Raw genomic sequence first — 242,251 nt, 5'->3', positions numbered from 1 at the left:
GCAAAGGCAAGTGAAGGGGCTGGGTCAGGGGCAGGATGCAGGGCTAAATGAGGAGGGGGCGATGTCGCAGGTACTGGAGAGAGAGGGCAGAGCCCAGACACTGGGCTGTGGAGAGGACACAGGGCGTGAGGACTAAAGGAGCAGGTTCTGAGCCCGCAGCGTAGAATAAGTTGATGCCTCCCATGTGGGGTCTCAGCAGATCCTCACAATGCCCTGAGAGTGAATTTGCACTCAGGTGAAGTCACTAGCTTAAGGCCACACAGCCTGACAATGGCTTTAAACCAAGCCTCCCACTGGAGGCTAGGAACAGATACAGGAGGACAGCCCGCCTTCTGAGGGATAGAACCTGACCAGTTAGGGGGTTAGCCAAGTGCAGAGTCTTGAAATTTAAGTCTGAGCCATGACATTTCCTCTTGCTTTGGACAGTCACATTGGAACTTAAGGGTATCCACAGAGGGCGCCACCATTTCTGGTCCATAACCCTGTGCGTGCTACATCGCTTCAGTCCTGTCTGTCTGACTCTTGCCGTAACTTGTCAGGCTCCTCTGTCCCTGGGATTCTCCAGGCAAGAATACTCGAGTGGGTTGCCGTGCCCTCCTCCAGGGGATCTTCCTGACCCAGGGATCGAACCCGGGTCTCATGTCTCCTGCATGGCAAGCAAGTTCTTTACCACTAGCGCCACCTAGGTAGCCCTCATAACCCCAGAGGCAGCTATCTGCTCAGATCCCCCCGCAAACAGCCCCTTTTCTCTGATCCTGCAGCCCAGGATCCCCACCCCACCTTAGGCATCTCAGTGGGTGGGGCCTATGTCCCTGCCCCTGGGTCACCACAGCTCACCCAGCTTACTGGAGTCTTGTGCTGTGCCGCCTAGGATGAGGTACAGGACTTCTCTGGACTCAGTTCTCCGGCTTCCCTATCAGAGGTTCAACAAGATTGTCTGTCTTTGAGGTGCTTGAGCTCAGGGATTAAAATGCTAAGATTCTGAGGACCCATCTGAGATGCCAGGAGTTTTAAAAGCCTGTGATTCTAAGAGTCCTTTGTTTTCCTGAACCTGTGGTTCTCCAAGCTCCATAAAAAGCCGATCTAAATCTCTCCTTTGGCCTCCACAACTCCTTCCCTGTCTCCTCTCTGTAGCAGCTGAATGTTCCCAGACTCTTGGGCAGGGTTCCAGGTGCAGCTTGCTGTGGTTCGGAGGACAGAGGGACTGCTCGCCTCCACCATCCCTGGTCATTTCTCCAGGCTCTGGTGGCTGCTCACCCTTCCCACACGGTCAGGTCGGGCCTCCTCACACAGAGAGCTAGTATGACCTCCAGGCAACATGTTAAGCAGCCTCATTTTCAGATGGGGAAGCTGAACTGGGAAGGGATTTGACCAAAGCCTCACATGGAGCTGGTAGCAGAGACAGGTCCGGACCCTCTATAGTGGCAGTCCCCTTTGGCACCAGGGACCAGTCTCAAGAAAGACAGTTTTTCCACGGACCAAGGGAGGGGGTGGGAGTGGGGAGGATGGTAATGCCAGGAATGGGGAGGGGCTCTAAATACAGATGAAGTTTCACTCGCTGGCTGGACTCACCTCCTGCTGTGTGGTCCAGAGGTTGGGGATCCCTGCTCTATAGGACGTCTGGTTAATGGTCAGTATTTGACCAAAAAGCATATCCCCATCTGGCCTATTGAGTGTGTGTGAAATGCCACTGTTTGAACTCCAGAACTTGGAACGGGGGACTAGAAGTTCCCCTTACAAAGAAAACATCTGCAGGGATAAGGGCATCCTGGGCTGCTCTAGCTCCTCACTAGGTCCCCAGCATGGACCTTTTTGGGCTCGGATGTGGGATATGTGACCCTGGGACCATCCCTGATCTAGTCCTGGGGGTCTCTGTAGTCATGCGAGGGGCCTGGCTGGGGCTATGATCCTAACATCAGTCATCTGGAGCCTCTTCTGCCCTTCCCCCACAACCTGGGCTTCGCCCAAGGAAATGGAAACTCTTTCCCTGTCCCCCTCCCTCTGCAGGTGTCCAGTTCTCCTCCTTGGATCTCCTGGACCCTGGGGACCTGACCTTTTCCACCCCCTCACCCCATGGCTCAGATTATCTGACTCAATTTATTTACAATTCTCCACCTCCCCTCACAATCTATCCCTAACAACTTATTTACCTTCCTCCACCTCTGCCATGAGCTGTGATTATCCTAATTCTGGCCAGGCCTATGCCCCCAGCACAAGGCCCTCCCTACTGTCTGCATCCCCATCCAGCCCCGCTGTCCTGGGAGAGCTGCTGGGGACCCCTGAATGTAACTGAGTGGGGGGAGCCTTGGCGCCTGAGCTGCTGGCCCACCATAAGGCACAGCTCCAAGGGGCATGATTCACAGAGCTAGAAATACAATATGATTAGTGCCCCCTTGCTGGGCACCCCATGGTTGAGGTTGGGAATCTGCAGGGTGGGACGGCTGGCGGTAGGAAACGGAAAGCAGTGTATCACTTGTCCTGCTGGAAGGAGGGACTAACTATCCCGGCGGAAGGTAGCGGGGTGGGAAGTGGAGGCAGGAAAGGCCTCCTGGAGGAAGGAGATTCAGGCTGGGCCCTGAAGAACGGCATAAGCCTACCCAGTGGGGCTCCACTATAGATTAACTTTCACCCGGCCTTTTCTCACCAAATGGGAGGGGTGTCTGGAGGCGAGCCTGGGCCTCCTCAGCAAGACAAAGTGAGTTCGTTCACCCTGGCTGCCAATTTCCAGGAGGAAAACGAGACCCAGTGAGGAGCAGCGGTGCCCCTTTTGCACAGGCAATGATGACAGGTCTCAGAGTAGCATCCAAGTCTCCAGTCTATCTTGCAACTCCTTTCTTGGTTTGGAGCCCAGAAGGGGTTGACCCCAGAAGCGGCTGGTCTGGCACAGCCCCTGCAGTTCCTGCGGGACACGAGAGATGGCGACACAGAGCAGCACGGCCGGGCCGCAGAGCGCCAGCTCGCCCCAGAGCAGCCACCAGGGGCGGGGGCCGCGGGCCGGGCTCTGACGTCGGGGGCGGGGCCGGCGGCCGTGACGCGCGGAGGCGGGGCCGTGCGTCTTCCAGGCCGGGGCGGCGATTCATTCAAAAGGCGCGCAGCTTGCGCGGCCGCCCGGGCGCTCACCGACACGGGCCCGGGCACCGCGTCGACCCAGGAGCTGGGCTGCTGGAGGGGGTGGCCAGGTAAGGAGGTCGCGCGGAGCCCCAGTCCGGAGGCCGTTCCCCGCGGCAGGCGCCAGAGGGATGCGGAGCCGAGCGGCGCCCCCTGCCTCCCCGCGTCTCTGAGGAAGTTCGCCGGCGCGGCGGATGCCGCAGCCGGGCCCCGCCCCCGCCCCCCGCCGCCCTCGCGTCCTTTCGTCTCTGAGCCCCCCTGCCCGGGGGCCTGTGCGTCCTTCCGCCGCGGCTCCAGGCCCGGCTGTGCGCGGTGGGGAAGCGGCGGCGGGACTTGCAGTTTGAGGAGCGAGCGGGCCGCGGAAACGCCCCCGGCCCGGGAAACTTGGACGGCGGTACCTCAGTGCGGCTGCAGCGCGGAGCGGCCGGAGGGGGTTCTGAGCGGTGTCAGCCCGTGACTGTGGGCGACACGGCGCGTGAGGCGGCCCAGCCGGGGCGAACGTGTGGCCGGGACACTGGGCGGTGACGCCGGGCCGAGCGGGAGACACAGAGGGGCTCTGTGTGTCTGTGACAGGCAGAGTGTGTGCGTGTGATTGTGTGTGAGACACCCCGGGTCACTGGGGTCACTGAGTGTGTTTGTGTGTGGCCTGGGGCGTAACCAGGGCAGGGCCAGGGCCCTCGTTAACGTGGGTGAGCGTGGAATAGAAGGAGAGGGGCCCCAGGTGATTGTGAGAACCAGCCCCCAAAGCCTAGTGTGCTGTGGGTCAAGTTGTGCCGTGTGCGCGCCTGCACCTCAGGGAGATGAGTACGAGGTGGAAAGGAGGGACCTCAAACACCTGCTATAGCAGATGGGGGGCTGGAGGGAAGGGGGCTCAAGGGAGGGGACAAGAGTCTCTCCAGGACTGTCCCCAAGAGGGCACCCCCGCAGGAGCTCAGTTTAGCGAGGGTGTTGTGTCCTGAGTGACTTGCCCTGGCAGAAGGAGAGGGCCAAGGCTGAGTGGCATCTCCTGGGGTGCCAAGTCTGGCAGCAGCAGAGGGCCCCTGAGGTAGCCTCAGGCTCCACCCTTTTCTGTCTCTCTCACACACACACACACACAAGAAGTCTGGGAGGCCTGGCAAAGCTCTGCCCCCGGGTAACCTGTATTCTCACTGGGCCCAGGCATAGTCTTGCTCTCAGATCCCACCCTCACCGGGCCTCAGTCTCCCCGTCTGCACACTGAGGTGCTGGGCTGTGAACAGACTGTGAATCATCACTTTGGGATCGTCTATTGTTTTTGGGTCAACTGTCTCTGTTCTCCCCTACCTCCCTCAGGCGCAAAGACTGCAATGGGGGATGGGGGCAGGCAGTCTGCTAGGGACAGAGTGGCTCAGGGGTTGCACCCAGGTGCTGGTGACAGCTTTGGAAGCACACCTCCTCGAACAAAGCTGAAACTTCTGAAGCACAGACATGGACTTCTCTGGTCCCGTCTCCCTTCTTCAGTCCCCTTCATGGGGGGGAGAAGAGGCAGGTTCCCCGGGAGTGGCCTCTGATTTCGAGAGCTGGAACAGGGCCTCTTCACCATCTGGACTAGACCCTCCTGAGGCCCCCTCCCCCACAAGAGGATCTTTTAGGTCCCTACAAAGTGGAATGGAAATTTGGGGAGGTAAAGGGATGCCTGGCGAGGGATCTGGAAGTTCTCTCATCTGCTGTCACCCTTTGAAAACGTTGACTGCGTTCTGAGTGGGGGCGAGGGTTCCAGGCGCCATGCTGAGCAGTTTATGATGTGCTCTCGGTGAATCCTCACAGTGGTTCTGAGATGCGGTGACTTCCAGGGAAGGAAACAACCTCAGAGAAGCAAAGTGACTTCCCCAAGGTCACGCAGAGTCAGGTCAGTGCCAGGACTGGAATTCAGGCCTCCTACTCCTGAAGCCCTGTGAGATGCTTGGTGAGGGCCACTTCCCTTCACAATAAGCTGCTCATAGCGCATCTGCGCTTCCTTCTCTCAACCTGGGCTGGCAACGTGGCCTTGGCAGGGTAAATGCCATTGCGAGTTCTGAGTACAGTGTGTATTTGCATACATGTCTAAAACATTATGGGTGGGTAGACTACATGGCCTTTCTGCTCCTTCTCCTCTTCCCTCGCCCTGGCTCTCAGCCCCTAGCCAGAGGTCACCAGAAAGGCCTGTCTCTTGCCTTCTAGAGCCCGTAACTGGTTTGGGGAGAGTCTGTATAGCTCTTGAGGAGTGTTGATAGAGCTCTGAGGAGTGCCGGGCGTCAGCAGCATAGCCCAGGCTCCAAGAGTGGCAGGAGAATGGGAATCCCACTTAACCTTCACCATGCCTGTGAGGACCTATGCCCCATCCAGAGTTGTTCCAAAACCACCCACATGCTGCAGGAATTGGGGGACAGGCCGGGAGTGACCTTGAGCTTGTGCCTACACTCTCCGGGCCTCAGCCCAGAGACCCCTGCTGCTGTGTGGCTGAGAGCTGGATCTGGGGATTCGGGTGTCCCTCTGTCCTCTCTGGAACGACTGGAGTTGTGCTTCTTGGGGCAGATCAGAATAGCTGTCTTGGTCTCTTGGGACTGAGCCTGGGTTATTTCCATCCCCAGCAAAGAGGTGGAAATAGCTCAGGGCCTAGGAAGAGGAGGGCGAGGGGAAGGGTTAACCAAGAGTTAACCCCACCCTGTGCCCTGCCCAAGCCAGGCTTTTCTGGGAACTTGGGTTCCCTGAATGACAGGGATGGTGGGGCCAGGCTGGGTTTCCAGTGGGGCCCCAGTTGGGATTGGTGCAACAGTTGCTGGAGGGAGGTGCCTGTTTCTGGCCAAGGAGGGGAAGCTTTCTGTCCCCAGCCACTGCTCACAGGATCAGCCTCATTTTACAAGCGGGAGAGACGGAGGTTCTGAGAACTGCTGGAACTTACCCAAGGCCCCCACCACCCTGATGCTCTGGCTCTCACCCTTCAGGCAGGGGACCTACCTTCTATCCTGCCACATGTTCCCCAGCAGGCTGGACATGGCCCAGGACTGGGAGCAGGCCCAAGACATGCCTTCACAAAACCAGGGCACCTTTTGTGTTCCAGCTCTGGTCTCTCTGCCTCCATTTCCAGTCCCCACCCCTGCCCAGTGCCAGAGTGGCCTCCCTAAGGCAACCTGTACTTTGGGCCAAAAAGTACAGTCCAGGCTCATCACCCTGTCATTGAGGTTTTCTTTCCAGGACCTTTTTGAACTTTACATCTTCAGCCTTATCTCTCTCCACCAGATGCTGTGGTTGTGCTCTGCCTTTCCTTCTGCTGGCTCCCCTTTCTAGAACCCTCCTGATCATTCAGGGTGCAGCCCCACCCCCAGCCCCTCTCCCAGGAACACTCCCAGCCCAGTGTTAGTCCTTCTTCGTTGTGTGGTCCCTGTGCTACCTGCTCCGCTTCTCGCTTCTAGGAATAGGTCCAGGGGTGGATCCTCACGGGGTACCGCATGCCCAGCTGGGTGGGGCCAGCTTGGCCCTTATCCTCTCTTCTCCCGTGGTCATATCTGTGTTGGCCAGGCAGGAAGGAATGGCAGCCACTGTAGGCCGAGGGCCTACTGTGTGCCAAGATGCACAGGGAGGTTTGTCCCCAGGGTTTTCAGTGCTCCCCGGTGTGTGCTGGGGTTGGGGGTGAATCCTCAAGGTCACCCCTGTGTGTAGGGGCGAGTCTGGTGCTTGCTGTGGGCTCCTCAGGCAAGGGTCTCATCCCGGGCCAGCAGAGGAGGCTCCCCGCTGAGGCCCTGCTGTGTGCCAGGCCCTGGGTGCAGGGCTCCTGACAGCGGCACTGACAACACGTTCCCTTGCTCCCCAGGCTGCTCTGGGAGCCCAGACTCTGAGGTCAGAGGGGTCCAGTCTGAGTTTGAGTCACACAGCGGCTGGTGCTCGAGTCTGGCACTCCAGTTCCCGCCCAAACCCCAGCCCCATCTCTGCCAGACCAAGCTGAGGGTTGTCTGACAACTCTGGCGTCGGTTTTCAAAGAAGGACCAGGCACCTGTAAGGGGAGCAGGGAGTGGCGGTGCTGCTGCCCAGCCCCTGGCCTGGCTGGGCAAGGCCCACTCCCTCCTGTGGGGCAGCCCTTCTGCCAGGTAGGCTGTGAGGGTGGGCCAGAGGGAGAGAAATCTTGCCGGAGAACAGCAGCGGGGCCCCCCACTCAGGATTGGGGGTGCTGGAATGTGATCCCTGGCAGAGCTTAGCACCCAGCTGGGGATGGGGTGGCAGGGAAGATGGTGGAGTCAGTGCTGCATTGCAGCTGTATGTTCAGCCCTGGCAGGACCCTGAGGCCCATCAACGCCCCCTCCAGGTACCAGCCTGGAAAAGAGGGTCCGGGCCAGGGAAGCGACGGGCGGGATTCCAGTGTCACTGAGATCCTAACCCAGGTCTGCTTGCTGGAAGACCAGAGCTCTTTCCCAGGCCTCCCTGGGAAAGATGAGGGCTCTGTGAATAAGCTGCCCATGTGGCCATGAACATGTACCCTGGTTGCTTGGCACAGGAGAGAGATGGAAGGGTTTTCTGCAGCCTGTAGAGTCAGGGTCTGAGTGTGTGGGTAGAGAGAGAAGGAAGGAGGGCTTCCAGAAGGAGAGACCGGACTTGGACCTCACCCTCACAGTGAGAAGGAGCGATGAGCACAGGAATGGAGCTGTGCCCCACCTCCTGGAGCACCCGCTGCCTTTCTCCCTGATGGAGACATGACCAATGATGGCTGAGGGGGCCAGGAGAGGGATGGGGAGGCTTGGAAAGCTTCCTGCAGGAGGTGGCACCTGGAGTGAGGCCTGATCGTAAGAAGAGCCACTGTTCCCTGATGAACCGTGGATCCTCCAGCCATGCCAAGCGGTCAGCTGGACAGGCACAGTTGTCCCAAATTACAGAGGAAGCAGGCTTGGGGATGTAGGGCTGGGTCGTGACTACTCAGCCCTCCTCTCTTCTGTGACTTCAGCAGGTGTGGGAGCGGGTGGACACGGGCCTGTGTAACGGCTGGGAAATGGGCACCCAGGGTCCACCTGGGGAGTCCAAGACTCGTCACCCTTGCTGTTGGGACTGATGTCGGGTTCCCCAAGCCCCCGTGCCTGCTCCCGAGTCACTGGGTGACCTCGGTTGGATGCTGCTCTGTTCTGAGCTTGTCTCCTCTGGCTCGTGTGGGCTGTTGAGAACTGGTACTCAGGAGAGGTCTGGTCAGCCCAGGCCCTGGTCAGTACTACCCACAGTGGCTCCATTTATCCCCTCAGCATCCCTGGAGACAGGGACCAGAACCCCTATCTGCAGGGGAGGACCCTGGAGCTCAGGAAGGGTAATTGCCCAAGGTCACAGAGCTCCTAAGCGATGAGCTAGAGCTTGAACCCAGGTGTGACTGCTCTGGGCCCAGCCTCCCATGACCTCCATCCTCAGGCTGTTGGTTGGGGCCTGACTGGGATTGCTCGGGGCAGGGAGTCTCTTGCCTCCAGCCCCTTGAGTCTGGAGGAGCTGGAGGACAGGGCCGGTTGGGCCTGTGGTCTCCCCTTGGTTCTCGAAGCCTTGCCTGAGTCAGCCTGGTCAGGGTGACAGGGCAGGGCCTGCAGGCCGTCCTGGGACAGTAGTGATTGGTACAGATGCGCGAGAGCTGGTGGGCGTGGGGCTGGGCTGGAGCAGGGTGCGTGGGCGCAGGGGACTGCCAGGTCTGGGGCGGCCAGAGCAGGGGCTGCCCACTGCCTGTCCCCACTGCTCACAGGGAGACCTGTCTCCTTGGAGACCAGGTCGTGACGGGGCACTGCCAGCCTCTCTGCCCTGCAGCTTCCTCATTTGTGAAGCCTGGAACCCTGTCTTGGAGGCCTGGTAAGGGAATGGGCAAGTCAGTCAGTCAGTCAGTCAGTCAGCTCAGTTGCTCAGTCGTGTCCGACTCTTTGCGACCCCATGAATTGCAGCACGCTAGGCCTCCCTGTCCATCACCAACTCTCGGAGTGTATGCAAACTCATGACCATTGAGTCGGTGATGCCATCCAGCCATCTCGTCCTCTGTCGTCCCCTTCTCCTCCTGTCTTCAATCTTTCCCAGCATCAGGGTCTTCCTGGTAAGGGAATGGGCACGCAGTAGGTTCTTAGTAGCAGGCAGGGGAGCCCCAGCTCTGCTTTAGGAGGACTGTCTCATTTGGGCCCCAGGCTCAGCTCAGGGAGGGGGCAGGGATTGCTTCTACACTCAGACTGGGAGGGGCGGGTGGGCCCTGTCTGGCTGTCTCAGCCCTTTTCTTATCCTCAAGGGCCAATTAGCCACCCCCACCCCCACCCTACCTCCCCACCCCACGCCCCTGAGCCTCCCAGGGGCGGGCTGGGGCACAGCTGCTGCCTGGTGGGCGCTGGGGCAGGATTGAGGGGTCCACATTGCCTGGCGTCCTCACCCCAAGGTTGTGACCTGGGAGAGCTTGGCTGCCTGAGGCTGGGGTGGGGGTGGAGATGGGGGCGCCCTTCTCACTGAGTGGCCCCTTCATCAGTCCTGAGGAGCTGGCCTCCTCCCTGGGCTCTTGCTCGCCCCGGGAATCCCCAGGCTTTCCTGGGCTTCCTGCTTCCCACAGGTCCCAGTGCCTTTTCCTACTGGAGCTGGTGCAGACGAGGGCAGTAGGCGAGTCTGTGCAGGAAAGCTGAGAGGCCCCCACTGGGGCCACAGCTCCTTGCCGGGGGCCCTCCCGGGTGCTTCGAGATGGGCTTTCAGTTGAACCGCCCCGGTGTGCTGCCAGCTCCCTAGCCTCTGCCGCTAGGTTGGCAAACCCTCAGAACATCTGTCTTATACTGGGCCCCGGGCCAGAGAGATGTGGGAACCTGGCCTCCATCTCTGCTTTACTACTCCCTGGCTGGGTGGGGTGACCCACACTGGTGACCTCCTGCAGCCTCAGTTTCCTTAGGGATGAAAGAGGCGTGCTCACCTGTCCTGTGAGGAGTGGAGGCAACCCCGGATGAGGGCCTGGCCTGAGGGAATGAGGGTCTGTCCCCTTCCCTTTGAGGGCGGAGGATGAAAAGGAGACAGCGCCTAGCTGTGGGCACTGCCCTACTTCAGCCCCAGTTGCCAGGGAACCACTGGGTTCCTTGCTAACCTGGATTTCTCTATCGATGGGAAGCCTTTGTCTTCCTGCTTGGGCGCAGCCATTGCTGAGAGAGGCCTGTGTCTGGCTGTGTTTCCAGGCAACCCTAGCCTCTGGAGGCTGCAGGAGGTCACAGGCCATAAAGCCACTGTCGAGGAAACAAATACCTGTCTCCCACCCCCTGCTCCAGGTGGGAACCTGCCTCCCACCTCCGTCTGTCCAGCCCTGCCTCACTTGGCCGGCAGCCCAGCAAGCCCTCTGAGACTTGAGTTGTTCCATGCCTTTCGCTCCCCTGCTCACCCTTCAAGGCTCCCGTAGGCCCGGAGGGCGGGGGTAGGGGGTGGAAACAAAGGCTTCTCAGCTCCTGCCTAGACTTGGTGTGACCTGGGCTCCGCCCACCAACCTTTCTTCTCCCTTCCTGCACCCCCCACCTCCCCAGATGGTCAGTGTGTCTAATGGAGCACCTCCTGTGTACCAGGCTCCGTGCCAAGCCTTGTACATGAGTGTAAGAGAATCTCATTTGTACCTTGCACATCAGGTGTGTGCCATAGGCCCCTCCACAGTGTACACCAGAAACGGAGGCATGGTGAATGCTTACTGAGAGCTTGTTCTGTGTCAGGCTCTGTGCTGAGTATTTTTTTTTAAGAGGATTGATTGATTTATTAGTTTTTGGCTGTGCTGGGTCTTCGTTGCTGCACGCGGGCTTTCTCTAGTTGTGGCGAGCGGGGGCTGCTCTTTGCTGTGGGCGCGGACTTGTTGCGATGGCTTGTTACCTGTCCCGTTGTGGAGCACGGGCTTCAGTAGCTGTGGTGCTGGGCTCAGTAGTTGCGGATAGCTGGCTCTCAGGCCCCAGCACACAGACTAGGCTGCTTCGAGGCATGTGGCGTCTTCCCGGACCAGGATCGAACCCGTGTCCCCTGCAAGAGTCTGTTGGCACGCAGACTCTTAACTACTGGCACCCCTGGGAAGCCCTGTGCCGAGTGTTTAATGTGAATTCTCTCTTGTCCTCACAACGGCCCTCTGAGAGATGGGGAGCGGGGGTGGGGTCCACAGCCGCAGAGCCAGTGAAGAGCAGAGGAGGAAGGCTGGTTCTCCCCGAGTTAGGCAGGGGCTTCAAATCTGGGTTCAGTGCCCCCCACCCCAGCCCCACCCGCTGGGCCCCATAGCCGTCGGCCTGCGCTCTGGCCCTCTTGCCCCTGGGAGAAGCTGGCCCCGCTCCTGAGCACCTCTTCTGATCCCCTGGTTTGGGACATGCCTCTTCAGGTGCTGGGTGCCGGGCATGGGGGTGGGGGGCAGCACGGCAGTGGGGAAGGGGCTGGGTAAACAGGATGGTCACACCCAGGGTGACAAACCCAGGCACAGGTCGGTGGTGGTTGGGGCCTTCCAGGGGGATGCGGCTTCCAGCGAAGCTCTGAAGGGCGGGTGTCGGGTGATGGGAGAGGGTTCTGGGCAGAGGAAGCAGCAGGTCCCAGTGCCAGGGAGAGAGGCAGGTGTGGGGACAGAAGGTAGTTCAGAGCAGCTGGCGCTGTGGGGAGGCACAGGCCCAGCCCTCGGCGTTGAGACACCTAAGCTGCAGGTCGGCCCACCGGAGGCCATGGCGGGGCGGGATGGGGGTGCGGGGGCTGTGAGAGGAGCCTCTGTGGAGGCGGGGAGGCGGCGTCGCCGGCCGGTGACCCTGTGAGCTTCAATTCTGGGAAAGGGGAAGCTGCTGGGGCCTGAGGAGGCTGGGTGGGGACACAGCTTCCTCTTTCTCCTAGGCCTGCAGGGCTACGCTGCTCTGGGGCTCTGGCACCTCCTGCGAGGGGCCCTGGTCGCAGCTTTCCTTCTTGGCTTGCTTCCAGGGAATTTCTGGTCCTAATTGTTTGGGCCTTTTTAGGAGGGTGGGGACGGGCCGTGTGTGAGAACCCTCTCCCCTCACCCCCCAATATCGCCATGTTTCATGGAGGCCTCCGGCTCTAGACACTGGCCGGGGAGGGCTTTGTGGTGAACGAGACAGACGCCCCTGCCCTTGCTGCTGTCTGTGGGGGCAGACAGTAAACAAGCAAACAAATAATTACAAACCCTGGCGGGAGGCGCAGAGGGAGGGGGGGGTCACAGGACCCACATCAGGCTACGTCATCTAAACCTCGGGCAGCCCTGCTCTGGGGATGAGCAGCTCCCACTTCCAGATGAGGAGACTGAGACCCATCGAGGTGAAGCAGGGGCTCAGGTCCCGCAGGGAGCTGGGGACTGTGGGGAACAGGCGCCAGGCTGGCTTCTGGGAGGAGTGGCCTCTAAGCTAACTTCCTTTTGTGCCCCCGGGGCCCTGGGGGTGGTTCTCCTCTGCCAGGAACCCTGGGGCCAGAGAGGACCACCGTACCAGCTGCCACCCCTTTCAGGGCCTCAGTCTGCCCATCTCTGACAGCCCTCCCCCCAGGAAGCCCTCGGGAGGTGCCCCGAGGTGCTGGGCTTTGGAAGGTCCCTGATTGCCCTGCCTGCTGGAAGGCAGGGTTGGGGGGGGTGGAGGCTTCACCCACTGCCCCCCTCCGCCCACCCAGCCAAGGGCTTGATGGGAACTTGCTCTTCAGTCAGCGTTCCAGGGCTCCCAGCATAGGTGCTGGAGGCCTGGTGGGGAGAAAGCTCAGAGGGGAGTCAGAGCAGCAGGTGTCCGCGTGTGCAGGGGGTTCTGGGTGGCGGCCAGCAGCTGCCTGACTGGACAGGTCCACCGGGGGCTCAGGCTGAGTGTAGGGGCCCGGGGAGCTGCTAGTAAGTAGAGACTCGGGGCGGTCAGACTGGAGTAAGTGCTGGTTTGGGTAATTAGAAGGCTCGTAATTAGAAGGCATCAGGCACGAGTGTCTGTGAATGTGCCAGAGGGGGCCCTCGCTGGCTTTGAGTCTGGGCCCTTGGACCCCACTTTCCTCCTGGAAGTCTCGAGATCAGAGCTCCCCGTCCGTCTGGAGGTCAGCAGCTGCACAGCCCCTGCCTGCGGGCACAGGTCACCCAGCAGGTGCCAGTCACGGGGTGGGACTCGGGCCGGGGTGGGGGGACCTCTCCTCTGTGGCCAACCAGCCTCTGACTTTCCACACCTCCCCCAGCCCTCTGGGCCCACCCTGGGGATACGGAGGGGTGCTGGGGCTGGACGGGGCTGTGGGGCTGGCATTGAGGCCTTGGGACTCAGGGTCGGCTGTGGGTGAGCTCCGTGACGAACAAAGGAGGGAGCCATGGAGAGATGGGCTGAGTGGGAGCAGGGCCTGGGAAGGGGAGGGACACGTGTCACCCCGCTGGAGGAGGCGCCAGTGGAGGCTGGGTCAGAGGACGCCCCCCATCAGGTGCTGATGGCCAGGCTGCGGCGTTCACTGTGCTCCGTGGCCGGACCTTCTGTCCTGGGTTTTCCCTTGAGCTGGCCTTGGGCCGAGAGCCCCCGCCAGTGACCTGGAGAGTCCCGAGGTTGGTGTAACTCAAACCCCCGGTCCCACGAGGTCCGTACCAGGCCAGGCCCACAGCACGGCCGGGTCAGTTTCCTCTGCCTCCCCCTTCGAGTGGGAAGTCCTGGCCGCTTGTAGGCCAAGGGGCTCTCCTGTGGCCTGGGCTTTACCGCGGGCAGTGCTTCTTCGGCCAGGCTGCCCGTCGGACTCTGAGGCTCCAGGCAGGGCCCCTCCAGGCGCTGGGCTTGGCTGCCCGAGGCTGCCCCACGGGGGTCACTGGCTGCCCGAGACACTCTCCCTCCCTCCCGAGCCTGGAGCGTGGCCTCCTGGGGGGGCATCACGGGACTCCCTGGCTCTGCCGCTCGTCCCTTTTGTCATCTAAGCCAAATCCTTCTCCCTGCTCTTCAGCCGTGTCTGCCGGCTGGAGACTTTTCTCCCGGCACGGCCAGTGCCCGCCACACTCCGTGCCCTCGTGTGCCACGCTTGGTGTCTTGGCCCTTCCCTCTGCCCGGCACGGTTAATCTGTTGGTCGTAGGTCTTCCTGGGGTGTGAGCTCCCTGAGGACAAGGGGCGGAGTACACAGGAGGCGCCTGGGAGAAGACGGAAGGCTTGAGTGCGGGCTGCGACGACCACCCTGTCCCCCGTCCCCGCAGGTCTGCCCAGGGCTCTGAGGGGCAGGCCGGGCACTCTGGAGAAGCCGGCCAAGGGTGGACAGTGGGCCCGCGGGAGGACCAGGGCTGTGGTGGGGTCGGGCTGGGGGAGGCCACGCGCAGGCGCTTTGGGGGAAAGGACGTCTGGAAGGGCCTCCGGCAGGAGAGGCCTTAATGTTGGGCTTTGAAGTGTGGCGGAGCAGGCCTTCCTTGGAGCAGAAGCAGCAAGAGTGAAGGCAGGCAAGCAGAGAGGTGGGCTTGCCTGTGGCCCCCAGAGTTCTGAGAGGCGGGAGCCCTGAGAGCTGGGGATGTGAACGGAGAGGCCCCTCGTTCCTCCCACCCCCGCCCCAAGCTGTCGGTCCCTTCCTGCCACGCTTCCCTGCTTGGCCTGGGGCAGCTGGCTGTTCGTGGACGAGGCCGGAAACCCCCCAAGCCCGTGCTGCCCTGCGAGGCTGCCCCAGCCTTCTGCCTGCCCACACCATCTCCCCACCTTCCCTCCCGTCCAGCCCCGTCCGGGAACACACGCTGGGAACACAGTGGCCGCCTCTTCCGTCTCCACCCGCTGGGGCCTGAGGATGAAGCTGAGCCCGCCACCCTGGCCCCTGTCCTGTCTCCTCGTGGTGAGTGGGGATGGGACAGGGGGAGGCGTGACCTGAGCCCTCAGGAGCCTCGTGCTGAGGTGGGTTACGCAGCCCTTCCTTTGAGGAGCAGAGACAGTCTGGCCCACTCCTCTCTTGGTGCCCCTGGCCTCCCAGTGCTTGGCACGAGCTGGAACCAGGTCTGGAGCCTGAGGAGGTCCCTCACACCCACCATGTGACATTCCCTCTGCCCGTCAGGGTAGCTGGCTCAACCCTGCACCTGTCCCAAGCTGGGGCCCCATCAGAGGACTGGAGAAGGGGGATTCAGGGCAGATAGTTCACACCTGGAATGGGAAAAGAGGGCGCTCCAAGAGGAATGGGTGGGATGCAAATTGAGACGATCCTTCCCTTGGGACCTGTCGTGCCCTCTGTGGGTGCCAGGCTGTGAATGGGCTGGCCTTGCATGGCAGGGAGGTCATAGAAGAGGATATGGTCCCAGAGCCTCGGCCAAGGGCCAGAAACACCACCTGTAGACTCGGCCCGAGGGATGATGAAATGAGGCTGGTTAATGACGTTTTCAGCCGTGATGTGGGGGCCAAGGCAGCAAGCAGGAAGTGGGGCGGAACTTGAGAGAGGAATTTGGAAGAACGTCCTCCTCATTGTCCAGGTTAGCTCCAAGGCTGTGACTCAAAGACCCAAGGGTTCGAGAGCCTGCCCTGGCCCTGTCGGGGGCTTTCTGGCACTTTCCAGAAGCAGATGTGCTCCCTCCTTGCCTGGGCAGTGGCAATGCAGCAGGGCTGAGGCAGGCAGGTTGGACTTGTGCATAGGGACTGCAGCTCGAGGGTGCCCCGAAGCCTGGGGGCGGCCCAGGAACCGGAGGCCCCTGTGCCTGGGGCGGCAGGTCGGAGGGCCCGCCGCTGCCATGCCCCAGTGCTTTCTGCCCCCTGAGTGTGTCCTTCCCTGTGTCCTTCCAGCTGCTGCCCTGGCCTCTGGCCACTGCCACACCGACAGCCCCTCAGCAGTGCCCACCTGGGCAGGAGCCCAACCTGGTGAGCTCGCCCTGCCCGTCGGCCTCTCCTGGGAAGACTGAGGGCCGGGGCAGGGAGCCCAGGCCTGGCTTCTGGCTCTGTTCTCACTCTTTCCCTCCTGCAGGAACCAGGGTGGGGCACATTATGTAGGTCCTGCCCCCCAGGCACCTTCTCGGCTTCCTGGGGCTCTCGCCCGTGCCAGCCACACTCACGCTGCAGCCCTCGAGGGAGGCTAGAGGCCCAGGTGGGCACGGCAACACAAGACGCACTATGTGGAGACTGCCAGCCTGGGTGAGCCATGGGGTGGAGCGAGGGGGTTCATGACCCGGAGGCCAGGACTTGAGATCCTGGGGTCCCAGCCTCACTCACCCCTTGAGTGGGCCTCAGACTTCCCATCTGTGAAATGGGGTGGGTCGGGACCGGTGAGGGTGCCCGTGGGGAAGGTCCAGCCTCTCTAAGGACGGCCTTTGGGCTTCAGTGACATCTTCCCTCCCTGCAGGTGGTTCTCCCCTGCAGAGGCCCCCGGTGTTCCCTGCTGGCCATGCTCCCGGACCCCTCTGGGTGGCCGCAGCTGTTTCAGTGAGTGCAGACGGGGCTAGGACTGGTGGGGATGTGTGGGAAGGGGTCTGGAGAGCTTGAGCCCGAGGGCCCCTCTGTGTCCATCTGGGGCAGTGGGATCCTCACTCCCCTAGCCCAGGGTATCCAGCAGGAGGTGGTCACTTGGTCCGCTGGCTGTCTCTTCTCTCTCCATCTCCGAGGGACAGAGACTGTCACAGCTGGGGGCTCACGTCCCAACCCGTCTCCTGTCCTTCCTTCTCCCCCTCAAAACGACCCACATGGACGAGTGTGAGCATACACACTCACACACGTGCACCTCCTCTCACCCGTGGAGTTGGTCACTTTCTGAGGAAACCAGCTGATGGGCCAGGCTTGTGGAGAGGCAGGGTCTGGTGCCCTGTGCCCAGGCACGTGTGCACCACTGCCTTTTGTTTACGCTCTGGCCTAGATGGGGGCTCAGGGTCTGGCCATCCTGATGGTCAAGTGGCCAAAAAGGAGGGGGCTGAGCTGGCCTTGGCTTCCCCAACGTGGTGGACAGTGGGTGGCTGTGGGCCTATCAGTATCACAAATCCCACCCCTGCCCCGTGACTCAGCCCTGGGCCTTGCTGAGTGTCTGCCTCTCTGCCTCTGTCCTGCCTCCATCCTCCGTGGTGCTCAGAACGGGGGCGACGGGCCCGACGTGGCGTGGAGGTGGCCGCAGGGGCCGGTGGTGCAGGGGAGACGCGGCAGCCTGGGAACAGCACGCGGGCAGGCAGCCCCGAGGAGACGGCTGCCCAGTACGCAGTGATCGCCATCGTGCCCATCTTCTGTCTCATGGGACTGCTGGGCATCCTGGTGTGCAACCTGCTCAAGCGGAAGGGCTACCACTGCACGGCCCAGAAGGAGGTCGGGCCTGGCCCCGGAGGCGGAGGCAGCGGTGAGGCCCAGCCGGGGGTTGAGTGGGAGGCGGGTTGGCCCAGCCTAGCTCAGCTTGGGGTCACCTGAGGCAATCTACTTGGCCTGGAAGGGTGATCAGGAGAGTTTCCTGGAGGTGTGGCACGTGGGCAAACTGATAAAGTGGAAGGAAGGCTGAGATGGCCCAAGGTGGCAACTGGGGCAGAACAGGCAGAGAGGTCAAGGGGCTGCAGTGGGATTCCCTCCCAGCTGGAGGAGTCTGGACCCCTTTGGGGCTGCTGCTGTGTGTGTAGTTAAAGGTTAGACTGCCTCCTGAGTACTCAGGGTGACCTCTGGCCTCTGGCCTGAAGGGCTGGCAGGGCAGCTGACCTGGACAGGCACCATGAGAGGCTCCGGTTTCAGCTCCAGGCTGTGGTTTGAGTTACAAGCCCTGGAACCAGAGGGAAAGACATGCTCGTCCTGCCCCTCCCCTAGGGCCTTAGAGCCCTTTTCTTTTTTCCCTTACCCCTCCTTGGCCAAGTCAAGATTGAATGGTGCCTCCCATGCCAGTCCCCTTTCCAGCCCCTGTCTCTGCAGGGCCAGGAGGGGGACAGGACAGGAACTTCGGGCAGGCCGCTTAGCCTGGAACCACATGTTTTCCTAGGACTCCCTTTAACTTGCTGGCTGCTGCCTGGGTGCAAGTCCTAGGAGCTCTGCTGCTGGCCCAGGATTCATTGTATGGCCCATTCTCGTGCCCTGGAGGTCTGGGCCCTTGGTTAGTTACGAAGAAGACAGGGCGGTGTGCAGGGCATGACAGGCCCAGAACGGCAGAGTGTGCTGGGGCTGGCGGGGGTTCTGGGCAGAGAGGCCACACACAGCTCCCTGAGGCTGAGGAGAGGGCAGGCCCTGGGAGAGGCTGGTCCCCCACCCCACACACTCTGTGCAGGATGGTGGAGTTCAGGTGGCCCTGAAACTGCTCAGCACCTGGGGCTGCCAGGTGCAGGGAGCGGTGGTGCTGAGCAGTGAAGGTGGTAACAGCTCAGAGCCAGAGCTGAGGCCCTAGACGCGCACACACCCGGGCCTGGGGCGCCCTCTGCTGCCAAATCCTGGCGTAGCCGGCGAGCAGCAGCGTGTCCCACCCGCTTCTTCCCTGGAGTCGTGGTGGTTCTCTCTCCTCCAGGGACCAACCCTGCTTGCCGGCCTGAGGACGCCAGTGAGGACACCATTGGGGTCTTGGTGCGCCTGATCACAGAGAAGAAAGGTGAGGAGGGAGGTCTGGCCCCATCCCCGCGCCAGAGCGCTGCTCTGCCTCTCCCGCCGGCGCGCCTCGGGCAGCCTGGCCCTCTGACCGTGTGGCTGGCGGTGCTGCCCCCTTTCTTGCTCGGTGAGCGGGGGAGGAAAAGGCACACGGCCGGCGCTGGGGAGGAGTGAGTGGGCAGGGGGCCGGTGCGGGGGCGGGTCCTCCCTGGCTGCCCAGAGCCAGGTTCTGAGAGCAGCTGCCCACAGAGAATGCCGCGGCGCTGGAGGAGCTGCTGAAGGAGTACCACAGCCGACAGCTGGTGCAGACCAGCCACCGGCCTCTGCCCAGGTGAGCCGGCAGGCGGGCCCCCGACAGCAGGTACTCGGCCTGCCTCCCGGTGACTCGGCCCTGGGGTGCGTTTCCCCTCCTGTCTCTCCGGGGTCTCCTGGGCCTGCCCCGCCCCGTGACCCTCCCGCCTGTGTTCCCCACAGGCTGCCCCCGGGCCTGCCCAGCATGCCGCACGTTTGCCCGCATCGCCAGCACCTCCACACCGTGCAGGGACTGGCCTCGCTCTCGGGCCCCTGCTGCTCCCGTTGTAGCCAGAAGAAGTGGCCCGAGGTGCTGCTGTCCCCTGAGGCTGCAGCTGCCACCACTCCTGCCCCCAGACTCCTGCCCAACCCAGCCAGGACCCCAAAGGCCGGGGCCAAGGCCGGACGCCAGGGCGAGATCACCATCTTGTCTGTGGGCAGGTGAGGGCACAGACCACAGGTGACCCCTGACGGCTGTGGGGGAGGCAGGGCTGGAGGTCGATCTGTGGGCAGCCCCACCCTTCCTGGCCTCAGTGGGCCTCTCTTTGCAGTGGGGGTTGCCAGGGTCCTCGCCCTGATAACACCTGGGCCCCCATGACACCTAAGAACCTGGTCACACACAGCCTAGAGTTGGGAGCCCGGCAGTGGGCGAGAAGACATGGGGAGGGCTCAGGCTCTGATCCAGGAACTTGCTGTGCAACCCTGGCGGGTGCTGCACTCCTCACACCTGGGGATCCCCCTCTAACGGGGGAACATGGCATCGCCACTCCTCACAGGTTCCGTGTGGCCCGAATTCCCGAGCAGCGTGTGAGTTCAGTGGCCTCCGAGGTGAAGACCATCACAGAGGCTGGGCCCTCAGGGGGTGAGCTCCCCAACTCCCCACGACCTGGCCTCCCCAGTGAACAGCGGGCACTTCTAGGAAGTGGTGGAAGCCATGCTAAGTGGCCAAAGCCCCCAGCAGAGAACAAGGCCGAGGTGAGGACCCGAGTGGGAAGGGGTCTTGTCAGCACCTGGGCCACTTCCATGGCGGACAAGGCAGGGGTGGAGGTCCACAGGGCGCTGGGCAGGGGCTGCTTTCTTGGAGCCAGAAGCCCCCTGACAGCTCTGATTCCTCAACTCTGTCCCCCAGGAGAACCGCTATGTGGTCCGGCTAAGTGAGAGCAACCTGGTCATCTGAGGAGCTGTCCCGTCTGAGGACCCTGCAGCCCTGCCCTGGGCGGTTCCGAGGGCTTCCTGGAGGAGGGGGAGCTGCAGCTGGGCCCATGAGGATCCAGAAACGCCAGCAGACAAAACCGCCAAGGCCTGGAGGTGGGAGTGTCCACCCCGGTGAGGAGACAGGAGGCCGGCCATCGGGTGCTGTGTGCAGGAGCAGGTGGAGGCCCCCTCCCGTCCCCGCCACCCATTTCCCTCCCGCAGGTCCTTGAGCCTGTGCCCTGCCCTGACCTCTGCTCCACCGGGCGGCTAGGCCTTGTGGTGGGGAAGGGCCCTCTGCCTGGCACCCCTGGCCCCACCCTTGCCCCTGTAGGGGGGACTTCTCCCTCCTTTTCTGACAGGTCCTATAAAGGACCTGGGCTGGGAGCTGAGTTTTGGGTTCTCGTCCAGGTCAAGCCTCTGGCCATTACTGGGTCCCAGTTCTTTCGACTGTGAAGTGGGGGTAGCGGTGCCGCGGCGCACAGGGCCTTCCCGCCTCGCAGGCTCTGGGCTGGGTCGTGGGGGTGGAGAGCTCGACTCCACACTGCCCCTCCCACTAGTAGCTTTATCTGACCCCGTTTTTGCTGCTTCAGGCCCTCTGCCTTCAAGTCTCCCCCAGGGCTGCCTGAATGTGGCTCTGCATACATAAGGGGCCTAATGCATGTGCCTGCCTCTGCCCCTGCTGTTTTTATTGAAACTGAAGAAACAGACTTGACCTGGGCAGGACTGTGGTGCAGAGCCCCAGCCACCCCCACGATCTCAGGCGCTTCGGAGGGAAGTGGCGTGTGCGACGGGGCTGGGAAGGGGCCTCTGGCCTCGGTGGTGTGTGTCCCTGCGGTGTTGGTGTTTGTCCCCTGGCCTGGGCAGTGCAGGCGACTGCTCCACCTCCGTTTCCACACTGGCTCCGCAGTCTCGTTATTTATGTGGGGCTGTGCAGGCACGGGCCCACGGCTGTCCCCGTTTCTCTTATTTATTGAAACTTGGCTGTTGTCCATCCTTGTGTCTCCATACTCATCCATTGTTGAATAATAAAAATGTGGGAAAGTAGTGTCAGGAGGAGCTGCTTGTCCTTGTGCCTCTTCCCAGGTTGCCCATTCACTGCATAGTTCTGTGTCAGGCCCTGTGTGTGGGACATGCCATCCCTCCCCTGGCAGTGTCTGCTGTTTGGCAGGTGGGGCACCAGATGAAGTGGGGCCAGAGGTGGCCTCGCAGGTCATCTGGCCTTATCTGCCCTTGGGTAAGGAAGAGCTGCAGTCCAACCATAGGTACAGGCTTCAGGGAGAGGGGGTTTTTAGTTAATTCCAGGTTCTTTTGGTGTTTTGTATTGGAGGAAGGAGACGTATTTAAACACTAATGGCAAAGAGGCTCAAGGAGAGGCTGAAGAACCAAGAAGTGATGCCTGGTGGAATCCAGGGTGGGGGTGGAAGGGGACACCCTGGGAAGGCTCAGGCTTGCTCCTGGGAGACGGCAGTGGCCACGCTGGGCATATGCCCGAAGCCTGACTTCACATGGGGCAGAAGCCATGGTGGGGCCCAGCCTGGCAGCTGCGAAGACTCCTGTCCTGAGGGGAGGCTGGGCAGATTCAAGTGGAGACGCAACCTCTCCCTTCCTCTCACCTCTCTAGAGCACAGGCTTCTCTCTGCAGCTTCTCAGGTGGGCAGGAAAGGGAGGGCACCTCTGAGGATTCAGGAGACAAAGTATCACCTGCTCTCAAGAGGGGAGGGAAGGATACAGGCTGGACATCAAGAGGAATTTTCTGGAGCATCAGAGGTTCAGCATCATCTAGATATCAAGAGTCTAGAACAGTGTTGTAGGGGACCAACGGGCACCAGTGCACCCAGGGAATGTTCCCTGGGGCCACCGTGGTGCTGTTGGTGTCCCTATTCGCCAGGGTGTGGCTTCTTAGACTTGGCTGCCCCGAGCCAACCAACCCCACTTCACCGAGTGCCTGGATGACACCCTGAGATGAGGATGAGATAGTCCCCTGGGTCAAAGGGGAGGCTGACCCTCCCACCCTCTGGCCTCCGTTCCCAGAGGGAAGCTGGACTCTGGTCTCTGGGATGAGGCACATACAGATGCCAGTGAGGGTGGAGACTGAGGCTGGGTCTGAGCTTCCCAGGTGAGGTAATGGACACCCATCTCAGTGCTGGCCCCTGGGGTAATAGGCACTGGTCACCTCCAGACCACGCCTGCCACCCCAATTTCCTGCTTGCTGGAAGGTAAGAAAAAGGAATGGCTCTGGCCCCAGTCTCTTCACTTGATCCTTGGGGATACTGAAGCCACCTCCCAAAAGGGAGATGAGCTGAGGACCAGCTAGGGGTGCGTCTGATATGGTTGACCCTGAGGACCCCCCTCTCACCTGGAAGCTTTCCTGGCTCTAAAACCTACTCTTGAGCTGAAGGTAGGCCGAGGCTGCTGGCAGGGTGGGAGCTAGAGGACAAGGTGGGGCTCTGGGTGGCCAATGAGGACAGTTCTGAGCTTGACCTCTTCTCACTCTGCTGCCCCTCCTCCGTGGGCTAGAATGGTGGGTGCCTCGGCCCAGGTCTCCGCCTCCCACCTGCTCCTGGAGCCGAGTCCCTGGACAAAGTCCCCTTCCTGTCCAGGAGGAACTGCTGTGACAGAGCCCAGGAACATCGTCCCCGACCACACCTGACACAGCTTTCTGCCCCCACAGGGGAGGGAGGTTCTGTGGAGGCCCGGGGTACAGTCTGGCGGAGAGGGCCCCAGAGTGTTAGTTATAGCCAGGGCACTTAGCCTCTTTGGGCCTCAAGGATTCTCCCCACTTGAGGAAGCTGAATACTTGGGAGGCTGGTAGGGCGTGGACGGCAGGAGCCAGGCCCTAGGAGGAACAGTTGCCGCGATGACCAGGGAGGAAACCCAGGCCTGGACCAGGACAGTGGCTTTGCCCAGAAGGGAGATTAGAGATGTTTTGGACATAAATAAAGCTGATAGCACGTGACGACGACATGGATGGAGACCACATTATCACCCTCAGCCATCCTTCTGGGCCCACAGACCGCTTAGCCCTGTTAAGTGGATGTAGGCACTGCCTCCTCCAGGGTGGGCAGGAGAACTTGGGGCTTGGTACCTGTGCTTTGGAGCCAGACCAAGTGTAAGTTCCAGCTCTGCCCCTCACTAGCTCTGTAACCTTGGCCAAGGTACTCGCCCTCCTCAGCTGCTCCCCCTCCCAAGGCCAGGGCTACCCACAGGGCTCACCTCCTGTCCTGCCGTGAGGATTGCCAGTCACCAAGCATAAAGCACAGCACCGGCCACACGGTGGGCACTCGGCAGATGCAGCCTCCATCATTCACGGCTTCCCTGCACTCCTGTATCACACACCTTAGCCCCGGCCCCTGACCCGGAGATGCAGCGTATCTGTAGGTATCGCTTGACTGGTGAAAAAAAGTTTAGAATCAACTTGGGAGAAGCCCAGGGGACACTCACCAACCCAACAGGTGTCTGTGTCTCCCTCTCCCAAGAACCACCAGTCTGGTCACTCCAGACTTTTTTTTTTTGGAAACTTTTTTAATAGTTATTCAATGTTCTACAGCTTACAGTAAATATCATAGTTACAAATTCTTGGCTTCAATCTTTCAGAGTGATCACTATCTGATCTTCAAAACAAAACGGAACAAAAACCCAAAAGAATCCAAAACAACAGAACAAAACCAGATTTACACTTCATACACACAAGCGAGGCCGCGGGGCTTTCCACTCTTTACACTCCAGGCTGTGTTTTGAAAACACCTATAAGTTCTTTGCTCAAACTACTTGGAAGACACCGGTCAAAGGTTTATTATTATTATTTTAAATGTTTTTCTTTTTAAAATGTGAGTTCCAATAAAATTTAAAAACTAGATTCCAACCTGTAGATTAAAACGAATTAAAAAATACAAAATCATATACAACGCTCTCTCACAGGGATGGTACATGCCACGAGAACAAGTTTCTCTGTTGTGTGATATGAACAGGGATGCAGATGCCTTTTAGTCAGGAGACAGGGACAGGCCCTTGGGCCTTTAAAGGTCATGACAGACAACGCCACGTTGCTAGAGGCCTGGCCTTACCTCCCCTTGGGTAAGGAAGAGCTGCAGTCCCACCATAGATCCAGACAAGCTGGCTGACCCGAGAAGGTGGTCTCTGGCCAGTCCCACTCTTTCCCTGACTGTCAGGCACAAGGAGGAAGGCTGGAGCCTGGAGATGCTGGTCTTGCTGGGGTCAGGCCCAAAGATGACTTCACCCTTTTGAGACCTATGGGCTGGTACTTATCAGCAAAGCTGTTATATGTGTTCTCTTCAAAAAAGGAAAATAGCCCCTCTACCAGGAGCTGGACTGGGTACAGGGCCTCACTGCCACAGCAAGAAGACCCAGGGACTATGGATGCAGCCACAGGGAAGCAAGCGTTCTAGTTTCCCTTTCTGGCTTTGTGGCAGCCAGCCCCAATCACCTGGCTACTGGGCTGGACTCAACAGCACACAAGGTAGAAAATACCCATTGGAGAAAGTGAGGGAGTGAGACCCAAGTCTGGCTCAGGCAAGATTGGTTATGGAATGTTGAAACTGGCCTGCCAGGAAATTTAAAGGCCAGGCCCTAGAACCATGTAATGCCTAATTTCAGAAACAGGTTTTCTAGAGGGGACGTGGACAGGTAAAGGACAAATCCTGCCACCAACCTGGCACACCCAAAGGAGGCTGAGCTCTCTCAGGCTCAGCTGTGGAACCCGATGTTAGCCTGGCTGGGTCTCCACTCTGATCCAGCTTTTGGAGGGAAGTCTAGCCTGGATTCTCCTGGGGCTGGACACTGGCATGGAGCCTGCCCCTCCACTGCCCAACCTGCCCCCTCTGGATTCCCAAGCTTGGCAATCAGCTGGGGACCACATGCCCTACAGTGCTGTGGAATACAGGGTGAAAAGCAGAGCTTCCACATGTACTTTGAACTGCAATTGAGGAGCAAATACCATGGTGACATCTCAGTGACTGATCCAGCCACAGTGCTGTGACCAAGACCTGTGCCCTCTAGGCCTCCCTCTCGCCTCCCTCAGAGCAGAGCTGAGGGTCTGACATGCAGGGCTCCAGGCCTGATTCAGCCAGTGCCTCTCTGGACCTCTGGCTGAGTCCTGTCTGCACAGTGAGGACATCAGAACTCTGTGACCAAAGGATCTGCACTACTCCTATGCTCCATGTGATTCATTTCTGAAGGGTACTTGGAACAAAGCCAGCCTCTCTGAAGACACACTCCCAGATCTCTGGAACACTTTGGGTGGCCAAGGGTAAGAGTTGGGATGAGGTGGAAGGACTGCACAGTGTCTCTCTAGATCCTGGTCCTCACTCTTGGGAAAAACAAACCCAGGGTCTGGATTCAGGTGTACTTTTGAGCATTCAGGGCTACATCAAGTCCCCTGGAAGTGCCAACTCACTGGGTCTGGATAGTGGGCCTGCTCTCCAGGGTCAGAAAGCAAGGGTACACAGGCTTCCTAAGGACATAGGTCTTTCAATGGACAGGTGCCTGGGGCTGCCCCTGAACACGTCTTCAGTCCTAGGCATCATGACCCCAAAGTGCTTTGCTCAAGTTAGGCCTCTTATTGCAAATTCCTGTCCTTCGAGTGCTGCCAGCTGGAACTGCCTCTGGGTTTCCAGGGCTCCTCATAAAAATCTGCTCAGCAGGGAAGACTGACTTCCCAGGTTTCCCTGGAGCGTTCCTCTGTTTAGGGGCAGACAGGTAGCCCATCCCTTCTGCATGCTGGCCACCAAGGCCTGCAGGTGTCAGCAGAAAGAGCAGAGGATTTGAAGAGTTCAAATCTTGGCTCTTTCTCTCATGAGCTATGTGACCTTTGGCAAGTCTCTTAAGCTTTCAGAGACTTAGTTTTTTCTATCTATAAAATGGGAATTTTGGCAATCAATATCAAAGTACTTCGTATACAGACAATAAACTGGACAGGTGAGTGTCCTTTTTCAATATATAGGGAGGGGGATATTCACTTTACAGTCACTGCCAGGAGAGAGAGAGGAAGAGCAGCAACTGTCTTGTCTTGCAGGGAAGAAAGGAAATCAATTTTTCCAAAATGTGGCAGAAAGATTAAATTTCAGGCTCTTACCACTTGGGGGCACTCCAGCTTCCAGACTCCAGCTTCCTGGGCCCCAGGCTAAGGAGAGGGAGGCAGGTACAAGTGGGGAAAGCCGTGAGGGTTGGCTGGTGACTGGAACCACCTGTACCCCTAACCCTGCCCACCAAGCTTGTAGCACTGGTGAGAAGCAGTGGAACGGGGTGGAGAGGGCTTTGCTGGTGCCATGCTGCAGCTCGAATGTCATGTGGGTGCACCCCTTGTCCTCTCTGGCTTGCTGGACTTCCTAAAATGACAGGGCCCCTCAAGCTCTGACCTTCTGTCCAGCTTGACCACTGGGCCATCCAGTAACTGTGGATGATGCTCATGGTACCTCCTGATGGATGCCCGTGATCCCACGTGTGCTCATCCTACCACAGGCACACGACTGCCTCGTTCTCCTGGGCTCAGTTCCTTTGCAATGACTCCCCAAGCTTGGCCAGGCTTGTGGATCTCCGTCAAAGCAAGAGGGTGAGGCCAGCTGAACTGGGGCTCCGGTGCTCAGCCCGCAAAAGGGGTGCTATGCCTGGGTTCTTCCAGACCCCAGCCTTTCCACACCTTGTTTTTGCCTTGGGGTCTGTCCTTGATCTTGAATTACATACAAGGGCCAGGAGAGGGTGCACAGCATCGCGTTTCAGTCCACAAGCCTGTGTGTGGATTCAGACTGGAGGGAAAGAGACCGCAGACTAAGATTCAAATGGCTCTGCCACTTACGAGCAAGTCACTCTGCTTTTCCAAGTCTCAGTTTCCTCATGGATCAAATGAGAGAATCATCTGTTTCACGGGGTTAAGCCAGATGATGGATATGAAATTGCTTTGTGAAAAACTGAGGTACTAGATGTTGGTTTTTACATACTGGTACAGAATGAACAAAGGTAAAAAGGTAATTCCTAGATCTCCTTTCCCCTCCTCTGGTTCTGCCCCAGCCTATCTGGAGGCAGCAGGGTTCAGGGGAGCCTTTTGGGGTGCCAGCATTCTGCTCACTTTGGGGCAAGTTCCCTTTCCTGCTATTAAATAGGACCAGTTTCTTCATTTGTCAAATGGGTGAAATAACTCTGACCTTGTCTTTCCCTCAGGGTCAGTAAATTAAAGGCTGTGAAGTGCTCTGAAGTCTATGCAGCACCTGACAAATGCAAATGTTTCCTATTATTATTATAATCATTATTATTATTTTGGCATTTTCTAAACATGTATGACATAATCTAAAACAACCTTCACCCACCCTTATACAACCAGAGAGTAGGAGGAGGTATTTGCCCAAAAAAAGAAGAAAAAAAAGGATTAACACTGGAAAACTTTCTATTGTTTTAAAACAAAACCTTTTCAGCACCCCTGAGCAGACCATTTAGAACAGCGGGGCTTTTCCTTACTGGTCCTGCATTTCCCAGGTCGAGGATGCTGCTGGGCTGTGCACCCCTGGGAACAGCCAGATAGCCTCTGAGGTCCTCCTGGCCCAGGGGTTTCCTGATTATTTCCTCCTTTAGGGAGACATGGGAGGTAGGGGTAGGGATATATCCACGTATGCATGAATTTAAAATGAAAAGAGTTATTTAGAAGTTCTAAATGTCATCAATGATCCCATTTTGTACAGTAAAATGTTCCTGTGCATGCCACCCCACCCCCCCACCCCCCGCCACCAACCATCCCCAAAGGGGCTGCTAACCCCTCCAAGTGCCGGGTGCAGGGGGGGCAGTGTTAGACAGCTGGGCTCCTGGCTGAGACCAATGGGGCCTCCTGACCCAGGGGTCCCTCTTCTCCCCAGAGAGCCCATGTTTCCTCCTCTCCTCTCAGGATGAGGGGCTACTGTCTTAACAGCATGGACTCCTTTTCAGCCAGTCCACCTGCTCCTCCAAGGGCTGGAGTCAGGTATAGGATGAGAGGTCCACATGTCTTCACAGAATTTCCAAATGCTATTTCCTCATTTGCAATTTCTGTTCCCGCCACCTGCCCCTATGTGACCTCGGCCAAGTCTTCAACCTCTGCCTTTGAAATCCATGGAGGAAAAGAGCAGAAACAAAAGCCCAGAGACTGTTCCAGAGCTCACCAGGTGTGGGCACTGCTGGCTTCATTTTTACAAAGCCAAGCCAATCCATCCCTAGGTAAATTTTTGTGGACAGCATGCCCCAGGCAGGAAGGTTGCATTTAATGCTAATTTACTGCAAGGTCTAGGGAAGTCCTTTCCTCTTCTCTGGGCCTCAGCTTCCTTATCTGTCAAATAGGGGAATGGATGAGATGATTGCTAAGGTCCCTTCAGTTCCATGAGTCGATGAAATGTTTATTGCTATTGTTTCTCCTTCACTATCCTGACCTCCAGAGCCACCAGCACCCACCTGGAATGTGGTTCCTTCACTTTGGCCATGAATGGCACAAGGTAACCAAGAACTTAGCCTGTCTGCCAGCGCCATGGACAGACGGGTGAGCCCTGGCTCTGGGAAGGACAAAGGGAAGGGAGAGAAATGCCACAGGTTTCCACTCTACTGAGGAGCAAGCTCCTCACCAGAGTGGATCCATGAAGGCTCAGAGGCCAAGGTCTAGAGTATACTGGGCACTTGGCCTCCGAGGCTTTGGGGGCTAGGATCCCACCGTCCTGCAGCTGCTTGGCAGGTCTGAGGTCAAAAATCACCTTCTGAGGAAGTGCCAGGTCAGTTAACATCACTGTGCAAATTAGAGGGTCCAGGCCCAGACAATTCGGCCAGAGACCTTACAAGCCAAAGCCAGCAGGCAAGGGCCTCTCAACTCTCTTCCCTCTGCCTTCCCACAGTGCGCCCCTCCCCCCACCCTCCCTCAAGTTCTCCCAAAGAAAAAATCTGGTTTTCCCAGGTTCTCATCTGGGGTATTATTAAGCTGCTATGAACGCTCCTACCTAATCAGGTGGTTTTGTTCTTGGTCTGTTGCGATGGTTCTCAGAAATATCAGAAGATATTTCATTTGTGTCAGGATACAGCAGTGTCTTAAACTAATCCTGCTTGAGAAAAATCGAAAAAGAAACCATCCCTCAGAGATGTGGCTTGCTTAACAGTTCTGAGTTCCTACCCTGGACCCAAGGGTCACATCCACTATGCTCTTCAAAGGAAATTGCACCTTCAGCAGAACCACTGCAACAGACCCCACTCTCTGCCTGCCGCTAGACTAGGCTCCCAGGACTGAATGCTTGGGGAAGGAAAGGAGCAGAGAGGATGTGCCTGGTCAGGTAGGAGAAGGGTGGAGCTGCGAGGGCAGCGGCTCAGAGGGGGACAGTGGGGAGAGGCAGGAGATTAGAAAAAGCAGCTTTTACAAAAACCAAAAATAAAAACCAAAACCGTTAAAGATGCATAAAGTGACCCTTGCACTTCCGTTGTCTCTTCTTGCAAATAGAGGTGGTGCTGCTAGGGAGCTGCTCCAGCACCTGTGTAAGACTTGAGTAGTTGCATACAATGTGTGACTCCAGGTCTAGGAGAGGAAGGGGAAAGCCATTAGTGACAGCGGTATTCCTGAGGCCCTTGGGGAACTCCTGGACACCCTCCCCTCATGCTGAGAGCCCTAAATGGATTCGTCTGTGTCTTCCCAGTGGAGCGGCCCATTTCCCATCCAGTGCCAAGAGCTCTGGAGGAGGCAGCAAGGGAGACAAGGAGGCATGGCAGTGATTTTCAGTGACATCCCTGGAGCTCTACAGGTCACTGGCACTGCCTTAGGATTTGCAGAGGACAGGGGGAGCCTGGTGGTGAGGGTGACCTAGGGCTTCTGCCTGGCCCCAGTCAGAGCCAACATCTGATTGAGATAAAAGTTCATTGGAAGGATAGGCCCACAGTTAGAAGTAGTCTGAAGACCATACAGTAAAGAGCACAAAATTTAGTACTAGAGGACTGGAGTTCAAGTCCCAGGTTAGTTTTTACTAGTTAAGTGATACTAAACTATATCTGTAAAATAGAGCAATGATCCTTACTTCACAGAGTTACTGTGCGGATCATGAGATAACGTATGTAAAGTATCTAGAATATATAGAAAATGACAGCTATCATGAAGAGTGATATTGCTGAAGCTGCAGCAGGAAAACAACTAGTAACTGTCACCTAACCCCTGTTGACACCTGTGCTGCAGGCCAAGCCAGGGGCTCTGAGACAGCTCTGAGAGTTGGTCACCCTCCCACCTCCCACCCGGTCCTCACTCACTTGGATGGACGCAGGCTTTACCAGTGCGGGGGCACATAGCTGTACGCAGGGGTCCCTTGGGCCCTGTATGTTGGCATGGAGACAGGGTGTGCCCCGATCGCGGTGTGCTGGGGTGCAGTCAGCAGGGTACCTGAGCATCCGGAAGGAGAAGAGGAAACCTGATGAGGCCGTCCACATGCTGGGACAAGGAGGAAGAGCCGTGATCTTTCACAGCTGCTCCCCGCCTGCTCATGAGCTGCCGCCCGCCCCTCCCCACCTTGCCAGGAGCCGTCTCCTGAGGGGAAACCTTCCTGATGCTCCAAGACAGCCAGTCTCCAGTGGCCTCCTTTCACTCTTCTCCGTGCGCTCCTCTCACTGCACGTCACACTGAGGTGTCTGCTGCTTTATGTGGCGCTGGTCGTCCCACTAACCTAGCTGTTCCTAAGGGTAGGCCTCTGGTTTGGTCTATCGGTATTTGGTCCCCAGGACCCAAACAATAAGGCTGGCACCCAGCAGATCTGCATCAGCTTGCTGACCTGATCTGGGGAGTGAGAGGCCTCAATGCTTACATTAGGGGCAGAGGAAAATCCCAACTCCCACGTCCTGCCCACTCAAGCCCTTGTACTCTCTTTCCCCAGAAGATGACCTCGCTGATTCTCTGAAAATTGGGTCTCTCAAGGTTATCCAGAGCCCTCTTGTCTTCTCATGCTCTTCTTTTAATGCCAACTCATCCAAAGACTTCCCCAAACCTGCTCTTCCTCTGGTGTCTCTCCCTAACTCCATCCTCAGGGCTTCTAGAGTAAGCCAGAAATGGAGAAGGGGTCCTCCTGGACTCCTGTTTCTTCCAAGACTCGCAATTAATTACCAGACAGGTCCTGAAGCTCCTGCCTGCTAAAGAACATTGCCCTGTGCCCTCCTGTTTGGGACTCTGCTGCTAGCAGAGTCCTAGCATCATTATCTCTCCTCTAAAGCACAGCTTTCCCCCCATATCTCCCCAACCTAGCTGTCTCCACCTTGCAGTCAGAGAGAATGATTAGACAAACCCTATCTCTCCCGTGCTTAAACCTCTTTGCTAGCTCCCTGTTACCTACGTATTCGAGACTCTCCACCACTTTATCTCTGACAACTGCTCCAGCCACCCTTCCAACTCCATGCTCTCATTTTCTAAGCGATTTACACCATGTCCATTCTGTGAATGTGCTTTACTCATGTTCTCTCCCCTGGACTGCCCTTCCCTCTTTCATCTCTCTGATTAGCCTCTGTTCACCTTTTAAGGCCTAGCTCACTACATCCTCCATGGTGAAATCTTCCACAGCCCTGTGGAGAGAGTTAGAGGGTCCCTAGAACTCCCAGGCACAGGATTCTTCATGTTATGCTACAGTCGATTCCATGACTGTGTTTTCCACTGTCATGAGTTCCTGGAGGAAGGGAATGGACACTGACATAGATGCTGCCCTTACCTGCTGACATCGCCATGGTGGTGCCGGCCACCATTCCCATGGCCACGCCGTTGGTCCTGGGAGCGGCGACAGGCGCCGGGTAGATGGCAGAGGGAATGCTGTTGGGCTGGACGACCGTGGTGTGGTGGATGACATGGGGCTGGGCAGCATACACCGGCTGTGTATAGTAAGCTCCCTGGGGGAAGAGGGGCTTTTGTCACACCGGCTTTTGGAGAGGTGGGGAGAGAGGGGAGGGGAGCCTGTCTCAAACCCTAAGGGATGGTGTCTGAGGATCTCTGGCCCAGGGACACAAGGTCTGAGGCTCTGCTCGTGGAAGCACCGTGCTGGTGTGAATGCTTCCATTTTACATACTGGAAAAATGTCCTAAATGCAGAGCACTTCCCCAAATGTCTCTTACTATGTATTTCCTTTTAGGCAAGAAGGTTGACGATGGAGACAATGGTCTGAGGTGACATCCCACTGCCTGGATCACATGACTGCTTTCTGCCATCACAGCCCTCAGGTCTGCTGATCTCTGGGCAGAGTAGACACAGGGCCTGGATCATCTTAATCCAGAGCTTCTCAAATGCTTCTACTAAATAATAACAAGAGCCTCTGACTGTGGACTGAGGTAGAGTGAGGGTGTGTATAGGCTGTAAGGTTACTGCTTCAGTGACACAAGAATGACAGCTGATCAGAGCCACAAACTCTCTTTTCTTCCCCCTCCACCCCACCCACCCAGGCTGGTGGCTCCTTTACCTGCAGAAGAGGTGGACCCAGGCTTCTACATGTACTTACCTGGGCATACAGATTCTGCTGGGGGTAGGCACTTCTGATTGGATACATGGCCGTCTGGTAGGGGTTGGGTGAAGGGGAGTAGGGGGGCGGAGCAGTATTACTCTGGGTCGGTGGGACCTTGTATGGTGTCCCCGCAGTATATCCTGTACCAAGGCAATAAGAGAGACTTCCAATTAGTTGGCAGAACAGCATCGCTGGGAGGCAGCAGGTCCCAGTCACGACTCCCCAGACAAGCATGGGCTGAATCCAGGCTGGAAACACAGATGAGAACAGACAGAGTACAGGGCTCTGCCCAGAGAGCCCTGGCCCCAGAGGCAGCTCCCTCAGTCCTGGTGCATAGGGCTGCATGTGTGGCATCTTTTATTTCTCTGTGTCTCAGGGCTCTGAGGCTGGGACCAGATGATCTCTTAAGGGGCCCTTGAAACTCGGACAGTCTAGGATTCTGAAACCTGTACCATGAGACAGGCAGGTACATGTGGATGGGAGACCCTCAATCTGCTTGCTCTATACTGCACTCTTTCTTCTTGCTTTTAAATCTCTTCACTCAGTACCCTGGGGCATCTGCTGCTGCTGCTTCTGTCTTGCTTTCTCCCTTACTCTCTCTTTCCTCCTTATATCTCTCTCCCTTTATGAACTGCTCTCCACCATACTCCTCTTCTTCCCTGTCAAGTTTTAAGGTGGAAACCTCATACAAAACACCATTCAGAGATCCTCCTTTTCTGAGATGCTGAAAAACTTTGCTCTACATGGCTTGCTTTTCCTCCCCTCCTGGGGCTTGGGGGAGGGCCACCGCTGCTTGAAAGACTGAAGTCAGGATAAAAAAGATTCACATCGACCTGGAACCCAGGCCACGTCTGGTCAGCAGGGTGGACAGAAGCTGGGGAGGGAGGCTGAGAAGTCAGGCTCCGAGAAGTTCACAATCAGCCATTCACACAAACTATGCTGCCTTTGAATTTCTGGAAAAGAGAGTCAGATCCTAAGTTCACAGGAAAAACCTGAAACATAAATCACTTAGGAACAAAGGCTATGTCCTTAGAGATTCACAAAATGGAATGATTCTATGGAAACTGAGCGATCATCAGGTAGCCCCACTCTCCGAGTTGAAGGGACAGTGCCAGGGGACCTTGGCTTTGGATCTCCAATGGGGTGTTGTTGGAGATTCTTCCCTGTGGTCCTCCATCCTGACTTGGTCTGGCTGACACATCACGAAACCTCTCTTGGCTTTAGGTCTTTTGCCCACAAGACGCTCAACAAGGACCCATTCAGTAACACGGAGCTGTTTTTATAAGGAACTGGAGGCAGAGTAAAAAGGGTGCTTTACTGGAAGAGAAGGGGTCCAGGCTTCAGTCCAGGCTTTCCTCCAATTTGCTGTAACTACTGCCAAGTCTCTGGGCCTTAGTTTCTTATATTGTAAAATCAGAAGGCTAAGAATGAAGATCTCTTCCTGAACTAAAATCCCATTGTTTTAAAGACACTGATTCTCTTCTACCCTAACCCCCATTTAAAGCAGGCTGCCACACAGTCACAAATCTCACTCAGGTCACACCACAGCCTGGGCATACCCTGATGAAATACTCAGGAGGATGTGAAAGCGACTGTGCAGTTACCACACAAGGCACTGCCAAAAGGTGCCCTGTCCTCTTCCCTGGAATCATGCCGTTTATCTTTCCACCTGGAGATTCATAGTTTGTTCTGTGAAAAACTGGAGAAACTGATTTTGTGGTCAAACATGCTTGGGAAATAAGTAGCAATGAGGATGGAGTAGAGAAAAATACATTAATGAGAAGAGAGCATTGGTAAGAATTAGAAACTAACTGGAAGTGGAGATGTGAGTCAGTTGAGGAAGAAGTCTACAGCAGATTCCTCCAAGAGTCTAGACCATACAGCTAATCATGAAATGTGGTCCCGGGAGAAGCAGATACTGTGGGGGAAGTCAAGGAGCGTAGGTTTGCACATGTCTAGGAGCCGTTTGAGCTGTACTTCAACCAGAGACAGTTTACTTGTCTGTAGAAAAAGGGGATTCTCAAGATGGGCACGTCCCAAGAACATGAAGTATGATGCTAAGGGAGCCTAACTGCTATTCTGCCCCCTCCCCCCAATGAAGGAGAAGGTGGGAGAGAAAGGGAGAGAAGACGGGAGGAGGGAGAGGAGGAGGAGAAATATAAAATAAGAGAGAAATCGGTTTTATTCCATGACAGAGACAAGTTTTAAAGTAATAGGATGAACTGTGAATCTCAAAGGATAGGCATATGCAGGAGACTATTTCCAGATTTACCACAGGATCTTTTATTCATACTATTTACATTTGAAACATGCAAACCACAATTTTTGTGTGTGTGACTGCAGCTTGTTTTAGTAAATCAAGTTTTACTGTAACACAGCCATGCCCATTCATTTACATACTGACTATGGCTGCTTTACTGGCTGAATGGTAGTTATGTCAGAGACCATAAGGCCTGAAAAGTCTAAAATATTTATTATCTGCCCCTTTACAGGAAAAGCCTGTTAACTCCTGACTTAAAGAAATAAGATGCTATGGGGAGCCCTGCCAGAATGGAAAGCACCCCTCTTCCATGCAGGAGGGCAGGACACCCCCGAATCCTAAGAATCCCTATCTCTGAAAGCTATATAGCATAGGGTTATAGTGATGAGCAATCTGGAGCCAGACTGACTGCCTGGGTCCAAACCCCAGCTCTCCTACTTAACAGCTGTAGAATACATCAGTTTCGTCATCTACAAAATGGGGACGATAATAATATCACTTACTTCATAGAGTTATAGTGATGAATACATGAATAAGTGCAAAGCCCTTAGAAGAAAGCCTGACACAATAAGAATAGTTCATATAGGTTACCTATTATTCCTTTCTCTCTCCCTGTATAGAGAGACAGTAAGCTTCCTGTCCTGGGAAGTGTACAGAGACTGGTCTGAAAGATGACAGTAGACAGGAAGCTAAACCATAACTTTCATGGTGGGATCCAACTTGGAACACAGACTTCAGGATTCTAGAATTTTTAAATTTAATGGTTTAAAATGCCATGGTTTTAAGATTCTTTAAAGTTAACACGCCAGTGGTGCTAGACTCTCCTTTATGTTTCCAGAGAAGGTGTGCTCAAGTTCTATCCTCTGGGAAGCCTGCACGCACCTTCTGTGTCACAAGGACAACCACATCTCACAAAGTGTTGAGACTGTCCCTCTGAGGGAAATCAAGAGGCGCCCAGAGACTGCAGTAGAATTTGGTTTCTACACCTAAGAATAACCTTGTCTGAGAGTGTTTCCTTTCTTCATGTTATGAAATAGACACACATGAACTCAGAATACAAATCAGTTTAGCCAAAACACACTTGGTGGCCAAAATGATGATGCTGGAGAAGAAGGCCTTGCCTATTTGTCCAGAGAGGTTGAGAAGGGAGAAGCAGAACTGCAGAGCTAGAAGATATCTTAGAGATCATCAAGACCAGCACAAACGTTTCACAGATAAGACGACGAGAGCAAGTGAGTGACTGCTCACGAGCACCCAGGACTCGGTGCTCCCTCCTCTAACTACAGTCCCCAAGTCCTGGGCTCGTCAGTGAGTCAGGTCAATTTTTATCTTAAGGAATACGTTCATTGGACTAGATAATATCAGAAGATCTTTCCAGTGCTGATACTCTAAGCTGTGAGTATTTCAGTGAGACTTTTATGAGAAAATCCTTGCAGAGGACATTCCGTAACTGACTGATGGTCCTATCCACACCCTTGAGGATCAATGGAAATTCCCCTGGGCTACCTCAAGTATCACAGAATTCAGGGTTTATTACTTTATGCACCTAAATTAAAGGGGAAAAAAAAAAGCTGTTGGACTCGATACAAACAAAACAAAACCAAGTCAAAACAAAGACTCATTGATTTTGCTCAAATGAACTTAGACTCATCTCTTGAGGCCTGGGTCTCCTGAAAAGAGTCCTACCTAAGTCTGAAGGTTACAGAACTAGGACTTTGGAATGCTACACCTTAAGGACATTAGAGACTTGAATTCAATCCTCTCCAATTCAGGTGAAGAATCTAGAGCCCAGGGGAGCAGCAACTTTTCCAAAACTGCACAGCACATCAATGCAGAGCTGGGCCCAGAGATCAGGGCTTACCATGCCCTGGGCAGAGTTCCTTTTTTGATCATATGTCTGTCTGTGTAGTCCAATCTTGGACATCTGGTATATTGGCCTTTGTATCCCCATTTCATTAAAGGCGATATTGTGAGAGAAAAAGGGAATTCGATCACTCGCAGTCCCAGCCCTGTCTTTTGAAAAAGGCTTTGTTTATGGTACCCTATTCTTTCTCTCGGGTTCCTAACCATAATTTTAAACTCCATCAAATAGGGTAATAAAGAGAGTGTGTATATTAGCAAGATAAACCCTTTTTAGCCCTCTCTTTAATCCTTCTGCACTGTCATAATTCTTTTTCAGCAGGACAGCCCCTACCACTTTCAAATGCATTGATGCTCACATCAAGGATGCCTTTTAGACTAATCAGTTTATTGACTATCAGATTTATATGTCTGGACAAAGCTCTATGTATGAGACTTGCCTTGACCCCCAAGTCTCCTTGTTGGCAGCTGAACAAGAGAGTGCTGAATAAGTAGGAGGGAGACCTAATTACAAACAGGCTTAGCAAGTGTTAGTGAAATTAAACTGAATTTTTCAAAGGGTCCTGAGTTTTCTCTGGTATTAGAAGCCACAAAATCTGTGTACTGGGAGAAACCCTGGGGGGATATGGGAGGACCAGTCAATCCTACCACTATCTATAAATTATAAGAAAGGGGGTACGCCTTGGCCCTTTCTAGTGACTGTGAGAGCCTGTGAGAGGACAGTGGGCTATAGCTACTGGGCAGTTCGGTGGAACTTCAGGAAGAGGTTAACATGGTGAAAGGCAAGGCCTTCTAATACAGATACTTCCCTGCTGTGGAAAAGACTGTCTCTGGAGGGAATGAATACGCCACACTTGGAGATGTGTGAACAAAGGCTAGTTGGCAGCTGGCAAGAAGGCCCCTGACAGGGTGGAGGATATTGGGTATACAGCGCCAAGATGACCTAGTCTAGTCTCATTTTACCTTTAGAAAAAATAAGGTCCAAAGCATGGGAATTATTCAAGGTTACACAGAACCAAGTCCACAATCCAAGTCTTTTGGTCTTCCACTCCAGGCCTCTTTCCACTACACTGCAGTAGGTGTGTCTGTATGCATGTACCTCCATATGTGTGGATAGAAGAGATGTATTATATGCCCGCACATGTATCATATCATAGGTTATCTGGAAAAACTCCCTACTGCTATTGTCTCTCTCTTAAAAAACAGTAAAATTAATCTCAAGAAAAAAGTCCGTAATAGAAACTTATCCTAGGTGAAACCTTTCTCCAGTTGTGCTGCATTGGGCATATTACCTTTCTGAGCTTCAGCTTTCAAAATAGAATAAAAATCCACCCAAACAGGACTATCGTGTAGATTAAATGAGAGGGTGATCATGAAAGCATATTCTTCAAAAGGTGAGAGTTATGTTGTATAAACTATGTTGACACGAAGGGGCAATGATAACTAAGGAGAAAACAATATTTTAATGAAAAACTTTAAATACAACATATTCTTCTAATTTACTTACTTAATAGAGTAATACTTCATTGAACCCCAGACCATGGGCCTAGTCTGCAACATCCCTCTGAGGGTCTGACCAGCCCATGTTGGCACAACTTAAGAGATAGGCGCTTACCACACGCAAAGCCAGCTATTTCTCTTTTGGACAGCTCCAAGAAAGCATGAAGATTTTCCTTACACAGAGTCAAAATGCCACTCGGTAATTTCTGAACACTGGCCCTCATTTTACCTAGTGGAGTCATTTTGTGTTAAAAATCAGAGGTGAAAGTGAAACCATCGGTCACTCCACTGAGCCTCGAGTGAACGGGACCCATCTGACCAGCCAGACCAGTTTCCGGCCTCCACTAGGACCCCTGCACTTACGTTGCTTCCATGGTGTAGCTTTCATGCAAGGGGCAGTATTTCTCAAGCAAGGGGCAATTTTGTACAACATAGCCACCTCCCAACTAAGAATTATCTGCTCCTGATGTCCACGGTGCTGAGGCTGAAAATCCTTGTGCTAGCTGGAGGAGGCCCCTCTGTCCAAAAGTCCACAAGCCTTTAAACTGCCCTTTGTCTTTTCCCCTGAAATGCAGTAACAGTCCTTCCCTCATCAAACTTCTTGGCAGATGAGTACTTCCTTCTCTCTCCCTCTCTGCTTTGTGTCTCCTCAAAGTGGGGTGCATGATTAAAGAGGATGACCTTTCCCTGTATGCTGCTGCTGCCAAGTCACTTCAGCCGTGTCCGATTCTGTGCGACCCCACAGACGGCAGCCCACCACGCTCCTGTATGAGGAGGGCCAATTTTTCAGTGGGTTGGAGAGAGAACCTCTTAAAACATTGTCTTACAAATGTCAGTTTTAAAAGTTCCCTTTCCTTTCTTCCTAAGAGACAAATCAGTCCCAACCAAGGGGAACAAGGAAAGGAGGAGACAGGCTGTATTTACTGAAAGCCGCAGAGGATGCTTGGTAAGTTCGGTTCTCGGTCCCGGTGTCCACTGGGAGGTGGAAGGTGCCTTCAGTGCCACAGGAAGACGAGTTCTGTGGCCAGGCCTGTTTCATCAGCAGAGTTGCTTAAGGGAAGACACAAGAATGGCATTAGGCAGAAATAAGAAGTGGGCACCACCAATCACAGACACAAAGCAAGGGTCTTGGGCTGGACGGAAACATATAACCCAAGGGGCCCCATTCAGACACACAGGATGGTTCAGCCTTTCTGAGATGGGTGAGTGGTTGGGAGGAGTGCTGAAATGAGCTTCTAAATGATTTGAAGCTGAGGAAATCTGACCTTACACTAATCAGGAGAGTTGGGATTTTCTACCCACTACTAAAAGCATGACAATGCTTATGAATACCACCTTCCACTGTCTGGCATTCTGGCCTAAGGCTCTGAGATATACCTTAGCCACTTCCTTGTTAATGTGTAGCAACTCGGAACCTTTGACTGCCTATTGGGCCAGATCAACTGAGTACTCCTTTTTCATGCCTGAAATCTCAGCTGGAGGTGTATTTAACAACCGCTTTCAGAGAGACCCCAGAATGCTCATTACCACCTGACGTGAACTTTGCTGGACTGCCATTTCTTGTAAAGGGACTGAGCTTTGGCAGCTTGGAAGGCACAGGCTGTCCAGTGGGACTCTCCCTGCAAACTCCTTCTCCTGTGCACCTAGCGGGGACCAGGCAGAAAGGCCTCTGGCACACCCTTTGTACCTCCTGCCACAGTGCTCCACCTGAGACATGGCCTCATGAATTAGAGACGAAATCTTCTGGGCCATCAAGAAAGCAACTGTCAACCTTAGAGTAGATGTGAAATAGAGATGAAGCCCAGTTTGAAAGAAATCTGCAGAGACTTTCCAGGCTGACTCAAAGCTCAGCTTGAGAAATTTGAAGGCTGATGCTTCCTATGTTCTAGAAGTGGGGAGTGACTCAAAAAACTTACCTTCATGTGTCCTGTAGGGAAGGTAAGGAAATACAGTTTCAAAGGAGGGGGATGTCTAATGTTTTAGGTATCTCCCTTGATCTATTTTCAAACACTAGAGAAGAAATATTCCTGACCCAAATTTCTACTTAGGACTAAAAAATGATTTTAGCAGTATCTTTTCCACTCAAATAAGGTCTTGGGAGTCATGGATATGGGGTGTTTTAAAGTATATTAGTATTGGCAACAGTTGGATATACTTGAAACATTTTAACAAGGGGCTGAGGTAGACAGGGTAGTAAGAGCAGCAAATTTGCCTATACTCTCTCATTCCATCAGGACAAGGATAGTCCACTCCAGACAAATTCCCATAAACCCCTCTGCCTGTCCAGGTAACTGGAAACGCCTCTGTCCTTCAGTCGTCAAAGTACTGTGGCCAGAGGAGGAGGTCAAAGACTCTGCTGTTTTAGCTGAACCAAGGAAAAGAGTGTAGCTGTTCTGGGCTGACTCTGAGCTTGCATCAATGGCCCACAATATATACAACAGATGCTGAGAAATGAGAAGGAAATCATGGGCAGGGAAGTGACACTAAAAGGAGAATTCTGGTAGAAGAAATGGAGATCCAGCAGAATTCCATGCAGAGTCCAGGGCCTTTGCTGGACATTAGATCATGACTCTGCAGACAACAAAGGAGGAGGGCAGTCAATTTTAAACAATTACCTTGAGTTTCTTTGCCTGAGGGGTGGGGATGGGGGGAGTGGTGGGGATTAATAAAGGAACCAATTAGTGTTGAAAAATCCTATTAAGATGGCTCCAAGTTTAGAACCTGCCACTCCACTTGGCTGGAAAGCCCTGACCACCTAAATCAACTCCCTAAAAAAGTAAAACATTCACTCTAAGAAGTCAGATAGAGCAAGCCCAGGCCCTCTAGACCCCACAGGAATCTACCAGAGGGCAGGAGCCTGAAGTCTGACTGTGGAGAATTTGGATGTCCTATTCTGGTCCAGTTTTTAACCCAAATGGTGCATACTTTACCATAATTTTAACCATAAACCAAAAGTTTGACATTAGCCTGAAGGACCATGTGACAATTAAAGTCCGTCAAAATCAACCAGAGAGCAACTGAGGCCTACACTGCACTCAGCACTGAGGGGAGTGCCACGGTGGACAGGAACACACGTGGGTCATGGGCACCGCACACAAGGTTATTTATGGTCTAGCTGGGGATGCAACACAGCCACACGCCAGCCAGAGAGTGAACAAGACAGCATCACGCACAGCAAAACAATGTTCCAGGCTAACCAGGAAAGAAGCAAGTGTGACTGTGCCTTTGATTTGTGTATTTCCCAACTGAGCCAGTGAACTAAACCATACATGTTTGTGAAGAAGTGGATATTTTGTTCTGGCTTCATTATAAAGAAAACAAAAACTAATATTTCTGTAGTTTTCTATATATATGAATATATAATAATCTATGTAACTAGATAAATATGAAGACTAAAACAACAAATAGCAGCTGTCAATCTGCTCTCCTCATTAGTTAGATATACCATATGATTCTCCTTGTCCATGTACAATTCTAAAGTAACCTGTTGCTGGTAGCAATTCAGAACTCAGTTGTGGGATGAAGACAATCCAACTGACACTTTGAGAGGCATGGTAACAGAGAAGGCTGCTCTGACAGGCATGCCTGCTCCTGGTGCCATGAAAGGTACCAACTCCTAGAAATGATCTATATTTTGAATAAATACATGTGTATATATTTGTCAAATATTATTGAGGTGCATGTTTGAGACTGGCGAAACTTTATGGAGTGCTATATATATACTATTCCTCAATTTACAAAAAGAGAGAGAGAACCCAGTCACAGCATGCTGCCCATGTCCAAGTGCTGGGTTGTTCACATCCCTGGACACGGGGCCCTCACGCCCTCTGACACTTGAACAATCTGTTAAGCACACTTACAAGGAGGAGAGGCAGCAAGGGACCATCATCCTGAACAATGCAGTGTGTCAGGAAATCTGAGTTCTGGCCTGGGCTGTGCCACTTGTTAGCTGTGGGACCTTGGGCAAGTCACGACACCTTTCTAAACTTCAGATTTTTGTCTCACAATACGACAATAAATAACCACTACTTGATCGCTTGACAGCACTGATTGTGAGGATCAAAAATCAAGTATCTGGTCTCACAGTTTCTGATTCTGGGGCTTGCCCACTCCTCCACTCACAGATGTGGCAGCTCCATGGAAGCTCTCATCACCTCCTCCCTGAATTACTGCAACTGCTTCCTCTCTCTGTTTTTAGACCTGCTAACTCCAATCTCCAAGCTGCAAGCAGAGTGATATTTCTAAGACCTATATCTAATCACAAAACCTTCTTTCTTAAAAACATCCCATGGTCCTCCACTACCTAACGCCTTGTGTGGCACTTAAGGCCCCTCAAGATCTAGTCCTATGATCTCTCTAGATTCTTTTTGTTCTCGCTCTCAACCCTACATGTCAGCCACACAAATCGCTCACCATTCCAAGACTATGCCAAGAAGCATCACTTCTCTGTATTTTTGCTCACACTGCTCACTCTTCCTGGCATATCTTTCCCCAGATGCCACCTGGTAGGCATTTATTAATCCATCAACCATGAACTGAAGACTTGCCTCCACTATGAGGTCCTTTTCTCCCCCCCAATTCTTGACCATACTTCTCTCATGTGCCCCATTTGGTTCACTATCCCAGTTCCTGTGTTTCTTAGAAGTTCCCTGCTGGTTTGTCTATCTCCCCTGTTAAACTGTGAGCTCCTTGAAAACAAGAACACTGTCTTACTGACCTCTGCAGCTTCAAAGGGCTCCCAGCTTAGGGTCCGGAACAGAACCATCTGTGAAGAGAAGAGCTCCATACTACTCTTAATATTTAGATGCTACAACTGGAAGGGAAAGGAAGCAGGAGTGCTTCTCTCACTTTCTATGGAGCCTTCTGTTCAAGTTCATATATTCTGAGGCAAACAAAAATGATTCCTCATAAACAATAAGAGAAACAGGTCTGTGACTAGCAAAAATGAAATAATAAGATTTTAAGAGGGCCCTCTATTAGCATTTAAAGGGACCTCAGAGATCATCTGGAATAAAACACTTAATGGCCTGGAGATACTAGCAAATTGCCCAAGATCACGCAGCCTACAGCAGCATAAAGGAGAGATTTTCATAGCTCATCTCCTAAAAGATGGGCCACACACAAATTCAATTTTCAACATCCAAATAATTCAAGGTTAAAAGTTGAGAAAGTGTGCAGAGACTTTACAAAAACATTGTCCTGAGCAGCCCAGGAAAGGGTGGTGAAAGCAACAAGTCCCCGCTATGGTCCCTTCCTGTCTATGACAAAAAAGGACCTAGTCAAGTTACACTGCTGGGACCCTCACAGGTGCCCAGGAGTTCCCCGTGGTGCCTTGGGGCTGGAGTCCACACTGCCCAGAGAATCCAGCTCTGGTCCCTGGTTTATTAGCACACTTGACCCTCACCTCTCACCATCTAGGAAAATGCCCCCAGATGAGCCAGAACTCAAGATCTGGGCTGAGGGAATAGATGCATCTAAAGTTAACCAGGTCTTTAAACATGTGAGGCTGCCAATGCAGATGGAAAAATCTGATCCTGGGGCAGACTGGTTTTTTGCGTTCTTACAGGCATAATCCAGGTATTCCTCCACAGGGGCTGCCACACAGCCAATAGAGGAGCCATGGAGGCCCAGGGATTTTTGTTCACTGGTTTGAATTCAGCAGTCACAGGGTGAAGGTTTCTGACCTAGGTCAGATGAGACCCCGGAGGTGAGGAAAGGGAGAGACGCCTTTTAGTGCCATGATCCTTCACTGCTGCCCTAGGGGACGGTTCATATGTGTCTCCAACCCATGATTTTGCACCATCAGACATGTTCCTGCATGCTTTAGGAACTGCTGCTGAGCCACCTGGGGGAGCCCAAGCCTAGGGGATGGGATTTGGGGAGGAAAGGAGAGGGGATCTACTGTTGTTACGAGATAACACATTCATAGGCCATAATACAGATGAGGAAAAATAGCTTTCCTACCATAAGCTGAATGCAGGAACTGAAACTCTGTTGGATAGAAATGTTAGTTGAAATTACCACTAAGAATCTGTGCAAAGTAGTACATATTGCAGTTACAAAAACAGACTTTATCTCAAAATAGCAGTTTCCCCCGGGCTACATAAGAAAACCGTAAACGCAAAGGGTACAAAGTACCTCCACCCTGGAGAGGGTGACAGACTTGCCATCCAGGAAAGCCCACTCACTGGGGAGGGGTACCCTTTGGATGCCACGACATCTTCCAGGAAGCTGACCCAGAGCTGCCTGGAAGTGCATATGTCCAAGTTCCTGCCTGCTCTTTGCTTGTTTATGCTAAGAATAAATTTCAGTTCTCCCAAGCATTGCAGAGGGACTTCACACACGACAGAGGCAGTATGTGCTGGATAAAAAGCTAAAGGTTTAGGGACAAAACCACCATCTTTGGTCTCTGAAGAGCTCTCTATAGTGCTGGAGGGCTAGGACCAATGCAGGGGCACTTTATTCCCTGAAACCTCTGGGAGAGTGTGCTGCTGTAGAAGGGGCAGACTGTGGGCAGTCAGACTGGCTTTGAATCTGAGCTCCACTGCTCTTTAGCTGTGCAACTTTGCACAAGTAATTTTACCTCTCTGAGCAAAACTGGAGACAAGAATCTCTAACTCACAAGACTGTAGGAAAAAAAAAATTTTGTGACAAGACCTGCATGGTGCCTGGATCATGGCAGATGTTCAGAAAACAAAAATTCCTTCCCCTTCCCAGGTTCACCATATGCACAATGGGAACAATGTATCTAGTCTAGAAGGCTGCTATGAAATCAAGTGCGACAACAGATGACAATGATTTATAAAGATTTTTTTGTGAGGAGGTATTTCATTTTTATCTATGTTAGTTATTCTGTTTTTCCTTTCGCTTCATTTTCAAGTCAGATTACCATTAATATGACACATCCTTTGGTCTCTAGATTCTGAAAACAAGTCTCTGCTGGCTACACCTCCTGCGGGGCCAAATTTAAAGAAGAGCCCTCAAGTCGTTAGAGCTTGGAAAAAAGCTCCAAGTACCCAAGCTGCTTTCAAAACCAATGAAGGAGTGAAACATTGCCCTGCATTCTGGACAGATGACATTGTAGGGTACTCAGTACTGCTAAAAAAAAAGCTCTTTTTTGAAGCAACGTCTTTGTCTCCTTGAAGAAGCTGAGAGAAATTTCAACCTGATAGCCTGGCTCCTCTGCAGGCTTCTATCCTACAGCATTTCTCAGCATCACAAATGGCAGCTCTGGCAGGAAGCTGAGAGCATCTACAACATCTTTGCTGTCCTTGAGTCGGTGCCTCCACCACAGTCAAGAGACCTGGAAACGCAGAGGCCAGCCTCCCACCGTATGCCACAGACCAGCTGCGTGCATATGTAACTCCAAAGACAAAAGGATCTGCCAAGGTCACACCAGAATCAGTAGCAGAGTTAGTGCTACAACCCTGGTCTTCCAACTCCCAGTTTGGAGCTTTCTGACACAGCATGCTAATACCACCCTGTGTAGTGGACTATGTGGGTTCCTGAGAAAATGGTTTAGTCAGAGCTTAGAAATATGTTGATTTTTAAAAATGCAAAATTGGGGAAAATCAAGTTAGATGTGGGTTGATATTTTGTGTGCATTAAAATTAAAACTTAATCAGTACTTTATACATGCTAGGAGCTTTCCAATCTATCCATTCTCCCCCACCCCACCGCCCCAGTTTCAGGTTTTTTCTATCTGCTCTCCCTTCCCTCTCTCACCTGACTGCTCTAACATCTCAATTTCTCTCTAGTTAACTGCAACTATAATGTGGTTAAGAGTGCATGCGGATGTGGTGGCTGGATGCCTGGATTGGGATCTTTGGGCTAGTTCCATTAACTTCTCTAAGTTTTAGTTTTCCCATTTAGAAAAGTGGGAATAACAGTAATGACCTCGAAGGTCTGCTGTGATATAAAACAAGTTAATACCCATAAAGAGCTTAAAATAGCCCCTGACACACTGGGACCATTCAACAAATGTTAGCTATTTATTCCCTGTCCTTCTGCTTTCTTGGCAAACTAATCCTAAATCTATCATCAGAAGTTTGGAACATTATGAAAGAATATCCCAGGGCTGGGGGAGAGCCTTGAGAAACGCACAGTCTCCACCTCAGTTGCGCCTCCAACGTTACATGGCTGTGCTACTGCTCAAGTCTCCTCTCCCACCTCTCACAGTAAGGTTCATCCCTGACCTCTCTCGTTGAGAACACTCCTCTCTCCTTGCTCACTTGTCTCAGCAAATCAAGATCAGGAGATAAGAACTCTACACTTCCCACTGGGCAAGTTATTCTAAGCACATCCACCTGTGACCTTTCCTTTAGTCTGAGAGGAAGAGCTGCTCTTCCATGCGAAGCACCCCATTCCACTAGCTCCCCAAAACAAATGAGAGAATTGAGGTCTGGACTTCCCACACCTCCACAGCCTCCTTGGAAGCTTGGCTCCATCTGACACTCTTTCTTCTGTGTCTCAATGTCCTCTCCACTTGCTCCTTCTCATCAGTACTTATTTAATGTTCATTTCCAGAAAGAACAAAAACAAAACCCCTCCTTTAACCCTGTCTCCCCTTCTACTCAATCCCCCTCCGTCCTCCTTTTGCTAGTAGCCAAGCCTCTTGTAACTGTAGGCTCCATCTGCCAAATCCATTCCTTCACTCCCAGCCTCCCCGCCCTGACCACTTCCGCAGAGGTCACTGATGGCCTCCTGACTATGAAGACAACGCATCTCCTTCACCCTGGATCTTACCTGACCTTCTACACTACTCATCTCATTGTGTTTTAGACTGGGTAGTTTACCAAGACAATTCACAGATTTCATAGCATTGAAATCATTTTTATACTATAAGATTAGTATCAAAACCACCATAGTTTTTAAGTAAGATAGAACTTATCAAATTTGATTAAGTCTTTTATAAGAGAGAATTTCTGTAGTTTTCATTGCTTCTGCCTCCTACTATATGCTTTTGGAGAAATATATACCTAATTGATTAAAGTGAGTATAGAATAAAATATCAGTGGTGAGATATCATTAGAGATTTTTTTTTGAGCCTGTGTGTCACTGTTCCCCTCACAAGCTTTTTGAGGGCAATGACTGCAGTTTCACAAATCTGAATCATCTATAGGGTCTTCCAGAGTGCCCTTGGCATAGCAAGGGCAAGTGGAAATAATGTACCTATGTAAACGCTTTAGGGATTAACATCACTTATTTGCATAAAATAGTTCTTATTTGCCAAAAAAAGAGCAGGGCTCATGATATGCATGTGCATGTGAGTATAATATGATCATGACATTATCCCTACTTTAGGAGGGGCAATTGAGGCTCAGAGGTCAGGAGACTTTAAGATTGCTAATCTAGGAAGTGACAGAGTCCGAATGCAAATCTAGGTCTTCTGATACAGCCCATGTTTATCTCATTTAAACATCCTGGAAGAAAGGGAACGACAGTGGGGTGAATCCTGGATTGGCACAGAAAAGCATGAGACCAAGAACCCTTAGATCTTTCTAGTCCATGTGTTACTGTTGATTCATTGGGTAAGTTGGATAAAACACTGCTTTTCTCTGCACTTCCACTGTCAAGAGAAGGGACTGAACTGGAGGCTCTCTAAGGCCTTTTCAAGCTTTCTCACTTTAGAATAATAATTACTAAACATGAAAATGAGGGTATTATCATGACAGTCAAGGACTTTCCAAATCTGGTCCTCGAACATCTGTAATCCAGATTCTGGACTGCCCCGCCCAAGAGCCTATGCTTCAATCATTCTCACTACTTTGATGTTCTTCAGTGTCATTCCTCCCATCTCCGTGCTTTTGCCCAGGTTCTACTCCACCTAGAATGCCCAACTTTTCCTTTGTATGTTTAAAAAAATGCCTCTCAGCAATAACAACAAAACCCAACCAACTAAAACAAACACACAAAAAAGAATGCCTCTTAACAACAACAAAAACCCCTCCACCAACCAAACAAAAAAGAATGCTTCTTACTTCTCTCTCAAGTATTCACTGCTAAGTCTTCTGTTAAGCCTTCCCCTACACTCTGAACCCCAAGCAGAGGTTGTTCCCTCCTTTGCTTCCTCTCCTCTTATATGTATTCCTTTGACAATATTCATCACACCATACAGCCAGGAATTTGTTTACATGTAAGCTACTTTAGGCAAAGATAATATCTTTCCTTTATTCTGTTCTAGTTTGGAGGGCATTCAGCAAATACTTGTTGAATAAATGAAGAGGAACTTACACAAAACCATCTACAACAGTGAGGTAGGTAGCACATTTCTCAGAGGTGACGTAAGTTGTCTAAGGCCTCACAACTAGTGAGTTAAATAATCAGGATTTAAACCCAAGACTTACAAACTGCAGAGCCCACAATCTTTCTCCTGCCCCTTGAGTGTTAAAGCACCAGCTGAGAGTGGCTTTTCCAGGGTGGGGGCGGGGTGGGTGCGGGGGAAATGGGGGTTAACATCAGTGGTAAGACCTCTGCATTGCTCCCGAACTGAAACAAACTTCTTCAATACTTTCAAATCTGTTCCAACTTCTAACCAAGGAGTGTTGCCCCTTTGTTATTTTTGAAAAACAAGTTCTTTGCTTCAGCTTGAAAACCAGCTCTTTGTGTCTGGTGGCAAGTCTCTCACTCTCTTCCAGGTCCACATCCAGGACGTCTGCTGTGTAAGCGAGTGTTCGGTGTGTGTGAGTGTGCACATGTCAACGGCAGCCTCAGGGGAAAGGAGCAAACACTGGGTGTGGACATTAGGAGAGCAGGAGGTTCTGTGAGGGACACACGTCTCAGATACTCTAGCAGAAGTTACACTGTAAGTCACTGAAAGTTACAAAGAGAACAGAGGAAATTCTGTTCCCATCCCAACCTGGAGGCTGAACTGCCCCAGTTCCCAGAGGGGACTCCCTGGACAATCAATCATGGACAAGCTGAGCCCAGAGCAATTACGGACATGGAAAGGCCAGCAGGTGTTTTGAGTTTATTTTTTCCCAAGTAGAGCCTCACCTTCCATCCCACTCATTACTACTGTCTCCACTTTCTCCTTACCTGGAGCATAACTGGGGCTATTGGTGGGGTACAGGCTGGGGTTGTAGGCAGGGGCCGCAGCTGGATAGGCTGTGGGGTAACCTATGAAAAGACAGAAAAAAAACAAACCCTATTTAGTTGGGCAAGAAGAAAGATTTCTGAGAAAATGGAATCCAAGTCCCAGGCTTGGCCTTCAGCCTCTTCATGAGCCATTTCAGACTATATATGTGACTGGTTTTAGCCTTCTGAGAAAAATAGAAAATATATACATATTTTTCTATTTTTTAAAAGCAGTATAAGATATATATGCCTATATGCTCACTGTAAAAAAACACAAAAAACTGAAACACTATATAAGTATATATGGTAAAAGGTGTAACTACTTTCACATTCCTGCCACACTGCTCTCCTCCGCAGAGACAGTAAAAGTTTGGCATTTAAGTCTCCGGATAGTTTTCTATGCATTTTTATACACATATATTCAGTGGTGTGCTGGTAAATATTTAACAACTGGCCCAAGGAAACTGCAGTGAAGCCTATTTTGTAGCCCTTGCTGAGTTCCATGCTGTAAATACTCCCACCATGGCTGGTTTCAAGCCAGCAACGTCATCAAATGAATAGTTGAGAAGAGATGCTCACAAGTGGCCCTAGAGAGCCCATACAAGCCTGATTCCAGTCCACCACTCATAGTATATATAGGGATTAAAATTTTTTTCTATTGTGACAAAATATATGTAACAAAACTTGTGATTTGAACCATTTAAGTGTATAATTCAGTGGCATTCATTACATTCACAATGTTGTACAACCATCCTATGTATTTCTAAAACTTTTTAACTACTCCAAACAGAACTCTACCTATTAAGCCATAATACTCCATTCCATCTTTCCATAACCTATATTAACCTTTAATCTACTTTCTGTCTCTATAAATTTGCCTATTCTAGATATGTTATATACAGGGAATCAGATACTATTTATCCTTTTGTGTCTGGCTTCTTAACAGAATTAAGTTCATCCATGAAGGCAATGGCACCCCACTCCAGTACTCTTGCCTGGAAAATCCCATGGACAGAGGAGCCTGGTAGGCTTCAGTCCATGGGGTTGCTAGGAGTTGGACACAACTGAGCAACTTCACTTTCACTTTTCACCTTCATGCACTGGAGAAGGAAATGGCAAACCACTCCAGTATTCTTGCCTGGAGAATCCCAGGGACAGAGGAGCCTAGTGGGCTGCCAACTATGGGGTCGCACAGAGTTGGACACGACTGAAGCGACTTAGCAGCAGCAGCAGCATGTTTCAGTATGTATTAGAACTTTAATCCTTTTCATGGATAAGTAATATTCCACCGTATGTATCTATGTATGTGTATATATATACACACACACACACACCACATTTTGTTTTTCTATTCATTTGTTGGTGGACACTTGGATATTGTGAATATCTTTTGGATATTGTGAATAATGCCATGGAGAAAGTAAGATTTCCAGAAAGACTTGAAGGAAATAGTAACCAAGCAGATGGCTGAAGGAAGAGCATTTCAGATGAAGGAAATACTCAGCACAATGGCCCTAAGTTGGGGGTATATGATATGGGACATGTCTGAGGAACAGTGAAGAGGCCAGTGTAGCTGAAGTGGAACAAGGACTTCAACTTTTACTCTGAGTGAAATGAGAAGCCATGATGGGATCTTGAGCAGAATAATAACATAATCTGACTTAGGTTTGAAAAACGTCACTCTGCTGTGTGGAAAACAGACCATAATGGGGGAAGAATAGAGAAGCCTAGAGACCAGTTAGGAGCTACTGTAAACTCCTTGCATGGACGACGGGGCTCAGATCAGGGAAATAGCAGCAGAAATGATGAGAAGTGACATGCTAAGAGACTTCACATACTTTGCCACATTGCTTTCTAGAAAGACTATCAATTTGTACTCGCACTAGCAGTGTGTAAGTGCCTGTCTCACTGCTCGCTATAGTTATTTTTAATGCTCATTGGTATTTTGACTGACAATGGAAAGCTGATTTTAAAAGTCAAAGATTAAATCCCTAAATCCCTAAAAGCTTCTTTGGGATTTGTAAATACTGAGCTTTAATAATGTATCTTTGTTAATATGCCTTTCCCTAAATCCTTTCCAACTCCAAAGAAAATTCATCTCTCTTTACTCCCCAATCATTTTCTGACTTCAGAGCCAAGGCAGCCAACTTCTTGTCACTTAATTAGCAATATGCTGCTAAGTTGCTTCAGTTGTGTCCGACTCTGCGCGATGCCAGCCCACCCGGCTCTCCCATCCCTGGGATTCTCTAGGCAAGAACACTGGAGTGGGTTACCATTTCCTTCTCCAATGCATGAAAGTGAAAAGTGAAAGGGAAGTTGCTCAGTCGCATCCTACTCTTAGCGACCCCATGGACTGCAGCCCACCAGGCTCCTCTGTCCATGGGATTTTCCAGGCAAGAGTACTGGAGTGGGGTGCCATTGCCTTCTCCAAATCAGCAACATGGAGATCTGCTAAAGTCAAGGGTTTAATCTGGAAAACAAAGTGATCTGGTCTCATGGCTGAAATCTGTATTCAGCTTCACATGAAAGATGGCACAGCAAAGAGTAATCCCACCCCTATTACATCATTTCAGATGTCTTTTACTTTTAGGAGCAATTATAGGATCTTCCTTCAGTGTTTCTAAGAATTTTTTTTCACTTGAATTTGGCAGGTATCAAAGAATGGCAGCATTAGAAAGACCTTCATTTTCTAGGTGACACTCTCAGGCTGAGAGAAAGGCAGGGACTTAGGGTCACAGATTTGCAGAGATTAGAAGTAACTTCAAGGCCATTTGGTCCACCCTCATATTTGAGGCTAGGGCTCCTCTACAACACATTCACGGCATCATTCATCCCTGCCCTTGATCTCTACTGACCACAAACTCTTTTCTTTCCCAAGACTCAGCACCCTCCTCAACTGTGAGACTGCTCTGATTGTCTGAAAGTGATTTCTTATACTTCACTGAACTCTATCTGTATCTTCTACCCTGTAGAACAGAACAAATTTGAAGACACATGCATCCCCAATTACAGAACTTATCACAGTGTACTTCAATGGTTTCTTTACATTCCCTGTCCTTCCCCCTTTCCTCAACATGCAAGTTTCTTGAAAGTATAGCAATGTCTCCTTTGCCTGTATACAATAGCGCCTGATCAGGTCCTCTTTCCTACTCCTTGAGCAAACCACCACCTCCTCCCCTCAGCCCGGACAGCAAGCATCCAAGCTTCTCAAACACAGGCTCAGATCAGTTCAGTTGCTCAGTCATGTCCGACTCTTTGTGACCCCATGAACTGCAGCACACCAGGCCACTCTGTCCATCACCAACTCCCAGAGTCCACCCAAACCCATGTCCATTGAGTCCGTGATGCCATCCAACCATCTCATCCTCTGTCATCCCCTTCTCCTCCTGCCCTCAATCTTTCCCAGCATCAGGGTCTTTTCAAATGAGTCAGCTCTTCGCATCAGGTGGCCAAAGTATTGGAGTTTCAGCTTCAACATCAGTCCTTCCAATGAACAACCAGGACTGATCTCTTTTAGGATGGACTGGTTGGGTCTCTTTGCAGTCCAAGGGACTCTCAAGGGTCCAACACCACAGTTCAAAAGCATCAATTCTTCAGCAGATGTTGGCAATTTGATCTCTGGTTCCTCTGCCTTTTCTAAAACCAGCTTGAAGGTCTGGAAGTTCACGGTTCACATATTGCTGAAGCCTGGCTTGGAGAATTTTGAGCATTACTTTACTAGCATGTGAGATGAGTGCAATTGTGCAGTAGTTTGAGCATTCTTTATAACTTCCCTTGTGACTCAGATGGTAAAGCATCCACTTACAATGTGGGAGACCTGGGTTCAATCCCTGGGTCAGGAAGATCCTCTGGAAAAGGAAATGGCAACCCACTCCAGTATTCTTGCCTGGAAAATCCCATGGATGGAGGAGCCTGGTAGGCTACAGTCCATGGGGTCGCAAAGAGTCGGACACAACTGAGCGACTTAACCTTCTAACTTCCTTTCTTTTGAGCATTCTTTGGCATTGCCTTTCTTTGGGATTGGAGTGAAAACTGAGCTTTTCCAGTCCTATGGCCACTGCTGAGTTTTCCAAATTTGCTGGCATATTGAGTGCAGCACTTTCACAGCATCATCTTTCAGGATTTGAAATAGCTCAACTGGAATTCCATCACCTCCACTAGCTTTGTTTGTAGTGATGCTTCCTAAGGCCCACTTGACTTCACATTCCAGGATGTCTGGCTCTAGGTGAGTGTGAGTGATCACACCACTGTGATTATCTGGGTCATAAAGATCTTTTTTGTACAGTTCTTCTGTGTATTCTTGCCACCTCTTCTTAATATCTTCTGCTTCTGTTGGGTCCATACCATTTCTGTCCTTTATTTTCTTGAAGAGATCTCTAGTCTTTCCCATTCTATTGATTTCCTCTATTTCTTTGCATTGATCGCTGAGGAAGGCTTTCTTATCTCTCCTTGCTATTCTTTGGAACTCTGCATTCAAATGGGTATATTTTTCCTTTTTTCCTTTGCTTTCCACTTCTCTTGTTTTCACAGCTATTTGTAAGGCCTCCTCAGATAGCCATTTTGCTTTTTTGCATTTCTTTTTCTTGAGGATGGTCTTGATTCCTGTCTCCTGTACAATGTCACGAACCTCCGTACATAGTTCATCAGGCACTCTGTCTATCAGATGTAGTCCCTTAAATCTATTTCTCACTTCTACTGTATAGTCATAAGGGATTTGATTTAGGTCATACCTGAATGGTCTAGTGGTTTTTGCCACTTTCTTCAAACACAGGCTAGGGATGAATAGTCCGTGTGGCCAGTAGAGAATATCCCTTCCCCACCATCAACTTCTTCTGTCCAGAAGGAGTATCATAGGTAAGCTGGGCTTCCTCCCAACAACATTCCTGGTTTTGTTTTGCTCATTTTGTTTCCTTGTCCCCAACTTGTATTACTCATCCTACTGCCTCTTTTGATGCTGCTGGGATCTCAGGCCCCTAGCACAGATAAGGCCAAGAATTTGTTGTGCTTCAGTTGTTAAGTCATGTCCAACCATTGAGACTCCATGGATTGTAGCCCGTCAAACTCCTCCAGGCAAGAATACTGGAGTGTGTTGCCATTTCCTTCTCCAGGGCATCCTTCCAACCCAGGGATCAAATCTGTGTCTCTTGACTCAGCGGATTCTTCACTGCTGAGCCACTGGGGACCAGATGCCATGACTCACCACTAGATGGACATCCGGTCCCATCACTTCATAGCAAATAGATGGGGAAACAATGGAAACAGTGACAGACTTTATTTTGGGGGGCTCCAAAATCACTGCAGATGGTGACTGCAGCCATGAAATTAAAAGACGCTTACTCCTTGGAAGAAAAGCTATGACCAAACCTAGACAGCATATTAGAGAGCAGATACATTACTTTGCCAACAAGGTCTGTCTAGTCAAAGCTAATGGTTTTCCCATAGTCATGTATGGATGTGAGAGTTGGACTATAAAGAAAGCTGAGCACTGAAGAATTGATGCTTTTGAACTGTGGTGTTGGAGAAGACTCCTGAGAGTCCCTTGGACTGCAAGGAGATCCAATCAGTCCATCCTAAAGGAAATCAGTCCTGAAGACCCTGATGGGAGGAGAAGGGGACAAGAGAGGATGAGATGGTTGGATGGCATCACTGACTCGATGGACATGAGTTTGAGCAAGGTCTGGGAGTTGGTGATGGGACAGGGAAGCCTGGCGTGCTGTAGTCCATGGGGTCACAAAGAGTTGGACACAACTGAGTGACTGAACTGAACTGAGCCATCTCAGAAGCCCCAAGGCAGAGAATAGGTACTCAATAAAGAGATTACTCAGGGGTTGTATTTTGGAGCTATGAAAGGTTTAAAAACAAAACAAATCCAAGAGGATCCCTGGCCTTGAAAAGGTCACCAAGTAATTAAGGAGAAAAACAGGTAAGTGGACAGTGGGAATGCACCTCAAAGAGTGCCTGACAAGGCTGCCAAGTGAGCAGAGAAGGGACCTTCAACAACTAACATTTATTTAGTACCTACTGTCTGCCAGGGATTATACTGGGTACTAGGTGTCCCTGGATGTAGGCAAAAAAAGGGGGAGGAAGAACACTCCAGGCAGAAGGATGAAGGGTAGCATTTTGGGGACATCCATAAGAAGCTTGGCTTGTTCCCTCCCTGGCTCTAAGAAGCAGGACTGATGGGTTAGCCACACCTGAAAGCTACGTTGCCTTTTAGAGCTTGATCTCGTTTTTTCTTCTTGTGACTATATCTCCCTTTATGGTCGTTGGCCCTAAAGTATCTTTTCATTTTCATGTCCACTACCTACACTTAAGTTTCATACAGCTAGACTGACTTCTCTCCTGACCGCCTGACTCATATAGTATCTAACTGCTTACTCACCACCTCCACTTGGATGTTTGCTAGACATCAAGTTTATATGGCAGAGTGGCTAAGAGTATGGTCTCTGGAGCTACATCTAAGCTTAGGTTTCAATTTCAGGAACATCACTAATTATTTGTATGACCTTGGGCCATTTCCTGTGCCTTAGTTTATGAGAATATTAATATTATTTACCTAATAGATTGGTGTAAGTATTAATTAGTAAGACCTCAAAGTGCTAGGAGCCAGGCAAACAGTTAAAGAGTTCAAAAACTTAGGAATTATTATTTTAAATTATGATTCAAAATTAAATACTTATTTTCTATCTTCTAAATATTTACTTTCTACCTTCCAAATCTGTTCTCCAAGCTTTTTCTCCACACCAGTAAATGACAATTTATTCTTCTAGTTCCTCAGGCCAAAAATCTTACAGCCATCTTTGACTCTACTTTTTTCTCCTATTCACATCTAATTCATCAGCAACTCCTTTTCAGTTCCACCTTCAGAAAATATTCAAAATCTGACCATCTCTCGTTACTTATATACTTTCCATTCTAGTCCAAGTTATCATTATTTCTCACCTAGATTATTGCAATAGCTTCTTAACTGGTCTCTCTGCTTCTTTGTTACCATGCAGTCTATTTCCCACAGCAGCCAGAACAACTCTTTAAAACGTTAAATCAGATCACGACACTCCTCTCTTTAAACCCCACATAGCTTCCCATGACAACCACAGAGAAATCCTTTCAGTGACCCACCTGGACTTGGGTTACCTCTTAACTTCCTCTCCTACTACTTGAAAGTGAAAGGGAAAGTCTCTCAGCCGTGTCTGACTCTTTGCAACCTCCAGGTCAAAATACTGGAGTGGGTAGCCATTCCCTTCTCCAAGGGATCTTCCCAACCCAGGAATCAAACTGTGATCTCCTGCATTGCAGGGATTCTTTACCAGCTGAGCTTTCAGGAAAGCCCTACTACTTGCCTCCATGTTAATCTACTCCAGCCACAATGGCCTCTGCACTGTTCTTTAAATGTGTCAACCATTTCCCCATCTCAGAACCTTCACCCTTCCCCTTTCCTCCTTTCTGGAATTCTGTTCAAAGGTCATCATACATTCTTTCTAAAACAGTACCTTCAACTTTCATTACTCTCTGTGCTTCTTATCCTGCTTTGTTTTCCTTCACAGCGGTTAACAACCTGTCATACTATATGCTTACCTACTTTCAGGAGACTGCCCATCTTCTGTCACTAGAATGTAAGCTTCAGGACATAGTAACATTTGTTAGGTTGCAATTATTCCCTGCTGAAGTCTTCTCAGCACACTCCCAAGACTCTGGACAGGCTCTGCCCCACCCAAGTGAGCAGAGTGCATTCCAAGTCCCAGTTTCCCCAAGACTGCCTGGATCTGCTGAAGTGCATGGTGATACAACATGGATGTTTCATCCACCACTCAGACAAAAGATACTTTAACACATGTCTCAAGTCTCAAAACAACACTAACGTTATTTCCCCCATGTTGTAGACAAGGAAATCAAGGCTCACAGAGGTATAATGATTTTTTGGCTAAGATTATTTAGTAAATCAATGGTGAGTGAGTGAAAGTCGCTCAGTCGTGTCCGACTCTTTGCGACCCCATGGACTATACAGTCCATGGAATTCTCCAGGCCAGAATATTGGAGTGGGTAGCCTTTCCCTTCTCCAGGGGATCTTCCCAACCCAGGGATCAAACCCAGGTCTCCCACATTACAGGAGGATTCTTTAGCAGCTGAGCCACAAGAGAAGCCCAAATCAGTGGTGGGAACTGGCTTTTTCCACACCTACCAAATAACTAGGACTTGTTCCTTGGAAACAAGTATGCCCCTCCTGTATTTATATTTTTTGAAGGTCAAGAGTAATGAGAATAAATGGCCACAAATAAGTTTTTCTCCCTTGTACCTCAAAGACTTCAGTAGTGATCAAGTTTCCTGGGATTCTGAGGTGTACATTTTAACTGCTTTATAGATGTTAATACAATCTAATCCCTTTTACTGTTACTAGGATTAGGACTGAAGAAATATAAAGCTATTTTTGATTAATATGGAAATTAGAAATTACTTTCAAGAGAAATTATTTCTGAAATGACTTGATCTTTAGGTAGTAAAAATAGCAGTGTATCAAAAAGCTAGTAGAAGACTAACTCCTTGGGTCAGGAAGACAAAGAGGATGTTGTCGCTGTGAGCAGGGGACACTTATGCAATGAAGACACTCCAGGTCTGAAGCTCACAAATAAAATTTAAAAACTGTCCCTCCAACCCTATGGGTAACCAAAAAACCAAATAAGCAAAACAACTGAACAATAAAAACAAACAAAAACTTCAAACACTTTAATTCTCTCAAAATGAGAAAGAAGAGGGCAAAAAGAAGGATATATTTTGAATTTGTAATATGTTCTGAGCTATCAGGTACTTCTTTATCTACCCTAACTTTATGAAATATATTATCAGTCTCATTTTATAGATGAGGATATTGAAGCTTAGATTTATCTTACACAACTAGTAAAAAGAGAATGGCAACAGAACTGGGATGGCTGAATGAGACAAAGTCCACTCTACCAACCTCCCTCAAAACATGAGTCTGCTTTGGGTAAACCTCTGGATTTGGCTGCTATTTTCTTCGCCAACATTCTTATTTCAGATTCGAAACCTGAGAAAACAGGAAATTACTCAGGAGAACTGCTTTGATCAAAGATGGTTCAGGTTTTTTTTTTTTTAAAGCTATTCTGTTCACACTCAGTGTCCTAATATAGACCATGCTCACATTACTGAAAAGCATCACACAAGCACTGAATTACAGAGTTAGAAGAGATATTAGAGATGATTGAGTCCAATTTGCCACCCAGCACTGGAATATCTTCAATAATGGCCCACATAGCTGGTCACACAGCCTATGCCAGCACACTTTCTAATGCTGGTGTATTCAGAACCTCTTCAGGCACTCAAAGCTTCTTCTGAAGAGCTCTGGAGGCTAAGAAATTTCTTTACTTTGCACTAAAAATCAACCTTGGAAGGAATCTAACCCTGAACAGCTTCCAAACTACAGGTCCTAGTTCCACCCTCACAGAACATGTCTGTTTCCCCTGCTCCAGCACAACAATCCACAGATATGATATCAGTCATTCTTCCTGAATTTTTTCTTGTTCAAATCCAGACTCAATTCTTTCAACTCTTCCCCATCCTAACCACCCATCTTTGGCCAGAATTCCCAATTTATAAATCACTTTCCCTTAAAATAATTTCATCTTCTTCCTGCCTTGCTCACTCTTTTTCTCCCTTTAAAAAAACCCTGAATTGACATAATAAGACTGGTAATAAGTGGTCAGTGAAGGCCTAAAGTGACTTAAACCAGATTTCTTCATCATTATCCATCAGCACTGTTAGTATCGAGCAAATGCTTACTGTGTTAAGCATGGTGCAAGGTTCTCTACGTAGAGCTTACAGCTCAACAGGGAAATAATATAGGTAATTTATATTAATCTATCTATAGGCAATATATACGATATAAAATCAGAGAAGGTTGGCGTGTTATTGAAGTGCTGAGGAGGAAGTGAAGAACAGGTCTGGGATGGCTGGGAACAGCTTTTCAGAAGAAACATTTTGGTTGGCCTTGAACAATGAATACCGAGGTGTGTGGGGTAGGGATAAAGAAATATATATAAATTTCATGCATGAAGGCATGAAAATGTATGCCATATCAGGCAAATGGCAAACAGTTCAGTATGATTGGGTTTATAGAGTGTGGGTAAGAGCATCAGGAAATGAAGATTAAAAAAATACACTGGTAGTAGGTTGTGAAGAGATCTGAATGCCAGGTTAAGGCATGGAATTTATCAGTAAATAATCTATTGAAGGTGGTGCTACAGTGGGTAAGAATCTGCCTGTGAATGCTGGGGACATGGGTTCGATCCCTGGTCCAGGAAGATTCCACATGCTGAGGAGCAACTAAGCCTGTGTGCCACAACTACTGAGCTGGAGCTCTAGAGTCTTCATGCCACAAACACTGAGTCTTGTGCTGCTTAGAGCCTGTGCTCCACAACAAGAGAAGCCACCACGAGAAGCCTGTGCACCTCAATGAAGACTAGCCTGAACACAGCAATGAACACCCAGCACAGCCAAAATTAAATTCATTAATTTTATAAAAAGAATCCACTGGAGGATTTTAAACTGGGGAGTTTCAGATTTGTGTTCTATAAAAACTACTCTAGTAGCAATACAGAAAGGGGTTTGGAGTTGATGAGATCAGAGGAGGAGGAACCAGATGGGAAGTTGTGGGAACAGCCCAAAGGCAAAGCTAAAACAGTAACAATGGGACAAAGAGAGGGAAACTACAAAGATGTTTAGGAGACAGAGCTCACAAAACTTCATCCTGATAGCAAAATCGTTTTTACTGCTTTGAGTTGACAGGCTACAAAGTAAAGATGGGACATATTTTAATTGCAGTTTGTGGGCTTTTTCTCTCTTTTCTTTAATAAGCAGAAGGAAAGAAAAATTAAATGGACCCTTGAACCTGTGAGTTCCAGGGGGAAAAAAGGCCTAAATCTTAATTGCTCTTACTACTAGGAGGCCTGGCTTCTAAGAGTGATATCCTGGTGAGAATGTAGCTCGACGAAGGAGGCAGCAGCCCTGCAGTGCTGGCTCCAGACCAGCCCATTGACCTGAATCTGAGGTTGCCAGTACTATGGATTTAAAGCCCACCCGCTCAGCCTCCCATTGCTGAGCCCCAGGGCGATATAAGGGTGTGAGTGAGCCATTGTTCTTAGTTGTGGCAAGGCAACTTCCCCTGAGGTAACAAGAAAGGGAGGACTATCCAGTAATCAACTGTGCTCCAGTTATGCTGCACCTTCAGGGAGAACTCACCCATTAGGTGAGAGGCACTAACCTGTGGGTCCATCCACTTTGGCTGGCCAAGAAGAGAAAGGCTGCTAAAACCAGACGAGGCTTAGCTTGATAAAGTCTTTAGTGAAAAAAAAAAAAATCACAAAAAATAGAGATAAGAAAATAGGTTATATTAAAGCTAATAATAAAACTTCTCCTAAGTAAGCATATAAGGTAAATCTGTGCTGTTGCTCAGTATAAAACATTCTTTTACAAACCTAAAATATATTTCCAAAATTCCCTATCTGCCAGTATGAGATAAATTTTAATGGAAAATAGATGACCTAGTCTGTCTCAAACACCAATCCAGGAGTGTGTTGCTGCTGTTCCCTACCCCACCCCAAATCTATCGGTATAAGACAGGTGGGAGGTAGTCAGCACTTTACAGATTGTTTGGTGCAAGATTTCTGCTCTCCCTGAACTTCTTTTTTATTTTTATTTATTTATTTTTTACCTTTATTTTATTTTTTCTTCTTTTTTTTTTTAAAAGAAAATCCATCCTGAACCCTCCTCCCTCCTCCCTCCCCATACCATCCCTCTGGGTCGTCCCAGTGTACCAGTCCCAAGCATCCAGCATCGTGCATTGAACCTGGACTGGCATCTCATTTCATAGATGACATTTCACATGTTTCAATGCCATTCTCCCAAATCTTGCCACCCTCTCCCTCTCCCACAGAGTCCATAAGCCTGTTCTATACATCAGTGTCTCTTTTGCTGTCTCGTATACAGGGTTATCGTTACCATCTTTCTAAATTCCACATATATGCGTTAGTATACTGTATTGGTGTTTGTCCTTCTGGCTTACTTCACTCTGTATAATAGGCTCCAGTTTCATCCACCTCATTAGAACTGATTCAAATGTATTCTTTTTAATGGCTGAGTAATACTCCATTGTGTATATGTACCACAGCTTTCTTATCCATTCGTCTGCTGATGGACATCTAGGTTGCTTCCATGTCCTGGCTATTATAAACAGTGCTGCGATGAACATTGGGGTACACGTGTCTCTTTCCCTTCTGGTTTCCTCAGTGTGTATGCCCAGCAGTGGGATTGCTGGATCATAAGGCAGTTCTATTTCCAGTTTTTTAAGGAATCTCCACACTGTTCTCCATAGTGGCTGTACTAGTTTGCATTCCCACCAACAGTGTAAGAGGGTTCCCTTTTCTCCACACCCTCTCCAGCATTTATTATTTGTAGACTTTTGGATCGCAGCCATTCTGACTGGTGTGAAATGGTATCTCATAGTGGTTTTGATTTGCATTTCTCTGATAATGAGTGATGTTGAGCATCTTTTCATGTGTTTGTTAGCCATCTGTATGTCTTCTTTGGAGAAATGTCTATTTAGATCTTTGGCCCATTTTTTGATTGGGTCATTTATTTTTCTGGAGTTGAGCTGGAGGAGTTGCTTGTATATTTTTGAGATTAGTTGTTTGTCGGTTGCTTCATTTGCTATTATTTTCTCCCATTCTGAAGGCTGTCTTTTCACCTTGCTAATAGTTTCCTTTGATGTGCAGAAGCTTTTAAGTTTAATTAGGTCCCATTTGTTTATTTTTGCTTTTATTTCCAATATTCTGGGAGGTGGGTCATAGAGGATCCTGCTGTGATGTATGTCAGAGAGTGTTTTGCCTATGTTCTCCTCTAGGAGTTTTATAGTTTCTGGTCTTACATTGAGATCTTTAATCCATTTTGAGTTTATTTTTGTATATGGTGTTAGAAAGTGTTCTAGTTTCATTCTTTTACAAGTGGTTGACCAGATTTCCCAGCACCACTTGTTAAAGAGATTGTCTTTAATCCATTGTATATTCTTGCCTCCTTTGTCAAAGATAAGGTGTCCATATGTGCGTGGATTTATCTCTGGGCTTTCTATTTTGTTCCATTGATCTATATTTCTGTCTCTGTGCCAGTACCATACTGTCTTGATAACTGTGGCTTTGTAGTAGAGCCTGAAGTCAGGTAGGTTGATTCCTCCAGTTCCATTTTTCTTTCTCAAGATCGCTTTGGCTATTTGAGGTTTTTTGTATTTCCATACAAATTGTGAAATTATTTGTTCTAGCTCTGTGAAGAATACTGTTGGTAGCTTGATAGGGATTGCATTGAATCTATAAATTGCTTTGGGTAGTATACTCATTTTCACTATATTGATTCTTCCAATCCATGAACATGGTATATTTCTCCATCTATTAGTGTCCTCTTTGATTTCTTTCACCAGTGTTTTATAGTTTTCTATATACAGGTCTTTAGTTTCTTTAGGTAGATATATTCCTAAGTATTTTATTCTTTTCGTTGCAATGGTGAATAGAATTGTTTCCTTAATTTCTCTTTCTGTTTTCTCATTATTAGTGTATAGGAATGCAAGGGATTTCTGTGTGTTGATTTTATATCCTGCAACTTTACTATAATCATTGATTAATTCTAGTAATTTTCTGGTGGAGTCTTTAGGGTTTTCTATGTAGAGGATCATGTCATCTGCAAATAGTTAGAGTTTTACTTCTTCTTTTCCAATTTGGATTCCTTTTATTTCTTTTTCTGCTCTGATTGCTGTGGCCAAAACTTCCAAAACTATGTTGAATAGTAATGGTGAAGGTGGGCACCCTTGTCTTGTTCCTGACTTTAGAGGAAATGCTTTCAATTTTTCACCATTGAGGATAATGTTTGCTGTGGGTTTGTCATATATAGCTTTTATTATGTTGAGGTATGTTCCTTCTATTCCTGCTTTCTGGAGAGATTTTATCATAAATGGGTGTTGAATTTTGTCAAAGGCTTTCTCTGCATCTATTGAGATAATCATATGGTTTTTGTTTTTCAATTTGTTAATGTGGTGTATTACATTGATTGATTTGAGGATATTGAAGAATCCTTGCATCCCTGGGATAAAGCCCACTTGGTCATGGTGTATGATCTTTTTAATATGTTGTTGGATTCTGATTGCTAGAATTTTGTTTAGGATTTTTGCATCTATGTTCATCAGTGATATTGGCCTGTAGTTTCTTTTTTTGTGGGATCTTTGTCAGGTTTTGGTATTAGGGTGATGGTGGCCTCATAGAATGAGTTTGGAAGTTTACCTTCCTCTGCAATTTTCTGGAAGAGTTTGAGCAGGATAGGTGTTAGCTCTTCTCTAAATTTTTGGTAGAATTCAGCTGTGAAGCCGTCTGGACCTGGGCTTTTGTTTGCTGGAAGATTTTTGATTACAGTTTCAATTTCCGTGCTTGTGATGGGTCTGTTAAGGTTTTCTATTTCTTCCTGGTGAGTTTTGGAAAGTTGTACTTTTCTAAGAATTTGTCCATTTCTTCCTCGTTGTCCATTTTATTGGCATATAATTGTTGATAATAGTCTCTTATGATCCTTTGTATTTCTGTGTTGTCTGTTGTGATCTCTCCATTTTCGTTTCTAATTTTATTGATTTGATTTTTCTCCCTTTGTTTCTTGATGAGTCTGGCTAATGGTTTATCAATTTTATTTATCCTTTCAAAGAACCAGCTTTTGGCTTTGTTGATTTTTGGTATGGTCTCTTCTGTTTCTTTTGCATTTATTTCTGCTCTAATTTTAAGATTTCTTTCCTTCTACTAACCCTAGGGTTCTTCATTTCTTCCTTTTCTAGTTGCTTTAGGTGTAGAGTTAGGTTATTTATTTGACTTTTTTCTTGTTTCTTGAGGTGTGCCTGTATTGCTATGAACTTTCCCCTTAGGACTGCTTTTACTGTGTCCCACAGGTTTTGGGTTGTTGTGTTTTCATTTTCATTCGTTTCTATGCAAATTTTGATTTCTTTTTTGATTTCTTCTGTGATTTGTTGGTTATTCAGCAGGATGTTGTTCATCCTCCATATGTTGGAATTTTTAATAGTTTTTCTCCTGTAATTGAGATCTAATCTTACTGCGTTGTGGTCAGAAAAGATGCTTGGAATGATTTCTGTTTTTTTGAATTTACCAAGGCTAGCTTTATGGCCCAGGATGTGATCTATCCTGGAGAAGGTTCCATGTGCACTTGAGAAAAAGGTGAAATTCATTGTTTTGGGATGAAATGTCCTATAGATATCAATTAGGTCTAACTGGTCTATTGTATCGTTTAAAGTTTGTGTTTCCTTGTTAATTTTCTGTTTAGTTGATCTATCCATAGGTGTGAGTGGGGTATTAAAGTCTCCCACTATTATTGTGTTATTGTTAATTTCTCCTTTCATACTTGTTAGCATTTGTCTTACATACTGCGGTGCTCCCATGTTGGGTGCATATATATTTATAATTGTTATATCTTCTTCTTGGATTGATCCTTTGATCATTATGTAGTGACCTTCTTTGTCTCTTTTCACAGCCTTTGTTTTAAAGTCTATTTTATCTGATATGAGTATTGCTACTCCTGCTTTCTTTTGGTCCCTATTTGCATGGAAAATCTTTTTCCAGCCCTTCACTTTCAGTCTGTATGTGTCCCCTGTTTTGAGGTGGGTCTCCTGTAGACAACATATGTAGGGGTCTTGTTTTTGTATCCATTCAGCCAGTCTTTGTCTTTTGGTTGGGGCATTCAACCCATTTATGTTTAAGGTAATTACTGATAAGTATGATCCGTTGCCATTTACTTTATTGTTTTGGGGTTGAATTTATACACCATTTTTGTGTTTCCTGTCTAGAGAATATCCTTTAGTATTTGTTGGAGAGCTGGTTTGGTGGTGCAGAATTCTCTCAGCTTTTGCTTGTCTGAGAAGCTTTTGATTTCTCCTTCATACTTGAATGAAATCCTTGCTGGGTACAATAATCTGGGCTGTAGGTTATTTTCTTTCATCATTTTAAGTATGTCTTGCCATTCCCTCCCGGCTTGAAGAGTTTCTATTGAAAGATCAGCTGTTATCCTTATGGGAATTCCTTGTGTGTTATTTGTTGTTTTTCCCTTGCTGCTTTTAATATTTGTTCTTTGTGTTTGATCTTTGTTAATTTGATTAATATGTGTCTTGGGGTGTGTTCGCCTTGGGTTTATCCTGTTTGGGATTCTCTGGGTTTCTTGGACTTGGGTGATTATTTCCTTCCCCAGTTTAGGGAAGTTTTTTCAACTATTATCTCCTCAAGTATTTTCTCATGGTCTTTCTTTTTGTCTTCTTCTTCTGGAACCCTATGATTCAATGTTGTAGCGTTTAATATTGTCCTGGAGGTCTCTGAAATTGTCCTCATTTCTTTTAATTCGTTTTTCTTTTATTCTCTCTGATTCATTTATTTCTACCATTCTATCTTCTAATTCACTAATCCTATCTTCTGCCTCTGTTATTCTACTATTTGTTGCCTCCAGAGTGTTTTTAATTTCATTTATTGCATTATTCATTATATATTGACTCTTTTTTATTTCTTCTAGGTCCTTGTTAAACCTTTCTTGCATCTTCTCAATCCTTGTCTCCAAGCTATTTATCTGTGATTCCATTTTAATTTCAAGATTTTGGATCAATTTCACTATCATTATTCGGAATTCTTTATCAGGTAGATTCCCTATCTCTTCCTCTTTTGTTTGGTTTGGTGGGCATTTATCCTGTTCCTTTATCTACTGGGTATTCCTCTGTCTCTTCATCTTGTTTAAATTGCTGAGTTTGGGGTGTCCTTTCTGTATTCTGGCAGTTTGTGGAGTTCTCTTTATTGTGGCTTTTCCTCGCTGTGTGTGGGTTTGTACAGGTGGCTTGTCAAGGTTTCCTGGTTAGGGAAGCTTGTGTCGGTGTTCTGATGGGTGGAGCTGTATTTCTTCTCTTTGTTCAGTCGCTGTGGGGAGGGGGAGGGAGGCTGCAAACAAATAACACTGGCGTGCGCTCGCAGTGCCTCAGCCACACTGGGTCTGCCCCCGCTCACGGCGCGTGTAGCCTCCCTGCCCACACTGCTCGGGCTCTAGGTTGTTCCGCCGGGAACAATCCGAGGCTGGCCCTGGGTTGCATGTACCTCCCAGGTCCAAGCCGCTCAGGTTCAGGCACTCGGGTAGTCCTCAGGCGCAGACTCAGTTGGGCCTGAGTTTTGTGCTCTTCCCAGGTCCGAGCAGCTCAAGTGATGAGGTATTTGGCGGCGCCAATGCTGCGACTTATCGCCTCCCGCCACTCGGTTATCTGGGTGTAAAACCGGCACCACCTTCTCAGGCAGATGTTAACCGTCCAGACCCCAAAAAGTTTTAGTTAGCAAAGAAGCCTGCTTACAGTTTTATAGATAATGTCTCTCTGGGGCTGCGATTGCCCCCTTCCGGCTCTGGCTGCCTGTCACGGGGGGAAGGTCTGCAGCCGGCTATCTCTGATCAATTCTTTGTTCCGTGTGCGGGCCTGGCGGTGTCTTAGGTTGGGGCTGGCACCCCGCGTGGTAGATATCCCACAGTCTGGTTTGCTAGCCCAAATTATTTCGCTCAGATAGTGCTCAGGGTATTCAGGCCAGATTCTTACTCTAAGCGATGCAGCCCGGCGCTGCGCCTCCCTGCCCAGCCCCGCTTGCTAATGGCGCGTGCAGGCGTCTGCGCTGCTTCTCCGCTGGGGAGTTACCGTAGGACTCGCAATCTTGAGTTTTAATTGTGTATTTATTTTTTCTTCCTGTTATGTTGCCCTCTGTGCTTCCAAAGCTTGGCACAGATTCGCAGTGAGAAGGTTTCCTGGTGTTTGGAAACTTCTCTCTTTTAAGACTCCCTTCCCGGGACGGAACTCCGTCCCTCCCTCTTTGTCTCTTTTTTTTTGTCTTTTATTTTTTCCTACCTCCTTTGAAGAGTTGGATTGCTTTTCTGGGTGCCTGATGTCCTCTGCGGCATTCAGAAGTTGTTTTGTGGAATTTACTCGACGTTTAAATGCTCTTTTAATCAATTTGTGGGGGAGAAAGTGTTCTCCCCGTCCTACTCCTCCGCCATCTTGGCTCCTCCTGAACTTCTTTTTTAAAAGAGAGAAAAAAGCAGTTGAAATTTTGCAAATTGATGATTTGGTGCATGAATCCCTTTCCCTTCCAGATGAATTCAGTCTTTCATTTCACTGTTGTGTTTCACAAGATCTGGTAAAGGGAAGAATCTTGCTCAGATTCAGTAAAATTTACTGGGATACTTGGTTTTCCATGTGAAGAAAAAAATATTAGATCCACCCCACACTTCTCCAATTCCAGAAAGATGTAAGACCTAAATTAAAGAAATAAAAGGTTTAAAAACTATTAGAAAAAAACAGTAGAATATCAGTTTGACCCTGGGATTACAAAGTATTTCTTAGATGAGACCAAAACAAACAAAAAACTATAAAAGGTTGATAAATTTAACTTCTCAAAATTTAAATCTGTATGACAAGATGCTATTATAATATATAATAATAATGTAAACAGTTAAAAAAAGAAGCACGGAGTGAGAAAATATATTTATCACACATCTAAAAAAAAAACTGATGATTCTTAACTGTGGTGTTGGAGAAGACTCTTGAGACTCCCTTGGATGGCAAGGAGGTTCAACCAGTCCATCCTAAAGGAAATCAGTCCTGAATATTCATTAGAAGGACGGATGCTGAAGCTGAAACTCGAATACTTGTGGCCACCTGATGCAAAGAACTGACTCATTGGAAAAGACCCTGATGCTAGGAAAGATTGAAGGTGGGAGGAGAAGGGGATGATAGAGGATGAGATGGTTAAATGATTGGATGGCATCAATGGACATGAGTTTGAGTGAACTCCAGGAGTTGGTGATGGACAGGGAGGCCTGGCATGCTGCAGTCCATGGGGTCACAGAGTTGGACACGACTGAGCGACTGAACTGAACTGAAAAAAGAACTAGTATCCAGAAGAAAGAACTCATATTAATCAATAAGAAAATGAAAATAAACCAACAGAATCTCATCATGCAATTCACAGAAAAAAAATCACTCAAATGACTCGGGAGATGGAGGAGAAAAGAAAAAGATGTTCAAAGATACTAGTAATCAGCAAAACACAAGTAGATGGGATATAATATTACTTCAAACCTATCAGACTAACAAACATTAACAAATAAGTCTGACAGTATCTAATGTTAGGAAGAATCTGAAACAATGGGAATCAGTAAAAGCATTGTGAAAAGCAATTTTGTAATACTAAAAAGAGACACACAACCTAGCAGAATCTGTTTCTAAGACTATAGGCTTGGGAAATTGTAAACTGAGCTGGGCTTTGTGGGACAGGCAGGATTCTGACAGGCAAAGATAAAAGGATTGGCATTCCCAAATAAAAAGAACAGTATAAGCAAGGCCATAGAGATAGGAAATCACCTGAGGAACAGCCAAACTGTTTTCCAAAATGGCTCTACCAAATTTACATTCCCAGAGGCAGTATATGAGAGTTTTAATTTCTCCATATGCTTGCCAACACTTATTACTACCTGCCTTTTTAATTATAGCCACTTTAAGGGTATTAAGCAGAATCTCACTGTAGTTTTGAACCAGCATTTCCCTGATGATCAATGTTAAACATCTCCTATAAACGTTTATCAGCCATTTGTACATCATCTTTGGATAACTGCCTATTCAGATTCTTTGTAAATTTCTTAATTGGGTTATTTTTTTATTACTGAGTTGTAAGAGTTCTTGACATATAGACACAGGTATAAGTCCCTTATTAGGTAATTTACAAATATTTTATCCCAAATATGTGGACGGTCTGTTTGCTTTCTTGATGGTGTCCTTTGAAGTACAAACGTTTTTTTAACTTTAATGAAATCCAATTTACATATTTTTTTCCTTTGGCTCCTTGTACTACTGGTGTCATATCTAAGAAACCCTTGACAAATCTAAGGTCACAAAGATTTATCTCCAAGTTTTCTTATAAGAATTTTATAGCTCTTATATTTAGGTCTTTGAACGATTTTGAGTTAATTTTTGCACATGGTGTACAGCAGGGGTCCTATTTCATTCCTTCATATGTGGATATCTAGTTGTTCCAGCACCATATGTTGAAAAGACTATTCTTTCCTCCACTGAATTGTTTTTGGTACCCTTGTTACACAGTCACTGACTGTAAATGCAAGGGCTTATTTCTGGATAGTCAATACAATTCCAGTGATCCATATGTCTATCCTTATGCCTGAACCATGCTGTCTTGATTACTGTAGCTTTTTAATAACTCTGGGAAATTGGGAAGTGTGGGTCTTCCAAATTTATTCTTTTTCAAGACTGTTTTGGCTAATATGGATCCTTTGAATTTCCATGTGATTTCAGGAACAGCTTGTCAAAATATGCAAATAAGTCAGCTGGGATTTTGATAGGGATTGTGTTGAATCTGGAGATCAACTGGGAAAATATCACCATCTTAAAAATATTAAATCTTTCAATTCATGAATATGGGGCATTTTTCTAATTATTTAGATTTATAATTTCTTTCAAGAATGTTTTACACTTTTCAGAGTACACAGTTTTATGCTTTTGTTAAATTTATTCCTTTTTTGTTTGATGCTATTATAAACAGAATTGCTTCATAATTTCATTTTTGGATTGTCTACTACAATTGAATAGATTGACTTCTGTGTATTGATCTTGTATCTTGCAACCCTATTGAACACATTTACTAGTTCTAACAGTTTTTGCATGGATTCCTCAGAATTTTCTCTATGTAAGATTGCTTCACCTGCAAATACAGTTTTAATTCTTCTTTTCCAATCTGGATGACTTTTTATTTCATTTTCTTGCCCAGCTGCCCTGGTTAAAACCTCCAGCACAATGTTCAATAGATGTGATGAGACTGGACATCCTTGTCCTGTTCACAATGTTACGGGGAAAGCATTCAGTCCTTTTCTGTTAAGTATGATGATAGCCATGGGTTTTCACAGATGTCCTTTATCAGGCTGAGGAAGTTCCTTCTATTCCTAGTTTGCTGACGTGCTTGTTTATTTCTTTGTTTTCTTAAATAATGAAAGGGTATCAGAGTTTGTCAAAAGCTTTTTCTTCATCTATAGAGATGATTATGTGAGTTCTGTCCTTTAATGTTTTAATATGATGTGTTGCACTGATTGGTTTTCCTATTATGAGTGGCTCTTGCACCTATGGGATAAATCCCACTTGGCTGTAGTATATAATATAACCATTTCTATAAGTTATTGCTCATTTTGCTAGTATCTTTTTAAGGACTTTCACATTTATGGGATATTGGTCTGTAGTTTTCTTATGATGTCTTTGTCTGGTTTTGGTATCAGGACAATATTTGCCTTATAGAATGATTCCCCCCTCTTCTATTTTTTGGAGGAGTCTGAGGAGGGTTAGTGTTAATTCTCATTTAAGTATTTGTTAGAACTCACCAATGAAGCTATCTGTCCCGGGCTTTTCTTTATGGGATGTTTGTTGGTTGGTTGTTTGTCTTTCTAGTACAGATCTTCCCTGACTTAAGATGGGGTTACGTCCTGATAAGTTGAAAATATTGTAAGTTGAAAATGTATTTAACATACCTAATCTACCAAACATGATAGTGTAACCTAGCCTACAATTAAATATGCTTGGAACACTTACATTAGCCTATAGATGGACAAAATCATCTAATACAAAAGCCTGTTTTATAATAAAGTATTACATATTTTATTTATTGAATATTATATTCAAAGTTGAAAACAGAATGGTTGTGTGGGTACAGAATGGTTTTAAGTGTGTTGGTTGTTATCCATATGATTATGTGGCTGACTGGGAGTTGCTGCTCGTTGCTGCTGCCCAGCATCATGAGAAACTACAACACTGCATGTTGCTCGCTCAGGAAAACGTCAGAATTCAAAATCTGAATATGTACCACTCTCACACCATTGCAAAGGTGAAAAATCCCAAGTCAAACCATCATTATTAAGTCATGAACCATATACAATTTGTCCATTTCACCTAGATATCTGATCTGTTGTCATACAACTGTTCATAGTATTCCCTTAGAATCCTTATTTCTGTAAAGTCAGTAGTAATGCTCCCTATATCATTCCTGATTTTAGTAATTTAAGTCTTCTCTCTTTTATTCTTAATCAGTCTAGATAAAAGTTTGTTAATTTTGTTGCTCTTTTTAAAGAAACAACTTTTGGTTTATTGATTTAAAAATTTTTTTAATTTCACTGATTTTTGCTCTAATCTTTATTATTTCCTCATCTTGCTTAAGGTTTAGTCTGCTCTTTTCCCCTGCCAGAGTGTTAAGGTGAGAAGTTAGGTTACTGAGTTGAGGTTATTCTTCATTTTTAATACAGGCTTTTATAGCTATAAATTTCCTTCTAAGCACTACTTTAGCTATGTCCTATAAGTCTTGGTCAGGTGTATTTCACTCATCTCCAGCTATTTTCTAGTTTCCCTTGCGATTTCTTCTTTGGCCCACTGATTATTCAGGAGCATGTTATTTAATTGTCACTAAATTCTAAACTTATTATTGATTTATAATTCCAATCCACTGTGATTGAAGAACATAATCTGTATGAGTTCACTCTTTTAAATGAGAGTTGTTTTATGGCCTAGCACATAGTCTATCCTGGAGAAGGTTATATGTGTTCTGGAAAATAATTAAATTCTTCTGACTGTCAAAGCCTGTTGTTGGGGTGTCCTACAGATATCTGTTAGGTGTAGCTGGTGTACAGTGCTGTTTAAGTCTTCTATTTCTTTGTTGATCTTTTGCATAGTTGTTTAATCCATTATTGAAAGAGATGTACTGAAGTCTTCAACTACTATTGTTGAACCATCTTTTGCCTTCATTTCTGTTAGCTTTTATTTCATGTATTTTGGGGCTCTGTTATGAAGTATATATTTATAACTGTTTTACCTTCATGAATGACTCCTTTGTTATTATAAAATGTCCTTCATTAACTCTAGTAACATTATGGTTATTGTTATTTTAAAGGCTATTCTGTCTGATAATAGTATACCCACCCTAGCTATCTTATGGTTCCTGTTACATCATCTTCTTCCATTCTTTACTTTCAACTTTTTATATCTTTGAATCTAAAATATATCTCCTATAGATATTAAATTCTTGAATCTTTAAAAAAAAATTCACTATGACAATATCTGCTTTTTAATTGGACACAGAGCAGATTTAGTGAAGCTATTGGAACAGTTCAGTTCAGTTCAGTCTCTCAGTCATGTCCGACTCTTTGCGACCCCATGAATCGCAGCACGCCAGGCCTCCCTGTCCATCACCATCTCCCGGAGTTCACTCAAACTCACATCCATCGAGTCGGTGATGCCATCCAGCCATCTCATCCTCTGTCGTCCCCTTTTCCTCCTGCCCCTGATCCCTCCCAGCAACAGAGTTTTTTCCAAGGAGTCAACTCTTCGCATGAGGTGGCCAAAGTACTGGAGTTTCAACTTTAGCATCATTTCTTTCAAAGAACACCCAGGGCTGATCTCCTTCAGAATGGACTGGTTGGATCTCCTTGCAGTCCAAGGGACTCTCAAGAGTCTTCTCCACAACCACAGTTCAAAAGCATCAATTCTTCTGGCGCTCAGCTTTCTTCACAGTCCAACTCTCACATCCATACATGACCACTGGAAAAACCATAGCCTTGACTAGATGGACCTTTGTTGACAAAGTAATGTCTCTGCTTTTCAATATGCTATCTAGGTTGGTCATAACTTTTCTTCCAAGGAGTAAATGTCTTTTAATTTCATGTAGGTTGTGTTAAAACATAAGTAAAAATGTTGATAGTAAAGGAACAGAGTGGCTATGACGGCCTGAAGAAGTAGGAGGAGATAGAGGAATTTTTCATTTCTAATGAAGGAAAGACATTTCTCCTCCTGAAACATGAAAGAAATTACGGGCATAGATCTAAAGCATCTTTATTTATGCTCAGGTAGTTAACACTCTTACATTCATTTTATCATCCTGAAGCCGGCATCCTTTTAGACTTTCTTTGCTAGCCCTTTCCCAGTGCTGTAGGCTAGAAGGCCAGAAATTCAACCTTTTTGGAATTGTGTATATATTAAAAGTTAATACCTGAGGGATTGCCTTCAAAAGTGAGCTAATAAACAAGACATGGTCAACTCAATTAAATAAACAAGTACTTTAACACTTATTACACTTTAGGTACTACAACAAGTGCAAAATGAAAAGACAATCTTTGCCCTCTATGATCTCTTTTCCTCTATGAGAAAGACAAACATTTAAGTAACCCTGGTATTCGGTATCTTCCAATAAAGGCTGTCAAAGAGGAAAATACAAAGAGCTGTAGGAGAACTGGAAAGAAGGACAAAAAGAATTTTAGCAACTAACCTGACTCCCTTTCCCTCCAATTTGGTCTGGCTTCTGGATTGCAGAGGCTGCTGCAATTCTGAGTTAGTTACAAGAGAGACTTTTAAGTAGAGTGTTATTTTTGTTCAGACCATATACCTTCCCCTACTTTTGATTCAAACAAGTAACACTGTTGTGGACATTTAGAGGAGGTGTCAAACTCAGACAAACTGCACAGTTTTAGAGACAGCAGGAGCTTCATTTACAGGTAGACCTAGACTCAAATCCCAGCTCTTTTACTTATTAGCTCTGTGACTTTGAGCAAATCAACTCTCAGAGCCTTTGTTTTGGTATTTTTTAAAAAAAGACTAATTCATTTAATTGTTTGGTGTATGTTTTTTGAGTCATGTATGGATGTAAGAGTCGGACCATAAAGAAGGCTAAGCGCCAAAGAACTGATGCTTTCAAACTGTGGTGCTGGAGTCCTTAGATAGCAAGGAGAGCAAATCAGTCAATCCTAAAGGAAATCAACCCTGAATATTCATTGGAAGGACTGATGCTGAAGCTCCAATACTCTGGCCACTTGATGCAAAGAGCTGACTCACTGGAAAAGACCCTGATGCTAGGAAAGATTGAGGGCAAGAGGAGAAGGGGGTGACAGAGGATGAAATGGCTAGACGGCATCACTGACTCAAACTCTGGGAGATAGTGAAGGACATGGAAGCCTGGCATGTTGTGTCCAAAGAGCTGGACACAACTGAGCGACTGAACAACAGTTTATGTTGGGACCAGTGCCTCTTTTTCCTTCTCCTGTATCTGCATGTGAGTGGCTAGGGAAGAAAGCAGAGAAGTCCTGAACTTGCTTTGTAGACACCCATTTCAATATTCCTACTGACAGTCAGGAGAAGGAGTTTCCTGCTCTGGACATCCTATGGTAGCCATCATAATCCAGTAGGAAGAACAGGGGCTCTGAAGGAAGGCAGTGTGGATTCAAAATTAACAGAGGTAGCATGCAAAATACCTAGCATAAATACTTGGCACAGAGCAGTAAGTGCTTTAATAAATGTTAGTCCCCCACCCATTTTGGAAATGGTTGCATTTCCTGTAGATTTTCAAACTACTTAATGAAAAGCTTCTCAGTCTTCAATCATGTCCCTCACTCCTGCTTTTCCTTTCCCTTACCTGGCTCCAGGTGAGTAGACCTATCGCTATTTGGCCAAGCAAAGGCTAGACAGAAGCCATCTTAGTGTGTTTTTTTGTAGAAACATTGAATCAGTCATTATGCTTTCAGTTCAGTTCAGAAGCTCAGTTGTGTCCGACTTTGTGACCCCATTGACTGCAGCACGCCAGGTTTCCTGGTTCATCATCAACTCCCTGAACTTGCTCAAACTCATGTCCATTGAGTCAGTGATGCCTTTGAATACAGGAAACTTTTTGTGTGCAGCTGTGTATATTGTGTATTACAACCTTTTGTGCATTTTAAATGGGTCTTCATTTCTGGGCTTGAGCTTTCTCTAGTTTCAGGTGGGGGCTATGGCCCAGTTGCAGTATGCAGGCTTCTCACTGTGGGGGCATCTCTAGTTGTGGAGCACAGGCTCTAGGGCATCAGGTTCAGTAGTTGTGGCCCATGGGCTTAGTCACAGAGGCTTGTAGGATCTTCCTAGGAAGATCCCATGGAATCGAACTCATGTCCCCTGCATTGGCAGGTGGATTCTTAACCACTGGACCATCAGGGAAGTTCCTCTAGCTACTCTTATAACTGGCTTTTCTTAAAGCTCTTATTAAATTATATTTCCATTTTTCTCAAATACTCATCCCTCAATATTGTGGATCTAGTATCAATCCAATGATGATCTCTTCAGTCATATTTCTCTTGGTCTTTATATGTCCCAGCAGGGGCTTCTGTTTGTGATCTCACTATCCAAACACACTTTTTTTTTTTTTAATTGATTGATGATTGGTTTACAATATTTTATTTCTGCCATACATCAACATGAATTAGCCATAGGTGTACGTATGTCCCCTTCCTCTTGAATCTCCCTCCCATCTCCTACCCTTTCCCACCCCTCTAGGTTGTTACAGAGCCCGAGTTTGAGTTCCCTGAGTCATAGAGTAAATTTCCATTGGCTATCTATATTTTACATATGGAAGTGTGTATACTTACATGCTACTCTCTCCATTCATCTCACCTTCTCCTTCCTCTTCCCTGCCCTTGTCCGTAAGTCTGTTTTCTATGTCTGCATCTCAACTGCTGCCCTGTGAACAGGTTCATCAGTTCCATCTTTCTAGATTCCATATATATGTGTTAATACATGATATCTGTTTTTCTCTTTCTGACTGACTTCACTCTCTATAATAGGCTCTAGGTTCATTCACCTCATTAGAACTGTCTCAAATGTGTTTCATTTTATGGGTGAGTAGTATTCCATTGTATATATGTACCACAGCTTCTTAGAGGAGCCTGGTGGGCTACAGTCCATGGGGTTACAGAGAGTTGGACCGACGATTAAGCAACTAACACACACACACACACACCAGTTTCTTTATCTATTCATCTGTCAATGGACATCTAGGTTGCTTCCATGTCCTAGCTAGTGTAAATAGTGCTCCAACGAACACTGGGGTACATGTATCTTTTTCAGTTTTGGTTTCCTCAGGGTATAAGCCTAGAAGTGGGATTGCTGGGTCATATGACAGTTCCAGTCTTAGTTTTTTAAAGGAATCTCTATACTGTCTTTCATAGTAGCTGTATTAATTTACACTCCCACCAGCAGTGCAAGAGGGTTCTCTTTTTCTCCACACCCTCTCCAGAACTTGTTTGTGAATTTTTTTTGATGATGGCCATTCTGATTGGTGTGAGGTGATATGTCATTGTAGTTTTGATTTGCATTTCTCTAATAATGAGCATCACTGAACATCTCTTCATGTGTTTATCAGCCATCTGTATGTCTTCTTTGGAGAAATGTCTGTTTAGGTCTTTTGCCCACTTTTTGATTGGATTGTTTGTTTTTCTGGTATTGAGTTGTATGAGCTGGTTATATATTTTTGAAATTAATCCTTTGCCAGCTGTTTCATTTGCTATTATTTTCTCCCATTCTGAGGGTCATCTTTTTACCTTGTTTACAATTTCCTTTGCTGTGCAAAAGCTTTTAAGTTTAATTAGGTCCCACTTGCTTATTTTTGTTTTTATTTCCATTATTCTAGGAGGTGCAAATCTACTCTATTTTTAGTCTCCCTCCTTCCCTAATCACACAGCCCATATGGCTGATGCCACGCGTCTAGCCAAAAAGAACCTACCAGCTAACCACCATTTCTCTGCTGACTCAACTGCCACTGCAGAAAAAGGAGCATGGACTTTAGATGCAGATATCGGTTCTAATCTGTTTCATCATTTTGAATTCTGTGAATTTAGGAAAACTATCTTTTTAAAAAAATATGGAAGGCTTCACAAATTTGAATGTCATCCTTGCGTAGGCACCATGCTAATCTCTGTATTGTTCCAATTTTAGTATATGTGCTGCCTAAGCAAGCACGAGGCAAACTATTATTTCCACTTACTGAGCTTTGGCTTCCTCATTTAAAATGGAAAAATAATAACTTTGCAGAATTGAGGTGATAATAATAATAGCAATAAAAATAATACTATTACTTACTGTGTGTCAAGTATCATGCTACTGAATACTTTACATTGATCTCATTTAATTTTCATAACCCCTTCATGAGGTAGGTTCCACTCTTACCATTATTTTATAGATGAGGAAACCAACTAGAGAAGCTAACTTACTCATCCAGGTCATTTTGGTAGACCATGGGCTGGCTAGCTAACTGCCCATTTCCAACCCCCTCCGCCCTCCTGAGGCTGGTAAAGTACCCACTTTCTCAGCCTTCCTATTCCTTAGGACTAGCCAAGTGGCCCAGTTCTGATCAAGGAAATAAACACATAAGTCTCCTGGGGAACTTGTGAGAAAGCCATTGTTTTTCTAGTAAAAGGACAAGTATTTCGATATTCCATCACCTTTTTTCAACCTCGGTCACACAGGTGACGCCTACAACTATAGCAGTCATCCTAGAACAAGCAGAAAAAGCGAAAAGATTCAGGGGATACCAGTCTTGAAATCACAGACCTAATAAATCAATGCCATCTGCCACTGACCTCCAGATTTTTTTTATGTGAGAAAAATATACTTTTATTTGTTTAAACTACCATCAGTCAAGTCTTCCAGTAGCATCTTCAGGCATTTATATGTGGTACAGCGTAATCAAATGATAGAGCTCAGTTCAGTTCAGTCGCTCAGTCGTGTCCGACTCTTTGTGACCCCATGGACTGCAGCACGCCAGGCTTCTCTGTCCATCACCAACTCCCGGAGCTTACTCAAACTCATGTCCATCATGTCAGTGATACCATCCAACCATCTCATCCTCTGTCATCCCCTTCTCCTCCTGCCTTCAACCTTTCCCAGCATCAGGGTCTTTTCAAATGAGTCAGTTCTTCTCATCAGGTGGCCAAAGTATTGGAGTTTCAGCTTCAACATTAGTCCTTCCAATGAACAACCAGGACTGATCGCCTTTAGGATGGACTGGTTGGATGTCCTTGCAGTCCAAGGGACTCTCAAGAGTCTTCTCCAACACCACAGTTCAAAAGCATCAATTCTTCAGTGCTCAGCTTTCCTTATAGTCCAACTCTCACATCCATACATGACTACTAGAAAAACCGTAGCTTTGACTAGACAGACCTTTGTTAGTAAAGTAATGCCTCTGCTTTTTAATATGCTGTCTAGGTTGGTCATACCTTTTCTTCCAAGGAGAAAGCATCTTTTAATTTCATGGCTGCAGTAACCATCTGCAGTGATTTTAGAGCCCCTCAAAATAAAGTCTCTCACTATTTCCATTGTTTCCCCATCTATTTCCCATGAAGTGATGGGACCGGATGTTATGATCTTAGTTTTCTGAATGTTGAGTTTTAAGCCAACTTTTTCACTCTCCTCTTTCACTTTCATCAAGAGGCTCTTTAGTTCCTCTTTACTTTCTGCCATAAGGGTGGTGTTATCTGCATATCTGAGGTTATTGATATTTCTCCCAGCAATCTTGATTCCAGCTTATGCTTCAGCCAGCCCAGCATTTTGCAGGATGTACTCTGCATATAAGTTAAATAAACAGGGTGACAATATATAGCCTCGATGTACTTCTTTTCCTATTTGGAACCAGTCTGTTGTTCTATGTCCAGTTCTAACTGACCTGCATACAGATTTCTCAGGAGGCAGGTCAGGTGGTCTGGTAGTCCCATCTCTTAAAGAATTTTCCATAGTTTGTTGTGATCCACACAGTCAAAGGCCTTGGCATAGTCAATAAAGCAGAAGTAAATGTTTTTCTGGAACTCTCTTCCTTTTTCGATGATCCAGCAGATGTTGGCAATTTGATCTCTGGTTCCTCTGCCTTTTTAAAATCCAGCTTGAAGATCTGGAAGTTCACGGTTCACATACTGTTGAAGCCTGGCTTGGAGAATTTTGAGCATTACTTTGCTAGTGTGTGAGATAGAGTTAATAAGATTCAAAATTAGGGGGTCAATCGTTAAGCTATATCAGAAACACCTGGCATTGGACTTGGCAGAGAATGGGTATTCAAATGATGAAAATGATTATAATAATATCAATTATTCAGTCTACTTCTTCAAGACCTCCATGTTCCTCAGGGAACACAGAATTGTCAGTAACCTAAATCACAACAGAGTTGCTCAGAACAGGCCAACTCTATTGGACCTGCCCACCCCTCATGTCTGCACTTCTGAATTCAGTTCTCCCAGCTCAGGGGCCATCCTAAGGAGGGTAAAGGGAAGGAAGGTTTGGAGATAGGTCTTGGCTGCTCACCCCCACTTATCTCATGGGCCACAAAGATTTCAGGCTCCCTGCCATGCAAGTCTAAGATGAGAGAGTTCAAAAAACTAAGGAGAAACTTACAATCTTGGCAGCATTTGTTGTGACAGTGATGGCCCAAGCGTCTCTCTCTGGCAGCCAGAGGCCTTTGGAGATAACAAGAAGTGTGGTTCTGTAGCTTAAATAAGACCAAGGGCTATTGATTTTTCTGCCTCTTTTCCTGCTGGGAGCGATAACAGCAAAAATCTGATTTAGACACTTAAATTCAAGTACCTTCGCCACCAGCTGAACAATTTTCAAGTAATCACACCTTTGACCTCACCCAACATATGTCCTTTTAAAGCCATTTTTTGGGGCCAATTATTTAGTTTTCCTAAGATGTATAGGGGAAAGGTAGAGTTGTTGGCCATCTTCCTGAAAACTGTAGCTTCTATTCCTCTGTCCAGGATTTGAGCAGCTTGCTCATAGACCTTCCAGTCTGTCTGGGAGGGGGCCAGCCACTTCTGTCACAGCTGACACAGGTGCCATAGCTGACATGTCTCCAAGCTAACACATTGCCTTTGTTTCTACAGCTGTTCAGAACCCAAAAGGTACTTCCTGGAGAAATTATGACATTTACGATGGCAAGATTCCTAGACAAGATCACTGAATTGGGAAAGAAGAAAAAACTATTTATTAAACATTTAACTAAATGGCAGATTTGAGCATCAGAATCACCTAGGGAGCTTGTGAAAATACAGACTCCTGGGGAAGCTCTGGAGTTTGTAATTCAGTAGATCTGGGGTAGGGCTCAAGAATTTGCATTTCTAACAAATTCTTAGGCCTGGTGAGGACACTTAGAAGCCACTGCTAGAAGGTATCAATCTTTGAAAACTCACAGTTGGCTACCTTTTGTGAAAAGTCTCTTCAATCCTAAGAAGAGATACTCTATCAGGATATCATTTTGCTTACATCTTTTAAACAAACAAACAAAAAACAATCCTTCCCACCCCACCCTCCAAAATCCCCCTAAAAGCAACTACTAACAGATTTCTACAGATTTCCCTTTAAGGAAGGACTAGATTCCAAATGCTTCAGATCAGTGGGCAATGCCAGTGGGTTTTTAGAAGAGAAATTCTCCTAGGAGCTCCAGGCAATACATTCTGGAAGAAAGGACAAGTTAGCACCAGAGGTTCACCAATCTCCCAAAGTATGCACAGACTACTCACAACCAGCTGCCATTAAGAAAACAACAACGTTATGACAATGACTCTGAAGCTTTGTCCACAATACACCTGTACATGATGGTACTGGTCAGGGATGGATGGGTACATGGAAGGAGAAGAGAGAGTGTGTATGAGTGTATGTATGAGAGGGTAAGGAAACAAACAAAAAACCACCTAATTCTGAGATAACTTTCCTGATGGCTTAGGAGCTGTCAGTGAGTCACAGGTGAATTGCGATACTGCTTTCTCAAGCTCAGTAGAAATGTCTGGGAAGGGAGGGGAGAACATTAGTTCCTGGACAGTCTTGTTTATCTAGAGTTCTCTACAAATATTCCTTTCTGTGTAGAAGAACTGGCTTAGCGTTAACTGAATCACTGCTTTAGAAGGAGAGTCTCAGAACGAAAATGTTTATTCTAAACTCTGAGTTCAATCTGCCAGACACTTAATGGATCTCTGAAAAAGTTTCATTATTAGGGACCTGGTGCTTTAGTCATTTATTCATTCAGTCAGTCAATACTCAGAGTTTATTCTGAGTTAAGCACTGGGTTAAACACTGAGGACACAGTGAGTGCCTGCAAGAACAGTGAAAGTCAAAGTCGCTCAGTAGCGTCAGACTCTCTGAGACCCCGTGGACTATACCCAGGCCAGAATACTGGAGTGGGTAGCCTTTCCTTTCTCCAGAGGACCTTCCAACACAGGGATCAAACCCAGGTCTCCCACATTGCAGGCGGATTCTTTACCAGTTGAGCCACAAGAGAAGCCCCAAGAACAGTGAGGGTTATAGAAATATAAACAACCATAGGCAGTAAATAACACAGACAACATGTAGCTCAGTGCTTAACATGGAGCATCCAAACTTAGATGTGATTCTGGCTCTATCATGCTCTGGCTCTGTGACAGGGACAAGTTTTTCCATCTTTCTTGACTTATATCTACATCTATCAAAACTTATATATTTTAATAAGGATTAAATAAAATAATGACAACATAGTTCTCAAACTGGATAAGGGACCTTTGTGGCTACTCAACTATGCGCTAGAGGGTACATGAAAGCATTGAATAAACAGGATGCACTTTCTTGAAATGCTAATTTTTTTTTACCAAACACAAAAAACTACCAAACACCTTAAAGTATTCATTTTAAAGAAAATAACGACTATATAAAGGTGATTTAAGGTAAAATTCTTATGAATTTTGATCTTATGAATTTTGAAGATAAACTTCAGACTTCAAATAAAGTTTAACTCTCTGGGCTATTTTCAGGCTGAGTTTGCTCTCTTCCAATGTCAGGAACACTAGGAAAGTTTCCAAACACTGCATGTGGCTGACAAAGGATGTTCAACAAAGAACAACCATTAGTGTTCAGTTCAGTTCAGTCATTCAGTTGTGTCTGACTTTTTGCAACCCCACAGACTGCAGCACATCAGGCTTCCCTGTCCATGACCAACTCCTGGAGCTTGCTCAAACTCATGTCCATCAAGTCAGTGATGCCATCCAACCATTTGTTAATAAGTGAAAGTCGCTCAGTTGCGTCCGACTCTCTTCGACCCCATGGGCTGTCGGCTGCCAGGCTCCTCTGTCCATGGAATTCTCCAGGCAAGAATACTGGAGTGGGTAGGCATTCCCTTCTCCAGGGGATCTTCCTGACCCAGGGATCGAACCTGGGTCTCCCCGCATTGCAGGCAGATTCTTTACTGTCTGAGCCAGCAGGGAAGCCCTATTTTTATTCCACAAGTTAGTAAGAAATAGCTATTATTACTAACCCATTCACAGGAGAAACAACTCTGCAGTGTATGGGGCATAACAGGGTGTCATCTCTACCCAGGTATCCTTTTTTCCCAACTTCTAGACTTCTTCCATTCCTATCCCCAAACTTCATGATTTTTTGAGAAGTACAAGTCCAGGAAGCAGGCCAATTCTGCCTCCAAATGCCAGGGAGCAACCTTCAAAACACACAAAAAAGAATGGATCAGCACTAGTAAAGTTGCTAATCTCATCAACCTCCTGACCTCCCCTGAGCCCTCAGCCTGCCCAAGCAGTTAACTCCAGAACAAGAAGTCAGCCTAATCACTGATCCAGCACCACTCCAGACTAGCTGTGTTCTCATTTTAAAAGTTCATAGAAGTTCTCTGAGCTCGCAGTTCCTCTCTCTTCCCCTGGGAGGATTCTTGGCTTTTTTTCCCCAGCATGGCCCCCAAACACCAGTCTTCTCTTCCACCCTAAGCGAAGAAACTGAAGAAGGCCAGGCCGACTCCTGCCTCCAGGCCAGACGAGGCATCTGCTTCTTCAAACTTGCCGAAGGAAGAAAAAGAAAAGCAAGAAGCAATTGAACATATTGATGAAGTACAAAATGAAATAGACAGACTTAATGAACAAGCCAGTGAGGAGATTTTGAAAGTAGAACAGAAATATAACAAACTCCACCAACCATTTTTTCAGAAGAGGTCAGAATTGATCGCCAAAATCCCAAATTTTTGGGTAACAACATTTGTTAACCATCCACAAGTGTCTGCACTGCTTGGGGAGGAGGATGAAGAGGCGCTGCATTATTTGACAAGAGTTGAAGTGACAGAATTTGAAGACATTAAATCAGGTTACAGAATAGATTTTTATTTTGATGAAAACCCTTACTTCGAAAATAAAATTCTCTCCAAAGAATTTCATCTGAATGAGAGTGGTGATCCATCTTCAAAGTCCACTGAAATCAAATGGAAATCTGGAAAGGATCTGACGAAACGATCAAGTCAAACACAGAATACAGCCAGCAGGAAGAGACAGCATGAGGAACCAGAAAGCTTCTTCACCTGGTTTACTGATCATTCTGATGCAGGTGCAGATGAGTTAGGAGAGGTCATCAAAGATGATATTTGGCCAAATCCATTACAGTACTACTTGGTTCCTGACATGGATGATGAGGAAGGGGAAGGAGAAGAGGATGACGACGACGACGAAGAGGAAGAAGGATTGGAAGACATTGATGAAGAAGGGGATGAGGATGAAGGTGAAGAAGATGAAGATGATGATGAGGGGGAGGAAGGAGAGGAAGATGAAGGAGAAGATGACTAATGGAACACTGATGGATTCCAACCTTTTTTAATTTTCTCCAGTCCCTGGGAGCAAGTTGCAGTCTTTTTTTTTTTTTTTCCTCCTCTTGTGCTCAGTCGCCCTGTTTTTGAGGTCTCTTTTCTCCTTTATACCATGGTTCACAACTTATTTGGGGGGGAAATACCTTGAGCAGAATTCAGTGGGACAAGAATCTCTACCCCTTTCTGTTCCAAATTCATTTTTATCCCTTCCTGTCTCAACAAAAACTATGGAATCAACACCACCATGCTCTGTGGGAAAAAAAGAAAAACCTTCTGCTCCCTTAGCTCTGCTGGAAGCTGGAGGGTGCTAGGCCCCTGTGTAGTAGTGCATAGAATTCTAGCTTTTTTCCTCCTTTCTCTGTATATTGGGCTCAGAGATTACACTGTGTCTCTATGTGAATATGGACAGTTAGCATTTACCAACATGTATCTGTCTACTTTCTCTTGTTTAAAAAAAAAAAAAAAAAAACTTTAAAAAATGGGGTTATAGAAGGTCAGCAAAGGGTGGGTTTGAGATGTTTGGGTGGGTTAAGTGGGCATTTTGACAACATGGCTTCTTCTTTGGCATGTTTAATTGTGATGTTTAACGGACATCCTTGCAGTTTAAGATGACACTTTTAAAATAAAATTCTCTCCTAATGATGACTTGAGCCCTGCCACTCGATGGGAGAATCAGCAGAACCTGTAGGATCTTATTTGCAATTGACATTCTCTATTGTAATTTTGTTCCTGTTTATTTTTAAATTTTTCTTTTTGTTTCACTGGAAAGGAAAGATGATGCTCAGTTTTAAATGTTAAAAGTGTACAAGTTGCTTTGTTACAATAAAACTAAATGTGTACACACACACACACACACACACACACAAAAGTTCTTAGAGATCATTTATTTCCTTAAAATCTCACAGATAAGTAATAAATAAGGTAGGTGTTATTTTTCCTACTTTACAGAGGAGGAAACTGAGGCCTTCAAAGTAAAATCCATTGAAGTTTTTAGATACAGGCAGAGCCAGGATTCAAGTTCAAGTTTTCTGACTTCAAGTAGCAGCTCTCCCCACTACATTAAGCAACAGAAATCATTCCAATGAGAATCTATACAGCATAGGCAAAAGCTCTTCCAGTCCTTTATCAAAGCCCACCCATTTTCAGCTGTATTCAGGGAAATTATAATTTAATGTAAGTTCAGTTATGTTGCTCAGTAGTGTCTGACTCTTTTGTGACCCCATGGACTGCAGCATGCCAGGCTTTCCTGTCCATCTCCAACTCCTGGAGCTTACTCAAACTCATGGCCATTGAGTCGGTGATGCCATCCAACCATCTCATCCTCTGTCATCCCTTCTACATCTGCCTCCAACCATTCCCAGCATCAGGGTCTTTTCCAATGAGTCAGTTCTCTGCATGAGATGGCCAAAGTATTGGAGTTTCAGCTTCAGCATCAGTCCTTCCAATGAATATTCAGGACTAATTTCCTTTAGGATGGACTGGTTGGATCTCCTTGCAGTCCAAAGGACTCTCAAGAGTCTTCTCCAAAACCACAGTTCAAAAGTATGAATTCTTCGGCACTCAGCTTTCTTTATAGTCCAGCTCTCACATCCATACATGACTACTGGAAAAACAAAAGCTTTGACTAGACAGACCTTTGTAGGCAAAGTAATGTCTCTGCTTTTTAATATGCTGTCTAGGTTGGTCATAACTTTCCTGCCAAGGAGCACACATCTTTTAATTTCATGGCTGCAATCACCATCTGCAGTGATTTTGAAGCCCCCCAAAATAAGGTCTCTCACTGTTTCCATTGTTTCCCCATCTATTTGCCATGAAGTGATGGGACCAGATGCCATGATCTTAGTTTTCTGAATGTTGAGTTTTAAGCCAACTTTTTCACTCTCCTCTTTCACTTTCATCAAGAGGCTCTTTAGTTCTTCTTTGCTTTCTGCCATAAGGGTGGTGTTATCTACATATTTGAGGTTATTGATATTTCCCCTGACAATCTTGATTCCAGCTTGTGTTTCATGCAGCCCAGCGTTTCTCATGATGTACTTTGCATATAAGTTAAAATAACCAGGGTGACAATATACAGCCTTGACGTACTTCTTTTCCTATTTGGAACCAGTCTGTTGTCCCATGTCCAGTTCTAACTGTTGCTTCTTGACCTGCATACAAATTTCTCAGGAGGCAGGTCAGGTGGTCTGGTATTCCCATCTCTTTAAGAATGTTCCACAGTTTGTTGTGATCCACACAGTCAAAGACTTTGGCATAGTCAATAAAGCAGAAGTAGATGTTCTTTCTGGAAGTCTCTTGCTTTTTCTATGATCTAACATGTTGGCAATTTGATCTCTGGTTCCTCTACCTTTTCTAAATCCAGCTTGAACATCGAAGTTCATGGTTCATGTACTGTTGAAGCCTTGCTTGGAGAATTTTGAGCATTACTAACGTGTGAGATGAGTGCAATCGCGCGGTAGTTTGAACCTTCTTTGGTATTGCCTTTCTTTGAGACTGGAATGAAAACGGAGCTTTTTCAGGCCTGTGGCCACTGCTGAGTTTTCCAAATTTGCTGGCATATTGAGTGCAGCACTTTCACAGCATCATCTTTTAGGATTTGAAATAGCTCAACTGGAATTCCATCACCTCTACCAGCTTTGTTCGTAGTGATGCTTCCTAAGGCCCACTTGACTTCACATTCCAGGATGTCTGGCTCTAGGTGAGTGATCACACCATCGTGGTTATCTGGGTCATGAAGCTCTTTTTGGTACAGTTCTTCTGTGTTTTCTTGCCACCTCTTCTTAATATCTTCTGCTTCTGTTAGGTCCATACCATTTCTGTTCTTCATTGTGCCCACCTTTGCATGACACGTTCCTTTGATATCTCTAATTTTCTTGAAGAGATCTCTAGTCTTTCCCATTCTATTGTTTCCCTCTATTTCTTTGCATTGGTCACTGAGGAAGGCTTTCTTATTGCTCCTTGCTATTCTTTGGAACTCTGCATTCAAATAGGTATATCTCTCCTTTTCTCCTTTGCCTTTCGCGTCTTTTCTTTTCTCAGCTATTTGTAAGGCCTCCTCAGACAACCATTTTGCCTTTTTGTATTTCTTTTTCTTAGGGATGGTCTTGATTTCTGCCTCCTGTACAATGTCACGAACCTCTGTCCATAGTTCTTCCTGCACTCTGTCGATCAGATATAATCCCTTGAATCTATTTCTTACTTCAACTGTATAAACAGTTGATCAGATATAATCCCTTGAATCTATTTTCTTTACTTCAACTGTATAAACATAAAGGATTTGATTTAGGTCATATGTGAATGGTCCAGTGGTTTTCCCTACTTTTTTCAATTTAAGTCTGAATTTGGCAATAAGGAGCTCATGGTCTCAGCCACAGTCAGCTCCCAGTCTTGCTTTTGCAAACTGGATATAGATTCTCCTCTTTGGCTGCAAAGAATACAATCAATCTGATTTTGGTATTGATCATCTGGTGATGTCCATGTGTAGAGTCTTCTCTTGGGTTGTTGGAAGAGGGTGTCTGCTGTGACCAGTGCATTCTCTTGGCAAAACTCTGTTAGCCTTTGACCTGCTTTGTTTTGTACTCCAAGGCCAAATTTGCCTGTTACTCCAGGTATCTCTTGACTTCCTACTTTTGCATTCCAGTCCCCTATAATGAAAAGGACATTTTTGGGGGTGTTAGTTCTAGAAGGTCTTGTAGGTCTTCATAGAACCATTCAACTTTAGCTTCTTCAGCATTATTGGTTGGGGCATAGATGTGGATTACCATGATATTGAACGGTTTGCCTTAGAAACAAACAGAGATCATTCTGTCATTTTTGAGATTGCATCCAAGTACTGCATTTTGGATTCTTTTGCTGACTATGACAGCTACTCCATTTCTTCTAATTAAATTTCTAGAAGAAACTTAATATAAATACTATACTAAATATCATTCAGGGCTAAGTACAATTTAACATAAGTATTAAATTATGCTTCCATTAACTACGAATCATAATAGGGGTTTCCCTAGTGACTCAGACCATAAAAAATCTTCCTGCAATGCAAAAGACCCATGTTCGATCCCTGGGTCGGGAAGATCCTCTGGAGAAGGGAATGCCTACCCACTCCAGTATTCTTGGCTGGAGGATCCCATGGACAGAGGAACCTGCTGGGCTATAGTCCATGGGGTCACAAAGAGTCGAACATGACTGAGAGACTAAGCACACATACACACAGGAATCATCATAAACAACTAATAGAAAATTAAATTGCATGAACTTATTTAGTAAGAAAAGGGAATGAACTCACATGGCTTATCCTTAATCTCTTTCAGGAGGAGCCTTGTGTAAAGGCTTTCTATAGTTTCCTATTGGTCTTGCCCAAGAACATCAGGAGCCCTAGGGCAAGAAGACCTGGACTGACAGAGTCGCTGCAGGAGAGGGTTCTGAGTAAGGGTACTGAGCTCACCTCACCTTCCTTGTATCTCAACCTTTCATTAAGGCCAGGGATTCCAAGAAGGGGCATAGAAAACTGTGTTCAAGAAGAGGCAAAAGAAATAGATTAAGGGTTTGAGGTAGCCAGTTGCTTTATAATGAAAGAGAGCTAAAGAAAATTTATAGATTAATGCCCAGAATGTTAGAACTGGAAGGGAAATTGCTGAACAACTCATGTAAGTTCCTCATAGCCTGGATAGGAAGTGAAAGCAAGACTCTCCCAGTGTCTTGCAGTTATTAGCAGCAGAACCAGACCTGGAACTGAGAACTCCACCTTGTGCTTCAAGACCTAGTTTCATGCTTAACCTCTGAGAAGGCTTTCCTGATAACAACCTCTGAAGAGTTATGGTCCTTCCCCTATGTCCACTTTACTCCACAGCAGTTTGTAAGTACATCCATTTATTATGTTAAGTTCTTGGAATAGAGTGGCACATCCCTCTGAGACAGCATGTCTCACTACTGCAACTACTTCCTTACTTTTGTCTTTTTTCTCCTTACAATCTGTGCTGGTTAAGGTAGGAAGTCCATGGAGAGGTAACATACACAAAGGTCACAGTCATTGCATGTATGTGTCTTCACAAAATTGATAATCTTACAATTTGAAGAATAGAGTATATAAGAAACTGGAAGGTCAGAGTTCATCCTGACCAGCTCATTTACCTCCCTCTGCGTGTGGCAGGAGAACCCTCCCTTCAAACAAAATCTCACCTGGAAGCTTATATATAAAATAGGCCTGAGCAGACATTTACTAGAGGGGAAGGTGAAAGTGAAAGTGAAGTTGTGTCCGACTCCTCGCGACCCCACGGACTGTAGCCCACCAGGCTCCTCCATCCATGGGATTTTCCAGGCAAGAGTACTGGAGTGGCCATTGTGCCATTGCCTTCTCCACTAGAGGGGAAGAGAACACCTATTTTGCTTAACTCTGCCCTTTACTAGCTTCTAAGGCATCTTGAGGAGCAACTGCCTCATTTTAAGAAACTTATTTTATTATTCTTTTATTGAAATACAGTATATAAGTTACAAGTGTACAATATAGTGAATCATAATTTTTAAAGTTACAGTTCATTTATAGTTATTATAAAATATTGGCTATATTTCCCATGTTGTACAAAATATCCTTAACCTCCTCATTTTGTTTTATTTTGGAAAAAGCAAGCTGAGCCAAAATAAAGAACTTTTAATTTCAGCCTCCTCTCATTCAGGATGTGATACAGGTCAGAGAAGTCTTTGGAGCCTAGGAAAACTGTAATGAAATCCTCTATGACCCTGGAACGGAGAAGGCAATGGCACCCCACTCCAGTACTCTTGCCTGGAAAATCCCATGGACGGAGGAGCCTGGTAGGCTGCAGCCCATGGGGTCACTAAGAGTCGGACACGACTTAGCGACTTCACTTTTAATTTTCACTTTCCTGCATTGGAGAAGGAAATGGCAACCCACTCCAGTGTTCTTGCCTGGAGAATCCCAGGGACAGGGGAGCTTGGTGGGCTGCCGTCTATGGGGTCACACAGAGTTGGACACAACTGAAGTGACTTAGCAGCAGCAGCAGCATGACCCTGGAAAAGTCATTTAACCTCCCTGCATCAGTTTTTTCATCTATAAAACTCAACAATATTGTCCATCTTGTGAGATATTAGGAGGCTTAAATGAGATGAACTATAAAGCACCCAGCTCATATATCTTGTTACTCAATAAATAGTTACTAATAGAACTACTATTATTAGATTCAAGGTTGGAACATGGTGTTCCCCAGAGCTCTGTCTAGCAATCCTGCTGCCAATCCAAAAAGTATCAGCAGTGTAAAGAAGTAAGGGCTAGTACCCTGGAAGGTGGCAAGTGTTAGTCACTCAGTCGTGTCTGACTCTTTGTGACCCTGACCCCATGGACTGTGGCCCACCAGGCTCCTCTGTCCATGAAATCCTGCAGGCAAGAATACTGGAGTGGGTTGTTATTCCCTTCTCCAGGGGATCTTCCTGACCCAGGGATTGAATCTGGGTCTCCTGCACTGCAGGCAGATTCTTTACCATCTGAGCCACCAAGAAAGCAAAGCAAGTCTGAAATACCTTAAAGCAAAACCTTAAATTGAATCTCCCCAGGCATAAGAAAGCACCTAAATCTTGATTCAAAGCTCTCAGCATGCTAATTAATAAAGATTTTTTTTCACCAGGGTAGAAGATAGGAAACCAACTGAGCTATAGGACAATATTTCCATCATTTAACAGAAATATGCCAATGACTGAACACATTGCTGTTACCTCAGCTATTTCTGAGAATCTGTCACTGTGAACAAACACATGGAAAGCACATGTCACCCACCATCAAGCAGGACAATGCTATTTTTTATTTGCCAAGAATACTGGAAGTATTAGGACCTTACCTGGAAAAGAAAAAAAAAAAAATCCTTTCCTGATACTTTCTTTTATGCAATGGTAACAAATCTTTTTTATATGACACCAGGTTTTGTTTTTAAAGGATACTTATATTGGGAGTGACATACTGAAGATGTCAGAACAGGAAGCTCCAGAAACTCATCTCTCCACCAAACCTGAACTAGCAGAAACTCTCTGTAGTAACTACTTTGGAACACCAGAGTCTAGTCAATAAACAGTTCATTTCAGTCTTTTGCCCAGCCCATGCCCTTTCCCACACTCAGACAGCAGTGACAGTGAAGCCCTGAGTTGCTGGTATGGCCTGCTGGAGCTAGGGTTGGCCATAAGAACCTTGTTCCTCCACAGGGTTTGTTTATGTGTTTGATTGCTCATAGCTGCTTTTGCTGGCTGAGGGACCAGCACAGAGGCTGACAGCCATGGTTCAGCATCCAAGGGCTAAAGTTTATTTCACAGGATTTAAGGAGACAAATGTTGAATGGAATAAACAAAATGTGGCATAAATGAACTGTTTCCCAGCTATCGAAAGGAATGAATTCTGATATATGCTACAACATGGATGAACCCTGAAAATATTATACTAAGTGACATAAGCCAAATAAAAGGACAAATATTGTATGATTCCACTCTTGTGATATCTAAAATAGGGAAATTAAGGAGGCAGAAACTAGATTAGAGGTTACCAGAGCCTAGAGGGAAGGGAAAGGGAGAATTATCATTTCATGGATACAGAATTTCTGTTTGGGGTGATGAAAAAGTTCTGGAAATAATATGTTTATACAACATTATGAAAGAACTTAATGCCTCTAAACTGTACACTTAAAATTGGTTAAAATGGTAAATTTTATGTATATTTTGCCACAATAAAGTAAAAAAATTATTTTCTTTTACATATGCCTATTTTTCACTCAACAATTACAAGCTATAAAACCTTGGAAAAATTAACATAGTTGAACCTTATTCCCTCATATGTAATAGCTCTTCCTTGTACAGTTATCATGAGAATTGAAGACAATGTTTATAAAGTGCCCAGTACTCCATTTGTTAGTCATTAATGGTAGTTATTTAGAGGAGGAAATGGCAACCCACTTCAGTATTCTTGCTGGAAAATTCCATGAAAAGAGGAGCTTGGCAGGCTACAGTCCATGGAGTCACAGAGTCACAAAGAGTTGGACATGACTAAGCGCACACACACATACACACACAATGGTAGTTATTACTATAAAATAATTACCTACAGCAACAGTAATTTATAATTAACATAAACATAATAACAATTCAAAAAATATTTAATGAGTAACTAACTGCCTGCTGTCTTCTAGGCACAGGAGGTTCCTAACATTCATCCTCAAGGAGTTCTCAGTCTAGGAGACATGAAAAAAAATGAACAGGAGAACAGGGAGCCAAGAGGACAGGGAATAACCCAACACCAACACTTCTTTCTTTGGGCAAAAACACTGCTTTCTTTCCTACCAATTATCTTGTGATCCAAGAAAGCAGATCAGTTACAAGCAAAGAGAAAATCAGTTTAATGCACATGATTCTTGTCCAGACAAGATTTAATCCATTTGCTTTTTGTACTGACATCACACATAATGTATCAGAGGCAGACATATTGCTTATGTTCCCTTTAAAACCCAGAGAGCACTTGCCTGACAGCCTGGTGGAGTGGGAAGAACAACTGGAATTAGATTTAGAGTCCAGTAGACTTAAGACTTAAGCTCTGGTTTTAGCACTGCCACTTAAAAGCGATAAAAACCTATACACATTTATTGATCTTTCTTAGACTTTCATCTGTAAAATGAATATTTTAATAAAAACTTCTACCTCATACAACTGTTATAAAGATTCAACGAAATTACAAATGGTAAAGTTGTAAAGTATTTTACTTCTTATCTATTATTACATGGGGTTCTGTGGACCTTGTTTCCTTAAGCTTCAGAGAAAATTTGGCATTGGAGAGTTAAATTTTTTCTTCCAGTTTTGTTGAGATATAATTGACATACAGCACTGTATAAGTTTAAGGTGTACAGAATAATATTTGACTTATATACATCATGAAGTGGTTACATGATAAGTTTAGTGGGCATCCATCATCTCATATGTATACAAAATTAAAGAAATGGAAAAAATTTTTTTCTATTCTTTTTTAAAAATATTTATTTATTTGACTGTGTGGATCTTAGTTTTGGCATGTGGGATCTCCCCTGACCAGGGATTGAACCTGGGTTCCCTGCATTGGGAGTGAGGAGTCTTAGCCACTGGACCACCAGCGAAGTCCTGAAAATATATTTTTTATTTGGTTTTTTTTTTTTGGAATGGAGAAAACTGGGGCTTGGGGGCTCTGCCATGTATTATGACCTTGGGAAAACTGATCTTCAGTCACTTTGTCTGGAAAATAAGGGCTATCTCACCAGACTTGTTATAAGAAATAAATACGAGGGGAAAAAAACCATAATAGTTATTTCCAAAGACCAAAGTACAAATGTCAGTGTTAAAACCTCCACCAGGTAGTCCTTACAGAGGAGTAAAACGTGCAGGGCCGGGTCACTGCAAAGAAAGATTTTTTTTTTAACCCTCAGATTATTTCATTGTATTTTCAGGCTATCAGCTTACTTATTAAGGTCCTCTAGCTGACAAACTGCCATGTCAAATACAAATCTGGGGACTTCTCTGGTAGCCCAGAGGTTAAGATTCCATGCTTCCATTGCAGTGGGCATGGGTTTGATCCCTGGTTGGGAAATTAAGATCCTACATTCCATGTAGCATAGCCAAAATAAATCAATTAAAAGACATTTTTTAAAAATCGGCTTCTTGAACTGAGTAATTTTTTTTTTTTTTTAAAGTAAAGAAAGCATTCTAAGTCTGAACATACCAATTTCCTAGCTTTGCAACCTTGAAGGCCATGTCTTTTGTGGGGAGGGGTAAATGACATATTGAACATGTTTGCTGTATACTGAAGCCAAGAAATTCATTTAGGGCTCAGCACAGGAGTGGGGAGAGCATGTGAGCTGGTGTGGCCCAGCAAAAGATGGGGAAATGGCCAGGAAAGGATGTAGAGAAGGAAGGTTTTCAAGGATAAAACCTTGGTTGTTCTTTGTGGTAGTGAGACAATGAATATATAGACCCAGGATGGGTAGACTTTAGGTACCAGCCTAGCTTCAATACTTTCCTCAACAGTTCTTCATTGTCTCACCTATAAAATGATGAGTTAGTGTAAGGGGGTCCATCTGTTCTCACACTTCAGAACTCTTTTCTAACTGGATTTTTGAAATCCTACTACATGTCAATGGTTTGGCCCCATTAAATTTATTACTCCCAGCTGTCTTGTAAAGGTGGCATTCACAGTCCTTTTTCTTTTTGCAAAGGATATACTGAAGCCCAGAAAGGTTAATAATTTATCTGATGTCACATAGTTTTTAAGTGGCAGAATCAGGTCTATAATCTAAGTCACTAACCCCATATCCCATATTCTCTTCCCTATATGGTATACTCATTGCTGTGCACTGTGATAACCATTAACTGAGCATCAGTGATGAGCACGGTGCCAGAGGCTTTATAAACATTCTCATGGACCGGTGAACCATCTATCTGTATAGATCATTATCCCATTTTACAGTTGAGGAAACTGGGATTCAGAGAGGTTAAATAACTTGCTCAAGTTTGCACAGTTCATTAGTGGCAGAGCCTAGATTCTACTCCAGATCTGACAGAAGCCAAAACCTGTCCTCTCCTCAGCACATATACCAGGCCTCTAGTGACACTTGGACACTCTCACCATTAGAACATTTTAAGAAAAGAAGAGAAAAAGGAAAAAACAGAAAAGTAGACAATGTTTAGATCTTAACTACACTTCAAACTTCTAGCAGAGAAACATTTTTGAGACCTTTCAGAAAAAGAAATGTCTCAGTCTGTAAAGAGCCCATTTTCATGGTCAATCCATGTAAAGCATATTCAAGTGTTCACTGTACTTACTATCTTTATTGTAAGCTGGAGCTGCCACAACAAAATAACACAGATTGACTGGGTGGTTTAAACAACAGACATTTCTTTCTCACAGTTCTGGAGGCTGAAAGTATGTGGATCAGGGTGCCAGTCTGGCTGAGTTCTAGTGAGGGCTCTCTCTCCGTGGCTTGCTAATGGCAGCTCTCTTGCTGTGCCCTTCTGAGGCAGGAGAGAAATACCCAACCTCAGCCCCCACCACCAGGATAAAGCAACTGGAAATTCATTTCCTATAGAGCAAAACTCCAGAACAAGAATAGCAGGACAATTAAGGGAGAAGGCTGGGCCCTGCCAAGATCATGTATTTCTCATTCTCAAAGTCAGAAGACCTCCTGGACTACACATGTGCAGAAAGGTTCCTTGGCGGTCAAAGAGGAATACTGTCAAGGGATGCGTGCACACACATGGGAGGATCCTGAGATATACCAAATATGGACTGTGAGCCAGGAAAAATCAAAATGATTGGCCAAAGGAAACGGGAAGAAATGCTCCATAAAAGTAATTCAAACTGAGGGTGCAACTCAGCAAGTCAGGGAGTCTCCCTCTGAGTCTGCCCATGTGTCTATCCACACACACTGTACTCTTTTTCCTCTTAATAAATACTTCACTTGCTTCACTACTTCCTCTCTTTGTGGAAAATCTTTTCTGCAAAGTCGAAGGGCCAGGGCCCTTGTCGCTGACCACTGCCTAGTGGCTAGGATCTGGTACTTTTACCACCATGACCTGGCCTCAATCTCTGGCTGGAAACCAAAGCCCTGCTACAAGCTGTTGCAGGCCAAGGCCACCCAAGATCACTCCCATAGCAGAGAGAGAACTCTGGTGTCTCCTCCTCTTCTTATAAAGGTACTAATCCTACTGTGAAGGTCCTCCTCTCATGACCTCATCTAAACCTAATTATCTCCCAAAGGCTCCATCTCCAAATACCATCACATTGTGGGGCCAGGGTTTCAATGTATGAATTTGGAGGGACATAAACACTCAGTCTACAACACTACCTATACTTTCAGTCTTTTAAAGTATATGAACAGATTATATTCTTTAAATTAACTTTTCCAAGATGTGCAAGGAGCTAGTTATCACAAATATAAAAATAGTCTGTAAAACACTGAGCTCAATTTTTGGCACATATTAAGTGCGCGGTAAAGGAGCTTTAAAAAGGAGATATAAAGAGACAGAGAACTGTCAACTGGCTAGAAGACAGCTGTTTACTGGAATACACTATTGCTGTGATACTGTGATTTATAAAAAGCATATATTTAGTCTTCATCCCTGTTCCTGGCACAGGGTTCCTAAAAACCTGTGAAATTTTCCTAAGTGATAAGAGCAATAAAGATGCCTTTTCTTGGGGGGTCCATGCTATGCTATGGGATCTTACATCCCAAACAGGAGGAGAGGGACTGCAGGTTGAATCAAACTCCAATGGTCAATCATACCTATACACCTAAAGAAAGAAAGAAAGCAAAAGTCCCTCAGTTGTGTCTGACTTATTGCAACCCCATGGACTATACATATAGTCCATGGAATTTTCCAGGCCAGAATACTGAAGTGGGTAGCCTTTCCCTTCTCCAGGGGATCCTCCCAACCCAGGGATCAAACCCAGGTCTCCCGCATGGCAGGCAGACTCTTTACCAGCTGAGCCACAAGGGAAGCCCAATAATACTGGAGTGGGTAGCCTATCCCCTCTCCAGTGGATCTTCTGCATTGCTGGTGGATTCTTTATCAACTGAGCTATCAAAAATCAAAAAGGACAAAGTTCAGAGAGCTTCTAGGTTGGTGAACACCTAGAGGTACAGGGAGAGTGGCGCTCTCTAGAGGATCCACATTCCTTTCTGTATTCATTGTTTTGCATCTCTTCCATCTGCCTGTTCCTGAGTTACATCCTTTTATAATAAACCAATAATCTAGTGAATAAATTGTTTTCCTAAGTTCTGTGAGCTGCTCTGGCAATTAATTGAACCCAGGGAGGGAGTTATAGGAACCTCAGATTTACAGCCAGTCGGTCAGAAGCACAGGTCACAACCTGGACTTGTGATTGGCATCTGAAATGAGGACAGTTTTATGGGACTGAGCTCTCAACCTGTGGAATCTGACATTATCTCCAAGTAGACAGTGTCAGAATTGAGTTGAATTGTGTCAGAATTGAGTTGAATTGCAGGACACCCTGCTGGTGTCAGAGAATAGCTTGGTGTGGGGAAAGAGTCCACACATTGGAATTGGTGTCAGAATTGTAACTGCAAAGCTGTATTTTATTTCCCTATTTCAGAGGGAATTTCAAATCAAGAATTTTTCCAACTTCTCTATTCCTTGTAGCCACCACCCTTTTACCTCTGAAGCAGACAATACCACAATGGACCTGACCCTCCACTTATACTGCCCTGACTCCGAGCCTACCCCAAACTGCTATCAGGAGCTAGCTGCTTGCTCCTCAAACGTGAGGCTCCCTATTCCTAGAAACTGAAAAGACAATCCTTTCCCCTAGCTTATCATTGGAAGCAGTGAAAGAAGCACATATTTTAAGACAAATCAGCTTGCTATAACAGAAAGCATTATCACTTTGAAATCATAAAGACCCGAGTTCAAATCTTTCCTCATCCTTCAGAAGCTATATAATACTGGCCAAATAATACAACATGAATTAAACTATCAGTTACTTTAACTTAAAAGAAGAGTACTATGGAGTTTATGATTAGTAAGATTATAATTAATGAAGTACCTAGTATGTACTTGCCAAATGGTAATTAAAACTCTTTAATATAACCATTATTTTTACCAACAATAATAGTGAATGTTTATTCTAATGCATTGTATCTGACATCTGTTTTACAGGTTACCTCACTTGGATCTTTATTTCTTGCAATTTGGAAGAAAAGATAATTTGAAAACTTGCCTACTCCATAACACCTAGAAAAGCTAGATAAAAAGTATAACAAACATTTTATGTTATATAACAAATATAGGCAGACTTGAGATTTTAAGAAAGAGAAGAAATCTCCTGAGGTCAAAAAATGAAAAGGAAATTGAAAAGTAGAGAGAAAACTGGAAGCTTAGGTTAAAAAAGAAAATTTCCTTAAGAATTGAAACCTTGGCCTGTGCAAAGTTTGAATGTATTCTACTTGTATGGAGTTTACACCATCTTAGTCTTGAATCTGCAGTCTTAGAATCCCAGCAGAAAAATTAAAACATAGTTCCAGGCTGATAATAATCCTTGGTGATTAGTAGAAACAAAGACAATCCCCCCTCTTTCCCTGCAGAGGAGTACTAATTATCTCATTTAATTCTCACAACTATCCTATGAAATAGTATTATCCCAATTTATAAAAGAAATTCAAATTTAGGAAGGTTAAGTGATTTGTCCAAAGTCATCTTGCTATTATCCGAAAAAGCTGGGATTTGAACTTGCTCGTTGTTCATTCAGTTGAAACACATGTATCAATATGTTATACTGCTAATCTTTGTGCAAATCAATAGATAAATGCAACTGTTTCTTTCTCAGGTTTAGCAACTCAGTAAGAAGGAAGGCAGCCAGGATCACATGAAACCTGAAGGATTCCCACCTGCTCTGTCTACCAAAGCAGCTCCGTCCCCTCTGGCAAAGGACTTAGGTTGCTGGAATATTCTGAACCAGGAAGAGAAAAAGCAACAGGCTCCCTGAGCTAGTGGGGCATAGGATACTGCCAAATGGATCCTGGTTACTGATATTAACGGTATTAGAATAAACATACTATAGAAGCCCAAACAGAATGTATTTACTATTGGAGTTAAGTCAGGATAATAAAGCTGTTGTGATAAACACAAACATGTGAAATTGAAAATTAATGATGACAGCTTAGTCACATCAGGCTCAATATATTCCTAAATATTATTTGGGTTGCACAGCATTCAGAAAATCCTGATTTACAAGCATAAATAGCTGAAAATGTGTTAGCACACACTGATCGTCTTATGTATATGCAGGTTTTATAAAAATAGTTCTAAATATTTTTCAAAAATCATATCAAATATTTGAGGATTTTTTGAAGCCCCAGACCCCACAATGTTCTAATAGTTGGAACAACCAGACAAAAAAGTTCTCAGAGATCCCTCTATTCTCAATCTAGAAGGCTATACAGCATACATAGTAAAGTGCAAATTTATAAAAAGAAACAAGTACGCTCCACACACCCTCTCTCCCTTCCAGGGTGAAACTCTCTATCCTCCCATCTCCGATTCTGCCACCACAACTGTTATTACTCTACTTTTTAAGCTCTATTTCCCATTCTCCCCCCCCCCCCCTTTCTACTCTTTAGTCCAGCTAATCTCAAGTAGACTGTACCTTGACCATACTTTCTTACCTCCAGGTGTTCATTCATACTGTTATCGTCACCTTGGATTTATTTTCATTATATTTTTTAAGGCTCATGATATACTAAGCACCATGCTAGATAATTTATATATATTTTCTCATTTACTTCCATTATGATACATCCTGCCCATTCTTAGTTATTTGTAAATAATAACCATTATTAAGTACTTACTTGGTGCCATATGTTATCTGATGAGTGCCTCACACTGCTCATTTAATCCTTGTAGCAGCCCATGAAACATGGTAACACTATTGACCTCATTTTATAATGCGAACACGAGGCTCTGGAACGTTAAAAAACTTGCCCAAGGCCAGGTAAGGGAGAGAATCCCCCCTGGAAAAGTGCTGTCTGAGCTCAGAAAGAAGATGTTAAAGGATAGGGTGAAGCTGTTAGGAGACAATGGCATTCTAGATAGAGGGATGACATTCACAAAGGCAGTGCAATAGGAAAACAGCGTGGTGTGCAGTCAGGAAAGAGATCAGCCTTCAGAATCAGCAGGCCTGGTTCAAAGACCTAGCTTTGTTTTGTGAATTCACTGCAACTATATTTTTCTCATCTGTGAAATGGTGATAATAGGCTTCACCATGTATAATTAAGATTAAAGTTAAACATGATATGTAAAAGTGCCCAGTACAGGACTAGGCCTATGGTAGGTACTCAGTAATAAATAAATGTTACCTCCCTTCCTTTCCCCTAGAAGCAGTTCAATAATCCATGGTCTTAAGAACATCATTTTTATCTCCACTAAACTCCAGACATGTCTCCCTTCTACAAGTTTCCAAACTTTACAAGGGCTTTTGGAGGTGTCGTATGCCAAAAGTCATGGAGCACCTTATGTGGTAGGGTCCTTAACCACCACTTCTCAAACTCAGAGTCATTCTCATACCACTCACCTGTGTAGGCCATGTTCTTCGGGTTGCCATAAGGAGCCCCAGGCTGCACGGGGCTATAAACAGGGTTCATTGTGGACAACTGAGAATCCTACAGAAAAACAAACAAACAAAAAGCAGCATTGATTACTGATTGCTCATTTTCCCTGACATCAGCTTCTGATCTATAATCTTCAAGTGACACAGAGAAGCAACATAGTATAACAGAAGGAGGACTTAAAAAAAAGGCCACTTGTTTGTACTTGGCCCTCTGCTAGACACTTTTCCCACTGTACACATGAAGATACTGAGAGGCAGAGAAGTGACACAATTGGCCTAATGTCAGCCCCAGCCTTTTGATTCTCAGCTCAGTCCTAGTCCCACTACCCCACAAATTAAGCTACCATGAGTGTACTGTGTGGCACTGGCCAAGTCTCTTCCCCTCTCTGGGCTTCAATGTCCTGACATAAAATCAATTACTTCAGGTTCTCTGCGGTCCTTTCTAATTCTAAGGATGCCTGTCTATGAGCTGGGACAGGATGCACTTCTACTGCTCACCAGGGGAGCCCCAGTGCCTGGTAATAAGCACAACAGACTGCTGGAAGAAGAGCAGCAAGTGTGTTATCCACCCTTTGCACTTACAGAAGACAAGATACATTAGTAAGCAGTTTGGGGGGGAAATGGGAATTTATTAACATTGACCATTTTAATGCAAACAAGGAAACACAGCCAAGGTCTCTTTCAAAATTTATTCAAGGGAAAGAAACAAACTTGGAAATTTGTGTGCAATAAGTATCACCTGCACAAGTGCCCTGTTAATTACCCCAATGAAGCACATTCTCCATTCTGATTAATGGAATATTAAGCTCTATTAGCCAGCCAATTTGTCCCACCTTGTTTAGGGAACCAACTCTGATACACAGGCCAACACATGTTTGAAAACGTGTCTCCAAATACATTATTTACACTTCATAAAAATCAAGCTATTTCCTCCTAACTAGGCTCACATGATAGAAAGGCAATATTTTAGGTCATTAACTTCTTCCACAGCACCTCAGGAAAGGAAACAAGTCAAATGCTGAAGACAAGCAGTTAAAGTCAACAGCTGGCTTGATGACAATTGCTCTGAGATTAATTAGCCTGTCCAGGGTTCTGGAATGAGAGGTGGAGGAAAGATGGGTTCCCAAAGAGAGGAAGGTGGGGCAAACAGGTAAAAAAGAAAATGCCATTGGTCAAATTCAGATGACAGAACTTCTTGAAATGTACCCAATGTGCAGCCCTGGCAAATCACCCCAGGGCAACAGGCTAGATTAAACTATCATCAGTTGACAAAATGAAAGTGAACAACCTGATGAAAGTTATAGGAAATATACACATTCCGGCACAAATTAAGAAAAAAACATACTCGCAGCCAGAGTTATCCAAGAACACTGCCAAGAACGTGCGTGTGTGCTCAGTTGTGTCCGACTTTGTGATACAGACTGCAGACCACCAGGCTTCTCTGTCCATGGCATTTACCAGGTAAGAATGTTGGAGTGGGTTGCCATTTCCTTCTCCAGGGGATTTTCCCAACCCAGAAATCAAATCCACATCTCCTGTATCAGCAAGCAGATTCTTTACCACTGCACCATCTGGGAAGTCCACAGTCAAGTACATTCTCTCTCTTTATAAGCACTCTCCTGGCAAGGTGCTAAGAGAGTTCACAGATATTAAAATACATTGCAAACTACAAAGTGGAATGCAGATGTAAATAATGATGGTAATAGCCTTGGATCGCTCTTCTACCCAACGGGTTCTCTGTTAAATAAGCCAGGGTAAGGAAGACTGCTAAGCAGCACAACGGGTCCTATAAATATCTGAGCACTCTCCTACTGAGAAGCTACTCTGTGTTGCTGATTGGACGAAGTCTGAAATTGCTCTTCATAACCAAAGAAACTCATCAGTTTTGAAACTGGTCTCCTGCTGCTCAAAAATGAGAACCACAGCCTCAGAAGGAGACCATGCCTGAGCAGCACTCCACAACAGCGTGGACTCCAACCTCAACTAATGACTGGCAGAAATGAGATCTGCCAGGGGTTCAAAATGTGGAATAAGAATACGATAGGCAGACAGAGTTCCTGGCTTTCAAGGGAAGGTCAGCCTTTTACAACAGAATCCACACATTAATAGTTTCAGGGACAGGCTAAAAATGAGTAGGAAGATCACAAGCTCTATTATCAGGCAGATTTAGGTTCAAATTCTGGAACTGCCACATACCAAACGTGGGACCACAGGCAAGTCCACTAACTTTCCTGAGCCTCAGTTCCCTCTAGACTCAAAATGGGAAAGAATAACACATTCTTTGAAGAGTTGTTGTAGGTATTGTTTTAGAGCTAGGTTTATTGAGGTACAATTTACATGTAGTAAAACTTACTCCTTTTAGGTATACAGTTCTATGAGCTCTGAAAAATGTATATAGTTGTAGAAACACCACCACAATTAGGATACAAAGTATTTTCACCATCCCCAAAAGTTCTCTATCTTTGGGGTCAACACCCTCCCCATAAATCCTAACTGTGGCAACCTCTAATCTGTTTTCTGTTGTTGTTTTGTATACTCAAATACCAACTTTTATTGTAACAAGATGAAAAAAGTGAGGCTGAGAAATGGCAAATGAACAGTCTGAGGTCACAAAGTAAGTAAGGGACAAGGTTAAGACTAGCACCCCAAATCAAAGACCTAAATGAGACAGATAAAAAGATAAAACTCATAGAAGAAAAAAGAAAAGATAGCAAAACCTTTACAACCTTGGATTTGGCAATGGTGTCTTTATTATGATTCTAATAGCCCCTGAGAGATCCCACCATGGAGGCAATTCAAATCTACCTACTGGGTCCTTGCCGGACACACACAGGCAGTTATGAGAAAATAAAGGCACTGATTGTCTGACTTCTATTCCTGCCAGCTGTATAGGATATTAGCTGCCACATGCTATCAATCCAACCTGATTTCACTTCTTAAGATAAGTGCCTGAGGTGTAAGTCCCATCTAGCTCCCTCTCTAGGGCTGAGTATGGAGTTGCCCCTGCTCCCTGGGGTTGAACCACAGTAAGTCTACATTACTTGTGTTAGCAAACACAACTCTGCAATAGCTTCCCATCTCATTCAAGATAAAATCCAAAGTCCTTATATGCTTCAGTCATGCCCGCCTCTGCAACTGTATGGACTGTAGCCCGCCAGGCTCCTCTGTCCATGTGATTCTCCACGCAAGAATACTGGAGTGGGTTGCCATGCCCCTCCTCCAGAAGACCCAAGCGGGATCCTCCCCACCCAGGGATCCTTCCTATGTCTCTTACATTTTCTGTACTGGCAGGCAGGTTCTTTACCACTAGTGCCACCTGGGGAGCCCCTATACAGGTCTACGAGGCCTTATATGATCTGGTCTCACATGCCCACCACTCTGGTTGCAACTCCTACTACTATCTCTTGATTTCTACACTCCAATCACAATGACATTCTTGTTCCCTGAACACACATGTATGCTTATGCCTCAGGGCCTTTGCACTTGCTCTTTCTCACACCAAAAATGCCCTTCCCCAGATATTCAAATGACATACTCCCTCACTTCATTCAGGTCTCTGCACAAATGTCACCTTGTCCGAAGTTAATTCCTTAGCCAACCTATCTAAAAATAACTCCTACTGTTATTCTCTGTCCCCAATCTCTGTTTTACTTTTCCCATTGACCTCAATCACTAACTGATATCCTTTCTTGTCTATTTGTTTATTCTTTCCCCCATTAGAGTTGTAAGTTCCATAAGAACAAGGATTCTGTTTATTTTTTCTTGTATCCCCAATACCCAAAATATTACCTAGTATATAATGGTCACTAAATGCATAGTAGTTGAATACGTAATGAACCATCCTTCATGCTTCCCTCAAAAAACAACTTTGGAATAGTTTCAAGGTGTTTGGCACTTCTTGGCATATTTCAGTTAACAACTTGGCTTCACATCTCTCCAGCATTTATTTCCAACGTTCAGAGAAGCCTCTACTGATAACTCATCTTGGGCAGTACAAGCAATGGTGAGCTGAGTGGCAGCATGATGACTAAGGAAAACAGAGAGAGGTGCTACAGACTTCCCTCCTCGTGGAGCTGGACTTCATCCCCAGACTGTTTGACAAGTAGCCTGCTGCTGCTGCCCTCAAAAATATCTGAACAATCTCTGTCAAATCAATAGCAAAATCTACGAGCACAAAATGACAAGAAAAATTTCAGGGGTGAAGAGTGAACACTTAGAAGTATCATATGCACAACAGGTTGCAGTGTTTAAAATTAATGTAGTTTACAAACTACCTATATTAGATGGTCCCCAAATTATGAGATTTCGGCTAAGATTTTTCAACTTTACAATGGTACCAAAGCAATATGCATTCAGTAGGAAAATACTTTGAATTCTGAATTTTGCTTTTCCTGGGCTAGTGTATGCAGCAAAATACTCTCTCATGATATTTGGCAGCAACAGTAATAAGCTACAGCTCCCAGTCAGTCAAAGGTAAACAACCAATTTACATGTGCAACCATTCTGTATCCATATAACCATTCTGTTTTTCACTTAAAATATAGTATTTAACAAATTATATGAGATATTCAACATTACAAAATAGGCTTCATGTTAGATGATTTTGCTCAACTGTAGGCTATTGTGTTCTGAGCATGTTTAAAGTAGGCTAGGCTAAACCATGATGTTTGGTAGGTTAGGTGCATTAAATGCATTTTCAACTTAAAATGGGTTTATTGGGATGAGATGGCTGGATGGCATCACCGACTCGATGGACATGAGTTTGAGTGAACTCTGGGAGCTGGTCATGGACAGGGAGGCCTAGCGTGCTGTGATTCATGGGGTCGCAAAGAGTCGGACACGACTGAGCGACTGAACTGAACTGAACCTCATTGTAAGTTAAGAAAGATATAGTTTACAATGAGATTTTAATCACTATTTCACGTGATCCTTTGAAGTAAGCAACACAAGGATTACTAATTTCATTTGACAGATAAAGAAATTAAAGCTTACAGGTTTAATGTTTATTAAGATGGATACTATTAAAAAAAAAAAGATATAGTGTCTGCCCAAAGGAGGCTATGGTCTAGTTAGGGAATTTTAAAAGTTAAATAAAAATAAACATGCCAAAAATAATGAAACTTTTAAGTTCAGAGGTGGAACTTCTGGAATACCTAAATTGCTTTAACCCTCTTCCCTAAAAGCAACAATAAAACTGAACGAACTGTCAAAAACAACTATTTTGGGCCTCTGAAAATTAACCAAAGGCATACACCAAACTGAGAAATGGTTATTTAAGAAGAATTACTGAACCATATCAAGAACAGTGAGAATCTGTAGCATTTTAGGCTCAAGCTGCTCCTACCCTCTAGCCCCCAACTCCCTGGAATAATTCCCTCAGGCCAGGCCAGAAGGATGACTTGCCAGAGTGGACTGATTTAATCTGACGTTGAATGTAGAAAATTTTCTCTGGATATTGCCCAGAGTCATTGTCAAAAACAACAGACGGACAATCTGGGGAACAATAGTAAACTATTCAGGAAGGCCACTACTGCAGCTGGCCTAAGGTCGTAATACTAGTTAGGGCAGCCAACAGGCCTGCAGATAAGCCAGAAATTTTAAAGGGAGTTCTAGGGAACAAAAGATGAGACCCACTATGGGATCCCTGGTGATGTGTAAGGTTTCATACATGCTAAGGAGAAACTGGAGCAGTTCTAGGTATCTATAGACCCAATGTGCATATAAGGCCTTGAACACACTGAAAGTAAAGGCTGGAGCAGAACTGCAAAAATTGCCTGAACTTTGAATGCATTCTCCCATCAACAAACAAATCCATCAACAAAGGGTGGAAGACTTCCTGGCCTAGGACTGAAGCCAGTTATTGTTGACTACTAAACTATGCTGACCCAGGGGTGACCTTTAGGAAGCCTAGTTTAAAAATTAAAATAACATTTAACAAAATATTCCCTGGTGGTCCAGTGGCTAAGACTCCATGCTCCCAATGCAGGCGGCCTGGGTTTGATCCCTTCGTCAGGGAATTAGATCTCACATGCCACAACTAAGAGTTTGCATGCTGTTAAAGATCCTGATTGCTGTAACTAAAAGAACCCACAGCCACACACTACAAAGACAGGCGCTATGAAGTAGTCTTGTTAGGGAAAGGACACTGCCTGAAACTGCAGGTCGCCATTCCTGCAACAAATGGCGACTCTGGCAGGGACTCCTTGCTGCAACTGACATCCTGACCACTCGGGGTACTCAGGGGCCAGCTTGCCTGCCAATGGACCAGACCCAGCGGCCGCAACTGGGACCCTTTTGTCCCTGGTCTCCTCCTGACGCGGACAACTGGCCAGAGTGCCCCGACCAGTAAGGCACAAGAGACTTTATTGACCTCTCTCCCTTTCTCTCTCTCTTTCCTCTCCTCTCCCTTTTTTCTAGTCCCCTGGTCCTGGATGCAGGAATCTGGTTGAAGGGCCTCAGCCTGAGCTGAGGATTGGAGACTGATCACCTCCTCTTGGCAGAGAACGTGAATTCTGGTTCTGTTCTGGTCTGATTTCTGGTAGGGCCAAGTTCCAGTCCTCCCTTCTCTGGAGGCCCAGGGTAAAGTCCCATAATGCCTGGGTATCTGCAGGTAGCAGGAGACGTCTGTAAGGCCACCCCTTTTGCCCCCTTCTCCCACCTCCTCCCCACTCTTCTTTCAACCTGGCTTCCTTTCCTCCCTTTGAAATCTTTGAAGACCTGAGATATTTTCCTTAAAGTGTTAGTACTTGGATCTGAAGTTCTGTGTTTCTATAGGAGGTTTTCTGAGAGACTGTATTCTTGTATTTAAGGGAGTGTCTGATGAGGACTGCCAGGTTTGTATGTGTGTGTTTTAACTCTGTGTTCTGTGTTGTACTTTTTGATGGCCATTTTGCTTTGTCTGGCCACCATTTGGTTTAGACTTGCCGCCACTTTGTCAGAACTTGATTTTCTTTCCCTGTGCCTTGAGACCAGGGCTCTTGGGAACACTTATCTAGACCATCTCTAACCCCTGACACAGAGGAAAAATGGGAAAAAGTCTTTAAAAGTTTTATTTATTCCAACTGTTTTTTATAAACTAGTAAAATTTATATTGTAGTATCTAATTCATGACTAAATTTAGAAAATGAAGCTAGATCTTGCGTTGTGTCTGTCTAAATATGTCTCAGTATGTCATTATCTCTGGATAATATTTTTGAGATTAATTTGTAAATGAACTCCATTTAATTGGCTTAAAGAAAGGTAAGTGCTTACAAATCAAATAATTCTAAATTAAACAATAAATTCTAGGTTCATGTGAACTGGTAAATATTCAGTATGAAATACCTGATATTAATGTTTGTTTGTTGACCTATCTAATTAGACATGTCTTAGAGTAATTAACTGGAGAAGGCAATGGCACCCCACTCCAGTACTCTTGCCTGGAAAATCCCATGGATGGAGGAGCCTGGTAGGCTGCAGTCCATGGGGTCGCTAAGAGTTGGATACGACTGAGCGACTTCACTTTCACTTTTCACTTTCATGCATTGGAGAAGGAAATGGCAACCCACTCCAGTGTTCTTGCCTGGAGAATCCCAGGGATGGGGGAGCCTGGTGGGCTGCCGTCTATGGGGTCGCACAGAGTTGGACACGACTGAAGTGACTTAGCAGCAGCAGAGTAATTAACCTTAAGTAGAATATTTTCATTGTACCTAGGTTTAATATAAGTTAAATACTATCTGTTACAAATTGGTCAACAAGGAAATTGCCTCAAGTGAAGAAACTTCTAAAAAAATGTAAATGAGATATGAGCTTTTACATAAACTCTATTAAGAATAATTGTTCTTTAGGAATATCTGTCTACAATAGTCTCTCCAGATTGGCATAACTTCAATTTCTAAGGGTTGTGCTAAGTGTGCTAAGTGTTAGAAGTCTATTGAATAGTTAGGCCATTTCCAAATAAAATAAGATTTTGAAATATTTACTGCTGCTCCTAAGTCGCTTCAGTCATGTCCGACCCTGTGCGACCCCACAGATGGCAGCCCACCAGGCTCCTCCATCCCTGGGATTCTCCAGGGAAGAACACTGGAGTGGGTTGCCATTTCCTTCTCCAATGCAGGAAAGTAAAAAGTGAAAGTAAAGTTGCTCAGTCGTGTCCGACTCTGAGCGACCCCATGGACTGTAGCCTACTAAGCTCCTCCATCCATGGGATTTTCCAGGCAAAAGTACTGGAGTGGGGTGCCATTGCCTTCTCCTATGAAGCACTAATTTCCTTTTACAGAGAAACAAAGAGATTTGGGACTATAAGTGAATAATGTTTGGTGCCATCCTAAAATGTTCTAAGAAAGCAAGAGTTTTAGAAATTATCACTGGTATTTATGCTCACCAATCTATAAAATGCTAATATAAAAATTAGTTCTTGGTTGCTAAAGGAAAGTAGGAAGTGTGTTTTCAGTACAAAAAAAAAAAAAAGAAGGTATGAAAAATACTAAAAAGAGTTATGCATGATCAGGATTTTCTAAAATTGGACTACAATTAGTTAGATAAATGGATTTTGTTAGGAATGACACAGCCATAAGAAAACTGGTTAGAGCCAATTAGGTCCAAGATGGCGGAACTGACTTTCACTGCACCTTGAGCCTTGGTATTTACGCCCACTGTGGCATATCAACAAGCTAAATGATACACCCATCAACTAAATTTGACCAAATGTTCTAAACCCTTTTGATTGATCTTTTCAATAAAACTTCTTAAATCAAATTCTTTTGAAGTTCTTTTGACCTCTAGCTAACTTTGGGGTGCTTCAGAGGGCCCCTGAAACATCCCAAAGAGAGATATTAAACTATGTTTATTTGGTTGGTTAAATTACATGATGGAGAAGGCAATGGCACCCCACTCCAGTACTCTTGCCTGGAAAATCCCATGGACGGAGGAGCCTGGAAGGCTGCAGTCCATGGGGTCGCTGAGGGTCGGACACGACTGAGAGACTTCACTTTCACTTTTCACTTTCATGCACTGGAGAAGGAAATGGCAACCCACTCCAGTGTTCTTGCCTGGAGAATCCCAGGGACGGGGGAGCCTAGTAGGCTGCCATCTATGGGGTCGCACAGAGTCAGACATGACTTAAGTGACTTAGCAGCAGCAGCAGCAAATTACATGAAAAAGATTATCAAATGAGTAATAAATCCACTCATGTTATAATGTATGGTAAAATTACTAATACAGATATCCTAGAAATTATATGGAGGAGTTCTTAACATTCTGATATGTCCTGGTATTCTAATGGAAAACCTGACGACTTCACAAAAGTTAACAAAAGGACTGAATGAACCAGCGAATATGCTTATAACTTTTATGGTTTCTGTCTGAAAAATTACGGGTTTGAATCTTATGTTTTCCAGGAGTAGGGAAAACCTTCCTCTCAAACTAATTATGACAATACTTTGGTAAAATTATACATTATAAACAAAACAATTATATTTTCTCTCTGACTCCTCCAGAAATTGGAAACTCTTAGGTTTTCAGTAAGTTTATCAAACGAATTAGGAAGGTTGTCTCACTAACAGGTACAAAAATCTCAAGGAATTTTGAGACCTTAAAAAGGGAAGAATTCACCTAGATTTGTTAGGCAAAATCTGTGATAAGCCTTTGGTGTGAGTTTCCCAGCCATGTTTTTATTTTAAAAGTTCAGTCTGAGACTCTATAAATGTTTCATCAAAATAGAAAGTCTATGATCAATTATGGTTATATAAATCATCAGACCAAAATTAGTGAGAACAGACCTATTTTGCAAACAAACTAGCCTTAATTTGGTTATATTTGATAAAAATGAGGGTAATTTTAGGGAGAAAAAGATGTTTCCATGAATGTTAAATCCGAGTTTGTTAATGGGGGTCTGCATGCAGTAAAACTCATTTCTTGGATAGTTTTTTCTGTTATGTGATATTAATGTAAAATTTAATTGAATTCTTAAAGAATACCCTAAGTTTGTTTCTGAAGCTTATCTCAGTAATCCATCTTTGGATGAAGATCAGATGCCTCATGACCTGCAACCAGGACTGGAAAAAGACATAGTTTAAGGGAGGGACTGTCTCCAACCTGGATGGAAGGACTTTTTTTATCAGGTACTCTTAACTAGCTCATGCACAATGAAACTGAAGGGAAATTAATTCTTAGATTAATTCACACTTCCAAAGGCCCCTACACTGGATTGGTCTATAGAGAAGATAGCTGACCTGATCTCACCTTAAAATGATGCTCAAACAGAGGAGAAACTACACTATACCAGGATGAGAAGATGACAACATCAGAGGTAGACAGCTTGCCCAAGATGCTGGACCTGATTAGTATGATCATTTATAATGTTACCTTGACTTCTTAGACCTTTGCCTATAAATCAAATGCTTTTCTATCATAGGCCTGATCCTATGCTAGTTTTAGAAATCAATCCAACTGTTGGGTTTGTGGCCAATACCTGTGTCTAGTTCTGGGTTACCTTTGTAAATTTCTCTACTACAAAACTCTAACTGGTTGGCCCTGAGAAAATTTACTTAAAAAAAAAAATTATAGTCATATTCAGGTCACTATGATATTACTAGATGGGATCCCCTCATCAGGCCAATTAATAATGCCTTCTCTGACACTGGCCACAAATTTGAGCCTTCTTCTATTACTCAAGCATAATCAGAGCAACAAGCAAAGTTTCAGCAAAGGAGAAAAAAATCTCCCACAATCATGGAATGGATTTATATAGATAACACCAGGCTATGGTAATTTAGGTTTAAAGTCTCCTCTGTGTTAGAAACAATTAAATCATACTAAAGAATGAAGGGATGGAGCCAAAGCAAAAAGAATACCCAGCTGTGGATGTGACTGGTGATAGAAGCAAGGTCTGATGCTGTAAAGAGCAATATTGCATAGGAACCTGGAATGTCAGGTCCATGAATCAAGGCAAATTGGAAGTGGTCAAACAAGAGATGGCAAGAGTGAATGTCGACATTCTAGGAATCAGTGAACTGAAATGGACCGGAATGGCTGAATTTAACTCAGATGACCATTATATCTACTACTGAGGGCAGGAATCCCTCAGAAGAAATGGAGTAGCCATCATTGTCAACAAAAGAGTCCGAAATGCAGTACTTGGATGCAATCTCAAAAACGACAGAATGATCTCTGTTCGTTTCCAAGGCAAACCATTCAATATCACAGTAATCCAAGTCTATGCCCCAACCAGTAACGTTGAAGAAGCTGAAGTTGAACGGTTCTATGAAGACCTACAAGACCTTTTAGAACTAACACCCAAAAAAGATGTCCTTTTCATTATAGGTGACTGGAATGCACAAGTAGGAAGTCAAGAAACACCTGGAGTAACAGGCAAATTTGGCCTTGGAATACGGAATGAAGCAGGGCAAAGACTAATAGAGTTTTGCCAAGAAAATGCACTGGTCATAACAAACACCCTCTTCCAACAACACAAGAGAAGACTCTATGCATGGACATCACCAGATGGTCAACACCGAAATCAGATTGATTATATTCTTTGTAGCCAAAGATGGAGAAGCTCTATACAGTCAGCAAAAACAAGACCAGGAGCTGACTGTGGCTCAGACCATGAACTCCTTATTGCCAAATTCAGACTTAAATTGAAGAAAGTAGGGAAAACCACTAGACCATTCAGGTACGACCTAAATCAAATCCCTTATGATTATACAGTGGAAGTGAGAAATAGATTTAAGGGCCTAGATCTGATAGATAGAGTGCCTGATGAACTATGGAATGAGGTTTGTGACATTGTACAGGAGACACGGATCAAGACCATCCCCATGGAAAAGAAACACAAAAAAGCAAAATGGCTGTCCGGGGAGGCCTTACAAATAGCTGTGAAAAGAAGAGAAGTGAAAAGCAAAGGAGAAAAGGAAAGATATAAACATCTGAATGCAGAGTTCCAAAGAATAGCAAGAAGTGATAAGAAAGCCTTCTTCAGCGATCAATGCAAAGAAATAGAGGAAAACAACAGAATGGGAAAGACTAGGGATCTCTTCAAGAAAATCAGAGATACCAAAGGAACATTTCATGCAAAGATGGGCTCAATAAAGGACAGAAATGGTATGGACCTAACAGAAGCAGAAGATATTAAGAAGAGATGGCAAGAATACACAGAAGAACTGTACAAAAAAGATCTTCACGACCCAGATAATCACGATGGTGTGATCACTGACCTAGAGCCAGACATCCTGGAACGTGAAGTCAAGCAGGCCTTAGAAAGCATCACTACGAACAAAGCTAGTGGAGGTGATGGAATTCCAACTGAGCTATTCCAAATCCTGAAAGATGATGCTGTGAAAGTACTGCACTCAATATGCCAGCAAATTTGGAAAACTCAGCAGTGGCCACAGGACTGGAAAGGTCCGTTTTCATTCCAATCCCAAAGAAAGGCAATGCCAAAGAATGCTCAAACTACCACACAATTGCACTCATCTCACACACTAGTAAAGTAATGCTCAAAATTCTCCAAGCAAGGCTTCAGCAATATGTGAACCATGAACTTCCTGATGTTCAAGCTGGTTTTAGAAAAGGCAGAGGAACCAGAGATCAAATTGCCAACATCCGCTGGATCATGGAAAAAGCAAGAGAATTCCAGAAAAGCATCTATTTCTGCTTTATTGACTATGCCAAAGCCTCTGACTGTGTGGATCACAATAAACTGTGGAAAATTCTGAAAGAGATGGGAATACCAGACCACCTGACCTGCCTCTTGAGAAATTTGTATGCAGGTCAGGAAGCAACAGTTAGAACTGGACATGGAACAACAGACTGGTTCCAAATAGGAAAAGGAGTACGTCAAGGCTGTATATTGTCACCCTGCTTATTTAACTTATATGCAGAGTACATCATGAGAAACGCTGGACTGGAAGAAGCATAAGCTGGAATCAAGATTGCCAGGAGAAATATCAATAACCTCAGATACACAGATGACACCATCCTTATGGCAGAAAGTGAAGAGGAACTAAAAAGCCTCTTGATGAAAGTGAAAGTGGAGAGTGAAAAAGTTGGCTTAAAGCTCAACATTCAGAAAATGAAGAGCATGGCATCCGGTCCCATCACTTCATGGGAAATAGATGGGGAAACAGTGGAAACGGTGTCAGACTTTATTTTTCTGGGCTCTAAAATCACTGCAGATGGTGACTGCAGCCATGAAATTAAAAGACACTTACTCCTTGGAAGGAAAGTTATGACCAACCTAGACAGCATATTCAAAAGCAGAGACATCACTTTGTCAACAAAGGTCTGTCTAGTCAAGGCTATGGTTTTTCCAGTGGTCACGTATGGATGTGAGAGTTGGACTGTGAAGAAGGCTGAGTGCCAAAGAATTGATGCTTTTGAACTGTGGTGTTGGAGAAGACTCTGGAGAGTCCCTTGGACTGCAAGGAGATCCAACCAGTCCATCCTAACAGAGATCAGTCCTGGGTGTTCATTGGAAGGACTGATGCTAAAGCTGAAACTCCAGTACTTTGGCCACCTCATGCGAAGAGTTGACTCATTGGAAAAGACTCTGATGCTGGGAGGGACTGGGGGCAGGAGGCGAAGGGGATGACAGAGGATGAGATGGCTGGATGGCATCACTGACTGGATGGACGTGAGTCTGAGTGAACTCCGGGAGTTGGTGATGGACAGGGAGGCCTGGCGTGCTGCGATTCATGGGGTCACAAAGAGTTGGACATGACTGAGCAACTGATCTGATCTGATCTGATCTGAAGGATAATCAGTCTAGTAAGACTAGAAAACTGGGCTATGTGCCTTATAGACGGTACCAATATATAATTTCCCTGGAAGATAAAGATTCTACAGAGCAGGCTAAGTCAGATGACCTGAGATATACTGGGCTACATTTAATGGAAGCTCTTAAGTCTTACTTGTGACTTTACTAATACTGCTGGCTATCTTATTTGTATTTCACTTGTTTTTCAAAATTGCTGTTTCTTACACTGCCAAATGTGTGACTGAGGCCTCTGATAGAATAATATATAGTTCCATATGAGATCAATGATGGTAACAGTGTAACTCTAGATATGGGAAGAAGCAACAAGAGGGCATATTTTCCTGGACCAAGAGGCTAGTAAGACAGGTGGGTCCAGAGAATTTTGGATACTGTTTTATGGCCTAGTCCAGTAACAGCACATTGAGTGGCCTATCAACAAAATCTTTGCCAAACCTGAGAATGGACATTCTCAGCACCATGGGATAAAATGGTCATGAAATGCAATCATGGCCACTGCAACTGCTGACTTTGAACGCCCCTGAAAGGAGTTCAGGGTGAAAATCAGGAATGAGGCACTCTGTGCTGTGGGGAAAACTGGCAGAACAGGCCTTCAGATAGTTAGATCCTTTCAGGAGAAGATTTTATGAGTTCCAATTCTTGCATCTTCTCATACTTAGAGAAACACTGACGTCATCAATGGTGACATATGCTTTGGCTATTAAGGAAAATTTTACAGTTAAAAAGTCAAAATAGAGTGGCTATGGTTCAGACATCCTGGGAAATAACTAGGTGACACTATGGTGTAATTTCAGATTAGACGTTGTATTGCTAACACTTGAGTTTTCTGAGTCATGTCAGGCTTAGATGCCACCATTCTCAAAACAATGTCTGCTGGAAGTTAGTAACTGCAACCTTACTTTTTATAAAACTAGGCAACTGGCTACCTGGCTACAAGTCTCCCCGAAGTGCCAGGTCCAGACTGGGTTTCAGGTCTATTCTTCTAAAAAGAAATGAGATTTATTTTGTCGATTAAAATTCCAGTTATTCCTCCTCCAGCTACTCCTAATTGGGTCTGTTACAACAAAATGGCAGATCAAGGGATTGAGATTTTAATCATACAAGGCTCAGATCTATGACTTGGAACTCAGGAATACTTCCAGTTCAGTGTCTCTTCTCCAAGCTGAGGCAGTCCTATGCCCCATTTTGACAGGAAGTTATCACAGTCATAGTTGCCCAGTTCCCTAAATTAAAACTGAGCAGGAGTCTGTGGGGCTCTGGAGTAGAGATCTGTTCTGTGTTCTCCATTGCTTGTCTGTAGGATATAGGCTTCATTCAGCCTCCTTGACCTTCCCTGAGTTCCAAAGGGTGGATTTAAACAATTGCTAATCAGGGAACGGAGGGGATACAGAAACAGGAGAAACAATCAAAGATTGGTACAGCCTCCAGACAGGGTCCTAGTTCCTACTCAAAAGAAATATGCATAACAATGTCTGAGTTCTACAGAACTGGAGCCCCCACCCAGGTGGAGGATGGTAACTTCAGACTGAACACAAGATTCCTGGAGCACAGCTCTGTTGCCTCACCACCAACCAATCAAAAAGAGTCACAAACCCTGCAACCCTTACCCCAAATGTTGCTTCCTGTTTCCGGGGACCAGAGATGACCATCCTGTTAGGTCTCCTGTTTGGCCCCTGTCTATTTCATCTCTGAGAGGGGCCAACAGTTTCAAACTAAATTGCTCTTATTACAAGGGTGAATGCTGGTTTCAGGCAAAAAATATATTGACTTAGATCAGATAGAGACTTCTGCTCCACTAGGCAGGCCTATGCCCATGCACAGCAGGAAGAAGTTACAGAAGAAAGAGACCTTTGCCCCAATTCCCAAGAAGTATCTTGAAGTATGCAGTCTCTCAGGGGGGAGCTGTTAGGGGAAGCACACTGACTGAAACCGCCCACCCTGGTCAGGCCTTTTAGTAACCATTCCACATGAGTTGTTTTATGACAGGAGATTCTGGTAAGGAATATCGAACTAATAAGCCACCACCAACTGGAAGAGTTGGGAAAGGTCAAAAGGAGACACCACGTGTCCGTCCACTTCCCAGAATCCCTCTCACTAGCATCCATCTTGGCTGAGCGATGCGTGCACCACCAGGAAAGACTCTGAATTAGAATGATTGGCCAAAGACCACCCGGAAACTAATCCGATCACCATAAAATCCAAGACTGCGAGCCACGTGGCAGAGCAGTTCTCCTGTGTTCCCTTACCCTACTGCTCTCCACCCGGGTGCCCTTTCCCAATAAAATCTCTTGCTTTGTTAGCACACGTGTCTCCTTGGACAATTCATTTCTGAGTGTTAGACAAGAGCCCAGTTTCGGGCCCTGGAAGGGGTCCCCCTTCCTGCAACAGTCTGAGCACGTACTAAAGAAACCAAAAAAGAGGGGTTAAAAAAACAAATGCAACAGCCCTCCCATTCCTTAGTGGTGGAAGAATCTGAATCAAGAGTCGCTACATTATATTATCTACAACATAGTTTTTCAACCAAAAAAATCATAAAACATGCAAAGATACTGGGATGACCCATTTACTGGTGGGGATAAAAGGAGACTATAGATATTGTCTTCAAGGAGACTTAGATATTAGAATCAATAGATAAATATTTCAAAGCATCTATTAGAAATTTTTTTTTAAAATAAAGGAAACCATATTTAAAGAACTAAATGAAAGTATGATGATAATTACTCATCAAATAGAGAATATCAATAAACAGAAACTATAAAAAGAACCAAATGAAAATTGTATTCTGAAATCAAACATTCAAGAGGACTCAAAACAAATCTGAGCTGACAGAAGAAAGAATCATCAAATTCAAAGATGGATGAATACAGATAATGCAATCTGAAAAACAAAAAGAAAAAATGAAAAATAAAGTCAGAGACCTGTGGGAAACTATGGAACAAACCGTTACACACAAGTAACGGGATTTCTAAAGAGAGGAAAGAAAGGAGTAGAAAAAATATCTGAAGATATAATCACCAAAAGCTTTCCAAATTTGATTTTAAAAACAAACATTACACTATACCCAAGACGGTGAACTCCAAGTGGGCTAAACACAAAAAGAGACACACTTGCACACGTCATAGTAAAAACCGTTGAAAGCCAAAGAGAAAATTTTGAAAGTGGCAAGAGAAAAAAACTTATGAGATGAAAGGGGACAACAATAAGATTAAGGTTAACAGCTCACTTCTCATTAGAAACAATGGGGGCCAGAGGCAGTGGAATAATAAATCAAATGCACTGAATGAAAAAAAGTTTACCAACCACAATTTGTGACCTCAGTAAAACTATCATTCAAAATTAAAGGCAAAAATAAAGACATTCCCAAATAACTAACAACTAAGATAATTCACTGATAGCAACCTCCCTTTCCAAAAACCCTAAAGACATATAATAAAGCCTTCTGGTTGAAAGGAAATAGCACTACAGGGTAATTCAAATCCACGTGAAAAGAAAAAGAGCATCAGTAAAGGCTATTACATAGGTAAAAATAAAGATAGCATAAATATTTTTCTCTTTTTCTCTTAAAAGACAGTTATGTAAAACAATAACTTTAAAACTACATTGTTGCATCTATGACAAACAAAAATTTACTGTACAGAAAAACAAGACCAAAGTAAAGAGAGGAAAAATGGAGCTACACTGGAACAAAGTTTCTAAATTTTACTGAAATTAAGTTAGTTTATAATGTGAAGTACATTGATTGTATATGTATTTTCTTTTTTTTTTTTCTTTTGGCTGCACCATAGGCATGCAGAATCTTAGTTCCCTGATCAGGGACCAAATCTGTGCCCGCTGCATTGGCAGCACTGTCTTAACCACTGGACCACCAGGAAGTCCCAGACTGTTTGCACATGAAGTAGACTGTAATATATATGTTATAATATGTAATGTGTAATAACAATATATATTTAATCCTGAAAACAACCACTCAGAAAATAACTTTCAAAGTTTATTAATAACAATATCAACAATAAAAAAGAACTACTGATACATATCATAGCATTCATTAACCTCAAAAATATTGTGCTAACTGAAAGAAGCCAGAACAAAAGACAGCATATTATGTGATTCTATTTATACGAAATGTTCAGAAAAGGCAAATCATGGGGCAGGTAGATATTTGTTCACCTAGGACCTGGAGCAGAAATGGAGGTTGACAGCAAATGAGAGCAAGAGATCTCTTTGGGGTAATTAAAAATGGTTTAAACTGGATTTTGGTGATAGTTGCACAACTCAGTAAATTTACTAAACAGCATTGAATAGTATACTTAAAATGGGTGAATTTTATCATATATGTTATACCTCAATAAAGCTATTAAAATAACACAAATTTGTGATTCTTGAATCATCAAGGAAAAAATATAGAAATTTTTAATGCACTAAAAGGAATTAAGTCATTTAATGCAATATCCTCATTTATACACATGAACTGAAATCTCGTGACAAGCTCTGAGCAAAGTGTTACTAAGTCAGAGATAACAGGACATAATTTCTGTCCCTGAGGTGTTTGTATGACAGAGAAAAACACAAAAACTAACGATAGCAAAATTGTACTGTTATACGGAATGCTAGAATTTAAAGAAACAACAACTTACTAAAGGATGGGGGGTGGGTGGGAGAGATGTTCTGATTGCCACTAGATGGCAATATGCTCAGTTAAACGAGTCTATTCCCCAGTCTCTCCTGTAGTTAAGTGAGGCTATGTGATTAGCTCTGCTCAATGAGATATAACTGAAATATATTGTATAGGACTTACTCTTAAAGCCTGCTTAAAGGGATCACTGTTAGCTGGGGGAGGTGTCTTTCCTTCTCCTCTTCCTCATACCTGCTATCTGGAATTAAGACATGATGACTGGAGCTCATCAACCTTTTCTGTGAAGTGACCTTGAGAATAGAAGTCTCAAACCAAGGATGACAGAAGAAGCCTGCATCCTTGATCATTTCAGCCCTGGACTACCTTTTTACTGTTTTACACGAGAAAATAAAACCCTATGTTTTTAAACTATTGTTATTTTAGATTTATTATATGTAGCTGAACCTTATCTTATTTAAGGAGAGAGATATATAAGATTTCAAAAGAATGCTATTTGATCTATGTTTTGAAGGATGCCAGGAATTCTACAGAGGGAGGAGAAGGAAAGGTCATTTGCGAAATTATACAATGAGAGAGCAAGGCACATTCAGAGAACACTGTATAGTTCTGAAAAGCTGTAACATAGAATTGCAGGGAAAACATGGCAGGAATATTCTCATCCTGTCCCCATTTCTCAATTGTGTCCTCTCGGCTCTTATGAAGGATCTCAGAGAATTCTCTGGTGGTCCAGTGGTTAGGACTGCATGCTTTTACCACCGAGGGTACAAGATCAATTGTAAGGGAACTGAGATCCCACAAGCTGTGTGGTGCAGTCCAAAAAAAAAAAAAAAATCTCAGAAAGCCAGATTGGTCATGTCTACAGGCCATTTTATGATCCCTGGACTCTCTGAAACTTCTTTGTTATAAATACTTGTGGCTGAAATCTGTCTACCCAATTCTTTTCTTCCTGCTACATTTTAAGCAACATAAGGTTGAGGGACCATATCTGTTTTATTCACTACTGAATTTCCAGTAAAGGGCTTGGTATAAAGCAGGGTGCTCAGTAAAGGTTTTCAACTAGATGAATGAATTAACTAGTGGGTAAGTTAAAAGAAAGCTTTTATTGGAATTCAACAATTTAATATCACATTCAGTTCAGTTCAGTCGCTCAGTCGTGTCCGACTCTTTGTGACCCCATGAACCGCAGCATGCCAGGCCTCCCTGTCCATCACAAACTCCCAGAGTCTACCAAAACCCATGTTCATCGAGTCGGTGATGCCATCCAACCATCTCATCCTCTGTCATCCCCTTCTCTTTCTGCCCTCAATCTTTCCCAGCATCAGGGTCTTTTCCAATGAGTCAGCTCTTTGCATCAGGTGGCCAAAGTATTGGAATTTCAGCTTCAACATCAGTCCTTCCAATGAACACCCAGAACTGATCTCCTTTAGGATGGACTGGCTGGATCTCCTTGCAGTCCAAGGGATTCTCAAGAGTCTTCTTCAACACCACAGTTCAAAAGCATCAATTCTTCTGTGTTCAGCTTTCTTTATAGTCCAACTCTCACATCCATACATGACCACTGGAAAAACCACAGCCTTGACTAGACAGACCTTTGTTGGCAAAGTAATATCTGTGCTTTTTAATATGCTATCTAGGTTGGTCATAACTTTCCTTCCAAGGAGTAAGTATCTTTTAATTTCATAGTTGCAATCACCATCTGCAGTAATTTTGGAGCCCAGAAAAATAAAGTCAGCCACTGTTTCCCCATCTATTTCCCATGAAGTGATGGGACCGGATGCCATGATCTTAAGTTTCCTGAATGTTGAGCTTTAAGCCAACTTTTTTACTCTCCTCTTTCACTTCTATCAAGAGGCTCTTTAATTCTTCTTCACTTTCTGCCATAAGGGTGGTGTCATCTGCATATCTGAGGTTACTGATATTTCTCCCAGCAATCCTGATTTCAGCTTGTGCTTCCTCCAGCCTAGCATTTCTCAGAGTTTACTCTGCATATAAGCTAAATAAGCAGGGTGACAATATACAGCCTTGACGTACTCCTTTTCCTATTTGGAACCAGTCTGTTGCTCCATGTCCAGTTCTAACTGTTGCTTCCTGACCTGCATACAGATTTCTCAAGAGCTTTAGTTGTGTCCAACTCTTTGAGACCCCATGGACTGTACCAGGCTCTTCTGTCCATGGGATTCTCCAGGCAAGAATACTGGGGTGGTTTGCCATTTCCTTCTCCCAGGGGATCTTTCTGCCCCAAAGAATGAACTCCTCATCTCTTATGTCTACCTGCTTTGTCAGGAGGGTTCTTTACCACTAGCACCACCTGGGGAGTGAGGTTACCTGCTACAAGAAGGCAATTACCTCTTCATCTATAAAATGGAAGCTATCAAAAAACTGTGGAAAATTCTTAAAGAGATGGGAATACCAGCCCATCTTACCCGTCTCCTGAGAAACCTGTATGCAAGTCAAGAAGCGACAGTTAGAACCGGACATGGAACAGACTGGTTCCAAATTGGGAAAGGAGCACGTCAAGGCTATATATTGTCACCGTGCTTATTTAACTTATATGCAGAGTACATCATGAGAAATGCTGGGCCGGATGAAGCACAAGCTGGAATCAAGATTGCCAGGAGAAATATCAATAACCTCAGATATGCAGATGACAATGCAGATGACACCACCCTTATGGCAGAAAGCGAAGAGGAACTAAAGAGTGATGAAATTGAAAGAGGAGAGTGAAAAAGCTGGCTTAAAACTCAACATTCAGGAAACTAAAATCATGGCATCTGGTCCCATCACTTCATGGCAAATAGATGTGGAAACAGTGGAAAGAATGGCTGACTTTATTTTTTTGGGCTCGAAAATCACTGCCAATGGTGATCGCAGCCATGAAATTGAAAGACACTTACTCCTTGGAAGGAAAGTTATGACCAACCTAGACAGCATATTGAAAAGCAGAGACATTATTTTGCCAACAAAGGTTCGTCTAGGCAAAGTTTTGGTTTTTCCAGTGGTCATGTATGGATGTGAGAATTGAATCATAAAGAAGGCTGAGCACCGAAGAATTGATGCTTTTGAACTGTGGTGTTGGAGAAGACTCTTAAGAGTCCCTTGGACTGCAAGGAGGTCAAAACCAGTCCATCCTGAAGAAAATCAACCCTGAATATTTATTGTAAAGACTGATGCTGAAGCTAAAGCTCCAATACTCTGGCCACCTGATGCAAAGAGCTGATTCATTTGAAAAGACCCTGATGCTGGGAAAGATTGAAGGCAGGAGGAGAAGGGACGACAGAGGATGAGATGGTTGGATGACATCATCAGCTCAATGGACATGAGTCTGAGCAAGCTCTGGGAGATGGTGAGGGACAGGGAGGCCTGGTGTGCTGCAGTCCATGGGGTCGCAAAGAGTTCAGTCACAACTGAGTGACTGAACAGCAACCACTTAGTATAAAAAGAATTGTTATGCAGATGAACAGGGAGCCATGAAGGATTATAGTAACAAAGTGACATAATCCTTCTGTGTTTTAGAACAGTGTTTCATGAGAAGACAGACGATGGACTGGCAGAAGAGAAACAGAAGGTCTGAACTAGAAAGAGCCGAAACGTAAAAGAAGGAAAGAATATAGGAAATACTTTATAGAGTTATAACTGACAGGATTTAGAAACTATCTTATAAACTCTGTATGCAGCGCTTGATGTGGGGAAATAAGAGGTTTCTAAGGTAAGCAATGAAATATAGCATTCATTTTTGAACAAGCAGAGGCTGAGATGGCCAATAAACAACGGGGAATCTAAAAATATTGATCTGAGGGCCTATGACTGCTATGAACTAACTACCCACCGACCATTATGTCCATTTGCTTAGAGTTCAGCAGAAGTAGTCTAGCAGGGGTATAAAGGCAGTAAGGAATGAAGGAACGTGGAGGCAGAATAACAGCATGGCAGAATATGCTGTCAGATATAATTCACAGCAGAAATGGGTGCCCGTAAAGCATGTCGTTGGAACTTTCTCAGTTGCTAAAGAAGCAGGCCTGTTTGGCTCCCAGTATGCTTGCTTGCTTCCTTCTTTCCATCAATAAATCTTCACTACGTCTTTATTTTATACCGGGCATTATTATCCCATATACCAGCATTAGGGATATGAAGATGAATAAGTTATGGTACAAGCCCTTAAGGACTCTGGAGCTAGCAAAGAAGGGGAACAAAAGTCAAATAAGGATATCCATGTGCTATGGTAGAGAGGAGCATGGAGGTTTAAAGAACCTAACTCCATGCACCCTTTCTCCAGTATATCTTCTCAGAATATTATATTAGCTAATGTTTATGAAGTGCTTAACTATGAGAGGAATTTTTCTTGGAGCTTTACATGTTCTTTAATTTTCACATCTACCTTATGAAGTAGGTATTATTTACTAACTCCATCTTACCCATGAGAAAACTGGACAGCCTATAATGAACTCTCCTCTGAGTTCTCATTGTCCTCTCAAAGCATTCTATGTCATCACACAGTACTTTGTATCCTTGGTTTTTTAAAAAATATCCCTTAAGGACCAAGCTCTAATCTACTCATGCCTTTATCTCCCACAAGGCCCAACAGAGGACCAAGTATATGCCACAGGTATTCAGTATTTGCTGAACATCAAAATGACTGTTATGAAGTCATTTCATTGTATAAGTTTTACATTATATCCTTTATAATGTAAACCATTCTACAACAATCATTTCCTGTCCATCGACAGAAGAATGGATAAAGAAGATGTAGTACATGAAGAATTTATTTGGAGGGCAGCAATGGAGAAACAGACATAGAGAACAGACTTATGGACATGGAGGGAGGGAAGGAGAGAATGAGATGTATGGAGAGAGTAACATGGAAACTTACATTACCATACGTAAAATAGATAGTCAATGGGAAGTTGGGGCTCTGCATCAACCTAGAAGGGTGGGATGGGGAGGGAGATGGGAGGGAGATTCATGAGGGAGGGGACATATGTATACCTATGGCTGATTCATGTTGAGGCTTGACAGAAAACAACAAAATTCTGTAAAGCAATTATCCTTCAATTAAAAAAATAAAAGAAGATGTGGTATATACACATACACGTGTGTGTGCCCACACAATGGAATATTACTCAGCCATAAAAAAGAATGAAAAACCATCCTATGTAGCAACATGGATGGATCTAGAGACTGTCATACTGACTGAAGTAAGTGACACAGAGAAGGACAAATATTGTATGATATTACTTATTACATGGAATCTAAAAAAAATGGTATAAACAAACTTACTCATGAAACAGAAATAGAGTTACAGATATAGAAAACAATCTATGGTTATCAAGGGGGAAAGGAGGGAGACAAATTGGGAGATTGGGACTGACATACACACACTGTGCTGTGCTTAGTTGCTCAGTTGTATCTGACTCTTTGCAACTCCGTGGACTGTAGCCCACCAGGCCCCTCTGTCTGTGGGGATTCTCCAGGCAAGAATACTAGAATGGGTTGCAGTGTCCTCCTCCATGGGATCTTCCCAATCCAGAGATTGAACCCAGGTCTCCTGCATTGCAGGGAGATTCTTTACCATCTGTCACCAGGGAAGCCCAAGAATACTGGAGTGGGTAGCCTACCCCTTCTCCAGGGGAAATTCCTGACCCAGGAATTGAACCAGGGTCTCCTACATTGCAGGCAGATTCTTTACCAGTTGAGCTACCCAGGAAGCCCCATATACACACTACTATATATAAAATAGATAATAAGAACCTACTGTATAGCACAGGGAACTCTACCAAGACTCTGTAATGACCTATATGAGAAAAATATCTAAAAGAGAATGGATGGATAGATGGATATATATTTATAACTGATTTACTTTGCTGTACACCATAAAGTAACACAACATTATAAATCAACTATACCCCAATAATTTTTTGTAAAAAATCATTTATTTATTCAGTAGATTCATATTAAGCATTTACTCTATTACTGGTGCCAGGTATAGACTAAACAGAAATAAACCATACACAGACCCTACCATCAGGCTTACTGTGGCAAAACCATAAATGTCGTCTATTGTTTAAGATGATCTATATTTTCTTCAGATATTACACTTCAGATATTACACCCAGATATCAATGTGTGCCTTCTGACTATTAAAACACTCAGTAGGAATACACCATCAGTTGAAAGAATAAATGAATGAATGATGGATACTGTGAACCTTAGACAAGGCATTGCTCTGGCCACTAGGACACTCAGGACACCAAACCTTAGTTTATGCAAGAACTTCTGGTTTCACTTATTCTGTTTCCCTTATTTCCCCCTTCATTATGAATCTCTTTATTTACTTTTGATCCTATTGTATTACCCATATTTTAAAAACTAATTCCCTCTAGGGGAAAAAAAGTTGAGTATGTAGTATTAAATCAGTCAAACTTTGATGAGATGATGTGATGTGATCAGTCTCCTTCGTCAAGATGCTCTGTCTGCTGAAGATCTGGAGACAAACCAGACCCCACTTGCAAGTCAGCAGTGCAGCACTCAACTGCTCTGCCGCTGAGCTCTAATCAAGGAATTCTTTGCTGGAGGAACTATCTTGCTTCAAAGATGCCAAGGCCCCATTCTTGAAAACACCCCACTTTAAGTTTTCAGCCCTTGCACTGATGGACGGGGAGGCTCTGGAACTAGACAGACCATATGGTCTAGGCTCTTATCTCTGTCCCTGACCTATCAGTGACAAACCTCTTAGGGTCTCGTATCTACTCCTCTCTACCCACTTCTTGTGACTATTCTGAATATTCAAAGGGAAAGCAGAGAAGACATTTCCTAAACTGTAGAGTACTACAGCACTGCAAGTGTTAAGGAAAAAGGGGTTCATCATTTGTAATACAATGCAAGGATGGCTGACCAAAATTTAGGCAACCAGTCTTGTAGGCACTGGACTTAAAACACTGAAGGGATTTTTTGTTTGTGGTGATAAATATATATCATAAAATGTGCCATTTTAAGTATTTTTAAGTATACAATTTTGTAGCATTAAGTACATTTACACTGTTATGCAAATTACCAACATCTATCTCTAGAACATCTCCATCTTCCTCATCTGAAACTCTGTACCCATTAGACATTAACTCATTTTCTCCACTCCCCAGCAACCACCATTCTATTTTCTATTTCACTAAAGCATAATGTTTTCAAGATTTATCCAAGTTATAGCATGAAAACACTAGTTTTTAAAACATTCCAGACTTTTAATTTCAGATAAAGTTGATCACAAACTATAAGGTTGACCACCATTTACTTAGCTCTTCAAGATAAACTCAAAAGTTCACTGCAGGAATTTTTTCCTTCCAGTTCCATTGAGATCTCCAAATTGATCTTAACTCTTGCACAAATATTTCCAACTACATGTCATTCGGATGGAGTAACTGGCTACTCTGAAAATAAATTCCAACATGTTCATTAGGAAGCAAAATGACCCTTAATAAAAAATGTAATATTATATCAATGTTTGGATAAAGACTGATGTTTAGAAGGAGATACTGCTCTGCTTTGATATTACCAAACATTTTTAGGCAGGAGGACAAGTATGTATCTGTCTGTTTTTCATAAAATGCCTATTGATATAAATGTTTGCTATTCCAAAGTAGCATGTTTTGGAGGATTTCCCTGGTGGTTCAGTAGTTAAGAATCTGCCTTCCACGTGGCAGGCCAGACCTGTAGACTTGGGAAAGAGGAAGAAGGGTCTGCAGATCCCCACACTGCCTGCTGCGCTGTTGTGCAGGACATTTGGTAACAAGAGGAGCAAGCATGTCCGGGGTGCAGGTGGTCCTGAACCAGTGGTCCCTGGGAAGCTTTGGGGTCAGAAAAGCACCCTGGTGGGGTGGCTGTTTGGGGCATAAGTCAATTGCTGTGTTAGTACTGTCACAGTGCTTTCCTAATATACACTAGATTAACTTGTCATGTGTTAAACACACAATTGCTTTTTTATAGCTAGGTTTTCATATTCAATACATTTATTAGTATCTTGAAAAAAATAAAGAATCCACCTTCCAATGCAGGGGATGCAGGTTCTTAGGGAACTAAGATTCCACATGCTGTTGGGGAGGGGGGCGGCAAGTAAGCCAGCACGTCAGAACTAGAGAGAAGCCCTCGTGGCACTAGGGAAGACATCGTGCCATAACTAAGACCCAACACAGCCAAACATAAATATTTAAAACAAACAAAAAAACAAAGTAGCATGTTTTTAACATTTGCAAATGAAACTTCTATTATTCACACTGATTTATATTATTCACATGGATTATATTTTTATTTTGTACTGGAGTATAACCAATTAACAAACAATGTTGTGACAGTTTCAGATGAACAGCAAGCACCTCAACCATCATATACATACATGTATTCATCTCCCCCACACTCCCCTCCCATCCAGGCTGCCACATAACATGGAGCAGAGTTCCATGTGCTATACAGTTGGTCCTTGTTGGTTATCCATTTCAAATATAGCAGTGTGTACATGTCCATCCCCAAATCCTTAACTATCTCTTCTCCCAAGCAATCATAAGTTCATTCTCCAAGTCTGTGAGTCTCTTTCTGTTTTGTAAGTAAGTTCATTTGTATCATTTTAGATTGTCTGACTTACTTCACTCAGTATGACAATCTCTAGGTCCATCCATGTTGCTGCAATCAGCATTATTTCATTCTTTTTAATGGCTGAGTAATATTTACATTGTATGTATGTAACACATCTTTATCCATCATATGGATTATTTTTCAACCAGCAAATCATACCTTATTCCAAATGTCACTGGAAGGATCTCAAAGATCACTTAATTCAAGCCTTTCATTTTGCAACAGAGAAAACAGAGACCCAGTAACTTGCTCAAAGTCACACAGCAAGTCAGTAACAGATCCAGGACTGCACCTCAGGCCTCCAGACTCCAGAAGAGTGACAGTGAGGCCGCTTTTCTACCCAAAAGAAAAGAGATCTCCTCTGCTTACTGGTTAGTTCAAAGTCCAGTGAGCCCTTGCAATGGGAGGTCAAAGACTGAATCAGGAGCTGCTGCATCCAAACAGTTAAGACTAAATACCAGGCCAAATCCTTTGTCTCAGGACAAAAACGTTCAGAAAAACCTGGCAGAACCACCCTTATTAGGTGCAAAGGCCTCAGGATGCTCTGGGCTACAGTCCTGCGCACAGGATCAGTAAGCGATTTACCGTGGTGAAGCTGGAAGTAAAAAGGAAAAAAAGGAGGATGGGAGAAAAGAAAAGTTAGATTCTTGCCCAACACCACCAACACTCTTGAAAAAGAACTCTTGATGAAAAGGAAAGAGATTGTAATAGAAGAAGCTAAAAAATTAGAAAATGGAAGCACAGATAATATCAGGACACAGTGAAGACTCCCCAGGGAACCTGTCTAATTTGAAACTTAATGGTATAGACATCACAAAAGAATCAAACTGGAGACTGTGTGTGTTGCCAAGAATAACCCAGTCAAGAATAATGCAGCTTGAGTGATCCAAGCCTCCTCACTCTCCATCACAGTTGCTGACCCACTCACCACCACTCTCCTTCAGAATTACCCGGGGTTCTTATTTACAACAGAGTTTTACAAATAACTCTATTTAACAACACGAATAGACATTTCTCCAAAGGAGATATACAAATGGGCAACACACGTGAAAAGATCACTAATCATCAGGGAAATACAAATCAGATACCACCTCAAATCTGTGAGGATAGCCACCATTAAAAAAAAAAAAAATAGCAAGCACTGGCAAGGATGCAGAGAAACTGGAACCCTTGTAGACTATTTGTGGGAATGTAAAATAGTGCAGCCACTATTGAAATAATGGTATGGAGGTGCCTCAAAAATTTAAAAATATAATTACTATATGACCCAGCAATCCCACTTCAGAGTCTAGCTCCAAACGAATTGAAAACAGGATCTTTAAGAGATATGTGCACACCCATGTTCACTGCAGCATTACTCACAATAACAAAGAGGTGGAAGAAACTTAAATGTCCACTGACAGATGAACAGATAAAGAAAACTGGTGTATATATACAATATTATAATATTAAGCCTTAGCAAAGAAGAAAACCCTGTTATATGCTACGCTGTGAATAAACCTTGAGGACATTGCTGCTGCTAAGTCGCTTCAGTCGTGTCTGACTCTGTGCGACCCCATAGACAGCAGCCCACCAGGCTCCCCCATCCCTGGGATTCTCCAGGCAAGAACACTGGAGTGGGTTACCATTTCCTTCTCCATAATGAGGACATTATGCTAAGTGAAATAAACCAGTCACAAAAAGGCAAATAAATACTACATGACAACACTTACATGAGGTATCTAAAGCAGACAAACTCAGAAACAGAAGGAATGGTGGTTGCCAGGGGCTGTTGAAGGATGGGGAGCTGTTGTTGTAGACTATTTGTAGACTATCCCTTAGGGATACAGTTTCAGTTTTACAAGAGGAACGTTCTAAAGATCTGCTGAACAACAAGGTACATATAGTTAACACTATTGCACTGTACACTTATGGCAAATTCAGGAACCACTGGCTTCAAAATAAAGTCCAAACTTTATGTTAGCATCCAAAGCCCTCCACGAGACCATCCCTCTTTATCTCTCCACTTGCTCACCACTTGCTCCTCCTCAGGCCTCACCTTACTTACCCCCTCTGGCTGGTCCAAACAGAACTTTTTACGGTGACAGAAATGTTCTACATCTGTGCTGTTCAATATAGAAGCTGTCAGTCACATGTGCTACTGAGCACCTGCCATGTGCTACTGGCTACTGTGCTGAACAGCACACGACTACAGCAATAGCTAGGACCCCAGAAGATACAGATGGGCCAAGGATGAAACTCACAACAATGCCATTTACCCCTTTTCCCCTCACATGTTATCATCATGTATCCATTCTTTCTACAAATATTCTTGCTTACTATGTGCCAGGTACTATTCTAGGTACTGGGGAAGCAACAGTAAATAAGAAGACAAACATCCCTGTCCTCAAGAATCTTATGTTCCAGTTAGGCAGTGTAGGACAGTGGTTAAAAGCAAGAACTCTGGAGCCAGAGAGCTTAGGTTCAGATTCTGACTCCACTGCTAACCACCTATGTGTTCCCTGAAAATTACTTAACTTCTCCATGCCTCAGTTTTTAATCTATAAAATGGGGATAACAATAGTACTGCCTAATAGGCTTTCTATAAAGATTAAAGTAGTTAACATATATGTAAAGTGCTTAGAACAGTGCCCTATATATAAGAATTAGCTGTTACTATTATTGCTGTATTTTGTTATTGTTATGAGTGGGAGCAAGACAATCAACAAATAGCAAAAAAATAAAAAGCCATTTAGTGATATGACAAAAAAAACACAGGGTAAGGGAACAAGGAGTGTCAGGATAGGGATTATATTTAAGAGGATAATTAGGGAAAGCTTCACACGAAGGTGATATTTGAGGAAAGGTCTGAAAAAGGAGGAGAGGAACAAGTCTCACAGATATCTGGGGAAGCACTGAATTTTCTGAGATACTTGGTATTATTAACACCATGTTATAGATGGGAAAATTGAGGTTCAGACTAAGGAACCTGTCCAAGGTCACATGGCTTATAAATGACTGAGCCCAGAGTCAAATCTGGGACTATTGACTCCAATTTCTCCTCCACGTCTGAACCCTTTTGACCTCCATTCCTTTCTGTGGTGAAACAAGACCAATGAATCCTTTCTACATCAGTTTCCCATTCTGGCACTGAGATTTACAGACTCATTATGATCAGACAAGCTCTCTAGCTTAATCAACCAAAGGAGTTAAAGGCACAAGCTGCCTTTAACTGCCCCCTCTCACATGTGCTCTCATCCACCGCTTCCTAAGCAGCGCCACACCAGGACTCCATGTTAACTGCATGCTGTGTATAGAAAACAGGCATTTATCAAGACCAACAAGACTCAAACACCAGGGAGGAGAGATAAATTATACATAAGAAATGAAGGCCACTGCTTCCAACCTGGCCTTTGAGGGGGAAAGCTTTGCTGTATGTGCACCGCAGGAGAACTATGATCAAAAGTTAGGTTCAACCTACTGAACCTGTCTAATCTAGAACTACGGGCTTCCCTGATAGCTCAGTTGGTAAACAATCTGCCTACAATGCAGGAGACTCATTGGAAAAGACCCTGATGGAAAGATTGAAGGCAGGAGGAAGAGGAGACAACAGAGGGTGACATGGCTGGATGGCATCACTGACTTGATGGACATGAGTTTCAGCAAGCTCTGGGAGCTGATGATGGACAGGGAAGCCTGGAGTGCTGCAGTCCATGGGGTCGCAGAGTCAGACATGACTGAGCGACTGAACTGAATACACAACTGCAGAAATAAGAAGAAAAGAACAAACCATTATAGCCTAACTTTATCTGTAAAGAAGTCAGTAAATCAAAATACTTTCAACAATATTTACTCTATACATTTTACCTGTATTCATGAAATCTCTGAAAATATTGGCAATTTATTCCAGAAAATCGTTAGTGCTGCCAGGAGCAGTGAATTCTAGTTCTCCTTTATAACTTACCAGAAAAGTCACTTCCACTCCCTGGATCCCACTTCTCACATCAGTTAGAAGAAGAAGCTAGACTAGGTATTCATTAAAGATTCCATCTTTAGCCCTTTATAGCACATTGTATTACAATACTAATGACAGCACCCCTACACCTCCAGAGTCAGACCCAAAATTCATTCATTCAATAAACATTTATGTAAGCTAGGCACTGAAAACACAAATATACTACATGATAAATTCATGAAAGTTTCAAATACACTGCTTTTCCTATTCACATGAACATTTCAGAGTTGTGTTCCTACAAAAACAAAACACAGCTCCAAAAATTTTTTTCCTACTCATACTTAAGACAGTTTTGTGTTTATTATATAGTACACTTAACACCCTCCCCCCAAATAAACCCTCTCCCTATTAAACCATACCTCACAATTTTATTTCCCTTTTTTAAATCACTCATAGCCCTAACCACTAAGTTAGAGGTTTTCCCCACTTAATATATAGTGAGAGAACCTCTCATTCTATACCTGTGTTTTTTTAATATTTTTTTTTTTCCTAATTTTTCTTTATTTAACACATCTTTTTCATTTTATTTTTTTATCTTTAATTTTTTAACTTTTAAAAATTACTTATTTTTTGCATTTCTTTTTCTTACAATCCATTATTAGTTCCTTGAGAACATCTTATTTTTCTTTGCATCTTAAGTAAGCCCTTTTAATAATTTATTTATAAATTTAAAGACTAATCCAAAAGAACATTAAGTGGTTCATCTTCTTAAGATATAAATATAAGATAGCTAAAAATAAAAGCAAAAAAACCAGGGGTATAGATTTATATCAAATGATCAAACTTCAGGTCCTACATTTATCATATATATGCCATGTGATTCTTGACAAGGTATAATCTCTCTACTAAGAAAAATACAATGGTATACCTGCTATGCTGTGTGTTATGGGACATTCAGTCATGTCCCACTCTGTGCGACCCTATGGACTGTAGCCCACCAGGCTCCTCTGTCCACAGGATTCTCCAAGCAAGAATACTGGAGTGGGTTGCCATGCCCTTCTCCAGCTATACCTCCTAGAGAGTCTGTAAGACTCAGAAGTTAACAGAACCAGCAGTTGTGAAGCCAGGCACTGTTGGCTAGATTCAAATCATAACTCCATCACATATTAACTATGGGAATGGGCACCTTACTTACTTACTCCCTTTGGTTCCTAGTATCTTCATCTGTTTCAGATGGTAATAAAACCACTTTTACAGCTGATATAAAAGTTAAATAATACATGTAAAGCACTCAGCACTGTGTCAGGCACATAGTAAGTACTCAATAAAAAGTAACTATTCATAGTATGCATCATCTCCAGGTTGTTTATAAAGATGTGTTAGATAAGGAGAAAAATAGCTCTGAAATTTAAACTGCTATGAAATGTTTGGAATACTTTTTACTATTGCTCATAATCAAAACTATGCAGCAAATTAATAAAAATGAGGGAAAAACATGTCCAAAGACAGCTATCTTAAACAACATTTTTCTAAATATAGCTATCTCCTTCTTTTGCATCTCTGGCCTCCTTCCAAACATCTTTAATACTGCAGTAAAGCAGGAGTGGAAATTCAAGCTATGTACTTGCAACTGACAGGAGAGGCAAGGCTTGGGGTTTTTCCACCAAGTCAGGACAAAATTGCCTTGTCCCCTCCTTCCAGCCCTACAGGCTGCTTGTGCAGGAGTTGATAATCTGTAGCTAGCAGGAAGGTCAGTTTAAATTGAAGTAAGCTGGTTGTGTTTCTCTGTTGTATGCTTTTCTGATACTGCTGGAACACAGTGGTATCTGGGCCTGGCCTTCTCCACAGGATGACAGAAGGTGCAGCCAGAACATGAAGGCAGAAGAAAACATAAAAAGGATAGGACACCAAAAAAATACTCAAAAAACAGTAGCATGATCATCAATGGGATCTGTTTTATAAGCATGTGATGAATAAGCCAATATGTGTGTAGTCACCGTGGTACAAATATGTTTTAATACATTATGATCTGTGTACATGAAGAATGTCAAAGAAAAGGCTGATCTGCATCCCATATACGGAGTCCTAAAATATCAGAACCACAAGAGTCTTAAGAGATTATGCAGTCAGCATCATTGTTATTATGGATACAAGAACTAAGAGAAAGAGACTTATCAGTGGTCATACAGACAAGTCAGGGAATAGCTGTACGATCAGAACCCAGGATAGGCCAACTGTGGACTTGAGTATAAAGTATGTGGGAAGGGAATATATTAAAAACCATATCATTTGTGAACAAATCCCCAGAGATGGCTTAAGAATCCTCAAATTTAGAAATGCCACGACTGCCTCATCAAATACTTTTCAAACGCTCACCTCAGGAAAGTGGGAAATGATGACATGTCATGGACCTCTGAGGCCACTCAAGAACAGCTAGAGCTACATATGGTAAGTTCGTCAAAGTGAAACGTTTAAAACAAAGCTTCAATCTGTACAGTGTAAAAAGGCAGAGAGTTCATTACTCAGCTGCCATCCAGGGTTCCCACAACGCATCTTCAAAGAAGAAATAAACATAAACCATGCTATTAATGGAAATAAAAGTAAAATCTTCACATCTAAATTTTAAGCTTTTTAAAACCTAGCCCCAACCTCTATTCTCCAGCATCCTTCACTTGCCAGGGAATTCCTTGGGTTAGGGGCTTTTAACGGCTCTGTCAGCTTATATATTCTGTAGAAAATAAGCACAGAACTAGCTTATTAATGAGGTGAGCCAAAAAGTGCAATACAGATAATGCCTAACGTAACCAGAAACAGGCTACTGGATTCAATGGAAGCTGCTCTGTGACTGGCAGATTCAATGGAACCTCAAAAGGGGGATGGGAAAGTTGAAGCCTAATGATGAATACAACTGCTGCCAGGAGGTCATGGCTAACTACAGGAACATTTCTTGCAGGAAGCTCTGCAAAACTCTCCACTGAGGTCCTAAAGTCCCTGCCCATACAATGGAGCCTCACTGACCAGAGAAGGGAGAGGGACTGGACAGGAGCCTGGCAAGAAAGATAATGGACAAAGCTGAATGAGACAGCCTGTCTCACCCAGAGATGAGGCCACATCTTAGGTCTTCTTAGTCCTCAGTTATTTTTCTTTTGGTTTGTTCTTTTTATTTTTCCTTGCCAGAGCAGGTAAAGGAAAGAATAAAACAGCAGGGCTCCAGTAGTTGAATTTTTTTAAGTATGTGCTGAGTCTCAAGCTCTTTTAGCTGAAAACAGTTTTTGTTTTGTAGGGCTTAAAATTTTAGAAAAGTAGCAGTAAATTGTTTTGTAAGCATCAGAAATAGTAAAAATAGGTTTTGCAATCAGTCAGACTCAGGTTCAAATCCCAGCTCAACTACCTATTAACTACATGGCCCTGGGTAAGTTATTTAACATTACTGGGTCTCAGCTTTATCATCTATAATCATATTGACTAAGAATCCCCACCTCACAAGGTTAGCCTGCATTAGAATATATGTATATACTCTTTCTATATCTGTCTTTGCTGTAAAACTGTCAACAACTTGAGAGCAGGGATTTTAATTCATATTTAAGATTCCCTAAAATCTGACACAGAGGAGGAGCCAGAGGAAATCAGATAAATGTGTCTACCATGAGTCCAATTCTACAAAGGGAACAAAATAATGATCATGATAATGTTGAACATAATAATACAACCTGACAACAACAAACACATAGCATTTATTATGTGTCAGACACAATTCCAAGTCCTTTAACTCTTCCTGCTCCCATATCACACTTATAATAAGCTGATTAAGTATTATTGTCCCTACCTTGTTAATGAGAAAACCAAGGCACAGAAAGGTTAAATAACTTGCCCAAATCCAGAACACGTAAATCCACATAGAAAGAAAGTAGTATGGTGTTTGCCAGGGGCTTAGGGGAAGGGAGAATAGGAAGTAACTGCTAACAGGTACAAGGTTTCTTCCCATATAATAAAATGTTTTAAATTAGAAGTAGTGGTTGCACAAATCTGTGAATATACTAAAAGGTACAAATTATATACTTTAAAAGAGTGGATTTTATTGTATATTATACCTTAATAAAACTGTTAAAAAAAAAAAAAAAAAACAACTTGGGAATTCCCTGGCAGTCCATTAGTTAGGACTCTGCTCTTTCACTGCAAAGGGCCAAGATTCAATCCCTGGTCGGGGAACCAAAATCCCACAAGCCACGCAGTATGACCAAAACAAATCTGCAGAGAATCAGAAAGTTAGGAAGTGACAGACCGAGAATCCTACATTTTCAAAATCAATGCTTTTAACCACCATTCTATACTGCCCTCAAGGAACATAAAATCTAGAACTATCTAGCTATTATTACTTACCTATAATATAGACAATAGATATAGGCTATATATTTTGGAAAGAAAACAGAGCCTGAAATTGCAGGTATTCAATGTTTAACTGAACTGAACTGAAAAATTAACTCATTTAATAATTTAAAGACTATACTTTCAGGGATCATTTCTATAGCTTATTTAATAATTTAATTCCTGACCTCGAGGCACTCACAGAATAAAACATGGCTCAGACATGTTAAATTATCCCTAATGCAAGTTAGAAGGAAACATGTTCTATGTAAAAATAACTCCCCCTGGGAAACATCTGTGTGAAGTGGTCTGGCAGACCCCCATAGCTTCCAGATCTCTTGTAGTTAGGTAGCACTAATGATCTATGAATGAAGGTGACATGTCTTACACTCTGGGAGAAGTATTCAAAAGCTGGTGTATGACCCTCCAGCTCTGGCATGGACTTCCTCCCTCCCTCCCTCTCTCTCTTTTCTGCAAAGACATCCTAGAGATCTTAAGTTGGGATTGTGGCAGCACAAGACAAAAGCAGCATAAATGTGCTAGTCATCACTTCCTGGAGGACAACTGCCCTCCAGAGTCACCTGGCCTGAAACTGAATTCATATAAGCAAGAATTCCACAGATTTTTGTCATGTTATGCCACTCAAATCTTGTGGCCAATCTGACACCTCAGTATAATTCTGTGTGTCCTCACTAATATAAGGGTTAGCAAAAAATGAACCCAGAATATATGAAATAAAATCTGCACTCTGCCACTTAATATTTTGGCTAAGTTATCTGAACTCAATGGCCCTTGATTTACTCAACTTTAAAATGGAGGCAACACTAGCATCCTTACAGTTGTTATGATAATTAAATGAAATATATGAAAACACCTGGCATAATGCAACTGCCTTTGGAGAAAAAAATGCGACACTGAACCTGATGGTTGACCGAGAAATTCTAATAGGAGTCTATGCTGTCAAAGGCAAAAAAAGGCACACGGTTTGGGTGAAGAACTGTGCTTTAGCTAGTTCAGAAATAGCAGTTATTTATTACTCTAGAGGATAAAAAACCATACTCCTGTCTGCACAGCACTTTGTAAGTCCAAATGATCTTCTATACGCTGCTCCTCCTATACATTTGATCTTCACAAGAATCCAGTAAGGTAAATATTCTAATCAAAGAAAGATTAATATAAGCCCCCAAAGCTTAATTCTGTACCTACCTATAGATTAACAGGAAGAGACAAATGTCCTTTTAAAGAAACAGAATGAAAAAGTACTTCCCTGTCAGCAACTTCCTTGCCATTACCTCTAGGTATGAAGAAGAGGTACCATAATTCACTTTACCTCAAAATAGCTCCCTTTGGCCAATTATAGTGACTTCTATAAGACATTTATTCCAGAAAGGGAGAACACTTCAACAGTTATGTTACTTCTTATAAACCAAAGAAAATAACTATTAATAAAAGAAGGAAAAGAAAAAGTGCCACTCTCAATCTATTTAATTAACAAAAGAATTCTAGTGAAGGTATGAAAAACTATAACCATTCATGATACATAAATTATAAAATATAATATAAATTATAAAAGCCCATGAACTAATACAGAAATATTCAGAATAGCTGCCTTCCCCTCAAGAGGATTTTAAGTAGGAGAAATGATGAAAGTTAGTCAAACACAGCACTTAAGTAAAACTGCCATAAGAATATTAATAAATGAAAAATGAGGCTGAAGAAACCACTTCTCATAGGAAAAGCATCATGAAAGATGGCATTCTGGCTGAGTCCTAAGAATCAGAATCTTAGAAAGCTCACAAGCATTAGGAACTCTGGCCCTTTGAGGGAAGACTACAGCGACCTAGAAAATGAGCCTATAATATAATACAAAGAGCTCTGAGCTTGTTGCCAAAAGACCTAAGTGTGCCCTGGCATTGTTGTTTACCAGCTGTGCTACCTCAAGAAAGTTATTTAACTGCTCTGATTTCGATTTCATCTATAAAATGGGGAATTGTACCATTTGTCTTAACAGATTGTTGAAAGAAATAATAGATAAGTGGTTAGATAAATGGTTGAGAAAGTGCCTGATAAACTGATATTGATAGAACACATCTCAAAATGAATATACTTGGGATTAACAGCTCCCCATTCCTGTACCATGACAGAATAAATTTAAGTAATTTTCCAACTTTAAATTATTGCTGGAATTGAATGCTATTATATTTCCAGTAATATATTTCAAACACTAAACTAAATTGAGTTTAATTTTTAAATGTAAATTATTCACCTCCTCCAGGCTGCTGCAGAACTTCATACAAACTTGTACTACAACTTTTTTTTCCATGCCCATCTCCTCTAATAGATTTCAAGTGCCTTCAGGGCAGAGATCAAGGGCAATTCACCTCTAAATCAGTGCCTTGAAGTAAATGTCTAAAGAACCTCTAAATGAATCAATGGGCTTCTGGAACTTTTACAGAATGTTTGCATTGTAGAAAACTCTTCATTCATCCAAAAATATTTAAGTCTTTCTATGCCTAATGATGAACAAGACAGATGTGATTCCTGCCTCATGGAGTTTGCTGACTAGTGAGGAAGACATATATGGAACAAATAATTAGAAGTATACTGATAAATTATTTTTTTAAAATACAGATTGCTACAGGGACTTAGAAGAGGCAAGAGCATGTGGTCACAGAAAACTTAGAGTGCAAAGCACCTTCAAGGTCAATGAGTCTATATACATTTTTAAAAATGCAACTGAGTGCTAAGTAATTTCTCCCCATCCCATTCTGTACACCCTCATCACACTTCATGCAGTTAGCCTATAATCCAAGTCAGCTGACTGCTAAAGGCTATTGCTCTTTTTACTATTTTAATTCATAGCTTTCTAAATCCCAAAGAAATATATGCCATATATTAACATTTAAAGACCAGTGTTTATTCGGGGGGGAAAGGATGAGTGGAGACAGAAGTCATGTGTATCATGATAGATTGTGCTTGACCATTAGTTCTTTGAAAGTACACTCCTAAATGCAAAAATAAATATTTCTGTCCCTTGAGGAGATTGGGGAAAACATCTCGTAAGCATCTTTTATACTGCAAAATCTTGGTTTTGACTCAGGGAATCACTTTTTGAAATACCTGACATGACCCTGGGTGTTTTTTTTTTTAACATGAAGGCATATTCTGTACTGTTTCAACATACGATAGGAAGCATAAGCCATTCAAGTGGGGGATCAATTACACAAGTATAAGATTTGGAACCATTCCTCTCAACATAGGTCACAACTTGATAGTAGTAAATGCCTATGAAAAAGGCAGTGGGCCTTAGGAAAATAGAAAAAGAGGAGCAAATTAAATCCAAAATAAACAGAAGGAAAAAAAAAAGAATTCGAGCAGAAAGCACTGAAATTGAAAACAAGAAAACAATAGAGAAAAACCAACAAAACAAAAATATCAATAAAATCAGTAAGTCTCTAGGCTAAGAAAAAAAGATACAAATAACTAATATCAGAAATTAAAAAGGGACATCACTACAGATCCCATAGAAATTAAAAGGCTAATGAAGGAATATTATGAACAACTCTACATAATATAGACCAAATCTTTTTAAAGACCATCTGCCAAAACTCAAACAAAAAGAAACAATCTGAATAGACCAGTATCTATTAAAGAAATTGAATCAATAATTAATAATCTTCTAAAACAGAAAGCACCAGGCCCAGATGGGTTGACTGGTAAATTCTACCAAATATTTAAGGAAGAAATCATGCCAATTCTTTATAATTTCTTTTAGAGAATAGAAGCAGAGGGAATACTTTCCAATTCACTCTATGAATTCAGAATTGCCTTAATACTGAAATCAAGCAAAGACCTTACAAAAGAGAAAACTATAAGCCAATATTCCTCATGAGTACAGATGCAAAAGTCTTCAACAAAATATCAGTAAATTGGATCTAAAAAAATATAAAAAGAATTATAGGGACTTCCCTGGAGGTCTAGTGATTAAGAATCTGCCTGCCAATGTAGGGGGCATGGATTTGATCCCTGGTCTGGGAAGATCCCATTTGCCACAGGGCAACTAGGTCCATGGCCCACAACTACTGAGCCCATTCACCAAGAGCCCTTGCTGCACAACAAGAGAGGCCACCACAATGAGAAGCCCATGCACCACAATCAGAGAGTAGCCCCTGCTCTCTGCAATGGAGAAAGCTGAATGCAGCAATGAAGACCCAGTGCAGCCAAAAATTTACCAATTAAAAAAAAAAAAAGAAAAAATAATTTCACAATTTGTATGGAAATACAAAAAACTTCAAATAGCCAAAGCAATCTTGAGAAAGAAGAATGGAACTGGAGGAATCAACCTGTCTGACTTCAGGCTCTACTACAAAGCCACAGTCATCAAGACAGTATAGTACTGGCACAAAGACAGAAATATAGATCAATGGAACAAAATAGAAAGCCCAGAGATAAATCCACACACCTACGGACACCTTATCTTTGACAACGGAGGCAAGAATATATAATGGAGAAAAGACAATCTCTTTAACAAGTGGTGCTAAAAAAACTGGTCAACTACTTGTAAAAGAATGAAACTAGAACACTTTCTAACATCATACACAAAAATAAACTCAAAATGGATTAAAGATCTAAACATAAGACCAGAAACTATAAAACTCCTAGAGGAGAACATAAGGCAAAACACTCTCCGACATAAATCACAGGAGGATCCTCTATGACCCACCTCCCAGAATATTGGAAATAAAAGCAAAAATAAACAAATGGGATTTAATTAAAATTAAAAGCTTCTGCACAACAAAGGAAACTATAAGCAAGGTGAAAAGACAGCCTTCAGAATGGGAGAAAATAATTGCAAATGAAGCAACTGACAAAGAACTAATCTCAAAAATATACAAGCAACTCCTGCAGCTCAGTTCCAGAAAAATAAACAACCCAATCAGAAAGTGGGCCAAAGAACTAAACAGACATTCTCCAAAGAAGACATACAGATGGCTAACAAACACATGAAAAGATGCGCAACATCACTCATTATCAGAGAAATGCAAATCAAAACCACAATGAGGTACCATTTCACTCCAGCCAGAATGGCTGCGATCCAAAAGTCTACAAGCAATAAATGCTGGAGAGGGTGTGGAGAAAAGGGAACCCTCTTACACTGTTGGTGGGAATGCAAACTAGTACAGCCACTATGGAGAACAGTGTGGAGATTCCTTAAAAAACTGGAAATAGAACTGCCATATGTCCCAGCAATCCCACTGCTGGGCATACACACTGAGGAAACCAGAATTAAAAGAGATACATGTACGCCAATGTTCATCACAGCACTGTTTATAATCACCAGGATATGGAAGCAACCTAGATGTCCATCAGCAGATGAATGGATAAGAAAGCTGTGGTACATATACACAATGGAGTATTACTCAGCCATTAAAAAGAATACATTTGAATCAGTTCTAATGAGGTGGATGAAACTGGAGCCTATTATAGAGTGAAGTAAGCCAGAAAGAAAAACACCAACAGTATACTAACACATATATATGGAATTTAGAAAGATGGTAACAATTACCCTGTATGCCAGACAGCAAAAGAGACACAGATGTATAGAACAGTCTTTTGGACTCTGTGGGAGAGGGCAAGGGTGGGATGATATGGGAGAATGGCATTGAAACATGTATAATATCATATGTGAAACAAATTGCCAGTCCAGGTTCAATGCATGATACAGGGTGCTCGGGGCTGGTGCACTGGGATGACCCAGAGGGATGGGATGGGGAGGGAGATAGGAGGAGGGTTCAGGGTGGGGAACACGTGTACACCCATGGTGGATTCATGTTGATGTATGGCAAAACCAATACAATATTGTAAAGTAATTAGCCTCCAATTAAAATAAATAAATTTACATTAAAAAAAAAGAAATTAAAAAAGAAAAAGAATTATATACTATGACCAAGTGGGATTTATCCCAGCTATGTGAGGCAGGTTCAACATTCAAAAATCAATTAAATTACATAATCATATTAATAAATATTAGTAAACACATAAACTCCGGGAGTTGGTGATGGACAGGGAGGCCTGGCATGCTGTGGTTCATGGGGTCGCAAAGAGTCGGACACGACTGAGCGATTGAACTGAACTGAAACACATAAAAATCACATAATCATATTAAATAGATACAGGGAAAAGCATTTGACAAAATCTAACATGCATTCATTATAAGAATTCTCAGTAAGCTAGAGAGGAGAACTTTCTTAACTTGATAATGACTATCTACAAAAAACCTACAGCTAACATCATACTTAATGGTGAGAAACTTGTTAACTTTTCCACTAAGATCCCATACAAAGCAAGGATAGCCCCTCTCACCACTTGTTTCAACATCATACTGGAAGTCCTAGATAATGCAATTAGGCCAGAAAAGGATATAAAAGGTGAAACAGAGGAGGACCCTATGGTTCTTGCCCCGCTCCCCATATTCTCACTCTACCTTTCTTTGCAGAAAAACTCCAGCCAAAGAGTAAGTTTAATCAGAGAACTAAAAAAATGCAGAAACAAAGGAAAATAGTCAAAGGAGACCAAATAATAATAATGTAGTCATTAAGCAGAGTCAAGGACCTTTAGTTCCTTCTCAAGGAACAAATTCTAAGCCATATCCTGTGAGCTGTCTTATAGATACTGAAACCCCCACCAGGTGGAGAAGTTAACTAATGATGACAGCTTGTAGTCATGACATAAGCTGCCACCAATTCCAAGAACTGGCCTCAAGAAATGAAGACAAACTGACTCTGGAACTGAAGATTAACAGTTCCTAAAACAGTTAAAGGGCTTCCCTGGAGGTTCAGCTGGTAAAGAATCTGCCTGCAATGCAAGAGACCCTGGTTCGATTTCTGGGTTGGGAAGATCCTCTGGAGAAGGGAATGGCTACCCACTCCAGTATTCTGGCCTGGAGAATTTCATGGACTGTATAATCCATGGGGTTGCAAAAGTCGGACACGACTGAGCGACTTTCACTTCACAAACAGTTAAGGTGATGCTGCTCAGACTACCAATGACCAATTTTAAGATGACTTTCAGAATTGACTGTGCTGTTTCTGCATGTAGCCCCACTCCCCACGCTGTGTCTATAAAAGCTCTTGCCCCTGACTGTCAAGGGGGAGTTGGCCTTTGGACAAATATTCACCACCACTCCAACCCTAGTCACCAGCACCTGAAATACAGCAAACTTTCCTTTCCACCAACCTGGCCTCTTTAATGGCTCTTGAGCCGCGAGCAGCTAGACCTGGGTTCAGTAACAAGGGTACACAGGTAGGAAAGGAAGACATAAAATTGTATCTGTTCACAAATGAAATAATCATGTATGCAGAAAATACAAAAACACTGACAAAAAAAAAAACTCCTGGAATTAATAGTGATTATAGCAAGACTGCAGGATAAAAGGTTAATTACAAAAGTCAACTGCTTTTCTATTATTAACAATGAACAAGTTAATGCAAAATTAAAAACAAAATATCATTACAAAAGGAAAGAAAATTAAATACTTAAGTATATCTAACAATATATATATAAGATTTATATAAGGAAAACTACAAAATTCTGATAAATGAAATAAAAGAACAACTAAATAAAGCGGAAAGATATTCCATGTTTGGGAGTAGAAAGACTCAATATTGTTAAAATGTCAGTTGTTCCCTACTTGATCTATGGATTCAATACAATTCCAATAAAAATCCCAACTAATTATTTTACAGATATTGACAAACTGATTTTTACAGTTTACAGAGAGGCAAAAGACCCAGGATAGCCAACACAACACTGAAGAACAAAGTTGGAGGAATGATGCTACCAACTTCAAGACTTATAGTAATTAAGACAGCGTGGTACCAGTGAAAGAAGAGACATAGAGATCAATGGAACAGAACACACAGCCCCAAAATAGAGCCACACAAATATAGTCAATGGATCTTCAATGAAGGAGCAAAAAGGCAATACAATGGAGCAAAGACAGTCTCTTCAACAAATGACACTGGAACAATTGGAGATCTACAAGCAAAACGAAACAAATCCAGACACAGATCTTACATCTTTCAAAAAAATTACCTCAAAACCAACCATAGATTTTCATGTAAAATACAACTATAAAACTCCTAGAAGATAACATAGGTGTAAAAGACGCTTACTCCTTGGAAGGAAAGTTATGACCAACCTAAATAGCATATTCAAAAGCAGAGACATTACTTTGCCAACAAAGGTTCGTCTAGTCAAGGCTATGGTTTTTCCTGTGGTCATGTATGGATGTGAGAGTTGGACTGTGAAGAAGGCTGAGTGCCGAAGAATTGATGCTTTTGAACTGTGGTGTTGGAGAAGACTCTGGAGAGTCCCTTGGACTGCAAGGAGATCCAACCAGTCCATTCTGAAGGAGATCAGCCCTGGGTGTTCTTTGGAAGGAATGATGCTAAATCTGAAACTCCAGTACTTTGGCCACCTCATGCGAAGAGTTGACTCTTTGGAAAAGACTCTGATGCTGCGAGGGATTGGGTGCAAAAGGAGAAGGGGACGACAGAGGATGAGATGGCTGGATGCATCACTGACTCGATGGAAATGAGTCTGAGTGAACTCCGGGAGTTGGTGATGGACAGGGAGGCCTGGCATGCTGCGATTCATGGGGTCGCAAAGAGTCGGACATGACTGAGCGACTGATCTGATCTGAATCTTGGGTATGGGTATGCATATCAATAACCTCAGATATGCAGATGACACCACCCTTAAGGCAGAAAGTGAAGAGGAACTAAAAAGGCTCTTAATGAAGGTGAAAGAGGAGAGTGAAAAAGTTGGCTTAAAGCTCAACATTCAGAAAACGAAGATCATGGCATCTGGTCCCATCACTTCATGGCAAATAGATGGGGAAACAGTGGAAACAGTGTCAGACTATTTTTTGGGCTCCAAAATCACTGCAGATGGCGACTGCAGCCATGAAATTGAAAGACGCTTACTCCTTGGAAGGAAAGTTATGACCAACCTAGATAGCATATTCAAAAGCAGAGACATTACTTTGCCAACAAAGGGCCGTCTAGTCAAGGCTATGGTTTTTCTTGTGGTCATGTATGGATGTGAGAGTTGGACTGTGAAGAAGGCTGAGTGCCGAAGAATTGATGCTTTTGAACTGTGGTGTTGGAGAAGACTCTTGAGAGTCCCTTGGACTGCAAGGAGATCCAACCAGTCCATTCTGAAGGAGATCAGCCCTGGGTGTTCTTTGGAAGGAATGATGCTAAAGCTGAAACTCCAGTACTTTGGCCACCTCATGTGAAGAGTTGACTCATTGGAAAAGACTCTGGTGCTGGGAGGGATTGGGGGCAAAAGGAGAAGGGGACGACAGAGGATGAGATGGCTGGATGGCATCACTGACTCGATGGACGTGAGTCTGAGTGAACTCCGGGAGTTGGTGATGGACAGAAGGCCTGGCGTGCTGCGATTCATGGGGTCGCAAAGAGTCGGACATGACTGAGCAACTGAACTGAACTGAACTAACTGCATCTTTAAATATAACACCAAAGACACAAACTGTGAAAGAAATAAGCTGGACTTGATTAAACACTTGTACTCTGCAAAACTCACATTCAAAATAATTAAAAGACAAACTATTGACTGTGAGAAAATATCTGCAAAATACACACCTGGTAAGGACTATTATCCAAAAACATACAAAGAATTCTTTTTTTTTTTTACAAAGAATTCTTAAAATTCAATAATAACAAAGCAAACAACCCAATTTAAAAAATAGACCAAAGACCTTAATAGACATGTGATCAAAGAAGATATACGGATGGAAAATAAACATATAAAAATATCAGGGAAATGCAAATTAAAACAATACAAGATGCTATTACACACCTATTAGAATGACCAAAATCTGGAATACTGACAACAACAAATGCTGGTGAGGATGTGAAGCAATAGGAACTCTTGTACAATGCTAGTGGGAACGCAAAATGGTACAGCGACTCTGGAAGACAGTCTGTCAGTTTCTTACAAAATTAAACATATTCTTAGCACATAAACCAGCAACCACACTCCTTGTTATTCATGTCCACACAAAAACTTGCACAAAGATGTTTATAATAGCTTTATTCATGATTGGTTAAACTTTGAGGCAACCAAGATGTCCTTCAGTAGGTGAAAGGATAAATAAACTGTAGTACGTCCAGACAATAGATTATCACTTAGAACTAAAAAAAAAAAAAAAGCTATAAAGCCATGCAAATACATGGAGAAAACTTAAATGTATATTATTAAATATATAATCTTGAAAAACTACATATTGTATGATTACAACGATACTATACAACATTCTCAGAGAAGGCAATGGCACCCCACTCCAGTACTCTTGCCTGGAAAATCCCATGGACAGAGAAGCCTGGTAGGCTACAGTCCATGGGGTCGCTAAGAGTCAGACACGACTGAACGACTTCACTTTCACTTTTCACTTTGAAGTGACTTAGCATACAACATTCTGGAAAAAGCAAAAATTATGAAGATGGATCTTAAAAAATTATATAAATGAACTTATTTACAAAACAGAAATAGATTCAAAGACCTAAAAAACAAACTTATTGATTACTAAAGGGGATGGGGGAGGAGAAGATAAATTAGGAGTTTGGGATTAATATATATACACTATATATAACATAGGTGAAAAAAACAAGGAGGTTTCTCTGGTGACTCAGTGGTAAAAAACCCACCTGCCAATGCAGGAGATGTGGGTTCAATCCCTTGGTCGGGAAGATCCCCTGGAGTCAGAAGAGTGAGTGACTATATTTTTTATACATTATTATAATATCTTACAGAATATTTCATTGCTTTAAAAATCTATTCATCCTACTCTCCCCTTCCCATTCCCACCAACCACTGATCTTTTTATTGTCTGAACAGTTAAAAAATTTTTTTTAAACTGAAGCATAGTCAATTTACAATGCTGTGGTAGTTTCAAGTGTAGAGCAAAATCATTCAGATATATATTATTTCAGATTTTTTTACAGGTTATTACAAGATATTAAGAATAGTTCCCTGTGTGATACAGAAGGTCCTTGTTTTTTTGTTGTTGTTACTTAATAGCTAAGTCATGTCTGACTTGTGTGACCCCATGGACTATAGACCTCCGAGCTCCTCTGTCCATGGGATTTCCCAGCCAAGAATACTGGAGTGGGTAGCCATTCCCTTCTCCAGCGTATCTTTCTGACCCAGGGGTTGAACCTGAGACTCCTGCATTACAGGTGGATTCTTTACCATCTTTCGTGTCCGACTCTCTGTGACCCCATGAATTGCAGCACGCCAGGCCTCCCTGTCTATCACCAACTCCCAGAGTTTACCCAAACTCATGTCCATCGAGTCAGTGATGCCATCCAGCTATCTCATCCTCTGTCTTCCCCTTCTCCTCCTGCCCCCAATCCCTCCCAGCATCAGGGTCTTTTCCAATGAGTCAACTCTTCACATCAGGTGGCCAAAGTATTGGAGCTTCAGCTTCAGCATCAGTCCTTCCAATGAACAATAATGTATACATGGCATTATATATTGTCTAAACCCATAGGATGTACAATGTCAAGAGTGAAGCCTGAGGAGAACTACGGACTTTGAGTAATCTTGATGTTTCAGTGTAAGCTCATTTGATGCACCATCCTGATGAACGATATTGATAATGGGTGAAACTATGCATGCACAAGTTAGGGAGAGGTATATGGGAAATCTCTGTGTCTCCCTCTCAATTTTGTTGTAAACCTAAAACTGCCCTAAGAAAAGTCTTTAAAAAAAAAAAAAAAAAAGAGGCAGTGGAGTTTAGGGGACTGTCTGCTTTGAGGGCAGTAAGAAAAACTGTATGGCTCACTATTGTGTTCTCAGTGTCTAACAGAACGTCCAAGTTTTGGCACATTGTACTCAAAATACATTTATTGAAAGCCTGAATGAATGTAGAAACCACTTACATTTTCTGATAGGTTTTCTTTCTCTATCACTAGTAAGTGACAGAATCATGATCTGAACCTCTATGTCTCTATATTCCAGGGGTGTTTATCCAAGATATCAGAGTAGTATAAATGCCAATAATAGAGCTTCATCCATTTCTCAGAGGTGATAGTCAATACCCAGCTCAGAATAATGTATTGTGACAGGCTGTATTTTCCAAAGATTGCCACAGGCCATGAAGAGGTACAGATAGCCTAACTCTCCTCTCAGGGAATCTGAACTGGACTAGTCCAACCAATAGAAGGCACAGGAAGTAATGCTGTGTGACTTCCAAAGCTAAGCAAAAAATGGGCCCCCTAAATATAGTCAATCACAGGCCATTCAGTTTCTGTCTGGTTCTCTTAGATGTTCCCCCAAAAGAAGGGGCTCCTTCATTCATTCATTCAGGCTATCTACAAATATTTGTTACAAATTCCTATTGTGTGTCAGACCCGAGACATTGTGTTAGGCACTGAGAATCCAATAGTGAACTGCTCAGCCACTATCCCTGTCCTCACATAGTTTATACTCCAGAGGAGGAAAAAGTCGAAAAGTAGGTGAGAAAAACTAATACATCCTATCATTACAATATGTAAGAGATGCTCATAAAGAAGCAAACAGAGATATTCTCAAGAATGACAAGTCAAGAAAGAATACTCTAAGGTGGGGACATTTAAATGAGTCATAACAGAGGAGTAGTTAGCCAGGTTGGAGGGAAGAACATGGAAACATTTCAGGGAAAGTAACAGCATGGGAAAAGGTACTGAGGCAGAAAAGAACTCAACATTCTTTTAAGAGAATACTGTGGACAGTATAGAATGAACAAAGTGGAGAGTCACAAAAAGACCAGACAAGAGAATTCTGAAGCAACACTGTTGGGTTACTCATAGATCAATGAGTGCAGCACATCAGTAGATTCACCTCTCAAAACTCTAATTTAAATATTATTTGAAGCTAGCTTTATGTAAGTTCAGATATAAAACAGAAGAACTCAAGCAATAAATGCTGATACTGATACTATATAACCAGTTCAGTTCAGTCACTCAGTCGTGTCTGACTCTTTGCAACCCCCATGAACTACAGCACGTCAGGCTTCCCTGTCCATCACCAACTTCTGGAGTTTATTCAAACTCATGTCCATCAAGTGATGGCATCCAACCATCTCACCCTCTGTCATCCCCTTCTACTCCTGCCTTCAGTCGTTCCCAGGATCAGGGTCTTTTCCAATAAGTCAGTTCTTCACATCAGGTGGCCACAAAGTACTGGAGTTTCATATGACCAGAGGTAGTCACATAGAAAGCATGTTATTCAAAAACAGGAATGTTTCCAAGACAAAGAACCATATGGTTTGAAGGACTTCCTGTAATTAACCTCTTTAGAGTTTCAGGACACAGAGAGACAAAATTGACTTTCTCACTGTCTCATTAATGGTGCATTTCATAAATCATACCTGATTTGACCTAGGTTGTTTTTTTTTTAGCAGACATCTCAAAATGCTTCACTGAAACTACAATTCTTAAATGGGGAGGATGATCAAGCCTATCCCCAAAGGATGCCCCTGTCTAAAAAGAAATGGCTCCTTTATAGAATTCAGAACATGAAAGTGGCTCCCTACATATGCTACCCAAAGGCTTACTCTGCCCAAAGTCTTTGTCCTCTTATCATCTGTCAAGCCCAAGAAAAAAAGAGTCAGGTTTACACATTATTTCATACTACTGTCAAACATCTATCCCTGCACCCAAAGACAACTGAAATAATCAGCTGAAAAAAAACATTACTGGCAATTGTTGCTAGAAAACTACCTCGCAGGCCTGGGATCTCCCATCAAACACTACTTTACAGGTCTGGAAGCCTATCTCTAGTATTAGTTAAAACCAGCAAGTATCAAGTTCTAAATGAGCTGATAACTTTTTATTATGGTAGTTTTAGGAAATATATGTGCTATTATTTAAATAATAAGATTGATTTTAGAGTTATAATTTGAAAGAATTGATGGTTTTTCCTGCATGTGCAACCTAGCCTATGAATGTTGATTGTGTCTCTCAAGCAGGAGCCATAAAAGGAGTCCTTTGGCCCCCTCTCCAGGACAGTCTGAATAACAGCACTCTTTGACACCTATGGAACCCTCCATAGATTGCTCCTCAGGAAAAAGCTGAGACACTCCTACCTCTACACATCTTGTGATCAAGAGCACTTGGCCAGGCCGGGGGCCCCCCTCTTCCTTACCACTGAGCCCAGGGGGTGGCAGGTAATAAAAATGAAACTCTGCTCTTTGTTTTGCTCATATTTGGTCATGACATTTTGCTCTGGTGGCGATAACATCTTCACAGTTAGGAAATTAGTCTTCAACTGGATAAAACCACCACAGAGCAGCCTCATCAGTAAGCAAGCAAAGAAAACCAAAGGAGCTTGCGGCTAACGCTTGTGGACAAGAATGCTGTAATGGTAATAACAGTGGGGAAGGGGGTAACCTAATATTTTAAGTTTACCACTAGGGCACTGGCTCATTCTAAAGCCTTCACTCTGAACTTGTATCTTATAGTTGGCACAGGCAGGCGAAGAATGATTCCCCAGCACTAGACAATGGGATTCTTCACTGAAGATAAAATTCTCATGCATGATGAGTGAGCAATAAATCATTTTCAGAAGTAACCCAAAGAACTATCATGGGCACAGGAAATCTGGGCATACTACAGTTCAGCAAAGATGTCAAAGAGGGAAGTTTCAAGGAAGCTGAAATTGTAGCTTAGAAAAGAAGGAATTCTACTTTGCTGAAGGAGAAACAAACAACTCCCTCCAAAACAAAAACCAAAACAGAGAGTAGCCAAGCAGTAGATTGCATTCAAGTTCTCTGATTCCTAAGCCTAAGCTGTAACTTCCCTCTCTCATGACAGGAGCATTTTGTAAGGGGCCAGCAACCAATTTTTAAACAAAACAAAACAAAAAAACAAAAAGTGGATCCATGTAATTCCTATAAAAGAGCCATCCCTAGTCCATCAAAAGAAATGAAAATGGACATGGCTGTCAAGTTGGCATTTCAAAAAAGCAGTTTTACGGTGATTTTTTACCCCAGTATCAGTCACTTAGAAACTGAGTCTTGAGGACTCTTGTGTTTGCTGTATCACATATTTCGCAGTATCCCAAAGGCAGAGAGTATAACAACCAATATAAAAACACTGAGAGGGCTCTGTTGGGAGCACAAGCTTTCACTCCTATGAACATCAGCAAACATTCCAAGGCAGGGTGAGGCAGAAAGGTCACTGGTAAGAGTAGGGAGCCAGAGCTGAAGGCTCAGCTTCTCTAGTTATTCATTCTAAACCTCTGGGTCCGTTAAGTCTCTAGGCCTTATTTTTAAGTATGGTAATTGTTGATTTCAGTCATATAACAAAAAGCAGTAATCCACTACCTTACTGCGAATTTCTGCTTCTCAAAGGCAATCACTTTCAACTTTTAGCTCTTTTAGTATTTTTCTCCTTATTTCCAAAAATACACATATACTGGCTCTTTGGGGATCAATTTTACTCACTATTTATCATCTCTCTGTTATGAAGATTTGCTCTTTCATATCGTTATTGTCACTCCCATGACCACCCATACATACACATGTACACACACTTCCCATTCCACTAACATAGTCACATCACAATTTTTAGTTACATTAATATTTAGGATATGCCCAATCCATGGAATACTACTCAGCAACCAAAAAGAAATGAACCAGAGGACTTCCTGCAATGCAGGAAACCAGGTTCAATCCTTGGGTCAGGAGGATCCCCTGGAGAAGGGAATGGCAACTCACTCCAGTATTCTTGCCTGGAGAATTCCATGGACAGAGGAGCCTGGTGGGCTACTGTCCATGGAGTTGCAAAGAGTTGGACACGACTGAGTGACTTTCACTCAGAGAGCTTCCCTGGTAATTCAGTGGTTAAGAATCTGCCTTGCACTGCAAGGCACACCAGTTTGATCCCTGGTCCAGGAAGATTCCACATGCCTTGGAGCAACTAAGCCTGTGTGCCATAACTACTGAGCCTGAGTGCCACAGCCTCTGAAGCCTACATGACTAAAGCCTGTGCTCCACAACAACAGAAGCTGGGGCAATGAGAAGCCCACACACAACAACAAAGGGTAGCCCGTGCTCGCCACAACTAGAGAAAGCCTGAGTGCAGGAAGGAAGACCCGTCACAGCCAAAACATAAACTAAGTAAGTAACCTTTAAAAGAATAAAAAAGACTATTGATACATATAACCACTTGCATACTGTTTGATTCCACTTATAGATTTAATCTTGAAAAACAAAATTATACAAGTGTTAGATAAATGTGGTTTCCAGGAGTCAGAGAGGAGGGTAACAGGTGTTCTGTGACTATAAAGGAGTAGAGTGAGGAAAATTTTTGTAGTTATGGAATGCTGAACCATGACTGCAGTGATGATTACACAAATCTACACATATGACTAAATGGCACTATATATACACATTGCACCAATGTCATTTTCCTGGTTTTGATACTATACTACAGTTGTAACAAGATGTAACCATTGGAGGAAACTGGGTAAATGATATATGAGGCCTCTCTGTTTATCTTTGCAACTTCCTGTAAATCTATAATTATTTCAAATTAAAATGCTGTTCAAAATTAATATTCATAAATCAACTATACCCCAATAAAAAATTAATATTCAGAGTCTATTATTTTGGGGGGATTACAACTGATTCATTTAGAGAGACTACAATTCAACCTACAACAGGCTGATTTCAAATTTTAGCTATTATAAACAATATTTTTATGAAAATTTGTACAAAAGCCTTTATGTGGCTATGTTCAGTGCTGTGCTAAGTTGCCTCAGTCCTAGTCTTTGTGACCCTGTGGACGATAGCTCACCAGGCTCCTCTGTCCAAGGGATTCTCTGGGCAAGAATACTGGAGTGGGTTGCCATGCCCTCCTCCAGGGCATCTTCTCGACCCAGGGATTAAACCCAGGTCTCTTACATCTCCTACATTGGCAGGTGGGTTCTTTACCACTAGCACCACCTGGGAAGCCTTTTATGTGGTTGGCAGCTTTCATTTCTCTTGTTAATACTCCAAGGTGTGATTACCAAAGCTTTTAAATAAGTTTTGTTATCTGGAGGAACAAATATTCCAACACTTTCTTATTTTCTTCAAGAATACTCAGGGTCTATGTTATGATTTATAATGATTTTCACAGCTAAGCCACATAGTGTATTATGACTACACTGTCTTTCCTGAATAACTAGAATTCTGGTTTCCCTAGAATTAACAGTTGTTTCATTTTTAATTTGCTTGGTTTTAATGTCCTTTTCCCCAAGTCATCTCCAGGTTCTCCAAAACAACTTTATGATTCTTTTTAAAATGGTTGAACATGTTAGATAATTTACTGATGTGTTTGGTTTTTTCTTTAAAGGATCTCTTGGAGATCTCGAGCCTCTTGTTCAAATCTGATAGCTCTCTCTAGTCTTTAGGTCTCCTGCATAGTTGCAGTCCTTGAATATTCCTTAATCATTTTGGGACTTTCATTTTCTATGCTGGGTTCCCTTGTTCCCTTGTTTCCCTTCCTATTTCGTGCCTATCCTCATTATGCTATATCAAACTACCAAGTTCTCTGAGATAGCATCCATGGGAAACAAATCTTTTGAGATGTCAGAAAATGTCTCCAATTTCATATTTTATTGTTAGTTGTCAAAAATAAAATGCTAGGTTAGGTATAAAATGCTAGGTTAGAAATAATTTCTTCTCAGAATGTAAGGCAATTCCTCCACTTTCTTCTAGATTCCAATACTGCTTTTGAGAAATCCAATGCCTTTTTACATGACCTGTTCATTCTCTAGAAGCTTTTAAGATATTCTCACTCTACCCAGTGTTCTAAAATTTTATAATGATGTGTTTCTTTTTGAAAATTCATTGTACTGAGTGCTTGATGGGTTTTTTCCCAATATAAACATATGTGTACTTAAATTCTGGGAAAATGCTGTATTATTTCTTTGATGATGTCTTTCCCTTTATGACTCTACATCTTACTATCAGGAGATTCAGAGACCTAAAAGAGAAAAAACTAGAGGAACTGGACAGAATGAAATCATCAAAAATAATTACACCAATTTTCTTAAATTTAAATAACTTTTATATTTAAATAAATCTTAAAACTGATCCTCTTAGGATTATTATTTCTTCTCTTATTTTCTATGTGTTTTAAATTCTTTATTCTGATGTATCTTTTCTTTATTTTTCTTTATAATTCTTTATTTCTGATGTAACCAAAATAGCTTTCTTGTCTGATTATTCCTTTTTTTTTTAACAGGACCCTATTCTTATTTGACTGAGGCAGTATCTTCTCTGGTCTGAGTTTTTTCAAATTTTCTTTTACTCCCTACATTGTCTCCTGTGCACTCTCTCCCCACCGCTCTCTTTTGGGGTTGGGGTGGGGGAGGTTCCTTTTCTGTTTGTTTTCATTTCTGTTATGTTAGAGACTTTTCTCAAACATCAGGAGATCTTTGCCTCTCTTATTCATATTTAGGAGGCACACAGAAATACACTGCATGGGCAGCGGGGCATGTTAACTTCTAGGCTTCAAAGTTAACAAGAGAAAATGTCAAGCCATTTTTTTTTTTACTGCAGAGGTCTCCAAATGTCTGAGAGTCAATTTCTCAGCAAAAAATCCTCTAATCTCCCACCTGAGGAGAATAAACCTAACTACCTATGTGTGAGAGATAAGAACTAGATGGAGCCCTTCATATAATCCCTGTTTTTAGAATGTCACTTCTCGTTTACTCTCAGCTAAATCTGGTAATCCCAAATCCAGGGCCTCTCTGATTTTATTTCTCTGGAGGATAAACCTTCAATGTTCTGCTGAAATAGACAAAAAGACCTGATAGCTTAAATGTTCCTTACATACCTCTAAACTCCTGTTTTCGGCTCCATCTCTCATGCTAACATTCAAGGTGCCAAGAATCTCCAATACCAAGGACTTTCTAGGTTTCTGTATGACAAAGATGTCTTTATTCAGATTAATTTCCCTCTGTAGCTTCAGGTTTCTGCTTTCCCTAATCCACTAAATCATTTCTCATTTGTGCCTCTTTCCTATCTTCTCAGGGTCTTCCTAGTGAGCTCAGCTGGTAAAAAATCCTCCTGCAATGCCAGAGACCTGGGTTTGATCCCTGGGTTGGGAAGATTCCCTGGAGACGGGAACAGCCACCCACTGCAGTATTCTGGCCTGGAGAATTCCATGGCCTGTATAGTCCATGGGGTTGCAAAGAGTCGGACACAACTGAGCAACATTCTCTTTCACTTTTCACTTTCCCATCTTCTCTATTCTCTTAGTCTGTGTGAGTTAATACTAGTTTTATGCCATTTCAATGGAGTTTTGAAAAAAGAAAGAAGAAAGTTAAAAAGTATGAGTTCAATCCACCTTATTTTAATCATAAGCTCCCTGATGTAGTTACTAAAAGGACAAAATACAAAATATGAAAGCTTTTGGAAAACTTATAAAGTAAAAGTTCAGTAGTAGTGTTAGTGGTAGCAGTAATATGCAATTTTTTTTCTTTTTTTAAATCTTTTGTTTGCTTTTCTTTTGGTATGCTATTTTTTTAAATAGCTATTCCAATATAAAGGATTTTTCTCTTTGGGTGCTCTAGGGAGGCACCAAGTTTCATAAAGAAAACATCAAAAATATTTGCAGCATATATCCCCAAAGCTTTGATATACAAAGAGCCTCCTATACCCTGCAAAACTGATAAAAGACAACCTAGTGGAAAATGTGCAATAAATGACACAAAATTCACAGAACAACTACAAATGGCCATGAAAAAGTATTTACAGATGAAAATTAAAATAAGACATTTTTCTTTTACAGACAGGCAAAAACTGTAGAAAGTGATAATATCCACTGATAAGGTATGATAATATTCCCAGTGATTATAAAAACCTAAAAATAAAAGGGACTTCTTGCTAGTTCTAACCCTACCATTCACTCACTATATGACTCTGAACAACTCATGTCCCCTCTCTGGGCCTTAATTTTCTCATCAGTTTAAGAAAAAGAAAAAAAGATTTTTAAAAAACCCAAATCATTAGGAGTATCTGACTTGCTTATCTCACAGAGATGTAAAGAAAAAAGCAACACCGGCCTTGAAAGAACCTAGCAAACTTTACAGCTCAATATAATCCTGTAGCATTTATAAGAAGGAAAATCAGAGTATCCTCAAAATAAACTAAAAAAATATAAACTAAAACTAGCATTGCTGGGTAGCCATCCTAGGAAATAAACAACTACTTTTCCAAAGAACTACAGGAAGAGTTAAAAGGAAGAAATCTAGGTTCTGGTTTTACCATATGACTTAAACAAGCCCTCTAACATCTTTGTGTCAGCTTCTGAAGGTATCTAAGGATTCTATAATTCTGTGACCAAAAAGAGAAATGAAACCCTGTACTGAAACAGTTGGAATTTAAACTTGCCAGAGTCTCTTGCCTAAAGAGGCTGAGTAGATCACAGGCCAGCTTTGCAGAGATCTAGTTTATTGGTCCATAAACATTTTTTTTTACTGGCCAGCCCTCCTTCTTGGCATATACCAAAGAAACAGCAAATAATAGCATGATCACATCTCCTTAAAGACCTTTGACAAACCCTCCTTGATCTTATACACAAAACAGTAGACCCGGAAATACATGGCACTGGAAGTTGTGAACCATTAACTCAGCCTTTGTACCCCCACTTTCTCTACAGAGAGCAACTTGGAACAACAATATCAGGACTATAGCATGGGAAGGAAACTCTCAGAGAGAACAACTCCATAGCTGTGTCTGCAAAAATGATGTTAGGAGAAAAAAAAACCAGCAGAGAAAGCAAGTGAAAAGGAAATAAGAGCTCCCTATGGAAAGAATTAATCAATGAATATTTATTAAGCCCTGACCCATCCCACATGAACTATGCTACCCTCAGGGATCTTTTCTCTCAGATCTCCTAAGAATAGTCATAGCCATTTACTTAGCACTTCCATTTACCTGCATTCCATTTATATTAGCTAGTTTCTTTATCAAACCAAATCTGTTACTGAGGAATTAATGCCTCCATTTCACAGAAAATTGAGGTTCACAGAAATTCACTTACCTAAAATGGTGGATCGCTATTGTTGTTGTCATTGTGTATTACTATTCTCATTTTAATGATGAGGAAACTGAGGCTCAGGGAGTATAAAGAACTATTAAGTTATTAAGTAGAAGAATAGGGTTTTGCCAGGTGGCTCTGTTTTTAAAGTGAAAGTGAAGTCACTCAGTCGTGCCCGACTCTTTGTGACCCCATGGATAGTAGACTGCACCAAGCTCCTCCGTCCATGGGATTTTCAAGGCAAGAGTACTGGAGTGGGTTGCCATTTCCTTCTCCAGGGAATCTTCCCAACCCAGGGATCAAACCCAGGTCTCTCACATTGTAGACAGACGCTTTACCGTCCGAGCCACATCCCCTTTCTTGTTCGATGTAAAACCACAAAAAGGAAAGTAAGATTTCAACTTTATTGAGTATGCAGTTAAAAATAAATGACGTGTACAGACTCCTTCTTCAGTTCCTTCCAAAGAATAAATGTCATCATTTCTGAAAAGCAGTTAAGCAGCAGCCCTTACTGCCAAAAAAGTCAAAGGGGAATCCGAAGATCCCCTAGTCAACGGAAGTACCAAAAGACATCAAGGATAGGTAACATTGGTCCAAGGGCTTCTCATTGTCAAGATGAAATCACACTCCCATGTCAACCAATCTCAGTGGGCATCCCAATGGATAATCACAAAATAACCAGCAGAATAATTTGATAAGCAAATCCTGACATCACTGGCTTCTTCCAATGCTTTTAATGGAAAGCTTTTCTTGTAACAGTGTCTCTCCCAGGCTACGAGCAATACTTTGACCCTTCAAGCAGTGAGACTGGCATCAGGGTCCTCAGCTCTGCCTGACTGATGACCTGAGAAAGAACAACTGACTCTCAATCCTAAGTAACTTACCTAAAAGCTTTGTGTGTGCTGGTCCAGAAGCAAGAAACACACCAGTCTCACAAATTTTGCTTCCTCATAATAAATTGGTCTATCTACTTTTAGGTCTCAGAAAAGGGAAGAAACCTAGAAGAGCAAGAGAAAAGAAGCTTAATGTTTCAGGGAATGTGTCAGAACTCTTCTGTAAACTGCTAGTGTGGGATTAAAAAAAAAAAGAGGAAGAAGAATACTCTGCTGCCAGACAGCAACTGCTTCATAAACCAGGTGTCTGAAGCACAGGCTCAAACTGGTTTATATAAAAGGCCAATTACTAGCAAACTCTATGATTGTAGCCTTGCAAGGATTACTATTTTGTTCTGTTGTTACTTGTCCAGCCCCAAACAGCCAGAAACAGCAATCAGTTTCACAGATTTCTATTGCTATCTGCTAACAAAAACTCTGTGCTTGCTCTCATATGCTGGAGAAAAGAGAGAGTACTGTCCTGTTCAAGTTTTAGAACAGTCAAGCCTGGACTAGCTTTGCTACTTACTAGCTGTATAACTTTGGTCAAGACCCTCAGCATCAGTTTCTCTATCTGCAAATGAGATTTTTTGGTGGGGGGTGCTGTGCGGCATGTGGAATCTTAGTTCCCCAACCAGGGATTGAACTTGCAACCCCTGCAGCACAATCATGGAGTCTTAACCACTGGACCATATAACGACAATAAAGCTTAGTCTCCTTTTTCTTCTGAGGAATATACTTAAGTGCAAAGTACCTAACTTAGATTTCAGACTGTCACCCTTTAGAAAAGGGAATATGTTTAATTTCATTGTTGTTCAGTTTCTAAGTCGTGTCTGACTCTTTGCGATCCCATGGACTGCAGCACACCAGGCTTGCCTGTCCTTCACTATCTCCTGGAGTTTGCTCAAATGCAAGTCCATTGAGTCAGTGATGCCATCAAACCATCTCATCCTCTGTCACCCCTTCTCCTCCTGCCCTCAATCTTTCCCAGGATCAGGGTCTTTACCAATGAATCATATCTCTGCATCAGGTAGCCAAAGTATCAGAGCTTCAGCATCAGTCCTTTCCAATGAATATTCAGGGTTGATTTCCTTTAGGATTAACAGATTTGATCTCCTTGCTATCCAAGGAACTTTCAAGAGTTTAATTTTATAGAACATATGAATATTAAAAGAAGAATGTTTTTCCTGTCCTTACTCTAGTATCTAATGCAAATATGCACATGAAAGAACAGGACAATAGCACTCAATAAGATTTGGATGTCTAGCCCCAATCCTTTTCAAGACAGTAAGACTGAAGTCAACCAAGAGCAACACATAATTTTCCCTGTATTACAGAGACTTTCCTTCATTCAAACAGTATTTACTAAGCAACTCTTGGGTGCCAGGCCCCTTCTGGATTAATGCAGATACAGAGACAAATAGGACAACTTTCCAGCCACTACCAAGCTCATGATGCAATGAGGAAGACAAATATCAAAACAGATTATTAGAATATAGAAATCGTTAATTTTTGCCTTATAGCTGTAAACTGATTCTTCATTGTTCTATTCAGTGACAGTGCACTGGACTCTGCAGACTACCTTGCTCCTTTCCCAGCTGGTTCACATCAGATTCTGCCAATAGAAAGTACTGGAACAAGGCCACAAGGCTAAGAGAGAAAGAAGTGGCTTTTTCTAGTGTTTTCTAGTTCTAATGTTTTTCTATATGGCAGCAAGCAGATCAGCACACAGAGAGCCATGGCAGATTTCAAGACAGTGGCCCTCCAGGTTCTGAGGCAAGCAAGCGCCAGGCAATTTCTTCTCTACAGCAATAAGCAGCATGTTCCTATGACTGTATTCCATACACTCTCCTCAGAATCTTGGCCTTGTGGAGCTCTCTTTCCTTAAGCTTTTAAGTTCCTTCCTTGTTTGCTTTTCCCTCAGCCCTAAGGATGGTACTCTTAGTAGTTCACTACTTTTTACCTATTTAACAATTCTTTACATTAAATTTTACCCATTCAAATTGGTGATGTGACTTCTATCATTTCAACCAGACCCTGACTGCTATAAGTAGGAGAAATGCTATGATACTGACCATGGAGTCCAGCCTCTACATTTTACAGATAAGAAAACTACAGTTTCAAAGATTGAAAGTAATCTGCTCAAGGTCACACAGTGGTAGAACTGAAACTAGAACTCCTGTATCCTGACTCTCAATAAATAATAAACATGTATCAGATACTTCTGTGTCCAGGCTCTATGTTGGCTGTTGAAAACACAAAAAGATGAACTATAACAAATCTTTGCTTTCAGATGGCCCACTGTCTGGTCAGGGAGACAGACACTAAAAAAAAAGAGCACTCTAGGGAGGGGTGACAAGCACTAAGACAAAAAGAAAAGAAATTACTAGATCTTCAAGGCTAGTAAAAGATGCGTCCTAGGTGGTTTCATTTTACCACACTTTACTCTCTAAGCTGAAGGATTCCGAGCTGAATGGAAAGTTAACTTGACAATAAATCTATAATCAAGGCTTAAGAAATGCAAGTAACCAGACAATAAACATCCATTCTGGGCACAGTCAGAAATATCACTAATGGCAAATTCTTCTAGAAACAAATTAAGGATGAACATCTGTCAGTATGAAGTTAGGAGGGTACCACACTGGCTTTTAAAGGGCAACGGGATTCAGAGAAGTATCAGGTATCAGCCTGGAAAGACTTTTTAGAGGAGAGTGTAATTATACTACCTAAGCTCTGAAGAAAGGTGAGCGAGACTAGAGAGGAGATACAGACTGCTTCAGAGAACACTTGCATAGTAGGAAGGATACACCTATGGTGAGCAGATGCTGGCACAGCATGGTAGACAGAAAGGGGCCTTGAGAGCCCTAGACCAGAGAGAGGTCTGGTTTATGTTACTTTTTTGTTCTAGCTGAATCAAGTTGCCTGCTGTTCCCCTCAAAACAACAAGCTCTTTCATCTTTCTGGGATTTTGAACATACTGTACCCTCTGCCTACAGTGCTCTTCATTTCCTGTCTATCTAAAGATCTGACCTTCCTGAGAGATACAAATCAACTGTCTTCACAGTAAAGTTTTCTCCAGTCATTCCCTGTACCCTTGATCTGAGCCGAATAAATCATTCCCTGATGAGCACTTGTATATCTCTCAATTATAGCATTCTTACACATAATGTGTATTATTTGTGTATCCTTTCCCAATTAGAGTATGAAACTCCTAAGCAAAATATTTCCCAGGATCTATTATTGTTCTTAGTAAGCAGAAACTCAATAAAGGTACACAAAATTGTTCTCGGAGCTTGTCTACACAAGCTTAGCCTTCAAGCCCAAGAATGAATGGATCTTAGAGCCTTAACATTCCCTGATTCATGATGGATTCCTGGAGTTCAGAACATTTTGGCTGTACTAGAAACTCAGTTATTTCTACTTGAGAGCTTAAATATTTCCTTGTGCCAAACTGGCAATGCAACTGTATCTTTAGGGCTTCCACTACAGGAATTAAAAGTTTGTTGCAAGTCCAAACACTACAGTTCTTTAACGTCCTTTACATAAATTAGAAAAATAGACCAAGAACTCCAATCAGCTGAACTCTTCCTAGGGAAGAAGACCTGGCTGTTTATTAACAGTTCAAACTACTGCTGTCTAATACCCATGTGGCTAGCATATTTTCTCTTTTGGCAGCCCATTCATATTGGGGGAGGAAGTATCTGTTGCAATCAGAGTAGGAATTAGAGTCAGAGGTAGAGAATAAGACCAGCTCTGCCACTCTTTATTTTGCTAAGTGACCTTGGACAAGTCATTTAATCTCACTGAGCTTCAATTTCCCCAGGTGGGAAATTGGAAAAATATTACCTGTCCCACTGGGCTACCATAAGGATCAAATGAGGACTATTCCTTATTGCACTCAACTCTAATCTAATGATTAACCTTGTCTTTCTGGAACACACAGAAAACTAGGAAGTAAGTTTAAAGAAAGCCTCTTTAGAACCAAAATAACTGCCTCTCATTCTTCACACTTTATTACTGATACCAGTAGAGTTCCTGGAGCCTCAATCTTCCTTTAAAAACATCTAATAAACTCATAATGCGGGAGCACCACAGTTGAAGGCAGGGTTACTATACTGAAAATAAGAGTGTTAAGTAAAGTGAACATTGAGGGCCTACCCGCAGCCTTTCTCCTCCACTCAGCTTCCAGATCAGCATTATAACCTCAAGGAAGGAGGCTAGAGGATCCTTCCAGAGAATCTAACCAGCGCTAGTGGAAAGACCTAATGACATTGCAGTTGTGCCACAAACAGCCCAGGCAGATAACCATTAGGATGAGGTCCAAAATCAGTAAACTCCACCCAGGTATTTAAAATTTCCAATTAGCTTTTTAATAACCCCTTTTAAAATATGAACAGTCAAGGACTGTCAGACATCTGGGGAAAACTCCAGCATGAAAAGCAGAATTCAGATCCTATTTATAGTGAAGAGATTTGAGGATTCAAATGAAAAGTTATTTGAAAGAAGCATAATAATTAGCTTATCTTGACCAAAGTTTGCCAGTGATTAAAAAATCAGATCAGACCAGATTGGACCCTGGTGGTCTAATGGTTAGGAAGCTGTGCTTCTACTGAAGGGGGCCTGGGTTTGAACCCTGGTTGGGGAACTAAAGATCCCACAAGCCATGTAGCACAGCCAAAAAAAGAAAAGATCAGGTGGACTTATGCCATCAAGCTGATTAATAAACAGCTCCTTCCAAACTTAATGGTTCATTTTACTGATGGCTAGTCATTTCATCAGGGACAAGAGGCATATAACAAAGTATTGATAAATTTGCTAAGTCTGGCAAGGTGTAATATTGTATCTGTGCTTTATTTTTCTAATTCTAAAGATATCAGTTGTTGAACAGATCTACATAAAGATGGTTTGAGGATCCCAATGAAGGCACTAAAATAAAGAAATCAATGGGTCATAAAAGCATTAAGAGACATCACTGATGCCTACTAATCACTGATGCTACATGTTGTTAGACTTCTGTATGTACAAAATTCTAGATGAACCTAGAGGAGGGAAGTCTCCCATCCCATGCACCTCACCTTCGAAAGTCAGGGAAGACTTCATGGAAAACCCAGTAGTTGAGAAGAGTTTTCAAGAAAGAGTAGAAATTGTCAAGTAAAACAGAAGAACAGGAAAGAGTACAACATAGCAGAAAGACTATCATGGATCAGAACATACATACGGGTGGGGGGTGGTTAAGAAGCTGTAAATAATGCAGTGTCAGTACCGCAAAAGTAAGAGAAGTAGGAGGAGGCAGGGATCAGATCAAGGAAGACTTAGTAAGTGACAGAAGGAGTTCAGACTAATCTGAAGGCAACTGGGAGCCAATGAAGAGTTTTAAGAGCAAATTAAGATGACTAGATTTTAATTTTGGAAAATATCACCCTGATGATGATATAACAGATTTTAGGAGTGGAAAGGGAAAGGCTGGTGGCTGCAATCTTCCCAGCTACATACTGTTTCTAAAAGGCAGCTCTCCTGCTTACAAACCCAGGTTCCGCTCTCAGCTTACTGTGAAGCAGATTATTCTCTCTCTGATACCAGTAGATACTAGAGACACTCTAATGATCCCCCTGAGGAAACTAGCCTACCAAGGCCTCCACCACTAGGTTCTTTCTTTTTCTCTCCTAAGGTCTTCTTTAAAGGCACAAAGACTGTGTTAGGTTATACAGTATCAGAGTATGTCTCTCAATCTGGTTTTAAGGAAGGTACGCATGAACCCCAAGCCCCTACCTCCCAATTCCCAATGATTATGGCAATTTTCTGCCACTTCTCAGAGCTATATTAAACTAACACACACATAAACTAACATGCACACATGAACACACAATCATTCATATATATGTCCGGTTTTTCCATGTACACTCTTCAGGAAAATGGGAGGAAAGACGGAAAGGAATACTTAACAAGCACCAACTTAATGCTTGATTCTTTCCTCATTTCTTTCATTTACTGTCTCAGTACTCACTACAACCTTGAACAAAGTAGATATTTATATTCTCATTTTTAGAGATGAAGAAACTATGGCTCAAAGAGAATAAATGACTTACCCAAGATCACAGAGCAGGTATAAGGCAAAGCTGAGATTTGAAGCCACGTGTCTACGGGTTTACCAAGACTTTTCTATCGCCTCACTCTAGGTTTCTCTGTACCTTATTTATTCATTACTAAATCTCCACTTAACTCAGTCATTGAACTGCATTATACCAAGCTACTCACTGAACAGATCAATGATCTGGAAAAACAACCAAACAGAAGAACCAAGTACAAATGGAAAACTTGGGCAACAGACACAGTTACCAGAAAGAAGAGTGGGAAGAAAAAAAGAAAACAAAAAAGAAAATCAGCAGCAGCAGCAACACTGAGTCCAACAAGCTCTTAGGAGCCCTAGCTGATACCAGCAAATACAGATATAGCCAAAACTCATGTTGACAAATTTCCATTTCTAAATTTTATCTCCTCCATGGCCAGCCCCAGCAGAGTGCCCAGTCAGGCACACATCACAAAATGAATTCCAATAACCAGATGCAATCTCTCCCTGAGGCATTCCCACTTTTACAGAACTACTAGAGAAAGCTTTTGTTCTCCATTTGAACAACTGTCTACAAGCCCTTGGTGGTAAAGGGAAATTGTATTTGAGAAGCAGATGGCTTGTCAAAGAGCCTAAAACCTAAGGTGAAAAGGAAGCAATTCACTAAAACCAAGCTTTCCAAAAGAGAAACCACATTCTCTAAGGTGACAAAGAGTGCTGAAACAGTTATATGACTTGCCCTCCAAACACAGCGTCCCCAAAGCACTTTGTAGCAGGGGCAGAAGCCAAGACTAGCTCTAGCTGCACTGGCCCGTAGATATTATCATACCTATGTGTTAGGTTCATACTAACACTGTAGATTTTTCTAAAAGCAAGAATCACTTGTTTGCAACAATAAGTGGTTGGTTATGGAGATTTCATTATAGAAGGATCTTGTTATGGAAAAAAGATTATATCAATGAGATCCTCAATATAATAAGGAAAGAGAGAAGGAACTTCAAAGGTTAAACAAGATAATTTAAGTAAAGAGTCTAGAAATTGAGCTGGCACACAGTAGACGCTTAATCAGTGTTTGCTGGAGTGAACCAAAGAAGAGAAATTAGCATTCGTTTAGTATCTTCTGATTAATAAAAATGACCTAAACAGCTTTTGTATACTTTACCTCATTTAATCCATAAAACAATTCAGAACAAGTGTTAATTATCCTCATATATATATAATATATATTATATTATATATATATAAGACATTCAAAAAAATTAAGCAACTTGCTTGGTCTTGGTCATTTAGTTATTAAGGGACAAAAACTTGGGATTTGTTCATGGTATCAGAAAGTTACAAACTGAGCAAAAATAAGTAAATAATGCCATTCATATTTGTTTTAAAGTTTTTCACTGCACAATAAAACAACTGGAGGTAAACAGTGGACTCAGAATTGGAATGACTGAGTGCTGGTCTTAACTGTGCCAAACTGCTATGCAGTTTAAGTCTCTTCCCCTTTCTGGATTTTAATTTTCTCACCTAACTTAACAGTGGTACAACATTTAATTTAAAGATGAGTTAAATTATCTTGAAATTCCAGAAATATCATATATACAATCGAGACTCTTTACTGGACAAGAAATTTTCCCTTATTGCCCAGTGTTCACTCTGCTCTTCCTCTGGCTATGTGTTCAGGACTAACAGCTTACCTCCATCTGTCCATCAGCCATTTGTAAGCCAGAAGCATCCTTTATGTACAGCTTACCACCTGTGCTGGATGCTTCATTATGTGTAAAGCTGATACCATAGTTTGCTGGAAGCCTGGTGCACAAATGTTACCTGTAGATGAATAAATCATTCCAGTTGTGTTGGGTTGCAACTGTAAGGGCAGCAGCTGTGGATCTGAAAACAGATGGTCTTACAAGGATGGAGGACTTGGCTCCTATCTGATTCTCCTAAGGCAAGCAGGTTTGGGTCAGCAGGAAGCCTGGCTGGGAAGTGCTGGAGTAGAGCTAGCATTCAGTAATGAGGAAAGATGACAGAAATGCACACGCAGTTTCTTTTCATAATAAATGAATATATTAATTTGAATATATCTGTAATTACCAGAATCCCAATCCCTTATTTTTATACCTATTCATCAACTTCTAAATCATTTTCTTTTCAGTCCAACTCTCTTCCTTGACTTTTCAATACAAAGGTGAGTTCAGGGAGAATGACTAGCAGAGCCCAGGCACAGGAATAGAACTTTAAGATCTGCTGACTAAACCACTTGAAAAAAAAAACAGAAAAACAAACTGAACTTACCAGATGACAGTAAAATAAGTTTCTATGACACAGCTGACATAATAGAAGACATGCGGTAAATATGTATTTAACAAGGTAATGTGCCAGACAACATTCCAGGTATTGTACATACATTCTCTCATTTAATTCTCAATAGGCTTTATTTTCACCCCACTCCAGTACTCTTGCCTGGAAAATCCCATGGACAGAGGAGCGTGGTATGCTGCAGCCCATGGGGTTGCTAAGAGTCAGACACGACTGAGCGACTTCACTTTCACTTTTCACTTTCATGCATTGGAGAAGGAAATGGCAACCCGCTCCAGTGTTCTTGCCTGGAGAATCCCAGGGACAGGGGAACCTGGTGGGCTGCCGTCTATGGGGTCACACAGAGTCAGACATGACTGAAGAGACTTAGCAGCAGCAGCAGCAGCAGCAGCAGGCTTTATTTTATTACCTCCATTTTGTAAATAAGGAAATTAAAACTCAGAAAAGTCAAGGATTCTGCCTAATCACACAGTAAATTAAGTGACAGGAATCAGAAATGACTCACCAGGGCTAAATAATTTCAAAGCTCTAAGCATTTTGTTTGTCAACCTCTTGTCCAATGAATAACAACCTTCTTGCTGCTCCTCAAACACATCTAGTTCACTCCTACCTGTGGACCTTTATGCCTGCTATTCCCTCTGTCTTCCTATTTTCTCATTGTTTTCTACTTTAGATCATTCAGGGCTCTGCTCAAATGCCATCTCTTCAGAGAAGCTTTTCTTGATCATCCCCCCAACATATACTGTTTCCTTACTTTGCTTTATTTTTATTATGGCATTAACAGTATATTATTTATTAGCTTATTTATCTGTTTACTGTCAGTCTCCTCCACTAGAATGAAAGGTCTTTGAAGACAAAGACATTTTCTTGGTCACAACTGTATCCCCTGTGCTTAGAACAGTAACTAGTACATTGCAGGTGTTCAGCAAATATTCAATCAATCAATCAATGAATTCTATGTGATCGAAATCACAGAGCTCTAGAATGTCAGTGTAAAAAAAGTACTTGTTACATATTATAAGGAGCACAGGCTTTGTGATCAGGCAGATCTGGGTTCTATTTTCTAACTGACTATGACTGTGTGAATTTGGACAAGTCTCTAAACTTCTTTAACCTTCTCATCTGTAAAAATAAGTCCCATAGATCTATTATGATGATTAAATGCAATAAACACATGAAAGTGCTTTGTACAAACTATATAATGTGTTATATAAATATATGATGAGATATTATTACAATGAGAAAAAGTTTAGAGACAATCTTGTCAAGCCTTTCACTTTAAAGATCACCCTAAGGCCCCCAAAACTGTCCCTAGAACTAAACAATACTTAGACTCTAGGTTCCCAGGCAACCAAGCTGGGACACCTGCCATTATCCCTACAAATCACTTGACCTCTGCTACTTCACTTTTTCTTGATTCTTCTTGCACCTCACTGGCTACTCCTTTGATCTTCTCAAACATCACCGTCCCACCAATGTCAGCACGTCCAGGGCTCAGATGTCAGATTTCTTTTCTGCTCTCTCTATACACATTTCTTGGATGATAACATCTACTCAATGGCTTTACATATACTGATTTCCATTTCTGACCTGAATTTTCCTGAATTCCAGACTTGCATATTCAACCACCTATTCAACCTCTCCTTTTGTCTGTCTTACAACCATCTGAAATGTAACATGTCTAACACCAAATACTTGACCCTCCCTTACAAACCTGCACCTGCCAGTCTTTCCCATCTCTGTAAATAGCAACTCTAATCTTACAGTTGCTTAATGCAAAAACCTTCCATTGACTACTTTCTTAACTCAGTGAGGAATATTCTTTCCCTCCTTGCTGTTCATTTACAAACCAAGCATAACCCCACCCCAAGGATTTAGTGTTTATAATTTTCTCTGCCTAAAGCATTCTTCTCTCAAATTATCAATATGATGAGTTTCTTTATTTCATAAGATATCTGCTCAAATTTCACTTCACCAAAAAGGTCTAGGTCAACCAGTCATATTTTAACTATTAATAGATCCCTCCTAGGAATTCCCTAGCAGTCCAATGGTAAGGACTTGGCGCTCTCGCTGCCAGAGACCTGGGTTCAATCCCTGGTTGGGGAACTAAGATCCCACAAGCCATGCAGCATGGCCAAAAAGAAAATAAATAAATAAAATAGATCCCTTCCTTTCAATAACTCCCTTTCCCCATATATTGCCTAATTTTTCACATCTCTGCCCACTAGATTGCCAATGAAATCAGGGACTTTATTCACTGCTATATCCCCAATGCCAAGATCAAATTGTATGTGCTCTATAACCCATAACATTAACAATTTAACCATTATTTTTTATTAATATCTTATGTCCTCAATCTAGCCTTCCCCTAAACAGACTAAACATTATTTTCAAATGAAAATCTCTATTCTAGATATCCTCTCTGAGAACTTTCAATTTAGTTAGTGATAATGTAGAAGTAACTAAAAAAGGAGAGATTGATAAAATGAAGCCCTATTTTTCTTCCTTTGGGTTTCTCTTATAATCAGCTAACAAATCAGCAAGTATTAATAGGCACATCTTTGGGTTCAGACCGTCACCTTATTAAAGAGGGATATAACCTAGCTACATAGTAAAACACAGAGAGATACGTAATAATAGTAATAAGATGAGCAATAAACACATGAAAAGATAGCATCATTAGCCATCAAGGAAATACAAATCAAATCGCGAGATACCACTCAGTTCACATTCACTAGTATGACTAAAATAAAAAAGACAAGTGGTGGAGAGAATGTGGAGAAAGTGAAACCCTCATATGCTGGGGGAATAAAATGGTACAACCACTTGAGAAAACAGTTTGGAGTTCCCCGAAGGGTTAAACATAAACTTATAATATGATTCAGCAATTCCACCCCTAGAATTCCTCTACTCTAAGGAAAATGAAAACATATAACATATATCCACACAAAAATTTCAGATACAAATGTTCACAGCAGCATTATTCACAACAGCTGAAAAGCATTAGCTGATGAATAGACAAATAAACTGATCAATTTATTAATTTAAATTTATTTATATTTATATATTTATAAATATTTATATATTAATTTATATTAAGTTTATTAATTTATTAATTTAATTTAACATTAACTGATGAATAGATAAATATCCATATACTGGAATACTCTGCAATAAAAAGGAATGAAGTATTGATACATGATACAACATGGATGAACCCTGAAAACATTACAATGCTTAAATGAATGAAGTCTGGTCATAAAAAGCCAAATATTTTATGATAACATTTATATGGAATATCCAGACTAGGCAAGCCTACTGTAGAAGACCGATTAGTGTTTGCCTAGGGCTGTGGAGATGGGAGAAGCATGGGGTGACTGCTAAAGGGTATATGTTTCTCTGTGGGATAATGAAAATGTTCCAAAACTGACCGTGATGATGGCTGCAGAGTTTCATGAATAAAAAGGCACTGAGCTGTATGTTTCAAATGGGTGAACTGTATGGCATGTGGATTATAGCTCAATAAAGCTGTTACTAAAAAACTTTAAGAATGTAATCTGGGGGTTGTTTCAGGTTCCATTTATCAACATTCTTACTATTTACAATCAAATGAACATTTATTGAAAGCCAGTTAACTCCTTCTTTACTCAACATAACCAAAAAGCCCGTGAGACAGGAGTTGTCACCTCACCCATTTTGCAGTTCATAAAAGTTAAATGAATTAAGATTAATACTTTGGCCACCTGATGTGAAAAGCCGACTCATTGGAAAAGACCCTGATGCTGGGAAAGATAGAAGGCAGGAAAAGGGGATGATAGAGGATGAGATGGTTGGATGGCATCACCAACTCAAAGGACATGAATTTGAGCAAGCTCCAGGAGTTGGTGAAGAACAGAAAAGCCTGGCGTGCTGCAGCAATGAGGTCACAAAGAGTCAGGCATAACTAAACAACTGAACAACAATAACAAGATCTAGAGAGAGAATTATCAACAACCTGAGATATGCAGATAATACCACTTTAATGGCAGAACGTGAAGAGGAACTAAAAAGCCTCTTGATGAAGGTGAAAGAGGAGGATGAAAAAGCTGGCTTAAAATTCAACATTCAGAAAATGAAGATCATGGCATCTGCTCCTATCACTTCATGCCAAATAGATGAGGAAAATGTGGAAACACTGTCAAATTTCATTTTCTTGGGCTCCAAAATTACTGTGGATGGTGACTAGAGCCACTAAAAGACACTTGCTCCTTGGAAGAAGGGCTATGACCAACCTAGACAGCATATTAAAAAACAGAAACATCACTTTGCTGACAAAGGTCCGTATAGTCTAAGCTATGGTTCTTCCAGTAGTCATGTATGGATGAGATGTGGACCATAAAGAAGACTGAGTGCCCAGGAATTGATGCTTTCAAACTATGGTGCTGGAGAAGACACTTGAGAGTCCCTTGGACTACAACCACTTAACCCTAAAGGAGATCAACTTTGACTAACTATTTGCTTCTGACCTGCATACAAATTTCTCAAGAGGCAGGTCAGGTGGTCTAATATTCCCATCTCTTTCAGAATTTTCCACAGTTTATTGTGATCCACACAGTCAAAGGCTTTGGCATAGTCAATAAAGCAGAAATAGATGTTTTTCTGGAACTCTCTTGCTTTTTCCATGATCCAGCGGATGTTGCAATTTGATCTCTGGTTCCTCTGCCTTTTCTAAAACCAGCTTGAACATCAGGAAGTTCACAGTTCACGTATTGCTGAAGCCTGGCTTGGAGAATTTTGAGCATTACTTTACTAGCATGTGAGATAGGTGCAATTGTGTAGTTTGAGCATTCTTTGGCATTGCCTTTCTTTGGGATTGGAATGAAAACTGACCTTTTCCAGTCCTGTGGCCACTGCTGAGTTTTCCAAATTTGCTGGCATATTGAGTGCAGCACTTTCACAGCATCATCTTTCAGGATTTGAAATAGCTCAGCTGGAATTCCATCACCTCCACTAGCTTTGTTCATAGTGATGCTTTCTAAGGCCCCTTGACTTCACCTTTTTCTTGTGGATGGTCTCCATCACTGCCTCTTGTCCAAGGTCATAAACATCATTAGTTAATAAGGCCTTATTCTCCACAATATACAAACAGCTCATGTAGCCCAGGCTCAAAGGAAAAAGGAAAAAAAAAAACTCAATAAAAAAACAGGCAGATATGGAGATTTCTCCAAAGAAGACATACAAATGGCCAAAAAACACATTAAAGATGTTCAATGTCACTAATTATTAGAGAAATTCACATCTGAATGGCCATAATTAGAATTCTACAAAAAATAATGTCTGGAGAGGGTTTGGAGAAAATGGAGCCCTATTGCACTTTTGATGAACATGTAAACTTGTACAGCTAGTTCATATGGTGAACAGTGTGACAGCTCCTTAAAACAACTAAAAATAGAATTACCATATGACACAGCAGTCCCACTCCTGGGCACATTCCTGGAGAAAACCTGAATTCCAAAAGATACATGAACTCCATTCGTCATTGCAACACTATTTACCAGAGGCAAGACATGCAGCATTTTTTAATCAAAGCATAAATTGCCAAAAAAAGAGAAAGAAACATGAAGCCAATAGTCTGTAAACAGGGAATCAAATTACTAGCATCAGTCCTTCCAAAGAACACCCAGGACTGATCTCCTTTAGAATGGACTGGTTGGATCTCCTTGCAGTCCAAGGGACTCTCAAGAGTCTTCTCCAACACCACAGTTCAAAAGCATCAATTTTTTGGCACTCAGCTTTCTTCACAGTCCAACCTCACATCCATACATGACCACTGAAAACCATAGCCTTGACTAGACAGGACCTTGTTGGCAAAGTAATGTCTCTGCTTTTGAATATGCTATCTAGGTTGGTCATAACTTTCCTTCCAAGGAGTAAGTGTCTTTTAATTTCATGGCTGCAGTCACCATCTGCAGTGATTTGGAGCCCAGAAAAAATAAAGTCTGACACTGTTTCCACTGTTTCCCATCTATTTGCCATGAAGTGATGGGACCAGATGCCATGATCTTAGTTTTCTGAATGTTGAGCTTAAGCCAACTTTTTCACTCTCCACTTTCACTTTCATCAAGAGGCTTTTTAGTTCCTCTTCACTTTCTGCCATAAGGGTGGTGTCATCTGCATATCTGAGGTTATTGATATTTCTCCCAGCAATCTTGATTCCAGCTTGTGTTTCTTCCAGCCCAGCATTTCTCATGATGTACTCTGCATATAAGTTAAATAAACAGGGTGACAATATACAGCCTTGACGTACTCCTTTTCCTATTTGGAACCAGTCTGTTGTTCCATGTCCAGTTCTAACTGTTGCTTCCTGACCTGCATACAGGTTTCTCAAGAGGCAGGTCAGGTGGTCTGGTATTCCCATCTCTTTCAGAATTTTCCACAGTTTATTGTGATCCACACAGTCAAAGGCTTTTGCATAGTCAATAAAGCAGAAATAGATGTTTTTTCTGGAACTCTCTTTCTTTTTCCATGATCCAGCAGATGTTGGCAATTTGATCTCTGGTCCTCTGCCTTTTCTAAAAACCAGCTTGAACATCTGGAAGTTCACGGTTCACATATTGCTGAAGCCTGGCTTGAGAATTTTGAGCATTACTTTACTAGCATGTGAGATGAGTGCAATTGTGTGGTAGTTTGAGCATTCTTTGGCATTGCCTTTCTTTGGGATTGAATGAAAACTGACCTTTTCCAGTCCTGTGGCCACTGCTGAGTTTTCCAAATTTGCTGGCATATTGAGTGCAGCACTTTCACAGCATCATCTTTCAGATTTGAAATAGCTCAACTGGAATTCCATCACCTCCACTAGCTTTGTTTGTAGTGATGCTTTCTAAGGCCCACTTGACTTCACATTCCAGGATGTCTGGCTCTAGGTGAGTGATCACACCATCGTGATTATCTGGGTCATGAAGATTTTTTTGTACAGTTCTTCTGTGTATTCTTGCCACCTCTTCTTAATATCTTCTGCTTCTGTTAGGTCCATACCATTTCTGTCCTTTATTGAGCCCATCTTTGCATGAAATGTTCCCCTTGGTATCTCTAATTTTCTTTGAAGAGATCTCTAGTCTTTTCCCATTCTGTTGTTTTCCTCATTTCTTTTGCATTGTTGGTTATACAAGCCATATGATTAAATTACTGACACAAGATTACATTATTAAGATAAGTAGAATTTAATAAAACATATATATTACAAAAATAAGATTTATGTGTCAAAGGACATTGTAACAGGTAAAAGGCAGCTATAAAATGGGAAGAAAATATTTGCCGATCATGTATTGATAAAGGGATTACAGATAGAACATATAGTATCCTGAACTAAACAAGAAAACCTGATTCAAAAATGGGCAAAGAATCTGAAGAGACATTTTCCAAAGGAGATATACAAGTGGTCAACAAGCACTGAAAAGATTCTCAATATTACTGATCATTCAGTTCAGTTGCTCAGTCGTGTCCGACTCTTTATGCACCCCCATGAACTGCAGCACGCCAGGCCTCCCTGTCCATCACCAACCCGGGAGTTCATCTAAACCTCATGTTCATTGAGTTGGTGACGCCATCCAACCATCTCATCCTCTGTCAGCCCCTTCTGCCTCAATCACTGATCATGAATGAAGTCTGGTCATAAAAAGCCAAATATTTTATGATAACATTTATATGGAATATCCAGACTAGGCAAGCCTACTGTAGAAGACCGATTAGTGTTTGCCTAGGGCTGTGGAGATGGGAGAAGCATGGGGTGACTGCTAAAGGGTATATGTTTCTCTGTGGGATAATGAAAATGTTCCAAAACTGACCGTGATGATGGCTGCAGAGTTTCATGAATAAAAAGGCACTGAGCTGTATGTTTCAAATGGGTGAACTGTATGGCATGTGGATTATAGCTCAATAAAGCTGTTACTAAAAAACTTTAAGAATGTAATCTGGGGGTTGTTTCAGGTTCCATTTATCAACATTCTTACTATTTACAATCAAATGAACATTTATTGAAAGCCAGTTAACTCCTTCTTTACTCAACATAACCAAAAAGCCCGTGAGACAGGAGTTGTCACCTCACCCATTTTGCAGTTCATAAAAGTTAAATGAATTAAGATTAATACTTTGGCCACCTGATGTGAAAAGCCGACTCATTGGAAAAGACCTGATGCTGGGAAAGACAGAAGGCAGGAAAAGGGGATGATAGAGGATGAGATGGTTGGATGGCATCACCAACTCAAAGGACATGAATTTGAGCAAGCTCCAGGAGTTGGTGAAGAACAGAAAAGCCTGGCGTGCTGCAGCAATGAGGTCACAAAGAGTCAGGCATAACTAAACAACTGAACAACAATAACAAGATCTAGAGAGAGAATTATCAACAACCTGAGATATGCAGATAATACCACTTTAATGGCAGAACGTGAAGAGGAACTAAAAAGCCTCTTGATGAAGGTGAAAGAGGAGGATGAAAAAGCTGGCTTAAAATTCAACATTCAGAAAATGAAGATCATGGCATCTGCTCCTATCACTTCATGCCAAATAGATGAGGAAAATGTGGAAACACTGTCAAATTTCATTTTCTTGGGCTCCAAAATTACTGTGGATGGTGACTAGAGCCACTAAAAGACACTTGCTCCTTGGAAGAAGGGCTATGACCAACCTAGACAGCATATTAAAAAACAGAAACATCACTTTGCTGACAAAGGTCCGTATAGTCTAAGCTATGGTTCTTCCAGTAGTCATGTATGGATGAGATGTGGACCATAAAGAAGACTGAGTGCCCAGGAATTGATGCTTTCAAACTATGGTGCTGGAGAAGACACTTGAGAGTCCCTTGGACTACAACCACTTAACCCTAAAGGAGATCAACTTTGAATATTCATTGGAAGGACTGAAGCTGAAGCTCCAATACTTTGACCACCTGATGTGAAGAGCTGACTCACTGGAAAAGACCCTGATGCTGGGAAAGATTGACAGCAAGAGAAGGGGACAACAGAGGATGAGATGGTTGGATGGCAATACTGACTCAATGGACATGAGTTTAAGCAAACTCCAGGAGATAATGAAGGACAGGGAAGCCTGTCATGCTGCAGTCCATGGTGTCACAAAGAGTGAGACATGACTTAGCAACTGAACAAGATCTAGAGTAAATTATCAGAAGACAAGAGTTGGTCCTACATTCATGATCTCCAAATCTAAGGCTCTTTCTCACTCTCATCCCCAACTTCTTGCTAGGAAGTATAATTAAGACCTAGCTGTCAGTTCAGTTCAGTTTCTCAGTTGTGTCTGACCCTTTGCAACTCCATGGACTGCAGCACACCAGGCTTCCCTGTCCATCACCAACTTCTGGAGCCTACTCAAACTCATGTCCATTGTGTCAGTAATGCCACCCAACCATCTCATCCTCTGTCGTCCCCTTCTCCTCCGGCCTTCAATCTTTCCCAACATCAAGGTCTTTTCCAATGAGTTAGTTCTTCCCATCAGGTGGCCAAAGTATTGGAGTTTCAACCTCAGCATCAGTCCTTCCAATGAATATTCAGGACTGATTTCCTTCAGGATGGACTGGCTGGATCTCCTTGCAGTCTGAGAGACTCTCAAGAGTCTTCTCCAACACCACGGTTCAAAAGCATCAATTCTTCAGTGCTCAGCTTTCTTCATGGTCCAAGTCTCACATCCATACATGACAACTGGAAAAACCATAGCTTTGACTAGATGGACCTTTGTTGCCAAGGTAATGTCTCTGCTTTTTAATATGCTGTCTAGGTGGAGCATAGCTTTTCTTCCAAGGAGCAAGTGTCTTTTAATTTCATGGCTGCAGTCACCATCTGCAGTGATTTTGGAGCCCCTCCCCCCAAAAATAAAATCTGTCACTGTTTCCATTGTTTCTCCATCTACTTGCCATGAAGTAATGGGACCAGATGCCATGATCTTAGTTTTCTGAATGTTGAGTTTTAAACTAACTTTTTCACTCTCCTCTTTCACTTTCATCAAGAGGCTCTTTTGTTCTTCTTCGCTTTCTGGGATACGGTGGTGCCATTTGCATATCTGAAGTTATTGATATCTCTCCTGGCAATCTTGATTCCAGCTTGTGCTTCATCTAGCCTGGCATTTCACATGATGTACTCTGCATCTAAGTTAAATAAGCAGGGTGATAATAAACAGCCTAGACATACTCCTTTTCCTATTTGGAACCAGTCTGTTGTTACATGTCCAGTTCTAACTGCTGCTTCTTGACCTGCATACAGAGTTCTTAGGAGGCAGGTAAGGTAGTCTGGTAGTCCCATCTCTTTAAGAATTTTCCACAATTTGTTGTGACCCACACAGTCAAAGGCTTTGGTGTAGTCAATAAAGTGAAAGTAGATGTTTTCTGTAACTCTCTTGCTTTTTGGATTTTTCTAAATCTAGGTTGAACATCTGGAAGTTCACGGTTCATGTACTGTTGAAGTCTTGCTTGGAGAATTTTGAGCATTACTTTGCTAGCGTGTGAGATGAGTGCAATTGTGTGGTAGTTTGAACATTTTTTGGCATTGCCTTTCTTTGGGACTGGAATGAAAACCGACCTTTTCCAGTCCTGTGGCCACTGCTGAGTTTTCCAGATTTGCTGGGATATTGAGTGCAGCACTTTCACGACATCATCTTTTAGGATCTGAAATAGCCCAACTGGAATTCCATCACCTCCACTAGCTTTGTAGTGATGCTTTCTAAGGCCCACTTGATTTCGCATTCCAGGATGTCTGGCTCTAGGTGAGTGATCACATCATCATGGTTATCTGGACCACGAAGATCTTCTTTGGACAGTTCTTCTGTGTATTCTTGCCACCTCTTCTTAATATCTTTTGTTTCTGTTAGGTCCATACCATTTCTGTCCTTTATTGTGCCCATCTTTGCATGAAAAGTTCCCTTGGTATCTCTAATTTTATTGAAGAGATCTCTAGTCTTTCCCATTCTATTGTTTTCTTCTATTTCTCTATATTGATCACTGAGGAAGGCTTTCTTATCTCTCCTTACTATTCTTTGGAACTCTGCATTCAAATGGGTATATCTCTCCTTTTCTCCTTTGCCTTTCGGGTCTCCTCTTTTCTCAGCTATTTGTAAGGCCTTGTCAGACAACCATTTTGCCTTTTTGCATTTCTTTTTCTTGGGGATGGTCTTGATCACTGCCTCCTATACAATATCATGAACCTCTGTCCATAGTTCTTCAGGTACTCTATCAGATATAACTGAAGTATAATTAAGACCAAGCTGTAGCATTTATTCATAAAGGCCATAAATTAATAAGCTAAGGACTAAGAGATCATAAGAAAAGATTTAAAATCACCCTTTAACAGAATGATTATCAAAATTGTATATCATAAAATCTAATATCTCTACATTTAACTAATTGGTCAGCAGTACTATGCTTCATGAAAAGAGAGTTGGCTGGATCTGATTTCCAAGGTCACCAATGTGGGGAAAAAGAAAGAGGGAGACAAAAAAAAAAAAAAAAAAGTCCACAGCATTCCCGAACAAGCCAATGAAAAGTCATTAGCACTTCAAAAGGATTTGCACCTGACCTTGGTGATTCCCAAACAAGACATCTTAATAATACCACTAAAAAGCACTTATTAAAAAGCTAGCTGTAACAAGGAAGTTTTTGGGGGTGTTGGAACTATTCGGTACCTGGACTATGGTAGTGGTTATACAAACCTATGATTAAATTATGACACAAAAAGATCAAATTTATTAAGATAAAAGTAGAATTTAATAAAAACTACATATATATTTTAAAAAATAAGATTTTATGTATCAAAAGACATTATCAACAGAGTAAAAAAGGCAACCTATAAAATGGAAGAAAATATTTGCAAATCATATATTGATAAGGGATTAAAATCCAGAACATATAGGTAACTCCTAAAACTCACAACAAGAAAAACCTGATTCAAAAATGGGCAAAGAATCTGAAGAGACATTTTTCCAAAGGAGATATACAAGTGGTCAACAAGCACTGAAAAGATTCTCAATATTACTGATCATTCAGTTCAGTTGCTCAGTCGTGTCCGACTCTTTGCGACCCCATGAACTGCAGCACGCCAGGCCTCCCTGTCCATCACCAACTCCGGGAGTTCATCCAAACCCATGTCCATTGAGTTGGTGACGCCATCCAACCATCTCATCCTCTGTCGTCCCCTTCTGCCCTCAATCACTGATCATTAGGGAAACACAAATGAAAACCACAATGAGATACTATCTCACACCCATTAGGATGCCTATTACCAAAAAGACACACACACAGAAAATCACAAGTGTTAGTGACACTGTGGAGAAATTGGAATCTTCACGCACTATTGGTGGGAATATAAAATGGTACTGCTGCTGTGGAAAAACATTATAGTGTTTTCTCAAAAAATTAAACACAGAATTACATATGATCTAGCAGTTCCACTTCTGGGTTTATACTCAAAAAAAATAAAAGCAGGGTCTCAGAGAGATGTTTGTACATCTGTGTTCATAGTGGCATTATTTATAATAGCTAAGAACTCAAGTATTCATCAATGGTGAAGGGATAAGCAAAATTTGGTATGTGTTTGTATATATACACATACATACACACACACACACACACACACACACACACAATTATTCAGCCTTAAAAAGAAAGGAAATTCTGACATACAGTATAACATGGATGAACCTCGAAGACATTATGCTAACTGAAAGAAGCCAGTCACAAAAAACAAATACTGTATGATTCCACTTACATGAGGTACTTCGAGTAGTCAAAATCACAGAGATAGGAAGCAGAAAGGTGGTTGCCAGGAGTTGGGGGATGGGTCACTGGGGGGGATCAATGGGTATAAAGTTTCAGTCTTGCAAGATGAAAGAGTTCTGGAGACGGATGGTGGGAAGGTTGTACAAGAATACCAATGTACTTAGTATCACTGAACTGTACACTTAAAAATGGTTAAGATGATAAATTTTATGAAATGTATTTTTTGCCACAATTTATAAATAAATAAGCAAGCTAGCACATGTGGTAATCTTACCTCAAGTAAAATGTAATAGTTAACGTTTATGAGTGCTTACTGTAAATGAACACATTATTTCACCTGACCCTGACCATAATCCCAACTATTATGACCTCTTTCACAAACGAGAAGGCTAAGACAAGTAAAGTCAACCCAATTGCTCAAGATCACATAGTTATTAGGTTGGTGCAAAAGTAATTGCGGTTTTGCACTGCTGAACTTTGCTTTTTGATACTGGAATACATTCTTAAATAAATGTGGTTATGCTATACATCATTTTAATGAGCATTTCTTACTTTATGTCTTTTTTTTTTGCTAATGAGTTGTTACTTACTGCTCATTTTAGATTTATTTTAGACTAGGTAAATGATGTTAGGACAAAAAGCAAATCTGAGCAATTTTCTTATTCAAGTTCAAAGTGGGTAGTAAAGCAGTGGAGACAATTTGCAACATCAACAATGCATTTGACCCAGGAACTGCTAATGAACATACAGTGCAGTGGTGGTTCAAGAAGTTTTGCAAAGATGACAGCCCTGAAGATGAGCACAGTGACTGGCCATCACAGTTGACCATGACCAACTGAGAGGATCATCAAAGCTGATCCTCTTAGAACTACAAAAGAAGTTGCCCAAGAAATCAATGTCAACCATTCTACAGTTGTTTGACATCTGAAGCAAACTGGAAAGGTGATAAAGCTCGATAAGTGAGTGCCTCATGAGCTGACTGAAAATTCAAAAAAAAATCATCATTCTGAAGTGTCTTCTCTTATTCTACACAACAACCAACCATTTCTTAATCAGATTGTGATCTGTGATGAAAAGTGAATTTTATATGACACCAGCAATGACCAGCTCAGTGGCTGGAATAAGAAAAAGCTTCAAAGCACTTTACAAAGCCAAACTTGCCTCAAAAAAAGGTCATGGTCACTGTTTCGTGGTCTGCTGCTGGTCCAATCCACTACAGCTTACTGAATCCTAGCAAAACCGTTACATCTGAGAAGTATGGTCAGCAATTAATGAGATGCACCAAAAATTGCAATGCCTGTGGCTAGCACTGGTCAACAGAAAGGGCCCACTTCTTCTCCATGACAACTCTCAACAGAACGTCACACAACCAATGCTTCAAAAGAGGGTAGGATGATTTGAGAGAAAAGCACTGAAACATACACATTACTGTACATAAAACATATAGCCAGTGGGAGTTTGATGTATGACACAGGGAACCCCAAAGCCAGCATTCTGTGACAACCTAGAGGGGTGGGATAGGGAGGGGGGTTCAAGAGGTGGAGGACATACGTATACCTGTGGCATAGAAGCTATTACAATATTGTACAGCAATTATCCTCGAACTAAAAAAATTTTAAAGTTATACATCACTTTGGAAAAAACAAAATGTTGAACGATTGGACTACAAAGTTTTGCTTCACCATCACATTCACCTTACTTCTTGCCAACCAACCACCACTTCTTCAAGCACTCAAAATCTTTTTGCAAGGGAAAATGCTTCCACAACCAACAGAAGGCAGAAAATGCTTTTCAAGAGTTCATCGAATCCCGAGGCATGGATTTTTATGCTACAGGAATAAACAAACTTATTTCTCATTGGCAAAAATGTGTTGATTATAATGGTTCCTAATTTGATTAATAAAGATGTGTTTGAGCCTCGTTATAATGATTTAAAAATCATGGTCTGAAACTGCAATTACATTTGCACCAACCTAATAGTTCCCTGAGACTAAATTCAAACTCAGGCAATCTGACTCCAAAGCCCAGGCCCTTAACCACTATACTACAACATAAAATACTATATAAAATATTGCAGATAGAGGTTGACAAAGAAAACTACTCAGGCTAGTCCTGATAATCTAAGGTTTCAATTGAAGAGACCCACATTAGAAGCAAACAGACTGTACAACCAATATAGAACCATTGTGGAAACATCAAAATTGTTCTTCTAAAACAAAATAAAAACTACATCATTAAATGTAATTGGTTCCACAAGTACAATAACCCCATACCCAAAAGCAAAATAATGCAGTTCTATATCATCACAGGCAGGAAAACACACACACGTCTACTAAGACCCCAGTCTCCAGCATCCCAATCTCAATACCGTAGACTCAAGTGCCACCATCCTACTTTGGTGGCATTTTGTACTTTTGAGTAGTTTTCATATTTACTCTGGGCAACAGGCTGTCCCCTTTAGCCCAAGACTCTGCAGAACAAACATCACACTTTGTATCTCCACCCCACAAACATATGCTAGAACTTAACTCCATTCCCAATACTAAGCAAATCTCCCTTGTTTCTATTTAAGTTATTTATTCCCTCATATCTCACAGTTTATAAGACTTATGTGCCAGTGCTGATTTATATGAAAAGTAGATACTTTAAAAAAAGAAAAAGAAGCACAATAAGCCAAACTAAAGTGCCAACAGCATGAACAGGGGCCTAAGGAGAGCTTGAGGACAGAAGAGAGGGTACATGGAACTAACCTTCTAATTTTCTGCACAATCGGTACTCACTACTCAAGGGAAGACTCCTCAGCCCATGAGTTCCTTTCTCTGTTGCTTCTGTCAAATAAACCTAATACACCAAATAATAAATATACCTGTTAGCTGAACTGATTACACCCTAGGCCACATCTAATTCTCCATGATTCCTTGTAAAAATATCTTAGTTTTTCCAGGAATTTTAATCCGTTCTTTAAACAGAATCCCTGATTAAACAAAGTGACAAGAGGTTCACATTTCAACCAAACTTAACTGAGCACCTACTATGTTTCTGAATTAGATTTTTCCACAGGAGGTTTTTCATTTAATCCTAAAAGAGAATCCTTTGATTTAAGTATTACTGGCCGCCAACCCTTTTTTTTTAACCGCCAATTAAGACAAGAATCATGCAGTTAAATTTCAAAATCTCACAACTAAAAAGCAAAGGGGAAAAAAGTAGAGGAGTCAGGATTCAAACGCAGACCTTGTATTTCACCTCTCTGAGCCTCAATTTCCTCATCAGCAAAGCAGAAATGTTATTTATCTTCAAGACTTGACAGAGGAACTATAAGCAAAGCACTCAGATAAGTGGCTGCTCCTCAACAAATGTTGGGTTTTTTCCCTTTCTTCCTTCATGATTGAAATGTCTCATCTGTTGGCTTATCCCAAACAAGGAGCGATTTTTAAAGTTTACACTTTATTTTCCTTAGCTCTCTTATTAACTGGGTTTGTCTTGGTCCTCACAAGGATGTTCATAATCCAGGGATGTCTCAGGAGCAGTTCTGGCTCACCTAGCAGCTGGGATGCTTGCAGTAGAGCTCTTTTTGCTCAGAAACTTGCATAAAATCTACTTCCTCTCCTCTATTCTCCCTTAGACAAACAGACACATATGCAGGTGGAAAATTTTTTTAAGCCATAATTAGCTTAATTAACATAAAGTGACAGAAATAGAAAAAGCCACAGTGTTCTAGCCAGGCAACAGGCTGCAGGAGAAGCAAGAATTCTCTGGCTGGCAAAGTGAGAGGAGAAACAAGTATCTACTAGGGAGGAAAAGAAATCACTGCCATGTGGTGGGAACCAGGGAATGTCTAAAATGGATGGTCAGCACCAACCATGGGGGCCCTCATCCCTGGTCCTCACGGTGGGGCAGGTGGTTTATCAAACACAAACTCACACCAGATGAAGGTCTGATTGTGAGCTCCTTGAGGGCAGAAATTATATTTACATCTAGATATATTTACATCTATAATTTACATCCCCAGGCATAGAACCTGGCATAGAGAAGCACTCATATTTGAATACATAAATGACTGCATAAATGAATAAAGTCAGATTGAATGGGTTTATCCATCTCACAAGGGAGGGTTCCTATAAGCATCCATGATGCAATCCGTGATTCCTCATAAACACTCACACACACAAGAGCATGGTGCATCTGCAGGCCATCCACCCAAGAATTCAAGATAACCCACAACTGTTTCTGGGAAAAAAAGAAAGACAGCAAATCCCAAATAAAACCTTCCAGCAGCTCCCCACTACCTTCAGAATAAAGACTATACACCTTCATTAGCATGTAAGACCTTTCTGTAAACTGGCTCTTGCCTTTGTTTCCAAATAAACCTTTTCAAGAACTCTGAGCACCTGCCAAACAAGACGCCCGCTGCTCCTTAAATATGGCCTGTGTTCCTGCTTCAGCACCTTTGTTGCTGTAGTTTCAGTGAGACTCACCACCACCAAAATTTGGTCTACTTAGGTTCCATCCACATACATGAAACAACTCTAGTTCCATTCAGTTTTACAAAATCTGTTATAATCGTCCCAGACCACAGCGTTCCTCTCCTTTCGACTTGAGGTAGTAATATCCATAGCTTTTATCCCATATTCAACAATACAATGTTGTTATCTTTATACAGACGGCATACATCCACATACAGATTAACACAAAGGTATGCTGTGCTTCTTCGATCAATAGCTCTCATAATAGCAATAACATATCTATCTTACTCTATTGCCAGTGGCTAGAAAACCAGCCTGTATCTAGTAAATGCTCTTTGTTCATGTGAAAATTGAACATCTTCCCCCATTTTAAAGTGGAAATGCCAACTTATGTAACATTATATCATTATATAATAAAAGAATTATCAACTTACCAGCTTTCTCATCAATTTTATACAGTAAGTGCTCTAATTAATAATGGCCAGAAATATTTACAAGTTTTTAATCTCCAAACTTCTTTTGGAATCAAAGATAATATTACATTGTATACAGTGAGGTTTCAGGCATAACTATGTTTTTACTATAAAAACATAGTAAAACTAGTAAAAACATAGAAAACTAGTAAACTGTGAATGCTCTAAGACAGCAGTAACTGTTTAACCTAGCAGGTGGTAATCAAGTATATTCATTCATCTTTTAAGACTCATAAAGGTACGAAACTTTTCTTGAATCCCTCTCCCCACTCCCAGAACTGACGAATCTACTTCTTCCTTTGGGTTCCACTTTACCACAGATATTACCTGACCCAACCCCAAAGCACTAGATATATTTCTATCATAGCACCTATTACACTTAATTATACTTCCTTACTTACACGTCTGTCTACCTACTGGTTCACCCTTCTAGATGTGTGCTTTCCCATACATTAGCTACATGTATCTTCTTCAATTAAATTTACATTAACTAAAACTAAAATTTAAAATTCAGTTCCTCAGCCTCACTAGCTACATTTCAAGCACTCAAGAGCAACAATATGGCTGGTGACTACCACACTGGACAACCCAGATACAGAGTATTTCCATCACTGCAGAAAGTTCGATTGGACAGGGTTGTGTCTAGATCATATGTATTTTCTGAGGAACACACAGTCTAGAGGGCAGTTTGGCAGGAGCCCTAACTAATTTATTTCTGTATCACAGCACCTTGCACTTATTAAATTCACAGTAAATGTCTCTTATGAATGACACTGGATAACAAAGAGCTTGGTCCACCTTTCTTATTATCACAGGCCAATAGAGTCTCTGCTTCATGAGTTCAATGTCTCTTCTAGGCTAGAATCAGTATAATTACCCACCATCATCTCAACTTGAGGAAAGAGGTAGGAACCACAATAGCTAGAGACAATCAGAAAGTCTTTGTTCAGTCGCTCTCTCCAAACCAAAGCTCCACTATTGAAGAAGAAGAGGGTTTATTTCCTGCTTCAAGTTTGGCATGTAATTAAACTATAGTTGATTCTATAAGGAACTTCTTTCAAATACTGGAAACATCCACAACTCAGCAAAAATGAAAACAAAGACACTTTCAAAATTCATCACACTTTTGGTGACAAATTAATACATCCCCTTTACATAAAAATATAAAATATACTCTTTGTATTAAAAATAGTCATTTAGTACATTTTCTGAACATCTATTAAGGGTTAGGAGTTAAAGAAAAAGAAATAAGTTATACTGGCAGACAGAAATTTAAATTGGAATAATACAAAGTACTATGTGCTCTATGATAAAGAGAAGTACCAGAAACTATGAAGAACACAAAAGGAGAGGCTCAGAACCCCGTGGTGAAATGTGGCATAGGGTGAGGGAATCACAAGGGAGGCTGCTTAGAAATGAGCCCAAGCTACACTCTGAAAGGAAATTAAAAGGTTGGGAGATGAAGAATGGGTGAGAGAGTGTCACAAACAGAGACAACAGCATTGATGAAGGTACAGGAATTTAACTTGACAGTAAATGTCAAGTAGCTTGGGCTGGCTGAAACAACATGAAAAAGATGACTTGAGGCTAATGAGGCAGACAGAGACCAAACCATGAAAAAGTTCTGCAAGCTAAACTAAGGAGCCTGAATTTTATCCTCAAGGCTGTGGGAAACCTCTGAAAATTTTAATAAAGGAAATAAGAGTGAAAATCTACGTTTAACAAAGCTCACAGAGCAGCAGTATGGAAGATGATCTGGGGGAGGTGAGACAGAAGCGGGGAGACCAGGCAGGAAGTTGCTGCAAAACGTGAAGAGATGGTATATTTTACCACAATTTTTTTTTTTTTTTTTTTCAAAAATGGCAAGAAAAAAGTGACGAGACAGGGCTCATCTGATGCAAATAGTTTTAAACACAACCTGTTTTAAATGGGTCTCTCCATTAGTCTATGCCTCTCAAAGTTATAACTCCATGGTTCAATTATATAGAACAACTACAAAAGCAACTGTTGAAGTCAGTTACATAAACTCTAAAAAAACTATACTCATTCTTTTTACTTAATAGCCATTCTGGACTTCAAACTAAAACTGAACATTTTTCTCTTTTCTACCACATAACAATCCTGTAAAACCATTTCACCCAGCTGAGCACATCTGTGCAGTGTGCAACAAGTGTGAACAATTTAACAGGAGTTTAATGAAACATTTCCTATTCTTTATTGGAGAAAAATATTTAACAATCTACATGGCAACATCAGGTTGCAAACTGACATTTTTAAATTAGTTTAAAAATATGCACATGCCAATTTAAAATCCCATCTGGTTTCATGGTGCAGCTGTCCTGAATGAATATAACATTTTCAGTTATTAGGCACTTGGCTAAAGCATTCAGAAGTGCCATGTGCCATCAACGAACAGCAAGAGCCACTACTATGGTACTTAAAAAGTACCTACATAGTCACACTGGTATGAGAGGATTACTTTGTCCTGGAAAGGTGGGGACATGTAGGGAAATGGAAGACATAATCTCACAATTTTAAGGAATTATCTTTCATTTTACCTCCAATTCTCTTAAAAGGCAATCAACCCTGATATCTCTGATCCCATAATTCCTTAGCCTAAAGAGCTTTACCCACCCTCCTGCTTTGAACCAACAAAATCATAAAAACCAAGACTAAAAGTGGGTTCAATTCCAACTCTACTTCTTATAAACTATATGAACTTATTAGCACATTTCTTAATATTCCTGAGACTCTATTTCCTTAGGTACAAAAGATACTCCCCTAAACCTTCAGAGTTGTGGTGAGGATGAAAGAAAATATACATCAAATATTTATGGAACATTTGGTTCATGTGGGCATTCACTAAATGGTAACTATTTTTATACTCTCCTTTGTACCTCACTATAATTTGTAGAGAACAGTAATTATGCACCTACCTTAAAAGTTTACTATGACAATTAAATGAATTAACATAGGTCACGGGCTCAGCACATGGTAAGAAACTGTTGTTTGTTGCTGTCATCATTACTACCAACACTGAATTACAACTTATTTGCTGTCTTCTTCCCTGTCTAATATTTAGCATAAAGCCACAATAAGTGAGGCTCATAAAGCCTCTGTTGACCAGCTGAATAAATAATGGATGACTGGCTGAATGAACTGAAGGCATCATAGTTCTGTGACAAGAGGCACACCTCTCTGAATTTATTACACAATTTTCACAAGTAGCTATTCAAAAAGAATGTATTGTGGGGGAAAAAAATTATAAGTTAACTTGTATAAAAATGAATCAAGATAAATAATTCTTTTTCTGTCCAGTAAACAAGTGTAGAAATATAAATCAATGCTGATACTTTCTTTAAAAAGAGCAAAAAAAAGGATGTATTGTGAATTGACTAATCATACCAAGACTTGATTAATCTTACCAAACCTTGTGTGGCAAGTATTCTTGTAGGTCTGTCTCACAGATAAAGAACTCTGAAAGAGATTAAAGGTTAAGTAAGATCACTCAGCGGAGAAGGCAATGGCACCCCACTCCAGTACTCTTGCGTGGAAAATCCCATGGGTGGAGGAGCCTGGTAGGCTGCAGTCCATGGGGTCGCTAAGAGTTGGACACGACTGAGTGACTTCACTTTCACTTTTCACTTTCATGCATTGGAGAAGGAAATGGCAACCCACTCCAGTGTTCTTGCCTGGAGAATCCCAGGGACAGGGGAGCCTGACGGGCTGCCGTCTATGGGGTCGCACAGAGTCAGACATGACTGAAGTGACTTAGCAGCAGCAGCAGCAACAGCAGCAGCAGCAAGATCACTCAGCTAGAAGAGAAAAAGAATCTCCTTTGGTCTTTAAGAAACTAGTACTAGATGTTTCTTCTAATAGGGCTTCATCTCTTTCCATATTTTAAACATTTCTTATGAGACTGGTCAAGTTTTTCCATACCCTATGGTTTCAGGAAGAGACCTCTGCCTGAGTCAGAAGATGCCACTAATGAATGATGGGAGAATGAAGAAGGAATATGACCAAATATGGAGAAAGTCAGTATCTCTTCTTGAGAGAGAAGGAGCAAAAAAAACCTGATTTTACTTGACCTGAAAAAAGACAAAGCAAGTAAGTCTGAAACTAACAAGAGAATAAAGTCCTACTATGAACAAATGAGGATACAGGACACTTAGAGGGTCAAATATGAAAGGCATTATGGGGGTTATGGGTACTCATACCCTCTTGTTCAAAGTATGACTAGGTACAGTCTTTTGGAGGAGCAGATACTCTTTCATTTAACAAATACTAACTGAGTCCCTGTAATGAACTAGGAGAACAATTTTGACAGTACACAGCAAGAACCTAAAAAAATTTACACCTTTATTCCAATTACTAGATTCCTACATTTTTATCTGAACAAAGCCAACAAAAAATACAGACCAAAATTTACAAATGTTTACCAATGTTACAATATCTAAAAATGGAAAGTAACCTAGATGTCCAACAATAAGATTATGAGTAAATAAGTCACATCATGCAATGCTATCAAATAGCATAGTCATAGATGCTGAACAAAAAATGTGACACTGAAAACTGCTTATAACCTAATATTAAATTTAAAAGCACTCCACAAACAGTATATATAATATGATTTTTATATAAAATAGGAAAAAAAAAACTTTTAAAAAATGCTGAAAATTTTCAAAGCTAATTTGTACATGGTATGCTGTAAGAAGAATATCCTATAGGGAGATGTTGCCAGGTTTTCAAATTTTCCATGATAGGCATTAAAAAGAAAAGAAAAAAAAAGGATAGAAGAGATTTACAGAAGAAAAGTGAGAATATTAAATACCATCAAGACTGATCAAAATCTTTAGATTCTCTGCTAGGTAAGAAGAATATAAAAGACATATTATATCTATACAAAAGGATTATGTTAATCCTAGGGAGAAATGACACAACTACAAGGGTGAATGAAACACAATGGGGGAGCAATAAAGAGGAAATCCAATCAGATTCCCAGGAGGTCACTTTCATTCCAGAATGTCCGTCAACAGCAAAGTCAAGTTCAGTGAATGAGGTGAGGAATGAAACTTGATGGCTGGGAGAAAATGGCAGAAATCCAACTAACATCTAATGCTAAAATCTGTGAGTTTCTTGGTGACATGGAACCCATTAATTATCATACAGTGTTTTAAAGGCCATGACAGAAGCCAGCAACAGAATGTGACAAAATAATCTAGAGAGGGTCCATAAGGGCTTTGTGGAAGACGACTAATTTAAAGGGAAAAGGCATGAACCTGGAGATAGGGTATAAGGGCATTCTAGGAAAAGGGGGCAGCCCAGAGAACAGAAACAATTTAACATGTCTGAGAAAATGCCATTCATTTTAGTGTTGCTAGGGTACAAAGTGCAAGGCAGGCAGTAGTAAAGACATGGCTGCAGAAGTCATCAGGGGCCTGTCTCAAAGGACGTGAATGACTGAAATACTGTTAGCCAAGCAGCTGCACATGAACCAGTCAACCAGGGCACCAGTCCAGTAGGAGATCAGTCCAGCAAAAGAGACAGATAGCATTATGATAAAGATGAGGGAAAGGTGGTTAGCACAGAGAAAGTCAAAGTGAAAGTGAAGTCGTGTCCAACTCTTTGCGACCCTGTGGACTGTAGCCCACCAGACTCTTCCATCCATGGGATTCTCCAGGCAAGAATACTGGAGTGGATTGCCATTTCCTTCTCCAGGGGATCTTCCCAACCCAGGGGCCGAACCCAGATCTCCCGCATTGCAGGCAGACGCTTTAACCTCTGAGCCACCAGGGAAGCAACCAACTCAGCCTCAGGGCTCATAAAAGGCCTCGAGAAAAGCTGCCAAAGTTGAAACCAAAGGAAAAATTGGTCTAAGGTTTCTGACATTCAAGATGGTAAGACACCACTGATACAAACTCTGGCCTGACATAACTCTGCAAATCAGAGCACCAGCCCATGCAAGACTTCCAAAGAGGGACCCATTCTCATCAGCAGAATGTAAGCTCCAAACACTTTGTCCTGTTCATTGCCATTTCTCCAACACTAAAAACAGTGAGCATGAAGACAGTACTCTATAAGTATTTGGAAAGAAAAAGAGAGGGGGGCTTTCTGTTATATTAAAAAGCAATGGGAAAAAGAGGGGAAGCAATGGAAAATTCACAATAATCAAAAGGTAGAAGCAATCTAAGTGTTCATTGACAGATGAATGGGTTTTAAAAAATGAGATATACATATAACTGAATAATTATTCAGCCATAAAAAGGAAGGACATTCTGACACATGCTACAACATGGATGAACCATGAAGACATGCTAAGTGAAAGCCACTCATAGAATCACAAAAACTGTATGATTCTAGGTATTTGTAAGAGGTACTTAGAGTAGTCAAATTCAGTTACAGAAAGTAGAGTAAGTAGTTGTTGGGGGCTGGAAGGAAAGGGAAACGGGGAGTTACTGTTTAATGAGCTTCAGGTGTGCAACACAAAACCATTCTGGAGATGGGTGGTAGGATGGTGGCACAACAATGTGAAAGTACTTAACGTCCCTAAATTGGACTCTTTAAAATGGTTAAAACAGTAAATTTTACATGTGTATATTTTACCACAATTTTTCAAAAATTACAAAATGCAAAAAAAATTAGTTACTTAAAGGGGAAACAAAGAAAAAATGGAATAAAGGATAAAGAAGTAAGAGTATAACTCTGAAGACTAAGGCCTACGCTTAGGAGCTTGAAGCCAAAGGAAAACAGCGATGTCTCCTCCATCCCTCCAACTGCCATTTTCATCTACATCCAATTTAGTAATTTTATATGCAACTGAGTCTCAATTAAAACAAATACTAAGCATAGAACTCCAAAGGGGTCACAAACAAGGAAACCCATGGTTATTCTGAGAGATGTGTTAAGGAAAGTACAGTCTCACTGACTTAACCCTGTTAATTGTTAGTAACAGCAAAAACAACTATCATGTACTTGAATGCTTAATATGCATGGGGCTCTATGGTTGGAACTTTATAAACATTAGCTCTAATCATAACAGTAATTCTGAAAGGTAAATGTTACATTTTTGTTTTTCTACTGACTTATTTAGGATGATATAAATGGTAAAGATGAAAATTCAGAATCTTGGTTAATCCGATTCCAAAATACTTTAAGAATGATCAGCTGTTGTCTCAAACCAGGTACCTCTCCTGTGCCTCTACTGGGTCCTAGGCCCCTGACCTACCCTCTTCTCCAGCTCTGCTAGAAGTTTCAGCTAGGAGTACCTAGATTGAGTCATTACCAAGTATTAATACTTTTCGAGGTAATCCCCAGTGGCCAGGCACTGAGCCACTAGAGGAGAAAAAAGAAGTGGCTCTCCACAGGTCTTTCAGACCTCAAATTGACCAAGCAGGACACAGACACTTAAGACATTTGTTAACAATGTTTTGTAAAGGAACATAAACTCTCTACTGGCACTGCCCAAGATATTGCTACTGCTTAACAATGTTTCGCTGATTAATAGCTCCCCCAGATCAGCCCTATAAATAGTTCCAGTCTCCTTTTGGCCTATTTCCCTCATCCTCGCCCACTCCCAGCACCACCAAGTTCAAGGCTAATTTAAATAAGATCTTTTCTTTCTCCATATACCTGTGGCTCAGTGGTAAAGAATTTGCCTGCAGTCCAGGAGACCTGGGTTTGATCCCTAGGTCAGAAAGATCCCCTGATGAAGGGAATGGCTACCCACTCCAGTAGTCTTGCCTAGAAAATTTCATGGACAAAGGAGCCTTGAAGGCTAAGTCCATAAGGTTGTATAGAGTTGCGACTAAGCGACTATCACTTTCACTTTTCATACTTTTTAAAACATTCCAAACCTGTGGCCCAGTCCTCCATCTAGCTCTGCTGGGTGGTCTATTATCCAATGAACAGTTTTCAGGTGTGTCCAAGTACATTAAATAATTTACTCCTACAATAACTCTGAGATAAGTATTAATATCTCCTTTCAACCAAACTGATTCAGTTTACTCTAAATAAGTAGTAGAAAATAACCACCAGAAAGAGAGGCCACCTTTCAGGTATCATTTTTTTATTTTTTTAAACCAAGAAACTTTCTCAAAAGTTTCCAGTAGCATTATTGTCATGTCTCGCTGGCCAGAATTTGGACACATACCCAAAGTCATTCACTGGCAAGAAGCATGGGATTACCACTGCCAACTCACAAACTAATTCCTTGGGTTGGAATGGAAGTTGGCAAACACACAACCACCACAGGGCCCATCACCTTGAGGACACAAATATGAAACAACTGGGGAAGCAGGCTATCTTCAGACCCTCTTAGTATGTTTTCTTCAAGTCATAGGGACTCTGAAGACTCAAAGGGTAAGAACTGCTGGCCTGAAAAAAAGAGAACAGACATTTCACTAGAGTCCAGAGTCTGTGGCACATGCTCTGGAAGAGGATCTAGGGACTTTAGTTTCAGTAACAGTAACAAAATAGTACGAGTACTATTAGTATAGTAACTAGTACTAGTACTAGTTCTAAACTTAAAGTCTGCTAAGTATGTGTTTTGCTAAGGGACTACCTCTCCCCAACACTCAGTTTCTCCTTCAGTAAAGGCAGACCACCTAGATAAGATTTTCAAACTGATCTTCAGCATATTAAGAGTTATGAAAAGGTATTCAGACCAGAAGTAAATAGAAGAAGGGATACAAAGGAGCAGTGTTATAATCCCACTTAAATTAGCATAGCTCATTTGATCTCTTTGTATTGAGGCTCGTGTAATATTTGGTAGAAAAGGGTTCTAAGTGCTTAAAAAAATTTTTTTTAATTCTCTAAACTACACAATCAATAACATTTCTAGGTAAACAATCTATTTTTCAATAAACAGGTTATCAGCTGAACAAGCTCCCATTAATCATTTCACTATATTTCACTAAATTATGAATGACCTTCACAATGCAGAGCTTATTTTTATTTGATCTCTCAGCATCTTTTAGCACAGTTGCTCATTTTCTTCTAATTGAATCACTTGACTTCTGAATATCACATTCTCATAGTTTTCCTCCTAGCTCTCCACTTGCCCCTTCAATGCCTGCTTTCCAAGTTTGTCCTCTTCTGCTCAGTGATTAAACGGTCAAGATTATACTATTCCCTATTCTTTTCTCCTTCCATTCTCTCTCCCTAGACAATCTAATCCATGTCCATGACTTTATTTACCATCTAAACACCAAACATACAACAAATTTTCCTCTAGTCCTTACCTCTAAGTTCCAGGCACATTTATTTAACTGCCTACTCAACATCATCTGTCTGATGTCTTAAAATCACCTCAAATTCAACATGTCCAAAACCGAAGTCATAATATTCCATCGCAAGCCAGTCTCTTTCCAGTGCCTTCAAGTGAAAGGTACCACCACCTACCTTGGCGATTAAGCCAAGAACTTGGAGTCATTTTATCACTTCTCCTTTATCCCCAAGATATAATCCATTACACAGTTCTATCAACTCAACCTACTAAATACATCTGTAACATCCATTCAGTTCAGTTCAATCACTCAGTTGTGTCCGACTCTGCGACCCTAAGGACTACAGCGTGCCAGGCCTCCCTGTCCATCACCAGCTCCCAGAGTTTACTCAAACTCTTGTCCATTGAGTCGGTGATGCCATGCAACCATCTCATCCTCTGCATCCCCTTCTCCTTGCCTTCAATCTTTCCCAGCATCAGAGTCTTTTCAAATGAGTCAGCTCTTCGCATCAAGTGATCAAAGTATCAGGTGGCCAAAGATTGCACAGTTCTATCAACTCAACCTACTAAATACATCTGGATGTATAGTGAGAGTTGGACTATAAAGAAAGCTGGGCACAGAAGAATTGATGCTTTTGAACTGTGGTGTTGGAGAAGACTCTTGAGAGTCCCTTGGACTGCAAGGAGATCCAACCAGTCCATCCTAAAGGAGATCAGTCCTGGATGTTCATTGGAAGGACTGATGTTGAAGCTGAAACTCCAATACTTTAGCCACCTGATGCGAAGAGCTGACTCACTGGAAAAGACCCTGATGCTGGGGGAAAAAAACTCTGGGAGTTGGTGATGGACAGGGAGGCCTGGTGTGCTGCACTACATGGGGTCACAAAGAGTCGAACACAACTGAGCAACTGAACTGAACTGAACTGAACTACATCTGTAACATTTCTCCACTCTGCCTACCATCCTCCTCATCCAACCTACCATCTTATCTGTCACATGGATCATACCTACGCAAGAGCATACCTGCACTGACTGATACTCCTCTGTAATTCTTTCTTTACATCACAAAGTGCTCTTTTCCAAATTCAGATTATGCAATTCTCTCTTGCATAAAACCCTGAAGCCCAAGGCACAGCGATCAGACAAGAAATATAAAATAAAATAAAAAGAATCCAAAGTGGAAAAGAAGCAAAACTGTCACTGTTTGCAGATGACATGACACCAAACACAGAAAATATCCTAAAAACACCACCAAAAAACTACTAGCATGCATCAATAAATCTGGTAATGTTGCAGGATATAAAACTAAAATACAACAACAAACTATTAGAAAGAGAAATTAAAGAAACAATCCCATTTACCATCACATCAAAATTAACAAAATAACTTATAAATCAATCTCACAAAGGAGGTCAAAGATCTGTACTGAAAAAACTATAAGACACAGATGAAAGAAACTGAAGACAACACAACAAAAGATACTGTGGGACTTCCCTGGTGGTGCAGTGGATAAGAATCCACGGCCAATGCAGGGGGCACGGGTTTGATCCCTGGTCTGGGAAGATTCCATACGCAGAGCATGTGCAGAGCAACTAAGCTGGTGCATCACAACTACTGCGCCCGTGCTCTATGGCCTACAAGCCACAACTACTGAGCCTGTGTGCCACAGCTACTGAAGCACACGCACCTACAGCCGTGCTCTCAACAAGAGAAGTCACTGCGGTGAGAAGCCCTTCCGTCACAATGAAGAGCAGCCCTGTTCACTGCAACTAGAAAAAGGCTGTACAAAGCAACAAAGACCCAGCGCAGCCAAAAATAAATACAGTTTTTTAAAAGAAAGATATCGTGCTCATGTACTGGAAGATTATTATTAAAATGACCATACTATCCAAGGCAATCTATAGACTCAATGCAATTCCCATACAAATATCAATGGCATTATTCACAGAACTAGAAAAATAATTCTAAAATTCATGAGGAAACATAAAAGATCTCAACTAGCCAAAGTAATCTTGAGAAACAAGAACAGAGGTGGCAGTGTCACACTCCCTGGCTTCACGCTGTATAAACTACAAGGCTCCAATCATCAAAAAAGTATGGTACAGGCACAGACACATAGTTAAAAGAAAAAGAACAGAGAACCCAGAAATAAACCCATATATTGTGGTCAACTAACATATGACAAATGAGGCAAGAATATACAATAGGGAAAGGATAGTCTCTCAATAAGTGGTGCTGGTAAAATTAACAGTTACATGCCAAAGAATAAAATTAGAACATTTTCTCACACTATATACAAAAATAAACTCAAAATGGATTAAAGACCTAAATGTGCAGCCAGAAAACTCCCAGAAGAAAACACAGGCAGAATACACTTTGACATAAATTGTAGCAGTATTTTTTTTGGACCTATCTCCTAAGGCAAGGGAAACAAAAAAAAAAAAAAAAAAACAACAACTAATGTGATCTAACTGAATGCAGAGTTGCAAAGAATAGCAAGAAGAAATAAGAAAGTTCTAAAGTGAACAATGCAAAGAAATAGAGGAAAACAATAGAATGGGAAAGAATTTAGAGATCTCTTCAAGAAAATTAGAGATACTAAGAGAACATTTCATGCAAAGATAGGCACAATTAAGGACAGAAATGGTAAGGACCTAACAGAAGCAGAAGAGATTCAGAAGAGGTGGCAAGCATACAACTGAAGAACTATACAAAAAAGGTCTTAATGACCTGGATAACCATGATGGTATGGTCACAAATCTAGAGCCAGACATCCTGGAGTGTGAAGTCAGTGGGCCTTAGGAAGCATTACTACAAACAAAGCTAGTGGAGGTGATGGAATTCCAATGGAGCTATTTCAATCCTAAAAGATGATCCTGTTAAACTACTGCATTCAATATGCCAGCAAATTTGGAAAACTCAGCAATGGCCACAGGCCTGGCAAAGATCAGTTTTCATTAGAATCCCAAAGAATGTTAAAACTACCACACAATTGCACTCATTTCACAAGATAGCAAGGTAATGTTCAAAATCCTTCAAACTAGAATTTAACAGTATGTGAACAGAGACCATTCAGATGTACAAGCTGGATTTAGAAAAGGCAAAGGAACCAGAGATCAAATTGCCAACATTCACTGGATCATAGAAAAATCAAGAGAATTCTAGAAAAACTTCTGCTTCACTGACTATGCTAAAACCTTTGATTGTTTGGGTGATCACAACAAATTATGGAAAATTCTTAAAGAGATGGTAATATCAAACCACCTTACCTGCCTCCTGAGAAACCTGTATGCAGGTCAAGAAGCAATAGTTAGACCTGGACATGGAACAACAGACTGGTTCAAAATTGGGAAAGGAGTACATCAAGGCTGTACATTGTCACCCTGCATATTTAATTTATATGCAGAGTATATCATGTGAAATGCCAGGCTAGATGAATCACAAGCTGGAATCAAGATTGCCAGGAGAAATATCAACATCCTCAGATATGCAGCTGATACCACCCTAATTGGCAGAAGGCAAAGAACTAAAGAGCCTCTTGATGAAGGTAAAAGAGGAGAGTGAAAAGCCTAGCTTAAAACAACATTCAAAAACCTAAGATCATGGCATCCCATCACTTCATGGCAAATAAATTCGGGAAAAAATGGAAAACAGTGACAGATTTTATTTTCTTGGGCTCCAAAATCACTGTGGACGGTGACTGCAGCCATGAAATTAAAAGAGGCATGCTCCTTGGAAGAAAAACTATGACAAATCTAGACAGAGTATCAAAAAGCAGAGACACGACTTTGCCAACAAAGGTCCATACAGTCAAAGCTATGGTTTTCCTGGATCTGAGAGTTGGACCATAAGAAAGGCTGACAGCCAAAGAATTGATCCTCTCGAACTGTGGTGCTAAAGAAGATTCTTGAGAGTCCCTTGGACAGCAAGGAGATCAAACCAGACAATCCTAAAGGAAATCAACCCTGAATATTCATTGAAAGACTGATACTGAGGCTGAAGCTCCAATACTTTGGCCACCTGATCCAAAGAGCAGACTCACTGGAAAAGACCCTTACGCTGGAAACGATTGAGGGCATGAGTAAAAGGAGGGCAACAGAGGATAAGTTGGATGGATGGCATCACCAACTCGATGGACATGAGTTTGAGCAAACTCCTGAAGATAGTGAAGAACAGGGAAGCCTCGTGTGCTGCAGTCCACAGTCACAGGGTCTCAAAGAGTTGGACATGACTTCACGACTGAACAATAACAACATCATGACCTAATTAAACTTAAAAGCTTTTGCACAAAAGAGGAACATCAACAAAACGAAAATACAACCTACTGGATGAGAGAAAATATTTGCAAATGAAAGAACCAATAAGGGGTTAATATCCAAAATATATAAACAGTTGATACAATTCAATATAAAAAAAAAGAACCTGATTTAAAAATGGGCAAAAGATCTCAATAAAGATTTTCCCAAAGAAAGCATACAGATGGCCAACAGACACATGAAAACATGTTCGACAATGCTAATCATTAGTGTAATGCAAATTGAAAACACAATAAGATATCACCTCACATCTATCAGAATAGCTATCATAAAAAAGACCACAAATATCAAATGTTGGCAAGGAGGTAGAGAAACGGGAACCCTTGTACATTGTTTATGGGAATGTAAATTGGTGCAGCCACTGTGGAAGCTCCTCCAAAAACTAAAAATAGAAGTACCATGTGATCTCCAATTCCATTCCTGGGTATATAACCAAAAAAGAAACACTAATTCAATAAGATTCATACAGTCCAATATTCATAGCAGCATTATTTACAACTGCCAAAATATGGAAGCAACCTAAGTGTCCATCAACTGAGGAATAGATAAAGAAGATATGGTATAGATATACAATGGAATACTACTCAGCCATAAAAAAGAAATTTGTCATTTGCAGCAACACAGATGGTCTTGGAAGGCATTATGCATAGTGAAATAAGTCAGACAGAGAAAGACAAACACTGTATGTTATCACTTATATGTAGGATCTAAAAAATAAAACAAATGAATATAACAAAACATAAACAGACTCACAGATTTAAAGAACAAACTAGTGGTTACCAGTGGGGACAGAAAAGGAGGGAGAGGCAAGATAAGAGTAGGGGATTAAGAAGTACAAACTACTATGTACAAATAAATAAGCTATAAAGATATATTTTACAGAACAGGGAATATAGTCAATATTTTATAATAACATTTAAAAAATTTTAATGGTTTCCAATTATTCTCTGTATAAAGAAACACTTCAGGTCTTCTATGTTTCTTATTTATGTTTCCCCCTCTAGCTCTATACTTTGCAACAGGTTGTCCTTATTTCATTTTCTCAAATACACCAAGCTCTTTTCTATCACTGAGGCTTTATACAGGCTGTTACCTTTACCTAGAAGACTCTACTCACCATACTCCCCTGTCTTTGCCCCCAAAATGCCAACTTATCCTTCAGACTTCACATCTAATATCACTTCCTTAGAGAAGCTTTCACTTCTAACTTCTAACTAGGTCAGATTCCCATATGACATTTACCCACAGCAACATGAAGCACTAACTGGCAGTACTTACCTTAGTTATAATTTTATATTCTGTGTATGATCATTTGATCAATGTCTCATTCATTAGACTATAAGCTCCTTAAGTTTATGGGAATGATGTCTGTTTTTGCTAACACAGTATCTATACTGCACAATGTTATACAATCTACAAGAAAGAGAGCCTAGACTGAAGCCCAAAAATCCAACAGCCTTTTTTTAGAAATGAAACAGCCAATCCTCAAATTCATATGGAATTACAAGCAGCTCAAATATTAATAGCCAAAACAATCTTGAAAAGGAAGAACAAAGCTGGAGAACTCAAGTCTCAATTTCAAAACTGACTACAAAACTAGAGCAGGCAAAACAACATGGTACCGGCATAAGGGGAAACATAGATTGATGAAACAGAATTGAGTCCAGAAGTAAACCCAAACATCAATGGCCACTTGATTTTCAGCAAAGATGTCAAGACCAATCCATGGGGAAAGACTACTGTCTTCCACAAATGACACCAGGACAACTGCATATTTATTAATACATGCAAAAGAATGAAGCTAGATGCTCAGCTCATACCATACATAAAAATTAACTCAAATTAGTGACCTAATATGAAAGTCAAAACCGTAAAACTCTTAAAAGAAAACGGGTAAATCTTCATGATCCTAGATTTGGCAATGAATTCTTAGATATAACACCAAAAGCATGAGTAAAAAAGAAAACACAGACAAACTGGACTTCAGAAAATTAAAAGATTTTTGTGCAAAAAAAGGACATGATCAAGAAAGTGAAATGACAACCTACATAATGAGAGAAAATATTTAAAAATCACATATCTGACAAAGGTCTGGTATTCAGAATATAAAAAGAATGTTTATAATTCAACAACCAAAAGACTATCCAATTTAAAAATGGTTTAAGAACTTGAATAAATATTTATCTAAAGATATATAGATGGCTAACAAGCACATGAAAAGATGCTCAACTCATTAGTTAAAATGAAAATGCAAATCAAAACCATGAGATACTACACCACATCCAATAACATGGCCATTGAAAAAAAAGGATAATAAAACAAATGTTAGCAAGGATGTGGAGATACTTGAACCCTCATACATTGTTGCTGGGAATGTTATGTGGTGCAACTATTACGGAAAATAGTTTGGCAGCTCAACAAATTAAATAATTACTATATGAGGTAGATATAGACCCCAAAGAACTGAAAACAAGTACTCAAACAATACACATACCCACAAGTTCACAGCAGTACTACTCACAATAATCAAATGGTAGAAACAACCGAAATGTCCATCAACAGGAGAATGGATAAATAAATTGTGCCATATCCGTACGTGTAATATTGCTAACTGCTGCTAAGTCGCTTCAGTCGTGTCCGACTCTGTGCAACTCCACAGACGGCAGCCCACCAGGCTCCCCTGTCCCTGGGATTCTCCAGGCAAGAATACTGGAGTGGGTTGCCATTTCCTTCTCCAATGCATGAAAGTGAAAAGTCAAAGTGAAGTCACTCAGTTGTGTCCGACTCTTAGCGACCCCATAGACTGCAGCCTACCAGGCTCCTCCGTCCATGGGCTTTTCCAGGCAAGAGTACTGGAGTGGGGTGCCATTGCCTTCTCCGATAGTATAATATTACTCAACTATAAAAAGAAATGAAGCACTGATGCATGCTGCAATGTGGATGAACCTCAAAAACACTCCCCTAAGAGAAAGAAGCCAGAAACGAAAGGCCATATGGTATGACTTCATTTACATGAAATATCCAGAACAGGTAAATCCACTGAGACAGAAGCGGACTGGTGGCTTCCAGGGGCTGGCGGAAGGGAAGAATGGGGCATGACTACTTAATGGGTATGGATTTCTATTTGAGGTGATGAAAATGTTTTAGAACTAGATAGAAATATTTGTCAGCACTGTGAACGTACTAAATGACACAAGATTGTTCACTGTAAAATGGTTAACTTCATGTTATGAGAATTTCACCTCAGTCATTCATAATATAAGAGAATCCTCCCTTACAAACACATTCCCCAAATTTAGCTATGTATTGCCTTTTCTTCCCATGGCCCAAATTATAATAAAAGACAGAAGGCATTTCTTGATTTCTCATCAGGAAAGAAAATATCTCTAGGGAGCTGCCACAAATGAGAATATAAACAAAATCCTCAATTGCACTACACTAACACTAAATAAGTCCAAGTAGCTGTGTCTATAGAATTAGTTTCACTCAGCAAAGACCAGTGAAAGCACTGTTGCTAAGACACCTGTTGCTAGGATCTAGGAGAAAGGTAGCGACAAAGAGAAAACTAAAATACTGGGAAAAGTTTTAAACAGCTTTGCAGGTCTACATTTTTTAAAAAATGAAAATACACTGGAAATTCCCTGGTTGTCCAATGGTTAGGACTCTGTGTTTCTGCACAGGGCCCAGGTTTGATCCCTGGTTGGGCAACTAAGATCCTGCAAGCTGTGACATGCGGCCAAAAAAGAAAAAAGTACGTTAAAAAAACTTAAGTGCAATGGGTACAAACAACAAATTTGAAAAGCTATCCTTGACTAAGGCTATCAACCCACCACTAAAAGACAAATATACCTTTAATCAAAGAAAAACTGAAAGAGGTTAAAGTGTTAGTTGCTCAGTCATGTCGCCTCTTTGCAACCATGTGGACAATAGCCCGCCAGGCTCCTGTCCAAGGAATTCTCCAGGCAAGAATACAGGAGTGGATAACCATTCCCTTCTCCAAGGGATCTTCCTGACCCAGGGATCAAACCCTAGTCTCCTGCATTTCAGGTAGATTCTTTACCATCTGAGCCACCAAGGATGCCCCAAAGAAATACTACATACGTATTTAAATAGCTGAAATAAAACACAATGATAGGGGCTTCCCCAGTGGTCTAGTGGTTAATGCCTTGCAACACAGGGGACACAGGTTCAAGCCCTGGTCAGGGAAGATCTCACATGCCTCAGAGCAACTAAGCCCATGCAACTACTGAGCCCATGCTCTAGACCCCGCAGGCCACAGCTACCAAAGCCTGCATGCCCTAGAGCCTGCACTCTGCAATAAGATAAGCCACTGCAACAAGCCTGTGCACCACAGGTAGAGAGTAGCCCCAGGGAACAAAACTAGAGACTAGCCCCTGACCAACAATGAGACCCAGTAGAGCCAAAAATAAAAAAAAAAAAAAAAAACCCACACACACAATACTACTACTAAATGCTGGCAAGGAAGCAGAGAAACTGGATTTCTCATACATTGCTGATGGGAATGTAAAGTTGTACAGTCATTCTAGAAAATACAGGTTGGTAGTTTCTTATAAAATTAAACATGCACTTACTATACAACCCAGCAATCACACCCTTGGGTATTTATCCCAGAGAAATAAAAACACAAAAGCCTGTATACAAATGCTTATAGCAGATTTATTTGTAATAGCAAAAGCCTGGAAACAACCCAAATGTTCTTCAAAAGGTGAGTGGTTAAATATGGTTAAATAAACACCAGTACCTCAACAGAATTACAGGTAAATAAACACCAGTACATCAACACATGAGCTCCCCGTGGCTCAGTAGTAAAGAATCCACCTGCAACAGAGGAGATCAGGGTTGATCCTGGATTGGGAAGATCCCTTGGAAAAGGAAGTGGCAACCCACTCCAGTATTCTTGCCTGGAAAATCCCATGAATAGAGAAGCCTGGCAGGCTACAGTCCATGGGGTCACAAAAGAGTCGGACAGGACTTAGTGACTAAAACAACAACATCCATACAATGGAATTCTATTCAGAGAAAAAGAACAACAAAATATGACACACACAACAATCTAACTCTCAAGGGCATTCTGCTTAATGAAGTCAATCTCATATTTATATATTATGTGATTCTATTTATATGTCATTCTCAAAATCACAAAACTAGTTTACAAATGGAGATGATAGGAATAGGCTGAAGCAGAGAAGGAAACGTGTGCACAAATTTAAAGGGACTAGTACAAGGAGTTCCTTTGAGGTGACAGAACAACTCTGTATCTTGACTGTGGTGGCTACTACACAAATCTATACATGGGATAGACCTACACACACACAAACACACAAAGGAATGCATGTTAAAAAAAAAAAAAGAATGAATGAGGTCTGTAGTCTAGTAAACATATTGTACCAATGTCAATAACCTGGTTTTGACATTTTCTTCATTATATAAGATGTCATCAACAGGGAAAGTTGGTAGGTTACACAGGACTCTATGTCTATTTTTGCAATTTTCTGTTAGTCTACAATTATTTCAGAATAAAAAGCTTTTTTGTTGTTAAGTAATACAATTCTGAAGCTCCAATACTTTGACCACCTGATGCGAAGAGCCGACTCATTGGAAAAGACCCTTTCTAATGAAGCTGGAAAGACTGAAAGGAGGAGGAGAAGGGGAAGACAGAGGATAAGATGGTTGGGTGGCATCACTGACTCAATGGACATGAGTTTGAGCAAACTCCAGGAGACAGTGAAGGACAGGGAAGCCTGGTGTGCTGCAGTCCCTGGGGTTGCAGAGAGTCGGACACGAATGCGTGACTGAACAACAACAACAACAAACACAATTCAACAAACGTTTACTGAAAATCTACAATAAATATGTCAGGTATTGTGTAAGGATATTCTGTAGGGTAATATAATTCATCAAAAAAACTATATCAGACAAGAGCATAGTAGACAGTTTCAATTTTTATATCCCTGGCTTACCCACTTTAAAATTAAGATACTTTTTGCTGAGACTAATCTATTGATTTTCTTTAATATGGAAACTATCCTAACCTCAATTTATTATTAACATACTTAAGAAGTACATTATTATCTCCACATGTCAAAGCACATTTTTAATACCATTAATAAGGATATCAGGAGCTGACAGATGTATCACCAGCTCTCCTTTTTCCAGTGATGAGACTGAAAAGTGCAGAAACATGTAAGCTAAGGAAAAAGTCATTTCGGAAAAAAGAAAGAGGAGAAAGTATGTTTGAACATATAGGAGATACAGTAGCTTCTTAGAGTATATGCATCCTGGGAAATGGAACTTAGCAGACCACAAAGGAGGGTCTTGGCAGAAGGTGTAACTGGTATAGAGAAATGAGGAGCCTCTGAGTCCTGAAAGGGGGAAGAGGTTGAAACCTATCCTGCAACAGAAATGTCTGGATTACCTATGTGTTTGAATGGTCTGAGCTCATATATGAAGTTCCCATTCCAGCCAGACAGGCTTAACTGATGGACTCCCAATATTCCCACAGCTCTGCATGGGAAGCCTTTCCTGGTTACCCTAGCCAAAAGAGGTCTCCCCCTCCTTGGAGCTTCTATATTCACAGAAGTGTAGATTAATCCCACCTGTGGGAACTGGAATCTGCCTACAATGCAGGAGACCTGGGTTCAATCCCAGGGTTGGGAAGATCCCCTGGAGAAGAAAATGGCAACCCACTCCAGTATTATTGCCTGAAGAATTCCATGGACAGAGGAGCCTCGTAGACTATAGTCCATGGCTCAGAAAGAGTCGGTCAAAACTGAGTGACCAACACCTCACTGGGAACTTACCCTATACTACCTTAAACTATAGCCTGCACATTTTAAGCCATCTCCCCTAAGGGCAGGTCCTTACAAGAAGGTACTATATTAAAAATGGATGGAAACATGTAAACAAAGAGCATTTGGCTCAGGTTTCTTGCCAATATGGTTATGTGTATGCTGTTCCCTATGCCTGAATGATAAACTTATTGAATGTTAAACAAAAAACTGTTTTGTGTTCTCCTTTTATTATTATTATTTTGACAGCGCTGTGCAGCTTGAGGGATATTAGTGCCCTAACCAGAGATCAAACCTGGACCCACATCAGTCAAAGTGCAGAGTCCGAACCACTGGACTGCCAGGCAACTTCCTTGTTTTCTACTTTTAAAAGTTATTTTTATTTCTGATGACTTTTTTGGTCATTGGAAAAGGTTTCTAGGAAATTTTCTAGGAAAATCCAGAAGTAAATTTGGAGCTCACCTACAGCAAGCAGGAAGACACATATATTATTCCATTTTTATTATAACTGAAAAATGTCCTTTTTATTAAGTTGTAACCTATCCTAAATCCTTTGTAGAATGAACACAAAGACTACACAAATTTGGTTAATATTATATCCTGAATAAGTATATTAAAATTATGGCATACAAGATTGGAAATGGTCAACCAATTCACTTAAAAGAAAAATCCATAAACCAAAGTCTTTATCAGGCCTCCTTCCATTACTAAAATTACTTTATTCTTATATCTGTATAATTTAAACAAGGGGTAAAAAGTGACACTCCACTCACTTTAAACAATAAAAATAAAATTTTTGGATAACTTAAGTATCCTCTTCTATGAATCCTGCTTTGAGGTTCAATACTGCAATATAGTCTTTGGGAAGGACTGTAATAGAGAATACTACAGGGGAATATTTACAGGTGTATGACCTCTGCTGCTGCTAAGTCGCTTCAGTCGTGTCCGACCCTGTATGACCCCAGAGACCGCACCCCCTGTCCCTGGGATTCTCCAGGCAAGAACACTGGAGTGGGTTGCCATTTCCTTCTCCAGTGCATGAAAGTGAAAAGTGAAAGTGAAGTCACTCAGTCGTGTCCAACCCTCAGCAACCCCACGGACTGCAGCCTTCCAGGCTCCTCCCTCCATGGGATTTTTCCAGTCAAGAGCACTGGAGTGGGGTGCCATCGCCTTCTCCAGGGGTATGACCTCTAGTCACCTCTTTGACCCTCATCATCAATGGGGAGAGTAGTACTTACTTTGAAGGGCTCTTCTGGAGATTACATAAGACAATATATGCAAATCATCTAGTAGGTATGAAGGAGAAAACAGACAAAACAGGCTCCATCTTGAAAGCAGGACTCCATCTTGGGCTGGACTGTGGACTTTGAGCTATATGCCCAGTATCGATGGAAACGACATACCAACTGGAAAACCAGGCCCCCTGGATGGAAGAGCCCCAGGGCTCGTACCTAGACTCTCCGTTGCCTAAAAGAATACCCTAATTATCTGTGTAACTGAATAGAATCATAAATTCTATTATGTTTATTGGGGTATGACCACAGGCCTACTGATAATTGTCCACTGTTAACTACCTAGGCTTAAGGCATATGAATCACAGGTTAACTTTGATTATATCTTTCTTTTCCTTTGTTCAGACTAATTTCAGGGAATTTGGGGAGGTGGGTTTGGACATGTACACTTAGGGTATATAAGGTTTTCAGAAAAACTGGCCAGGGTCCTTGGCTAAGAAGAGACTCTGCCTTGGGCCCGCCGGTGTAATAAACTGCACTCCACTATCTGCATTGTCCTTCTGAGTGAGTTAGTTTCCCAGAACACGTGGCTACAACAGGTACTCAATAAACAGTATCATGGAATCAAGATTGCCAGGAGAAATATCAATAACCTCAGATATGCAGACACCACCACCCTTATGGCAGAAAGTGAAGAGGAACTAAAAAGCCTCTTGATGAAAGTGAAAGAGAAGAATGAAAAAGTTGGCTTAAAGCTCAACATTCAGAAAACTAAGATCATGGCATCTGGTCCCATCACTTCATGGCAAATAGATGGGGAAACAGTGGAAACAGTGTCAGACGTTTTTTGGGGGTTCTAAAATCACTGCAGATGGTGACTGCAGCCATGAAATTAAAAGATGCTTATTCCTTGGAAGGAAAGTTATGACCAACCTAGATAGCATATTCAAAAGCAGAGACATTACTTTGCCAACAAAGGTTCGTCTAGTCAAGGCTATGGTTTTTCCTGTGGTCATGTATGGATGTGAGAGTTGGACTGTGAAGAAGGCTGAGCGCCGAAGAATTGATGCTTTTGAACTGTGGTGTTGGAGAAGACTCTTGAGAATCCCTTGGACTGCAAGGAGATCCAACCAGCCCATTCTGAAGGAGATCAGCTCTGGGATTTCTTTGGAAGGAATGACGCTAAAGCTGAAATTCCAGTACTTTGGCCACCTCATGCGAAGAGTGGATTCATTGGAAAAGACCCTGATGCTGGGAGGGATTGGAGGCAGGAGGAGAAGGGGATGACAGAGGATGAGATGGCTAGATGGCATCACTGACTCGATGGACGTGAGTCTGAGTGAACTCCAGGAGTTGGTGATGGACAGGGAGGCCTGGCGTGCTGCGATTCATGGGGTCGCAGAGTCGGACATGACTGAGCGACTGATCTGATCTGATCTGAACAGCTATCTAACAGGTAGTGCTATTAGCTAAGTTTAAAGATAATTTACATACAATGCCTACACAATGTCTGGCCTAAAGCAAGTATGCAATAAATTATAGCTGTTATTGTCATTGTTAATAGGCATTCATGAGTGCCCACTATTCTCCCAACACTGTGCTAAGCACTTAGTGAAACAATAGGTATAGATGCAGCCCCACTTTTAGAGAAAACAAGTTAACCGTTACATATAATCACATAATTAAATGGTAAATTATTTGGCATAGACTAAGTGCTGAAAGAGACCAGAAAGCTTCCTCCTCTATTAATTCATAGAAACTTCTTGAATCGGGTAGGGCAGAAATTACTATTCTCATTTTATCAAAAAAAAAAGAGACTAAGAAAGAAAAAAATCCCTGTTCATGTTCATAGAGATCACTGATGTATTCAACAAATTCTAGGCCACAAACTTTGCTAGACGCAGAACAGAAACAGATCAGTTAAAGCTCTTTCCATTGTAAATGACAGAAAATTTAATCAAAACTAGTTTAAGCAAAAGGTCTAATTACTGGCTAATTAACTGAAGGCCAGGATTTGGGAAGACTAGGTAAGAGCCTCTAATTCAGAGCTCCAAGTCATTACCTCCATCTCTTTAGCCTTGCTTCCTCAGCGTTGGTTACACCATAAGCCAGAGTCCTCTCCGACCGTGGCAAAACAGCTTAGCATCTTCTAGACCTTCTAGAAGCTAGCACCCTTCCAGCCCAGCAGGATTGGGAGAGGGTTTCTATAGCTACTACAAAAGTCTTGAACATCCAGTGTAGAATGGCTTAGAACATATTTTTACTCCTAAATCAATCACTGTGGCTAGAGGGATGTGATATGCTGGTTACCTTGGGCCTAGTTCAGGCACACCAGAGTTCCTACTCAAACCACAAAATAATGAGGTATAGTTCCTAAACCAACATCTGAGGCCATCGTCAAGATAAGGGGGAGAAGCTAAAGAAGCAAACTACAAATGTCCACCACAAGGAACTGCACTCTTCAGGAATTTAGAATTTAGGGCAATGAATCACAAGTGCAAATGTCTGGTTGAAAAAAGGGTTAGAGGTATGGTTCCAATAGAAAAGAAACATAATTGCAGCACAAAGTGATAAGTGCTACAGCGACTGTCACAGCATCCAGAGAAGAAAAGCACTAAGGCCACCAGGGACTCAGGGAAACCTTCATAGACATGGTACTAACCAGGTTAGGTAGTAAATCACTCAGCTACAACAGGTGAACAAAGGTTTCCTTATTCTCTGTCAAGAGCTCTCCTCCTAATGGTAGGAGAGGAAGATGGGTCATCAATGGAGGTGGCTGCCACAGAAGCTCACTTAAATTAGCTGTCAAAACTGCTCAGCACTTAGATATACTGCAAAGGCCTTGTCCACTTAAGCTCATCCTTCCCACCTCTTTCTGTAGGGGCATGTGTACCAGGGTCCCCATGGTGCCTGGAATCTTCCGGGCCCACTTGGTTCTACTGTACTCAAGGTACCTCCTGCCACGGAGCTAATGGATCTCTTGTCACTGAGGTGTCAATAAAGGGTAATTGTCATTATATGCAAAGACCATGGCCAAGCCTACAGAAAGATGTTTCAGCTAGATACAGTCATGGTTCAAACATGGAATTAGACAATCCATCATTTCCCAGCATTTTAGCTTTCTCACCTACTACCATGCTGCCTCTTTTCGCTGTACGTTTAAGGGTTGAAAGATCAAAGAGGAAAGTACCAAACACACTAAGCTGAGACCACATTATCATATGATAAAATGGAATTTAAAAAAAACTCATAAAACTGACATTTCCACACATGCACTTTCTGGTCATTGTAACAGCATGATGTACCCAAAAGAAGGCAGGGTTTGGGGTCTACATCAGTCTCCACCAGTTTCTAACTGCATAACAATGGGCAAGTCACTTTTCTAACCCTCAGTTTCCTAACCTGTAAAACGAGAAACATGAATATATTCTTTCTTCATGAAGCTCTTGTAGGAAAAAACAACATAGAACAAGGGAAAAGCACTTGATAAAATTGTAAACCACTGTGAAAACATTAGTTATTATGTTCTTTAACTCTTTCTGGAAAGATGTTTCAAAGTATTATACAACTTCTACGTCTATAAAAAGCAGAATCCTCAACGCTTCAAAACATAGGGACTACATATCCTCCTGACTTGAAAATCAAAACTGTTTCCAGGAAAGGCTTATAAAAACAATGCCACATTAAACATTGGTGATTTGTTTTAAGAGCTGGCATGCAATTAAGAGGATTCCACTGTTTCACCAGGCTCTAGTGGCAACCAATTAAGTAATAATATGAGAGAGGAGCTCTTAATTACAAAGGAAAACTTCCACAAGCCAGTGACAGGTGTGCAGGGCTCAAGCTGTGATCAAACTAGTTGACTACAGCATTAATTCCTCTCTCTTCTTTTTCCCAGACACTTGAGTTTGCATGCAATTAGCTGAAAAGTAAACCAGACTAAATGGCTACCATATTTCAAACTTTATGACCCTTTATCATGTTAACATCCACCAATTGAGTTTTAAAGGATTAACACCAAAATAGATGGTTTAAATCCACAATAAGTAAGCTTCAGTGATCAGAAATGATAATGACTAAAACCACATTTAAGGGGATGCATTTTTCTTCTACCTTTCCTTCTACCTTTCCTCCAAGATGTACAGCAAACCTCTCTTCCCTGATTTAATCAATAAAATTAAACCCAAACATTCAATATCTATTTTGCAAGTCACCGACAATTATATTAGCTGCACCTGCATTAAAAGCCAAATTAAACACATCCCCAAAACCCAAATGGAAAAATAATTTTCCCACCAAGTTTGATTATTATAAGGTCAAAGTGTGACCTTTCAAAGAGACGGACTCTTACAAATTAAACTGTTTATGTGAACTCTAAACATGTGACAGGGCAATGATGAAACAACAAAGGCACCCACTTGTCAGAATAGCTCTTTTCAAGCAGAGTTTGCCCCTGGCTGCCAAAGAAAAGAGCTACCAGAAAGTCAGATCTCCAAATACGGGGTTGGGAAGCAACTCCCTCAAAATATGTACACATGTAGGATGAACCACTATAATTAGAAAAACACAGATTTTGGATATAAGTTACAGCAGTATACTCCATTCATTCTAGCAATTGTGTTGATGGTTAAAGACACATAAATGAATACTATAAAGCATTATAGGTCTACCTACTATAAAGCATTACAGGCATCAGCACAAAGAAGCATAAAGGAAAACAGTCAAAAGCAATAGCTTTATAGAAGAAGTGATGTTGGTGCCAGATTTTAAAAAATACAACAGGGCTGCGTTTGACAAGGTGAGAAGAGAAGAACCACTTGAAGAGAAGTACCACAGGAGACTGGAAAGCAAAAGTAGAAAGTCATGAGATACATGGAGTTAACAGGCAAGTTTAGCCTTCGAGTACAAACTGAAGCAAGGCAAAGGCTAACAGTTTTCCCAAGAGAACACACTGGTCATAACAAACACCCTCTTCCAACAACACATGAGACGACTCTACACATGGACATCACCAGATGGTCAAGACCAAAATCAGACTGATTCCATTCTTTGCAGCCAATGACGGAGAAGCTCTATACAGTCAGCAAAAACAAGACTGGGAGCTGACTGCGGCTCAGATCATGAACTCCTTATTGCCAAATTCAGACTGAAATTGAAGAAAGTGGGGAAAACCACTAGACCATTCAGGTATGACCTATATCAAATCCCTTATGATTATACAGTGGAAGTGACAAATAGATTTAAGGGACTCGATCTGATAAGAGTGCCTGATGAACGATGGATGGAGGTTTGTGACATTCTACAGGACACAGGAATCAAGACCATCCCCAAGAAAAAGAAATTCAAAAAAGCAAAATGGCTGTCTGAGGAGGACTTACAAATAGCTGTGAAAAGAAGAGAAGCAAAAAGCAAAGGAGAAAAGTAAAGATATACCCATTTGAATGCAGAGTTCCAAAGAAGAGCAAGGAGAGATAAGAAAGCCTTCCTTAGCGATCAGTGCAAAGAAATAGAGGAAAACAATAGAATGGGAAAGACTACAGAACTCTTCAAGAAAATTAGAGACACCAAGGGAACATTTCATGCAAAGATGGGCTCGATAAAGGACAGAAATGGTATGGACCTAACAGAAGCAGAAGATATTAAGAAGAGGTGGCAAGAATACACAGAAGAACTGTCCAAAAAAGATCTTTATGACCAAGATAATCACGATGGTGTGATCACTTACCTAGAGCCAGACATCCTGGAATGTGAAGTCAACTGGGCCTTAGGAAGCATCACTACGCACAAAGCTAGTGGAGGTGATGGAATTCCAATTGCGCCATTTCAAATCCTAAAAGATGATGCTGTACAAGTGCTGCACTCAATATGCCAGCAAATTTGGAAAACTCAGCAGTGGCCACAGGACTAGAAAAGGTCAGCTTTCATTCCAATCCCAAAGAAAGGCAATGCCAAAGAATGCTCAAACTACTGCACAATTGCATTCATTTCACATGCTAGCAAGGTAGTGCTCAATCAAGCTAGGCTTCAAAAACACGTGAACTAAGAACTTCCAGATGTACAAGCCGGATTTAGAAAAGGGAGAGGAACCAGAGATCAAATTGCCAAAATCCACTGGATCATAGAAAAACAGCAAGAGAATTCCAGAAAAATATCTATTTATGCTTCATTGACTACGTTAAAACCTTTGACTGTGTGCATCACAACAAACTGTGGAAAATTCTGAAAGAGATGGGAACACCAGACCACCTTACCTGCCTTCTGAGAAACCTATATGCAGGTCAAGAAGCAACAGTTAGAACCAGACAAGGAACAATGCTACTGCTGCTGCTGCTAAGTCACATCAGTCGTGTCCGACTCTATGTGACCCCATAGACGGCAGCCCACCAGGCTCCCCCATCCCTAGGATTCTCCAGGCAAGAACACTGGAGTGGGTTGCCATTTCCTTCTCCAATGCATGAAAGTGAAAAGTGAAAGTGAAGTCGCTCAGTCATATCCAACTCTTCATGACCCCATGGACTGCAGCCTACCAGGCTCCTCCATCCATGGGATTTTCTAGGCAAGAGTACTGGAGTGGGGTGCCATCGCCTTCTCTGACATGGAACAATAGACTGATCCAAAATTGGAAAAGGAGTATGTCTAGGCTGTACATTGTCACCCTGCTTATTTAACCTCTATGCAGAGTATACCATGTGAAATGCTGGGCTGGATGAAGCACAAGGTGGAATCAAGATTGCCGGGAGAAATATCAATAACCTCAGATATGCAGATGACACCACCCTAATGGCAGAAAGCAAAGAGGAACTAATGAGCCTCATGATGAAAGTGAAAGAGGAGAGTGAAAAAGTTGGCTTAAAGCTCAACATTCAGAAAACTAAGATCATGGCATCTGGTGGCAAATAGATGGGGAAACAGTGGAAACAGTGGCTGACTTTATTTTTTGGGGCTCCAAAATCACTGCAGATGGTGACTGCAGCCATGAAATTAAAAGACACTTACTCCTTGGAAGGAAAGTTATGACCAACCTAGACAGCATATTCAAAAGCAGAGACATTACTTTGTAAACAAAGGTCCGTCTAGTCAAGGCTATGGTTTTTCCTGTGGTCATGTATGGACGTGAGAGTTGGACTATAAAGAAGGCTGAGCATCGAAGAATTGATGCTTTTGAACTGTGGTGTTGGAGAAGACTCTTGAGAGTCCCTTGGACTGCAAGGAGATCCAACCAGTCCATCCTAAAGGAGATTGGTCCTGGGTGTTCATTGGTAGGATTGATGTTGAAGCTGAAACTCCAATACTTTGGCCACCTAATGCAAAGAGCTGACTCATTGGAAAAGACCCTGATGCTGGGAAAGATTGAGGGCAGGAGAAGGGGACGACAGAGGATGAGATGGTTGGATGCCATCACTCACTCTGGACATGAGTCTGAGTAAACTCTAGGAGTTGGTGATGGACAAGGAGGCTGGTGTGCTACAGTCCATGGGGTCACAAAGAGCTGGACACAACTGAGTGACTAACTGAACTGAGCATGCAGATAAGCACATCATACTGGGAGAGTAAGATAAAAGGAGTCTAGATCTTTGAGTAATTTCCTGGAACAGAACCTCGGCCCACCCTGGCCATAACACACCTACCTCTTCACTGTTACATAACAGATAAATGTCTATCTTGTTTGAGCCACTGAATTTCTGAGTGTCTGTTTCAGCAGGTATCCTGTACTCTAACTATATACTTTCTAAACTTGTAAAAACCTGAAAGAAACTGTGCAAGACAAATCATAGGACCCTAAAAATCTACTATATATTAGTAATACCTTTTTTAAGATCAGAGGGGAAGTTTCATGATGCACATGTGCACTCACAGACATAAAATGAGAAAACAGCTGGACTGATGTTTGCCAAGTGACAGAGCAGGACCAGGTTGGCAGCTAAGTGATCAAGACTGAAAGTTCAAATTTTGATCTCATACAGTTTCCACAATAAAACAACTAACTCTTAAAAGATAAAGTAATGTGTAAATTACTACCTGACACTCAAATCCTCAATCTAGAACAAAGGAATCAATTATGACATTCCTAGGTAAGGGGTAATTTACATGAATATAACAATCATGTCAGACTAAAGTAAGAGAGGCTTAGGAATTCTCAAGCATTTTGTACTATAATTATACACAAAAATAATGCAGGGCGACATAACCAGAAAATTAAGTAGCTAGACTGTGTCATGATTGTATTTGAATGTTTTATTGCCTAGAACCTAAATGAAACAAAACCAGCTTCAAGGACCTGGAAGAAGACTATTAATGGAACTAGCTCCTTGATGTTTGTTGACATTACGCTGTTCCTATCAAAAGCCACATAATCTATTTATCAATTTATTCATTTACAGGACAGATGAACCAAAACTCTTGAGCTTGTGACTTTGACCCTATGATGTCACCTTTAGGGTAATATCTGGCTTCATAAGTACCAAAGTTAAAAAAATCATTTTCAAAAGGAAAAAAGTGCGCTATGGAAAAAACAAGAAAAACTTAGGTTCTAGTCCTAGGTTATCCATTTTCAAACTGTATGACCTTGGACAATTAACTAATTTTCCTGGGCTTCCAGTCTGCGTTTGTAACATAGGACAGTGTGAGGGTGTCATCCAGCTCTATGAAGTTTCAAAGTTCTTAAATATTCTAATGATATATTACCGAGTTAGCCTATTATTTTAATGTTAATACCTCAATGTAAAATAAAAGAAAGTCACAACAGAGCATCACTTCAATTTATTTAAAATATGTATATAAGCAAAAAAAAAAAAACTGGAAAACTAATTTTCCACTGTCATATCTTCTTCACAGAAATATGAAAAGAAAATCTGACAAGGCAATCAGAAAGAGTTCAGTACAATTAAGTTCACCTAAGAAAAGTTCAGATGAGAAAAACTGCTTCTTGCAACTAAGCCTGTGCGCCACAACTACTGAGCGTGGGCTCAAGAGCCTGGGAGACGCAATCACTGAGCCCAGCTGAACCCAGGTGCAGAAACTACTGAAGCCCACACGCCACAACAATGAGAAGCCCTCACCCCTCACTTGCCACAACTAGAGAGTGGCCTTCCACTCTTCGCAACTAGAGAAAAAGCCCACGCAGCGAAGACCCAGAACAGCCAACAAATAAATAAATACTAAAGAAAAAGAAAAACTGCCTCCTCAAATATTCCAAGTGCATAACTGCAATCCCTCTCTCATATGAAGGCTCTCTGATAGACAGTGACCACATACTGGCTCAAATATATATTAAATGCCACTATCATTAGTAATTCTCAAGCATAATCAGTGACCAAGAATGAAGCAATCAGGAGAAAGCACAGAATATAAAAGTAGTGTAGCAATTTTAGCATCATCACTCCTTAATAATACTAGATTCAGCATGAACTCTTTCAATCCTGCAGTTCTCAGCAATCTTTACAGAAAACATACTCTGTGTCAGGTACTCGAAAAACAGATTCTCTCTCTCACACACACAGACACACACACACAGAGCTGTCCTATCTACTCTCAATCAGCTCTGATAGTCTATCTACCAGGGAATTTTGCTCCTTGGATTTGAAAAAGAAGGATGTAACAGAAGACTTTTTAAAACCTGCCGCTTATCTCCAAATAGTCCAGATAAAGAAATCTATTTTCCATATCTAAAAAGGTTATTCCTAAAATAGATGTATAGCTCTAACCAGTGTCTACAGTAATGACAGAGGGGAAAAAAACAGGGGAATTGGAATCAGGAAGCCAGAGATTGAGACTCTAGATTCTGCCACTCAACAAATGCGTAACTTTGTACAATTAATTTACTTCATTTTTCCTCCCCTATAAAATGCATACAGCATATCTGCTTCACAGAATTTTAAGGCACAGACAAGACATATTTAAATATATTTATATATACTTATAAAGCAGTTTCTGAGAAAATTTAGGGTAGAGGTTAAGGATTTAGGCTCTCAAGTCAGACTGCTTGGGTTCTAATCACAGCAATATCCCTTCATTATTTGTGACACTGAGCAAGTTATTTTCTTTCTTTCAAGTCTCAGTTTTTTCTTCTATAAAATGGGGATGAGGATGAAAACAAATATTGCATGCACTTGAAACAATGTCAGACATACAGTACAGTGTAGCCAGTAGCATCATCATTAGATCTGCGCTGAATACAGTAAATACAAAGATGAAAAAAAATACATGAACCCCCCCCCAAAACAGCTACTGGTTTAGTGCAAAAAACAGATCAGTAGAAAGAAAAACTTTTAATAACAAAATACCTACCTAAAAAATTGTGCAAATATCAGTCTATTATATATAAAGCTAATATGATAAAGTAACTCAGATTCATTCTGTGCCTAAGGAAATCCATCTCCTACCTAAACACTGCAATCCCTTCATACCAGTAGCAAAGGGGGTAGAAAACAGAAGCCTAAATGGGTTCTTATAATCAAATAAAATGGAGACTGTGAAACTAACCTGTACAACCACTATGGTACCCCAGTACTCAATAGAGAAGGCAATGATCCAGAAAGCATAACGCAGTCACTTGTAAAGAAAAAGATTACATCCCCCTGAAAGAAAAATGAAAAAACTGGTGCAGTACCAAAATCCAAAGCCAGAAGGCTTTCTTCATATAAAAAAATCTTTATTTTAACCAATATACTGCACCACTCAGACATATCAATAATTAAACACAGTAAAATTTTTGGTTGATGTTCCACTCAGGAAAAATACCATCTGCCTTATTGAAATGCTATAAAAGAACCAATTTTCAGGAAAGAGATAACCTGAATATGACTGCATAAAACTAAACTTTCTAGTCCGTAAAAGTAGATCCCCCACTTGCCAGCCACCTGCACCTCTTTACATGAAAATATGCCTGTATGCCCACCTGAGAGCCACTAAGTGATTCACATACAACAAGCACAAGCTTTACTTGGAACAGTCCCCCCCTGAATGGACACACTTAGCTGCTGGGGGCTAGGAAGAGCTGGGAATGAAACAAAATCTACTTTACTTCTGTACATATTCCTGAAGACTTAAAACTGGGATTTCAGCTTCAGAGTCCTCATGAGAGAGCCTACAGCTGTTACCTCCATCCTTACTCTTTCAACCAGTGGTCCGCACACTGCTCAGTCTTTTAAGATTTTCTAATCAAGAAGCATCCATCTTCTCTGCTCTATGGATCAAGATTAGACCAAGATCCAAATGTCATATCTAAATTATTTTCTAAGTTCCCTTGGCCTGCCTCACCACTCTACTGCCACTCACACTCCATTCTCACCTCCACATGATTCAATTATATTCACTCAAAACTTTCTCTACTCAGGACCTCATTCTGGCCTCTTCTCTTTAGCTGTCCCTAAGAGCTAACATAAAACTCATCAAGATGTTTCCTTTATACAGTATAATTGAAATTTAAAATCTCCCTTAAAATAGTAGTAAATTCCTATCTAGTCTAACTATGAAAGTCACATAATGATTATCTAACATTTTTCAAATTAAAAGGCATCTTCACATCCATCTTATTTGATCCTTACAACAAAGCAGGTCAGCTAATATTATCCCTCCTCCAAGTCTCAGCTAAGAAAATCAGCTGTCCCAAGAAACTCAGCTAGTAAGCAGCAAAGCTAGAACTTTAACCAAGTTTGTAAAATCACAAGTCAATGCCCTTTCCATATATGTACTCACTCTCTTGACTAAGAGAGTATAAACAATGAACCAGATGTCTAAATGTCCCTTACAGCAAGTTCCTAGAGGAAAATGAATTCCATCAGTTTAATAGCATCAACATGAAATGTAACAAAACAGTACTAGAAGTTGATCATCTTTTAATAAATCCTATGGCCAGTGATGAAAAAAGCATCAAATTATCCCAATAGTTCAGTAATGGACCCACTTAGCTGCTGGGGAGTAGAAAGAACTGGGAATGAAACAAAATCTATTTTACTTCTGTATATATTCCTAGAGGACTTAAAGAAGGAAGGAAGCCAACACTTCATGAGCCCCTACCGTATTACAGGCATATACGAGGCAATACCACATATAATGTGGGTATTATCTCTATTTCACAGATGAGTAAAACAAGGCTTAGGCAAGGAGTAAGGGTTAGCCAAAGACGGTTAAAGGGTTTATCCAAGACTACCCAATAAGTGGCAGTGCCAAGATTTTAAAACCCGGTTCCCAAACTTCAAGTCTATTTCCAGTGACTATATCATGTTTGGGCACATGATATAGTGCCAAACTTTTAAAGAATTCCTAAAACAGAGTATGTCTGGAAGGCCTTTAATTTTGGAAAAATAATCAAAATACTCCATGTACCTTAACTGCTATAATAATGTAAGATTAGATGACACATATACACACTATTATATACAAAATAGACAAGGATCTACTGCATAGCACATAGAACTCTACTCAATATTCTGTAATAACCTATACAGGGAAAGAATCTGGAAAAGAATAGACATAAGTATAGGTATAACTGAATCACTTTGCTATAGGCCTGAAACACAACACTGTAAATCAATACTCCAATATAAAATAAAAATTAGATTTAAAAAATTAGATGACAGGAAAAACAACCAGATATACATCTGGATGACACTAATTAATGTACAACGTATTACTGAGCCAATCATTGTAATATCTAAGAACTTTAACGTATCTTCAGAATATCTTCGGAGAAGGCAATGGCACCCCACTCCAGTACTCTCGCCTGGAAAATCCCATGGACGGAGGAGCCTAGTAGGCTGCAGTCCATGGGGTTGCTAAGAGTCGGACTCGACTGAGCAACTTCACTTTCACTTTTCACTTTCATGCATTGGAGAAGGAAATGGCAACCCACTCCAGTGTTCTTGCCTGGAGAATCCCAGAGACAGGGGAGCCTGGTGTGCTGCTGTCTATGAGGTCACACAGAGTTGGACACGACTGAAGCGACTTAGCAGCAGCAGCAGAACATCTTTTACTATAATTGAAAACCTAACATGAGCTTTGAAGTCTGGTAAACTGCTGCCCACCCCTTATTAACTGAGATACCTTAATTTGGTTACTTAAATTCTCTGAATTTAGGTTTCTGCTTATGTAAAATAGAAACAATACCTACCTTTCAGGGCTCTAATTAAGATTTAGAGATAATGTGTGTAAAAACCTAGACAATGTCTAGCACATGGTACCTAGTCTCATCCTTAGCCCTCTGTGGATATTCCCAGAAAAAAAAAAAAAAGTAGATGAAAATTAAAAACTGAACTATATGATTCCAAATAGAATTGGCTGTTTGGTACCATGGAAAGTAAATACACAGATGACTGAAAAATAATTTTTTTTCTTTTAGATATTTTGGCATCAGATAAATAAAACCTTAAAAAAAAAATTCCAGATGACAATCAAAAGCAAACTCAGCTCTTTTGCCTTGAATCCCTAAGCAGAATTTCTTGCCTGTTCAGAAGATCCTCTAGTTACCTAGTAACCACCTGCCAGCCTCAAACTAAAGAAAATTGGCTCTGCACTGGTCTAATTACCCAACCAGCCTGAACAATCTAAAACGAAGTGCAAAATAAAGAGAACTGTCAGCCAGAATGTTAGTGAAATTATCCACAACAGGAGACCTGAGAATCTAAATACCACTGGGCAGTTATTTCCATGAGAATAAAATCACAATTTATGAGCCCTGCAAATTATACCATTATTAAAACAAACATCCCATTGAGGCTACAGCTATCAGATAAAAGGCTTTATTGTCTCTATTGTTTCATCTACTGCAGCAAAGAGGTGCAAACTGAATGAGCTATTACCAGAAGCTGCAATTTCTAGGAAATTACAATATAGACCTCCATCTTAAAGCTTCCTTTGTGTTGGGCTGTAAACGCTCTGGAGGGTAAGAGGAGAATGGAGAATCAACTCTTCTCCACTGCCCCCAACTCAAAGATCCTGACTTCACAAGCAGAACTCACCAGTTACCCCTACATTTTCCTATGTTTTTCTCTCAGGAGGTCATTCCTGGGTTCACCCAGGAAGGAAGAATTTGAATTTAGCAAATCTACTTTATTCACTAAGAATCCTTTAGACAATTCTCCAATCCAAATAAACACAAACAGAAAAAACAATATGGCCCCCAATTTCCCTGGCTCCCACAGTACAAAGTACCTCCAGCTACAGCAATGAGAATTAACGAGAAAATACAAAAACATGGCATCAGTTCCTCCTATTATTAGGGGGGGAAAATCCCTTTACAATAACTGTTGGCATCATAAACCTCGAATCGCATTTTCAGACTTAAATGGGAAATCTGAGACACCATCTAATGGCTATCCTGGGCCAAATTGTATTATGGAATGGGGAAGACAGAAGTAATCTCTTCAGTGATAGCCCACTGAACTCCACAAATCTACCAATTTTGGGAATGGAAGGGAAAAAGTAGCACCACTAAGTATCTGCTATTTGCCCATCACTGTACACATTTTATTTCTATTACTCACAACAACCCTCTGAGGAAGACCAGATATACCTTATTAAGGCTCAGAGAAAGTATATAACTTGCCCAAGGTCACACAACTACTAAATTAATATCTGAATTAAAGTTTCTCTGACTTTAAATTCTAAGCACTTTTAACCTTTGGTTTTTGCTTTCTTGTGCTACCTATTAGTAAAACCTAATAAAATAAACTCAAAAAAAATTCTAGAATATCAAGTTTAAATACTACACTACAAGCCAGTCACAGGACAATGCAGATAAACTATGATGTCATCATACAATTCATTTTCAAAATTCTCCTTTAATCCTCCCAACAAATTTGTGTGGTATGATACTCTTCAACTTTATATCTGAGAAAACAGAGACTCAAAAAGATTTTACAATTTGCCCAGGGCAGCATGGGAACCAAAATCTAGAACTCTGACTACGAACTCATTGTGCATGCAGTTTTATCACAACGTCAGACTTAAACATAGGCATAAAGAACTCAGAAATCTGTGGTGAAGTTCTTTGCTTGTTTATGAAGAACATCTGTTTATAATTAATAGCATGTGGAACACTGGGCATGCAGGAGGGAAGGAAGAAATACCAGAGAGCCCTTTAGGGCCTCAAGTTGTCTAATCTAAACTTTCCTATTTCAAGAAAGCTCATTCAGTAAGAGGGAACACAAGGACTAGGTGACAGAAAAGCATTTTGGAGCTCTGAACACCTAAATGTACTCTGAGCCACCAACTGAAAGCTGGTCTGGTGCCTTTCAGGGACTAAAGACCAGCTGTGAGCCAGGAACCATGCAAGGCTCTTTCTAGGCACTGTTCTCCTCTTCCTTGTGGTCCTTTGGGCTGGTGCTAGAATCCCTAGATTACAGGTGAATAAACCAGGCTGAGAGAGAGAATGACTTCTCCAAAGTCACCCAACTAACACAGTGACAGAATGGGAGATCTAAATCCTGATTGCTACAACTTCAAAACCACTGTTTAATCTATAAGAATAATAGAAGTAAAAAGTAATAGAAGACAGACCAATGTTTGTGTGGGTGACGGATCAGGGAGAGCAGGAGGAAGGGATTGCATAGGGGGTACCAGGAAACTTGTGGGAGGTGATTCCTCCCACAATTTGTGTGATATACTCACTATTTGAATTGCAGTGATGGTTTCACAGATGTTTACACATGCTAAAACTTAGCAAACTGTATTAAATTTGTGTAGTTTACTGTCTGTCAGCTTCACCTCAATAACCTGTTTAGGCAGGAAAAAAACACATTGTTCTTTTTACTAACCACTGACCACGACCCCAGGATATTTGCCCTTAAATTGCGTCTAATCACAGGAAAACCAGGCCAAACAGTTCTTTCTCTAACCAATTTAGTTCTGAGTTTATGTAAACTATTAGTAAAACATCACAGAAAGATAGTTTTAAATATCTAAGAGTCACAAACTACTTCCAAACACTCTATAGCACTTCAGAATGCATATTCCAACAAATAAAACATTAACTACAAAATGCAGTCTGATAAAAAGATAGAGTAATGGCATTGCACAAACCTGTATTGAAACACATCCTTGGTTCTTACAAGTGAATCTATTCAGGTTGCTAAATCTGTATTCAGCTTCTCATTTACAAAATGAAAGTGATAGTAACAATGCTACCATTTATTAATCTCGTACTATGTGTTTATGTACATAGTCAAAGCTATGGTTTTTCCAGTACGAATGTGAGAGTTGCACCAAAAAGAAGGCTGGGCGCCTAAGAACTGATGCTTTTGAACTGTGGTGTTGGAGAAGACTCTCAGGAGTCCCTTGGACAGCAAGGAGATCAAACCAGTCGATCCTAAAGGAAATAAACAATGAATATTCATTGGAGGACTGATGCTCAAGCTGAAGCTCCAATTGGAAAAGACCCTCATGCTAGGAAAGATGAAAGATTGAGAGCAGAAGAAGAGGGCAACAGAGGATGAGATGATTGGATGGCATCACCAACTTAACAGACATGAGTTTGAGCAAACTCCAGGAGATAGTGAAGGACAGGAAAGCCTGGAGTGTTGTAGTTCATAGGGGCACAAAGAGTCAGACACAACCAAGCAACAGAACAACAAATATGTGCCAAACACCAATCAAAGCACTTTATCTAATTATCTCATTTAATCTTGCCAGCAATTATATGCTGTAAATACCACTATATTCCCATCTCATAGATGAATGAAAAAAGTTACAGAAATAGTAAGTAACTGAGGTCATATAGTTAGTGAGTACAGAGCTGGGATTTAAACTCACCTTGCAATATTATTACTGAAAAGGAGTACGTCAAGGCTGTATACTGTCACCCTGCTTATTTAACTTATATGCAGAGTACATCATGAGAAACGCTGGGCTGGAGGAAGGACAAGCTGGAATCAAGATTGCCGGGCAAAATATCAATAACCTCAGATATGCAGATAACACCACCCTTATGGCAGAAAGTGAAGAAGAACTAAAGAGCCTCTTGATAAAAGTGAAAGAGGAGAGTGAAAAAGTTGGCTTAAAGCTCAACATTCAGAAAACTAAGATCATGGCATCTGGTCCCATCACTTCATGGCAAATAGATGGGGAAACAGTGGAAACAGTGTCAGACTTTATTTTTTTGGGCTCAAAAATCACTGCAGATGGTGATTGCAGCCATGAAATTAAAAGACGCTTACTCCTTGGAAGGAAAGTTATGACCAACCTAGACAGCATATTCAAAAGCAGAGACATTACTTTGTCAACAAAGGTCTGTCTAGTCAAGACTATGGTTTTTCCAGTGGTCATGTATGGATGTGACAGTTGGACTATAAAGAAAGCTGAGCACCGAAGAATTGATGCTTTTGAACTGTGGTGTTGGAGAAGACTCTTGAGAGTCCCTTGGACTGCAAGGAGATCCAACCAGTCCATCCTAAAGGAGTTCAGTCCTCAGTGTTCATTGGTAGGACTGATGTTGAAGCTGAAACTCCAGTACTTTGGCCACCTGATGCAATGAGCTGACTCAATGGCAAAGACTCTGATGCTGGGAGGGATTGGGGGCAGGAGGAGAAGGGAACGACAGAGGATGAGATGGTTGGATGGCATCATCGACTCAATGGACATGGGTTTGGGTGGACTCCGGGAGTTGGTGAGGGACAGGAAGGCCTGGCGTGCTGCAATTCATGGGGTCGCAAAGAGTCGGACACGACTGAGCGACTGAACTGAACTGCAATATTATTCTGAAGAATGAACTTGAAGAAAGAAGTAAAATACAATCTTTTATGTGTTAGTCGCTTAGTCATGTCCCACTCTTTGCAACCCCATGGACTGCAATCCATCAGGCTCCTCTGTCCATGGGATTTCCCAAGCAAGAACACTGGAGTCGGTTGCCATTTCCTTCTCCAGGGGATCTTCCTGACCCAGAGAGTAAACCCAGGTCTTTTGCATTGGCAGGCACGTTTTTACCACTAGCACCACCTAGTATGTTCTCTCTATTCTTCAAGCAAGTTTCACTAAATGAAGTGTCTCATATTGAAAGATAATAAAGTTTATTTTAATATTCTACAAATTAACTTTTACTGACTTTTAACTGACTTTGGCTAATAGTATGCACTTTACCCAACTTACCCCTAATTCTCAGTCTGCAAATTAACTATTACTTTTCTCTGTTTTATTGATCAGGAAAATGTAATTCTGAAATGTTAAGTAATCTTTTTAACAGCGGCACAGATATAAGTCTTCTGACAAGCAATGGCGCTCTTTCCAGTTTGGCTTATTGCCATCCAAGCCACTCAGAACTACACACAGTACATTTTCAGAGACCACTCCTTAAGCATCTTAAGCAATATCTTTCATAACAGCACAGAACCAAAGTTTCATGGATTCTGAGCTTAAAACTCTTTACTCTAAATCATGATGCTTACAGTGTTAACACTTTATAATTAATATCTATGCACTAATATACCCAGTCTTTTTTTTTCTCATTTCTGGTCTGAGTAAGAAAACTTATGCTCCAATCTGTCAAAAACCAGGATGTAATATTTGTTTAGCACATTTACGAAACTCTTTCACATATATTAAATATTCACAACTTTCAAAAACAGACAGACATGATTATCCTCACTTTAGAGGAGGAAAAAAGTGAGATTCAGAGTGCTTAAACAACTTGCCCCAAGTCAGACAGCTCATAAGTGACTAAGCTGGGGTTCAAATCCAGATTTTGAGCATACATCCAGAATCTTCCACACACAAAGACCTTATTCTCTTTCAGAAATAAGCTCAGGTGTCTATTCCTCCAGGAACTCTTCCCTGAAAAAGGCATTAACACCTCCCTCTCTGCTACTTATTTTACAGCTTGTACAACACACTCATCCGAAATTGTGTATAGTTTTTCTCTTGCACCTAGGAGCTCCTTACAGACAGAGACCACATCTTACTCAGCTCTGTGTATCATCAGAACCTACCTAGCATAGAGCCTGATATTCATAGTAACTAAATGAATGCAGGCAAAAATGATTGTTTTTGTGTGCTAATAAGACTCTAAACAAAATATTTTTTGGAAGCCATAATTTAAATCACCTGTCAGGAACTATTAAGTTCTTAATAAGTCTTAAAACCCCTCCACTTGTTAAAGTTTCAGTCATCCCACCACCATAAGAGATAAGTCAAATCCTGTATGTAGGCTCAAAAAAATCAAACGCACAACCAGAGAACTTGTGGTTTAGTTTTGGAGCATTCATCTTATGTTACCTAAAAGTTAAAATTGACCAAAAAATTAATAAAGAGGAAAACTTGCAAGCAGAGAAAAGAACTAAGAGTTTAAAAAGCAATCATAAGATCCCAGCTTTTCCATTTACCAATGTGATTTCATTCATTCCAAGTGAGATTCAGGACCTGTCACAAATCAAGTTCTTCATGAAGATCTACATGTCTACTGTATGGGCAAAAAATAGAGGATGAGTGTGAGCTGAAGTGTAATGAAGAAAACATAAGGCAAGGTTCAATGGCCACAAAAAAAAAAAACCATTCTACTAAAACAGCCTAGAATAACATGGGTTGGGAAGTTACAATGCTAACACATCAGCCTGAAACTATGGATTCACAAATAAGACATTACCAATGCCTACTCTGTGTAAGGTCGAAGAATGAGTTCTAGAGAATAAAAGGATAATTACATACAATCCTTGCTCACTGCAAAGTAGAGGAGACCAATAAATAATAAATGGATAATTACAACCCAGCGATGAGGCAACCCAGAGATGGGGCACCCAATCCCAACCCAGGAAAGTCAAGGAAAGCTTTCTGGACAAGGTTAGTTCCTAGGCTGAATCCTAAAGGCTGAACAGGAGTTAGACCAATTAAAAGTTAAAAGGAAACATCCAGGCCCAAAGAGAAGCATGCGTAAAGACATTAAAGCAAAAAGGATGGCACGTCTGGAGAACTGCAAACACCCAACAATGTACACTTCATTAGAACTAGAGGTAAAATGTGCAAGCTGGGAGGAGAGACAAACAATGAATGACACTGGAGAGAGTTAAGGGGAGAACACTGAGCCTAGTCTCTTACTAAAAACACCATACCAGAGCTCCATCTGGGGCTCCCTGGCAGCTCAGCTGCCCCGCTGGCAATGCAGCAGACTGCGGTTCCATCCCTAGTTTGGGAAGATCCCCTGGAAAAGGAAATGGCAACCCACTCCAGTATTCTTGCCTGAGAAATCCCATGGACAGAGGAGCCTGGCAGGCTATACAGTCCATGGTGTCACAAAAGTAGGACACAACTTAATGACTAAACCACCAAGAGAACCCCATCTAGGAGACAGAATACCTACATCGATATGTGATTGAAGGGCAGGCTGGCTTTCAGATATGCTCATTTAGAATGGATAGTTGGTTTTCTCCTCCGTAATTCCACAGCCTGATCAAAATGTACTGTCAACTATACTTTAAAAAAAAAAGTGCTGTCAAAAACATAAGTCTCAAAAGTATGGATAATATTACCACCAACAAAAATAAAGGCAGAAAAATTCAAAGAACACTCTTTCTTTGGTTCTGGGGCAGAGTACTATGGAGAAATACTTGATCCCCTCAGTAATGAGTAGTATAGTTAGAAAAAAATTTAGAAAGGGGCATCTCTCACATTCACTGACATTTTTAATTTAGAAAGAACTATCAACATCAGTGAATTTTCCAGAACAATTCAAACCGTTTCAACTAGACCAAAAAGTTTTAAAAAGTTGATGGAGAGCCAAAGGTCATACTATACCTGCATTGGTTCATGAATAAATCAAGGCACACAACCAAAATATCAGACCTTTGCTGCCAGGAAGACCAAGCAAACTACAATCAGAAAACAAATCCCCAAATACAAAAACCAATAAATTCAGTGCTTTATTTCTCTAACAAAAATGTTTTAGAAGCCAAAATACTGTTCCTTCTTAACATGCTAAAAATCATATTAAATTCATGCTTCATTCTAGAAGGATAATAGCTCTTATTTATTGACAGTAGTATATACCAAGCACTGTGGTCATTTCTTTACATGAACTGTCTCATTTGATCCTCAAAACTACCTCGGAATTATGTACTACTATTGCTGCCCTTCCCTTTTTAAAGATTTTTAAAAATGAGGTACAGAAAAGTAAAGTAACTTACACAGGTTTCAAAGGTGTTAAGGGAGAAATCAGAGGCAACATAGATGTATTATCTATTACTGAGGAAATCACTGACAATCTAATGAAAACTCATCCCATTAGATTTTCTCAATTCCTAAATTTCCAAATTATTTAAACAGTTTGATAGTCTATCATTAAGAAGATTGACCCTTTCCCCATAACAACAAATGGTGACCAGACTCTTACCATGCCAATCTACACACAGCCCAGAGGGGATGGGTTATACCCTACTCTGTAAAAACTGGTTCACTTATTTAGCACCAGGTCAAGTATTCAACAGAAACTTACTAAACCCTACTAGGTTCCAGATATCAAGTATTCAGAAATAATCAGTGAGACACTGTCCTTGGACAATAGCACAGAATTTAGTAAAGACCACTCACAGGCTTTGGAGGTAGAAAAGTCTGGGGATAAATCCCACCCTAGTCACTGGCTAGTGGGCCTGAGTAGGCTCTACATCTCTGAGCCAAAGCTTTCTCATGTGCAAAATAAAACAATTATGGCCACCCTACAGGAGAACTGTATATTTAAATAAGTTACCATACTTAAACAGCCCAGCACAAAGTAGGCACACAGTGAAAGTTAATTCTCCTTCCCCTAAGGTTCCAGGCTGTATGGGGATGTTGGCGGAAAGGTAAAATAATGCTCAGTACCATAACTTGTTTAGCCTACCCTCCTCCATCCACTTCTGCCCAATCACAGTGAAAAACCAGTCATTACACAATAAGATCACTTGATCATGACTTCATCTGCATCGTTCTCTTTTACTGCAAATGCTCCTGGTTAAGGGTAGGAAGACAGAGGATCACTTTTATACACAGCTATGCACAGTTCACTAAAAGCCACTTCACACCTTTCTTTCAACACAAATAGTAAAGAATAAGGATCAAGCCCAATGATTTTCTAACATACTGATAAAGTTGTAAAACTGCTCAACTCTGAAGTGTTTTGGTTCTACTAAGCAAAGGAAAGGGCTTCCCTGGTGGCTCAGAAGGTAAAGAATCTGCCTGCAATGCAGGAAACCGGGGTTCAATCCCTGGGTTGGGAAGATCCCCTGAAGAAGGAAATGGCAACTCACTCTAGTATTCTTGCCTGGAAAATCCCATGGATGGAGGAGTCTGGTGGGCTACAGTCCATGGGATCACAAAGAGTCAGACACAACTGAGCGACTAACACTTGAAGCGAAGGAAAAAACAGTTATATTCATGCTAGCTTTCAAAGCAGTATTTTTAATAAAGTTTTAACAAATCGCTCAGTCATGTCCGATTCTTTGCAACCCCGTGGACTGTAGCCCACCAGGCTCCTCTGTTCATGGAATTTTCCAGGCAAGAATACTGGAGTGGATAGCCATTCCTTTCTCCAGGGGATCTTCCTGATCCAGGGATCAAACCCAAGTCTCCTGCATTGCAGGCAGATTCTTTACCCTCTGAGCCAGGGAAGCCCCTTTCACTAGGAAATCTACCTATTTCTCCAATAAGAAATAAGTAAAGCCTGGAAACATAATTATACTAATAAAACTATCCCATCTTGAATTGAAGTAAGGCAGTGACATTAAACCGTGACACTGTCATTGCATTCTTTAGAGCCAATGCCAAAAAAAAACTATTTTGAGGCCTTGCTGAAGCCACAAAAGTTATGAATCCTATTAAATCTCATTCCTTACCTATAAATATTTCTACATAACAAAGTACAAGAGTTTTCTCAAGAAAAAACACTAAGGCACTTATGCAATTGAGTTGCAAGCTGAATTACCTGCCCCCCCGCCTTTTTTTTTTCATGAAACACCATTTTAACTTAAAAAAACAACTGCCAGACAAACGATTATTCAGATTTGGATGTTTGGCAGACATTTTTTCAAAAATGAACAATGTGAGACTGTCACTTCAAGGAAAACAACTGTCAGTATTTGTTGCCAATGACAAAATTTGAGCTTTCAAGCAAAAATTAGAGAAGTCTTGTCTGATAGAATTGGTGGAGATATTAACAAATGTAATATCTGACACTGTATGATAAAATATGTCAACATTTTTACAAGATCTGCATAACTCAATGAGCCAATATTTTCCAGATGACCAAAGCACGGTGACACAAAATTATGCATGAATAGAAAACCCATTCAAAAGTACAAAACAGACCAGCAGACTTTAGTATAATAGAGTATGAAAGGCTCACTGTATAGCTTCAGGGTCCATAAAATAATGGACCTCTAAAGAAACTACCAGTTGACAAGTTTCAGTGTAATATTATAAAAAAAAAAAAAAAAGGATATCCATCAATTACCTAAAAAGTCAACCAAGGGAATTCCCTGGAAGTCCAGAGGTTAGGACTCCATGCTCCCACTACCTGAGGGTCTAGGTTCAATCCCTGGTCAGGGAACTAGGATCCCCCAAGTCTTGTGGTATAGCCAAAAAAAGTCAATTAAAACATTCCTCCCTTTTCTAGCCACATATATATGGGACTGGAGAAAGAAATGGCAACCCACTCCAGTATTCTTGCCTGGAAAACCCTACGGACAGAGGAGCCTGGTGGGCTATAGTCCACAGGGTCACAAAGAGTCGGACACGACCTAGCATGCACACTCACTCATATATGGGGCAGGATATGCTTTATATACCATAAACAAAACAACCAGCTGCAAGAGATTGAATGTAGAAGCAGATATATGTCCAGTCAGACAGTGAAAAGCTTTGGAAAAATTGTAAATAATATCCTTCTATTTGGGGGTAATAATATAGCTATTTTCATTAAAATATGCTATATTTAATAGGTTTATTATTTTTAAATGCACAGTTTTGATTTTTAAAACAGCAAATATTGGTAGATGCAACCCACAAACAAAAGTTCTTAGGGGTCTTCAAAAGCAAGAGTGAAGACACCAAAAGGTTTGAGAACTATTGCTATACAGCAGCAGAGAAGGCAATGGCACCCACTCCAGTACTCTTGCCTAGAAAATTCCATGGATGGAGGAGCCTGGTAGGCTGCAGTCCATGGGGTCGCTAGGAGTCGGACACGACTAAGCAACTTCACTTTTACTTTTCACTTTCATGCATTGGAGAAGGAAATGGCAACCCACTCCAATGTTCTTGCCTTGAGAATCCCAGGGACGGGGGAGCCTGGTGGGCTGCCGTCTATGGGGTCACAGAGTCAGACACGACTGAAGCGACTTGGCAGCAGTAGCAGCTATATAGCAGTGAGAAGGACAAATTATTGCTACATTGTTATTGTTGTTTAGTTGCTAAATCTGGTCCAATTCTTTGCCACCCCATGGACTATAGCCTGCCAGGCCTCTCTGTCCATGGGATTTCCCAGGCAAGAATACTGGAGCGGATTGTTATTTCCTTCTCCAGGGGATCTTCCCAACCCAGGGATCAAAAACAAATCTCCTGCATTGGCAGGTGGATTCTGAGCCACCGGGGAAGCCCACTGCTAAATGCAAGAACATAAATGAATCTCACAAACAAAGTTGAGTGCAAAAAGCCAGTCATACGTTATAAAAATTCATAAAGAGGCAAAAAATAATCTATGGTATTGGAAGTTAGAATATTCATTACCCAACCAGGGACTGAACCTGGGCCACAGCAGTGAAAGAACCAAGTCCCAACCACTGACCCACCAGGAATTCCCAAATTTCTTGATCTGAATGCTGTTTACATTTTTTGTGCACTTTTTCTTCATATGTTATATATACAGCAATACAATTTCTTTTTAATTTATATTTTCTTAAAAAAAATACACCCATACACATACCTGCTTTAGACTCACCTGAAGAAGTTTTATTAGCACTGGTCAGAGTAGAACTAGCACAGTTTTTTAAAACAGATCTTCAGGGAAGTTGAATGTGTAGCCAAGCTACTACTCATTTAAGTAGGTTGAAAAATATTGATCTAAGAATTTAAAACAAGGGAGCTTTATATACAGTACAGTAAAAAGAATAAGGGCTTTGGACTAAGGTGGATCAGATTTTTAATACAAGCTTCTCTTCTCTTACTATATAACCAAATGCAAGCTACTTAGTCCCTGCAGGTCTCAGTTTCTTCAGCTTCCTCTTCTATAGAATGGGTGCAATACCCTAAAATGGGTAAATATGAGGATTAAATTATATACTCAGAGAGAGTAAGCACCCAGCATACTCCCTACCACAGATATTCAAATATTAAGCCCTTTTCATCTTTTCACACTCATCTCCTACTAGTCCTATGTCTTGATTTCTTAATCCTTAAAATGAAAATAATGCTACATGACTAACCTGTGCACTACAGATCAAATAAAGTATAATTATATTTGCAGAAATATAAGTAATACAACTATATATATATATATGCATATATATACACACACACATACATACAGATAGGGTTTTTGCTATCAATTCAAAATAAAAGAGAGAGACAACACATTAGAAAACTAAGACAGAGAGTTCCCTGGTGACCTAGTGGTTAGGATTCCAGGCTTTCACAGCCAAGGATCAGGTTCAATCTCTGGTGGCAGAACTGAAATCCAACAAGCCGCATGGTACAGCCAAAAAACAGAAACAAAAACATGATACCTTAAAAAAAAAAAAGAAGAAAAGAAAACTAGGATATGTATAAAAAGTTACAACACAGAGACTAGAAAATGAGCATCAGCAGAAACTATCAAGCTTGAAGGACATGATCAGAAGCCAAATCAAGATTATAATCTCTAGTCAGCCAGGGATTGAACCTTCTGTGAAAAATAGATCACCCTAGGGTTCCTTCAAAATGTCTGCATCTAAGAAACAACACAATTTATATCATCATAAAAACAGACATATTCTGAAAGGCACATCCAGACACCTGCATAAACTGAGAAAGGTGGGGAAGTTGTACTGGAATTTTACAAACCAAGGTGTTTTCAAAGCATCTTTATATAGAAATCGATGGCCCATTTAACAAAATGTCAAACTTTTAGATGAACAGAATACTTTGACAAAAAAGACTCTGTACAATTATTTTTCATACTAAAATGCATAATTGCCTAAAGGAACTAAATTTTATAATAAACAAAACATGAAAATTGAGCTCACTTTAGTCTCTAAGCTCTTCAATATTCTACAACTTTAAGGGACTTCCCTGGCAGTCCAGTGGCTAAAACTCTGTACTTCCACTGCAGGAGGCACAGATTCTAACCCTGGTCAGGGAACTAAGATCCTGCATGCCATGTGGTAGGGCCAAAAAAATAAAAATTTTACAACTTTTAAGCCTGATTTCTGATAACATACCAGGGATTGTCAAGCTATGGCACATCCACAGCCTGTTTTTGTACAGCCTATTAACTAAGAATGAAACATAGGAGGAGGGAAGAAGGGAGATGTGGAGAGGAAAGAGAAGGAGGAGAAAAAAATAAGAGAGACTGTATGTGGCCCACAAAGCCTAAAATATTTTATAAAAGCATTTGCTAACCACTGAGCACATCTTGCTGTCTTCCACTTTTGAAACCTGTGTTATATATCATTATTACCAAAGCCTTTATCAATCCAATTAAGTTCTAAATTACACTGTAAATAAATAAAAATTTACATCTGGAAAAACACCTATCATCTTACTCATTAGAATATCATATTATTGGTTTGTCATCTCTTCTATGTTCAGTTCAAAAATTAATCATTCACTACTTACAAGGCACCCTCCAGGAGCAAGGACTATAAAGATGACTAGAACACAGTCCCTGCTCCCAAGAAACTTACAGTTAAGTGAAGGGGCAGACAGAAACAGTCAATTTTCCTGAAACAGCCCAAGTACTGTAACAGGGGCACACACTGGGTGCTCCTTGTGAACTTATGACAAACTTTAAGGATGCTGAAAGAACCCAGAGGGATGAATAAAAGGAGAAACAGCATGAGCAAAGGTGTAAAACTGTAAAACATCTGTATAAACTACATACTGCTCAGTGTTACCAGTGAAGTACATCGGGACAGGTCATAACAGAAGGCATAATATGTCATGCTAAGGAGCTTAGACTTCAGAGCCAATGAAGGGACTGAAGCAAGGGAGTGATGTGGACATTCTGCTGCTGAGAGGAAGACAGGTTTACTATTGCACATGGATGATACAAAAACAAGTTAGGAGGCTACTGTCCTTGTACAGGCAAGATTAAGAGCTGAACTAAGGTGACAGTAGTAAAGGGGAGATGAATTTCAGGAATATTTAGGATTTATTTGGGGCTACAGGATAAGGGACAAGAAAAGACTAATAGCACAGATTCATATCTTGAATGGCTGGATGGACAGCAGTGCCTTTAAGTTAGGACAAAACTATAGGAAGGGATGATTTTAACTTTTAGGGGAGATAAAAAGGGAGAAGTCAGAAGTCGATGGGGAAAATGAGTTCTGTTTTGGACCTACTGAATTTAAGGATCATCAAAATGTAGGCTGTCAATAGCAAGTGAGATATACAAGTCGAGATCAGGAAAGATGTTTGAGCTGGAGACAGAAATTTTGACAGTCATCAGCATACGATAGCAGTTAAAGCCAATAGAGTGGGCAAGACTACTCAAAGAAAGAATCTTAAAAAGTCCAGTGAGCCAAGATCCATGGGGTTGCAAAGAGTCAAACACGACTGAGCAACTTTCACTTTACATGCTAGAAAGCTGTACTATTACACATTGCAGGCAGATTCTTTACCATCCGAGCCACCAAGGAAGCACCTCTCATCTCATATAATCCATTAAATAACCCAACAACTGAATATTACCTTTACATATGCACAAATGATCCATCTCACTGTACTCTATCTCTGTAATAAGTTACAGGTAGAAAACTAAGAGGGAAACGACTGTATTTGTCAGGATAGTGGAAAACATACATTGCACACCACATTCTCCACTTCAAAAAGTCTCAACTGTTCCATTTTGAGCAAGCCAGCAGTTAACGTAGAACCAGGTCCCATAAACTCACTAGGAGAAAGGTCTCTAACAGCCTCTCTGTCCCACTGTATCTAACAATCTTCAAGTTTTAAGGGAGAAACTGTGAACTGCTCTTCATGTACTCCTCCTCCACTAGGAGAAGAACCCTTCAGAAAGGCAATAAACCAAATTTGACAAGCTTTTCACCTCTGTGTGGGTGCCTGATTTCAGTTTTGTAAACTAGAGGGGAAAAAAAAATTAACATTTATATTATCCTTCACAGTTTAAAGAGTATTTTCACATTTATTATCTCATTTGAGACCCATTTTACAGGTGAGTAAACTGAAGCTCCAACTGATTACTAATGAATTTGGATTTCACATCTCTTAGACAAAAAATTCTTGGTATTTAGGCTGCTTAGGTTGCTAAGCTTCTGATATGTATAAGGATTTCCTATTCATGGTATGCTCTGTACATCAGATGACAGACCTTCCTGTACAATCAGGTGAGGACCAATGTACCAGGTTGCCTTTTTGCAAAAAGATGCACAAAAATTCGGATCAGAGGAGAGTTAAGTGACTTGCAAAAACATGACATGACGTTCTAAGTCAGTATTACAAAGAATCAGTATGTAGTAAATCTAAGATGCTGTTCTTTCACAGCTCACAAAGGTTGCTACTACCCACTCCCATTCCTATTTCCAAGTTTGACTGACCCATATCTGGATAATCCATAAATGTAAACTGGTTTCTCTTGCCATCTAGACTACCCATATAGGTATGTGTGTGCATATTTACAGGAAGTTACTGAAGAATATACATTTTTAAATATGTATATATAATATACATGGGCTTCCCTGGTGGCTCAGATGGTAAAGACTCCACCTGCAATGCGAGAGACCCAGGTTCCATCCCTGAGTTGGGAAGATCCCCTGGAGGAGGACATGACAGCCCACTCCAGAATTCCTGCAAGAATCCCACAGGCAGAGAAGCCTGGCGGGCTACAGTCGATGGGGTCACAAAGAGTTGGACACAACTGAGCAACTAAGCACATATAATATACATACAAAGAAGAAATGCTGCTGAGTAAAGGGACTACAGACAATAATTTTGCTTCCTTTTACTTTTTTATAACTTCCAATTTCTATCATGAGCATGTTATTTTAATTAATGGTGGAAGAAATAAAGCTCTTTTAAAATTAAAAAATAAGGATAATAAATAAGAATAAAGCAAGCTACAGAAAAATACTTACACATTTTTCTATTTATATAAAGTTGTAAAGGTATAAAATATACTGTTTAGGATACATATTTGTTTCGTAAAATTATTTTTAAAAGGGAATGATTCACACAAAATTCAGGAAAGTGGTAGTTACTTCTGAGGGAGAAGGAAGGAAAGGAATCAATCATAAGAAGCTTTAAAGATACTAAAAATCTCCTTTTAAGCTGAGTAGCAAAAACTGAGGCCTTCAATTTGCTATCAGTCTTTAAATTGAAGATTTATATTACACAAACTTTTATACATATGATTTATTTCACAATTTGAAAAGAAGATATAAATAGGATTGAAGAATAAGAACTTCAGGTCTAAAACCCAAACTCTTCCACTTACAGTATAATCTTAAGTATTAAGACCAGTTTTTACTCTTCTCAGAGCAGTTTTTCTTATTTTATATGAGAAAGCTAACACTTAACATATGTTTAGTACTTTACTGTTTAAAGTTCCTAGACTATAGAACCAATATGCAAACATGTATATGTAGATAAACTGAGATAATAATACAAAGTAATACCTCCTTAATAAATAATAGAACATAAATAACATAAATAACTAAGAACTCAATGGTAGGACACAAGAGGCTATTCACATTCTAGTCTTTTCCTGTCTAATAATAATAGCAACAACTAATACTTTTTAATGTGTACTATATGACACACTGTATTAAATGCTTTCCATGGATTAGTTTAATTCTCCAGACAACCTGTGAGATTAGTCCTCTTATGCCCATTTTACAGATGAGACCATTGTGCCCAAGGTCACACTGCTAGTAAATGGTGGACAGACTTCAGAATCCACACTCTTGACCACCATATTAGTTTTGCCTCACTTTTCTAACTTTTTTTTTTTTTGACTGCACCTTGCAGCATTCAGGATCTTAGCTCCCTGACCAGGGATCAAACCCATGTCCCCTGCATTGCGAGTGTGGAGTCTTAACCACTGGACCACCAGGGAAGTCCCTTCTCACCACATTTAAATCATCTATGTCTCCTATGACACTGAAAGCTCCTTGACAACTGTTTTTTTGTTCATTTTCATTTGCCCCTGGCACTTAGCAGGCAATAAGTAAATAAACAGTGAACAAATATTTCACATATGTGCAATGTTTTCAGGACATAAAGTTATTTCAGGACATGAACTGATTTGTTCCCCTAGACAGCCTTCTGAAGTGTTAGTTTTTTAAATTTTTACCATTTTTAATTGTATTTAATTGTAAAATTTAGTGGCAGTAAGTACATTCACAATGTTGTTTAAACATTACCACTAAGATAAAAAGTTTTTAATAACTTTACTGAAATTATTCAGCTATCAAGTGGTAGAAAGGGAATTTGAAACCAAGACTCTCAACCTCTTAATTCACAAGCTATTCATTCAACCAGTGTACCTGTACACCAATACCTCCACTGCTCCTCTTGCTACCAGAATATTGGAAGAATCAAATGAGGTAAAGATACTAAAACACTTTATATACATTTCTACTAAACAGGTGAACACAGTTATGATAAAAAAAAAAAAAAATCCACCAAGACATTTCTCCCAAGTGATTATTTTCCATTTTGAGCTCTCAAAAGCTACAGCTTTAATATAAATGTCCCACCTCTATATCAAGCCTGCAGATGCACAAAAGCAATGGCTGGACCCCAGAGTAAAGTTATGAGGAGAAACGCTTGCATTAGTTAGATTACACTCTCATCAAATTACCAGTAACTGCTCAAACCTGATTTTCATTGTAACACAGAAAGCTTCCTCATAACAAAACACTTTCAATTCCAACGATTAAGTCCAACCTTCAATCATTCTGTCCATTTCAGAACAACAAAAAAAGATTCTTTATATTGGGTATTTTTATGTGCTCAATTGTGAAAGCCAAGGAAAATGGTTTGTTTACGAGCTAAACTCTGAAGCTTGAACCAAAAACTAGAATTATTTTGATCCCATCGGTGCCAATTTTATCTTTACATCTCTCCCCATTTTCTCCTCAGTCTGAGCACTAATCAACAGCCACTTCATGTTTAACATATCATAGTTAATGCAATTAAGTCCAGAAAACCATTTCCCTAAAGATGTTTCCTCCATTAACATCCCTCTCTACCTTCCAACATCACTATTCTGCCATAAGAATGAGCATATCATTAAGTTTTAAATAAAATCTCTGATGAATAGATGGATGTATTATTTTTGTAGTTAATGCAATACGCTTATATCTCCTAATAAATAAAATAAAAATGATTCTATGTTTTTATCTACATCTGACAGAATTCTAACCACCTGAATTCCTTTGGAAGAAAATTCAATCTATAGAAATACAATCCAATTATTTTAAATCTTATCAAGTAATGTCAGAAGAGAATCAAATGAAAAACTCCATCAATAGCAAACCATCTCACCAATGAATATTTATGACTTTTCCATATTTCCTGTCTTCTGTTTACATAAAGCAGTAGTGCCAAGATTCATCTCAGGATTATTAGCCTGCAATACAATGATGGGCCTAATTGCCTTGCAAACAAGGACACCAATAAATGGAGTCTTCAAGCAATCAATTTTAAGAGGGGGGGAAAAAAGGCGTAAGCTCTTTCTGAATACATGCACGTTGCCTGACTAGGAAATAAATTCAGCCTCATATTTTTCAGTCTCATTCATCAGTTCTCAAGCAAGGAATGTTCCCTTAACTACTTAAGCTCATCAAATCTATTTAATACCAAATTTCAGGACTAATTTTTAAAACACACCTTGGACAGAAAGAGACATCAAACAGAAAGGTATCTATCACATTCCAGTTTCATCTTCTTCACCTTTAGTTATGACAGTGGGTTCTCCCCTCAACTTTCTTTTTAAAATACATGAATAATAGAAGATGCCTTCCCTCCTCAATTCTACCTTGACTGAAGCCCCACTCATCTTTACCCTTTGTGATGGTTTACTTCCACATGATACTAATACAAATGAAACAAAGTAACAGCTTAAGAAGTCCTCTAGAAACCAGTCTTTAATGTACCTTCTCTGTCCCCTGCAAAGTCCCCCAACCATAGCCTCCAAAGCTGTCCATTTAAGTCCACTCCCAACCCTCTCCTGTCTCTTGGAGGCCATCCCAATCCTTCCTCTCCAGAATCATCCAATCAACCTCCTCCCAATATTGCTTACTGCCCCTCTCCATCCTCCCTGCCCACTCCATACCAATAGCCCCAGGTTTCCCACTCCTTAATTAGCCCCATCTAGCAGCAGCTACCTCACTATCATCACCCACCTCTCCCGTCCTCCTAGTTCATCTCATACATTCTTTCTCCCAAACAGCCTCGGCCACCTTGGCCAAGGGACATCTTCTTCAAGATACCATCCCCCAACCTTGCTCACCACCTGCCACTATTCTTTTGGTGAGTCCAGCCCGGAAGCATCTTCTCTGCCCTCCGCCTCCATCCTGTACACAGGGAGCCACCAGCAGTTCTAACATCACTCTAAATGCCATCCCGCTGTTTCCACCCCACCCCACCCCCAATTTCGATCCCTGTTTGCCCATTTGGGGCCTAACTTCTACTAATTTACCCCGTCCTGCCAGCTCCCTCACACTCCCCTCATTAAAAGTCCCACCCCCCACCAGGTCCTATTACAACTTCCATAAGCACTCCCCAGGAAAACCCCAAATTCTACCTCCTCTGCTCGCCTAACCCTCGCTATTCCTTAAGTCTCAACAAATTCCACCACCCCAGATGGCAAGCACCCACTTCAAGCTCAGGTCTCAACCCATGCCAAAACCCCTCACCCCCAGCTCCTACCTCCTCTATCAGCCTGAGGAAGGTCCACGCCACACTCCAAAATTAACCACCCCCCAGGGTCCTATCCAACTCTACAGTCGCACTTTCTATTGAAATCAACCCCTTAGCCCGCAACCCGGCCCAGATCCCAAGCTGTCAGTTGCTCCAGGCCAACCCCAAATCCACCATCCTCATTCAGTCCCCTCCCCCATTAGAAGCCATCCCACTCCAGTTTCACCATCCATTTCGCCCAAAACCATCCAAATTCCATCCCAACCCTACAATCCCATACTCCTGTCCCAGGTCGTTTCCATTAAAAGTCCCCTTGCTTCGTCGCTCCCCCCGCAACCTGCTAGTGTCCCACCCTCACCCCACCCCCAGCCCGCGCCTGGACAAGTCTCCCTTGCCAGCCCGCCGTTCCATCGCGACCTTAACCCCCTTCCCCCAACCCGTGAGGGGGTCCGCAGCCCCCATTCTCATTCTCCCCAGTACCACCGGCCCAGGCTCAGCGAGAGCGGAGCGGCGTAGGGTGGGGGTGTATCTCCTCACCGGCGAGCCGCTGCAGGCGAAAACGGCGGCGGCGGCAGCTGAGGCGGCGATGCCCTTGTCTTCTCTGAAGGCTACAGAGGCGACGCTCTCGCTCCGTCGCCCGTGTCCAGTAAGGTGGCGGATGGCGCGCAGGGACCAGGAGCCGCCTCCTCCTCAGCGACTCGGCTCTGAATCCTCTGCAGTAGCCGCCGAGGAGCCCGACGGGTGGGGGCAGGGGACGCTGGGCTGCGGGCGAGGGAGGAGGAGGCTGAGGGAAGGGGCGGGGGGCCGCTGAGAAGGGAGGGGAAGGAGGAGCCGGCGAAGCGCCGCGACACGTCCCACAGCCTCAGCTCGCCGGGACCACAACTCCCGGCATGCCCCGCTCCGCCCGGCGCGTCGCCTGCGCCTCCGACCGTACGTCCGAAGCGGAGGGACCGCTCCCTCCTCGGTCACAGACAATGGAGTAAAGCCAACCACCCGCGGGCAGCTTTTGTAGACTCAGAGACCACACAGGAAGGAAGTTAGGTCACCCAGCAGCCCCATCCTCAAGGGACGATATTTGCGGCGTCTCCAACCTCTTTACGCGCGCGCACACTCCTCCACACACCCTAAACCTCCTCCCGCTGGACTACATTTCCCAGCATGTCTCACAGCCTCTCGCCCTCTTTCCGGACCCTTCTCAGACCTGGTACTACAGTTCCCAGGGAGTGTGGTCCCTGCGAAATGCTGGGAGATGCAGTTCTCAGTTCTTCCTCCATGTTAAAATAAAGAAGTGAAAGAGAGGGGAAAGGGAAGGAAATATGCCACCCAGCCGAGTACAGGCCTAGATGGGCAAGATCACCTGCGATTCTGTACTCTTCGAAATAACCGTTTACCACTGTCTCGCACCAGAACTAATGCAGCAGCTTCCTTCTGGTCTCCCTGCAAAACTAGACGACTTGGCAGCTTGAGCTCAAATATGAAAAGAGGGTACTTCTTGACCCAGCTCCGTTACTTTTAATAATTTACCTTAAAAAGATAATCAATTTGGAAAAGATGAATGGACAAGGTTGTTATCGCAGGTTGTTGATTATAGTGGGGTAAACGTTAAGTGTCCATCACTAGGAGCTGGTTAAATTATATATACAAACAATGCATTAAACAACTGTTTAAAATAATGATATGGGTCTATTTCTTGACATCAAAAACTATTCACAACTTATTCTCAAATGATAATAGACCATGTTTAGAGTGATCTAATTTATGTGAAACTTGAGACAATATTCTATAAGCATAGAACGATTTCAGTAAAAACGTTCCCCAAAATAGTATCTGTAATAATCTTGGAATAAAGTGTGTCAGATTTAAAGTAATTTTTATCTTCATACTGCCAGAATTGTTTAAAAACAGTACAAACTTTTTAAGCTATAAACTATTTTTTCAAAAAATAAAATTTTCAAATCTAACAACAACCTGTTTTTGCTACCTAAAAGCTTTTCATGGCTTTCTGTTGTCCTCAGTGGTGCTCAGAGAGGAGGAATATCTAGTTTTTCTGGGAGCCCAACATTTCCACTATTAAAACAAATAATAGTGGTCATTTACAATTCATAAAAGAATAGTAAGTTAGTAGAGAGGATTTTCTCAATTTTCATTGTCTCTTCTTAAATGTTTCCATCTTCTGGTCTTTCTACACCCATTTTCTCCTTTACTCCTACTCATTGTTGAAACTCAAGCCAAAGTCCTGCCTCCCCAAGAACATATTTTAGAATGCTGATTTTCCTTTTATTTGAATTCTTATAACAATGGTTTCTAATCTATGGGCCAGAGATCACTGTTGGGGAGAGGAATGAGGAGGGAGGAATAAAGTTATTGTAAAGGGACTACAAAGCAACACTTCAAGCATTATCTGTGAACCAAATAAAATAAATCTTACACTTAAAAATTGTTTCTGGGACTTCCCTGGCAGTCCAGTGGTTAAGACTTCATGCTGCCACTGCAGGGGGCTTCTGTTGGATCACTGGTTGTGGAACTAAGATCTTGAGTGGCTCTGCTGAAAAAAAAAACAATTGTTTCCTTCTTCTATGCCCAGTTCTTCTAGAATATGGAATATGGTATCAGATGACCTCTGACTTAACGTAAATCCTGTATGAAATATGTTACAGCATTTTAGATCTTACGTAATTGTTCCTCACTGTTCTGCAAGAAACACCAGAACATTCCAGCTCCATGAGCTAGCCAACCAGAGAAGCACAGGCCTACCAGAGAAAGCCCAGGTTGTCTGAATCAAAGCTTAATTTGGTCCATAGTCCTGCTGCAGCCAATCTCTTCAGCAGCTTCACCCCACCTTAATCTAATTACACTCCTATGACTTATGCCTCATTTTCCCCAAATGCATCAGGCTCTATCTTTTTCAAACTACCTCATTTTTCATCCTATTCTCCCAGCCTTAAAATTCCAAGTCCCCTCCCTGCCCGCAAAATCCTAGACCCTCTTCTCCCTTTTCTGAGAATAATAAAAAATGTGCCTATGAAATGTGGGCTGTATCCCTTCCCCTATCTGAGTGTTGCATTGACCATCCCACCTTCTAAACCTGCTTCACTCCTCCTCCTTCTCTTCGCCAACTGGCAGAGAGTGGAGGCTGGGCAGTCAAAATGAAAAGGATTGAGTCTATCCAGCCAGTAAAGCATATCTGAGCTAGGGGAATAGGTATGAGGAAGCTTACCAGATTAGGAATCTGGGAATCAGATCCTAAATTAGACCTTGCCATGAACATGCTGGGTGACCTTTAGTAAGTCCTTTAATTTTTTTTTTCTGAACCTCATGTTTATGTCTATAAATGGCAAGATGATTCCTGGCCTGTCACCTCATAATGTTATTAGGAGAATCCAATAAAACAATGGGTATGAAAGTGCTTTGAAGACTGTAAATTGCCACTTACAGTCCAACCCTTCATCTAATTTGGGAATTCTCTCTCCAAATCCCCACATCTAAGTCGTGGGGACTGTAATGTAAACCTTTTACTCAGAATTATATTATTATTAATGAATTTATTAAAGTATTTAAGGAATTTGTTCTATTAAACCAATTTAATTCCTTGATAAATTTTCTGTATAGCACAGTTAAAACAATTTGACTTTTCTAAATTTTTTTCTAAATTGAAATTTCATAAAGATATATCCTTTTCTATATCAGTTTTGCAAGAAAGATCTGATTCATCTGTTATCTTTTCTCTTTATCAATTTTTACTGATTATTTTTTCAGCTGTCATGAAATTTCTCATCATTATTTGCACCAAGTCCACCTTTTCTCAGGAGCAATTTGAGCCGTTGTCAGTTTTATTTTGTGTTGATTATTTCTACCAAGTGGAACTTTTCCAGGGGTCAACCCTGCAACGTTCAATGTTACCAACAGAGATGGGATCATTCAGTTTGCTTTTCCATCCATAAGAAATTTTTACCACGTGTAGTTTTAGCCATTGTTAGTTTTGTTTTGTGTTATTTCTACCCATCCGATTTTTTTCCTGCACCCTAACCAAAACAAACTCGGACAAAATGACGGTGTCAAAACACTGTCCTTTGCCTGTTACTATCTGATTAACTGAGCCTGTGAAATGGTTTTGTTCCAGCTATGTTAATGAGCTGGCTTTGAGCTCTGTCTTTCTCTCAAAGCACCTCTTTAGGAGCTTTGGCGCACAGTGTGGGCTGGAATATTACTTTAAGAATGTCTCAGAATTGGAGGAAAATGGATGTTAGAGACCATATTAGGAGAACCAATCTTTAATGAGCCAGGTGCTGTGCTGGTGTCTAAGATCCATTTTCTCATTTAATCCTACAGCCTAAAAGTTCCTTCACACACCCATTTTATAGTAGAGGAAATTCAGACCCAGAGAGAGGGAGATATTGGCAAAGTTAAAGATCAGAAACCAGGCCCTGGTTTAATTCTCAGTGCAATTTGAATGTTTGTAAGTTCCAAAGTTACCTAACTTAATTTTCAAATGTTTG

At 42.3% G+C, this 242,251-nt stretch overlaps 3 protein-coding genes and 1 non-coding gene across 11 annotated transcripts; 2 read left to right on the top strand and 2 right to left on the bottom strand.

Moving 5' to 3' along the window:
- The first annotated feature begins 3,056 nt into the window (after positions 1-3,056).
- On the top strand, positions 3,057-21,036 carry RELT (RELT TNF receptor). 2 transcript variants are annotated; one of them, XM_070383760.1, is made up of 12 exons: positions 3,076-3,179; positions 14,087-14,204; positions 14,708-14,821; positions 15,754-15,828; positions 15,932-16,098; positions 16,307-16,386; positions 17,024-17,281; positions 18,419-18,499; positions 18,745-18,826; positions 18,970-19,227; positions 19,563-19,761; positions 19,916-21,036. In XM_070383760.1, the coding sequence occupies exons 3-12, from the start codon at positions 14,777-14,779 to the stop codon at positions 19,961-19,963; spliced, it is 1,293 nt and encodes a 430-aa protein (XP_070239861.1). In that variant the 5' UTR covers positions 3,076-3,179; positions 14,087-14,204; positions 14,708-14,776; the 3' UTR covers positions 19,964-21,036. The 2 variants fall into 2 exon arrangements, with proteins under 2 accessions (XP_070239860.1, XP_070239861.1); XM_070383759.1 differs by lacking the exon at positions 14,087-14,204 and having other exon boundaries at positions 3,057-3,179.
- A 6,293-nt stretch (positions 21,037-27,329) lies between these two features.
- Positions 27,330-238,619, bottom strand: FAM168A (family with sequence similarity 168 member A). 7 transcript variants are annotated; one of them, XM_070383764.1, is made up of 10 exons: positions 238,293-238,619; positions 186,574-186,625; positions 99,766-99,853; positions 49,102-49,182; positions 44,029-44,055; positions 38,989-39,114; positions 32,442-32,584; positions 31,665-31,839; positions 30,226-30,355; positions 27,330-29,506 (listed from the first exon to the last, which is right to left on the bottom strand). In XM_070383764.1, the coding sequence occupies exons 3-9, from the start codon at positions 99,833-99,835 to the stop codon at positions 30,243-30,245; spliced, it is 735 nt and encodes a 244-aa protein (XP_070239865.1). In that variant the 5' UTR covers positions 99,836-99,853; positions 186,574-186,625; positions 238,293-238,619; the 3' UTR covers positions 27,330-29,506; positions 30,226-30,242. The 7 variants fall into 7 exon arrangements, with proteins under 7 accessions (XP_070239865.1, XP_070239862.1, XP_014332995.1 ...); XM_070383761.1 differs by lacking the exon at positions 186,574-186,625 and adding an exon at positions 130,426-130,544; XM_014477509.2 differs by lacking the exon at positions 186,574-186,625 and having other exon boundaries at positions 238,293-238,615.
- On the bottom strand, positions 76,944-77,047 carry LOC138991049 (U6 spliceosomal RNA). Its single transcript, XR_011467097.1, has one exon. It is a non-coding gene; the product is annotated as a U6 spliceosomal RNA (small nuclear RNA).
- LOC102281414 (protein SET-like) lies at positions 82,762-84,487 on the top strand. Its single transcript, XM_070383758.1, is given in 1 exon segment — positions 82,762-84,487. A coding segment is annotated over 1 exon segment (879 nt). The 5' UTR covers positions 82,762-82,776; the 3' UTR covers positions 83,656-84,487.
- Positions 238,620-242,251: the final 3,632 nt, after the last annotated feature.

Source organism: Bos mutus, chromosome 15, assembly GCF_027580195.1.
Source record: "Bos mutus isolate GX-2022 chromosome 15, NWIPB_WYAK_1.1, whole genome shotgun sequence".
Classification (NCBI taxonomy): domain Eukaryota; kingdom Metazoa; phylum Chordata; class Mammalia; order Artiodactyla; family Bovidae; genus Bos; species Bos mutus.
This window is presented reverse-complemented; position numbering and strand designations above follow the sequence as displayed.

Coding starts and splice junctions, on each gene's coding strand:
- FAM168A (XM_070383761.1), bottom strand. CDS start 130,497: ATGGACTGCAGCACTCCAGGCTTCCCTGTCCATCATCAGCTCCCAGAG. Junction 99,854..130,425: donor CTGAAACTCATGTCCATCAA/GTCAGTGATGCC, acceptor GTTTTTCTGTAG/GATTCTCAGTTGTCCACAAT. Junction 39,115..44,028: donor GTTCCTGCATTCAGCTTATG/GTAGGAAAGCTA, acceptor TCTTCCCTTAAG/CAACTCTGCTGATGAAACAG.
- RELT (XM_070383759.1), top strand. CDS start 14,777: ATGAAGCTGAGCCCGCCACCCTGGCCCCTGTCCTGTCTCCTCGTG. Junction 14,822..15,753: donor CCCTGTCCTGTCTCCTCGTG/GTGAGTGGGGAT, acceptor GTGTCCTTCCAG/CTGCTGCCCTGGCCTCTGGC. Junction 16,099..16,306: donor TGTGGAGACTGCCAGCCTGG/GTGAGCCATGGG, acceptor CCCTCCCTGCAG/GTGGTTCTCCCCTGCAGAGG.